Source organism: Lytechinus pictus, chromosome 2 (assembly GCF_037042905.1).
Source record: "Lytechinus pictus isolate F3 Inbred chromosome 2, Lp3.0, whole genome shotgun sequence".
Taxonomy (NCBI): Eukaryota; Metazoa; Echinodermata; class Echinoidea; order Temnopleuroida; family Toxopneustidae; genus Lytechinus; species Lytechinus pictus.
In genome coordinates, this window is record NC_087246.1 from 44,992,306 (window position 1) to 45,280,663 (window position 288,358).

Here is a 288,358-nt window from a genome sequence, read left to right on the forward strand (position 1 = left end):
TGTAAAGTACCGGTAAGAATATTAGTTTTAATTGTTTTTAAACTTAAAGTAAACTTTAAAGATCGTGATGTTGCATGAATTTTATATTTTCCCCCAATATAAATAATCCCACCTGGCTTTGTCACTCGGATTCGGAATATCAGATATAGTTCACGGTCTCGAAGTTCGGGTAGGTGGAGCGTAGTGTAGCGGTAGTGAAGTGGAGCCTGCACGAACTTCGCTCGAGGTACCCGGTACCGAACAAGCCTTGCAAAAGTTGCATTAAAGCGATCGCGATCTTGCCGAGATTTATTAGCACCCTGCAATTGCCCGCGCCTGCAGCAGCCGCCTGGCCCTGCACGCACCACAACATCCACTCACGTCATCGTCACATTCATATTTCATTTCACACTACGGTCTTTCTCTCTCTCCCTCTTTCTATGTATTTTACAATAATTAAATTGTTTCATTATTTACCCTTAATTTCTGCCAATTTCTTCACTTCTTGGAATTCGGTTGTTTTAAACCACACGTGCAAATTACAGATTTTAGTAGAAAAATTTCGCGTGAGAAATCCCAGAAGCTATTTTTCGAAACATTCAAAGAAACCGCAAATTCTGTCAGGTATGGTGTCCGCAATTCGTCGATTTTTTCAGAAAATTTAATATTGACTGAGGCCTTTTTATTATTGTTGTTTCTTGACAGTATAAAAATCTGACATTAAAAAATCGATGACAACTAGCCGCCACAAAAGTACAAAGCATAAAGGGTATTGGAACGGCATTAAATCTCTAAATCAATATTCAATCAGTTATTAACAAAATGAATTTATTATCTTTTTATTTTCTATAAAATCTTTGTACCGCGCACCCTTTAATATTCCTTGTATATTTCCTTCTCACTTTTTGTTGTTGTCTTTTTTGGGGGTGCACACATATAACACACTTTTCCAAAGCAAGGAATAAAAGATCATGATGATCTTCATTTGCAGGGGCGCCGCGCTAGCTTATTTTAATAAGGCGGGTGTCAGGAAAGAAATTTAGTAGTGAATTAAGATGCTGTAGTATCTAGCTACCGAAGAAATTTTTTATTCAATCAAGACTTAATTGTTTTTCTCAGAAATGGATCACTCAAAGTGGTACTCCGTGTTGAAAATAATTATATCCAGATAAATAGAGTTAAGTGCACTGAGCATAATGCTGACAAATTTATCAAAAAAAGTAATTATAAAGTTTAGCAATAGTTTTGTGAAAACCACACGTGCAGTATTATGCAAGGCATATAAACATTCAACAGGTGGACTAGATGATGTCATCTGAATTTGTACATGAATTGCCCATATAAAAAATAATTCTAAAAATCGGGAAGACTTGTAAAACAAATCAGTTTGACAATGAATCAGGAGCATTATGTATAATCCTAATATATCCTTGTAAGCGTTATCCCAAGCCAGTATTAGTGAAATATAAAGCTTTAATCGTCACATTTTGAAGGAAAAAATTTCGAAGTTTATTCATTAGGAGATTTAGGGCCTACATTCCGCGATACATGCAGTTTTGGATATATTTTTAATCAATCGTGAGCCCTAGGTTTGGTTGACGTGGCCCTATTGAGAGCTAGCGTGTTGTCCAATAGATGTCTCCAGGTAGATTTTGATAAGTGTTACTAAATAACATAAAATTTGAGTAAAGGATCATGTTTATTATTGGCTTTAACCCAAAGACGTCATAATGCTTTAACCAATTGCACTACACACCACGATAGCATAATTGGGTTAGCATGAGAATAAAATAAGTTGGAATCGTCTGCAAGAGTAAAAGATCTGAAGATTTATAAAAGTGTTTATCAGTGACATGATCTCATTCCTAAAAAGGGGCGTCAAAATGTTTTCTTTTCTGGTATTGTATTAGCTCACGCTTCGCGCTCGCATTAATTGCTTTAAGTTAGAGAGACACGTTCTTCATGAATTTCCCATAAAAGAAACCTAAAAATGTAGATTTATCGCTCGCTCAATAAGTGATTAAATTCATTTTTGGTCAGTGCCCCCCCCCCCCATGCCCTGGGCCCATACCGTGCACCATAAACACAATTATACAACCACAGAAATGTAAATAACGACTCAAATCAAGTCTACATATAAGTAGCTCTTTTAAAGTTATCGTCAAACACGTACAGATACAGGGGGCGTACTACAGAATTAAAGTTAACTGCAGAAATATAAACAACTTCAGAATTATATAGATAAAACTTCATAATTCAAGTTAACTGAAGAAATATAAACACACAATTATACAACCACATAAATGAAGATGGCGACTCAAATCAAGTCTACCATGAAAAAGAGATCTCTCTTAAAATTATCATAAAACACACAGAAACGAAGATAAACTCAGAAACGACTTCAAATCATAAAGATATATAATAATATATCTCTATATATGCTTCAAAATATACAAAAACGAACTGACAACAGTACATATGACAAGAGCTATATAGGGGGCGTAGGCCTACTCATGATAGGCGCGGATGCTTCGCAATGGTGAATAATTATTGGATGGTCTAATACCACTTGGTCTACTTATCAGTTCGTCCAACTTCACATAGTCTAAACCCATTGGTCCGTATTCTGAACTCAGGTTTACCCAGGACCAAAATCCAGTTGAAACCAATTGATTGATTGCATTTATTCTTTTTCATTCCAAAATTTAACAAAAGTTACAATGTATAGCAAAACACAAAAAATATAATATACAGAAATGAAAAAAGGGAACCCACTGCATGGAAAGCAAAGCTTGTTAGTATGGATTCCCTGCAATAAATAGTTAATTAAAGTATATCTTTGATCAATGAAATTCAATTCGTAAATTAAAAAGGTTTGTACAATGAAAAAGAATACTAGTGGGGTCAAGCTTTTTATGCCTACTCAGTATGTTACAATTAACAAAAAAATATTATATTTTACCCCTGCTGTGTAAAAAAAAACACTGAGTTCAGCAGCCTGTTGCATAAAACCCCCTACCCGAGAAAACTCCGGCAAAAACCGAAAACCAAGGCCAGTCTGACCTCTGCCACCGACTTCAACATAGGGCAAGAACTCAGGTAAAATACTCCTGAGTCCTCCCAGGCAAAATGCCCCATGCAACAGGCCCCAGGAGTGTGTGAACAGACAATCACTTGGACAAGACAGGACGAATACTAAAAACAAAACAAAGACAAAAACAAAAAAGGCACACAAACAAAAACAAAACAGGACAGAACAGGACAAGACAGCAAAAAAAAAGGAAAAGAAACAAAACAAAACACACTACAAAACGTAGACAAACAGGAAGATTAGAAAAGCAATAGAACTAGACATTAATATGATAGGAAGAGAGAGAGAGAAAATAAATGTGAGAGGAGAGGGGGAAAGAGAAAAAGGAAGAAAATAAGAAGGGAAGAAGAACAATTAGAGCAAAACCAATTGGAACAATTGACTGGTTCCAATTGAAACCAGTTGCCAATCGGTTCCAATTAGAAACCAATTGGGCAACTGGAACCAGTTGCCAATTGGTTCCAGTTGAAACCAATTAGACTACAGTACTGCATCTCGGTTGGTTCCAGTTGTTTCAATTTCCCTTTTAAAACCAGTTGAATCCAATTGGAGGCAACTGGTTTCAATTGGTTTCAGTTGAAACCAATTGGAGGCAACTGGTTTCAGTTGAAACCAATTGGTTTCAACTGGATCCAATTGGGACTTCCAGTTGGAATGAACTTAATTAGTTACAAATTAATTAGCATTTGTACTAATCATCATGGACGGAAATCTCTCCTTGAAGGTAGGGGGGGACACAATTGAGTTTTCCGTTTTTATGTTCTACAGAAATACTAACTCAAACACACACACATACATATATATATATATCGAAGAGGGGAGGTATTCCTAACTAAAGATGAAAGGCCTCAATAAATAATGCGAGCGCGAATCGCGAGCCCAAATACGTTATTTCATAAATTGTGACCTGGAAATTGAACATTCTGAACATTTTTTTGTGATCATGAACTAGATTCAAACCTACTTAAACCATTAATGCGCTTCGCGCTGAAAGGTTTTGATTTTCCAACCTAAATGCTAGACATTTGTAACACTTTTTCAAATCATGAACAGGATAGGAATTACCTAAAAACTGGACGTCCGTAACACTTTTTCAAATCATGAACAGGATAGGAATTTAACTAAATAATAGATGCGAGCGCGAGCTGAAATTTTTTTATTTTCCAACCTAAATACTGGCCATTCATAGCACCTTAAAAAGAATATGAACAGGATAGGAATCTAATCAATTTATGCGAGCGCGAAGCCCAAACTGAAAGTTTTTGATTTTCCAACCAAATACCAGACATTCTTAGTACTTAAAAAAAATTATGAACAGGATAGGAATCTAAACAATTCATGCGAGCGCGAAGCAAGAGGTGAAAGTTTTTGATTTTCCAACCTAAAAACTGGACATTCTTAACAGCTTTATAAAAATCATGAACAGGATAGGAATCTAATAAAATAATGCTAGCGCGAAGCGCGAGCTGAAGGTTTTTGATTTTCCAACCTAAAAACTGGACATTCGTAACACGTAATAATGAACGTATTAGGAATCGAAACAATGAATGCGAGCGCGAAGCGCGAGCTGAGCGTTTTTTATCTTCTAACCTAATAACTGGACATTCATAGCACCTTAAAAAGAATATGAACAGTATAGGAATCTAATCAATTTATGCGAGCGCGAAGCGCGAGCTGAAAGTTTTCGATTTTCCAACCTAAATACTAGACATTCTTAGTACTAAAAAAAAAAATTATGAACAAGATAGGAATCTAAACAATTAATGCGGGCGCGAAGCGCGAGCTGAAAGTTTGTATTTTCCAACCTAAAAACTGGACAATCGTAACACTTTTTCAAATAATGAACAGGATAGGAATTTAACTAAACAATATTAGATTCGAGCGCGAAGTGTGTGCTGAAGATATGTCATTCCCAGCCTAAAAATTGGTATTATTAGCATATTTTAAAATCAAGGACAGGGTAGCTATCTAACAACATTTTAATTAATGTGAGCGCGAAGCGTATCCTGATTTTTTTTAATTTTCCGACCAAAAGAGTCATCTTCTTTTCACCTTATAGTAATAAACAGGATAGTATCTGACTCAATCATATTACTGACGCGAGCGCGAAGCGCGAAATTATTATTTTTTATATTCAGATCTGAAAACTGGATCTTTCAAGCACTTTTGAAATAAAGAACAAAAGCAGTTTATCTCAATAAGCAATGCGAGCGCAAAGCGCGAGCTAATTTTTTTTTAAATTTAAACCTACAAATTATGAAAAAGATGGATATCTTCCTAAATAAATGATTTGATTTTATATATTTCGATCTAAAAAGTGAAAAAAAAAATTAAGCAGGTTTTGAAATAAAGAGATGACTGTGTATTAATGCAAAGCGCGAGCGAATTTTTTTTTTTTTATACTTTGACCTGAAAGTTTTTTTTCCCAATTATTCCCCTCCCCTTCCATCATTTAAGATTCGTCCTCGTCCTATCTTTCTTCTTATTTTTCTCCTCACCTTCCTATTTTGCGCCGCCAATAGGGGGCGGGCCGCCGCTTCGCCCCCTTGATCTACCTATGGTGACCCCTCCCACGGCAGGAATTTTGTTTAAAAATGGAATATAAAAGTCTCGTTAATAGAGTATTTAAAAACAAATTTTGGGGGATTAAACATAGTTAAAATTCACTGTGAAGGATTAATCATAACTCATGAAAGTTATTCTTTTTACTGAGTACGCGAACAATGAAAATATTATTATATTCCAAGTAAATTTGGAATAAAGGGAAAATGAATTGGTTTAACAAAGGTATGTTTTTACTTGGTATGGAACATTCTCGTCTACCATCTATGCACTAAATTTACTTATAAGTATCCAGAGGCGATTTTCCTTTTTCATCATTTTTATAAGTTATGAAATAGACAATGGCCATCGATGTCATCAATGTCATCACTCTTTGGCTGGCATATAGGGCTAGATGCGAGTTCGAGAATAGACGGGCCGGTATGCCTTTTCTTTTCCTATCCAAGTTCTTAACAAAAAACTATCTGTTTATATATATTTCAAAATTCGAGGATATATGTGTATAATTCCGATTTTGAATTATGTATTTTTTTTCCATAATAAAAGACCACAAATAGTAGGGGGGACATTTGATATTATGTCCCCCTTTCCCAAATGGTAGGGGGGACGCGTCCCCCCTGTCCCCCCTGGGATTTCCGCCCATGCTAATCATTGCTCATGCCAACACAGAAGCATTATCATATGTCTACAAATACCAATGTAAAGGGCATTGATAAAATATACTCTCAAATATATATATATTTACATGGAGGAGCTTCGAATATATGTATTTGTATTTGATGTAATTTGGTAATATTAGTGGTGTACTAATTATCTTTTAATCTGTTTTAATTATAATCTATGATATTTATGGACATTGTTTTCACTGCTAAGTATTCGAAACATTTATCTTCAAAAAGTGTGGCACTTGAGAATGAAAAGAAATGAATAGATACATTGTAAATGATGATGAATCACATAAAACATTAATCTGTACACATTGGCAGATAATATGCAAATCACATGGTTTTCAATTGGATCCAGTTGGGTAACTGGAAAATTTCCAATTGGAAACCAATTGGAAGTCATTTCCAGTTACTCAACTGGATCCAGTGAGGATTTCCAGTTACCCAACTGGTTCCAGTTAGGATTTCCAGTTACCCAACTGGTTCCAATTAGAAGTCATTTCCAGTTACCCAACTTTCCAGTTAGAAGTCATTTCCGTTTACCCAACTGGTTCCAGTTAGGATTTCCAGTTACCCAACTGGTTCCAGTTAGGATTTCCAGTTGCCCGACTTGGAAATTGGTATATTCCAGTTAAAACCAATTGAAACCAGTTGAAACCAATTAAACCAGTTGGAAATCCAACTGTTTTCAATTGGATTTTGGTCCTGGGAAATTAAATCCTGGTTTAAAGTTGTGGTTTAACAATGGGGAGCCAATTGGGGCACAAGCCCTAACAGTATACATTCAATTTATTAACTCATTTGGCACTCAAATCGTTCATATTGTCTGGGATTGATAACTGAAGTATTTTTAATCATTATAAAAGCATCAGGAAACAATATAGTAAACATAATAGATATACAGTATAAACATAATTTTTGAATGTTTGGCTCCCCATAATTTTAGCACAGAGTTAGACCTGACTTGAGAATACGGGCCATTTATAGCTACAACCAGTTCGTCTCATATCCAATTCCTCTAATTCCCACTTGGTCTAATTTCCGATTCGTCTGATGGGCAGTTGCATGGGCTTTAGAAAACCATTTAGTCTAATTTCCAGTTGGTCTATAGGGCCTACACCTCTTAATTGGTCTAATCTCCACTTCGGCTAATTTCCACTTGGTCTAATTTTATCTAATTGTCATATGGTCTAATGACCGTTTGGTCTAATTTACACTTGGTCTAATTTCCATTTAGTCTAGTAATTGTAATATCCAATTGGTCATGATCGACCCCCACTTGGTAATTTCGTCATTATAGGCCTATATAATATTGTCAATATGCACCTCTATAGATATGCATAGGACATGCGCCAGTACTCATATGATCCCCCTAAAATTTATGTGGTCCCCCCTAAAATTTAGGTTGATAACTTTTTTTTTTTTGCTTGTCCAATTTTTTTACCTGTGTCCATCCCAAAATTTCAGGTCGACCCCCCCCCCTAAATAATTGTTTGGCTTCCGCCGCCAATGCCCGTACTATCTTGGACTACAAATATTCCGTTGAAATTCAGAGGAAATCCCCCCGGCATGCCAAATCCACCCCCCACGGAAATAGAAGAAATTCCTTACCCCCCCCCTTCATTTGTAATTAATGATGGGAAGTATTCACTCACAACAAAGTTTGTTTTAAACTGAAATATTTTTCAAAAATATGAAAATGCATTTTAATCAATAATTGTATATTTTTAAATCATGTTATAAAATAAATAATATTTAATAGTTTGTAAAAGATGTATTCGCTATTTTCAAATCTTGTTCGAGGTTGATGCAACGGAGGGACTTTTCCGGTGGGAGACAAAGCGACTTCTAGATTGGGAAAAATGGGTAAAAAACACAAGAAGCATCACAGATCTGAACGAAAAGAAATTGATGGTGAGAATTTCAACCATTTTAATATTATAATTTCAATTTATTACTGTTAATATATATTTTTCTACAAAATAGACAACACTTGCGCAAAATATATGCTTTCACTAAGTTTAAACTAACGTGAAAAAGTACTGATGGGACCGAAGTAAATTTCATTGTATTAGCTTTGCCATTGGGCCAGCGCCGCGTAAGCTGCCTTTTACCCTTTTTACACACGCTAAAATTTCCTTAACCCCGTACTATAGGTGGGGCTAAATTGCCATTTAGCCCCACCTATAGTACGGGGTTAAGCTTAGCCCACTTTCTTTTTACACAGCATTTTTGCAAAGTGGGCTAACCCCACTCTAGGCGACACCCCAATACTTACCCGTGCTAATAAACTGGGACTCCACTCACGCGCATTTGGGCCGCCCTAGCTTAGCCTTAGAACTAAGCAATATTATCTAGAAATTGTTACATTGTAGTCATTAAATATGTTCTATTAAATAAATTGATAATGTTTAATCGGTACTCACCGGTTCTTTTGTTGCATTTTCAGACCATTTCTCACAATTCTTCGTAAATATTTGCGGCAAATTTTGTCGCCATAGACAGCTTAGCATCCATCTTTATTGATAAATGGAGCGCCCTTTACGATAGTTGTTAATGCCGCGGAGAAATCGTTAGGCATTTTGGCCTGTGTTCAAGGCGTTCTTTCTGTTTTATTTTTTATATTGAAGATTGTGCATTTGTTGAATAGCGCCGTCTACGTCAGGTATGAGATCGAGTGTATAAATACACTCTTCCAAAATAATTATGATTCCGACCTGGCGCTGTTTAACTTCAATCTCTTTCACCTAAATTAGCGATGAATGCTAGCATTATAAAATATATATTATTAACGTCTGACGAAAAGAATAACCAACCGATCAGCTGACGAGAACGCGAATCACGTGATCTTCATATCAGCTTCGATCGCGAGTCAGAAGAGAAGAGCAGCTGCCCAGAAAATCAGGAAAAAGCCGTGAAAATGTAAGTTCCCCTTCATTTCTTTCATTTTTTTTTGTTGCTAACGATGCATTTACACTATAAAATTATAATTTAAATAAGAGAAAGGAATATAGCTTGTACTTGTGATATAATATATAAATATCCTGTTCTCAGAGATTTCTAACCAAAAATACTACTGATGTCGCCTATGAGGTCCATACATGTAATGTTGGACCTCATTGGTACTAGGAGTGGGCTAACCCCACCTATAGTACGGGATTATTTGGCCCTGCAAAAAAGCAGGGTTATCCCAGCAATTGCGGTGCTAAGAGCGATAGTACGGGGTTAAGATCGCTAGTGTAAAACGAAAGTGGGCTAAGCTTAACCCCGTACTATTTAGCCCCACCTATAGTACGGGGTTAAGGAAATTTTAGCGTGTGTAAAAAGGAATGAACCCTCAGTGCGCTAGTGAATATTCGTGAGCTACCACTAGTACGGGGTTAGCGAGTTTCGTGTGTGAAAAGCAAGCATTCCTTATCCGGGGATAGCAATAACGATTTGGCATGTGTGAAAAGGAAAAAAGATAGTACGGGGTTAAGGATAGTACGGGGTTAGCGATAGTCCGGGGTTAAGAAAATCCTGTGTAAAAAGGGTATTTGTCTAGCCACCGGTCGGGCCGCGCCGCGCCCGGCGTAGCCTAGAGCTTGAGGACTCCGGCCGTGATGATATTTTAAAATATTTTTACATATACTTTTACATCACGGAGCCATGAAACCCTCCCCATTACAAACTGAGTGATAGTGATACATGCCTAAGCCAGGCTAAAGCAAGCAAGACTAGACAGCTGGCAGCCGTCTGTTTGAGTTTCGAGGAGATTTTTTTAAACTTTGTCTTTACTTTAGTTTAAATAAACATTTTAAATTTTTTTATTTCTCATACACAAATGGCTCGCTATCGTGCAGCCACCATTAGGCATTAGGGGGTTAACAATGCAAAATCCCCCCAATGGGGCTCATTGATTTTTGTCTTTATTTCATAAAAATATGAACTGATGTCACATCCCCACTTGTTCTTTTGTATTTTATTATATGAAATTAGGTTTATTCCAATTTTTTCCTCCAAGAACTAGAAAAATTGGATTGACAACGAATTTAGTGCATTAGATATTTATTGCTGCAACTTATTTCATTATAAGGGAGACATTATTCACACAAGTATGAAATAATGAAAAAAATATGAGTTTATACTTTATGTAATAACATAAGAAAACGGAAGGTGGAGATGTGACATCAGCCCACCTAATGAATATTCATGACGACTGTTTTCACAAAATATTGCTAAACTTTAAACTTCAATAACTTTATTATTTTTTATCCGATATTAATGAAATTTTCGGCATTTTGCTCAGTGAATTCTACTCTATGTGTTAAGATATAAATATTTTCAGCCCGGACCATCCCTTTAATACATAAACATATGGCAATTGAGTCCCTGTTCAGATCGAGTTAGAGCTTAGGTCTCTGTAATTGGTGAGTGGAGCCAACGGAGTTCAGCGGAACAACCAACATAACAGAGATCGAAGCTTTTGGTCTAAAGCGAGACCTAACGTTAATCGTATAATGTCCCGAATGGATTTCCTTGGATTTTTGAATAGGGGTACAGTGTAGTTGTTCAGGGGCGGGGGGGGGGGGGGGGGTAATCGTCCAGGGGTAGTTGCCCTTGAAAAAAAGAAATCATGTGCAAATATGCCTAATCAATCTGAGTACTTTTAGGCCTCCATTTTTCTTAATTTGCCCAGGATTAAATTTGAAAAAGTAGGCCATTTCTTAATTATGTCTTTTGTCTTAATTGATAATTAGTAATAGTAATTACGAATATTATAAATCTGTAAACAAGTGTGGAATTCGATAGGGTGAATTCCACGGGGGAAAACAGAAACGGGGGTGGGAGAAATAATATACTTATCTAGCTTGGTGAAGCTGAGTAACACTTGCTTACTGGCCAGCCAAAATAATACAGAAAATAACCAACGAAGCTCAAAGTAGTGTAGGTATGGGTGTGATTTAGGATGACAATATATGACAGTAGCACTAGCAGTTTAGCGGTACCAAAAAACCCCGGTTGTCAGAAAGGCGAAGAGGATGAAATGTGTGGTGAAACAAGTCCTCCTCACTGTATGTCCGACGTCCCAAGTGATGGTCAGATCTTGGGGCTTGCCTTACCCTGCAGTATTCTAAGCTGATCACCCATGCATGGATGAATGCACAGGGCCTCCATGGAGGGGTTTGTGTCTATTGTTGTGTGTGCACAGTGGATTGCCAGAAATGCCAACCAGTACGTTTTAGGCGTATTTAGTACGTTTTTGCAACCAAAATACGGCAGTATGTTTTTTTTTTTTTTTTACAAAATCGTAATTTATTTAGAAAAATCATCTCTATATGTCTATTTCATAAAACGTACACAAATGTGGTTATTAGATCAATGTAATTTCAGATGACTTGTTTTTTTTTCAATTATTTTGTTAAAACCAGGGTGAAGATATACACATGTTTCAATGGTTTTTTTTTCATCTGCAAGAGCAGTGCGCATTCTAGCTTGCATGCAGCTTGAGCGCTGCGATGAGCAAGTGTGCCAAGCATTTTATCATGAAATACACTTTTTTTGGGAAAAATACAGTTTTTTTATCACAGAATACAGTTTTTCATTCCCAGAGGTTGGCAGGTCTGGATTGCACACATCGTCCATCTATATGCAATTCCATGTCGACATTATGACTCCAAGGCACCCCTCAGTACTCGGGAGCAGTCGCGCGTGCCCCAGGCTGTGGTACATTTTACCACACAAGTATAACTATGATGAACAATGACTAGGTAGACCATTAATGTCGAGATCATTGCACAGAAAGCTTTTAAAAGATCAAATGAAAAGCATGTACATTCCTCATAAGCTATGCATGGGCAGAAATCCCAGGGGGGACGTGTCCCCCCTACTCAAAATAGTAGGGGGGATACAATATCAAATGTCCCCCTATTATTTTTGGTCTTTTATGATGGTAAGAAATACATCATTAAAAATCGAAATAAAACATGTATTTTAGGACGAGATGACTTTACTTTTGGGATGATAACCTTTTCTTTTTTTTTGGATCACAAAGATGACAATATAGTCCAGTCAATCTAGCCAGAATAGGGGGGTAACCCACCACTAATTGCAACACGAGATATTCCACTGAAATGCTTTCCAGGAAGGTCCCCTAAACAATATACTAAAAGTCCCAAGAAATCCAAGCAGTGGAAATTTATGAAATTTGCATATTATGCAAATTAGCCATGAAAAATTAGAAAAAGAAGGGAAATAATCCAAAGATTACAAATTAAATGTCCAAAACAATTTTTTAATTTGAATGGAAATTCATGATAAATAACTGATTTCAATATTTATAATCAAAAGTGCAAAAATTTCTACCTCATTTGCATATTATGCAAATAAGCATCCTTATATGGAAAAAATGTCAAGATATTGTGATTTTTCTCATATAGACTGCTTGAAAACATTTCATTAATGTTAACATTAATATGCTAATATATCACTAAGCATGAGAATTCATCCCAATGCCTGAAAATTAATTTGCATATTATGCAAATTAGCCATTTAAGAAAATAGAAAATGAGGAAATTAATCCAAAGATTACAAATTAAATGTCCACAGCAAATAACAATAGTTCATGATGTATAAATAAGTTCAATGTCTTTATTTAAAAAAAGCTAGCAAATCTGCCTCATTTGCATATTATACAAATAAGTATCCTTATATGGAAAGTGTCAAGAAATTTTGATTTTGATCACATTGACTGCAGTGAAAACATTTCAGTTTTTCAAATTAATATGCTGCTATCACTAAGAATTTATCCTAATATGATTTATATTCAAGGATAAATACTGGAAATATGTTCTTCACTTCCTAAGCCGCGTTGTTAGTCTAACAAGATGATGGGATTGGCAAGAACAAAGCACAGTATTTGAATTGGTGTGTAGTTTGTTAGAGTTGACAACCCTTTCTTATATGGATGGGAACGACTTAGACTTTCTTGAAATTTCACCGTATAAACAAGATAAAGGGAGGCCATGAAAAGCAAACTTATGGCAGGTAAGATCTGATGAGTAGTCTGATTAAGAAGTGTAGCAGAGATTTCGTCTGGCCTAGTAACTTCATGCAGGTTTCTTTCTTTAACAATTTCTTCAGTAGTCTGGCTACACCTGCTTGACTAAACAATATGTTATCTGGCCATATCTGGGTCAGGACTGGATCCCAGGACTTGTAGATCAGCGTCATCATCAGTGGTGAATACTAAGACTAAAAGTCTTTGCCTTCCTTTAATAATGCTATTCCAATGTAGTCATAGCTATTGATATTAAGGGCTCCAAACATACTAATTGTTACAGCCTGGATCATTGTCATTCCGGTCAACAAATTATGTATTATAGGTTTGTATACAAACCCTCTTTTGGTCCTCTTTAATGCATTGTAGCAATTCTGAGCTTTACCTTTAATACTGATGCTTTTGGAGCTCTAAAATGTGCAAGCCTTCCTATTCCTAGCCTTTCTCTAAAACTCTTTACGACACAACTTATGTCCATTGTCTCATTGAGGCAACTTGTGTCGGAAGAAGACATGGTTAACGGTGTGTTCTTGTTAAAGTCCTCTTGATTGGCATTCTGTCTCCTATGCTCGACCTGTCGGATTTCAGTACAAAGAGTTGCATGATTGTCCAAAGTACATTTGCATGACACTATTAAAGTCAGCATTCCTCCAGAAGAACATCCTTAGTCGTACCATAATTACTAAAAGGTTTATTCCTCTGGATAACCTCACAGTATACCCATGAGTAACACATTGTGGCAAATAAATCCTGGAAGTGGTACACATTGTCTAATCAATGTTGGATTGTATTTGATGGTGATGTTAAGGGTGTTCCATTATGTTGTGTCCTCTCGTTGGAAAGGCAATAATCTGGCTTAGTCCTCCACCTGGTTTGCTCATTGTCTCACTAAGGAATTTCTGTTTACCATAAATATCAGGAAATTAATAATATTATTTGCATACGACTTACTTAGAAACTATAGATTTAATTTTTGGAGATGGTTGCCAAAGGAGATTTATCAAAGAGGAAAGAACAGAAAATGGATGCATTCAGCAAGAACGTCTAATCACGATTCCTGTATCTGAGAAAGATGCCTATAATGCACTTTAATAAGCCTTCATCATGAATTTATGAATGGCTTTCATGTCGCTCGTATAGGCAAATGCCCATTGTTACTCTTATTAGGCATGCACAGAGATCTTGTGATCCAAGCAAGTACTCATATTTACTACCAAGACAAGTGATGATGATGATGATGGGTTCTTACAAAGCGCCGGTATCTGCCTCAGCTGGGCGCTCATGGCGCTTGCTCAAAAATAGGAAATATCTCACAAATTTCAATGTCTTCATGGTCTTCAAACATTGCTTAGGATCATCATTCAGTTCAAGTACTGTCCTAGTAATGCTACAACTGAGTTATTATTGGGATAATGTTGGAGTGGGGAACAGAAAGGTCTTCAGGTAAGACTCAAAAGTTGATTGGGTCTCTGCTCTCCTGATAAATTGGGGAAGGCTATTCCACAGCTTTGGTCCAGAGATGTAGAAGGCTCTGTTACCCCAGGTTGTGTGGCTGAGAGATTCAGTCAGCAATGCTTGATCTGCTGATCTGAGACTGCGTGTTGGTCTATGCTGAGATAAGAGCTCTAATGTGCAGGATGGAGATTTATCGTTAAGCGCTTTAAATACAAAGACCCCAAGTTTATAAGCTAAGTGGTGTGCTACAAGGACCAAATTTTCAAAGCGAATGGGCTTTTATTTGTACGGGTGTGACATCAAGTGCTGATCACTTGGCAATCCAGGAGCTTGCTAGCGTGGACTAGCTCGCAAGAAACGCAAAGTCAAAGTCAAGAAGAGAGCAAGACTTGGATGGAAATAATGAAGCATTCAAGCAGTGGGATCCATGTAGAATGGACTCATCATTGTACAATATGAGTGGGGTAACTGCTCGTGACAAATGTCAATATCAACCAAGCAAGAAGTGTAGGGAAGGTCATCATGGTTAATACACATAATCTACATGGAATTTTCGAGGAAAGTATCACGTATGTGTTTCCTTGAATATTTACAACATGTCGGATGCTTATTTGCATAATATGTAAATTACACTTCAGATATTAAGCTGATTATTAATGTATTTGCCATTCTTAGTGATCGCATCATATTGATCTAGATTGAAATGTTTTCATAACTGTTTTTGTGAGAAAAATCAAAATTTCTGGGTTTTTTTTTCCATACAAAGATGCTCATATATATGCAAATGAGGCAGATTTATTCACGATTTTTTAATAAAAAAATAAATTTGTAAAACTTATCATGGGCTTCAGTTCAATTCGTATTGTTTTCTGCACTTGATTTCCAATATTTTGATTATTTTCCTTATTTGTAATTTATCATGGCTAATTTGCATAAAATGCAAATTTTGTGATTTTCCTATATGCTTACATATTTAAGGACTTTTAATATGGTGCTAAGGAAACCTTCCTGTAAGGTACATGTATTACCATATTCCAATTTCAATAGATAATCTACTTGCAATTTTTTTTGAGGGATGTATCACCAGTGTGTTTTCTTGAATATTCATAACATGTTAGATATTTATTTGCATATTATGCAAATTACACTACATACACTAAGCTGAATACAAATGTATTCAACGTCTTTAGTGATAACAGCATGTAAATCTCAACATTTATGAAATTTTCAAGCAGTTAATGTGGGAAAAATCACAATACCTTGACATTTTTCCATATAAGGATGCTTATTTGCATATTATGCAAATGAGGTAGATTTTTTGCACTTTTGACAAAAAACATTGATTACAGTTATTTATCATGAATTTTCGCTCAAATCAAATTGTTTTGGACACTCAATTTGTAATCTATGGGCTATTTTCCTTATTTTTATAACTTTTTATGGCTAATATGCATAATATGCAAATTTCATAAATTTCCACTGCTTGGATTTCTTGGGACTTTTAGTATGTTGTTTAGGGGACCTTCCTTGAAAGCATTGCAGTGGAATATCTCGTGTTGCAATTAGTGGTGGGTCAAACCCTATATTGACTGGACTAATAACTCGACTTCTGGGTGTCAGAATTTGACAATACAGTTTTGTGAATCGTAGATATTGAGCTTCATTGTGAGCACATAAAAATGCTGGAACAGTCTTTCCTAATTTTCTCCTGAAGTGCCTAATTACAGTAGACCTATTTAGTAGGCACTTCAGGTGAAACTTAGAAAAGGCTATTCCAGCATGTTTTATATGCTCACAATGATAGGTAGGACAAAAAAAATGAAATAGCATTTCTATTAAAAAGCATTACCTTAATATATTCTTTATTAACATTATTATCACAGACATTGCTCAAAACTTATCTCAAAATTTCCTAAATAGTGATAAATAAGGCTTAAATACTCCATAAAAGGTTCCTGGAAATATTGGTCCATCCCTTTAGGCTATACTGTGTGGGCTAGTGGCTAAAAATAGGCATTTAAAGTCTTTATATGTCGCTAAGTTTAACTACATTGTTCACTCGAAATATAAAATTTTTTTTTTAGGCCAACTCACATATAGATTGACTTTTTGGACACATGTCTACCGCACAAATCTAGTGCCATTGCCTAGTCTAACAATGAGGCTCAATATCTAAGATTCACAAAACTGTTTGAATTTTCAAATTCCGACACCCAGAAGTCGAGTTATTGTTGTCTACTGTATGTGATACAAATCGGGGCTTTTTGTGGACAAAAGACGATTGCATAATCCAGGGCTCGACACTAGCGCCGGTCCGACGGTCCCAGACCGGTAAAAATCACTGTCGGGCCGGTAGATTTTCAGAAATAGCAAGATTTACTGGTCCGACAAGACCAGTAAGAAAATATCATTGTCGGGCCGGTCATTTTTCCAAAAATAGCAAGATTTATGGGTCCGACATAAACAGTAATAAAAACCATTGTTGGGCCAGTAACTTTTCCAGAAATGGTCAAATTCACTAGTCCAACATAAACATAAAAAATATTCCATGACTCAAATTGCAAACCATTTTCCTCCCGTTAAATTTGGTCATTCACACACAGAATACACACAGAATGAATCGCATGCAATTTTTACTACGGTAACATACAGTGTACATATGGCTAGCCAGCCACACAGCCCACATGGTGAATTTTCTACTGGCTGCACGAACGAAGCTTGGCAAACCTCTGGCAGAAATCTCTCACAGAACGGTCAAAATTCACATTCACACTAATGAAAAGCTCTTATAATGTCCATATTTCCTAAAAATTGGGGTAACTGTCATTTGTAAGCAGTAAAAGGAGAAATTTTCACTTCTGTTTTAGTTCAAAGAGATCGGGTTTCGAGTGATATCGTCTGAATACATGATAGCCCCACATATGCATTTGTGTGTGTGTTGATACACTTGGTTTCTTTCGTAGCTATATCTTAAGGACGTTCCACAGTTATATTTGTGCGCATTATGATCTGCGCATAGTTTACACTCTGCGTGCTGACGTCACAATGGATGAACAGGTATTAATTAGCTGCGGGTATGAGCTGATTTTTCTCATCTTCTGCACTTTAACTGCAGATCCGATGCGTTATTTCATGAAGCTAAAAAATTGAATCATTCCATGGACCATTCAAAAAAATATTCTCTACAATTTCAAAATACTTTACTCTGCAGTGCTGCCAAGAATCACGAATATTAGCCCGAGTTTGAATGAATGGTAGAGTGGTTTTGATTTTTTCTTCACATAGATACTAAGCATTCGGCCCATTTTTGGTGTTTTAAAAAGCACATTTGCTCTAATAAAAATGCTGATAGTTTAAAAACAAGCACATGAACCCCTATTTTTTAATGTTTCTACCTCTTAGGTATACCTTCCTCTACAACTCTGCAAATTTTGGTGAAAATGACATGGATTTTGAATAAAGTGCAGCATTTATTGTACGTTTGTAGTTTGTTACTGAAATTTTACATTTTTCAGATTGGGATTTTGTTATCTTTTACGCCATTTTTAAGAACTGACAGTGCTGTTAAACTTAAAATTACAAGCAAATAGCACTATTAATAGATTCTCCATTCTAACAATACAATTATTAACTCTCTTGCGAAATTTGATGACTTTTTCATGTATTTTGAATGAGTAATGGAGGTTTAAACTCATTGTAGTAATCTTGGGCGGTCTAAAAATGCCAAATTCTTTTGAATGCGCAATTCTTAAGAACATCAATTTGGGTGAACTTTGAAGCTCTATTGCAAAAAATCAAGCACATGGACCTATGTTAATTTTTGCATATTTCGAATATTAAGGTTCTAAAGTATCTATGTGCAAAGTTTGGTGAAAATGACATGGATTTCACTTTAACTGTGGAACGTCCTTAATTGAGCCAAAAAGAAACTGATAATTTATTTATGATAGTTTTAGCTTTCTTCCTCTGTTTTCTTTCTATCTTTCTTTCCTTCTTTCTTTTCAATCTTTCTTTGTTTCTTCCCTCTCTTCTTTAATTTTTTTTTTACTGTCTTTCTTTTTTAATTATTCTTTGTCTTTCGTTCTTTCATTCTTTCTGTCCTTTTAACATTTTTCTCTATTTCTTTTGGCTTTCTTTTTTGATTTCTTTCTTTCTTTAATTCTTGAGTCCATCCATCCTATATTTATCTCTTCTTTCTTTCTTCCTTTCCTTTTTTTTACCCTTTCTTTCCTTCATTCTTTGTTTCTTTCTTCATTCCATCCATCCTTTCTTTACAATTTCTTGTTTTTTATTTCTTCCTTCTTTCATCCCTTTCTCTCTTTCTTTCATTCATTCCTTCCTTTCTGTTCTTTCTTTTTTCCCTTCATTCCATCTATCCTTTTACTTTTTTTTTTTTTTTTACTGCTAGCTTGCTTCCTTTCCTTTCTTCTTTCGTTCTTTTTTTCCCTCATTCCTTCCTTTCTTTGTCTTTCGGTCTTTCTTTTTTTTTCTTACTTTCATCTATTTTACATTTTCTTTCTTTTTTCTATTGCTTGCTTGCTTCCTTCCTTCTTTCCTTCATTCTTTTTTCCTTCTATCTATCATTTTACCTTTCTTTATTTCTTCCTTCTTTTAATACTTTCTTTCTTTTTTCCTTCTTTCCATCTCTCCTTTTACCCTTTCTTTCTTTTTTTATTGCTTCTTTCCTTCTTTCTGTCTTTTGTTCTTTCTTTCTATATTGCTTGCTTCATTTCTTTCCTTCTTTCTTTCTTTCCTTCATTCCTTTAGTTCTTCTTTTTCTTTGTTCTTTCTTTCTTATTTTTGTTCTTTCTTTCCTTCCTTCCTTTCTGTTTCACCTCTTCAGTTCTTTCTTTTTTTCCTTCCTTCACATTTATCCTTTCTTTACCCTTTTCTTCCTTTCTTTCTTTCTTTCTTTCTTTCTTTCTTTCTATCTTTTTTCCTTCTTTCCATCTTTCCTTATACCCTTTCTTTCTTATTTTATTGCTTCTTTCCTATTTTCATTACTTTCTGTCTTTTGTTTTTTCTTTCTTTCCTTTTTTTTTCTTTTGTTCTTTCTTTCTTTCTTTCTTTTTTCCTTCCTTCACATCTATCCTTTCTTTACCTTTTATTTGTTCTTCCTTCCTTTCTTTTATTATTTCTTCCTTTGTTTCTTTTTGTCTTGCTTTCTTTTTGTCTTTCATTCCTTCATTTTTTTTTTTTGGGGGGGGGGGGGGTAACAAGAAAGGACAGCAAAATAAACTCACGCCTTTTTTTAATGTTTTCTTTATTTTGGGGACCAGTAGATTTTAGGTTCGGACCAGTAAAAAATGGAAAAACTGGGTATCTACTGGTCCGACATGAATAGGTTGGACCAGTAGAAAAAAAGGGTTAGTGTGGAGCCCTGCATAATCTTATTATTCTCTTTGTTTTGGGCATGGCATACTTATAATGCATAGCTTGTGGGAATGTACTAGACAGCTGGCAGCCATCTGTTTCGAGGAGTTTTTTTACCTTGTAAATTTTTTTTATTTCTCCTCGTACACAGACGGCTCGTTATTGTGCAGCCGCCATTAGGGGAAAATTTATAAAATAACTGGACCTAAATAAAGTTTGTTATTCCGACTTGGCATTAAATGTACCAAATTGGGAAAAAAAATTAAGTTAAAGGGAACAAAAGCAGTGACTTACCTCGGCCTGTATCGGTTGTCATGTAGCTTCCACTTCTCTTTTCTATCTGAAGTTGATATAATACACAAACATATGGCCGTTGGAAGAACTTCCGGGTTGAAACCATTGGCCAATCAGATCATCGCATCTATATCGGGTTGGATGGCTTGTCGATCATACGCAAGCAACAAACGTTCAACAACGGGTAAAAACTTGCCGATGTTTACATGGCCATCTTGTTCTCTTTGTCAGTAGCTAAGCTATGAGATGCATATAGAGGGCGGCAGATGTCATGACAAAAAAAATGATCATATAATTACCAATTCACTAAAGAAATTAGTAGCAAAATAAGTCTTGGTAGTCATAGTCAGCTGTCTTTGTATGCTTTGTTTAAATGGGAACCAGCCTGTATAACTACACTCTGACACTGGTTCACATTTGAACGAGTACAGAAAAGATAGTGACAATATAAATCTCACTAGTCGACTGCCTTTACTGGTATTTACTTAAGGAGGACAAGTCCACCCCAACAAAAAGTTGATTTGAATAAAAAGAGAAAAATCCAACAAACTTAACACTGAAAATTTCATCAAAATCAGATGTAAAATAAGAAAGTTATGACATTTTAAAATTTTGCTTAATTTCACAAAACAGTTATATGCACATCTTGGTGGGTATGCAAATGAGGAGACCGATGACGTCATCCACTCACTATTTCTTTTGTATTGTATTACATGAAATAGGGAATATTCTATTTTTCTCCTCATTGTCAAATGAACAGCGATTAATTCCTCCCTGAACATGTGGAATAAGCATTGTTTTATACTATATGATTCAGTCAAGTTTGTCCTCATTGTCAAATCTATAAAAAATGAAATATTGTATAATTCAAACAATAAAAAACAAAAGAAATAGTGAGTGAGGGACATCATCAACTTTCTTATTTGAGTTGTTCATATCACTGTTTTGTGGAAAATAAGCAAAACTTGTCATAACTTTCTTATTTTACATCCGATTTTGATGAAATTTCCAGCGTTTTGCTAGTTTGATTTTTCTCTATTTATTCAAATCAACGTTTTTATGGGGTGGACTTGACCTTTAATGAAATATTAATCAAGAACAATCACCAGCCAGGTTTACTCACTTATTGAGCTCCCTCCCTTTCTGTGTAAGAAGGTGCATATTATATCATGTAACCCAACATTTTGCTCGCATGCTCCATTGTTGGCTCACCCATTATCTTTTATTAGCTACAACTTTTTATTTTAGATCCTCATGATCATTTGTGGGGTCGAATTCGCTATTATGCCCAGTCGCCATTAAATCAACTAGACAATGTCCATTGTTCTTGTCAAAATTCACTATCATGTGGTATAATTTCAACTGAATAAACACTTTAAAAAAATTAATTTGTAATTAAAAACATTAACATGAGCCGTCAATAGCAGGATTCGAACCCATGCCAGTACAACAGTGCAGTGTAGAGCATGAAACCACCCGGCTGTGAGCAGTCGATAGCAGAATCAGATGTTCTATTTTCTGTAGGCTTTATAACTTCACTCCATATAAATTCTATTGGTATCTCTGCATCACTCTTATTTCAATATCCTAGATTGGATTAGTGCCAGTCCAAAGATTGCTGTTATGTTCACTAGTATTATAACATGAAGCCATGATTATGAGAGGTACATTTGGCTGATATTAATTTTGTCTTTATATACAGATGGAACGCCCGACAAGTCGGAACGTTCGGGGGAGCCTCCACTCAGGCTGGTTCTTAAGGTTGGGCCAGAGAACATCATGACAGCTTCTCCCAGCTCCGATCACTTCAGTGCAGCAGCAGATTCACCAGCGACGCCGGATACAGAGTACAGACATTCTCATCACAAGAAGAAAAAGAAGAAGAAGAGGAATGACCATGATAGGAAGAGGGTAAAGTGGTCTTTTTCATTTGATTCCCTTCTTTCTCTGTCATCCATGAAAGTTATTATTCTGTGAATAAGATGAAAGTATAAAATGGTTCTTGGTGGTGACGTTGAGAAAAAGCAATGAAAGGACAGGATCTGTAAAGGGATGGAGGAGCAGGGACTCAATTTTAAGGGGAGTGAGTGATCAATCGCTTCTGCTCGACTTAAACCATTTCAGGTACAGTAGAGCAATTTATCGCTCGCCTCAGCGAATTGGATTTTTTTGTGATATGATATGATAAATGCAGGAAAGTTAGAAAATAGGCAACATTATACACATTAAATTGTTTGTACATTTTATTTCCATATGTAATCTCTGTTCTGACATCACTTAACCTGAATGTAGAAGAGTGTCAGTCATTGATTGAACTGTTAGAGCCCACCATGAAAACCTCATTCTCTGTCAAATAAGAAGACACACAAAAAAGCAATAGCACACATTGCAAGAATGATAATAAAAAGTTCATTGAGATAAAATATGCATCTGATTGTTTGTCTCCTTAGTTGTGGTTTGTAACTTAGTGTACGTTCCTCAAACCATTTTGTAAAAAAAATCAGACAAAAAAGTTCCCCTTGTATGTCAAAGAAGAGCTTTTTGCAGGGCTCCCCTACTGCTCCCCTTAAAACTTTAGAAAAGCTTTTTATTGCTGCTTTCCTCATAATTATAAAACCGAGTCCCTGGAGGAGGGTGGGGGGTGTCAGACTAGCAACATTATAAACTATCCTCCTGCTAGTAATGCAGCTTCAGGCTTCTCTTGAGGCAAGTGAGTTGGCATAAGTAATAAAGTAATATAGCTGACAAGACTCAAAGAAGGGGAAAATTTATAGGGGGGAGAGTCTGATATTAGGACTTTGATATGCAAGTACAATTCTACACTCCTGCACCAGGGATGTACAGCTGTGTATTTATAGATTTTGAATTCACAATGTAACCACTGACAAATGGCATGAGTCATGATTACATAATTGCGACAGTAACATTTTCCTTAGCTTGGAACATAAAGGTCTGTGACCAACAAATGTATTGTGCATGTCCAGTGCATGTTGATGAATGTCATGTGATTTTTCAGTGAATCACTGATGGTGATAAATCATAGACATGTTCTATGTTCATGTATTCAGGCTATATTCCTCCATTGTTGTTAATCAACTTCACAATTACTATGATCTTACAAGAATGAAATTGTTATTTGACATTGGCAATCAACAAAAAGTATCCTCCTAGTTCAGAATTGATGAAAGTAATGACGCAGCGTCAAGCTTCTTGATTCTCAACAGACAAATGGTTAAGCATCAATGATACAGTAATTGCAAGCTGCTGAAAGTATTTTAGATACAATTAGATTGTGTTTAAATTTTCCTGATGTTGCAAATGGATGGACATAAATATTGCTTTTCTTTTGTTTTGAAATGTGCTTTGTTAATGAATTTAGACTATATTTCTCCATCATTGTGAAATATCTTCATCCATACCATTCTCTAACAAAGTGAAGTTTTTTTTCTTTTTCTTTTATTAGACATCAGGTCACTTTGACACCAGCCAGTCGGCCACGCCCGACCCCGATACCCAGGATGATGATGAATATGAAGTGGAAGGAAGCGAGGAAGGGATGGAAGAAGGGGGGTGGTCTGAACCTCCTTCCTCTAAGAAGATCCTCCTCTCCATTCATGAGAGACGGGCCAACCCTGCAAGACATTGTAAAGAGGAACCACCAGGTATAAGAATAATAGTGGTTCCATGGCATGACATTCGCTCCGGCGACAATTGCTCCGCTCTAAATTCCACACACTTATCGAATGACCAACTTCAACCCTGGGTTTAGCACTATACCCTACCCAAAACCTAACATAAAACCATATTGCAACCCTAACCCTACTCTACATCTTAGACAAAATTAAGTCAGGAGCAATTGTCGCAGGAGCAAATGTCTTGTCAGCGTAATAGTGATAGGTACATTTATATAGTGCAGCTGCTAGTACATGCATATTTGACTGTAAAAAAACAATATTATATTATTTCTATATCAATTATGGTTGTAACTGAGTTGTCATACTGTATATCTAAAATAATTGTCAAGCAATGTACACACACCTTTTTTTCAGCTTTGACTAAGATATAATATCTAAGTTGACACTTTCTGATGACCCTTTCCATGAAAAAAACAAACTCATAGCTGCTCCAGGCAATTTCTCCCCCCAAAATGATTAAAAGAACCCTGGAAAATGAAAAAAGAGCCTTGGTAATCCCCATTCACTTTAATATGCTCTTATCCAATGTTGCAGATTTTGTGTTGATTGTGAAAAGTAGCCCCCCCCCAAAAAAAAAAAAAAAAAAAAAAAAAAAAAAACCTGACCCTTTTCCTTGGCAGGTAAGTTACGATAATGGTGATAGTATCTGGATTTTATGACCTTTACTTGGGGATTTATAGCAGTTTGAAGCAGATTTGTTGTTTGAAACATCATACAGCTTCCCATTGATTTGCAACATGTATCTGTATCATGTAACCAACATCCTCTGATCATGCAAGTTTAAATGTCAAATATTTTGAAATTGTAATTTTGGGATATTTTCATATTGAGGTGTTGTAATCATGGGCATAAATACATGACATCATGCTATTCAAGTGGGAGGGGGGGGGGAAGGCACCCCCCCCCCCCGAATAATAGGTTTGCTGCTCGAATTTACGCTAGTGATTGTCGTATTGAGCAGACCTGTCCCATTATGACATCTTCATTAATAGATTATAATTCAAAAAAACTAACAAACTGAATAAAGTTTTATTTTTCTTTCTAGCAGTTCCCGAGAAAAGGCCTATTTTGAAAGTACTAGAGAACCTCCAGAAAACCCTTCAAAGGTAACCATCTTTATTTTGAGGGCCTAGCTCATGAAAGGTGTTTCTCAGTTGTATTGCATTTTAACATGGTCTAATTTCACACCTTTCTGAAAAGTAAAAGTGACATCAGTTCAGATAACTGATCTTTTGCACATGTGCATGGATGCTAGTGTAAGGGTTGAAATTGATCAAATAATCACACTTTTAAATTTGAAAGCTCACTCAATTAGAAAAAAAAGGATGATGTCTGTTGCTTTGGTAGTGATGAAGAAAAGCTGTTAAAATAAAAATGTTTGATCATTTCCACAACTAGAATGGATGCTAAACAGTGATTAAAGGTAGAAGATAGTAGTTGCCGCAAACAATTATTTCATGAGAAAGTCTTTAAAATCAAGGTTAATTGTCAGCATGTTATCATATATCTTAATCTGGTACATTAATTTAAACTTATTTTGGTGAAATAATAAAATCTTAGCTCAAAACCGATAATTCTGATGATCACTGTTAAACACAGAAAAGCATAAGTGGAACAGTGTATTAAAGGGGAATCCAGCCTTGGCCATAACATGTTGTGTTGGGAAGGAGAAAAATAAATTAAACAGAATGGTGAAAGTTTGAAAGAAATCGGACAAGCAATAAGAAAGTTATAGCTGGTTTAAAATTGAGATCACTAATACTATGTAGATTTCAAATTGGCAACTGGGTAAGTAAATTATGACAAGGGGCAAGGACAACTTTCCCATAGGCCATGTACTTTATTATCAGGGATTTGTGGTTTTCTCCTAAGTACCCATTCCCCTGGGGCAGTAATCTAAATATAACCCAGGTATTATATTGTTCTATGTCCTCATGAAAGAAAAATATAATTTCAAATAAAACTTTTGGGAAAAATTACATTTTAGCCATAATATGTATTGGAGTACATGGAAGAGTAGTCCTTGCCTTTCATCACTATGACATCCCATATGCGGCCAATTTGAAGTCTCCATGGGTATAGTGATTACCAATATTTACAACTTTTAAAAATTCATAACTTTCTTGTTGTTTGTCCAATATTGTTCAAACTTTCACCTATCAACTTGTCTGATTTTTTCTTTCCCTTATAAAAACAAGTTTTTATTTGGGTTGGATTCCCCTTTAATATTGCTTGGAAAAATACCTGACATTTGATGGACTTTGTGCTTATTTTGCTCATTTCTCAGCAATTACGCATTTTCCTCCAGAGCCACTTGGCACATATTTTTTATTCACACATACAAACCCTGAGATCGTTACCACACCTGGTCTTTGTAATTGCTCAAGGATACCAATAATCATAGTTTAAGAGACTGTTTCAAGAAAGTTGTTGACTCTGTCTAAATTGTCAGCTCTGACATTTTCAGTGAAATCCTTGATTTTTATTTGCTGAGTGGCTTTCATCATTGATTGTCACGTAAACTATCAGAGAATCACAACTTGTTGTCAGTGCTGCTAGCTTTCCATGATATGTTATTTCATTTTTTCTCTTTGTAATTTCTCTCATTTTCTTCCAGGAAAGATGTTGATAGGTTTTTCGCATGGCCAGTGAATGACATCATCGCTCCGGGCTACTCCAGTATCATCCTACATCCAATGGACTTCAGTACGATGAAGAAAAAGATGGAAAGAGAAGATTACAACTCAATCGATGAATTCAAGGTAATGATGTGAAGAATGTCAAGAGATGTTGGGTGTACCAGAGTTTTAATAAAATGCTGTATACAAGGAAATGATCACTACCTGTTTTCAAAATATGAAGTCATGAAATATGGTTTAAAAATTAATAAAAGTGTCTTGCATTTATTCATTTACGCTCCATACTCCTTTTAGACAGTTGGTATATATTAAATTCTTCCTCTATCTGCTTTCAAAATAAGTCATAAAATTTCATTTAAACAATTTCTTGCTTTGACTTGTGCAATCGTAATCAAGGGTGGATTGATTGTCCTAAGATATCATTAGATAAACAGAAAGGGACGTTTTGGGGTAGGCCCTTTATTTTCAGTGTCAAAAGGTTGAACAGTAAAATATACCCCCAAAACATATCTTTTGGCTTATCTGTTGATAGGACAAATGATTCATCCACGATATATTGTAGGGAAACCTGGGTCCCATCTTGCAAAGAGTTACAATTGATCTAATAATAATAATAAACAGTTCTTGTATAGCGCATATCACGATTATGAATAAATGTCTCTATGCGCTTCCAAAGGACTTGGATATTATTACCCCAGCTGTAGCTTGGCAGCCGTAATTACTAAGATTACAGCGCACACGCATTTCAAGGAATAAATTCCTGCCAGGTACCCATTCACCTCACCTGGGTTGAGTGCAGCACAATGTGGATAAATTTCTTGCCGAAGGAAATTACGCCATGGCTGGGATTCGAACCCACAACCCTCTGTTTCAAAGTCCGGAGACTAATCCACTGGGCCACAACGCTCCACAAATAATCAATCTCAACTGTATGGAAATCCATCCATGCCACAATTTGCTAAGAGAATCTTCCAGATTCCTCAAGAGAATGATGAATGTATGAATATACATCATATATCTAGAAAGTAGTTTGAACAAATTTTGCATATTAGATGTTGACGTTGCTGGCCATCCATAGTTGTGGTTGATCGGATCAATTGCAATTCTTTGTAAGACGGGCCCCTGTTTTACATATATTACATGTTCTCTCTTAAAAAAAATAATGCTCGATCTTGCAATAGACTTGATAAAAGATAAACTTGAATTGAAATATCCACAAAATAAATGGGGGAAGTTGACATCCCAGATCTTGGTCGCATTGCCAAAGGGATGATCCACATAGCATAAGGATCTCAATATTCAAATGCTCTTACATTTTGTATTATTCATTCAATTTTAGTTTTTTACTCAATTTTGTCTCACCTACATAGCAGAGTGAGACTATAGGCGCCGCTTTTCCGACGGCGGCGGCGGCGTCAACACCAAATCTTAACCGAAGGTTAAGTTTTTGAAATGACAACGTAACTTAGAAAGTATATGGACCTAGTTCATTAAACTTGGCCATAAGGTTAATCAAGTATTACTAAACATCCTGCTTGAGTTTCACGTCACATGACCAAGGTCAAAGGTCAATGAACTTTGGCCATAATGGGGGTATCTGTTGAATTACCATCATAACTTTGAAAGTTTATGGATCTGATTCATGAAACTTGGACATAATAGTAATCAAGTATCACTAAACATCCTGTGCAATTTTCAGGTCACCTGATTAAGGTTGAAGGTCATTTAGGGTCAATGAACTTTGGCCAAATTGGGGGTATTTGTTGAATTACCATCATAACTTTGAGAGTATATTGGTCTAGTTCATAAAACTTGGACATAAGAGTAATCAAATATCACTAAACATCCTGTGTGCATTTCAGGTCACATGACCAAGGTCAAAGGTCAATGAACTTTGGCCATAATGGGGGTATCTGTTGAATTACCATCATAACTTTGAAAGTTTATGGATCTGATTCATGAAACTTGGACATAATAGTAATCAAGTATCACTAAACATCCTGTGCAATTTTCAGGTCACCTGATTAAGGTTGAAGGTCATTTAGGGTCAATGAACTTTGGCCAAATTGGGGGTATTTGTTGAATTACCATCATATCTCTGTAAGTGTATTGGTCTAGTTCATAAAACGTGGACATAAGAGTAACCAAGTATCACTGAACATCTTGTGCGAGTTTCAGGTCACATGACCAAGATCAAAGGTCAATGGACATTGGCTATGTTGGGGGTATACTCTGTAAGTATATTGGTCTACCGGTAGTTCATAAAACTTGGACATAAGAGTTGTCAAGTATCACTGAACATCTCATGCAAGTTTCAGGTCACATGACCAAAGTCAAAGGTCATTTAAGGTCTTTGAACATTTTAGAGGTAATTATTAGATTGCTGTCATAACTTTCATGGTTTATAGATATAGTATAAAATGTGGATATAGGGGTAATCGAGTATCACTGACAAGTTTAAGGCACATGATCAAGGTCGAATATCATTGAACGTAGTATTGTATCATTATATGAATGGTGTGTTTTGTGAATAATTATTTTATAGTAGTTTTCAAAGTCAGCACTGCTGCTATATTGAATCGCGTGATGCAGGTGAGACCGCCAGAGGCATTCCACTTGTTTGTAGATCTTATCCTCTGATTTTTCTGCCTTCACACGAGCTAAATTGTTCCAAGGGTTGTATTCAAATACATGTATAAGATGCAAAGTGACTAAAAACAGAATACCTGTACATGGTAAGAATGATGAGAACCGAATTGAAGCTGAAACCTGTTTGCATTGTTCGATCCTTATATCTTTTGTATTGATCCCAGGCTGACTTTGTTTTGATGTGTGAGAATGCAATGAAGTACAACCGACCGGAGACTGTTTACTTCAAGGCAGCCAAGAAACTTCTATCTACCGGGCAGAGAGTCATGAGCAAGGTATGAAAGGGACGGGGAGGGGTATGTCTGAAAATCTGTATACAAAAAAATGGACTGAACATTAAAGATAACTGCCAGTTAATATATCAAGTTCTAAAAATAAGTTGATACAGACTTCAATAAATGACCACCTAAGTAATTATTAATAAAATAGTATGTGCCAATGGCTCTGGAAGAAATTGTGTGATTGCTGAGAATTAGCAAATTAGCAAATTTGCATGGAACTGTAGTCAGGTGACAGGCCTTTGTCCAAGCAATGATGATACACTGTCCCAAATGCACCTATCTGATTTGGCAATCTGCAGTGTGGTCATTTTTCTGCTTAGATTTCAGAATTTCTTATAGTTAATTTTGTATAACTATACCTGATAATAGATCTGTGATGTTATGGTGACAGATAACCTTGGATTTGAAAATAGTGTCTGTAAACTGCAACAAGAGCAATTCTTTTTTTTTTCTTTTTCTTTTTTCTTTTTTGGGGGGTGGCTTACATAAAACATTAGCCTGTCATTTTGAGATTAAAACAAAAAAATCCAACCCATATGTGTGCACCCGCATTATTTCTCACACACTTCACAGGTTTGATAAGGAAGACTGCATTACACTTTTTCATAAAATGCCTTAAATTCAAATGTTTGTTTACCCTTTTTTGCTCGGATATCTATTTCTGTACTTAAGATATAAGGTTTGTGGTTTTCTGACTTTGTTGTTAGAATTGCTCATAGGTGCATACAACAAATGCACAGACCTTGGACATCACACCGAGATGTATGATGAAGTGCTAAAGAGATGTAATTTACGTTTGACCCTTTTTTCACCCGTTATTCACAGGAGCGATTAGCAACCATCAAGAGGGCATTTGGGTGTGTGGATGAAGGAGAGGGGCGATCTAAACCCAGAGCTAAGCCCAAACCCAGTCAGAAGCCGCATGCAGAGGTAGAGAACATGCCCCTTCCTGAGCTCATGGATACAAACACAATGGATACCATGGTTACGGATGATGCATCAACAACAAACCAGACCGATGTTACTGGGTGAGATCTTAGTTCCAAGGCCGGTTGCTACTGAGAATCTAAACAGAAGTTGGTGTAGATATGTACACTATTTGGGAATACGAATAATTTACATTGTAGCATGACAATGATAATGACAATGACAATGACAACATCTGATGATGATGATGAGGAGGAGAAGGAGGATTATGATGATGACAATGATGATGATGATGATACTTATAATTTAATGATGATAATGATATTGATGAAATTATGATGATGATGACTACGATGACGATGATGATTGATATATAATGATGATAATGATATTAATGAAATTATTATGATGATAATGATGATGGTGATGATGATGACAATGATAGTGATGATGACTGATAATATAATGATGTTAATGAAATTATTATGATGATGATGATGATGGCAATGATAATGATGAATATTGATACTACTGCTATCATCACTCAAATCAACATTTACCCCAGCTGCTTCCAAGAAATGCCTTGCTACATGTACCCATGTACATGTGTATGGAGACTGGCAAATAGAGATTACTTTTTCAACTCCTTTTCAGGTAATAGAAAATACATGTACATAATGGCTCATTCAGGATGTTTGTCAGGCATTTTTTTATCCATTATTGCAGGTATTCCTGAACTACTAGAATATTTGTTTACAGTTATTGAATATCATACAGACCATGGGTTAACCATTACTTTGCTAAAACTGCATTATTTGTTTCTTTTGAAACATATCTTTTTTTTATGCAATAAATCTGAATATTTTTGTTGATCATTTATTTCTGTGGTAAAACCTGTGCATTATGTTTTCATTTGCACAGGAAATCTGAGGATGAGGATGATATGGATGAAGATGATGCCAAAATTCTCATCCAGGAGGTTTTAGAGGCAGCCAAAGCTGCAAAGGATAGACTGACAGCTAGAAAACCCAACAGTAAGGTAGGTTATCAAACAAATTAGAAAAAAGCGAGGGTATTTGTAAGAGTTACACGCACAAGGTACTTTTGGAACAGTGCAAATATGTTGGTATTTGGAGTGTTACAAGGTATTGAGTGTTGGTAATTGTTTGTTTAGTAAGATGCATGTAGAAGATAGAGATGTGGATCCCTGTTATGTGATAAAACATCACCATTTCAAAACCATGACTTTTATGACCATCATCATTACTATCATCTTCATCTTCTCCATCATTATCAGCATCTTCACCATCTTTATCCTTATCACCACCATCAACGTCATCACCATCATCATCACCAACCTCTACACCATTATCATTCCAATCATCATCGCCATTATCTTCACCATCATAATCATTGCTATCATCATTATCATAATCATCACCATCATCATCACTATCATCATCATCACCATCATCACTATCATTGTCATCATCATCATTATCATCATCATCATTATCATCATTATCATCATCATCATTATCATCATCATCATCATCATCATTATCATCATCATCATCATCATCATCATCATCATCATCATCATCATTATCATCATCATCATTATCATTATCATCATTATCATCATCATCATTATCATCATCATCATCATCATCATCATTATCATCATCATCATTATCATCATCATCATCATCATCATTATCATCATTATCATCATCATCATTATCATCATCATCATTATCATCATTATCATCATCATCACTATCATCATCATCACCATCATCACTATCATCATTGTCATCATCATTATCATCATCATCATTATCATCATCATCCTCATCATCACCATCATCATCACTATCATTTACCATCATCACCATCAGTGTTATAACCATCACTATATTGTTATTTGCAGTTTGGTTTCCTTAGGAAAGACAAAGCTGGTACGACCACCCTGTCTGTTCTGAACCCTGATCGGGGTGAGAATGAAGAGAGTCGTAAGGTCAATCTTGGCTTGTTGACGGGTAGATTGTCCCACGGTTCGGCATCATTACCAGGATTCAAAGAAGATAAGAGAAACAAAGCTCTTCCTGGTAGGTTCAAATTCTCCTTGATTTTATCAGGATAGTGAACTGACCAAAAATATGTGTTGTCTCTCAGTGACTGTGTTTTATAAATAGCTAGTCTTAAAATATAACTTGTGACATGAATTTCTGTGATACAGAGAATAAAATAGCCTAATATTTGATTTTTTTGAGAGAGGCAAAACTTCAATTATGTTGTGCACAAACCATTTCATTTGTATTTCAGTGTATGATATAACAAATAGTTTGATTTTTGTAGATTTAGTAATAAAGATGTTTTTGATTTACTTATGATTGATTACAACGACTGTGATTACTAATGTTCAAGGTGGGGTCCTTTATGTTTAAAATTAGAGGACAATTTTAAATATGATTGATCAACTCCTATGTCTTGTGATATTTCAGTTATTTGTAATTTTTTAAACCTACCTCAATCTGGTTTAATGACCAATGACCAGTCCATAGAATTTTGTGCTTTAATCGAAAGAAATTCATGTGAACCCAAATGGCATGTTGGTTTTATTTTCGAGGAGATAAAGAACCAACTTTGATGCTTGATAATTAATATATTGTTTTGAATTTCATTAAATCCACTGGAAAGCAGCAGTGTGTCCATTTGCCATGTTAGCGGCGAGTATTTAACAGGTTGGCCCAAGTACATTGTAATCACAACATACTAATGCATTCAAAGTAGAAATGCGATAAATACCTTCATAGAGAGTTCATTGACGTGCTTTTCTAGTCACCTGTTCTGACCGCACATAAACGTTAGCGCTAACGATGCGCTAAAAGAGGCCCTGTTACAACCGGTAATGTGGCAGCGATGCCTAATGTTACAGCAATGCATTACTTGCACATTGACATAAATGTTTTGAATTCAAAATCCGAAAGATGTGACTGGGCTTACTGTTAGCGCTCTGTTTAACAATGTTTCTGTGTGGCTGGCACTGGTCGATACAATTTCTGCAGCCTCCTATATCAGTCATGCTTACAGTACTTTGAAATTTGCCTGTCCTAATATAAGAAAGGAAAGGCCATTTGAGAAAATTTACCCATGAGGTAACGTCTAACTTGGTCTATTGACCAATAATGATTATTGTGCAATGATCCATCCATTGATAGGAGGAGCCGTGGTTTCGCGGTTCTAACTCTTGCCTTGTAATCAGAGGGTCGTGTGTTTGAATCCCACCGCAGCCTAGCGTCCTTTTGCAAGGCGTTAATCCAAGCTGCCACTCTCCACCCAGGTGCTTAAATGAGTACCAGGTAGGATGTAAAAGTTATTGTAGCTTGTCCAGCACTGTGTGCGCCTCATTGGCGACTGGCTGGATTAGTCCCCAGGGAGTGGAGGATATGCAAGCATTGCTTGCGGGAGTGACTGATTGAATCTGATGACCCGGATAATGATAAATCTGTAAGTGCGTAGATACGTGCAATGTATGTCTTGGGCAAATAACCAGATTATTATTGAATATTGATTATTCTTGTCTAATAGTGAGCTACCTGATGTACGGCCCATTCAGTTCCTTTGCTCCGGGATATGATTCAACCTTTGCTAACCTGAGCAAAGAAGAATCTGATCTTATCTACAGCACATATGGTGATGAGGAAGGAGTCAAATATGCAAAAAGGTAATTAACACAATTAAATGAAGGGGGATTCCCTCCAGGGAGGTCAATTGTAAGACAGGATTATGAAGTGCTGAATGTGGGCTGTATATCTTTTCCTGTCATTGTGATAAAATATGAGGAGGGAGTCAAACATGCAAAGAAGTAATTAACACAGTTTAATGAAGAGGGATTTCCTCTAGGAAGGTCAAACACATGACTGAAATATGATTGGTATAAGTGAGATAACAGGTTTTCCGGTCTTTTTCGCAAAATATGACTGCAATTCTCCTTTTTTCCTTCAAGTTGTACCGAAAATATAACAAATATAAAAAAAAAACTACGTTCATAACAGGTTTTTTTTCAAAACCTAGATAAAAAAAAGCTTTTGGAAGTTGTTTTATATGATGAAAGAGTTCTTATTTGATTCACCTAGCACAAATTATTTTGATCAGGTGGTGAGCAATTACCCCCTCCCAAAAAAAAATGTAATTTTGTTATAAAATAAAAATAGAAGAAAAAAAAATGCTGAGATGAGAATGCAATGTTATGAATGAATTATTTGAAAAATAGTTTTGACCATGGATATTGTAGGGCATTTATTTTGACAACGGCTCTTCTTAAAGTTCATGTATTTACTTTAGTTATTCAGTTGCAGCTTTGATATTTAGTTTCAGCTTTGTTCATGTTCTTGATGCTTATGTTGTCACTATTTCCAATTTACTTTCAAGTTTTAATCTGCTTCTCGTGTCATTCTTTTCCTATTTTGATGTGTTCATTCACTCAATGAATTATTTTTGAAATTATCTTGTTGGATACTGTTATTTTGACTGTGACTCTCCTTTAAGTTCAGTTATCCACTTTAGTTATCCATTTGCATCTTTTAGTATATAGTTCAGATTTGTTCACATTTTTTATGCTTATGTTGTCATCCATCCATTTCCATTTTACTTTCAACCTGCTTCTCTTGTCATTCTTTTCTTTTTCGGATGTGTTCATTCATTACATTCTCACTTCTTATTTCTTTGTTCATCATTCTTATTATATAATCATCCCAACACGTCATTCATCTCCATCTACTTATCTCTTTATTGGTTATTGTTATGAATTGGACTACTACACTTTCGGTTGGCTTTTCCATTCTCTTTATTTCCATTGGTTGATATTCTTTAATTTGAATATATAGGCCTATTATATATAGGTCCTTTCACACGGTAAAAAAAATTGTAATTTGAATGATGATTCCAGTAAAAAATAGGGCTGATGACGAATTTTTAGCATGTGTGAAACCAAACTAGAATCACGAATGCTAATCACAATCACGAATTCAAATTCTACTCTGGAGGTGAATTCCAGATAAGTTTCACTCAAATTACGGTACAAATTATGTGTGAAAGGCTTGACCTCCAAAACATCTTTTGGGGGGCGGAGCTTATGTGTCCTTTTAAGCACTTCCGTAGATAATATAACCGTCATGCACTCATCGTATCAATGCAGTGCTTTAATTGACAAGCCACGAAGGAAACATACTGCATTGGCTCAGGAATTTGAATTCAAATCACAGTTTTCGAGTGAGCGTGTGAAAGGTCCGATGATTCTCAAGACGAATTGAAATCATCAATACAATGATGATTCAAGATTCACGTGTGAAAAGGCCTTAATATGTAAATTATGTTATGTGTTCCAAATTTTGATCTTGCAAAGCCAATGTAACAGATCAGTGCACTACCAGACTTTTTTTAGTTAAGTTCATTATACTTCTGTGTCTCATTAGTTTATTTCTCTTCTTCTTCTCTCTTTGCTGTGTATTTGAACTCATTTTCTACTCTTCTTTAATTTGAACATAATTGTATAGAGACTGGTTTCTTTCTACAGCCCGTTATAAAAAAGAATTAAAAATATGTTAAAACCTAGCATTCCATAGGAGTGTGGACTACTAGAATTCTTGTATAGAGTTAAACATTGGTTAACACATTCCATTTTGTTTTTATTAGTATTCAAGAGTACGTGAAGGATAGCGGTGATCATGTGACCAAGATGGTGGATAATCTCCTTGACTCGCTCACCAACGGAGAGCATAGTAAGACCAAGGAACAAATAAGGCAGGTCAGTATTCAATGTCAAAGGGTAATTCCACACTGGGTACCAGTTGATGTTTTTTTTAAACAAAAACACACAAAAAATGATAACAAATTAATGAAAGTTTGACCCCGAAACCCCATAAAATAATAATTGAGTAACAATTTTTTTTAAAGGCCAAGTCCACAGAAAAATGTTGATTTGAATAAATATAGAAAAATAGGAATCATTCGGATAGATATTTTGACAATGAATATAGAGACTGATATCCAAGAAAAGATAAAGAAAACATAAAGAAAGTGAGAGAGGAAAGGGAAATAAAGAGGAAAGAAGTTCGAAAATGGAGAGAGCGGGAAAGAGAAGAAGAATGAGAAGAATGGCATTACATGTAAACTCATTGTGTAAAAATATTGCGAATATATTACTTCAAAGTGTTTACCGGTTGATATTTTTAGTACTCAGAAATCACCCCTAACAGCAATTATGTTTTGGACAAAAGAACAAAACAATTTGATCAAGGCTTCAGTTTCCAATTTCATGATGTCGATAAATTTTTCCTGGCACTCCATTTCAGTAAACCTAATATTGAAGGTAATTTATCTTTTCAAAAAAATCTTAAAATCACATGTTCAGGAGGAATTAATCATTGTTTCACTTGACAATGAGGAGAAAATTGGATTAATTCATATTTCATATAATAAAATACAAAATGAATAGTGAGTGGATGACGTCATCAATCTCCGCATTTGCATACTGACCATAAGGTGCATATAACTGTTTTGTGAAATTAAGCGAAACTTTAAATTGTCATAACTTTCTTATTTTACATCCGATTTTGATGAAATTTTCAGTGTTATGCTTGTTGAATTTTTCTCTGTTTATTCAAATCAACTTTTTGTTGGGGTGGACTTGTCCTTTAAAAGGTACATGCCTATTACATACCTGCCAACCATTCCGATTTTGGCGGAATTATACCGATTTTTTAGCCTCCATTCCGAATTCCGAATTTTTAAACCAAAATTCCGATTTTTAGGTCAATCAATGTAGTGTTGAAATTATTGAAACGGCTGTATGATGCGACTAACGCATAAGCGGCTGTAACATACGACTAACGCATAAACAACTGGGGCGCACGGCTAAGTGCTAAGTGCACAGTTCCATTGCAATTGCATGTGAAAATTACGAGCAGCGGCCACAGCGCGCGGCGCGGCCGATATTAGCGTTGACTTCCGGAACAAAATGGCGGCTGACATCGGCTCGCGAAAGTGCCAGTTTTCAGTGAGGACACGTTTTCAAAATCCACGAACATCGGAAAAACCGTGAAAAATTCACTTTTTTAGACCCCTTGTTTCCTAACTACGATGTATAGAATTAAGGATGGTGATATTTTTGACGCGAAATATGGTGATTTAGTAAGATAATTTCACTTTTTATTCGAGGTTTTGCTCTTTTCGCCGGATGATTTTGTATTGTGGAATGAGTTAGTGAATGAGTCGTGTACTGGTGTCTAGAGTGTGTTGGTAATATCATTGATGAGTCTGCTTACCGGCGCCTGCTTACCCGGCCGATCGGCCGCGCCGTGCACATCGGGAGGCTCTGCCGCAGTTACTCAAGTTTATCCCTACGCAATGTTAAATTGATCTGTACTTTATTTTTTCGAATAATTGTCAAATTTGTGAGAAAGAAAGCGGCAATTATCAACTTTCGAGTCAAGTTGATCCATCGGAGCCGAACGCCAAATCTACTTGCTTCGCTTGCCTAAACTCCCGGCGCCCGAGTTGCAGCGCCTCAGCCTCCCAGTCTCATCGGCGCACCGCAAGTGCAGTGGTGGGTGCGGGTCGGGCGTATTCCGCCGTATTACTTCGGCTCCGTTTTTGTCATGGCTGAAAATATGCTTTCTTATGCCAACAAGCACTTATCTAATAAAGGTTATGATATAACCTTGTCCTCAGTCACTACTCCTGTGTGGTGAAATATAAACATGAATAAGATGACAATGTTTGGCTTATTTTGATGCATATGATAGACTTGATATAATTATAAATGATAAATAAATGTTCTGGATCTGGATGTATACGATGCAGGGCCCTCCTGGGCATAAACGCATCGGGTGAGAGAGGGCGGGGTGAGGATTAGAAAGCTCTGTCAATGGCCTTCTTGAATGAGCTTGTCGATGTTGAGTTGATGACAGCGTCACTCAAGTGATTCCATCACTTGTTAGATTTTTTTGCACTCAGTTTTTAATACAGTAGGCTAGGCCAACTTGAATCTGAATTAATGATACAAAATATCCCTTGGCCCAAAACTCAATTGAATTCTTGAAATAAGTTTTTTTCTGATTAAAAAGAGAATCTTTCCAGAAACTTTCCAACAATAGAGGGCCTTACAAACATATGCTCAAAATCAAATTATTCCTAAATCTATATAGATTTCAATGAAAACAAATCACACCTGAATGAAACTGGGTGTATTTTTTTGTCACAAACGTGATATCTTAAAGACCCTTGTTTTAATGTTTGATTGATAAATGATATTATATTACATATAAGTAGACTAACGTTACATGTAGGTCATCCTGTGGTATGGTTAAGAGGGTAAATTTGCTTTAAAAAGGGTAGGGAAATGCTACTTTTACATGCAGAAAATGCAGAGTCCCTACCATGGGAGGGGGAAACCATCTCGCGCGCGACCCGCTCGGCGCCCTCGTGACTTTGATACTGATTTTTTATTATCAAAGGTTGGCAGGTATGCTATTATAGCTTGTTTTAACAAAAGAAGAAAACAATGATAGAAAAACGTTGGTGAAGGTTTAATGAAAATCCATCAAAGAGTTTTTAATTTTTTTATCAGCTCCCCTATATATCATGTGATATGAAATTCAATAAATTTCATTTTTTTAATGTAGCATGATGAATGAAAAAAAAAAAAAATTCTTGTACAATGAGAAATTAAATGATGTCTGTTATATCTCCCATGCAAATAAAATGTGTTTTTTGAGAAAATGGCATTTTGGGGAATTCATACAATATCACACAACACATGGAGGAGCAACTCGCTTGCCACAAAATCAAAACTAATATTAGAAAAAAAAACATACTTTGTCTGATTCTTCAAAATTTCACAAATGTTTTCTCCAACTTCAATATCAAAACCATCTTATCATGAGAGCGAGCTTCCCCTTTAAGTTTCTTTTTGTGATATTTATGAGCAGCTGCCCCATATGATATGTAAACAAATAATATCTAATTTGCAAATTGTTAGTGAATAGTGATTGATTTGGATGAGTTTTTTTTTCTCATAGAATTATGTTTGAGTCAATGTGCCTTGTAATATATTGAGTGGATGGTGGTAAAATTTCCCCTTATCTGGATATTCATTGGTTATTCATCGATGTTAATTATTTTGGTATGTTTTTCTTGTTGCCAGAATCAGGAATTGAAAGAGTTCCAGGCAGGATTGGGCGAACCAGGGAGTCAGGTAAGCATTAAGATATATTGTTAAATTCTCAGTAGACCTATTGCTACGAAGTTACAGATTGTTCTATTAGCTTTCCAAACAATATTTTTTTATACTACTCCATCGAAGTCAATGTATTATTGACCTGGTTCCTAACATTTTGGACCAGGCCAATAATACACGGACTTCAATGAGGCTGATTATGTATTCATGAGGTCATATCTATGGCCCCCATGGACCGATTCCCACCAAATTTTGGTCGTGGGGGTTTTTCATCATGCTCTGCCAAAATACGGTATCAAAAACGCTAATTTTTATTTTTTTTATTGTGACGTCGTCAGTTTGGTTCTCTACACTATGGACCTCTAAATGTCTAAGGCCTGTACTCTTTGGTCATCATGCTACAAAGTCCAAGAAAACGTATTCAGTCATTTCTTTAGTTATACTTGTTGGTCATCAATGTTCATGTTTGTTACTCCATTATGTTTGTATCCAGTTAACAGATGGTGCTGGTGGAGGACTAACTTCAACACAAGGTGTCAAGATTGACTATGATAGTCTGAAATCATTGGCTGATGAAGGCATTGACATGTCATTCCTCCCAGCTTTAGGTAAAACATCTGGGACTCTTTCTCTTTGGGACTATTTCAAAAGCCGGGGTGGAACCAGGGACAATGAAATTAAGCTTTTCCAGCATCATATCTGACTCCAAAGCATATAGAGATGATCAGTATAGTTGGTGTTGATTTCCTTGATAGAGCATGTGTGTTTTGATTGGAGATTAGATTGTTACTAGTGATGACTTCGGCTTGAATGGCCTTTCAAATCCCTACATGCTAGCTTGAAAAGATTTCATCATCGGAGATCGAGTTTGTTTCTTGTGAAGACTTATGCTGGAATGGCAAATGACCCACTGGCTTTTTAAATCCCCACATGCTAGCCAGAAAAGATTTCATCAGATTAAGTAAAATATCTCTTGAAAATTAAATAATTTAACAAAAAAAATAAAATGATTATTTGGATACAAATATTGGATTCTTAAAAAGATATGCATGCATGTATTGTTCATTAATTTTACAACATATCACAGACATGGTTAACAATTGGAACCTTACAGCGCAGATTCTCTATAAAGTTATATCAATATTTGAAAATTTCTTTAAAAATTTGGTTGTCTTAGTTTTGAACAGATACTTCACTTCTGAAGGTGTTAAAGATAAATACCAGTTGTGGTAATGATCTTAAAATGATTTCGAACAGAACCCAATGAAATTACCACCAAAGTGTTTGTATGTATAAATAAAAAATATGTGCCAAATAGCTCTGGAAGAAAATGCATAATTGCTGAGAAATGAGCAAAATAAGCACGGAATTCCATCAAATGTCTGGTATTTTTTCCAAGCAATATTAACACACTGTCCCACATATGCTTTCCTGTATTAGTGATCATCAGAATTATCGATTTTTGAGCTAAGATTTCATGATTTTACAAAGATAAGTTTACATTAATGTACCAGATCTAGATGTATGATAATATTTTGACGATTAACCTTGATTTGGAAGACTTTCTCATGAAATAATTGTTTGCTGCAACTACTGTCTTTTTACCTTTAATCCTATTCTGTATTTCATTGTATGTAAATCAGAGAAAGAGATGGCGGTGATGGACAAGATACAGAGCGAGACCGAGAAGGAAGTTGATCAGAAGCTAGGAAAGACCGCCGAGCTGATCAGGGATCTTGAAAGAAGCCAGAATGAACGTCTCAATCGTAAACCACCTCCTCATCTCCAGTATATCCAAGGCCCGACAGATCAGGAACATGCCATCGCTGAACAACTTACTCAAAAACTCAAAGAACTTACTGCCAAGGTAATGATATGTTATAACACTGTAGTGATGCCAATCGGTACTTTCAGCAGTGTTTTAATTGTTTTTTGCCCTGAATACTGAAGTTTTATAGAAAGTACTACTCCTGTCAATTGCTGTCTTTGCACAAGCAGGAAATGCAATGGTGTGGTATTTCCAACAAATATACTTTTAATTCCTAAGGAATCCTCTGTGTATACATAGGGTTAGCAAGCTTTGATAATATTGAAATGGGCAGAGTGGTTTGGTCATTGTGTAGATCACAAAGTTTGAGGTTCAATCTACGTTTACAACTCTCCATTCAGATTATACAATTTGTCGGTGGTGGTGGGGATGATAATGATGTTATTGATGAGGATGATGTTGATGTCAATGATGATGATGATTTTGATGATGATGATGATGATTTTGATGGTGATGTTGATGATGGTAATGATGATGTTGATAGTGTTGATGATGATGATGACGATTATGATGAGGATTTTGCTGATGAGATTTTTACAATATCCATTATGATCATGATTGTTCTTCATGCTGTCATCTTTATCTCAATTACAGACACTACCCGGCCACCTTGCCCCTACGGATTCTGTTCGTAAGGCAATGGGAATCACTATGGAGCCGCTATTTGATTCCCCGCCGCCCTCCATAGCTACCTCCCAGACTGCTCCCAGCGAGACTACAGAGGGCAGCAGTGCTCTCCCCGATGATAACGCCCTGCCGGATGACATCGCTAAGGAGCTCGAGGCAGACGAGACTGGTACAACCGGGGACGAGGAGGGAAAGGGGGATGATGATGTCGATGCTGAGGTTGGAGATGAACTCTTAGAGCTGTTGAGGGATGAAGATGGGGGATCATAGATAGCATTCTCCAGAATCCGTACAAGCCTACCACAGTCCTCGGTTTTCATTTACCCTTCCTGTGATGTAAATTCCATTATTTTTAAGTGTTAGCTTGGAAATATGAGCACTTCATTCAGTGACCGGCTGGAATTTGCCCTAAGGGGTGGAGAATGATTACATTGCATGTGGGACAAGACAGATTGAATCAAGGGGAAAAAAAACCATGAGGGTATGGGGCGAATTTCCCCCTGAAATGCCCAAAAGAGCCCTGGAAATTTCCATAGGGTGCAGTGTAAATTGTACTACGTCACAAATTTGTCTGAGCTCAAAAGAAGGTTTTTTTAAAAATTAATTCTTCTCCTGGATTGAATCCATGGACCAGGTTAATAATAATTTGAATCACACCTAAATAATTTGGCAACTAACTACCCTGGTACCATGGCCCAGGAGCCGATCAAAGAACAATTACCATAGGAAAGTCTTACAGGCCTGGTCCCACTGGCCGACGGACACAAAACGTACTCATAACGGATATATCGGAGAAGCAAAATTTCGGAGTGGTTCCATCCGTTTTCATCTGCTCCAGACAATGGACAAAATGGGCAACAATGAAATCACAGTAGACGGATGCTCGATGGATATAGAGCGTATGAAACACACATGCAAAGAGTACACAACGGATACATAACGTTTTCCAACGGATGGCAAGTTTCTTTTCCGTCCTACATCCTCTCTGCATCCGTAAGTGCAGTGGGACCAAGCCTTTAGGAAACTTATCCTCATAACTTTTTCTGCCTGGTTATTGATAGCACACATTGAATATGATTTTCATTTCATTCAAAGTATCTGTTCTCTTTTTAGGCTGGTTATAGTTGGTCACCCCCCTCTCTTCATTCATACCACTGCCATATTTTGAATATGATTTATCAATAGCTGTCGCAGTTTTGTTTGACCCAGGGCCTGTTACATAAAACTTTTGCCATAAAAAGAAAATTCTGGCAAATAAACAAAAACTCTGGCAAACAGAACTTTGCCAATGACACTTAATACGTTAAAAACCTCTGGCAAAAGAATTGCCAGAGTTTTTCTTTTATGTGACGGGCCTCGTTTTTCAAGGAGAAGTTAGATCGGTGGGCTGGGACAGCATGTACGGAAGCCTATTCTCCCATGGCATTGTAGGTATGGGAATAAGAAGAGACCAAGTGTTGGATGAACGGAGAGATTCGACAAAAGTATTTCTATGAACTCTGTCAATACTGTGTTGAAGTATAGAACCATTTATAGAGTTGAAGATAAGAAGCAGTATCTTCATTTTAATGTGATCTTTGACATCTAACCAGTGATGATATTTCCTAATGGGTGTAACATGACATGGGTGTGTTTTTGTAGAGAGGGTGATGATAACGTCCTGCAGCATTTTGGAACCTTGAAGACTGTACGAGCTCTAGGGATGAGGTACATGCATACTGTAGTTAAGATGTTTCCATCTGAATAAGACATTGAAAGTTTGAGATGTAATGTTTTGTAAATGAACTTGTATTTATGTAATAAAAGCCATTCCATGTACATATCATTTTTGTAGTACCTGTTTAGTATTTGTATGTTGTGCAGGGTGGGATTTTGAAGTTTGGAGAGAATGGAACCCATGATCCTCTGTTTGAAGGCGTGTGTCAAATCACAAGTCCAAGATTGATTGAAATGACTCCGGGGCCAGATAGAATAAAGCTTAGCACTTGATCTTAATGCCGATTTTTATGCTTGTCACTTGATAACATTAATCATTATGTGTAATCAAAGTGACTAAATGATCAAGCGCTATGCTTTGTGATACCAGCCCCCATTGTAGTGTAGTTTGCCTACTAGATAAAGATGACAATAAATATATTGACGATAGGGATGAGCAGGAGGAGTATGATCATAATGGTGATGAGAGGATGAGGAGGATGATAATGAGGATTATGACGATGATGATTAGGATGATGATAATGGCAATCTTATGATGATGAAAATGATAGTGATTGTGGTTGTGGTGGTGATGAGGATGATGATTATGCAGAAGAAATGAAAATTAGGTGCTGATGTTGCTGTTCTTGCTGCTGATGATGTGATAATAGAAATGATCATCACTTTGTTTAGGAGTATTTAGTTTACTAATTCTCCCTCATCCCAGAAAGCCGATGAAAACCTTGATTGATAAGCCAGTTCGGAGTTCCATTCTGCGCATGATCAGAAGAGGGTCAATTTGAACTCTTATGGCATGGTGGTTTAATATTCAATGAGATATGCACCAACTCTTGATGTCTTCATTATTCCTATATTCCTTTTAAATGCGTTTTCATTAGATCATGGACCTACTAGGTCCATGATTAGATCCACCGGAAAGCAAATGTGTAAACTGGTATTTAACAGTTGGCCAAGTAAATTGTAATAGCAACATGCGAATGATGGAAAATCTGCATGTTAAGCCAAATATCAAACCCAACCTCCAAAACTAAATAAACCATTACATTTATATTATATTTACATTATTCTGAACAAACAACTATATTACAATCCTAACTCTTACTGTATGCCCTCTGAGATGTTAAGACAAGAGCACATGTCGCAGGTGCATTATGTTGTATCACCGTTTAGATGGGGGCTCGGGGTAGCTCATAGATAAGTTCCAAAATCGTTCAATTTTCCCTTTTTTTTTTCTTCTGTAAATGCTTTTTCATCATATAAAGCAGATCACAACGCAAAGCAATTGTTAAGAAGGGGTGCATCGATTTTTAGAAAAATCTCAGAATTGTCAGTTTTGTGGGAAATAGACAAGGAGTTCGGAATTTATCAAAAATGAATTTTAAAAAATGCTTTTTATTCTTGATGTAAATGACCAACTCATCTAATTATTTACTGGGGGGGTGAAACAAATGATAATAATCATCTCTTTCTGAAGAAAATATCGAAGGGTTAGGCTTTAATTTCTGTCAAAAACGAAAAAAAAAGCTTATTAAACCTGATGCAATTGAGGGTTTGGTGGAGTTTTTAGAAATTGCCCTAAAAAGTTACTTTTTGGAGAAAATGGGAAGTGGTTGGTATGTTAATGTCAGTAGGCATTATATCATCTTGGCATTGGACTAAATGACAGCTCGCCCTAGTGAGTATTAGATCAACTGATGGGGGGGGGGGACTAATAGGCGATTGCGCAAAACTGGTAGAAAGCGGAGCTACGAATTTAGAATTTGACGAGTTCCTTGATTGAAACAATGGATGAATAAAGAATGAGAGGCGTTGAAACTATATTACATCGCTGTCGATCGGTACATCAGAAGCCTAACAAGTTAGAATTTATGTGAAACGGAAAGGAAGAGAAAGGGGGAGGGGACAGACTGAGAGAGGGAGGGGGCAGACAGACGGAGGGGATAGACAGGGATCAGGGGGGGTTGGCATAGAGAGAGAGAGAGACAGGTAGACATACACGCAGACAAAGAGGGGATGGAGGGAGAGAGACTTAGACAGAGATTGATGACTTTCAAACAGAAAGAGAGAGAGCAATGGGGGGACTGGTAGACAGACAGACAGAGAGGAGAGAGGGGGATAGACTGAGAGAGAGAAAAAGAAAGGAAAGGATAGGTAGATTGACTAAAGAATATGATAACTCACTCATGATTTCTCTGAAGGTTTTTTTATCAAAAGACGTGGAGCAAGAATAACAATGCAGCATTGATTTTCCTTCACGGATAATTAGATATCACTTCGCGATGTCTCCCCTATTAAGGTATATAATTTTGTATTTTTTTTGTATTTTTAATTTTCCTATGTGGATTTGTAGTGCCATTACGCGTTTTTCATGCATTGTCATATTTCAGTTGAATGAAATTAATCTAATATTTCACTCCCTTTACATTTTGTTTAGTCAACCATTTACACATCTGATTTAGATTTATTTACTTTTGTATTTATTTATTTATATATCTATTTACTTTTGTATTTATACATTTTCCCTTCATTTATGTATGCATTTATATATTCACTTTTATAATTTTATATGTATTTATGTATATTATATTTTCAATTTTTTTTAATTTCAATCAAATTGAAATTTTAATCAATTTCGTGCAGTTTTCTCTCCCCCCCCCTCCTTTATTTGCAACAGAACAGTACAAAATCCATGAAAATATGATAAACTATTGAAGAAAGAAAACAGCATGCAATGTGAAATATATATCCATCAAAATTTTACACTTGAAACTTAGATGGATCATTAAATATTGTAGCTTAAAATGATATATCAATATGGAATGTTCACTCTTGATTATAAAAATGTCACAATACAAAACAGAATAAATATTTTTAGGCAAAGATAGAAATTAAAATGAAGTATGAAATAATGTTCTTTTCTTCATTTATCTATGAATGATGTTTGTATGTCAGCCAATTAGATCAATTTTACTCATCGATCATTAATTTTTTTATTATCATATGTTAAATCTATCTTTCATTTTATATCTATTCTGTTTTTATATTGCTTATTCATCTATATGATTATTCAATCATTTTTTTGCATGCAATCATTCATTCTTTTTTCATTCATCACTTTTTTCATTTCTTAAAAAAAAAACATTATTTATCTATATATATAAAGATATATATATATTCATTCATTTGGCATTTTTTCGTACCCAAAGTTGTAGTTAAAGGTCAAGTCCACCACAGGAAAATGTTGATTTTAATAAATAGAGAAAAATCAAACTAGCATAACGCTGAAAATTTCATCAAAATCGGATGTAAAATAAAAGAGTTATGACATTTCAAAGTTTTGCTTATTTAAAAAAAACAGTGATATGCACAACTTAGTGACATGCAAATGAGGCAGTCGATGATGTCCCTCACTCACTATTTCTTTTTTTTTTCATTGTTTGAATTGAACAATATAGTTTTAGTAAATTTGACAATATGGACCAATTTGACTGAATCATATAGTATTAAACAATGCTATTCCATATGGTCAGGGAGGAATAATTGTTGTTTCACTTGACAATGAGGAGAAAATTAGAATATTTCATATTTCATATAATAAAATACAAAAGAAATAGTGAGTGGATGACGTCGTCAGTCATCTCATTTGCATACCGACCAGGATGTGCATATAACTGCTTTGTGAAATTAAGCGAAACTTTAAAATGTCATAACTTTCTTATTTTACATCCGATTTTGATGAAATTTTCAGTGCTATGTCTGTCAAATTTTTCTCTTTTTATTCAAATAAACTTTTTTTGGGGGTGGACTTGTCCTTTAATAATTTATCTCCTTTTGGGGGTGGGGCCGTGAAGTGCGGGCTGTGAAGATGTCAATACAAACAATCCACAATATGATGATATGGTACCATACTAGTTTCCCCAAATTAAGGTGATATTTCCCATCCCTCCTTGGGCATCACACAGCTGCTCCACAATACAATTATCCCGCAAAACTCATGAGACACACATTTCTTCGTGCATCTTATGCTGTACGGTCAGACGAACACAACCGACACCAGACCGATCAAACCTGTATTACGTTATTTCGAATGACATACCATCGGTCGGTTTGGAGTCGGTCTCGTGGGTGTGACTGTGTCGTCATATGTTACTGAATAACGAAGACATTGACAAACTAATCATCATCTGAGATCTATGAGTCATTATCAATTAAGGGACACCCTAATAGTTGTTGATGCATGCATCATCGTTGAAATATGGTGCATGTATAGCTTTATGGCAATCGCTCAAAAAATAAAACTAATCATCATGATGACGACGATGGATGTGATGATGATTAATAATAGAAATATCAAAATAAAGGGGAAAAAGTCAAAAGGAAGGAGAAGGAGAAAAGAAGAAGAACAACAAGAACAAGAAGAAAAAAGAAGGAGGAAGAGAAGGAAATGGAAGAAGGAAGGAGGAGGGAGAGGGGGAGAGTAGGAGGTGGAGGATGAGAGTGAGGAGGAGGAGGAGGAGGAGGAGGAGAAGAAGAAGAAGAAGAAGAGAAGTTATTTATAAAGAGAAGTGACGTCTCTTAAAATATGAGTCAATTTGATTAGTACAATCTAAGCGCAGGAGTAGTTGTAGTAGAAGTAGCAGTAGAAATGAGCAGTAGTAATATAGTAGTAATAATAATAATAATAGTAGTAGTAGGAGGAGTAGTAGGAGTATAGTAGGAGTAGTAGGAATAGTAGTAGTAGTATAGTAGTAGTAGAAGTAGTAGTAGTAGTAGTAGTAGTAGTAGTAGTAGTAGTAGTAGTAGTAGTAGTAGTAGTAGTAGTAGTAGTAGTAGTAGTAGTAGTAGTAGTAGTAGTAGTAGGAGGAGGAGGAGGAGGAGGAGTAGTAGGAGTGGTAGGAATAGTAGTAGTAGTGTAGTAGTAGTAGTAGTAGTAGTAGTAGTAGTAGTAGTAGTAGTAGTAGTAGTAGTAGTAGTAGTAGTATATAGTAGTAGTAGTAGTAGTAGTAGTAGTAGTAGTAGTATTAGTAGTAGTAGTAGTAGTAGTAGGAATAGTAGGAATAGTAGTAGTAGTATAGTAGTAGTAGTATAGTAGTAGTATATAGTAGTAGTAGTAGTAGTAGTAGTAGTAGTAGTAGTAGTAGAAGTAGTAGTAGTAGAAGTAGTAGGAGTAGGAGTAGTAGGAGTATAATAGTAGTAGTAGTAGGAGTATAGGAGTAGGAGTAGTAGTAGTAGTTGTTGTTGTAGTAGTAGAAGTAGTAGTAGTAGGCGTAGGAGTAGTAGGAGTATAGTAGTAGTAGGAGTATAGGAGTAGGAGTAGTAGTAGTAGTAGTAGGAGTAGGAGTAGTAGCAGTAAAAGTAGTAGTAGTAGTAGAAGTAGTAGTCGTAGGAGTAGGAGTGGTAGGAGTATAGGAGTAGGAGTAGTAGTAGTAGGAGTAGTAGTAGTAGGAGTAGGAGTAGTAGGAGTATAGGAGTAGTAGCAGTAAAAGTAGTAGTAGTAGTAGAAGTAGTAGTCGTAGGAGTAGGAGTGGTAGGAGTATAATAGTAGTAGTAGGAGTATAGGAGTAGGAGTAGTAGTAGTAGTTGTTGTAGTAGTAGAAGTAGTAGTAGTAGGAGTAGGAGTAGTAGGAGTATAGGAGTAGGAGTAGTAGTAGTAGTTGTTGTTGTAGTAGTAGAAGTAGTAGTAGTAGGCGTAGGAGTAGTAGGAGTATAGTAGTAGTAGGAGTATAGGAGTAGGAGTAGTAGTAGTAGTAGTAGGAGTAGTAGTAGTAGCAGTAAAAGTAGTAGTAGTAGTAGAAGTAGTAGTCGTAGGAGTAGGAGTGGTAGGAGTATAATAGTAGTAGTAGGAGTATAGGAGTAGGAGTAGTAGTAGTAGTTGTTGTAGTAGTAGAAGTAGTAGTAGTAGGAGTAGGAGTAGTAGGAGTATAGGAGTAGGAGTAGTAGTAGTAGGAGTAGTAGTAGTAGGAGTAGGAGTAGTAGGAGTAGTAGTAGTAGGAGTAGTAGTAGTAGGAGTAGGAGTAGTAGGAGTATAGGAGTAGGAGTAGTAGTAGTAGGAGTAGGAGTAGGAGTATAGTAGGAGTAGGAGTAATTGTAGTAGAAGTATATGTAGTAGAAGCAGCAGATGTTCAGACAATATTGTCACAAACAACAGCATGCATACATGGTAGAGACATGATAATAAATCGACATTTCATTTTTTTAACATCATAGAATTTTTATTATCAACATTATTTTCAAATAATATTCCAAAACATTGTCACTATTACATCATCTGCCAACTTTTGTTAAATACTACAAAATCTATCAAGAAATTTATATTACTGACACCATGAATTTCAAAATCATGTGCTACAATCAATAAAACAGTCATTAAATACATATTCAAAGCAATGAGAAATTCTGTCTGACAAATTAGTTTTTATGTTAAAAAAAAAAAATTCAGATGAAGAGGGGCAACGATCGATTAAATTCCAAAATCAATCATCGCATTTGATTTTTGCTTGAGGCTTTAGTAATGACCAATTCAGTTAATAGTAATCAATCGTTAAATTGATCATAGAGCTTTGTGTTGCGACCCCCATAGGAAATACATGCCTAATTAATATAGTCTATGTACTCTCTTGATTTTTTTGTGTGTGTGCAAAATAGGACCCCACATTTTCTCGTCGCTCAACATAGTTTGTTTCTTTTAGTAAAACATAACCAGTACCATACATTTTTATTGGTTTCACTAATTAATTACTGAAATGGAATGCTCACTTGTTCAAATATTAAAATCAATCTTTGACAAAAGTTACACATGAAGACCAAGCAATACAAAAAATCGGTTCTACATTAAAAAAAGACAATATGAAATAGCAAACGACGTAGAGTGGAGTGAAATATTTGTCCAACAAGTTGAAATGATAACCAAAGATTGATGGAGTGAATATTGTGTATATTTCACGCATAGTCATTACACTATGATAAATGAAATGATCACAATAAACCCAAAATAATGACTCTATAATAGGGCATCGTTCTATAGAGCACCATCAAATAATTCTACATTCGATACAAGACACTAATCACACTCTTCCTCCTTATCTATACAAAGTCGGGTACTATGCGACCAGTCTATAAAATGCCATAAATAATGTATACTCTACGAATATAAGAATCAGTAAAAATGTGTACACCTTTTACTTTACAATCTTCGAAAACCAATTGTTTGAGAGTGTGAACGAAAGTAACAAACTTGTATCACCAACATATTTTCAGTAACGCTCATATACAAGCAAATATGGGGCGGGTGCAGATTAAAAGGGGTGACTGCCGGCTCAATACACTATCAATTGAGGGGACAACATAAATGGAGGAGCTATGAAAAAATATTGTCATATTATCACGAAGGAAAGGACCTTGTATACATACCATATTTCTTGATCAATTTGCGCCCCCCCCCCATGAAAATATCTTGTCGACGCCCCTTCAAGTATAGTCTTCACACACATACCTTTGGTTTGGGTAACGTGCATGATGCAGAGTAATAAGACTAGACATGTGGCTGTTTATACCACAGGACAGAGAGTTTGAAGTGTAACCTTTACTCCAGACATAGTATATAATATGTTAAAAAGTGTGAAATTTGAGCCGGTGCTGGCAGACTACAGTAAGTACATGTTACATAATCAACAATGGAATTAATCTGATATCGTCCAAAAGAGCACACGATAAAAACAAAACATAAATTGGCGTAGTGGGGACATAAACAATTGAATGTATATAGCAAACAAGATATACACAAATGTGAAATTATGCGAGATATCTTTAGAACGACCTACGTATATGGAGACAATATAGTTGGTGATTTTTTTTTTCTTCAAAACTAGCTCAGACAGAAATAATAATTTGGTGACTAGTATAAAAAAAAAGAAAAGTCGCTACCACATACTCAATAAGTCAATTCAATCAATACCTGACTATTTTCATTGTGTATACAAATTACATAATATGTCATTTATTCTTTCCCCTTGAATAATACATTTTTTTGATCAGCCATCACCTCTATCAACAGAAACGTCATCAATACAGTACTGAAGTAGTCCAGGCCAATGTATATAGTACAGATGATTTCGTCAAAAGTATACATCAAGAATAAACAAATTTGATTGGGATCCAAATAGATATTTAGTCAAATTGTGTTCAATATTCTATTCATTCTTGTCTGATTCCATACATTCTCAGGGGCCGTGGAACCGGGAGGGGGGGGGGGGGCTTCAGCCTCCCACTTTTTCCCAAACCGTGTGCAAAAACGTCCAATGACCATCTAATGGAATGGTCAGCCCCCCTCACTTTGGGCTCAGCCCCCCCCCCCAACTTTCAAAACCGTTCCGCGGCCCCTGGTTCTGATCAGAATATGGGGAAAATGAAAAGAATCTATTGAAAATTTGAACGTAAACTTATTTCAGCCCCCGGTTAATCGGATCCTTATAAATTTGTTTGGTGACGTGCAGACAGTATTCAACCGGAAGGATACCAGATTTGAATATCATAACATGATTCATGCATCTAAAACAATTACAGAGTATATTATCATGATTGTGTTCTATTCCGATACAGAGATATTTGCATAAAAAGTATGAATGACTGATATATATACATTTGAACGTGTATAAATAATGTCCTCACTCCGGAACAGGCCTATCTATAACTGTATTAAGCTAACTGGGTTGTCTTCAGTTTATGTGAAATAAATACATGAAATATTGCGAAACAAGTCCCAAATCAAACGATGTCAATTTCAATCCAACCAAGGAGCTGCTATACCAAAGAAAATAAGGTGATATACATACATTAACTACAGTAACTAGGTTTAATTAATCTCACTTTCCGGTTCCGTAATTCGCTCCCCCTGCTGCTATCACTTTTGAGCGTATGCTGTCAAATTTCAGTTCAGCTTTTTCATCAGCCAGCACCTCTATGGCAAAATCCTGCATTGGAAAAGGAAGGTGGAAGATGAATTATGGAGAAGGGGAGGAGGAGGAGGAGGAGGGGGGGGGGGGTGAGAGATATAGCAAGAAAACAAGAATGAGGGGTAATAACGAGAAAAGGGATATAGAGAGAGAGGCAGAGAGAGAACGACATAGGGAGATGGAGTGGAAAATAATATTTGTATTTAGATTACAGAGAAAAAAATAATATACATACTGTAGTAAAATTAAATAAATTTACATGATATATGTGCCCTAGTATATTGCTGAAAACACTGATTCACATCAACGAATGTGCCACTTAGGCTCCCTCTCTCTATATACATATATGTTTTTGTTTCATAATCATATTATTGTTATTATTCAGTATACCATAGAATTTTATACAAAAGATTTGTTATTGATTATTTTTTTCTAGGGATGGATGTGATACGGAATGTGCGATAAGAAGAGATGATAATAATGGGGAAATTCTATTTTTGTTTATTTCAAGAACTTCTATGTGAGGTTCATTCGCGAAATTGATTCGAAAATATGTGTATGAGAAGTGTATAAAAAAACATTCGAAATGTCAATAATGTCTGGTCTCTAAAACAAACAGGCCTATTTGTCGAAATCATTCAGGCAACGAACTGAACCATTTCGATGGCCTAGAAACTCGCAAACACAATGTATGAACACGTATTCGCAATAGAGAAAAAATAGCAATGTATCCTTCGATTTTTTTAAATAGTCTTAAAAGATGTTTGACGTTGCGTAAAGTGCGTATATACACTAGAAAATAATTAGATCCAGTTGTTGCCATGGCAACAAAATGAGAAAATGAGAATGATTGTTATCTAGAACCTCAATACGAGAGCAATGCCATCCACTTTACAGGGTTCATTAGCTTCGAGTATGTAAGGTCTAACGTTTATGTGTAAACTCAAACAAGCAAGGAACAGAAAGAATGGGGGAGGGGGGGCTCTTACGCAAGATAACACATTTTTGCCTAGAATATGACAAGAAAAAAAAGGGGTCTCACTCAAAATGGACTAACACTCCAGTAAAAAGGAGGACAGATCAGATGTCAATTTTGGGCAAAGAAAGAAATGGGGCATGTATCCCTTTTGACCGCCCCCCCCCCGATCTGCCCGTGCATAGAAACATGTTTCATGTTTACATTTCAGCCAACCGTTAATAGCAGATAAGATTATTACATGAGAAAATAACTTTATGAACCTAATAGTCTTGTTTGCATGTTCCAGTCAAATTCCCTCACAATTCAATAGGCTGTAAATTGATTATTTTTCTGTCAGTGACTCATTTTACTTCACAGTTGACCAGATTATGTGCACACATAGAAATAAATTCAACTGAACTTTGTTGTATGCGTAAAAATGAAGTAATAGATGATTACTTTGGGCTTATAGAGAGGAAGGGAGAGGGTAACTTTCTATTTTTATAAGGAGGGAAAAAAATTCCAGTCGGAAAATCCAGTTTTTGCTCATTTAGTCTGTTTATGGTCTGTCAGAATTTGCAGTAAACTTGTTGGTTAAATATTATATGGATCTGTTGAATCAGTAGACTAGTTGAAACTAATTTGACTTCCAATCAGTCTTAAACATTTACAGAGATGTGATAAAACAGAGTTTTATTTGTTCGTTTTGGTTTCTTTTGAAGGGAGATGTGACCACTGCGCTTCACTTTTCTCTGAAAACCCCACTCATAATAGAATGAACAACCCCCCCCCCTCTCCACACACGCATTTTTGTGTTGATCATAACATTTGGAAAGAATCTACCTTATATTCGAACGACATTTACTTCCTTCTGTTGGTTCAACTCACGTTAATCATAATAAATGATCCGATAATTAATTCGTTTACCCGGAACTCATATAGTATAGTGGATAGTTATTATGTTGTGCTTGACGTACTGTGTGGATCGGGGAGCCGGGTAGGGGGGGGGGGGGGGGGGTCCTCTACCTCGATGAAGTTATTTGGAAACCGTATACAATACAAATACATATTTATACATGGATTAATGAAAATAAACAGACCATGGTATGAAAAAAGGGTTTAAAATTACTTATGGTTGTCCTTGACACTTCTCATGTGCATTGCCTTTAATGTATAGACCTCATTGGATTGCTTCAACACCGTGTTTCAGTACCCCCCCCCCCCACCATTTCCCGATGCTCATCTATCTGTTTTTGTTTATCATATTTAATTTTGCTTTATTTTGTTTTATTAGCCTTCAGCTGGAACCCGAATGTCTATGTGTAGTGTACAGCCAACCCTATAGGTTCCTAATTATTATGTTCTCAATTTGCATGTTCGAAAATAATGTAAGTGAACTTGGAAAGAAACACGGCTGATCACACTCTCTTCAAAATTCCTTATTACATCAAAATCCTATAGAGTGCTAGTACGATGATCGATACATTAAATCTGATGATTTTTTTTTCTTTAATATTATGGTGATTGAAATGTATCAACCCTGAAATAATTTGAATCGATACAACGTCGCGAACTGATATACAAACATTAGCTCTCCTCTCACCAAAGAATATTAATGATGTTGATAAACGGCAAGTAAATGTCAACACCTAACAGACATATTACACATTTTTATGAAGATATCATGTGTGTATACACACGAAATATATTCGCGGGAATCCTATCAAGTCAGAAATCCATTTATTGCCAATCCGCTCGCGCCTTTTTATCCAATAAACGGCCAATCATAGCACACGGTAGAACGAAGGAAAGAAAGATGGCTTGTACACAGTGCCTTGAAAAATATGTATTGATTTTTCTGACCTAAAGGTCTACATTGCTTATAACACAGCAAATATCCTACTTATCAAGCGTTTGAAGTAGTTTTGGATTAAATGGGAAATGTTACGAAGTTGAGTTAAATTGGAGCCGTTGTAAGTGCAGCTAGCATTTAGTGTTAACTGCAAATTCGTTCTATACGAAATGGCATGCAGGCGTCTTAATGCAAGCAGGGAGTTGAGAGGCGTCTTAATGCAAGCAGGGAGTTGAGAGTCCCTGGTACAAGCAACTGCACCAAAGCAACTCAAGCCATTAATCACTCTCTATATTCGCCGTTTTGTGATTGCAATAAGTATAGTGCCGCGCGATTTTATACTTCCTTCACTATCTATTTATCTGTCCATGTCTACCCTTCCTCTTTTTATTTCCTTCTCAATTTATATTTATCATGATAAAACGTTCAAGGAAGTATAACATGGCCTTAATTCGCCGTGATTTAAGGGGCATGACCAAACAAACAAAACGTTGGTTTTAATAAAAAGAGAAAAAATAAAACAAACTTGACACTGAAAAACTTCACAAAATCGGATGTAAAACGACACTGAATTCAAATTTGCTTATAGCAGACATCCAACACGGCTAAAGTAATCATGGCAAAACCCACTCTACATGAAAAGAAAACATATACATTAAAGAAAACTTTAATGTATATTGGGATAACATTTCTCTTGTTTTTATGGGTCACCCTGTACCACGCAGGTTTGCCAATATTCCCCCTGAGTGTCTGATAACGAGATTCATGTCTCTTGTCATGTTACTGTAGGCTTGCATGCCATTTGCTTTAAATAAGAGAATAATAATACATCCTCAGATCAGTATGAAGCCTATCGAAAATTGCCGACCTGAGAAGCATTTCATAATACAAAACAGTCGGTGATTTTCACGGGCTATATATGTTAAAATCTACCGAAATCCTTGCATCTGATTGGCTCAGAGCAACATCTTCAGCGAAAATCACTGACTGTTTGTTTCATGCAATACCCCCACAGATCTAAGTTTAGAACATTACAGATATTGCTTATATATTATCACGGGTATACATAGGCCTGATAAAGTATTTTTTTTTTTTTAATGGAGTGGAACAAAAAAAATCATTGGGAGTGGTTTGAGCCAAAATATTTTGAAGGGATGAGCTCAGGAGACACTTGAGAATCTCGGGTTACTCCAAAATGGGTGAATTTACACATTTTCACTTTTATTTGGTTGTATTTATTTACATATAAAAATAATAAAATATATACATGTTCAAATTAAGCAAATCGTATAGATCATATAAAACATGGAGGATGGCTCATTTCAGCGATATTAACAGAATACCACTGTTCTTCCGCGGGGTCCTATAATACACTCTTAATGCACCCTTTTCAAGCTACACCTGAAAGAGTGACATTTTCACCCATATTTTAAAGGGAGTGAACAATCATCATTACCCGTATATCTAAATAAAAATTAACGATACGAATTTCTAAGAAAAAACGCCAGCATGCATCATATGAAACACGATATACCAGGAAATGGATGATATAATTATGTTTGCCCGACATATCATCTTACAATCTAAGGTATAGACATTGGACTTCCTATTAAACGATGGACTAGAAAAAAAGAAATAACCACATTGAGGAAGGATTTGACAGTAATTTCATCCTTCCAAAAAGTCCATGAAATTAAAACCGTGGATTAGACATTAATATTGAATGTCACATTTCAGTCTCGCTCTCCACAAATATGCGGGAAATAAATGCAAAACAAAAATGAACGATTACAAAATTATTTCAAGAATCACAAATAAACATATGCATTGTAACATTTGCTTCGTTCTATGGCAAAATCTTTCTAAATTCGGAGTTTGTCTATATCATTGAGCGTAGATTGGGCTAAATACAAAATCCTTATAACTGTACACGCGGCATAGAACGGTCCGACCCCCCACCCCCCCCCCTTCCCCCAATAAGGGACGATGGAGGTACAAAAGTAACACAATCTTCCACCGAGTGAAGCAATGATTAATGATGCATGGAGCATCCACGAAGCTCATACGATCCACGTTATAACACCTTCTAACCGACGGCTTCATATTATACTGCCTAATTTCATCTCATGTAGTTGTGGTGTGGAATTTTATGATTCACAAGAATAAAATGTGTTTTTTTGTTTAGAATCATGGACATCCTCCCACCTTCCTAACCTTTGTTCGATCAACTGTGCTATTTTTGTCAAACAATCATTCAACAGAGCGCATTAGGCAAATTAGCCACAAAATGCCAAGTTATTGTATAAAAATCACATTTGTATTCATATTATATAGTTTTCCTCAAGAATAAAAATAATTGCATTCTCATTTAATCAATAATTCTTTAAAACTACTTCTTTTCCCTTGAGCCAGGATAATTTCGATGCCTAGAACTGCATGAGAAACGAAAACGGATATACTCTTTTAAACTTGGAAAAATATGAAAACATGCAAATCAAGAAAGAGAGTGAGAGGGATTTAGGCTGGTATCTATATTTTCTCATCATGTTTAGTAAGTATTCGCTTCATGGAAATCAACTCATATCAACGATTTGTTGTTTATAATGATCAAAAACTGATTCAATTAAAGTTTAATATTTAAAGTAATAACTATGACTTTTTAATTCGCCGAATTGACTCTTTCTGTTACCATAAACACCATGATGAACATATATATTTCTCTTTAAGATATTCTTTATTGACTCCCGAATGGTCATTTAATTGTCAACACAATCAATCCCAGAGTTACATACATATATTTACCATTATTGCGATGTAGACACGATTGAATATATTACATCAAGTTTATCAATGCTTCTAATAATGTTTGTCAGTTCACAACCCACATGTATTTCTTGTAAGTGGTGTATCCCGAAAAAATCAATAATATATTCATGCAGTGATGATGGAAAATGTCGAAACATCGAACTCTTTGCTGAATTTGCCTCATGAAAAAAAACATTAAAACATAGCCCCATTCCTTATTTGGGTGTATGTTGGCTTCATGTATAGTAGTGGGATGCTATATATGAAATCGTCACGGGGGCGTGCACAATGCGAAAGTTCATATCTTGCTGAGATCCGTGATTACTCAACCGTGGTACACAAGGAGAGAATCTTCTCTTCGTCTTCTTTCCTAATACTAAGAGCAAAGGATGAGGTAGGGGAGGAAGGGTTGTCGGGGGGGGGGGGGGGGATGTGCATCTCTGAAGTGGATGTGTATAGAAATTCATGCAATTAATATGATAATATAGTGGCACAATCTTTCCGAATAAGGAGGACTCGCAACAGGGGTCGGCCGGGCGGCTCTTCGGGGAGGGGGGGGGGGGCGAGCACCTCCTGTGAGTTTTCATGTACCGTTCGAAAAGGAGAGAGAGGGAAGAGGAAGAAAATGAGGAAGAAAATTAAGAGATAAGAAATAAGAGTTTCAAAAGAAGGGTATAGGCGATGTTACTCTTTATTACCCTTTAAATCAATTATTGTGAGGAAAAATAGCCCCCCATAAAAATAACCTAGCGCCGCCCCGGTGGTCTGTGAGGGTGATTGAGCCTGGTAGGTGATGATTTTGCTACCAGGTCGCAGGTGGAATGGGCGTTGAGGTTAATCCACTGAAAATGAGCATCACACCACGGACCCGGTCCAATTTTCCTCGCACAAACCCTTTAAAGCATGGACAGCGTGCCTAATTCATCACACACTGAAGATAAAAAGTTGTTTGATTTTAATAGAAGTATTCTTGTATACGATACAGCCAATCACCATGTCATCATATAGACATAGATCAGACTCGCTCATTATCATCGAGAGTAGAATTTCGGAGACATCTTAATCATCTTCTTGACTTCTCACTCCGAAATGCGTGGCAACTGCATTACTTTGAATGCCGCATCTAGCTAAATAGCTTTTGATAAAAAAATATCATATTTTATTTCTATTTTTACTATTCATACCCTGCTGAGGGTATGCAAACACGCAAAAATTGTATTTTGCGTCGTAAAGAAATAATGGTGTTTTAATCAACATACGCTTACTACTTTGATTTGGGGTCTTATTTCGTGTTGTTCGTAAAATTATGAATATTGTATTTTTGGTTGGGATTGAGACAGGGTTGTGTGGTCTAGTGGTTAAAGCACTGGACCCATGAATGTGATATTGTGAGCCCAAATGCCAGCTCGGCAATTAGCTCTACTTTAACTTAATAGGCTCGAGAGTAATTTCTGTCGTCTATAAGGTCAGCCACTATGACCGATAAATGTTTCCTATATGTCATTGATTATAAACCAGCTTGACGTTTATGCGGTGGAAAGCTGCTTCGCTGAGTTCCTACGGGAATTACTTTAACAACAGAAACAGGCCCCCATCAAAAACTTCAAATTTGAAATCGAAAACATCTTACCATCAAGAAAATCGTATTCATTATCATCATTATCATCTTCATCATCATCATCAACATCATCATCATCATTATCACCATCATCATCATCATCATCATCATCATCTGCATCATCATCTGCATCTGCATCATCTGCATCATCTGCATCATCATTATCGTCATCTCCTCATTATAACTACCATTATTGAAATACTTACACTTATAATTCTTTTGACGGAGCCTTTATCTGTGCTAACTTTTGCTCTGTTTAGTGCCCCTACATTGGGTCCTATCCACGTGACGAAAACAAACTTGGCTCGTTTACTCATCTCATCGCCTGTCTCTACTCGAATGTATCCATACGCCCTATCATCATCTGAAGAGAGAAAGGGAGAGAGAGGGAGAGAGAAGAAAAAACAGAGAGAGAGAGACACACAGAGAGAAAAAGACAGGCAGAGGTGAGAGGAAGGAAGGGGGCGCAAAATAGATAAACTATCTTTTATTTTCCTATACCATAACACAATAAATGAAAAATGCAATGCGAGAACATGAATGATCTTAGTGATTTTTTTAAATTCAAAACGGCTGTTCCAAGTTTCGGCCACCATATACGGACGAAAATAGAGACTTTTGATTAAAATTGATGGTCAAACTTTCAACATCTTGTCAAAGCTTCAACCAGTTGTTAAACTGACCAACTAAGCAGGTTGATAATTTACCAAGCACTCAATCATTTTGCTTATGACAGCTCAACCCTGCATTCTGATTATTTGAACTTTTTTGTATGCGAATAATGTCTAAAAAAATAGTCTATTGTTATTATTATAAGTGGCGTAAATTGGGGGGGGGGGGGGCCTTGGGGACGCTTGCCCCCTCAATTTTTTTACGATCATACAAACGGGAAAGGAAAATAGGAAAGAGACAAGGGTGAACTATGATATGCTGAATGTTTTTATGAAAATCTATCAAGAAATTGAATTTTGGTAATAAAAATTGTTGCTCTCTCGCTCACAACAACGCCATATCGCCCAAGTGCCCATGTTGGGGCGCCGTGGTCTAGTGATTACGACTCTCATCTTTCAATCAGAGGACGTGGGTTAGAATCATAGTCATAGCGTGTTTTCCTTCAGCAAAAAAATTACCCACATTGTGCTGCACTCAACCCAAGTGAGGTGAATGGGTACCCGGCAGGATTAATTCCTTGAATGTACTGAGCGCTGGAAGGCAGCTCGAGCTAAAGCTGGGGGTAATGATAATAACAATGCACCTCGGAATAGATTATTTCTAGATAGATGGTGCTATACAAATGCCAATTATTGTATCTGGCCCCTCAAAATTTGAGTAAATTGCCAATTCGTCTACTGCCAACTCGTCCACTCAACACATGGTCTACTTTCATTTAGTCTAATGCCATTCCGTCCATCAACATTTCGTCTAACAACCATTTAGTCTAATAACCATTTAGTCCAATCATCAGTTCGTCTAATCACCATTTCGTCTATGACCATTTCGTCTCATTACCAGTTGGTCTAATATCCATTTCATTTTCATTCATTTTGCACAATTAACAATTCGTCCAATTAGACCAAACGTGATATGGACTAAATGGCTATTGGACCAACTGGTTATTAGACGAAATGGTGAGTGGACGAACTGGCAGTTAGTCCATGTGGATAGTGGACGAACTGATGTTAGCCCGAATGATAGTAGACGAGTTGGCAATTGGACGAATTGGCAATAGACGAATTGGAAGTAAACCAAAATTTGTTGGCTGATTACGCTACTAATTATTATCTAAATGTCACATTTATAATTTGATCAACTTTGACTAAACAATAATTTCAGAAGCTCGTACTAAGACACACAAAAAATGGATGAAGTGGTTTGACGGACACGATTCATTCTTTATATTATATAAACTGGTATAGCTACAAAAAAAAAAGTTTATATTACACCCCCCATCCAAAAAGTATATATATATATATTATATATTGGACAGGCTGGATGTTGCGGGTTTTAATGAAATAAATATAATAATAAAATCATGCTCTCCAGTGTATTCTATCAACGAAACCAAATTGACAAATGTTTGCATCAGTGTGCATCAGTGTGAACACTGACCTTTTTACCTGTTGGTAAACTGAACATAATTGACATGATTGATCAGCAACTTTTCCGGTAAAATAGGGTTCTCACTCGGAAGCCACTTGCCCTTATCCGGAAGGAAATTGGAAAGGAAGTCCCCGATCTTTTTAGGGTTTAAGATCTGTTTTGACCGTGATATAACACTAACTATCAAACGGCATATGATATCCGGCATATAATATGTAAAGCTTAGCTGAAAAGAAGGGTATTACATGAGTTACAACAAATGTACATACTTTAACTTACCATAATACATTTAAAAAAACAGACAAACCCCCACCAAAAAATGGTAACCTAACCCTCAATAAATTCCATTAGCATAATCTAGAGGAAATTAGAAGTTTAGAGTAGCCTTTCATAAAATGTGGAACGTTTAAAAAAGATATGGTGTATCAATGCAAATATTACAATTAATTTTGGCAGTGAATTTTCTAGTTTCAAGCGCGTTGTTTTGAAACAAACCGTTTACCTGTAGTAACAGGCACTATCATTATACATCTTCATAAACTGTTTCCAAATGAGTGGATTCACTCCAACGTGACTGTTGTAACAAGTTAAAATGTACACAGACATTAAACACTATGACGTAATCGTGAGACAATTTTTGTTTGTTCATAGACGCGTTGTCAATATGAAGGAATTTGGTTAGAGTTTTATCATCAGCCATCTATTTCGTTACCTTTCCTAGATAGAGACTTCATGACTTCTCGATAGGCCTACTCTAAAACGCATATTTGCATAAATTGGGAATGGGTCAATAATCACGAATAGAGCGACAATGCCTGGCAAATGCCATGAAGCAAACTCATTGACCTGTACTCTGAAGTCGGGTTTAATTTAACCCTGGTTTAAAGTTGTGGTTTAACTATGGATAGCCAATAGTGGCATGAATTTCTGACAGTATAATTTCAATGTATCACACTGCAAAATCTCCGGTGTTGATTTAACACCAGCCCGGAATCTATATATGTCCAAACTAGTATTGAAACAACACCAGTTTGGAATCAAACCGATGCTGTTTTAATACTCATTGGTGTTGTACAAACACCTTTCTGGTGTTAGACCAAAACGAAACTGGTGTTGTTTAACACTTCTCTGGTGTGGACGTATATAGATTCCGGGCTGGTGTTAAATCAACACCGGAGTTTTTGCAGTGCAGCTAATCTTTCTCTCAAATCATTCTTAACTGTTTCGGAAGGATAAATAAGATAGATTTCTTCACCATTCGTGAGTCAGGAAAGAGCACAGTGAACATAAGAAACATACAATGTAAGGAAAATTTTGACATTTTGGGCTTTCCATAATTTTGCACAGAGTTAGACCATGGTCTAAGTTAAACCTGACTTCAGAATACACTGTAAAATATATCGGGACAATTTTTAACCAGCACGAGGGTAATTATGTGTCCAACCAATTTGGGGCAGTATTTTACCCAATGCGGGAAGCATATTGGTGTCCAGTACGGTTAAAGAATAAGCAGCAATTACTTTAGAATGGGCAAATTATCATTTTGGTCTACCATCAGTTCGTCCAATATCCACATGGTCTAATTTCCATTTCGTCCACTCACCATTTTGTCTAACAACCAGTTGGTCCAATAGCCATTTAGTCCACAATTTGGTCTAATTAAACTAAGTGTTAATTTAGTAAAAATGAATGAAAATAAAACGAATATTAGACCAACTGGTTATGAGACGAAATGGTCATAGGCGAACTGGTGATTAGACGAAGTGATGTTTGGACCAAATGGTTGTTAGACGAAATGTTGATGGACGGAATGGCATTAGACTAAATGAAGGAAGGCCATGTGGTGAGTGGACGAGTTGGCAGTGGACGAATTGGCAATTTACCCAAAACCTTTCGGGGGAAATCGATCAAGAAACACATTTTGCGGAAGGCCTTACTGTCATCACAAAAGGTAAGAGATGGTACGACACATTTTAGCGCCCCCCCCCCTCCATAGGATAGCTCTTGATTTTTTTCTTCATTTTTTAGTAATCTTAAAAATTCAGTAATGGAATATATAGAACACGAAATTTGAGAAAGAAAGAAAGACATAAGCATCTTACTTCATTAATAATAAAACTTTAAAGAAAGGTCATTCTTTCGTTATTTTGATTCTCGTAAAATTTTCAATCCTAACTTTTCCCTATTCTTCTACTTTCATCTGAACCAACCTAACCTGATTTTACAAGGGTGGTCTCTTTTAATACGGTAAACAATGATGGCACCAGGAGTTTTATGTAGGGGCAAAAGGAAGGCAAAACAGATTATTGAAATTTTATGTACCTAAATATTGTAATCAGGAGCAGGGGAACGTGGTTGCACTGGGGGCAGCATTTTACTTTGGGGTCACTTGCCCCTCCCCCTTCTCCATCCCCGCCACACTTTAAAAGCCGGGGCACAAAACTCTTCCAGCGCATGTAGAGACTGGTTCGTATTCTCAACTGGTTCAATATAAACTCCGATCTACAGTTGAGTTGGGGTGCTACCATGGCGGTTACAAGGGGAAAAACTCCCTGCTCTAACTATGGATAGCCAATTGAGATACAAATCTTACAGGTTTCACTTTACCACCTCAACTGACATTCGAATCGTCATAATTGTCCGAGATTAATGACCAAGATAGTTTTTTTTTTCATTATAACAACACGAGGAAAGAACACAGGTCTAAAAAAATCATGCGATTAACGCAAAATTATGAAATGTTCGACATCCCAGAATTATAATTATGACCCAAGTTAAACTGGAATTCAGAATACGGGCAACTGTCTCCGAATTAAATACCTACCTCCAAGTTGTTCAAGGAATTCATCGTAGCCAATACCGGTACCACATAGGACTATCTGTTTCTCTTCATACTTCAACAACATCCTAAGGAGGATGAGGAAAAGAAGAAGAAAAAGAAAAAGAAGAAAAAGAAGAAGGAGAAGAGGAAGCAGAAGAAGAAGAAAAGGAAAAAGAAGAAGAAGTAGTAGAGGAAGAAGAAGAAGACGATAAAAGAGGAGAAGAAGAAGAGGAAGAAGAAGAAGAAAAAGAAGAGAAAGATAGGACGGGTGAGAAGAAGAACGGAAGAAGAATATAATGAATTACCATTTATCATGAAACAAAACAACTTATTACATTTATTTTACTTCAGAACTAGTTTGTCTGACATTTATTTTACTTCAGAACTAGTTTGTCTGACATTTATTTTACTTCAGAACTAGTTTGTTTGACATTTATTTACTTCAGAACTAGTTTGTCTGACATTTATTTACTTCAGAACTAGTTTGTCTGACATTTATTAACTTCAGAACTAGTTTGTCTGACATTTATTTACTTCAGAACTAGTTTGTCTGACATTTATTTACTTCAGAACTGGTTTGTCTGACATTTTTATCAATGTTAGCTTAGAAAGCCTCACACAGTCAGGGGTAGATTCATGGGGAGGAGTGGGTGGGGGCACTTTTTACCAAACATAAACTTGATAAACCAAAAGAAAAGAAGAAAATGAGTTGGTGGATGGGAACCGCTGGATTCCCGTCTGTACATAATTAACATTCATGAGATGAATTCTAAAGTTTTCTTCCTTGATAAATCTCAATATGGATTCCCCAAGAAATTTGACAGCATCATTTATTAATGTTACATATAACTATTATCAACTAACAGCTTGTATAACGTCATTAAGATGGTCTCTAATTGCAATTATATTCATTCATTTCTTTTTAACGATAGTACTACAGTATCTCGTTTAAACCTCGATCAGCTGAAAGCTATACAAGTCTATACATGCATGCGTTAAAAACTTGGACTATGTACATCTTCTATATTTTTTTTGGTATAATTAAGCCATTAAATACATGTAATTTCGCTAGCCATGCATATTTTTTTTATTATGACGTTACTTCCTGGTCTAAGCCCATAGATGAAATTAAAGGGTCTGCATATGATATTTTAAATATTCAAGAACACCAGAGAGAAACTGAGGAAATATCAAGGCATGGTTTATTGTGGAAAGAAACAGGTAGTGTCATATATCAGCAAAGCTTGATATCGATATGGGGATATCGTTGAATCGCTCTTGAAAGAATCGACGATTATGCGCGATAACACGTCAAGTACAGCAAAATATAATATCACAAGTGTGTGTGTGTGTGTACCTTTTGTGTGCGTCAAGAGGAAAAGGGGCAATTAATTACTATTATAAACGTGAGAGTGTGTGACTGTGATTGGTATTATTTTTTTTTACTGTGTGTGTGTTGATTTGATTTGATTTGTGCGTTCGTTGGTGGGACTGAGAGCAATGTGTGAGTGGAGTGTGGGTTAGGGGACATGTGTGTGAGTGTGTCTGTGGGTGAGTCTGTGAGTGAATTAATACTGCAGAGATGATCATGACAGCATGGGTGAGTGTGAGTGTGTTTTGAAAGATAGAGGGCAGTTAACATCAATAAGCGAAGGGTGAGCGTGGGTGAGTGAGAGGGTGTGTGTGTGTGTGTGTGTGAGAGATAGAGAGAGAGGGTGTGTGCGCGTGTGGGTGACCGTGGGAGCAGATGAGAGTGGGTGTGGTGCACGTCATATCATATCATCCTATATACCATCTTCCTCAGATGATAATTCAGATGCTATGGGAATTTTATAGCCATCAGGTTTCTTCCTCATTTCCTTCTTATTTTCCACATTGACGGTCGACGACAGTAGGCCTACTCAGGGGTGGCGGCACGGGGAGGGGGGGGGGGGGGTGCGGATTACAAGTAGTGTTCATTTATTTTAGAAAAGGAGAAAACATATGAAGAGAAAGGAGATAGTAAAAAACGAATGTTGGTGTAAGTAAACATTACTCACTGTTGTTCAGCTCAGAACAAAATATATAAACTTCTCCATAGGTCATCTACCCCCATCATCAAAACATTCTCTGGTCGGTTTTCAATCTTATTTGCCTCTAAACGCCAATAATCAGTATGTTCTTTTTTTATTAGCTGCGATACGAACCGTACCGTGTTTGTATGATATTGCTCCTTTTTTGCATTTGTATTGAACCCCCACCCCACACACTTTTTATTCATGTTATTATTTAAACTCAATCATGAAATGTTATGAATGTGTTATCCAGTAAAATGAACCTTTATGAAGGCAGAAAATATTTAAAATTTCGAAGAGTTTTAGAGTTCACGATACTCTCATATGAGTTTGGATGAAAAAAATAAAAACATATGAATAACATATTATATATTTTTTTACCAGATAACCTAAAAAAATATTTGGTTATCAATAAAATGCAGGGTTATATGCAAATGAGAAAAATCCATTACTTTGATAAAAGCAGCATTTCACACACAATACAAGAAAATCAAGATGGCGGCAGGTGAAAAGAAAAGGAGAGAGAGAGAGAGGGAGGAGGGGGAATAGATGCATTACAAGGGGCGAGGATAAGCAGGATGATGCATTTGGAGAAATCTTAATAACATGGGAATGAAGAAAAGAGCGGTTGACAGAGAGAGATGAAGAGAGGAGGGGGGGGGGGTAAACGATGGAGGGTGGGGGCAAACAAACAGTGAGAGATCGGAGAAAGAAAACATAAGAAAAGGAAAGGAAAGAAAATAGAGAAGGGTGAAATATGATATTATTTTCTGAATATTATGTCAAAGTCTATCACAAAATTGCATTAAAAAAAAAAAAAGACGTCGAAATTTTAGCTCGCTCGCAACTTTTTTCATCAATTTTGCCCGATGCGCCTTATCTCACCCCTCATATTTTTTTACTCATTACGCCTCTGCCCTATCGAGCATAAGTAAAAACCTTTCACAATGCCTAATAACCATGATAAGTTAATAAGAAACCAAAATTTAACACGATCAACCAAAATCAGTAAACAACGTCTACTGTGTATTATGCAGTCATAGAGACCAAGTCACAATACATGTTAAAACATCACCCTCAACAATGAGAGAAGATTATGATAGTGACAGAAACACGGTGAAACGTGAACCCCGGCATGAATGAATGAATGAATGAAATTTATACTCACCAAGTCTCCTTTTTGTCATCGCGCCTTACTTTTTCGTATCCGTCTTTGACAGCTTCTCCATCGACAAAAGACATTTTTATATAAATATATGTTTAAAAAGTCTTACAGTATTATTTTTTAGTATTATATTGGCAGTGATGTTCCAATTATTGGAATCCAATCGCATACGTGCACCACACAAGACGAGTAGTGAGATCTCGACGAATCGTGATCTAGATTTGGATACTAATGTTGTCGTTACCCATGCAGTGCAAGAAATAAAGGGGCGTTAACATGCCAATGCGGAAGCGATCTCTCCCCCTCTGTCTCTACCCTCTCTCCTTCTTCCTCTTCTCTCTCCCTCTCTCTCTCTTCTCCTTCTTCTTTCCATCCCTCTCTCCTTTTCTCTTCCGATCAAGCCGGCCGGTGTTCCATTCTTCAATGGTTTATATTATTTTACAACCCGTCATTTGTATTCAAACGGTTTTTCACAAACTACAATGACCCCGTCGTTGTACGAGTTTAATTGACTTGTTTTTATTATGTGTTTACGAAGGTTGTATCCCCGTTACTCCGTAGTATATCATGGTGTTAGATATCTATGTCATTGTTTGTGTAACAGTTTTACGTTTTAATATTTGTTCTCTCTTTTTTTTTCTAATTCACGTGCAGACTAATTGTAGGCAATAGTATTTAATTTTGTATTCGCTATTCAATTTATGACATATTCATTATAGCTACAATATAAGCTGAATAATATTCATGGTATCGCACACATTTCGTAGAATAAAAGAAATTGAGTTGGCGCTCTTGATACTCAATCGATATACCAAATTGATAGTGCTACAAAGAGCGACATATACCACTGCCACCGACGTATGAGGGGAGGGGGGGGGGGCTTGGGAGGCATGTACTCCCCCAAAATTTAAGCACGAAAAAAAAGGGACAAAGAGAAAAAAGGGAATGGACGGAAATTTATCAAACAATTAGGTTTTCGTGTCGAAAATATGAAAATTTTTGCTTGCTCGCGACTTTTTCAAAATGTTGTCCCATATAAGGGTGTGTGATTTATTGAGAAATAAAACAAAATGCAATAAGCAATTCATTAGGTGGGGTGATGATGTCACATCCCCTCTTTTCTTTTTCTTATGTTATTACATGAAATCATAATTATTTCATTTATTTCATAAATGTGTGAATGATGCGTGCCCATTATGATAAAATAAGTTGCAGCTAGAAATAACTAATGCACTTAATCACTTTTCAATCCACTTTTTTTTTAGTTTTTGGTAGAAATTTTTTGAATAAACCTAATTTGATATAACATAATACAAAAGAACAAGTGGGGATACGACATCATCAGCCCACCTAATGAATATTCATGAAGACATGCCTAGAACGGTTTCACCAAAATATTGCAAATCTTTAAGATTCAATAACTTTGTTATTTGTTATTTGATTTTGATCTAATTTTCAGCATTTTGCTCTGTGAATTTTACTCTATTCATTGAGATATAAATATCTTCAGCCTGGAGCATCTCTTTAAATTATTTGCTTGCTCTTCGGCAATTATGAATTTAAAAAAATCGATTGCACGTTCTTCACATAAATTTAAATGAGACGCCTTCAATTCCCTTCGCAAATAAACGAATAGAAATAAGTGTAGTGGATTCATATTTACATTAAAACACAAAAATACATAAAGGAGTCTAGTCAGAGTTGTTTAAGATAGTGATCTATTGGAGTTCAAAGAATGTACAATACGGAAACAAATTAGCAATGAAGATTGTAAAAGTAATCGAGTAACATTTCCGCTTTCCTAATATTGTAATAAAGAGGGCTAAGATTATGAAGAAAAGAAAATCCATACAAGTATATAAGTCAAAACAGAAAGTTCGTTTCACCCTTCTTATTTTATATTTTAAGCAATTCTTATTCTTTGAGCACATAATCAATGTGGATTTGGCGCTTTAGAAATACTCTATATTATTAATATTATTATTATGCATATCTCTATACTGGGGATAAGGCCATGTGTTTTGAGTTGGGCCCATTTCCGTATGTGTGTACAAAATCTGATTTTACCGGAAGAGTATAGTTTGGATGAGTGTGAAAATGTTTATTGTGTGTGTGGGGGGGGGGGGGGTGAAAGGATACAGTGGTATAACATGAATGTCTTGTTTTTCTTTATAAATTCAAATAAAGCAAATAATTCAATAATAATTGGCAATTGAACAAAACTGATAGAAACATAACATAACAGATCATGCCGATGAAATTGAATATGAAATTAGAAGCAGATATGTAAAATTCTATAAGACCAAAGTTATAGTAGGCTTGGACTATACTTAGGCCGATGTGTGTACGGTACATTTAGTAGAATTATTACTGGAAATACAAATATCAAGTAGAAGGCATTTAACAAGTTGGTCTAGTATAGGCCCTATAAAATAATGCGCTTGAGCAGAACAAGTTCAAACTATATACATTACCTTCATGACAATGGAAGGTATTATCTCTTTGGTTGAGAAGGGGCTTTCTCCAGTGGCGTACCGTGAGTCATGGCATGGGGGGGGGGGCACCAGCAAAATCTTTGAGTCACTTAGTGAGCGCGTTCAGTTGCCAGGTATATTGACCTAATAGGGACATTTTAAGGACAGTGCCGTTAAATTATGTATGATCAAATAATGCGAGCGCGAAGCGCGAGCTGAAAATTTTTTATATTCAGACCAAAAAAGGACATTATAAGCAATTTTTTGTAATCACGATACATACCTGTCTCGCTAAACAAACAATCCGAGCGCGAAGCGCGAGCTGAAATATTTGTAAATATTGACCCCAAACAGGGACATGTTAAGGACTATTAAGAATCCATTAAGGGTATACATATCTCACCATAGTCATCTAATGCAAGTGCAAAGCGCTTGCTGATTTTGCTACATCTAAACACATGAAGCACTTTTTGTAGTCATTGTAACCATGATTATAACACGCATCTCACTAATCAAATATTGCGAGCGCGAAGTGCGAGCTGAAAATTTAGGATATTCAGACCCGAAGAGGGTCATTCTAAGGCTTGTTTGTAAGAATTCACTAAGACCATACGTATCTAACTAACCAAATGATGATATTCAGATCAGAAAAAGGGACATGTTAAGGACTGATTTTTAGGAATTCATGAAGAGCAGACATATTATCTCACCAATCTACTATTGCGAACGTAAGCACGGACAGGAAATGTTTTATATTATCACCTTAAAATGGGGCAATCCCTTTTAGTAGTCATGAAAAAGAAGCATATGTCACTACATCAAACAATAAAAAGTCGAAGTGCGAGGAAATATATTTGGTGTATATTGACTTAAAAACGTTAAACAGACAATGGGAGCACCGGGAAAAATGAAGACATAGGCCTGAGCAAATAATGATACATAAAGTTATGAAAAAGTGTTTCTTATGTATTATAACATAATATAATTATAATATAACATTATGATGAACAATAATTTCTTCTTTCCCACTTCGTTTCTCTTCCTTTCTCCCTCTTTTTCTCCTCTTCCCGTTTTTTTTTGGGGGGGCCAGCCGATTTGGGGGGGGGGGGGCGGGGGCACGTGCCCCCATGCCCCCCGTAGTTACGCCACTGGCTTTCTCACATCATCAGGGAAGCGTTTCGTTCAAGGCTTTGTCGGATGATATATTCGACAAGTGCCTTTTTCAAAATGAAATGTGCCCTTTTTCAAAATGAAATACCTTTTTTAAGTAAAACATAATGCATTTTAGGTTAGAGTATCGCGCTCGCATCAATTATTGTTTAGTGAGGTACTCATTTTATTCTTTGATACAAAAATTACTTTTCAGTTTGGAAAATCACAAATTTTTAGCTCGCACTTTGCGCTCATATTATTCGAGTGGTGAGATATGTATCTTGTTAATCAGTCACTAAATGCAGTCCTTATCAGATCCCATTCCTGGTCAGTGTGTTGAAATTTTCAGCTCGCGCTTCGCGCTCGCGTCATTTCTTTAGTTAGATACACAGCTCATTAATGATAACAAAAAACTGCTTGGAATGTTTAATTTTCATGTCTTATTAATGAAATGTCAAAAAGTTTGAGCTTGCGATTCGCAACATCATCTCGCGAGGATGCCCATTTAACAGTAATTAGCGTCATAATTGATCAAAAGGCGAGTTTAACAACTTCATATTTGAAAAATTTTCCAAACCGCTCGCTCGCGGAAAAATAGACTAAATATATATTTAGATAATAAGAAATCATTCCAAAAAGGCTTTGCTCAACTTAATCATTATTACAAAATATACAACTACTTCACGCAGAGAATAATCTCCTGGTGAAAATATCCGTCTGCCCCAAAATGCAAATTTTGACATATAAGTGCCCTTTTTTGGCTTTGCCCCCCCCCAAACGAAAATACGTTCCGCCGCCCCTGACTGGTGATCATTGTGGTAAATAGTATACACTGAATGTTAATTGGTGACGATTTAGTGTGTATATAATGTACGAAAATACATCACCAGTCGTTCTTAAAGTCGCTCGTAATTTAAATTATCAACAACTTTATGAAACACCTATCTGACAACTTTTCAGACAAATAAATGTTGATCAACTGAAAACTCTCCAGTACAGGACCGTTTCAGCACAGCCTCTTTCTTCACTCTCCATTTTCCCCTATCCCCGATCACTCTCAAAGTAACGCGATAGGCTATACGTGTTATTTCATCATGTTCAAATTTTTGATTTGTTATAAGTATGATTATCAGTTTGTAAATGTTTGATTTTATTTAGTGATTGAGGATGCATCATCCTTTTCTCCTTTTTATTCTTGATAAACTCCTTTTGTCATGTCCCTGGGAAGCGGGATTTGGGGGTGATGAAGCACCCCCCCCCCCAAGAAGATTTGCCTGTGGGTGATGCGTGTGCACTCCCTGGAAATCAGGAAGGTATGTGCTAAAAAGTAGACATTGAACCAAATATCACCTTAATTTCCCTGCTCTTTAGTCCTTTCCAAATGTATATTACACTTTTAGATTGTGCCACAGATCATTTCATGCAGCCAGACAGCCCCCATAAAGTTAAAATGAAGTATGATTAAAGTGAAGTTGAATCAAAGTTATATGCTTATCACGCAATCCTTGAAAGATGACGTAATAATGTAAATCTTGAAAAGTACAAAGCCAGCCGACTAGACTGCGCGAAGAACGCTCATGAAATTGCGCCAATAGCAAGCTAGCGCTGAATAACGGCGCAGCGCCATGTGACCACGCCCTGGTAACAGCCGCACCCCTCACGCGCCCTGGTAACGAGTGTTTGTAAACAAACCCCATTCTCTTTGCAAATTTGCTATCTCGAGAACCCACTGCCAAATTTTTGACAGTTTCCACCAATTTTGCTTGCTTTTTTCAAGTCATTTTTGCTAATTGTCAGGTCAGTATCATATCATTAGATATTTCTTGATAAATTGAGCAAGTTTGGAGAAAAAATGATGAATATTCAAAACTTAGTGAACAAAAATGTGATATGATAAAATGTCAACATTCATGTTTTCGATGACCGTCGTGCGTGTGCAAAGTCTGTAGACTACGAAAGGGCTAGAATAAAGAGTGATTTATTCAAATCAAATTCAAATTGAAATTGATTTATAATCTAGATCAATCTAAATTTTAGTTTCATTTGATTTTGAATTTAGAGCGATAGAATATGTCGCAAAACTTTGTTAGATTTAAAACTTTAGACGATGTCCGAAATATAGACAATTAAAAAAAATATCCAAGCAATTTTTCATTGTTAGGTAATGTCTGGCAATTTGAATTCTCACACAAATTTTTAATCTAGACCCCAATTTTTAAAACTTGGGACAGCTTCCTCCTCCCGACTATTCTCTACTGGTCACGTGACTGAAACAAACGTTTGAATTTCTATTTTTTTCTTTTCAATCCTACTCTCTTTCCAATTTCTCTCTCATTAGAACAAAGTTTCTTTAGTTTGATCACGGGAAACATATTTTGGCGATGTATTGCAATCGACTTGTCCGCCCTCCAACCCCCTGGGTCCTGAGACCTCTTCCCCGTACTGGGTCAGCTTCTCCTGCCATCAGATCACCGATGGTTAATTCCATGGATGTAAGCAAATTATATGCAATCATAAATTCCAAATGAATTAAAGCAAAATGAAACAAACTTAAGATAAAGAAAGAAGTATTTTTTTACATCAAGTCACTAATATTGTTAGAAAATGTATTTAGATAAAAAATTAAAACACCATCGAGAGCGCTAAATTAAAAAAGTGGAAATTCAAATTTATAATTTCATATAGGCCTAGATCGGTCAACGGAACATGTAATGGAAGAGTGAGACACTAACATGTTATGGTAGGCTAATATTTAGATAATTCACATAAATTTTTAAAATCTTATACCAATGCTATAATTTAGGCTTTTGAATACCATTAATGTAGTATCTTAAAAAAAGAAGTAATGATCAATTTTAAACAGGAGCTGTGTTGGTCTCACCAGGATCCAACTTTCTCCCCACCCGCCATCTCTCCCAACACACCAGCTGGCAACATGTCGGGCAAGCTGCTTCTGCAGTGCTTGCAACAATTCCTGGAGAAACAGCAACTTCAGGAAAAGATTGCTGTATGTCTATTTACAATCTCTTGTGAACATTTTATTTTAGATTTCACTTGTACTTTTCAAACTTTATGGAAAATCCTTCAAAATAAATATGCTTATGATACTGGCATAAACTTAACAAAAAAGTTTGATATATATTACGAATAAGACTGGATAATTCAGCATTGCTTGATTATGCTTTTAGAGACATATATGAAATAGAATAAAAAGTTAAAGAAATACACCATTAGTGATACAGTTATTATTTTATTCTTGAAAATAAACTTAATTTATTTGATTCAACTCTTAGAACCTGGCTTCCCAGATTGGTGTTGGGCCTGATGGAGACAGCGCAGACCTCCTCGCTAAGATCAACTCTCTGGTGACGGAATCAGAGGGAAGGAGGCTACAGGCAGAGAAGAAGGCCAAGGCTTTCCAAGATCGGTTCCTGGACTCAGAGATCGAAGTCCAGATCTTGAAGATGGAACTGGCGGAGGCCAGAAAGCAGAGAGATGCTGCTTTAAAGAATCTTCAAGTAAATATTTTCTTCGATTTTTTAAAATGATTTAACCAGAAGCGATGCAAGGTTTTAATGGACTTATGCTTTTTCGGAAAGAATATCTTTCATATTTTGTTGTACACGAAACTTACTGTAATGGCATAATGTTTAAGGCTAAACAATATCGCAAATCATCGGTTTCATAAAACAATTCAAAAAGAACAATCTATCCAAGGGAAATTTTGATTGAAGTTTTCTTATTTTTCTGTTTCCATTTTCCAAGGATATGACTTGGGAGCCAGTTGAGAGCTCTTCTCCTGCCAATGGAGCAGCTACCAGAGTCTCTTGGTAAATGTCAAATTAATTGATAGAAAACGAATAACATCAAATTCAAACAAAAACGATATAAATAGAAAGAAATACACGTTATTGCAAAAATGTGTATTTATTTATTTATTGGCGGTTGAAATACATTAAAATATTCTTTCATCCTTTTTTCAGCAAACTGACGGGAAAAAGGAAGATGAAAAATACAAAAAGGAATATAATACAGCTGAAACAACTATATTATTCTTGATAACTGGCAGACGTTTAATGATTTGTTCATTAAATAAATATAAACGTTTAAATTAATGTCAAGTCTGTTGTCGCCTATATAGGTATTCTGGAGACAACCATCAGTCACTGTCTTCGGCACCATTAGACCATGGAGTAGCATCCATCCCACCATACAACCCATCTACACTAGACACAGCACCGTACAACCCATCTACACCAGAAACCGCACCTTACAACCCATCTACACCAGAAACCGCACCTTACAACCCATCTACACCAGACACAGCACCATACAACCCATCTACACCAGAAACAGCACCATACAACACATCTACACCAGAAACAGCACCATACAACCCATCTACACCAGAAACAGCCCTCATTGACACCTTGTCATTACCCCTTGCGTAAGCATAAAGTTAAACTATATTATACATCAATTTTTTTTTGGTAAAAGTCTAACCAAACAGCAGCATGAATCATCATGATGTATAATAGAATAAATAATTCCGTAATAGATCTGCAATATAGATAATACCCTAGTCTTTAAAAAAAGCCTTAAAAAGGCTAAAACAAACAAATAAAAAAATACTCGTGAAAAAGGCCATGTTTACCGTCTGACGCGGCAACTTGAAAATTATTATCATTATTCAAATCTAATGTGAAACAAAAAACATGGATGGATTCACAATTTTGTCAATTACAGACACCCAGAACCTAGCCGACAGGTCAGTGGTTCTGGAGCAGCAGTTGGTACCCCTCCAACAGTACCACTCTCTGCTCAAGCCCCTGTAGTGGTTCACCATCAAACACCAAACACAGTCTCACGGTAAGTAGATAAAAACCTTACTGAAACACGAGTGACAGGACAGTATTCAACAGCCAACTATACTTATCCGATCAGTGTATATGTTTCTTACTTGATTTCTGGTTGAAATACAGGTGTCCTAAAACAAACTTATTTAGAAACGAAACATTAAAAAAAAACTTGTGCCCTAATAGTTCTGTGAATTATAACTTAGGACTTTGAGACTGCAGAAAATTGTGTGTGATTTATCCACACCTCCGCTTCAACAGATAATAAAAGACTTTACTTAAAGAAGTAAAACTATTATGATTATCATTATTACACTATTTTTTGGTAGAACTACACCAGTGAGCTCAGCTGTTGGTGTTGCCACATCTCCTTCTAGCGGTTCAACTGCCCCTGCCCTTGTCCCGGCATCTTCCTTCGTCCAGGAAATGGTCGATCTGAAGTCCTTCCTTCCAGGAGGTGGGGACGTCTTCCTGGGCAGCGGAGTAAACGGAACAGTCCATCTCTTCCGTCATCGTGTGACCGACCATCCCATCGCATTGAAGACCTTCGAGCTCCCAAACGATTTTGAGGAGATGACTAAGAAGGTTGGTTCTCTTTTATTAAAAAACCGTTAAACTGTTAAAGCTTCGCATTAGGCAGTATAAGGCCAGACAGTGCAATCGCAAAAAAAAAAAATAATAATAACAAAAAGCATACTCTAAGAATTTGTTTTATTTGCATTGATTTTTATTTCGATAGGTCAAGGTCATCCAGTCCGAAGCTTTCATCCTCGACATTCTTGGCAGAGAGGAGTGCTTCCCGACTTTCCTTGGATGCTTGGAGATCAGCACAGGTACGATTGGCCTTGCGATGGATTTCATCGGGGACACGACTACGGGTGAGACCTGGACACTCAGCCGTGGCATGAGAGAGTTAGTACTGAGTCAACAAGAATGGTAAGTTGATAATAATTTATTCTAACTCTTCAACATAAGGCATGCATGAATTTCTTCATTTTTCATTGCCTGTCTCTTCTTTTCTCCCGTTCTTTTTCTATTCTTTTAGGTTCAGTCTGGCTCTCGACATTGCCAAGTCACTTGGGGTGATTCACGAGAAAGGCTTTTTGATGAACGACCTCAAGGAAGACAACTGCTTGCTTCGTAAGGCCACAACTGGACGGTGGCAGGCAGTTATCGTAGACTTTGGGCTGGCTTGTTCCCGAACCGAACCCTTCTCCTTTTGCTTTTCCATCGAGGATAAGGAGAAGTACCAAAAAAAGGTATAGTGGTTAAAATGCTGGTAAAATTAAAGATACATCAAAGTTGGTGTCTTACTGATAATCTTTTCATCCATCTAATTCAGTATATTCTGTTTAATTTTGATGAAATTAAGTCAAACTTTAATTAGATGGTTTTAGCAGTAAAATTGTGTCTTCATGTAATATTGTACTTTTTTTATTTTTTTATATTTACAGGAGATCTATACCCACATTGCCCCAGAATGCGCCCTCGATGACCATCCGATCTCTGTCTCGAGCGACGTGTTCCAACTCGGCCGTCTGTTGACCATGATGGGAGATCGTACGAACACCGCCGATCTCACCGCCATCGGGAACATCTGTCGGCAGACTACCCACCTCTGCCGACCCACCATCGACGAGATCGTCGACGAGCTCGAGAGGGTAATGTAGGCACACACTGCATTTCAAGAGATATCAAATCATATCCCCAGTTCACATATATCTAAACACATTTTTAAAACACAATTAAAGTAATATGCCATTTGGATTAAAAGCTATATAAAGTAAGCTTATTTCAATTTCACATTTTATGCAAGACACAGCTGCATATTCACAGAATGATGTTGTTTGATAACTTTAATAAATTTTGTATTCAGATAAATAATGTTTTCAAACTTTCTTGAAATCAGGAAAATTATATGCTTCTTTTCATCTTGCATCAAACATGCATCAGAAACATGCAGTATAACACTAAATGGCAAAATGAACGAACAAACATTATGTAAAATGATTAGTTCATTATAAATTCGTTCTTTAAAGTGTAATAAAAACATCACTTCTCACTTAATTCATTCAACGTCTTATTCACGTAAATTGCTAAAACGAATATTCGCAACAACCAAAAATAACCTGAAGTATTTTTCAACATGATTACCAAAAAGAAACGAACTGCCTATTCTATATTTGGTTCTCCTCGAAAAAATAAAAAAAAACAAGAACGAAATTTGAATTTTACTGCTCTGAACCATCACTACTTGTACCATTTAGAGAGAAGTTGAATTTTCAATAGTATTAAAAGTGAAATTATAACAAAGTAATTATTAACGATGATGCACGTTTTTGATATTTAATGAACTTTTTCCTCAAGGAAAGAACCACATGGAATACATTTTACAGACAAATATATATATGAAAGGTAACTAAATTTTAGATAATTGCAGGGATATTGATTTATTATCTTTTGAAATGCAGTGGAGGGGTAAGTATTGTAAATATTCTTTACGATTATTTTTACAATCATTCTGTTCTATTATTTATTTTACTTTAGAATTCTCATAGCTGCTCGATATTACAATTAGGATTGATATAGCAGTGTGAAAAATACAAGGGCCCTAGTTGCATAAAAGTTACTATTCGGGTAACAATTGGTAACTACCATGCTCGTATTGCTCAACAATTAATTGAAATCTAGGTTGATCATGGATAAAGTGGAGATTACCACTGGATGGCAAATTAATTTTGAAGCAACCGGGTTCTACCAATAAACAATTGTATTGAGGTTAAACTTGCTCGTTCAAACGGAAGAAGTTCTGCAGTACTTCTAAAAAAAATCACGGCTCTCGATAAAAAAAAACAATATTTATTTGAATTGTTATCATTTCATTTCCAGTCTGAGTCGGTCAGGATGTCTTGTATATAGTCAGCAGCCGAATATCCTGATTGAAACTATTGAAATTTAGCTTCAATCAAATCAAGAAGGGGCCTTTTACAATAGTATGCAAATTCAGGCCATTTTCTTCAACATAAATGGTTTACCCAGCAAACCAACTATTACATTTCATTGATAAAGATCATATCACCTGATCGAACAATAAATTTCCATTTCAAAACAAGATAAATTGCATAAACAAACATAATAATATACAAGATAATTCGTTGCAACTTTATTATGACCCCCCCCCCAAAAAAAAAAATGGAAGCGCTTGGTGGCTTAGAAAAATTACACAAGAACTATTATTTGAAATGTAACTTACTGCAAAAGAATCCGGTCAATATTTATTTAAGGAGATTTTCATTCACTGTTCATTATACGGAGATGGAGCAATCGGTATAAAAACCGAAGGTAGTCCATCACGGTACAGAGCGGGGTGGGGCTCTGTACACAGGGGCGGCGCCCGGGTATTTTTGATGGGATGGTCGGGATATCCCCTATGTTTTTTTTCTTCAGAATGTAGTGAAAAATAGGGGGAGAGTAAAAATAGATGGAAAAGGAAGAGAGTTGTGTCGTGTAATTCAATTGGAAAAATACGCCATCTTTAAGTCGTCTTACACCCAACCCTCCCATAAAAAATATCCTAGACTGAAAAATCATCTGTTTCGGAGGAGCTTTAAAAAAAAAATTCTTATATTTTTCAGTCCTCCTCCTACACGGTATTGAGGGGAAACCGCGAAGCCAGACGAAGTCTCAGCGGAGCATATCCTGACCGAAATAGACTGATTTTTCGGTCTACCCAGGCCTGCCCCCGCCACTTCTGGGCACGGTGCCGCCCCTGTCTGTACATAATGTTGAAGACATGTTTTTCCAACAATGTTTTTTTAAAAGGGTCAGTGGGTCAATGGGTCAGTGATATGAGGTGGACTAAAAATAATTGTTCTTCATTTTTATAAGGCTCAACGATTACCAGGCTATGAGGAATGAGGAGGAGGAGAGGGGGTGGGGGTGTATTATAAAAAAAAATATGTCCAGAGGAGGCGGGTAATGGTTGGGTGCACGTAAGAGGAGGTCTCTCTGGGTAGCGTTCCATGAACAGACTAAGTCTGCTTAATTCAACAGTTAACATACATTAGTTACCATAGTAACAGTGCTTCCCAACCAATGAAAATCAAGGAAAATTGTCAGATCTGACAACTTGTCGGATAAAAAATGTAAAATCACATGCAATGTATATGGTACAATTTCAAATATATAATTCCCTTGATGATAATTCGACTCAGATACTATGCATCTACTTAATGCTTGGATTTTTCAGATATCAACGGATGGGGGGATATATCCCCCCCCCCCCCCCCATCCCCCCCCCCGTGATCGACACCCATGTTTACACGAATTATGCAAATTATAATTTAAAACAGAGTATTTGTTTCATGAATCCTGAAATGTTTTTAAATAACAGCAATTAATGCACAATGTCAACATTCTACAGGAAAGAGAATATATTAGCGAAAACATAGATATGCTTCATGACAGTATTAGTGTCTTAATTTGCTTAGAAAGAGGGAAAATATGTCAAAATCTATTACGTGATATTGCACTAAACCAGGCCAAAACAAACCTCTATGTCCAGTCACACTCACGAATCCGCTATAAAGCGATCAATGGTATGTCATTCGAGATAACACAATCCCAACACAACAGCTTCCATCGGCTTCTCGTATCGCTTTTGTTGGTGTGTCTGCCACAACGTAATAATATGGTATATACGGGCAAAATGCATTTCGGTATCGGTAAAACACCATTTGTTTTATTTGTTTCTAGTTTGTTTCTCTTGGAAAATTTAGAGGAGACCTTGCTTTGTAGGTTACCGTAATGAAGCTCTGGCACATCAAAAATATAAACACATGAGTCATGACGAATGTACCCCACCTCAATCCATATTTTAACTTTATTAAAATATCTATCTTTTGGAGACCCCGAAGTGGCAAATCTGCATTCCCGCTACTTTACAAAGTCAGTTTGAGATGTATTATCGACTTGGAAAAGACAGATGAATGAGACATCAGTCAACATGTTTCCTAAAGAAAGTTTTTGGTTTATTTAAGCCTACGCCCACGACAGCCCACCGAATTTACTCCCACCCCTCTCCGTATTTCGACACTATATAAAAATATCGTGTTTTAAAGCCAAAGGCAAGGCAAATGGCGTTTTTGGTAAAGCAACTTTTATATTTAGGGAACCTCTTTTATTTAGATTGGATATTGTTCTGCAGTTTGTAATAATGCTCTAGCACAGTAGATGCTATAACCCAACAGGAGCATGCCTAGGGTACCCTTTCCCCTTTTGGTTTTATGTATTTAAAAATAATTTATTGTCTTTAGAACTCCAAAAAGATTACTTTTGTTTGTATTGATATCTTGGAATAGATTTAGGAAAAAATACTCTACAAGTAAAAAGTAGAGGAGCTGTGGTACATTGAAGAACAGCCACACGTAAGCTCTAAACTACCCAAACCTAAATAATAATAAAATATTTGTAGTGCCCCATCGGAAGAAAGATGCATTTCTATATACTACACAGTAAAGCCGCTTTACATTCTCCTCTTGGAAAAAAAAAACAACAGAGAAGGCATTGTTTTATATCGCATGGAAATAAGTCCCTGTATATACATGACGGGGCCTGTCGAAGTTGCCCCACCTTTTATTTTGTTTTGACAATATATATTGAAAATATCGTCTAAATGAAGCCCTCATCTGAAAAAGGCACTTATTAACAGCAGCATCTACATTATATAGAGGAGGCCCTGGCACTGGGAAGCGTGGGCTGAAGCACCCGCAAGATTTTCGGGGGGGGGTGCTGCAAGTATTATTCTTCATAGACAGCACCCCCTGGAATTCCGGCAGATATGACAAAACGAAAACAAAAAGTTACCAAAATAACCTTCATTTTGTAGTGCAATCCTTTTTGTTTCTTTGCTTGTTAAATTTCTTGGGACCAAAATGACCTTCATTTTATATTGAACTTTTTTGCTTTTCAAATTTACATCAGCACCCCCTGTATAAATCGTTCACAGTGCCCAGGAGGAGGCATTGTTCTAGTGCACAGGCTATATAAATAAGAAATTCAGGCAAATTAATTCTAAGGGGGCTATTTCCCCATCCCTTTCCATATTTTGACAATATTGAAATATTTCATGTGTTTGTAGCCCCCACGGTGGCAAAAAAGGCGTCTTTAACACCTAGTAAAGTAAAGTTTAGTTTTATGGAACCTCTGTTTAATAGTACTGATTAAAATGCCTCATTTTTTACACTCCTCATAATTTATGCAAATTAGGTAATGAAATGTATGGTTACTGCATTCTTTTTTCATTAGTTTTCTTTTGCTACTTCCACAAACGCTTTGCATCAAATTTTACATTTCTATGAAGTAGCTTTACATTTTTACAAGTGTTTTTAGTAAATTACTCATTTTAGAGTTACATAATTTATGCTAATTAGGGTTAATTTGCATAGATGCAGGGTGTCTCTTTGGATAAAAATTTTCCAATGGGTTAAAGGAATATACATGCCAAGAGGCACATTTGTACTAAAAAATGCAGCGTTCACCCCTTTTTTTTTGCAGTTAACAAGTCTACTATTTGGACGTTACTTGGAAATAAACTTTGTTAACTGCAATGCATTACCTCTATAATAAATTCAAGATGAAATAAAATCTCTGTCACCAAAGAAATTTTTGTGAAATTTCTTTCGTAACGGAGTTTTTATTTCATCTTAAGTTTATTCTATTTGACTGATTCCGAGCAGAAAATTACCGCTTTTTATATTGTTTTCATCGCTTTTGTATATTGATGTGATAATTTTATCTTAAATTTATAGCTTTTGTCAAACTTAAGCAGAAGGGAAAAAACGTTCTCGATCAAACGTCACCCCCATTCCATTATGTCCGATCTCTATTTTTATACCTTGTATTGTATGTGTATCTTGTCACTATAGTATCACTCTGTAACAATAATGATGATGAGGATGGTGATGTTACTACTACTTCTACTACTACTATTACTACTACTACTACTACAACTACTACTACTTCTACTACTACTACTACTACTACTACTACTACTACTACTAATAATAATAATATAAATAATGATAATTTTCACAAGTGGAGTGCCTCTGGCAGTCTTACCTGCATCATGCAATTCAATATAGCAGCAGTGTTGACTTTGAATACTACTTTAAAATAATTATTCACAAAAAACACCATTCATATAATGATACAATACTATATTCATTGAGCCTAAATGATATTTGACCTTGATCATGTGACCTAAGACTTGTCAGTGATACTTGATTACCCCTATATCCACAATTCATAAACTATATCCATAAACTTTGAAAGTTATGACAGCAATTTAATAATTACCTCCAAAATGGCCAAAGTTCAATTACATTAAATGACCTTTGACTTTGGTCATGTGACCTGAAACTCGCATGAGATGTTCAGTGATACTTTATTACTCTTATGTCCAAGTTTTATGAACTAATTCCATACACTTTCATAGTTATGATGGTTATTCAACAAATACCCTAACATGGCCAAAGTCCATTGACCTTTGACCTTGGTTATGTCACCTGAAACTGGCATGAGATTTTCAGTGATACTTGATTACTCTTATGCCCAAGTTTTATGAACTAGATCCATACACTTTCAGAGTGATGATGGTAATTCAACAAATACCCCCAACATGGCAAAAGTTCATTGACCTTAAATGACCTTTGACCTTGGTCATGTGACCTGAAACTTGCACAGGATATTCAGTGATTCGTGATTACTCTTGTGTCCAAGTTTCATGAATCAAATTCATGAACTTTCAAAGTTAAGATGGTAATTCAACAGATACCCCCAACATGGCCAAAGTTTACTGACCTTTGATCTTGGTCATGTGACCTGAAATTCGCACTGGGTGTTCAGTGATACTAGCTTGATTACTCTTATGTCCAAGTTTTATGAACTAGACCAATAAACTTTCAAAACTTATGATGGTAATTCAACAAATACACCCAACTTGGCCAAAGTTCATTGACCTTTGACCTTCATCGTGTGACCTGAAACTCGCACAGGATGTTCAGTGATACTTGATTACTCTTTTGTCCAAGTTTCATGAATCAGATCCATAAACTTTCAAAGTTATGATGGTAGTTCAACAGATACTCCCAACATGTCCAAAGTTTATTGACCTTTGACCTTGGTCATGTGACCTGAAATTCGCACACGATATTCAGTGATACTTGATTACTCTTTTGTTTAAGTTTCATGAATCAGATCCATAAACATTTAAAGTTATGATGGTAATTCAACAGATACCCCCAACTTGGCCAAAGTTAATTGACCCTAAGTGACCTTTGACCTTGGTCATGCGACTTGAAACTCCGGTAAAAATTTCAGTAATACTTCATTAACCTTATGTCCAAGTTTCATGAACTAGGTCCATAAATCTTATAAGTTATGATGACATTTCAAAAATTTAACCTTAGGTTCAGATTTTTATTCCCCCAACATGGTCTAAGTTCATTGACCCTAAATGACCTTTGACCTTAGTCATGTGACCTGAAACACAGGCAGGATGTTCAGTAATACTTGATTTAAACTTATGGCAAAGTTTCATGTACTAGGTCCATAGACTTTCTAAGTTATGCTGTCATTTCAAAATCTTAACCTTCGTTTAAGATTTGGTGTTGACGTCGCCGCCGTCGGAAAAGCGGTGCCTATAGTCTCAGCAGGTGAGACAATAATAATAATAATATTGATAACAGTAATCAACTAGAAATATTACTGAAGGGGATGCATACCCCCACTTTATACTTTAAAATGGCAACCTAGTTTCACACATAATTGGAAAATGAATCTTGCATAGCCATACCACAAAACTAAATAAGACTATCCAAGATCAATGACTTTTATTGATAAGTAGTCTCATTTATTATGTATTACTAGGAGTAAAAGACAATTTTGTACATAAAACATTCATAACTACAAGGAAAAAAATTATTTCATGCCCATTTCTAATCTTCATGAAAATAAATCTACAATAATGTATTTATTCGCTATTTTGAATAAATATTTGAATCAGTACTCAATATTGGAAATAAGATCAGAACTTAGTGAAACACAGTAGTTTACTTCATAAATATTTAGTTTCTGGCCTCCAGAAACTATCTTTGCTTGGGAGAGGCTTTAAACTTAAATAAATTGAAAGTTTTGGGTGAGTTTTTCTTTGGAACTATCTATTACAGATAAAATATCAATCTCAAAGTTAGTACAGAAAAGATGGGAAAATAATGAACTTGAGTTCAATGCTGGACATTGTTTAAAAAGGGAACAAATCAAATCTCTCCCTTTTCAAGTGAAATCTTTACTATGAAATACTGCATAACTGTATACAAGACTGCTAATAATAATATACAATTTTTACATGGTATACAACATACAGTCTTGACACAGGCCCGTATTCTGAACTCGGGTTTAAATTAAACCCTGGTTTAAAGTTGTGGTTTAACTATGGAGAGCCAATATGAGCACAAATCCCTAACAGTACACGTTCAATATATTAACTCATATGACACACCAATTGTCTATAATTGTCTGGGAATGATAACTGAAGTATTTTTCTTCATTATGAAAGCAAAAGGAAACAAAATAGTAAACATAAGAAATATACAATAACAGAATTTTGGAACTTTTTGGCTTCCCATAATTTTAGCAAAGAGTTAGACATTGGTCCAAGTTAAACCCGACTTCAAAATACGGGCGAAAGAATTAATTGTACAAGAAATACCTCTCCAGTTTCAAAATCATCAGAGCCCCTACCCCCCCCCCATTTCCCCTAATATATCTCGAGCAAGATATTTCTCTAAAAACATAAATAATGCACTTGTACAAAAATATGAACGATTTAGGAAAAGTTAATGAGAACAAGCAAAATATGATGCCTTTGTTATATTCATTACAAGGGTCAGTTATATCAGGATCTGAATATCATTCCTCTGCTGTTAAAACCTCGTTTCTCAAAATCTGAAAATTTGAGGACTGCTCAGAAAAGGGTATATTTTACGACTGTGACATGAGTACAGACCTTCTATTGCCTAAAGACTTCTCTATAGGAATTAGGAAACTTGTTTTCAGACAATATGAGGTTGCACCCATTGTCATATTTCGAACGTATTGCTTTTTTTTCCAAGCTGCCCTCAAAAATTTTTGATAATGGGATATTAAAGTTTCAACAGTCCAATGATGATAAATAGTTAACTGTTTTAATGTTTGCTGATTCAATCGGATTTGATTGATAAATTAGTCAACTAGATGAAAAGAAAGTTTTAATTGACAATACAATAAGTCCAAACTAGTTGATAAACGCTTACAATAATGTACTACACGACAGACAGAGAAAGAGAGAATAGCTAATGCAACTTTTCATCCAATGTACTAGTCTTCCTTTTGATATTTTTTGGGATGAATAAATCCAGAAATGAGTGCTAATTTCATGAGTGTTGCTATGGCTACAGCAACATTAATAAGCTTATGGTTTTGAATCAATGAGCTCTCTATTACTTAAATCATAAACAGAAGCTTCATTAATGCTGTACCTTAAAACCAAACATGGATTTTAGCCCCCTTTGACAAAAGCATGCACTCGTTATTGGACACTTTCTCAATTATGTAAATGCTAAATTAATCATAATTGACACAAGAATTTTGCATGCATGCAACGAGCAACCAATCAACAATAAATTTTCATGTAAAATTTAAACATTTATCAAATTTCATCTTAAATCGTCCACATTGCAACTGTTTCAGGGCAAACACTTTCATACAATCTAGTATCCGATAGGAATAGGATGATTTACCAAAACTAAATTAATTAATCAATTAAAAAAAGAACCCTTACTCAAGATTGTGGCGTTTCATCAACATTTGTTGTTCGACAAGTTAGTTGTCAGTGCTTACAACTTTGATAACATGGTCTTCAGGGATGTGGGAGGATAATAGAAGACTTGAAAAAAACACAGCATCAAGAATAATCGCATTAATGCATTTCAAAGTAAGTAAAAATATCTCTTGTAGTCATACAGAAGGCAATCACTATAACATACCAATTCACAACGACAGTAAATAACAATATAAGACAATTCTTATCAGATGCATAAATGGCTATCTACAATATGATATATTATATACATATACAAATATGTAGGGATATACAACGTCATGTAATATCATACAAATTATTCAATATTATATCAGATGTAACCATCCTATAGCATCCCAAGGTTTTACTTCTATTCATTCATAATCAAAATTAGCTTGAAGCAAATTTTAGGACACATAATTAGGCTTTAATTCCTCACATAGATTATTGGCTAAAATAAATCACTTTTAGTCACAGCCAGCCGAAGCTATTATTTTGGATGCTCAATTCAGATACAGTATCCCAGAAGGGGTTGTTGGAGGAAACTTACAATCAATCAATAACAGGTTGAAAATAAGGACCCAAATCAATCACGATTCGTGCAATGGATTAATGGTACAAATCTATTCACTGTGGTTAAAATAAATCTATTGATCACAAATATTTGACTGATTACTTATATAAATTTATAACTTTAGTTGAAATTAATATATTAATCTCAAATTTGCAACTGATTTTTCGTAATCTACAGCAAACATGTTTCTTGCAACTTCCAATTCACCATCTGCCTTGCAAACACATTGTTCAAAAGTGTAGGAAGATGTATCCACCACGTTATGCAAATAAGAAGGGGCCTGTTGCAGAGAGAAGTGCAATCAAACACAACTTCAAAAGTTAAACCCGATTTGACTTTTAACCAATAGGGTCCCATCTTACAAAGAGTCACGATTGATCCAATTAATCGTAACTCTATGGAAATCCATCAGTGTCATAATTTTTTATTTAGGAAATTTGCACAATATCCTTTGAAAACAAAGAGAAGCATACTCAATTGTTAAACGGTTAATGTATGAAGCAGAAAATATTTTGAAGAAACATGTATTTTAGATATTGACGTTGCTGGCTTTCCATAGTTTTGATTGATTGGATCAATTGTGACTCTTTGTAAGACAGGGCCCGGAAGTGCAGATTCAGGACTTGCGTTTGATTTTTCTGAGTTGTTTTTACCATCATTTGCAAAAGTTTAAGACCACCTGAGTGTTGTTATTGTGTATAGTAAAGTACATGTAATATTTTATCATAATAACTATAACAGTTCCATGAAAAACTGGCCTATTACAATTTGTTGGTGTTGATTCTGTGATTGATATGAATGGTTAAAGAGGAATTAGTTCAAAGGTATTATCAAATAGCTTGACTAATCCTTTTGTTTTCAAAAGTATTTTTACTTCAACATATTAAAAAAAAAAAAGGATTAGTCAAGCTATTGGACAATTTCTTTAAAGTAATTTACCTTTATTTAACCATTCAAATAAAGCACGGAATCAAACACAAATAATACATAGGCCTGTTTCAATGAAATCACAACAGTATGTTACAATTATATACGTGTTCTATACACACAAATTTTCACGTGGTCTTAGACTTATGCAAATGAAAGAAAATGCAACTCTTTATGCAACCAGCCTCACATGATATAACACATTGAATGAACACGTGAAAAAAAATCTTTATTAAATTCAAACACATTATCCTTTTTCATAATGCTACCTAATAATTTCCATCAGGCTTTTCACCGGATGAGAGTTCTATTTCCTCTTACTTATCTTCTAAAACTAGGTTAGTTGGAAGAAAAGCTGAGAAAATGACCAGACACTATGGCAAGTCCTCTAATGTATATAGGGGAAGGCGGGGTAAGTTGAGCATCGGGGCAAGTTGAGCCACCACCCCCAGGCTAAGAATGAATGAGTAAGACATTGTGGTGGTGTCATGCATTGATGACCCATTACATAACCCTTGACCCCACCACATTGTTTTCAACTTTGAAACAAAAAGTACTTTTTTAGAGGTAAAAATACAAATTTCAGCCAAAAAAGTAAAAAAGGGTGTGAAATAGATCAGTGCTTTTTACCCACACGCATCTTAAAATATAATAAAGAAATAAGAACAATAATGTTAGTCCAGGTATGGATTCTCATTCTTGTCATAGTCTTTTACATGATGGATGCATAAGAAATGTGTGGACGTGAAAATATCGCATTAAGTTCGGACTGGGGTAATTTGTGCCAGCCAACATGGGGCAGGTTGAGCCATGGTAATTCTTATGGTAATGTATGATAAAAAAAAAATCTTAAAAAGCCAATGATATGCAGGCAGAACGGAGCAAATTCACATGACAGTTCTTTTACTTTTAGAGGATGTTAGTATTTATAGAGAATTAGCAAGTGAAAAGACTTTAAATAAAAAATTGACATGCCGGTTCTTCCCGCATACATTTTGTACATAGTTTTTGTGGCTCAACTTACCCCAGAAGGTGGCACAACTTACCCCACAGTGAGGGCAAGTTGAGCCATTTGACATCGTTTTTTCAAAGGTCACAAAGACTTTCAGTGTGGGGGTAGAAAGTTATATATAGGTGAAAAATATTTCCCAAGAATCAAACTTAAAGGCAAGGTACTTAATACTTCAATATTATTAGTCATATCAATTCTAAGATGCAAAATGCAAAAAGTGTCACAACTTACCCCGCCTTCCCCCTACCCACACATTTGCATAGTGCGACAGACATCCAAGGTAGTGGAAATGCACATTGCATAATATGAAAGTCATAACAAGCAATGTTTTGTTATTGTTGTAACTCTTTTATCAAAGTAAGTTAAAATTTGTCTAAAATGAAATTTGTCTTCTCAGTAAAATCTCTTATCTTTAACAGCAGACACTGTAACTGATGTAACACTGTATCATCCATTCTGCTTCTGTGACTGTGGACGGTGAAAAGAAATTTTCACCAAGCGATATTGGAGGAACATCAATGATAAATGCTATATATCGTCCATCACTATCCACTTGGATACATTGAAGAATTGAAGATACCATGAGCATCTACTATCCCTCTTGGCCAAAGTCTGCAGTGAACTGCTCCTGTTTTTTCAAGTCCGCCTCGTTGACTGACGGCTTGGTATTCTCAAGAGCTTTGAGTAGGTCTTTCTGTAAACAAAAACAAAAAAGAAACATATTTGTAGATAGAGGAGATGAAGGAATGATTGTCAACCCTCCTAACGGGATATGAAATAAGACAAAATCATGAGTTGTGAAACCTGTAGACAAGACATCTATATGACTTGGCAAGAATGAACTGCAGCTAAGGGCCACTGCACACCTTATGATTGGTCTGCAACCAGATGTTTCACTAAACAAAAATATTGAGAATGGAAAAACTTACTGTCTAAAGTTCTGATCATTTGTATGAATACTTATGTTCATATCTGTGACAATGCTACCATCATTATTAGAATAAAAATAATTGAATATCTAGTTGTAATGGCGTCGTCGCAATCATACAATTGGCTTTGGTTTTAAACAAATTTGGTCTTTACCCCTAAATAAGGTCTCGAAATCCCGCCAAATTGTTATTCTTACAGTCAACTTGAATCTCAAATAAAAAGCTACTTTTCATTCACATTTTAAGAAAATAAGCAAAATGCGATATGATCCAAAATCAGATTGCAGACTAGTCGTCAGGTGTGCAGTGGTTCTCATTTGTAGGTATATTCAGAAATTTGAAACCCATTGAAAGTCACTCAAGGCAGCACATGCTACTCTAGACCAAAAGCTTCGGTCTCTGTTACATTGGTTGTTCCGCTGAACTCCGTTGGCTCCACTCACCAATTACAGAGACCAAAGTTCTAACTCGATCTGTACAGGGACTCAATGGCCATATGTTTATGTATTAAGTTCGGATAAACCGGGGAAGTGGAGTTGCCCGACAGCCAACGTAAGTCACTGTTTTTTGTCCTTTTAAGTTCTCCCGTTTTGGTGCATTTCAGGCCAAAACAGAATAATAATCTTTATTTTGGTCCAGTTCTTTTTATATATTTGTATGAAATAAAGGCAAAAATCGATGAGGCCCGTCGGGGGGGATTTTGCATTGTTAACCCTCTAATGGCGGCTGCACGATCACGAGCCGTCTGTGTATGAGGAGAAATTAAAAAAAAAATGTTAAAAAACTTGAAACACACGGCTGCCAGCTGTCTAATGCTACTCATGCATATGAACAGGGGATATGACTTACATATGTAACAGGTGGTTCTAAGAGTTTCTTTCCATCGATTTCCATCCATGACATCTCCTTGGCTCCAGGGGATCCAGGAGAACACGGCTCCAGCAGATCATGTGAAATCACAGAAGGATCACTCGGTGAAGGCCCCGAAATCTAATAATAATAATAATTGGACTTATATGATAGCGCCTTTTCCAAATGATATCATGTGTTGTTTGCGGCATAAAGGGATTTATAATAATATACGTGTAGGTGTGTTGTCAGAAGCGTTTTGAAGAGTTCAAGTGAGGAAATGTTTTGGGAGCTGGCGAGAGTTTGTTCCAAATATGGAGAGGGGGGCAAGAGATTAAATAGAACTGAAGCCAGACTATTTTCTGGATTTGCAAATTGGGAATGGATTTACAGGGATGAACATATGTAGAATGAAGAGAGTATATTTATGTTAAAATATTCATTATGTGAAAGGTATATACCTTTAGTCTACTCCTAACGTTTCCCCATTCCTCCTTTTGCCAATACTTTTCCCTCTGTATACATTATTACAAACAATATTATACAATAGTATACTTTATTTTTTTATTTTTTACTGTTTTGCTTGTTTGTTTACTGAAATTTTACTATGTACAAATTCATGTAATTCAGCCTTTGGCTGCTAATTGAATTTTTATCACAATAAATACCATTTATCTATCTATCTAAAGAAATGCAAGAAGGAAGTGTGGTTGACAGAGATCTAGAAGTTTAAACCAGTGTATTGATGATAAAATAGCAAAATTATGACTCGTCCAGAGAAATACAATGATAATGATGACAATTTTTTCAAGAAACAAGAACAAAAAGATGCTTTGTCCAAAAATTATGATATCATGATAATGCTATCCAGCCCATAGTTCAAAGACAACATCCTTGAAAAATAACCAGACTCTGAATTTAAAATTGAAGAAAAAGTCAACTGAAAGCTGGAACAAAATGATCAAACTCACCGTTCTGAAATGCGTGGCACTCTGCACTTTCCTAACTGGCATCATAAGAGCATCGCGTATAACAATACTGATGTCTGCACCGGAGTATCCATCCGACCTCTGAGCAAGCGTTCGGAACTCCTGGTCCGTAACGGTCGTCTTCGTCTCGCCCATGTGCAGTTTGAACATTGTGATTCTTGCCTGGACTTCCGGGAGGGGTATGTATATTCTCTTTTCAAATCTATGAATTATGAAGATGTCATCATGAAATATATAAGCATAAAATAACAAGCACAAAGCCTTCTTTATTTCTGAGCCTAAATATAGGCACAAACTTTATATTTGATATATTGGAGTGACAATGATAAGTCTGTTCATAAAACTATAATTTCATGTAATTTTCTATGACTACCATTACAAGGCAATTTATTTCTTAGGCCAAACCATTCATAAGCAAATAAGTCACCGTATACCTGTACCAACGATACATACAATCATCAATTTAGGCAGTCCAAACTTCTTTCACATTTCAAACCTTAATTTCTACATAAAGAATTTAAATTTGTAGGGGTGGGAACAATATCCTTTCATGTAATGGTCACCCTCATGCAAAACTTTGCATAATAGCACTCTTATCTATTCACTGTCATTATGTTATTGCATTGAAAACGGCTTCTTAGCTTGTTGTATTAAAGTCAAATAGGAGGCTGAACAAGCAACGTTCATACCATGCATGGTTAGCTGATGTGACAATATACAAAGAGCGAATAGGCATGAGTGCGATGGTGCAAGATTTCACATGAGGTGAAAGAAAGATGCTTTGTTCAATGGGGCGTTGGCCGAGTTGAATAGAGTGTCTCTTTCTTTCACCGAATGCGAAATCTCGCACCATTGCAAGAATAAGAATATTCGCTAATTGTGTTGTACAACGCCTCGGAGTTTAGTGAAAATGTGAAAAAAACAAAGAGTTTTTCCCTGCAGTAATCTATGAAAAGGGAGCAAAAATATTGAAAGCGAAAAGCAAAATCCCACGAGCGCACATGACCTCGGGCAGCATTGCGCATTTAGCCAGCAGGCTATACGCGTATTGTCACCTTCATTTTTCACTGAGCGCAATTAATTGCATCGTATTGTGACGTCACCTCCTAAAGCCGTGCAACGGTACATTTTGATGGTACGTCTTGTGTGCAACGGTACGAATGTTTGACATTCAGTCTCCCATTTGCTCGCGTACAACAAGCTAAGTAGGCGTTCTACGATATGATTCAATTCATTGCATTTGGTAATACATAAAGATGCAATATGAACAGGGCCTACATGACTAGATGTGGACTGCTACTGCATCTATGAAGCATGCTTGAATCACTACTTGATATGCACGTCGCTCAGTGATAATGCTCTTTGCTTTGAAAATTCTTTTTCTCATTTTCGCAGATCAACATTGGAAGAATCGATCATTCTTTGTATAACTTCTGAGGCATTGTACAACACAAAGAGCGAACATTCTTATTCATGCAATGATTTTGCAATCACAACGATAGACTGACAATCTATTCAACGAAGCACAGCTGAGTTAAAAATAGAGCATCTTTCTTTCACCTCAGGCGAAATCTCGTACTCGACTTATTTGCTATTTAATAATGATAATGATAATAATAATATGCAACATTTATATAGCACTTAATACAACAGTTTCGAAGCGCTGCATGTCCCGGCTTTAGCACGGCTACCCTGTTCGGTTGCTCAAGCATTCAAGGAATTCCTTCCTACTGGGTACCCATTAACTACACCTGGGTGGAGAGTGGCAAATGTAGCTAAACGTCTTGCCAAAGGACACAAGAGCTGTGTTGGGATTTAAACCTGGGACCTTGTGGTTCAAAGTCCAGAGACTTATCCACTGAGCCACAACATCTCTACTATTTGTATATTACCCTAAAATGGCCGGGGGGGGGGGGGGTTTGAATCAACCCCCCCCCTCAACATTTTGTGCGATCATTCCGCCGCGCGAAATTTTTTGACCGCGCCACTCACAGAGTTTATAGTTTTAAGTCTCGCGCATCTTTTGAGACCAAATTTAAGACGCCCGGGTACGCGTTTCCGAAATTACGCAACATTTTGTAAGTGCATGTCAGACCAAAAATTGTTCCAAAACATGATTTTGTGTACAAAGTCAATGCAAATTGAGTTCTCTCATCTTATTCATAAAGATATGATTATTTTTACTTTAAACAGCTGAAAGCAATTGATTTTAGCATAATTATGCTTCAAAAAGGTTGTGCAATAAATCTGGTGAAAAAAACAAAGAAAAACAAAAGGTTGAAAAACAAAGAAATACATAAGAAATTCATAAAACAATAGAATACATAAGAAATTGATTTCCAAACCGAAATTTTTTTCTATTGCCATTGTTAAGAATGCTACAAAGAATATTTTTACCAAAAATTAGCAATCTAGGAGCTTTATTTAGTGAATTAGAGCAAAAAGTATGATTTATTCATAAATTAGCATAATTAATTAATATAAAATAAAATCTCATTATTTTGGAAAATTTCACCATACAGCCTTGTAGATTACATCGCACACTACCAGCGTGCAAATTTTTGCGGTGCTCGCGCTATCGGCGGCCGAGATCTCAGGGGGGGTTGAATCAAGCCCGGCCTAGTTAGGGTTATTGAACATACCTTCTCCTAATAGCAGCATCTAGTGCCCAGGGGATGTTGGTTGCTCCTAAGACCAAGATCTGGCTATTGTCTACCCCAACACCTGTAAACAAGAAGCAAAGGGTACAATAATAATACATTCACAAATGGTTTATTCAGCATTGTGAGTGATCACAAGAGGTAGAAAGATCAGGGGCCCGTTTCATAAAGGACTTGCAACTGTTGTAACTTTGCCATTATGGCAACTACCATGGTAACCTTGATTCTGATTGGCTGCTGAGCCCTGTTACCATGGCAGTTGCCATTATGGCAATGTTACAACAGTTGCAAGTCCTTTATGAAACGGGCCCTAGGGTTGTTGCAAATAAATTCACCATCGAATGGTAAGTACCATGGTAAAAATGCTCAACAGTTAATCAAATGAAGGATTCAATTGAAGTTACCATTGGTTGGCACAGTTACCATAATAGTGATTGTTATGAAACCGGGTCCCTAGATTAAGAATAAACCAGTGGACACAGAATAGACAAGTGGATCGAAATAGATGGTGAGATGATATGGCAGGGTTCCCACAGATATTTGAAAACAGAATTCCATGACTTTTCCATGACTAAATTGCTGCTTTCCATGACTTCGCGTGACCTCCCGGGAGTTACGTAGCATTTGGGATGTCACAAAACTGGAAATAGCAGAGTATGATTACAGAGTATGAGAGTTGCGAGACACGACAAACTGGAAAGCTGCCAGAGCCAAGAGGTAAATGAAATTCCATGACTTTTCTATGACTTTTCACTAATTTTCCAAATTCCCTGACTTTCCATGACCACAAATTTTTGCAGTATTTTCCATGACTGTAGGAACCCTATATGAGCATGTACATGTACTAAACCCAGAGTATAGGTTTATGGGATTTGAGGAATAGTCAGTATAAAAATTGAATGAATAAATAACTGAAAGAATGAATAAAGAATAAATGGATGAATGAATAAATGAACAGATAAATGGAAGAACAAATGAATGAATGAATGAATAAATTGATACATGATTGAATGAATGAATCAATGTTTTAGATTTTAAGAAAATGATGACGATAACACTGATGATGATGATAATTACGATGTTCGCAATGCTGATAATAATAATTGTGAAATTGATGAATGATGGTGACGAAGTTGTCCATAATAATGATGATAATGCTGATATTGATTGCATTTTTTCCACGCTAGCAACCGAACAAAACATCAATACTACCATACCTTGCATCTGTACCAGGAACTCTGTCTTGACTCGCCGTGCTGACTCACTTTCAGTGTCACTTCTTGATCCGCAGAGGGAGTCGACTTCGTCTATGAATATGATAGCTGGCTTCTTTTGCCGAGCTACAGCAAACATTGACTTGACCATTCTAGTTGGGGATAAAATGTGTAAAGTAGACTCTCAGATTAATGCAAAAGGAAAAAGCCCAATTTCACTGTTCCTAGTGTTTGTGAGAATCTCCCCAGCAACATCCGTTCATGTCCTTCAGTACCGGTACAATAATTAACCAGAAATTTGACCTGTCCGAAGGACACAGATGCCCCCGCTTAACGCGATCAGAAATTCATTCAATATGATTGAACATGCAGAAACCCATATGCATAATGAAAAAATTTACACCTTTGAACCAACTCGCATATATAATGAGCTGTGACCTTTGACTCCAAATTCGAACTTAGCCTGTATTTTGGTGTCATCTACCTACACACCCAAATTTGTTTTAATCTGTTGAATATTTCATAAGTTATCATGCGGAAACCAACTCGCATATTTAATGAGCTGTGACCTTTGACCTGCGGACTCTGAATTCAAACTTAGCTTGTATTTTGGTGTCATCTACCTACACTCCCAATTTTTTTTTAATCCATTAAATATTTTTTGAGTTATTGCGCGGAAACCAATTTGCATATTTAATGAGCTGTGACCTTTGACCTGCAGACTCCAAATTCAAACTTAGCCTGTATTTTGGTGTCATCTACCTACACACCAAAATTTTTTTTTAATCCATTAAATATTTTTCTAGTTATTGCACGGAAACCAAGTGGGGGGACGGACGGACAGTCAGGGGCAACGTTTAATGCCCCCTCCGGACTTCGTCTAGGTGGGGGCATAAAAAACAAACTACTAAACCTCTTTCTTTCTCTCTAACATTCTCTTTATAACTTGTAAACACTTGGAGAGCAGAACTATGGATTTTACCTATTCAATGATTATGACTGAAAATTTTGATTCGTTTCTAGCTTTGTTTAGCATTTTCCACATACTTTTTATACATATTAGATGATTGTGAATGAATAATTTCATTCTTTTCTAGCAGTGTTTGGTATTTTTCGCTTTATAAACAGTTATTCTACTCTTGGGTTCCAGCAACCCTTCTCACAGCATCCATCATTAACATGGCTCATTTGATAACATTAAATAACTATGAAACTACACATTCCTGATTCAGGCATGGAATGCAACAAACAAAGTGGGAAAAGATTATTGTAGACATAATTGATAGATTATCTGGAATCAATGCATTCTGATCCCACCACCCCACCTCATATCGGTGTTGCTTCAATACTTCATTCGACCTCTCATCTTCAAGATGATTGTTTTCCAAATACTCAGCCATCTACCACTCCACATTTGTAGTACAACGGGGGGCAGTTTCATGAAAGTTGTCAGCACTGACAAGTTGTCTTTCTCCGACAGTTACCATAGCAACAGTCAGAGGCCAGTGCCTCTCAGCCAATCAAAACCTAGGATTTCACCGAAATTGTCAGTGCTGACAACTTTCATGAAACACCCACCGGGTGGTCATATTTTTCAAATTAAAAGTAGAAGGTAACAGGGATGTGCACCATTCTTTCTTTTCCATTTTTGCAAAATGAAAATAAAATGTCAGACATTTCTTATAATGGGAAAGAAAGCAACATTGTGACTTACTTTTCACTTTCACCGAGCCATTTTGACATAAGATCTGACGATGAGACGGACAAGAATGTGGAGTTGGCTTCCGTAGCAACGGCCTTAGCGAGGAAAGACTTTCCGGTACCAGGGGGCTAGAAAGATGAATTACAATTTAGTCTGGCGTTAAAATGTATTATAGAATCAAATTATCTCACTGGAATTCTATACATTTAAGTAGGATTTTGTCATCATTCTTAACTGACTCCACCACAGGATAACATATTCAAATCGTATTTCCAACAAATGTTAGCAAATAGAAATCATTAGAATGATTAGAACAATTATCCTATTTTATGAGATAAGTAACATTTGTAAAATGAGTATTAACAAGTCTGAATACACTCTAAATATAACTTTTATTGCATAAGAATAGCCTGAATCGAACATATGAAAAAGGCGTCTGATACAATATTAAGAAAATATGCATCCAATACAATATTAAGAATATTTTACAAGGTACATGAAATCAGTATTGAGTAAAGTCAAGTTGAACAAAATGTTTAAATTATATTATTTTTTATTATATTATTCTTTTTATCATATGTTTTTTATCATAGATCTGAATTTCTATGATTATCCATCAGTGGCAATAGTGGTGTCAAACAAAGGAAATAGCAATTATGTAATTCAAATGTACATATTTATGAAATGTATTAATCTTCTTTCTAATACTTTTCCTTTTTCATCTTTTTTTTTCCATACCCAAACAGCTTGACTGGATACACCTGCTAACTCTTTAATATATATTAAGTTCAAGTAAAGTCATGTTGTTATATTGTATTTTGATTTTGATTTATATTTGCTAAATAAAATGACTGTTGACAACCTTACCCCAAATAGAAGGATTCCTCTCCACGGTGTTCGGTTGCCTGTGAAGAGATGAGGAAACTTGGTAGGCATGATGACGGCTTCTTTCAAGGCTTCTTTGGCGACCTCAAGGCCAGCTACATCAGACCACTTTACATTAGGATTTTCCACAATGGCACCTGACAAATTAGAGGAAATTATAAAAGAAATACAAATGGTTTTATAAACACTATTTCTACTACTGTACATGGGCTGTTGATTTTTTTTTACTAGGAGTGGTAGTGGTGCTAGTGGGTTTATAGTAGTAGTAGTAGTAGTATTAATAGTAGTCGTAGTAGAAGTAGAAGTCGTAGTAGCAGTAGTAGTAGTAGTCGTAGTAGAAGTAGAAGAAGTAGTAATAGTAGTAGTTTTAGCAGTAGTAGTAGTAGTCATAGTAGTAGTTTTAGCAGCAGTAGTAGTAGTAGTAGTCGTAGTAGAAGAAGTAGTAGTAGTCGTAGTAGTAGTAGTTTTAGCAGTAGTAGTAGTAGAAGTAGTCGTAGTAGTAGTCGTAGTAGTAGTAGTAGTCGTAGTAGTAGTAGTTATCGTCGTCGTAGTAGTAGTAGTAGTAGAAGTAGTAGTCATAGTAGTAGTAATAGTAGTCGTAGAAGTCACAGTGGTAGTAGTAGAAGTAGTAGTAGTAGCAGTCGTAGTAGTCGTAGTAGTAGTTGTAGCAGCAGTAGTAGTAGTAGTAGTAGTCGTAGTAGTAGTAGTAGTAGTAGTAGTAGTAGTAGTAGTAGCAGTAGTAGCAGTAGGAGTAGTAGGAGTAGTAGGAGTAGTTGTTGTTGTTGTAGTGTAGTAGGAAAGCAGCAGTAGAAGTAAAAGTAGAAATAGAATGGACAAACATAGCTCTCAAGGAGCCCGTAACACAAAGCTTAGCAATGATCATAGATCATTTTTCTACAATAGATTGCATTGACTACAATGTACAATCAATCAAACTTTGTGTTACGGGACTCGAGGGTGGGGCATTTTATGAAAGTTGTCAGCACTGACTTGATTCTCAGAGCTAACAATTTCAGCAAATTCTTGACTTTTGATTTGCAGAAAAGCAGTTGCTTCTGACTGTTATTAGGGTAACTGTCAGAGGAAGACAAATTGTCAGTGCTGACAAGTTTTGTGAAACGACCCCCAGATCTACGATAGCTTCTTCCACTCCATAAGAACCCACCTTCCAGCTGTTTTTCCATCTTTTTGAGTTCTGCATTCTCACTCTCCTCTTCACTATCACTCTCCTTGCCATTGCTTTTCCTATGGATTTGAGAGAAAAAATTACACCATGTATTAGGAATGCATTTTTTTATACCGTATACTTCGATATCATCGACTGAGAGATGTATTATTCCCAGTTAATACCTTAACTACATCTATTGCCTCTAGTTTTATAGCATAAAAACTTCCTTTTCTTACTCAAATGTACCAATACTCAATACTTCACTACAATTTAGAATACCTGGATTTCATGGATTCACCTTATTGATTCATGAAAATTTAGGAGATTTCTTATCTCCAAAATATATCAATGCTAAATACTCATGTCAAATAACATAAGAGTATCTTGATTAAATTATTTCCTTCGTTTAAATGGTGAACTGGATAGTTTTCCCGAACATTTGTTACAATATTCAACAACAAAAAATGGCAATACACAATTATCATAAACTGAATCGTCACATTTTTTTAGGCATAATGTTCTTTCTGACCCAATTTCTGTTAAACCAAAACATTTTAGCTGTATGTTTTTTTCTCCCTTAAAGGACCAGTTCACCCCAACAAAAAGTTGATTTGAATAAAAAGAGAAAAATCCAACAAGCATAACACTGAAAATTTCATCAAAATCGGATGTAAAAATAAGAAAGTTATGACATTTTAAAGTTTTGATTAATTTCACATAACAGTTATATGCACATCCTGGTCGGTATGCAAATGAGGAGACTGATGACGTCATCCACTCACTATTTCTTTTGTATTTTATTATATGAAATATTATCATTTTCTCCCTATTGTCAAGTGAAACAACGATTAATTCCTCCTTGAATATGTGAAATTAGCATTGTTTAATACTATATGGTTCAGTCAACTTGGTCCTTGCTGTCAAATCTGTAAAAATGAAATATTGTATAATTCAAACAATAAAAAACAAAAGAAATAGTGAGTGAGGGACATCATCATCTGTCTCATTTGCATGTCACTGAGTTGTGCATATCACTAGTTTTTAACAATAAGTGAAACTTTAAAATGTCATAACTTTCTTATTTTACATCTGATTTTGATAGAATTTTCAGCGTTATGCTACATGTATTTTGATTTTCTTTAAATCAACATTTTCCTGGGGTGGACTTGACCTTTAACACAAGACAATTTAACTTGAAATCCCCTTTAAATTTAGTTGTGAATTTTTCTTTATTTATAATTGGTCCATTCTTACCCTTTTGATCCGCCTGACGACCCCTCTTTGACTTTTTTCTTATCTTTCTTGTTGAGATAGTCCTTTAATTGTTCTGCTCTCTCTAAATAATCTACGCATTTAGATCTTATGCTCTCCTTAGCTCTTTCACCATTTGCTTCATCTAAACAGTGTGAAATAAAATAAAGCATAAAATATTAAGAATTTTATTTTTAAACAAATGAATAAATGATATTATCAAAAAAGAACAGCAAAGACATATATGTATCTGTGGTTCATCTGAGCTTCAAAGTATCCTCTGTAATGCATTAAATACTTGAAGGGGCATGCATTAATCTGCACAGATGATGTGTGAGACGGGCAGAACTTTAGAGTAAAAAGATATAATAATTCATTGTACAGTAACAGACTAGAGGAACATATATGTACCAAAACAAAAGTATTAATGCATGGGATTAAGAAATCTATGCAGATAAAGACAATTTGACAGTACACCAAACAGCATACAATATAGGATATTAATAATTTTCTATCCAGTCACAAAAATATATCTCGCCTTTTTCATGTTATTAAACCTGAGATAATATGCCCTTACATTTGATAGAGTGAAGGAAGTACTCGACTCCATGCTCATAGAGCTTGAGTGCTTCTGCATAATTTCCTGCTTTATCTTCATCTGTTGCCTTTTTCACAATATCGATGGCTTTCTGCAAGACAATAAGGGAAGAGACAACCAAATGAATTTAGAAATAATTATTGAACATTCCTGCCCTGTTCAATGACACATACATGTACTGTACATGTACGCCCATACTTTTGTACTTTTTCAGCAGGAATAAGAAATACATCGAAGATTCACATCTCAAGGACACTATTTTAATTTCATTGAATAAATACTACACACACAGGAAATAATTTTGCTTTACAAATTTGAATAGCATTTTTGGTCATAAGAGAGATGCTCTCAACTAAGTAATGTACAGTCCTATGTAAGAATATCACAGTATTTAAATGCCTATTAAATCCCATCTAAAGCTTTGTGAAGGTCAAGTCATGTGAATTATGCTGAAGTATCATCTTACATGTACATTCAAATATCACAAAAATTTTGTCATTCAGATGTAAAATTTCAACTTTCAAATTTGTCACTGTTTTCAGCCGTTAAAAAATTTGGCATATAGTAGAGATAGAGTTTTATTTTCATTTACAATACATGTAAGAACTGCCCTTTGTTGAGTATTACTTACTACTGGTATACATGTAGCTGTACAGACAAAGATCATATCCTGAAATTTTCAGCCTACATATATTCCATGCTTGAAAAGGAGTTCTGTAAATATGCAGCTATTTCAATTCAATTGGGCAATTGGCACTCATCAAAATAGATTTCTATGTTAAATTTGTAAACCTAAATCCAATAAAAAAACATTTTTAATTGATATTCTACACATCATCATAAACACTTTATATGTACAGTGGTGCTAGAAAGTTGGTGCCTTCATGTGTAGTGTTGAATGTAGACAACAGCACTACAATGTTTGGCGAGCCCACAACTACAAACTTAAATGTAATATTTTATCGCCTGATTTCACAATTAAATATCTATAACATTGCAGAACTTGAACATTTACATGTAAAGGGATGGTCCGGGCTGAAAATATTTATATCTTAATACATAGAGTAGAATTCACTGAGCAAAATGCCGAAAATTTCATCAAAATCGGATAACAAATAATAAAGTTATTGAAGTTTAAAGTTCAGCAATATTTTGTGAAAACAGTCGTCATGAATATTCATTAGGTGGGCTGATGATGTCACATCTCCACTTTCTGTTTTCTTATGCTATTACATAAAATCATAATTTTTTCATTATTTCATACTTCTGTGAATAATATGTCTCCCTTATAATGAAATAAGTTGCAGCCATAAATATCTAATGCACTAATTCAGTTGTCAATCCAATTTTTCTAGTTCTTGGAGGAAAAAATTCGAATAAACCTAATTTCATATAATAAAATACAAAAGAACAAGTGGGGATGTGACATCATCAGCCCACCTAATGAATATTCATGACGACTGTTTTCACAAAATATTGCTAAACTTTAAAATTCAATAACTTTGTTATTTGTCATCCGATTTTGATGAAATTTTCGGCATTTTGCTCAGTGAGTTCTACTCTATTTATTAAGCTATAAATACATTCAGCCCGGACCATCCCTTTAACATGTTCATTTTCTGGTGAGGTGCACTAACTTTTTAGCACCACTGTATGTCACACATTTACTATGTATATAATCTAGTAATGAAATGGAATAGTTTTTGGTGGATTTACTGGTTCAAAACCACCAGGGAGTGTCCTTTCGTTTTCATTATTAAAAAGGAAAAAAGAAAAAGAAAAGAGATGCATATGTAAGACATAGGTTTAGCCACATAAACGCATGTTGTTCTTTAATGTGCATACAAAGTTACACATTAATTATGTACCTAGCAAATGTATTGGATACCCTCAATAGACTTAAACCAGTTTTAAGATGTATTTCCTTTTCAACAAATAAACACAAATGATACCCATGAACATGTACCGTATGAGATGAATACAATTTAAGCCAATGAATATTTTAAGAGTAAAATATTTGAAGCATTAAACAAAACAGTATATTGTAGACTTCATAAAAGTATACCAAAACTGACCATTTTCATCTCAGTATCAAGAACACATCTCAAATGACTTTGGTCTAAAAATAGGAGCCTACACAAAAATTAGATGCAGTTGACTTTCACTTTTCTTTTTCTATTATTTTTAGAGCCAAAGATACCAATCCTTAATTTTCAAGAAAGTTATGAAACTCAGAACTTAAGTTATACTACAAATTTCTTAATTTCTAATCACATTTTTGGTGATCCTTATATGAGCTAATTAGCCTCTGTGTGCTTTGGAAATATGGTGCAGATTCTGCACTTTTTAATGGAAAAATGTCTCTAACGAGTGATAATGCCTACATGTACATGTACATGTACATGTACGCCTGTAAGCCTGTGTTTAGCTTGTGTTATGGTGGTTGAATGTACTGCCTGCTACTTCTGGCTTTTGTCTGTGAATGAATTTTGAACAGACCTGCCAAACTTCTACTTAAAAAAAAGAGGTATTTTTAGAAGGAAAAAAAGTATTTTTGGACAAAAAAAAAAGAGTATTTTCAAAAATATGTCTCAATGTAACAATTGCCAGCCTGTTGTGGTGAGATCGGTAAAAAAACATGTGAAATGACTCTACTTGAAAACTTCATGCAACAAGTTCATGCAACAAGTTACTGGCCCGACAATGATTTTTACCGGTCTGGGACCGTCGGAACGGCGAAAGTGTCACACGCTGAGTATAATACATACTCCATGATTGGAAATTTTAAAAAAGTAACAAATCAAATAAAAAAGTGTTGGTGTATTCATAGCAAAAAAGAGGAACAAATACACTAAAAAGGGAACGGTTGGCATGTCTGGTTGAATCTTGGCATGAACGCTCCCTAAATTTGATATGTGCCGAGATTCGACAGTCAAACTTACTTTCTCAATCCAGAAGATTCAATCACTACAACACACACCAAACACAAGTTAAACACAGGCACTATCACTCACCACAGGAAAGTCCCTGATTTAAACTAAACAAATCCTCTCCAAAATGGCAAAGTTTGCCTTAAACAATGTACAACATGTACCTTCTTTTCAAAGCATGTGGCAACTTAGCTCAAATATAACAAATGGGGTGGCCAAGAACGCACCAGAAATTTTTTGAAACAAAGAAATCTGTAGTTTTGTTCCAAGATTGCAAACTATCATGTGAATTTCAGATCGCATTTTCAAAATGACTAATCAAAACAGCAGAATAAGAATTGGTCCTGAAAGATCAACACTTAACTTTATTTCACAACTAATGATAGAACTTTGTTCTGTTGGCTCAGGATTGGCGATCATGTATTTGAAATATTTAAAATTTACAGAACTGTATTTAGTCATACATTGTCGAACCCTGAACTGAACCACAGTTTGGAAAAAAATTGCTGAACCCTGCCAAACTGAACCGAACCCGAACATGTCGCCTGAATTGCAGCACTAATATCTATAGACCCTCGTGCTTAAATCAGTTAACACATTGTGTCAAGTATTGACAGAGATATTCCAATTTACAGGGAATAATGTACATGTGATTTTATTCTGCAACAAAAGCAGATAAATTCTAACACACACAAAATACAATGACTGGGACTGTGTGATATTTTTTTCTAAAAGTGCAATGCGCTGCTATCAGTGCTATGCATGACAAGGTATACCATTGATTTACACCAATTTCTTAAAACTTCAAACTAAGTTTCTCATGATTGGTTTAGAGTTTATCCCCTCCTCGGCTTCATGGCTTTTTATACTAGGATACATCATGGTTGCAGATATAGTAAGTGAAAATTGACTGCGAAGAGGGGTCCGATTGTATTGGAAATTGATCATAAAAAAGAAAAAAGGATTTTGGTAAAATTTTTACATATTTATAATTTGTAATCTTAGGTAGACCCTATTTGTGTATTTATGGTGAAACTTGTCTTAAGTTTGATTAATTTTATGAGAATATTTTTTGTGTTTGACTTTGGATGACTTTGACTTTTATACTTTAAGTTTAGTTTGATTGAATTCATGAAAAGCTAGTCATGCTAGTATTTAGTATACGATCCACTAGTTTTTTTTTCTATCTCATCAACCACTTCATAAAACTGTCTGATTTTTTCAGATCTTGATGAAATAATGCAAAATAGAAATCTACCGAATTTCATAGTAATCCATGAATCGTTTTTTGAATAATACTCAAATGAATTTCGAATGAAATTCAGCCAAATGCTCCCAATAGGCTCTGTATTATAATTTGTCACAACACACACACAGCTAAAACATGAGACCACATAGAGTGCAGATATTTTGTGTGCAGTTTTGCATTGGGCTTTCTGGAGAAGTGGGGAAGGGTATTTTGAAAATGAAATCAATTCTGACATTTGATCCTAAAAGAAAGGTGAAAAAAGAGTATTTCCATTGGATTTGCCATTATCAATACTACTACAAAAACCCGCTAGTTTACAAAAATATGGTACAGACTACAGATATGAGACTTTGTCTTTGAACTTCCTTTTTTAATGCCACATATGTAAACTAAGTAGCTTATTTGGAGCATTTTATTCTCTTTAATTTGATACCAAAATCATTAAATTTGGATAACGGGATCATATGTCAAAAATGCGTTGAACTTAGATTTTCCCCTCAAAGTCAAAACCATGACCATTTTTGGCTGTGTGAATGCGGTAAAAAAGGGCAAAATATTTTGCTCTGTGTGCTGTCGACCTACCACTAGCCTACTAATTAAGTGGCATTTCACTGATTTAGCCAACATAGTATGGTCAGTTCCCCCAAGTCTGCGCGGTCTCCCAAGTCTGCGCACCCGCGTATCTGCGCGATTCTAGTAAAAGAAGATACGCAACGAGCACGAACTTTACACATGCAATACATTATTACATAGACAGGTATTCATAAAAAAATCCGACTCAAAATGGTGGAAAAATAATGAATTCTGGGCATTTCATGTGACGGCCTCAAAATGCAGCTTTTGTCATCAAAATCCCCGAATCGTGTGCAAAGTGAATGAGTGCGCAGACATGGGGTACCATTTTTTTTTCAATCTGAAAATGACTGCCCAAAGGTTTTTTCAAGAAAATCTTATATTTTCTTTCATTTTTTAATGAGAAATTTGGTACACTTACTCTTGATAATATAAGGAACACTATTAACCAAAAGATTTTGTGAAATAAAAAGGAATTCAGGTTAAATCTTAACTCAAATTGTTAGGTGCGCAGACTTGGGGCCCACCATCATACATGACAATCCATTCAGATATTACAATTACCATGATATAGTTTTCATCGTTTGTAAACAAAGTGCGTTAGCTTTAGCCTCCCCCATCATATACATGTACCACCTCATACAGAGACTGTGTTAATATACCCGGTGAATAAGCTAAAGTGCAATTCCAATTACTGTGTCACGGAATCGTGATAATCCCATTCTATATATGTGTTCACAAGAATTGCATGCGCCAGTAATGAGAATGGAACTCCTGCGTGTATTAGATGAGTCAATGTGAGCGCTACCGGTTTGGTTTTCCCTAACAAAAAATCCCCAAACGAAGCATTTCAAAATTGATAAATCATACTTACACCCATCGCACCAGACATCCTGATTTTGCTGAGGTGTACGGTACTTCACGAGCAAATTATAACAATGACTTGATTCTGTAGACAGTTCACAAGAAATTTCCATAAAATTGAGATCTCGCACAGATTATCGTCAGCTCGTCAATCTATCTTGGATGCTGCCTAGATAACTAGAAAATAATTCGATGTAGTGCAGTGGGGCTGGGAGTCATGCCCAACGCGGATGGCCCCCAAAAAGTTCACGAACAAGAAAAAAAAAAAGACAGAAAGAAGCAAAAAAGAAAAAGGAGAGGAAAGAGTGAAATCCTTTTTTTTATTATGTCTAAATCTATCCTAAAATTAGATTTTCATAATAAAATGTTAAGGATCAACATTTTTGCTCACTCACGTCACTTCACATCTTTTTAGAACTTTTGCTCCCATATATATATTATAGGGCCTATCCGCTCGATCTGGCCCCCTCATTTTTTTAGCTCATTACGCAAATTATGCTAACTAGTAGGAAACGTCATCTCAAAATGAAAATAATTCAGGCACATTTAGTTGAAAGGGGGGCATCCCACCTTTATTTCAATATTGAATTTTTTTAAATGAAAAACAAAAATCTCAAAGGGACCTGAAGACTCCCTTCCCATTTTATACAGGACGTCGATAAATTATATAAGAGATAAATAGGTTCAGGTGGGATGTAGGGAAAGCACTATACTGAGGCCCTTCGGTATTCTTGGTCTAGTTTTTCGCTGTTACTTCAGGGCCCCATCTTTCAAAGAGTTGCAATTGATCCAATCAATCGCAATTGAAGCCAGCAAAGTCAACATATAAAATGCATGTTTATTTTAAAAATCTAGATATGAATGCATGTATATCCATAAATTCATTGATTTCTTGACAATTTGGTGTGATCTCATTGTTTACAAAGGACATGTCCTGTAAAAAAAATCGACACTGATGGATTTCCATAGAGTTACGATTGAGTGGATCAATCGTAACTCTTTGTATAAAAGTCGGGGCCCGGCCAGGATGGAGGCTAAAAGTAAAAACTAAAATCACAGTTATTGTTCGGAGTTTCGGATCGAGTTCATTTACAAAAAAAATGTGGCCTTTATCAAAATGCAGAAGCGTGTGCTTAGCCAGTATTTTGCATTTGTGGATTTCATTTTCCACAGAGATATTCCACCCTTCATTATTTCCACCGGCCCTTATATAATACGGAAAATGATCTCCGCTGCGCTGGCGTCGGGATATGGAGAAGATATCAATTTTCATTCTGCTAGAGGGTCCTAAATGACGTACAATCAGAAAATACACGACAGTCATTGCCGTGCGGTCCTTCTTGTTTATTCTCTTCCGGAAATACAAGGAGGCATTTTACATACAGTGTATGTATTTATGATCAGATAATTAACGTGAGAAAAATACAATAAGCCCCGCTGTACTTAGGCTTTGTTTGATTTTATTTTTTTCTTCTTTTTATCTTACATATTCTTTGGTATGCATGTATCTTAATATAGAATTTGTTTATTTATTAAAAACGGTTTATTAATATAATCTTTCATAATAGTCCGGGCGATTTAATCAATAAGCCCTATACTTAGGCCCATTTTCGCTTTATACCTGTACCTACAAATCTTTGATTCATTCTTTGAGGGGTCCACACTTAACAAGCCCTGCTTTTTAGTGGATCCCTCCATTTACTCAACTTTATATATTGAAAAAAGGGAGTTATAAATGTAGCCTTGCAAATTGTTTTATTGAGAATGGTATACATTTTGTTCTATTTCCATTGCATTTATTGTTATTGGTTAATATGATTATAGCGTTATTTAGTGTTTTCCATAAACATTTCACTTTTCTTGTATAGTCATATTGCTTGCAATGTATATTCATTTGTATTGATTTGTATGGTTATCATTTTATATCTGTAATCATTTCTTATGTTGTATTGAGTTGAGAAATGAAATAAACTTGAAACTTGATATGCTTTTACTTCACTCTCATCATGTGACATGGAAATTTAGGAATATGATAGGAATCCTGCATAGAATAGAAAATTTGAAGATGAAAAGAGAAGAGAAGAGACAGCAGTGGCGTAATGAGTAAAACAAAAATGAGGGGGTCAGATATGGCGTATCGAGCGAAGCAAACGAGCAAAATTTTAAACTTTCTTGTTACAAACCTCTTATGTATATTTTGACATAATATTCAGAAAATAATATCATATTTCACCCTTCTCTATTTCCCTTTATTTTATTTTCTCTTTTTTTTCTTGGTCGATTGTTATTTTATTTTGGGGGGTTCTTTGCCCCCACCCCCCTATCTGGCCGGTGAGAGACAGAATAAAAGAGAGGAGAAGATCAAGACGGGAGAAAAGAGAAGATACAGGGAAGAGATAGTATTGAATAGGGAGAAAAGGAGAAAATGCAGATATAAGATATCGAAATAAGAAAAGAAAATAAGAGAAGAACAGGTCACGGTCAGAACAGGATAATGGAAAGAATATAAAGATATGAGAATAGAAGAGAAAATAAAGGAATTAAGACGAGATTAAAAGAATGAGGAAACAAGACAACTTAGAACAAAAACGATACGGGATGCTGATGAAAAAAAGAAAGGAATAGAATAATACAGAGAGAAGGGAAGAGAAGAGTAAGAAAAGAAGGGAGAACAAATGGAAGAGAAGAAGATCGAAACGAAATGAATGAGAGAAGGGATGATAAGAGAACGAAGAGAAGATTAGAGGAGAGAAAAGAAAAGAAAAAATAGAGAACAGAAGAGAGAGAGGAAAGAGAGTATAAGTCGGTTGCTATTACATTTTCCAAGCTCGACATTCAGTTTTGCGAGGAATATAAATGATCAGTATTACATTATAGATTAGAGGGGAAGTTCGCCCGGAAGAAAAGTTTGTTGTGCACATGGTAGAAAAATTATAAAAAGATATTGGTGAAGGTTTGAGGAAAATCCATTAAAGATAAAGAATGGTATTAGAATTTTAAATTTTGGATTTGTGACGTCATAAACGAGCAGCTGCCCCATATATTTTAATGAATATAAAATGCATGATTCGAATTTAATTCTTTAATGCATGGTTCCTGATGATTTATTTTTGTTTTCTCTTCATGATCGGGTGTGAAACGATTTGTCTGTTGATAAAAAATGAACAGTAAAAACAAAACCATTTTCAATTTTCTGAAAAAATGACATTTCATTGATTTTTTACCATTCGCTACATAGGAATGCTGCTCGCATATGACGTCACAAATCACATAGTTACAATTCGAATAACTTTTTAATTCTTAATAGATTTTTCTCAAACCTTCGGAATATCTTTTATTTATTTTATTGTTTTGCTATTTCTACAATAAACTTTTTGCCAAAGTGAACTTCCCCTATAAAATTAATAATTTCATTTCATTTATTTTCCACAAATCAATCAAAATACAAAAAACATATAACTCATTCCGAAATAGTATGCATAATTACAATATAAATGCAGATTCAAAGTGGATGGACCTAAAGTAAAGCAAAAGCTTGTTGTGGATAGGCAAATGATACACAAATGAGTACAAATAGATAAAATATATATTGTGTATATAAAGCGTACAGTTGGGTAATTTTATCATCAATAAACAGTCCCAAGAACTTAGTTGATTTTACCCTACTGATCTGGACATCATTAAATAAAATATTGTCAGGTAAAGTTGTAAGAGAGTTACTAAATAACATAAAATTTGTTTTATCAAGATTAAGAGAGAGCCTATTGGAAAATATCCATTCACAAATACTTTGCGACTCGGTGTTAAAAATCTCAACAAGCATTTGAGGGTTTTTATGCGAGAAAAATATACTTGAATCATCTGCATATAGAATAAAAGACAAAAGTGGAGATGAATATTGAAAATCATTTACATATATGATATAAATCAGGGGGCCAAGCTAGGATACTCCCTTGAGGAATACCGCAAGTAACTGGTATTCTACTCCATTCAATGACACAAGATAAGATAACTTTTGAACCACTCCAAGGCCTTCCCCCTTACACCATAATGATGCAGTTTATAAAAAAAGAATACTATGATCAATGGTATCGAAGGCCTTGGAGAAGTCCAAAAATAAACCAATTGTGTGGCAATGTTTGTCAATAGCAGATGAAATTTTCTTAATAAAATGAAGACTTGTATGTGAAGTTGTATGTTTTTCTCGAAATCCAAATTGATTATCAGATAAAAGTTCATAGCGTATGAAGAAATCTATTGTACGTTTATATACCAGTCTTTCTAAAAATTTTGAAAAAGCAGTTAGGAGAGAAATTGGTCTATAATTATGACACTCAAGTGGATATCCTTTCTTAAGGATAGGTATCACTTTCGCTATCTTCATTTTATCTGGTACAATACCATGTAAAATTGACATGTTGAATATATGATTTAACGGTACAATGATTTCACCGATGATGGTTTTAATCAGTTCGTTCGTAAGATTATCAAAGCCAGGGCTTTTCTTATTTTTCAAATTATGAACAATATCAGTTATTTCTTTCTCGTCGATCATGTTGATGGGCAACATAAACATTGAAAATGGATTTAAGACTGGCATAAAATCATGAAACGACCTTTTTGCATTCGGAATAGATTGTGCTAGATTTTAACATACAGAAGACAAAAAATCGTTGAATGTTTCGGCAATACATTGTTTATCTTCTATAATCGTTCCACAATGCTTGATTTTTGATAAATTACAAGAGTTCGAGGAGCTAGGATTAAGTACCTTCTTTATAGTTTTCCATGTTCCTTTTATATCGGAATAGCAATTAACAAATTGAGCACAATAATACTCTTTCTTTACATGACGAATTAAACTGGTAAGCGTATTTCTGTACCTCGTGTATTTTAGACGATTTTTATGTGTTGGATTAGATTTGTATTTATAAAATGACCTATTTTTTCTATTTATTGACAAGCTGACCCAAGGCATGCGGGGAATTCTTTTGTAATTTGAAGTTGTGCGTTTGATTAATGGAAAATTATTCTCATATGACAACATGAGTGTGTTCATAAATTTTGCATAAGACTCATTTACATCCTCTTCGGTTAAAACTTCTGACCAGTCAACAGTGGATAACCTATTCTTGAATCGATTTGTATTTTCTAGAGTGATTTTACGGAAAAAGTACTCATTTTGCCTATTTTCATTTAATAAAGACAAAAGAGCAAATATTGAAAAATGGTCAGAAAAGTCTGTAAGAATAATTCCCGCTTCAGGAGGGGGAGTAAGATGTTGTCAATTAGTGTTTTAGAACAACCGCGTAGCCAGGATTTCATTTTTGAAGGGGCGGTAGATGCACGCGAAGCGTGCCAACACTTACAGAGCGCGCGAAGCGCGCTCCCTAGGGGGTGGGTGCAGGGAGGGGGAGTTTCCCCCTCCCGCGCAAAGCGCGAAGCTTTTGGTGTTTCATAAATTAAAATGAAAAGGAACCGTCTCTCTTGTCTCTAGTACCTACCTATATTAACTCCAATTCAGTTGACAATATTGTGATTTTGAACCTTTTTTTCATGAACCTTGTTTTCAAAAGTGATCGTGAGCGAACGCATAAAAAAGGAATACAATGGAGGAAATTAAAATAATAACCCCGCGCGAAGCGCGGAAGCTAAAGCGTTTTTTCAATTTTTTTGCCATGAAAAGGGTCCCGATAAAAGGGTATTCTCAAAGATATATTGAATACTTCCCTTGGAAAGATCAGATTTGATTACAAACAATTTAGCGACAGTGCATAACTCGCAAAACAAAGGAGAAGAAGTGTATATGCCGGGAGGAATATATTCCTCCCCGCGCAGAGCAATGAAACTCTGAAATTTCAAAGGGCGGACGTATCATCAAATGCAGATATCTCTAATACCCCATCAGCTCTAATTCAATTGATTTTCTAAGATTATTGAACTTTATTACAAGGAAAATAGTGCGCAAAAAGTTGAAACTTCTGTGATTTATTGAAATTATATAAAAAAGGATGCCTAATTTCTTTGACTTATATCCTGAAGCGCTTCATTTTGAATTATAAAGAAACTTAAGTGTCATTCAAAATTTCAAACTGAGTGCGCAAAACAGGACAGGAGATGAATGTGCAGGGAAATGACATGAAGCTTAATAGAATTTGATAATAAATATTGTACTTTTTTATTTAATACGACACGAATTTGATACCTTCCTCTTTTTAAATTAGGAACCTGTTTGCCCCCAAATTATGGTTGTTTAGTAATGAGCTGAAAAGCGGGAGAGGTTGACTTTATGGAGGTGACGGCAGAAATTGATATAAAGATTTTACCCGCCCGGAGCCGACCCGTCCAGAAGTTGCGCGATCAATAAAAAAAAAAGATAACTTCATATACTTCGGCCTAACCTTACTGTAATTCCATGCCCTAATGTATACATTTGAACTTTAACTGGCAAGACACACATATATAGCTGAGGTGGAACACAGGGTTAGAGAAAGGGTGGGGGAAACAATGGAGAACTTCAATATTATCATTTAACCGCGCGCAGCGCGGAAGCAAAATTCATATATAAATTTAGAGCAAGGGTGAAGGAGTTTCTCTTTTGAGAAAAAAAATAAAGAATAAAAAGAAAAAAAAACACAAAGCTACCTTTCTTCCCTTTCCTTTTACTTTTCTCCTCTCTTTTTTCCCTTCTTTTTTTTCTTCTTGTGGACGTTTTTTTTTTTTTTTTTTTGGGGGGGGGGGCCACCGCCCACACCGCCCCCCTGGCTACGCGCCTGTTTTAGAATGTTCAGTAGTTCTTGTAGGTTTTGTTATGAGTGGAGATAAGGAGAACGAGTTCATAATATTTAAAAAGTCCATAACAAACGCACAAGATTCATGTTGCAATAGATCCGCATTAAAGTCACCCATTAAATATACACGACTTCGAAAGTAATATACAGTTAGACAAAATAGATTGCATTTCGGCAAGGAAATCAGCAGTTTTAGACTGTGGTGGTCTGTACACTACTCCAATAATGATATTTCTCTTGCCAGGAATAGAAATCTCTACAAATAAAGTTTCAATATTATGATTCATAAAATTCAATTCATGTTTTTATCTCGCATTCTACGTTATTCAAAATAATTTATACAAAGTTAATCCACCTCCTCTCTTTTCCACCCTGTTATTTGTAAATAAATTATACCCTTGTAGAGAATAGAGAGGGCGGTAAGAATCAGACATCCATGTTTCGATTATACCTATGGCAAAACAATCATGTTTACTTCGTTGTAAAAATATATTCAGCTTTTCAAAAATGTTGTTCATACTTCTGATATTTGTGTGGAATATGCATAGTTCATTCATTTTGTTTTCAATCTTGTCAAAAAACATATTGTCAGTGTAATATTTTGAATCTTGTTTTTTAAATCTTTGTCGGAGGGGTCATTTTCAGGTCTCTCCAAACATGACCATGCTGCTCGGCTACCAATCTGAGTTCAATAACCTCAGAAATGCACCCTAAAGTGGTATAAATTGTATAATTTTCATTACTAAAATTGCGACCCTATATTGCGTATAGCACTATTAAAGCAACCCCCTAAAAATAAAATAAAACAAAAATTAATGCGCGAGTAGAGAATATCCCAATTGTCAAATTCTTCGAGCCATAATTTTTCAATTTTTCGACCGATTTGTCGACAAGAAGCAATTTTGTGAACCACCTCACAAAAAGTTTAATGGGCTTGGAGGCCTGTATCCGGTAAACACTGAAATCGAAATTGCGTTTCAAGACCAAATCTAGCATTTTTCATAAAGATATCCTTTCGGATATAGAAAAGAATTTCTGGCAACTCAAAATTTATCAAATTTTCCCAAACGTTATGTACCTTTATAGTCAATATTCAAAGGAGGTATACGATGATGTCACGTACGCACACTTTCTTTGTGAAACATGCAAGATTTGACATTATTGGAGGGAAAATTGAAATGTTTATATATCAAACAACAAAGTAACGAGTACGTGACGTCATTCGCATAGAGGGGAAAAATATGAGGGCAGAACATGAAGTACTGAAGAAGTCTTAAATAGTCGGGACAAGCAATCATGCTTTGAAAATCCAATTCAATTTTGTGACAGGTAATTATCTTATACAGAAAAGAAATCCATAGTTTACCCGTTTACCTGTCATTCAATTTTATTTCTTTTGATTTCGCGGTGGATGACCTTTTATTATAGGGCAATTTTGTACTATTTTTTTTTCTTCAAATAAACATGAATTCAAATTTTCATATTTTAGATTAAATTTTGATGCCATATTATCGGTGTATGATCATTATTTTGAATTTCGGTGTTTAAATCAAAGTTTTGTTGGGGTACAAAGTAGCCTACTTGACGTGGGTTTCAAACATAGACTCTCACAAACAGGGGTTGCTTTAGCTTTTGTTTTTAAAACGTTAGCTTGTAAATTGAAATAGCAGTATGGTAGAGTACCTTTAGAATAAAAAAAAAGACACAAATAGTATTGATCGTATATTATCCGCCATGAAAAAATGATGATGGCGGAGGTACTCGGCCCGGGTGCTCGATGGCCTTTCGGTACATGACTGTGCAGAAGATGCCATGTTTTTACCAAAAATAAAATACTTTGTCCATAAAATCCTACAATTAACAAAAAAATTCACACAATAACCCTAATGGAGTGACTGCAGTGTCACGTAATGTGTGCAAATGGTGGAATATGCAAATAATTATGTGATTTTTAATTGTTAAAACAATGTGGAGACAATTTCACACTTAGCGGACACCTCAGTGTGAGTGTTGATAGTATGTTCAAATATATGCGAGTATAACGATGTGGTTATATACAATTTCCTACTATCGGTACTTGCTTGTGAACAGTGTGAAGATAAGTTCACATTATAATATTATTCCACACTGTTAGCAGCCGTTGAGACATTGCTCCCTCCAGCAAAGATTCACATATACACACACACACCCTCCCACGCACACTCACACACACTCCCACGCACTCTCGCACACCCCCCCCCACACACACGAGAGAGATTCATTATGTCAAAAAGGGCAAAGTTGAATTTCGATTTTTTTTTTTCGGAGAAATTTTCACAATTTTTCACATTCTTATACATAATTGAATACATAACATGCACAATGGGTCTAATCATAGGTAATTCAGTGGAGAAGAATTATTGTCTTACTCAAAACGACAAGATGAAACATACCGCTACATAATCTAGAATTTCAGCCAAAAAAAAAACAAACATACGATACACGTGCTTTTCAAGGCATAACCAAGAAAATGAAATTGCCATCTATGTACACTTTGCATGTTCGCATGAGCGGATGAGTAAACGAAAATAATTTCTGAAAGGATAGACGTAGGGGGGCAATCTATTTAAAGTTTGTCACTGGAAAAATATAATTGCAATGTGGATCGAATGAGAGAACACATGGTTTTCCGACCCGTCTGCATATCATTGTTCTAATGATTTGCAAAAATGAAAACATAAAGAATAGACAAATCCTTATAGCTGTAATAAATACAAATGAGCAAATGGCAAGCATATAACATACCCTGAACAACTACTGGCCTTACAGATCGGGGAGGGGGGGCGACTTTGTGCTTTATATCGTTTTTGAGCTTCCTTTTTCTTGGCGGAAATTTCAAATATAAAATCTAGACATCGAAATGGTCTGACCATTATTTTCCTTTTGTGAAAATATTTCTTATTAATTTCTTATCTCTTTTTTTCGCTAATCAATCATATTCGAATTTATAAACTCTGGAACAAAAGAAGCCCCCACTTTTTTCCAAAACCGTGTACAAACATATAAAAATGAGCATGTAATTGTGATTTTATGAATGGTCAGCCCCCCACTTTTGGCTCAGCCACCCCCCCTCCCCATTTTCAAAACCGTTCCGCGGTCCCTCATGATCATCATCAACATAATTTATATTTTTTCCATACAAACGAAAAATAATGATGGATAGGCTAAATGATTTAGTCGACAATATAGAATATGCCAAACTACAAACTCTCTAAATATAAACATACCTTTGGTTAAAAAACAACTTACGCAAAGCTTAGTAAAATACACGTATACCTAAACTCTTGCGAAGATACATCTTTGAATAGAGAAAAGGGGGTAGTACCACCGTATCCATTTTCACAATACGGAATATAATGTACATCTTACAATAGCAACATAACAGATATGACAAAATATGATTTCATAAACACAAACACACGCAAAAACTATTTTTTTTAAAGAAAGGATTTCTCAGCATCTCTTCGAAGTAACTCTTTCTAAAGGCTCAAAAAGGTTCTGGGGAGCGTTTCATCAACATTTATGTCCGACAAGTTGTCAGATCTGACAACTTTCCTTGATGCTGGTTGGCTGGAAAGCACAGTTACTATGGTAACTGTCGGATAAAACAAAACTTGTCAGATAAAACGTCCGACAAGTCCTTTCATGAAACGCTCCCCTTGTTTCGATCGAACTCGATGAGAAAATAAATACACTATTCTTTTATGAATTATAAATGATACATCTACGTCCATTTCAAGCCCTGTCGTTTAGAAATAACGATAATAAATGACCCTGATATGAAATGGTCCCATGACTTCCGTCTTACAAAGAGTTGTGATTGATCCAATCAACCTCAACTGTATGGAAATCAAACAATGTCATAATTTTTCCTCGAGGAAATTTTGATTATGTCCCTTTTTTTATACAAACGGGAGCACAATGAATTATCAAGAAAACAATGAATGTATGAATGTACAGCATATTTCAGAAGACATTTTGAATAAACATTGAAGAGTATCATTTCCATCTTTCGTTTCATTTCCATCTTGTCTCATGGGCATTACTAATGTTCCATAAAAGGTAGTGCATGTATTATGTATATTATTCTGTAACTATTTACTTTTGTTCTTTGCTATTTACTTGTATCGCAATGATTTACTGTTGATGTTGTTTAATATCGGAATTGAAACCTAAATTCATTCATTCATTCAACATGCAAATTTAATGTTGACATCGCTGGCTTTCCATAGTTGATCGAATCAATCGCGACTCTTTTTAAGACGGGACCATGGTGTTCTTACGGGTATCAATGTTAGGCATTTGCTGGTGCATCGATAGTAAGAGTCTCATTATATATTAGTGACGCGAGAAGGCTGACACCTGTGACGAGATTATTATATTTCTCGACGCCTTTTAATTAATGAAAATTTGTTGCCCATATTTTTGACAATTTTGGAACCTCATTTTGCAGTAGTCCCTTCTTCCGGTACGACGAAAAACAACTTTTGGAATCCTCTGGTGATGTGGCCTGAAATAAAGTTGAAAATAATAAAAGTATAAGAGAGAGAGAGAGAAGGGGTGGGGTGTACATCCAATAATGAGAGTGGAATACAGAAAGGAGATATAATCTCGATCCACAATGACATTCTTCAAAACTTCATCCTGTTGACATTTTCATTTTCAATTTAATAATTTTTACGAACAAACTCTCTTTTTTACGATCGAGTCAAGAATTTCTCCCACAATTTATTATTTCGGTATTAAACAGGCAGTTACAAACTTAATGACGCTGCCGTCAAATACTATATGCTAATCCCTTCCAAATGTATTCCCCAATCCCCATCTTCAGATTATAGGCGAGCAATTCCAGTCAGGAAGCATAATGAAGAAGACACTTACTGCACTTTAGAATTAATACAAGATTATACGTGTCGATCTTTCAACTAAACCACGATATTCTATAAGCAACTTGTTATTCTGGGGAGTCATTCGTGAAAATGTCTGTCAATTGTCGAATGCTGTATCCTTAAAAGTCTACCCGACAAAGTCTATCCGACAATGTCTATCCACAAAGTCTGTCCGACGGTCTAACAGCTGTGCATCTATATAAGTCAATCAAAATCAAATTTGAAAACGTTTCAGAGGCAAGTGTCGATGTCTAGATGAAACGCTTTCCTGCATGGTCATTTAAAGTTCAGCAAACAGTCGGGGTCAATCTGCCTTGATCGCGATGATCGTCAACAATCTCGCCATTATCTGGATGATTATGTCCCGATTATGTATAAATTCAAATTGAATTAATGAAATAGGTTTGGACTGCCAAACTGGCCTACTCGATCAAACTCGCGATCCAGAATATTTTTTCGGTCTGGTCAGTTTCGTCCGGCAAGCAAATCGGGTCAGTCTACCATGCTCAGCGTCAGTCTCACTTGATCGACCTAACCATGCATGTGAAGGTCACCGTATACACCTTACGACCAGTGGCGTAACAGGGGTCGGTGGCCGGCGGGGGGGGGGGGGGGGGGCAAGAGGCAAAAATTTCCCGGTCATATCATGGTATCAACAGGATTTTTTTTATTGTACCCCGAGCATTAAGGTGAAGCTCAATGCGTGATAAGTACAAAAAAGAGGGGGGCAGCATGGCGCGCGCAGCAAAAAGTTGCTTGATATAAGTTCGAGCAAGCGAAGCGAGCGAGGAAAAAAACTCACCTTTTCATGAGAATCTAACTTTTACATTGATTTTGACATGGTATTCAGAAAAAATATATCTTACATCTTCCTTTCCTTTTCTTTCATCTATTCATTTTTGTTCTCGGTTGTAGAACTTTTGGCGGCACCAGGATATTTAACTTAGGGGGAGGCAAAAGAACATGGGGGGGAGGGGGGGTAAAACACAAATAGTTTGCCTATTTCTCAAAATCGAGCGAGAAGCCGCGCGAGCTAATTTTTCTTTTAATGTAGACCCTATTAATTGAAAAGGGAAATGTTAAGGACTATAGCTGTTTGCATTGGATCATGAAGATGATATCTCACCAAATAAATAATGCGAGCGCGAAGCGCGAGCTGAAAATTGTTGACATCCTGAGATAATAACTGGACGTTCTAAGCACATTTGTCATTTATGAAAATTATGAATATTCGGGATGTGTATCTCGCTAAAATAAAATAAATGAAAACTCTAATCGCTAGAAGCCTTTTTACTTGAACATCGGATATTATTTTAAGCCCCATTTGAACAGATAATTTACTTATCTCAGTCAACCGTTCCTGCAAGCGCGTAGCGCGAACGACATTTTGAATTTTATGTAATGACCTGAAAGATTTGTTAGTGACAAAAATTGTTCGGAGCTAACAGTGAATGGATGAGAAATTTTTTCAAAATTTAAAGAACGAAAAAGCTGTTTTGGAGCACTTTGCAGCTTTAGTAGGATGCTTATGACAACATTTACTTTTACATTTTCCTTTATTTTTCAAATTTTCGGGGGGGGGGGGGGGCAACGTGCCTTCCCCCTTGGTGCCGCCACTGGTCTTGGGCGGAGCACCCGGAACCCCGTTATATTTTTAAACATTGCAGATGGCCACTCTTTATCGAATCGCGGGTACATACACAACACATTAACTTCAACGCAGTTGCGGATAATCAACAAATATTTTTGAGGCAGTACAACATAGCAAAATAATGTGGAAAATATTGTAACAGTCGCCAGCGAGCGAAGCGAGCCAGAAAAAAATTGGCCTTGTGATAGTAGCTTTGAAAATTTAGCCAAGGTAAAGGCTTTTTAGAGTAAATCTAGCCAGCGTAAAGCTTTACTTAGGTTAGAACATAATATAGGGAGATATAACTAGCCCTTGGCTAACATTTGGCCAACTAAGAAAGGATTTTTTTTTGTCCTGATTGCGACCATTGCATAAAATTTAGCAGGCTTAAAATATGCGGCATCTACCTTTCTTCCCGCGCTTAATATTTTTCAATCCTTGGAAGCCCGACAGTGTTGTTAAGTTCTTCTCTTATTTTTTCTTGTCCCTTTCCTTCATATTCTTATTTTCCAATTTAGCTATTGGCTCTTCCTTCATTTCCCGTTTCTTTTTGCCCCTCTTCCCCATTTTCCCGCCATTCTTGCCCGTGCCATTGAGTCATACCATTTGACTTTATATTCCTCTCTTGCTAATCACGCTAATGTATTATTATTTCAGGATATTTTGTACTTTTTGTACCTCAAATGTTCTTCTTTCCTTCCTTTTCCCGCTTTCCTTTCATTTTCCCTATTTATATTATTTCTTTCCCTACCTTTCCATGTTTTCCCTTTCCTCTTTTTCTTTCTTTCTTTCCCTTTCCCTCTTTTTCATTTTTGCTGTTTTATTTGATTTTCCCGGTGAAATCCGCCAGGGGGCAGCTTGCCCCCCGCCTGTCACGCTACTGCTTACGACCAAGTTTGCGACCCGATGTTGGAATAAAACGTTGCAAAGTTTGATGCGTATATTAAGAGATGGAACATCTGACTCTGCAAGGTTCTAAATCATCGTACGAATACGTGTTCGGAACGTGGACCAGTCGTAGGGTGTGCCGAGATCTTAAACTATATTTTAAACATGTCAAAAAAATATATCGACTGCCTATCTCATGCAATAGAAAAATGACATAATTTTGTCATATTTGGACCCTACCATTTCACTCTGCTACGCATCGTGATAGAAAAAAATGACCTCATGCAATATTTTGTACTATTGTACGCCCAAGCATTCAAATATATTTTGTATAACAGTTTCCTACCTGTTATTTTCCTAAACCATGGAGGTTTATTCCATCGAACGAAGAAGAAATAGAGTGGTACACCAATCAAGGTTAGGACTAGTCCCACTACACTACTCACTGGACTTGTATACAGAGTAAGTCCCATCAGGAAGACTATGGCCAAGGTAAATAACACAGCAACGAGCACGGGTACCTGTGCGGGTAAATCGGAAATGACAACAGAACATCAGTGAACAAGAAGTGACAACAGAAATGTCTAACGTGCAGTAGTAATAGGGATTTTTCGTTTCTACGACATCATCATCATCATCGTCATCATCACCACCACCACCATCATCACCATCATCATCATCATCGTCATCATCACCATCATCATCTTCATCATGATCATCATCACCATCATCATCGTCATGATCATGATCATCATCACCATCATCACCACCATTATCATCATCAACATCATCAACATCATCATCAGCAGCAGCATCATCATCATCATCAATATCTTTGTCGGTATCGACGTCGCCTACCTACCTTGAATGGCCTGTTAAGGTCAGGATACTTCCAGCGTGAATACGGGATGATACAGACAGTGATGGCTTGAAATGCTACCATAACGAATGACTGATACTGAATCAATTTGAAGACATCATCGACCATCAGACATACCATCACTATTGGAACCTGGTTTCAAAGAATAAATAGGTCATCTTCACATGCTTCGTTACATGTCCTATATTGATGATTTCCAATTTGATCTAAACTGTGAACACACCGCTTGGATGCACTGTGGAACAGTATGTTATATCCTGCAGGGAAAACATTGTGAGTACACTGTGAACACACTGTGTATACTGTGATCACACTATGAAAACAATGTGAACACACTGTGAATACATTATGAGCATCCTGTGAATACACTGTGAACACACTTCGATTATGCAAATACGGTGCAAACACACTGCAATTCTGTGAATACAGTGCGATCACACTGATTGGATGCACTGTGGGACAGTATGTTATTTCCCTGCAGGGAAACGTAAAAACATTTTGAATGAACCTTGAACGCACTGTGGACATACTTAAGCTGTGATGCCTGTGAACACACTGTTAAACATAATATGGACATATTGTGAACATACTGTGAATACACTGTGAACACACTGCAAACATACTGTGAATATTGTGATTACACTGTAAATACACCGTGAAAACACTGTGAATACACTGTGAACACACGGTGAAAATTGAAATACACTGTGAACACTGTGATCACACTGTAAATGCACTATGAACACACTGTGAACACTCTGTGATTCTGCAAATACAGTGTGAACACATTGAATACACTGTGAATACACTATGAACACACCATGAATACACTGTGAACACACGGAATATGGTGTGAACATATACTGTGAATACTTTTTGGACATTATAATAACAACCTGTGATCATAATATAACATGCACATGCATGCTGGGAAAAAAAACGCTGTGAAAACATCACGAACACACTGTGAACCTATTGACAACATACAATGAATACACTGTGGAAGTACTGAGAAAACGAAATAAACAGATGAACATGCTGTGAACACATTTCGGACATTCTGTGAACACACTGTGAACAATTCTGTTAAAATACCATACATCGTGGCGTATGTAGACAGTGTCCGTAAGTGACACACTGCATCCTTCATGCTGGCACGGAAACGACTCGAGGGTATGACTTACCGTAACAATGACAGCAGGGAGTGGTGTACGATATCTGATGTTGATCATGCCAATCGCCTCGGGCAAAAGACCATCCCGAGCAGCAGCATAATACACCCTGTCATATGACACAAGGTATAAGCAAATCACACCATTAATCTTAAAATAATGAAGAGATTATCAAAAAGACACGTATACGCCATGAATGAATTTGAAAACATACATGTATCACATTTCATATTCAGTTATTCTTTTACACATATTATAGCATGCAATAGAAAACGTCAGTAATCGTGTACAAAAACGTGAAAATGGTCATCAAATTGTGATTTCCCTTTTTCCCTTTTCACGGTGCTTGTCAATTCAATCAAACTTTGTCCAGAAAACTTTTATATGTTCCTAACGCGAAAAGAAACCATAGTTTAATATGTTTAAGTCCTCGCATTGCAAGAAACATGGAAGGAATAGCAAGTAGGCCTATGAGGAGTAAAAACTAAACATTCTCTTTCGAAGATAGGATTTATTGTTATTTCCACATCCCATACGATTCTTCAATATACCACATAAATTAAAATAACCATGTGGATGAAGTGAAGGCTACATCGTACCTTGAGAAGCCAAAGTACATGGCATTTAGAGCTCCAATGGCTGATAAGGCTACAAACACCCAGATAGTCCAGGACCAGGTTCCAAGAGCCAGCACACTAAAGTCCTACCAACAGAACAAACAACCGATATTGTTTGAAGGTTTGCATGGTGGTATGTACAATCGTTGATGTGGTTTACGGTACACCATGTGAAGTGTTATAGAAACAACCGATAGGCCTATGACATGACTCTTACAGCTACATCTTAGCGTTTCAAGAAACGAATAGTGGGTCATTTCCATTGCTCTCAGCCAATCAGCATTATCAGATAAAATGATTTCTATTAGCTAAAAACGATGAAAACCTTTGACATCAAAATAATTATGCCAACGATTTGATCAAAATTATGATTGAAAAAAAAAAAAACAATCATTGAGAATCTGATTAAGCACTAAAGAACATTTTTTCATCGTTAATATGGTTTTCTAAAGGCATGCGTTACTAATATACGAATGGCTTAATGGAATATGAATTAAAATCATTCGCATGCATATTCTTTGATAAATTACATCTATTGTGATTCAAACATTCGTCAATAAGTGTGGTAACAGATATATAGCTATATGAAAATAGGGGTTAACGAATAGTTATTGAATAAAGACTAGACTATAGGGGTTAACGAATAGTTATTAAATACAGACTATACTAGGAATTTTGAAACATGTAATATGAGTTGAAGTGGGAAAGAAGGGGGCGGGGTAAAATGACAGAGAGAGAGGGGGAGAGCTGGGGAGAGAGAGAGTGGGGGGGGGGGGGAGATTCAGGAGAAAAAGTCAGGTTGGCTGGGAAGTATTCTTTCATCCCGGTCTTTCATCAAGTTCATAAATCTTGAAAGCGAAGCTAGGCGGCTATGAAGCAAAGACGGCTGGGTTTGTAACCAATTAAGCGTCCTGACAGAATTACTCTCCGTACAGATCAGTGCGCCTGTAACCCTTAAAAATAAAATATGAATCTAAATAAATATTTGACTTACCGCTGCCACTGCCTTCGAGGCGAGAATCTCGGCAGGAGATAGGATGGTCAGATAGGCCACATTAGCTAGCAAGTAGATGCCCGTGATCATTACCATGGAGATGATAATACTCAATGGAAGATTCCTTTGAAAAAAAATCAAGAGAATCATTAACAGAAATGTTCGAAAAGAGTAAGAGACAAGTCAAAATCAACAATATTCAGAGACATATTAAACTCATCCCATTGAGATATCCAATATTTTATAGCCATTGGCTGACCGGTCCCGGTAACTTTTTTTTCATCAGACGCTGGATGGGTTCAGTTGAGTCTATAAAACGGGGTGCCAATTTTTTTTTATAGTTTAGATGACTTTTCGGAATAAGATTTAAATTCACAGAGAGAGAGAGAGAGAGAGTGCGAAATGAAAGGATGAGACAGTAAAAAGATAAAGGGAAACAAAGAGATAAAGAAATAGAGAGAGAGAAATAGAAAGATAGAGGGGGAGAGAAAGGAAGAGAAAGATGGGGAGGATGGCAGAGAAAAGTACGGGAGTGTGATTCCTAAGGTAGATAAAAAAAAGTTTTACACTCAGCGAAGTACTTTATGACTACTTAGTCGAATAACTTTCTATATCATTCTAACCAGATATATGAATTCATAATGTTCTTTTCATCAGTCGGTTTCGTTGGTGTGACTAGCATTAAAGTTAAAAATAAATCTATAACTGTCTTAATATCTAACTTAGATTAAAAACTACTACTACTACTACTATTAATAATAATAATAATAATAATGATAATGATAACAATAATGATAATAATAATATATGAATTCATAATGTTCTTTTTATCAGTCGGTTTCGTTGGTGTGACTAGCATATGGACTAGCATTAACGTTAAAATAAATCTATAACTTAATATCTAACTTATATTCAAAACAACTACAACTACTACTACTATACAACAACAACAACAACAACTACTACTACTTCTACTACTACTACTACCACTACTATACTATACTACTACGACTAAAACGACGACTACTACTACTATTACTACTACTACTACTACTACTACTACTACTACTACTACTTCTACTACTACTAGTACTACTATACTACTACTACTAATACTACTATACTACTACTACTACTACTACTACTACTACTATACTACTACTACTACTACTTTTGATTTTATTAAGAGATAATTCTGATTTTGAACGTCTTTTTTTCACCTCTCCGGGTCTTTGATCTCCTCGACAATCATAGCGATGGTCTCCCTGATGAAAAAGAAAACAGTACAATGTTCTTGAGATGCTCATGGTAGTTTTATATAACATGATTATTTTATTATGTATTTATGTTTCCAATCATGATGTACACAAAGTCATGCATATGTATTTTCATTTCTTCAAATGTAACAAACACAGTGCAATAACGTTTCAAGAACAGCTAAGTGCCCCGTTGCAGAAAGAGTTGTGTTTAAAGGCAACTCAGAAAATTAAGCGTAAGTCTAAAATACTCGTTTCTGGTTGAAAATCAAAATGCATTTGATTTTTGGAGTTACGATTTATTGCATATCTTTCTGCAACAGGCCCCTGAAGTATTAAATACAATCATGGCAATGCAAATTAAGTAAAGATAGACAAACAAATATCAATGGGAACGGGGCATGTGCTGATGAAGTGATGTTTGGAAAGTGCATCTGACCTTATGAGTTCTCGATTTGTCTATTTCTCTTTTCGCTTCGGATTGTTCTTAAAATTTCGCTGAAATATCACTGAAAATACCAAGTGATCTCGCAGAACTATCTTTGTTATAATTCAAGGCAGATATTTCGACACTGCATGCATAGGGCTATTCGATATAAGCTTCATCAAATTGTACATTTTCTGCAAAAAAAAAGACAAAATATGAAAACATAATAGCTACCATCCTCCGAAGGCAAATATTCCACTATAAATAGCCATGGGTATGTTGACTTCCATTGGAATGGCAAACGCATTGGTAAGATTAGTTGTATATCCTGAAATATTAGAGGGAGCGGAAATGTATAATCTGTTCAAGTTTATAGGTCAATAATAATCATGATTAGTTCAAAATGGTTTACAGAAATCATGTTTCTGTACTTAGCCTTAATTGATTCTAATAATGTACTTCAATGCGAAATTAAATGAAATCTGCAATGCTATTTGTTTAGTTTTGCTTGTTAGTTTTGTTATCCAGATAATTTCCGCATTGACAAAAATGGTACATTTGCAAATAACAATACAAAATAGGAACAAAACATTAACAAAAGATGTTTAAAGCCTAGGGTCGATCCCTTTAAAACAAGAAGTAAAATGATGCTTCTGAAGCATATTAAAGATAGAAAACAAACAGACATATAGACATGCAACGGCTACACCGGCCCCCATCATTCCTTCAATTCATTCTTTCAAAAGCTGCGGTGTCAAATCAACTACAGATTTAAATTGTACAATTTATTAATTTAGAGTGCTTACCTCTGCACATATTGACGATTCCACTTATAATAAGAACCATTAGACCGATGATCTTTGTTACCGTCAAGGCATTGGTAAGACGAGACGACCATTTCACACTGACGCAATTGATGTAAACCAAACAAACTGAGTGAGAAAAAAAAGGATAATGTGAAAGAAAATTGTAACGATAAAACCAATAATAGGCGAAGAACAAATTCTGTGCGTTAGATTAGTTTTTTAGTTGTTTTTAAAGGCTCCGTTGTTAAATCAGATTGAAAGATACTTTTTGCGCTTGCTCGCGTAAAAGAAGAAATAGAAAGAACTTGTTTGTTTGTTTTTTTAGTTTCGAGGTGACAAATCTACACTATTTTTGCTAGATTACAATCGATATTTCAAAATCCCATGGAGCAATGAGCAGTTAGATAACGAATTTACACCTTTTACTCCTAAGTAAAGCGCTCGCTCGTCATCGCCCTGGGAAGTGGGGGTGCTGGGGGTGATGAAGCACCCCAAGATTTACCTAGAAGTGCTATTATTCACCCGAGTATTCACCATAGGAGTACCGCCTGGAAATCTTGTAGATAAACTCTGCTAAATAGCAGAAATTTAACCAAAATGTCCGTAATTTTCTCGTGAAAACATTTGTTTTGTTTTTGTTTGTCAAATTTAAAACAGCACCCCCTGTTAAAAAATCGTTCCCATGGCCTTGTCGCTCGTATACAGTCATGTATAATTATCATAGGCCCATTGTATAGTAGATAAAGGATGATAATAAGAGCTCGTTACCGAAAATTCACCATTCATATCACCGGCATGGGGATCGCCATATGTATACAGGGAATTGCAATGTATTCAAATCAAACTAAAACTGAGTTTGAACTTAAATTGTGTCATGAAAGGAAATAAATAGTGACCATGCAATCCCAGCTTGAATTCTATTTGTAAGAGAAGTAAAAGCAAAGAAAGGAAAAATAATGTTCATGATTACCGAAGGTGCTTAGTGTAGCCAGTTTTCAGATCGTAAACTTAGATTTTTTAGCTCGCGCTTCGCGCTCGCATCGATTGTTGAGTTCTATACCATACTGTTCATGATTGCAAAACATGCTTAGAATATCCTGTTTTCATGTCTGAAAATCAAAAATTAATTTCAGCTTGCTTTTCGCGCTCGCGTACCCATCTTGTTCATATTTTACATGCTTTGAATGTCCTGTTTTAGGATTAAGCTTCGCGCTCATATTATTTGTTTGATTAAATACCCATCCTATTTATGAGTGCAAAAAATTGTTAACCTTTCCATTTTTAAATCAGAATCTCAAAAATTTTCAGTTTGCATTATTTGATTAGTGAAATGTACATTATGTTCATGAGTCACTGCAAATAGTCATTAATAGAACTCTTTTCAGGTCTGTATATTGATTATTTCAGCCTACCTTGGCACTCACATGAATTTTTATTGAGATATGCATACTTGTTAATGATAACAAACAGTACTTAGAATGTAGCGGTTTCAGGTCGGAAAATCAAAATTTCAGCTCGCGCTCCGCACTCGCATCAATAAGTTAGGCCTATACTTATCCATCATATTCATGTTAACAAAGTGAGCTTAGAATATCCAGTTTTCAGTTCGAGAAATTAAAAATTTGCGGCTCGCGCTTCGCGCTCGCATTATCTGATTGGTGAGACATCCCACTGGGCATTTTACCTGACATTACCCGGGTTGTAACAGGTAATAACATGGATATTACTACGGTAACAACAGTGGGTAATAACAGGGAAATAGTAGACCAATCCTTCCCTCTTATTACCTGGACCTGATATTACTCCATTTACCCAATATTTCTCAGTATGATGTAACTACTATTTCCAGCATTTTAATGATATCACCACCTCATATTACTCTGTTTACCCAATATTACCCAATTAATGTCGGCTCATTAAAAAAACAATTAGTGTCATTAGGGTCATTGAAGCACATTTTTACAACTCCATACTCTAAGCCATATCATCTTATCCTATCCTAAAATCCTACATCCTAATCCTAATCCTATCCTACACCTATCCACCAAACCCTGTCATTTACTTCTATATATTGAGCGAGTTTACAACACTTGACAAATTATGGTTAACAATTATTCAACCCTAAAACATTTTTCTAAAATTAATGTCATGATTATGACTAATATGATATATAAACTACACATTTTTCTGAAAATTTTCTGGGTGGAATAATTGCATAAACATAAACACATTAATTATTACAGCTATATTAGCTAAAATTTTGGCCATTTATTGTAGTAATGAATATTCATGAGTAACTAATATTCCCAGCATTTTCCTGATATTACCATCTGATATTACTCCATTTACCCAATATTAATGGGTTCCGCATGGGTTGGAGGTCTCGTTTCCATCTGAGTCCTATCTGGGCACCATGTGGGTTCCATGTGGGCCCATATGGGACCCAGATATCCCAGATAAGAACCGTATGTGATCCAGATACTTTGCTGTCTGGGAATGGAAGCGTTTCAACATTACCCATTACCCCTTATCAACCTGTTTGTAACTGGGTAAAATGTTGGTTTCATCAGGGTGATAACAGTAATTTTTTGGACTTTGAAAATTTCGCTGGGATTGCTGTAAGATTGCTCTTATTACTAAAGTTTGCAATGTTATAACCAATCAAAGTCATTCAACATTACCCTTATTACCCCTCATCACCCTGTTGTAACTAGGTAAATGTAGGTTTCATCAGGGTGATAACAGTAACAGGTATCAACAGGAATTATAATTTCGGTAATAACATGGTAATAACGGTAATATTTGGTGTTACTCAAATTTCCGGGTGATATTACCGGTAATAACCGGTAAAATTGGTAATCGGTAACAAATTGCCCAGTGGGATGTATTCTATTCAAGAGCCACTGCAAACGGGTACTTTTGCATGCCAGAATATCAAAAATTTCAGCTAATACAGATATAACAATTAATGTGTTTATGTGTACTCAACTATTCCACCATGAAAAGTTTCACAAAAGTATGTCGCTTGATTACCATATCATTTATAATAAAAAAGATAATTTATAGGGACCTAGGTGGATTTTTTTCTGGTAACTTCTTCTGAGATCGAGTCTGATGGTATGGCCACTAAACTTCAGTCGTAAAAAGTGACAAATATGTGACTGGACTGAACTGTAATGTGAAACATGAAATAAAGCTCATATTGAGCTAAAATGAAACTTACAGAGGATTACTGTAGCGATGAGACGAGTGGCATGGGCGGGAACATATTGGCAATCGCTGAAAAACGGCGCTGTTAGATAATTAGCGATCGTGATCCCTTGCACGGCTGATATGGCAGGCATGATGATGGCCAAGATGGTCCACATTCGCAAGAAGGCCAGGACCGGTCCAAAGTATTCAAATATAAACGTGAACTCTCCGCCAGATTTGCCTGAGGTAAGACTGAGTTCTGTGTAGCACATGGCTCCGCATGTTGCGATGGATGCGCAGATGACCCACAGGACTAGGGACAGACCTACTGATCCACCCGCTCCTGCCAAGACACCTTGTAAAGGAAGATACGTACATAGTGTCACGAATTTGTATTCTGTAGTATACTATCAACATTCTCAGTATTCAGTGAGAGCAAATAAGCCTTCTCGAGTTTGTAAATCGTATAATAGTAGTCCTTAGCATAGCCTTGGGATGTTTAATTCTCGTTCTGCCCATGGACCTTTTCTGCCTGAGCGTCCTTCCAACATTCCCAGCTGAGGTCAGACTTTATTATGACCTGGGGCCTGGGCCTCGCTAGTCTCTACTCAAGAGCGACTGTCCTTAAGCTTCGCTTACGTAACGACAAGGACAGTCTCTCAGTCGCGTGTGGCCTCGCCCAGTGATGACAGATCTCAGTCGCGTGCGACCTCGCCTGACCACACGCTGAGGACAGATGCATAAGTCCAGGGTCTCGCTCGTAAACAGAGTCTGCCCATAGAGCTCTATGGTCTGCCCTTGTGTTATGCAACATCAAGGACCGACTCTGTCGCGTGCAGCCCATCTAGGCCGAGGACGAATGTTGTTCTTGAGAGAAGGATAGAAACAAGCTCAAGGATGCTTTGCTCGATTTAGCTGTCTATAAAAGGAGTGGTAATTCACATTTGGGGAGAGTTTCTCAGGACATGCCTTGGAGTTCATTTTAATCTCGATAGTTGGATCATGGAGCTATAAACATGGTTGGATTGTGTCTTATTCTTCGAACGTGTTATTAATAAATGGACATGTCTACTCTAAAAGTTAGTTCTCCTTATATTTAATTTGCTGCTCCTCTTATGTGGGAGAACACAGACACGTGCAGAGATAAAGGATTTACATATTTGACGTGAAAAGAATTCGGTCCGAGAATGAAAAACTTTAATGAGAACTTAGAGATTTATACAGAGTCTAAAATGAGAGAGGAGAACCGAACAGTGTTGGTGATTTCAGTGAGGTCTGTGCGAGCTTACGTTATAGCGGTTTAGTAATTTCCAACCCCCTTATAATTTTCGTAACAATATCATCGAAAATGTTTTGATTTGATTTGATTCCATTCGATTTTTTCAGTATCCGATTCGATTCCATTTGATTTGGTTTTCGATTCCATTTCATTGTATTCCATTCTATTCGATTGATTCGATTCCATGTCATTTGGTGTTTTTTTTTATTCCATTCAGTTTGACTTGATTTGATTTTACTGATTACAACGGGGACCCTCGTATAAAGCAGCCTTGAGTCATTTTTTAGAGAGGCAGTTTGTAAAAAAACATTACGATACCAAGCAACATAGAAAAGTTCATATGAAGAACCCACTTCATACAAAGAAAAATACTGACAAGAAAAAAAATACTGTACATTGAAACGATGATGAGAAAAGGAAATTGATATTTTGTGAAAAAATGATATTATGTGAAAAATGCAAGTACTTTCATTTGAATTGAATTGAAATGGGAAAACACAGGGAGGAACTAGAATTAAGCGAAGAAAATGAGAACTATATTGAGGAAGAGGACACGAATGAAAAAAGGGAGGGGTGGAATAAGGAGGGGAAATTAAGGGTGAGGACGAGGAAGAGAGAGAGAGAAAATACCATCCAGAACATACAAGACTACTTAAAATGGGTGTAAGACACAGTCACACCCACGAAACCGACTCCAAACTAACCGAGGGTATGGCATTGGTAATACCGTAATATATTTGGTCTGTCTGGAGTCGGTTATTCGTGGAACATCATACCTGCAGGTGAAATGAAGATCCCGGTACCAATGATGATCCCCATCACCATACCAATACATCCGGGGAGACCAACATTCCTGGCTAAAACGATCCGGTCTCTTTCGGATGACGGAGATGGTGGCGGTGAAGATTGCTCATCTCTTCCGGCGGTTCCGTCTGATCTGTTCCTTATTTGATCTTGAGCCATGGTGAAACAGCTTCACCAAGGTGATTTCTGAGTAATGCTGGTGAGAATCGGAAAAGGGGATTTCGTCGTGTCCTTTTATTTTTATTTTTTTTAGTTCAAAGGTAGTACGTGCATGATGTTTTGCCCGTGCTCCCCCCCCCCCCCTTTGAGAGGAACAATTAAAAATGCCGTGAAAACAGTTTTCTTGTTTGCTTGTAAATTTTTTTCGTGGACGGAATGTCCTTATTCTTTGGTTGAAACCCATTTTTTTTGCTTGTCAAATTTGTCCTCGGGAAAATGTCCCGCCCCCCCCCCCCTTGGAAAATCCTGGATCCACCCTTGGTCTCATTGCGACTGACACGTAACCTCTTTCTACTTTTACTAGATTCTGAATATCATAATCATTATTATCATAATCACTCTATCGCCACCATCGTCATCATAATCATCATCATTATCATCATCATCACCATCATCATCGATCATCATCACCATCATTATCATCATCATCACAATCATCATTATCATCATCATTATCATCATCATCATAATAATCGTCATCATCAAGATTATTACGACTTTACACGAGAGAATAGCATTTACACATATCAAACCAAGCTTGGGAGTCGTTCAGTCATGCAAGAATTTTTTTTTTGTAGTTAATTTGATGCATTTTCCCCGATTTTATTCCCAATGTCACTGCCGTTTTGCAGCTACGAGCTACGGCGTCGATATATTGTGGATCATTTTCCCTTGACAATGCAAGATGACTCAAAGAACATAAATGTACAAGATGAGAAAGAATTCACACGTATCGCGTTAACATATACATAATATCATGAAGGTGTTATACTACGGGCTTTTCAGTAAGCGCACGGAGTTCTGTTTATGGTTTATATACTTACGGGTAAAAAATTACATACTAACCTTATGCACAAGCGATGTATTAAAAGAGCTATGATGAATTATGATGCTTCTATACGGATGTTGGCATCGTGGTGTTAGTAAAGTATACTCAAGTGATAACTGTTTTATCCTCGTGACACCACCCACATGTAGCTGGTGAAGAAACTGAATACTAGTTGGCCTAGACACTATTCAGCCAGTGCCAGAGAACTACATAAACCATGCTAACAGTACCTCAGTTAGTTTGCTGCATCACGAATATACCTGTCCTTCGCCTGATGACTTGGCTAGCGACTCACTGTAACAAATGAAAGGACCGACACAGGATATCGAGTGAGAACACTTTCATAAACAGATCCCAAGATCAATGGGGAGGTCAAATTCCTGATAGTCCATAGAGACAGTGCACAGATCCCCCCCCCCCCCTTCCTCGCCACCTCTCCCCGCACGCTCGCCCCTTCTCACTTTTCATCTTTCGGTGTGGTTGCCAACTGGTAATAGATCACTTACCCAACTGCGTCCCTGCTCGAAAGTTCAAGCAACAGTACTGTTCTTTCAAGACTTAGCGAGTTTTTTTTAATCACCTTTTGGTCCTGGAGTAGTAAATTTATACGGGTGTGAATTATAATCCTATCGACTGAAAGTACGTTCTCGTGCATGTTCTTGACCCAGTTAATGTTTTGATGTGCCGACCCGCGAGACCTTGTATGTTCCTAAACATTCCGATGTCATATAATCTCGATATGAAATAGAAATGAGATGAAAACATACAAGGATTTGATCTGACAGAAAATAATATAAGTTCATATCATTGTAGTCCATTGTATGGAAATGTGCTTTCCAACAGAATTACAAGACATAAATTAAACACCCCTCCAAAAAGTGAGAACATATTCTTCACCAGAACATATTCTTCACCACAGGAGTCATTTTGCGTATATGTGATCATTGTTCGTACTGATAAAACAAGAAATATGTAGGCCTATGTCCTTATCCTTATAATATATATATATATATATTATATAATAAGGGGTCCGACCACTTAACCGAAGGCCCGCGAGACCGATTTTTTTTCCTTCATCAGATGCCGAGTGGTTTAAGGCGCCTCGTTGCAGCGGCGTATGTCTGTTATGAAATATTAACTCCGTCAAGAATTTATTTAGTGACATAGCTATATAGAATTTCAGTTTAGGGGCGGGAGTGAGCACGGGAATCGCGCTCCGGGGGGGGGGGGTGCAGGGAGTGGGAGTGTCCCCCGCGAGAAGCGTGGAACTCCGACGTTCCTGTGAATCGTTCATTGTCTGCTCCCGCTCATCTTAATACGTTCTCTGCCTGTTTTCGGGGGGGGGGGGGTAGACTTAAGTCCAGAAGGATTTCATTTTAGGGGGCGGTAGTGAGCACGCGAAGTGGCGAAACACTTTATACTGAGCTAGCGAAAGGCACTCCCTATAAGGGGGGGGGGGGTTCCCCCTCCCGCGCAAAGCACGGAAGCTCTGACGTTTTCTTCGAATTGTTCCTTGTCTGCTCCCGCTCTGCCTGTTATCGGGGGGGGGGGGGGGGCAAATAATTCCCGGTAACTAAATTTAGAATCAGTGGCGTTGCTATATAGATTTCATTTAAGGGGGCGGTGGTGAGCACGCGAATCGTGCGAAACACTTACTGCGCGCACGAAACGGCTCTCGGAGGGGGGGGGGGTGCAGGGAGGGACGGTGTTTCCGCTACTTGCAGTATAAACTTACGTTGCCTAATTTCACTGACACTACTTAATCATTAACTCTACTCATTCATCGTTTATTTTAATGGTAATTCTGCTTCATGATCCTGTGCAATTAATGTTTAACACGAAAACTGGAAATATTATGGAAATACATACACCTGGAACATTGAACCTTCATTATGGGCAATCATATATCGTAGCATTTTTTTTTCTCATTTAAACAGAAAAATAAGAAGAACAAGAAGGTGAAAGTTCTAAAGAAAAGAACGTACATTAATTTGTCACTCAAATAAAAGTGCCGGTTTAAATCAGTTTCCTCTGGGAAGCCTGTCCTCGGGGGAATGGTCCATCGGGGGAGTTTTCATGGGTGAGTCGCCCTCCGGGGGAGTAGTCCTCTCGGGGAGTTGTCCTTAAACCCATTTTTTATTGTTGTTGTTACTATTTTTGTTATCATGATATCAGCAGCAGCAGTAGTTGTAGAATTAGAAGTCGTTGTAGTAGTAGTAGTCGGAGTCGTCGTCGTCGTCGTAGTAGTAGTAGTAGTAGTAGCGATAAACCTCATATTTCTATTGTCGTTATTATTCACCATTTTTATCGTTATCATCATACGATTATTGATATTTTATTGATATCATTAATGTATAGGAAGCGGTGAAAGAGGAAGGACATACATAAGATAGATAGAAAAGAGGAATAGAGAAATGCAGATGAAGAAAAAAATGGTAGATGAGGTAAATGATAATAACAATAGCCGTAAAATGGTAGGAAAATAAATTAATTGAAGCGCCGAGTTCACCTCGAGCAAAGAGAAAAGACGTAGACAAAAATCACGAAAGGAAAAAGAAGCGAAATTATTTAGGAATAAGATGTTAACATAAATAAAGAGAACAGAGAAGGAGAGAGAGAGAGGGGGGGGGGGGGTCAAGAGGAACGATAGGAGAAATTAAAAGTAAAAAGAGCAGTGAGAAAAGTACAGACGAAAAGAAAACTTAGAAGAATATCCAATTTATTTGAATGTGCTTTGTGTCTATCAGTGTGTGGGATGAGTGTGTGCGTTGCTAGGCAAAATATGGTTAGGATATTATGAGGCGCCGAATGTACCAATATTATATAGAACAATTATTTGTTATATATTCATTATTTATTAAATAATAACTATTATTTATATATAATTTACATTTTATTTGTAAATAACTACTATTATATAAAATATCATTTCTAATTATTTATATATAATTCCAAGTAATACTTCATTATTTGTAAATAATAATAGTTCGACATTCCATTATTTATAAATAATGATTATTTGTTTTTCATTATTTATAAATAATGATTATTTGTTTTTCATTATTTATAAATAATGATTACTTGTTTTTCATTATTTACAAATAATGATTATTTGTTTTTCATTATTTATAAATAATGATTATTTGTTTTTCATTATTTATAAATAATGATTATTTGTTTTTCATTATTTACAAATAATGATTATTTGTTTTTCATTATTTATAAATAATGATTATTTGTTTTTCATTATTTATAAATAATGATTATTTGTTTTTCATTATTTATAAATAATGATTATTTGTTTTTCATTATTTACAAATAATGATTATTTGTTTTTCATTATTTATAAATAATGATTATTTGTTTTTCATTATTTACAAATAATGATTATTTGTTTTTCATTATTTATAAATAATGATTATTTGTTTTTCATTATTTATAAATAATGATTATTTGTTTTTCATTATTTATAAATAATGATTATTTGTTTTTCATTATTTATAAATAATGATTATTTGTTAAATAATGAAAACGTCTACTTCATTATTTATAAATAATCATTATTTAATGTTCGAGTTTTCCATTATTTATAAATAAAGATTATTTGTTAAATAATGAAATATCTACTTCATTATTTATAAATAATAATTTTGTTTCAATATCCCATTATTTATAAATAATCATTATTTATAAACAATTTTTACAGTTTGCCATTATATACAAATAACCATTATTTATTAAATAATGCCATTATTTATTAAATAATGCCATTATTTATTAAATAATGCCATTATTTATTAAATAATGGAAAACTCGCTATAACATGCAAATGTGGGACCGCCCATGATATGAATATTCATGATGCGATTTCCTTTTTCGTGATTTTTCTTCACAAATTTTTGTCCATTTCCTCTTCATAATGACATTTCTTGAAGCAATTTTCTAGGGATATGGTCTGATTGTAATATTCTTCATTTTCTATATAACTTCGTCTTCGTAGAAATATCAAAAAGTGTAATTTTATACGATTTTTCCTACAGTTCACAATCCCCATAGGCGCGCGTGTACTGTAGGGACAACCGGTGAATCGACGGAGTGCTCTTCATCGAAATACTACGTTGGTTGGTCCCCGGAAGTGGCGGGCGGAATTTAGCCCGAATCCTCGATGGAAGTCGATCAAGTGCATATGAGCTGAGAGAGTGAAATATCAGTGTACTTGTACAGGCCCTTCTACTTTTTATAAATATTTCTTGTTGCTTTTTTTTAAGTTAATTTTTCCTGGTGTAGAGATAAGTTTCAGTTCTAATAATGCACTTCAAATACATTTTGGAGTGTCTGTTTGAGGCGTTTGGGGCGATTTCACCCTGGCCCCAAAATGCTCGCAACGACAATACGGGGGCATGATGACCCCTAAATTTTTAAAAACTTATTTTTTTATTGAAAATTATCACAAAATTCACCAAAAGTGTGCACGAAAGCCTTCGTATTTCACTTTTAAAACTCCAAAAAGTGCCCAAATAACAAGCTTGGTCGCTTCGCTGTGTCGCTTTCAACTTGAGAACGTTTACGCGTCTGCTTCCCCCCCCCCCCCTCCTCCGAAAGAAATTCTGTATACGGCCATAAAATCTTGAAAGCGAGACAGCCACGGGACCAAGCCCAAATGACAAGCTTGGTCGCTTCGCTGTCTCGCTTTCAACTTGAGAACGTTTACGCGTCTGCTCCCCCCCCCCCCCCTCCTCCGAAAGAAATTCTGTATACGGCCATGCTCTAAAGAGCCTGGCACATTGATTTATGTATACTTCCATTTTCATTATTTTTATCACATTATCATCATGGCCTTACACAGAATTTTTACCGGGGGGGGGGGGGAGCAGCTAGGACGCGCGTAAAGTTTCTCAAAAAAATCTTGAAAGCGAGACAGCGACGCGACCAAGCTCAAATGACAAGCTTGGTCGCTTCGCTTTTTCAAGATTTTTATGAGAAAGTTTACGCGCGTCCTAGCTGCTCCCCCCCCCCCCCGGTAAAAATTCTGTGTAAGGCCATGATGATATAATGTGATAAAAATAATGAAAATGAAAAGTACATATAAATCAATGTGCCATATATGCTCTTTTGAGCATGGCCGTTCACAGAATTTCTTTCGGGGGGTGGGGGCAGACGCGCGTAAACGTTCTCAAGTTGAAAGCGAGACAGCGAAGCGACCAAGCTTGTCATTTGGGCTTGGTCCCGTGGCTGTCTCGCTTTCAAGATTTTTTTGAGAAAGTTTACGCGCGTCATGCTCCGGCCCCGGCCCCCCTGGAAAAAATTCTGCGTAAGGCCATGTTGATAATGAGATAAAAATAATGAAAATGGAAGTATACATAAATCAATGTGCCAGGCTCTTTAGAGCATGGCCGTATACAGAATTTCTTTCGGAGGAGGGGGGGGGGGGGAAGCAGACGCGTAAACGTTCTCAAGTTGAAAGCGACACAGCGAAGCGACCAAGCTTGTCATTTGGGCACTTTTTGGAGTTTTAAAAGTGAAATACGAAGGCTTTCGTGCACACTTTTGGTGAATTTTGTGATAATTTTCAATAAAAAAATAAGTTTTTAAAAATTTAGGGGTCATCATGCCCCCGTATTGTCGTTGCGAGCATTTTGGGGCCAGGGTGAAATCGCCCCAAACGCCTCAAACAGACACTCCAAAATGTATTTGAAGTGCATTATTAGAACTGAAACTTATCTCTACACCAGGAAAAATTAACTTAAAAAAAAGCAACAAGAAATATTTATAAAAAGTAGAAGGGCCTGTACAAGTACACTGATATTTCACTCTCTCAGCTCATATGCACTTGATCGACTTCCATCGAGGATTCGGGCTAAATTCCGCCCGCCACTTCCGGGGACCAACCAACGTAGTATTTCGATGAAGAGCACTCCGTCGATTCACCGGTTGTCCCTACAGTACACGCGCGCCTATGGGGATTGTGAACTGTAGGAAAAATCGTATAAAATTACACTTTTTGATATTTCTACGAAGACGAAGTTATATAGAAAATGAAGAATATTACAATCAGACCATATCCCTAGAAAATTGCTTCAAGAAATGTCATTATGAAGAGGAAATGGACAAAAATTTGTGAAGAAAAATCACGAAAAAGGAAATCGCATCATGAATATTCATATCATGGGCGGTCCCACATTTGCATGTTATAGCGAGTTTTCCATTATTTAATAAATAATGGCATTATTTAATAAATAATGGCATTATTTAATAAATAATGGCATTATTTAATAAATAATGGTTATTTGTATATAATGGCAAACTGTAAAAATTGTTTATAAATAATGATTATTTATAAATAATGGGATATTGAAACAAAATTATTATTTATAAATAATGAAGTAGATATTTCATTATTTAACAAATAATCTTTATTTATAAATAATGGAAAACTCGAACATTAAATAATGATTATTTATAAATAATGAAGTAGACGTTTTCATTATTTAACAAATAATCATTATTTATAAATAATGGAAAACTCAACAAATTATTTATAAATAATGAAAAACAAATAATCATTATTTATAAATAATGAAAAACAAATAATCATTATTTGTAAATAATGAAAAACAAATAATCATTATTTATAAATAATGAAAAACAAATAATCATTATTTATAAATAATGAAAAACAAATAATCATTATTTATAAATAATGAAAAACAAATAATCATTATTTGTAAATAATGAAAAACAAATAATCATTATTTATAAATAATGAAAAACAAATAATCATTATTTATAAATAATGAAAAACAAATAATCATTATTTGTAAATAATGAAAAACAAGTAATCATTATTTATAAATAATGAAAAACAAATAATCATTATTTATAAATAATGAAAAACAAATAATCATTATTTATAAATAATGGAATGTCGAACTATTATTATTTACAAATAATGAAGTATTACTTGGAATTATATATAAATAATTAGAAATGATATTTTATATAATAGTAGTTATTTACAAATAAAATGTAAATTATATATAAATAATAGTTATTATTTAATAAATAATGATTATATAACAAATAATTGTTCTATATAATATTGGTACATTCGGCGCCTCATAGGATATTTCTGAAAAAAAATTCTTGAAATTTGCAACAGCCCACTTCGGATGCGGCGCCAATGTATTTGGGTTTTTTGTTTCACCTCTGTTGTGTAGATTTCTTTAGAGACTATGGTATGATTTCGTTAGACGATGAAGTGAGAGAGGGGATGGGGTGTCCGATTTCGTAGTATTATGAAAAGCATTTTTGCAAACTATTCCCAGTCTTATAATACTCCGGCAGAAGCTGAAATGTTATCCAAAAAAATTGATGTAAAAAAGGATATTAATGAATAGTTGGAATAAATAAATAAATGAACAATTATATTTATAAATTGCTGATTACACCCTCGTAGCAAAAAAAAACCGCCAACACCCCCCAAGAAAAAAGGGGGAAACGTTAGCGAGAAAATAAAAAGGTATAGGAGAACGTAAGACGAGCGAGAGCAGACAAGGAATAATTCAAGGGATCGTCACAGCTTCTCCCTCCATGCACCCCCCCCCCCCGGGAACGCGTTTTGCGCGCTCAGTGTTTCACACGCTTCGCGTGCTGACTACCGCACCCTTGAATTAAATCCTAGCTTCGCCACTAATTTTAGACTTAGTTAACAGGAAATTTTTGGCTGTGCCCCTCCCCATTTCAGGCAAAAAATGTAAGAAAAGCGAGAGCAGATAAGGAACAATTCAAAGGAACGTGACCTTCCGCGCTTCTCGCGGGGGGGGGGGGGGGGTACACTCCCCTCCTGCACCCCCCCCCCGGAACGCGCTTCTCGTGCTCACTACTGCCCCCTAAACTGAAATCCTAGTTATGCCACTAATTCTAGACGAAATTACTGGGAAATATTTGGCTCTGCCCCCTCCCCCCTCTGATAACAGGCACCTGTTACGCCGCTGCAACGAGGCGCCTTAAACCACTTGACCGCGGCACCCGATGATGGGGAAAAAAGTCGGTCTCGCGGGCTGTCACCGACAATAAAGATCAACTTGACTGAAACATAAAATGTTAAACAATGGTAATTCCACATGTTCAGGGCGAAATAAAACTTTGTTTCACAGGACAATGAGGAGAAAAATTGAATATTTCATATTTCATGTAATAAGATACAAAAGATACAATAGTACATGCCTTTGTATCATCCCAGTTGGATTATTGTAATGCTTTACTTGCTGGTTTACCTCAATCTAGTATATCCCCCCTTCAAAGAATTCAAAATACTGCAGCTAGACTGGTAACCCTCACAAAGAAATTTGAACATATCACCCCTATTCTCTACTCCCTCCATTGGCTTCATAATAGAATTATTTTCAAGCTCCTTGTCTATAAAATCATCCATGGTCTCGCCCCATCCTACCTTCAAAATCTTATCTCTCTTTGTCCCTCATCCTCTGCAACTCAACGTCTCCGATCTTCTTCTACTGCTCACCTTCGACTATCTCTAGGACCCCGCACTTTTACCCGTTACGGCGATCGTGCCTTTTCTGCTCTTGCCCCTAAACTCTGGAACAATCTCCCCATCTCCATCCGTAATGCATCCACTGTCAAATCTTTCAAAACACTCCTAAAATCTTACCTCATTAAGCAGTCCTCAAATTCCATATCCTGTTCTCTCTCACTGTATTTTGTTACTTCTTTTTTTTCTTCTTTCCAATGCGCTTAGAAACTGTTGTATTAAGCGCTTTATAAATGTTAATTATTATTATTATTATTAAAAGAAATAGTGATTGAGTGATGTCATCAGTTCCCTCATTTGCATACCGACCAGGATGTGAATGTATAAACTATTTTGTGAAATTAAGCGAAACTTAAAAATGTCATAACTTTCTTATTTTACATCCGATTTTGATGAGATTTTCAGTGTTGTGCTTGTTGGATTTTTCTCTTTTTATTCAAATCCACTTTTTGTTGGGGTGGACTTGTCCTTTAAGTATATATCACGTATATATTTCTGGGTAACTTCTATAACCCATTTATTTTGTTGATGTCTTTCCTTAGATTTATTGATCCCTTAATTGTTCCTCACTTGATTCATATCGAAGATATAGCAAGATCGCAGCTGTGATGATCTCGGTGTTACCACCTGTTAAAGAACGAGGTCTCTGTGTGATCCCTAGCTGGGAAATTCCCCTATATCTCTAAAGAATTGTGACATTCCAAAAAAACCCAACGAATTGTGACATTCTATTATTCAATACTTACTCCGCGAGAATGACAGGCGATTGAAACATATTATGGATCATCTGTCATATCCAAATCCAAGATAACAGTTGAATATCAAACCAAGAACAAGATCAGTTACGAAATGAAGATTTCTCTTGGTGGTTAATCTCATGCAGCAATGGCACCATAGAAGTACATGTACAGTAAATTAATACGACATCGAAAAATGTAACCTATTTATCCAGAAATTGTAGAAATTGAAAATCAAAAGAAGGGAATGTAGGCAGTTGGACTGTTGAATAGGAGATGTAAGAATGGCAGAGTGATATGAATAGTGAACGAGTTCTTTCATAAACAGGGTTCAAAATAAACTGATCACGCTTTACAAGGGCACTCACTGCACAAACTCATTATTTACTCAGATAGCGCCAATGCCATTATACCTTAGTCCCATTTGCGTTACGGCGGCCGTATATTCGGCGAGTCGAAAACAACAGTTTATTCATTTTTCTATTCAAACCACCTATGATTATGTAGCTGGTACTTTTCGACTCGCCGTACGGTCGCCGTCGGGGGAAATGTGACTGATGTATTACTAAGCTCATGTGAATAATTAAGAGATTTGTTCAATCACAGAGAGGCTTAATTTTGCCCCTCACATCCATTGGTCTCAGATAATCCAAAGTCACAAAATGGCAAAAGAAAGACCAATGAAAATGAGATGGGATTAAACAAACTTCCCAATTTATCACACATATAGTCATTCACAGGCATGTAAGTGGCTGGCTTAATCACAAAGAAGTTACAGCTAGGAAATAAAATGAAAAACACAAGCAGTGCATGAATATAGAAAGAATACAAAGAAGAGGGAGAAGAAGTAGAAGAGGAGGAAGAAGAAGATGAGGGATAGAAAAAGGTGGAGGAGGGAGTAATACACTTGTGTAAGGTGGGTAAAGTGAGATGACAGTATAAATCGTAAATTTGTCCCTATTTACCTTAGCTTCATAAAATTAATGCCTGTCGGTATATCCGCAACTTATAATATAAGTTAATATTTCAGTAATACCTCGGTCACATTGCCCCTACGGCGGCCGTACGGCGAGTCCAAAACAACCGTTTCATTCATTTTTATTCAGACCAATTGTGTACCTGGTACAAAAATGTTAGAACGGCTGTTTTCGACTCGCCGTACGGCCGCCTTATAGGGGAAATGTGACTGAGGTATAAGTGTGAACTTTTTCACTAACGCAAACATCCGAGTGAAAGAAAATATGCAATGCGAAAAATCAACCTCGTGGACCCTCCATCTCGTGACTTTCGGGCACGTGGGGGGGGGGGGTAATCGGTCTCATCAGGGACCTGGGAACAATTTTTGTAATAGGGGGTGCTGGATGGAAGAAAGAAATTGAGAAGCACAAGAAAGGAAAGGTTTCCACTACAAAACTGAAGGTGATTTTGGTTCAATTTCTAATTTTAAACACACCTACCCGATTCAGCACCCCCAGCACCGTTGCTTAATTCCCAGGGCCATGGGCCTCATGGACCAGCCCCCCCCCCCCCTAGAAATGCCCATATAAAGCACCCTAAAAAGGTTGTGTATTATCATATTAACTTTAACGATTCTGTTGAATCAAGGAGATATCACCTCTAACTATATCTCCTTGGTTGAATCAGATGCTTTATAGGAAGCTTTCAACCGATGCTTATCATAAACAAAATTTTCACATCTTTCACGGCAAATGAATCGGAACCATTCTAAACAATAGCATTTCTTGAAAAATGAATGAATTTATTTTCTGGTAATTCATAAAGCACACATTAACAATTCCCCCAATGAAGAAACAGTAGACTAAAAACAATAGGTACTTACATCAGCAAAATGATCTGGTGGAACAATGATTAAAAAAGCATCCGTTTATCAAGCACAGTTTAAATTCGATCATCGAAATGATCGTATTCACTGATGCAGTTTAAAATCGTTTGTCACAAATGATACAGGTTAGGTGGTAGAAATATCTATCAGGCACATAATACAATGCATGTTGAATTTAATCAATATGATTACTGTTCATAAAAATACTGTTTAATATTCAACTATCTTCACTCTCTTGACATATAACCCCTAAATAAATATAGATATAAATAAATAAATGAAATAAATAAATAGATAAATAAATAAAATAATAAATAAATAAATATTGAAATTCAAATATTGAAATAAAATATTTTAAAAATAAATGAAAAAAAAATAATGATGAAAATAACAATTAATACATATAAATACATATAATATCCATAGATAAATATAGAAATGAATAAATGAAAAAAATAATAGAAATAATACCAATAACATTTTTCTTATTACAAATGCAATCGATGTAGATTACTACATCCTACCTCATGTCATACATTTAGATCTTTCATGACACAAAATAACAAACAATTATTTGTATTACAGACTTTTGTTATACAGAACAGTCATATGCTTGTGGTCCATTATGAAGATAAAGAACATATTACGTAAAATGAATACAATTAGAAAACTAAAAGTACAGAGTCAACATACCACAACATACATATAAAAACAAATAAATACAACATACAAGGACAAAAACACAATATTATTTTGTACAAAGCCGCTAGTACAATGCTAACACAGTTTACCTGGGAAATGAATCAACAAGAAAATGATTGTCTTTGTCTAAATGAGACTTATATGGAGCCTCATATCTCATGAAAATATTTTCAGGTTCAAATGTAAAGAAAGTTCACCCTAAGAAGCTGATTGAATAAATATATTTAAAAAAAAAATCAACAAGTATTTTACACAGAATTTCATCCAAAATTCAGATCTTATCAGAAAGAATGATTTATTTAATTTTACCGAAGATATAATAAAAATTTACTTCAAGAAATTAACAGAATCAAGACAGATTTTGAAATTTAACTGGGTTATTTTTTAGGTGGAGGACAAGAGCTGTTTTATCATGTTTACAATTACAAATAGAGCAAATAACTTCTTATCAGATTCGGTCATCGGCGTGAACTCGGCTGAACTAAGACAGGGAATAGGGATGTGAACTATTGAGTGGCCAAAGCCTATAGGAATTTGACCATTTATTATGAACCAGCCACACCAATTCCGATTTTTTTTTTTTGATGATGGGACTTTGAACAGGGTGACTTAGTATGCGGGCACAGAATCAAATTTGACACTGTAACAAATTATCCCACGCCCAGATTCAGAATGAAGACCATAGAGATATATTACTAGGTTGCTCCAAACTCTTTGTGTCTCTGTTATGAGGGTTTATTTCCAATTCGTCTAATGCCAATTCGTCCCATTGCCAACTCATCTACTACCATTGGGCCAATCATCAGTTCGTCTACTCACCACATACTAGTAGTCTACTTTCATTTAGTCTAATGCCATTCCGTCTTAAATGAGTTGGTCCAATAGCCATTTAGTCCATATACCGTTTGGTTTAATTAATCGAACGTGTTAATTGTGCAAAATGAATGAAAAGAAATGGGTATTAGACCAATTGGTTATTAGACGAAATGGTGATAAGACGAATGGTTATTGGACCAAATAGTTGTTCGACAAAATTTTGATGGACAGAATGGCATTAGACTAAATGAAGGTAGACCATGTGGTGAGTGGACCAGTTGGCACGGGACGAATTGGCAATTTACCGTTATGATCGAGCACCTTGTCACGATCTTCTAACTATTGCATGTAAAAGCAGTGCTGACAAATCCATGCATTATTTCCTGATCACAAAAATATGAATAATCAATCAGATCGAGGTTTAAATATTCACATCGCCTTAAAACCCAAATAAAAAACAGGGAGAACTATTACACAGGGGCTGAGGGCGATTGGCTTGCCAAAATGCTCAAAATTACTAGCCCTGGAAATTAAAATGAAAAGGAGCCCTGGGGAGTGTTTCATCAACATTTTTGTCCGACAAGTTGTCAGATCTGACATCTTTCCTTGATGTTGATTGGCTAAGAAGCACTGTTACTATGGCAACTGTCGGATAAAATGGGACTTGTCGGATAAAACGTCTGACAAGTCCTTTCATGAAACGCTCCCCAGGAAAGGCCATTCATCACAATGTTAAAGCTTATCCAATGTTGCAGATTAAGGCAGTAAAGTGTGAAGGGTAACCACATACAGTTGATGCTCAAAAGTAAAACACACCAGGGCCCCATCTAACAAAGAGTTGTGATTGATCCAATAAATCGCAACTATGGCGGCCAACAACATCAACATCTAATATCAACTAATGTATTTCTGTGTCTAAAATGCATGTTTGTTCAAAATATTTTCTAACTATGATGTATATTCGTGCATTCATTGTTTTCTTGAAAATTCACTGCGCTGCTCTTTGTTTACAAAAGACATTTTGCAAATTTTCTGTAGAAGAAATTATGACACTGATGGATTTCCATAGAGTTACGATTGATTGGATCAATCGTAGCTTTTTGTAAGATGGGGCCCAGAAACTGAAGTTCTGTCATTATTTTTTAGCTATTTATACTTCTGAAGTCAGCAGATAGAATATTACATTCACCAAAACGTTGTTGTGTTGTTGTCTACTTTTAACACTCGGCACGAAGGAGTGCATTTTGTGACTTGAGCACAACTGTATGTGTTAGCCACAGTAGTGAGTGAATCTTGTCTCACTACTTCAGACTCCGCATTGTATGCATTATGCAAACACAAAATGAAAAGGCCTATGCCTGAAGACTAGTGTGACCCAGATATAATGTAAAGGTGAGATTTACATTATTGACATTTATATCGCCATGAATTACTTCAGTGGACATTCAACTTGAAAGATCAGTGATTGTAATAAAAAACAAGTGTCGCTAAGGCGAGCACATAATACGCCCGTCTGTAACGTGGAAAATAAAGTTATTGGTCAAGCAAGAAAAGTGGAAGGTGGCGACTTCACCTTTGACCTTAAAATTAATAGAATTGCTATATCTACATGTATGCTAGTATCATACACACCAAATTATATGAGCCTAGGTTAAGTTCAACTAAAGTTATCGTATTAACAAAGACTTCAGAAGGGTAAGATGAAAACAGGTTACTGTAATCTTGACCTTTGACCTTTTGACCTCAAAATCAATAGGCTTCCTGGGATCCATGCGCTCGTATCATACACACCATGAGCCTAGGTTACGTAAAACTGAAGTTATCACCTTTACAAGGACTGCAGAAGGGTAAGATGAAAACATGACAGTGTGACCTTGACCTTTTAATCGATAGGCTTCCTGGGATTCATGCTTGTATCATACACACCAAATTTTATGAGCCTAGGTTCAGTCAAACTGAAGTTATCGCGTTTACAAGGACTGCAGAAGGGTAAGATGAAAACATGTCACTGTGACCTTGACCTTTTGACCTCAAAACCAATAGGCTTCCTGGGATCCATGCTAATATCATACACACCAAATTATATGAGCCTAGGTTAAGTTAAACTGAAGTCAGGGGCGGAAATCTCTCCCAAAAGGTAGGGGGGGCACAAGGGCGGATCCAGCCTTCGCCAATAGGGGGGGGGGGGGGGGCGGAAATTTGTTTCAGCCATATTTTCCCCGATCGGCAGCTCGAAGATGATTTTTGTTTGTTTCTTTGAAGGGGTAGTCCTCATTAGTCACTTCTTAGCTTTATTCTTATGTATTAATGTATAATATCATGCGACCGCAAAGCGCGAGCTATTTTTTTTTTTGAAATTTTATGTATTTTTTTTTTGGAAATTTGAACTGATTCTGGGCAATGTTTGTTATCCTGAAAAAGATGTGTATGCAACTTAATAATTACTACGAACGCAAAACGCGAGCAGGAACGAACTGATGGAAAAGATACCTGTTAAGTAGAATTTAACAATCAAATAATGCGAGCGGGAAGCGCGAGCCGATTTTTTTTTACATTTTCACCAAAAGAATGGAAATTCTAAGCACTTTTTGTAACTCAAGCAGAATAGGTATATAAGTAAACGATTAATGCGAGCGCGAAGCGGGAGCGGAAAATTTCGAGATTTAGTCCTACTGAACGAGACACTATTCATGTTTTGTAAATCCTGAAAAGGAGGAGTATTAATAATGCGAGCGCAAAGCGCGAGCAGAAAAATTTTATATACGTTTTGAACTGGTACCTGTGGACTGCTTGCACTTAGCCATGAAGGCGTTACATATTTCAACAATCAAAAAATGCGAGCGCGAAGCGCGAGCTGAAAATTTTTGAACTTTCTAAAGAAAGAATGGAAAATTTTAATCAGGGTTTGTAATCGTGAACAGGATAGCTATATAATTTAACGATTGATGCGAGCGCGAAACGCGAGCAGATTTTTTTTTCTTCGAGATTTAGACCTAAAAATGGGCCACTCTGTTCATGTTTTGTATATCATCAAAAGGATGAGTAATATGGGGTCTTCCTACATTAATAATGCGAGCACAAAGCGCGAGCAGAAAAATTGGATAATGATTTAAATTAGAGAACAAGTTGAGTATCTGAATAAACATGCCCTAGAATCTAGGCATTCTAAATACAACTTTAATCATGAAAATCATGAAACTTTGATATTCCGATCTGAAAAAAGAGTAAATTTCAGCTTTATATTTCAAGCACTTTGAAGAAAAATTGTAAGGTGGATATGGATCCCACTTAAAAAAGAGCTGATATTATTATTACTTTGAGTTTTGACATAGGACCGGGACATCCTTACGACATGTCATCAAATGAAAATAATGACTATCTTCCTATTCCTCTTGCTAAGCGCGAGATGAAACAAAAGGGACAATTTAATTATTAAATTAATATCATATTTAATAATGCCTAATGAGGGCGCGAAATCTGGTGATATCATGGCATAAAAACTGGACATTTCATATTTTTGATTATGAATAGGATGCATCAGTTAATATATTTTAAACCATTAATGCGAGCGCAAATCGCGTGCTAAATCTTTTTGATAAACTGTCATGAAAAGGGGATTTTAAGTAGTTTGTTGTATAATCTATATTGAAACATTTATATAACTCGCCAATCAAATTGCGAGCGTGCAGCGCGCTAGCTGATACGTCTTGACAATCAGACCTGAAAAGGGAAATATTTTGAAAACTTTATGGAATACACATAAATAATAGGTACCTGATAAATCAAATTTTGAGCGCGCGCAGCGCAAGCAGCAAATGTTAACGTTCAGACCATAAAACTGACATTTTTACAGAGCACTTTTTAAAAACCAATTTGTAAATTACACAAAATAATGAAAGTTCGTTTTCCGAGGTGAAATATGTTTTGTATGTTGACTTCCAAACTTGATATTCGAACTCCATATTGAACAAGATTGGGTAAATCACCTAACAGGCAATGCGAGCGCGAGCGAAAATTTTATATAGTGGCATGTTTTGAATGGAAATGAAATAAAAGAATTGAATTGAATTGAATGAAAGATTCTTTTAATTTTCCAAGTCTTCCCCTCATCTTATTTTATGCACTCGTCGTCCTCTTCTTTTTCTCCTCTCTTTTCCCTCCTTGTTTCTTTCTTTCTTTCCCTTTTTCATATTTTTGCTCCGCCAAGAGGAGGGGGCGGGCCCCTCGGCACCATGGATCTGCCTATTGGGACAAGGGGCGGGAAAATTTGACAAGCAAAAAAAAAGGTTATCGTCGCCAAAGTAAGGTCATCTCGTCCCAAAATACATGTTTTATTTCGATTTAGAATGATGTATTTCTTACCATCATAAAAGACCAAAATAGTAGGGGGAACATTTGGTATTGTGTCCCCCCTACTATTTTGAGTAGGGGGGACACGTCCCCCCCTGTCCCCCCTGGGATTTCCGCCCATGACTGAAGTTATCGCATTTACAAGGACTGCAGAAGGGTAAGATGAACACATGTCATTGTGACCTTGACCTTTCGACCTCAAAATCAATAGGCTTCCTGGGATCCATGCTAGTATCATACACACCAAATTATATGCGCCTAGGTTCAGTCAAACTGAAGTTATCGCGTTTACAAGGACTGCAGAAGGGTAAGATGAAAACATGTCACTGTGACCTTGACCTTTTGACCTTTTGACCTAAAAAATCAATAGGCCTCCTGGGATCTATGCTAGTATCATACACACCAAATTATGCGAGCCTAGGTTAAGTTAAACTGAAGTTATCGCATTTAGAAGGACTGCAGAAGGGCAAGATGAAAATATGTCACTGTGACCTTGACCTTTTGACCTCAAAATCAATAGGCTTCCTAAGATCCGTGCTAGTATCATACACACCAAATTATATGAGCCTAGGTTACGTCAAACTGAAGTTATCACGTTTACAAGGAAAAGTTAACGGACAGACGGACGGACCTAGGGGTGGGGGGGCCACTTGCATTGACGAGTGGATACCATGCGCGACCAAAAAACACGTAAAAAGGATGTCTTTTTCAAGAAAGGGCACATTACGTACGTAACGTAATAAGGGTGTCAAAAGCACTAAAATAGTAAAAAAGGGTATATATTTCGCTCGGAAAGCTACATGTTAAGGGTCAAATTTGCGAAGGGTATCCGGGGGGGGGGGGCACTTACATTGAAGAGTGGATACCATGCACGACCAAAAAAAAACATGTAAAAGGATGTCTTTTTCAAGATAGGGCACATTACCTACGTAACGTAATAAGGGTGTCAAAAACACTAAAATAATGAAAAAAGGGTATCTATTTTCGCTAGGAAGGCTACGTGTTGAGGGTCAAATTTGCGAGGGTATAAAAAATTAAGACTATTTTGTTTTATAAAGGATGTAATTTTGCCCCAAGAGTAAACACATATTTAGAGTACGATTTGCACGAGTGTGGGAGGTGGGGCTGTACTAAACCCAATGATGTAGGTAAAGGTAAAACCAAAGGGTAAAACCGACGACCAACGTCCGTGACATAACAATTGAAATATCGCTGTACTTGTTTAGGGGTTCAATTCGGGGAATACTTGCCAATAGTATCGTTTTGTTTCCAATACTTGTTAAGGGTAGGGATTTTTTCAGAATATGGAAAATATGTGGGTGCTTTTCGAGACCCCATGGTCGTGCATGGTATCCACTCGTCAATGGAAGTGGCCCCTCCAGGGGACGGACACCAAGCATGATGCCATAATATGTCCCGGCGAGACGGCATACAAAATCACAAATGAGTCCTACGCAGTGAATTCAACAAAGTTAACTATTAAACGTGACAGATGTAAAATAAATCAAATCAAATCAAACTTTTAAGGCTAGTCCACATGTGAAATAAAACAATTTCTTCTAATATAATGCAAAAAATTGAATTATTTCATATTTCATACAAAATTACTCATTTGCATACAACCGGTATAATATGTCATATCTATTTTAAAGTCACTTTGGAAGGTTTCCATGACGAAGAAGGAATCAGTATAGAGGCATTTCTTTGTGGGCATGTGGTTGATCCTGATTATATCAAATTTTGATGAAATTTCAGCATTTTGCTCGTTTCATTTTCCTCTCTTTTTATTCAAATGCACTTGTGGGGTGGGGGAACTAGGCTTTCAGGTTAGTGTTTTGGAACTCATTCAAATGCATTGAACATATACATGATAATTAGGTATCCATATGTGATCCATTCATATTTTTTTGTGCTGGAAGACAGTTTCATACTCATTCATTGCATTGCAACATTACTGTTTTCTCTGTATCATCATTACCATTATCATAAATATTATTATAAAAGTAATAAATAACAATAAATGAATATCATTGCACAATTATTGTTGTTCTATTGAAAATTTGCAATACCTCTTTGTATTCACCTATAACCAAACTGGGCCCTCCAACATGAAGCTCAGCGATTGACCGTGGGACTGATTGTTATGATTGATCTTACACATTAATCAATGCAATCAATAGTATAAAACCATCCTACAATCGATCACTGAGCTTCATGTAACAGGGCCCTAATTACCCATTTGGTTGAATAGTAGTCATTAATATTTGAATACTGCTTGTGTTTACAAAACATTAAAAATCATTACTGTTCAGAAGTATAAAATGATGACTTTGCTCTTATTTAACAAAAACAAAATGGTCACAACAGTTATAAACCTGCAAAACAAAAATATGTTTCAGGTAGCAAAATTGAATAACCTCTGTTTTGAATATGAGGGAAAATGAGGTAAATTGGCGGAAGCAACGAAGGAAACTCATGAGAAACTGATAACCAAACAGTTTCATATTGTTCAACTTAGATGAAACTGCAATTGAGAGAGATTATTTCATATCCTACTCAATTTCCTGGGATTTTTATCCCCCCCAAAAAAAAGGGGGGAACCGCCACTTTATATGCCACGCTACATACTCTTGCCACAATATGTCGATCGAGAAACAATGTGAATTACTAAACATGCTTCTATTCAAGGGAATAACTATGGAAGCTTGAAAGTGCCACCCAGATGTTCATATAATCATCTCGTCATGTCTACATCTCTTAGGGAAAAGGATAAGATGATGAGATCTCAGATCTCGTCATGATGGCAAGATCAGATCAGATGGCAAAATCTTGGATCAGAAGTAGACATGAAAAGATCAAAGAACTTGCCATCTGATCATCTCTTTGAAAAGATGTAGACGTGACGAGATCCAAGATCTTGTCATCTGATCATCTCTCCCACAAGGATGTAGACATGACGAGATCCAAGATCTTGCCATCTGATCATCTCTTCTATAAGAAGATCTCGTCATCTTATCCCTTTCCCTAAGAGATGTAGACATGACGAGATGATTATATGAACATCTGGGTGGTACTTTTAAGCTTCTATAAATAACAGCATGATTCCCTGGAAATAATGACATGCAGGGATGCCACTAGGTGTCCTCCAAAAACCCTGACATTTTTTTGCCAAGTGAATCCTACTTGATTCATTCACAGTCTGGGTATTAATTCCTGGCCAGAGCTTCCTGTTGGGGAAAATTCTTCTGGAGTGAGTTTGACTGAAAAGTGCCAGTTTCATCATCTCTGTACAATACACATATCTTGATCCCCCGTACGCAGAATGTGTTCCTTGTTCTCCTTGTAATATTGCAGCATGTGGTCCATTGAGTTGTTAGCATCGATAACCTGTAAAGAATAGGGAACAAATTCAGGCAACTAGTGATTTATTCTGGAAATGCCACATTTACAGATATTTGTGAAAATAATCTTATTCACTACTACCATTATAATCAAACAATAGTATATTAACGCACATGCACCTCCTTCGCAACAGTCAAAACACCCTTGCTTTTGCCTATTGTGTGTAAAATAAATGCCCTCATCCATGTGCATTTGCATAATATAACACTTCTACTTGGGGGGCACGAAACTTTGAAATGGGGGTCTAGAGAACTGAATAAAAGGGTAAAGTACGGGTCTTGGGAACTAAGTATATACCGTGGTGTGTGAAAAACAGGGTCTACGGAACGGGATCGCGGCACTGTAGGTACGGTGCACCATAGCGCTGTGAATACGCTAGCCATGCATGGAGCGGCTACTAGTTATATGTAGGGAGTTGCAAAGCCGTACGTGCATCTCTCGCATGCGGTCCTTGCGCTTGACAATTTTGGTAGGGCTGGATAACATAGATTTCTCGTAACGAGGGTCTTGCGAGAGGGGCTGGGCAGCTTCTGAATTTTGTCATTCAGAGTATCTAGAGAACTGAAAATTAGGTCTGAAAAGGGGGTCATCAAAGCGGCACGACCCCGTACCATCAATATATGTGAGTGCCCCCCCTCCCCCGGGCTTGTGTCCCTGTGAATAAATTGTAATCCATATAATGCAAGGCAGGTACATGTACTTACATCAGATACCCCCCCCCTTTAGTTCTCACTATGGGCAATATACCACTTTCATACTGGCAAATAATCTCCAAAGCTCTAAGATAATTTTTCTATCTTTTTTTCTGCAATGAAATAAGAAAATACTTGGAGCATTCCTGTGCTAAAGCTGGGGTAATAGTATGCTGCGTTTTAGAAACATTGTATTACAGCACTATATAAATGTTGCATATTATTACTATCTTTATTATTGGGATGCCAAAATAGAAACAAAAGAAGTGATGCCATTGAAGTGATGGCATAATCAAGTTGGATCAATTGATTGCCAAGGAGTTTCATCTTGGTGCTCTGGATATGCACAGGAGTTAACACAGGAGCATAACGACAGTTTAAATGAAAAGTTTCAGAAATGTTCATTTTAATAAGCTCTACCAAAGTTTGTACACACGAAACCTTTCACACTAAAAATCAGTCAAGGCTGCTCAGTGTGAAAGGGGTATTGACTTTCATGGATTTACGAGAGAAAAAGAAGGGAGACTGAATTGATTAGAGAATGGCCTCACCACAACAGAAGCAGGGAGAGGAAAATGGTTGCCAAGGATGAGCCAATCTTCGTACAGCTCGTGCAACTTGGTAAGGTAATCTATCGTGATTCCCGTCTCCTCCTTCCTGTGTCTCATCTGAATCCGTTCGTAGCAGTGCTCTGGTGATGTCCGTAGGTACACTGCAGGTGATGGGGGAAGGTGGTAATCAAGCAAAAAGTACAGATTTAGTTCTTCTTACTGTCAGTGGAACTTTCCTCTAAATGGGTATATAAATATTTATATCCCTCTTATGAATATTCATGAGTATTCTAGATAAACGATTGGTCAATTCGCGATCATGTGACAAAGTATAATTTCAATGGGAAAGCACATCGCTGCAAGTAGCTCCGTATAGTTTTCTTTGAGCTCCGTATATTTTTCGATATACTTTCATGGGGAGAACTGAGCATGCTCATGCTCGATATGTTCCCTAAATGTTGAACTGCGCATGCTCCCTGACTTGACCCAGATTATCCGCAATCGATCGTAATACAAGCTCTTGCTCAAATTACTTACCGACAATTTGAAAAATCACTGTGGAATTGGGTCTAGATTAAAATGCAGAAAATATAATTCCGACGGCCATTCATACAGGATCTTTAAATTTGGAACAAATAAACCTAACAAGGTGAGTCAAGATCTGATACTATTTTTTTTTAGAGCATTGAATCTATAATAGCCTGCGCATATTTATTTACATTCTGAGTGCAACTGCAGCAACGGCCAACGCAGCGCAGCGGACCTCGGGTAGAAGCTGCGTGCAGCCTACCTAGGAACTGCTTAGCATTAGCTCGACAAGCCTAGAGGTCCGGTAATGTTAGATTTGGTCTAGATTACTAGATTGGTTAAACATCAGCAAGGACTAGGTCCACAAGTTAAAGATGGATATAAAACAAATATATCAGGCGTCTCTTTCGAAAGCATAGTGGTAATTATTAATCCTCGGTTGGACTAGCAATGTAACTATTTTTCCCTCGGGGCGAACAGGGAAAAATAGTAATTGCCAGTCTAACCTTGGATAAATAATTCTTACTATACTTTCTCAAAGCCTGATTTATTTGTATTATATAGGCTCCAGTGCTGACGAATTAGTCTTGAAATTTAAACATTTTAGAAACTTAAACATTCTAGAAAAGTATAGTGTGATAATATAAACTTAAATATAGTCTGATTTCTTAGAAAATATCTGGATTTCATTATGATAGTTATCTAAGCTTGGAACATATTTCAATTATTGTGTTCTATTAAATCTATTTGTGTTATGGATATTTTACAGTGTATATAAATTTACCCTCCAAAGCGTATTCAATGAAAGACTACATGATCTAGATTGCATTCTGGGTTAGGAATTATATGAGGACTGGAACGAGTAACATAAATGTGATTGTGACATATCAAATTTATAGTAAAGCCGAGTCAAAATGTTTAACCCTAATTCTCCCGGGGGGGGGGGGGGGGGGCCATTATGGCCCCCCCCTCGACAATTTTTGCGATATATCTGCTGCGCAAATTTCTTTGACCTCGCCGCTCACTGACTTTTTACTTTCAAGTCTCGCGCAAATTTTGAGACCAAATTTGTGACGCCCGGGTACGCGGTTACGACATTACGCAACATTATGTAAGTGCATGTCAGACCCAAAATTGCTCATAAACGTGATTTCATGTACAAATCCAATGCAAATTGTGTATTTGGCCAAAATTCATAAATGTATCATTATTTCTACTTTTAATGATCAAACTTAATTAATTTTGCCTTGTTTATGATTAGAATTAAGTCTGGAACGATTTCCATTGAAAAAACAATAAAAAACAAAAAGTAAAAAAACAAGGAAATACATAAGAAATTTAAAAAACAATAAAATACATAAGAAATCGGTCTTGGTACCAGAAATTTTTTCATTCATAATTGTTAGGAATGCTATAAAGAATATTTTCACCAAAAAATAGCATTCTAGGAGCTTTATTTAGTGAATCAGAGCAAAAAGTATGATTTCATGAATAAATTAGTATAATTAATTCATGTAAAATAAAAATATATGAATTCAGTGAAATTTACCAATGCAACTGCATAGATTACGTCATTCTCTACCATCATGCAAATTTTCGTTGTGATCGCGCAATCCATGGCCGAGATCTTAAGGGGGGGCCATAATGGCCCCCCCCCCCCCCCGGGAATGACAAGAATCAGAATACCCCGGGAGATTGAGGGTTAAGCACTGTTCAAATGAACGTTTCTTTTCCTATTGTGACAACCATTTGGTCATTTTGAAAAAAAAACCTTCCCCAAAGTTGCTGAAATGTCACATTTCACATTCATGAAATGGTCATCTACTTTTTCATATTTCCTTGAAAGTATTTTACCAATAATTTGTGTTTTTTTTATGTCCCACTGCCGGTTAACCCTCAGGGGCGGTATTCTGAAAACGGTGTTAGCTAACAAGATTGGTATTCTGAAAATCGTGTTAGCATGAAAAACACGTGGGTCAAGGGGTAACACCGCGCATGGTCATGAAATACGCAGTGTGCAACCCCCATACACGGTGTTAGGGAGGAAGATAATACAAAATTTGGTATTCTGAAAATGGTGTTAGCAAAAATTTTGTTCAAAGATAACACGAACTTTTAACACTGCCCTAAGGAGAGGTTAAGTTGGGGAAGACGATGGCTGCACTTTTTCTAGCAGACGGAAATGTCGATAACAACATAGACCGGCATATAGCTAACGTCTGGCAGAACTACCAGTAATTTTCTTTATTCCAACTTTATTTTCTCTCTACCTTTCTTTCCACTAACAATGATTAAACATCAATTTCTTTGTCTGGAACTAACTGCGAGAGTACCCTTCAAATGCATCTTTAATTTGGATTATTAAAAAAAAAATTATATATGCTCATATGTGTTTTTTTTGCCATATTGTTAAAAATTAAGGACAAAAAGGAGAGAAATAAAATTGAAAAAGTCTAAAAAAAACCAGTACGGCAATTAAAAATTTCTCCCGCCATGGGGCATCATTCTATGTGTTTCGGAGGGGGGGGGGGGCAAAAGTGAGAAACAAATATTTTTTTTTGTCTGATCGCTCTACGCACCAATTTGATAATATCTCTATGTCTAGTTTAATGTATCATCAAGTGCATGCTTTTTAAATTTTGCATTGCATATCTATTTTTAAAGTTTTCAAAATTATTTGGGGGTAAATAGATATGTTTTCCCCCATATTTTCATGGGGTAATCTCCCCCTGCCACAATCGATCGGGGGTCTCAGTCTCCTATTATAACTTTGTACTGTCTGAAATAGTCCATTCTTAATTGCCACAATCACCCCTCCTCTATACTAGCTCTAACTTTTATTTAGCTGTAATGCGCTTACAAAATGATGTCACAATGCAGCAGGCTTCGTGTCACCTCGCGCACAATAATTTTTCCCCTGAAAATTTTGCGCGATCTTTTCTTTAACAGCGCATTTGATTGGATTAAATAGATGTAGAGTGGGAGGAGCTGAAGATTACACGAAATGAGATAACACGCAGATAACACAGTTTTCAGAATAACGATTTGGGGGTATGTTAGGGGCATGTTAAATCAGAGAGATAACACAAAAGTTAACACGATTTTCAGAATACCGCCCCAGGTGGATATTTTATATATAAAGCCTTTCCAATATAAAATAAATTTGATAACTTACCTATCCGATCGATATTGCAATATGATGTTGAAATTATCCAGTTGAACCACTCTGTAAGAACGGTATACTCCGCATCCGACATCACACCACTGATTGAAAAATAAGGAAACGTTGATTATACATAAACAATACAAATGATATAATTATACATAATAATGAAATATTTGATTCCCTTGATTAAAGAGAAATTCCAGTAGTTGCAGTAAACACTGATTTCATGGAAAAGTCTGTAAAACCTGGCTTAATTGTCAGTATATCATCGAGGATCTAGATCTGGTACAGTTGCATAAACTGAACTTTGTGAAATCTTGAAATCTACGCTGAAAAATGTTCAGACTGAACTTCCCCAACACAGATAAGCGCACGTGGGACAGTGTATAATTATTGCTTTGAGCGTCGGGCCCGACGCTCTACCCGAATCCTGTGCTTATTTGCTGATTTCTCAGCAATTACACAATTTCTTCCAGAATCCTTTGGCACATGCGTTTTATTTATACAAACAGACACTTTGGTGGTCATTTCATTGGATTCTGTACGAACTCATTTTGATATCGTTACCAAAACTAGCATTTACCTTTAATTACCACTACCACTATTAAAAGAATGTTTTTGATTATCTGTCTTAAATCATTTCAAACAAAATATTGAAATATGAATCCTTCATGAATTCAATCTAATTGTATTACATTTACATAGCAACTTGAGGTTGGCTTTAGGGAAGTTCCACAAAGTATCTACGTCCAAACCCCTATGAGAGGTGATTTATCCCTATTTTCTAGTTCATAGTGAATGTTTTAGACTAATTATGATTGCTTAAACAAATCATGACATGAAAATGAAAAAAATAGCGGTGGGACATACAAAAAGTTAGATTTTTTTGTGGACTTACCATGTAAAGTACCAATGTTATATTATAAATCACATCAATAATTGAAAAATGAAAAAAAAAAATGAGGTTCTCGAAGAAGCAGTATTAACAACTCTGCCACCAAGAACTTTAATTTCAAAGATGCCTTGCCTCAATTTTAACAAAATATTAAAATATGTATTCTTAATAAAGAAATGTCTATTAACTGTATCACTTTTACATTTACATAACAAGTTTGGGTTGGCTTTAGGGCATTTTATTAAAGTATGAACATCTGACCTCCTATATATATATATATATATACATATATATATATAGGACTTCCCTGAAGTGATAATGCTCTGAAATTATGAAGGTTTCTTGAAGTGAAGTGACTGTTTATTTCACTATTACTATCTTTTGTTTATTCATATATATATATATATATATATATATATATATATATATATATATATATATGTTTGTAATTTTATGTGTTCTTTTCTTATGCAGGGCCCCCATGTAAAACAGAATTTAAATTACTGATGGGGCTACCCTGTTGAAATAAAACTAAATAAATAAATAAAAATAAAGTGAAGAATGAGGAAAAAACGGGGGTTGGGCTTAACAAAAGGTTAATTATTTTATCAAATTACCCTTTGCTATCCAACAAAATTACATCAATCAATCTAAAGATATTTACCTTCGGTAGAGGTTTTCCACAAAGCAGTATTTGGCACTGAAGATAGACCTCTCCATCATCTTGATAGGGTGTATGTGAGGTACCTGGTGTGAGGCTAACATTGTCAGCTGAACGTAAGACTGGAATGCAAAACTCCATCTGGATGGGTCTTTATACAATAAGCCCTTCACAAATTAAAACGTAAGATTATTTTGTGAGGTTAACATTGTCAGCTGAACGTAAGACTGGAATGCAAAACTCCATCTGGATGGGTCCTTATACAATAAGCCCTTCACAAATTAAAACGTAAGATTATTTTGTGAGGCTAACATCGTCAGCTGAACGTAAGACTGGAATGCAAAACTCCATCTGGATGGGTCTTTATACAATAAGCCCTTCACAAATTAAAACTTAAGATTATTTTGCGAGGTTAACATTGTCAGCTGAACGTAAGACTGGAATGCAAAACTCCATCTGGATGGGTCCTTATACAATAAGCCCTTCACAAATTAAAAGGTAAGATTATTTTGTGAGGCTAACATCGTCAGCTGAACGTAAGACTGGAAGGCAAAACTCCATCTGGATGGGTCTTTATACAATAAGCCCTTCACAAATTAAAACATAAGATTATTTTGTGAGGTTAACATTGTCAGCTGAACGTAAGACTGGAATGCAAAACTCCATCTGGATGGGTCCTTATACAATAAGCCCTTCACAAATTAAAACGTAAGATTATTTTGTGAGGCTAACATCGTCAGCTGAACGTAAGACTGGAATGCAAAACTGCTATCTGGATGAGTCCTTATACAACAACCCCAGTCGATAAAGGAGATAAAGTATAACAGCAATGAAATCTCATTTATGTTTTGATGACAGTCTCTAGAGGTGCATGGAATTGCAAGTTCAACAAAACTATTCTGACATTGGAATTTCAAATAATAGATTATATTGGTTAGGTAAGATGATTATATTATTGAAAGAGAAAAAAAATAGAGTTCCGAGTCATTGTAACTCTAAATCACCCATTATTCGTTTCACAACAACAAACAAATATTTAGGTCCTCCCCTCCCAAATAAAAAAAAAAATCCTAGTGCTACCCCCGAACTATGCAATATTATCCTATATATGATGGGTTGTATGAGAGAAGGCTTCTGATTGGTCACTTGCCCTCTTTCAGCAATTACGTAATCCGGTATATGGCCACGATCGTGGCATATACTAGCAATTTCTGCACAGCAGCTTGTGTACAAAACCTTGTAGGGTGATTTATCAATCCTTGAAGAAAACGATTCTGCAATATTTTTTCATTTCGATAAATAAATTAATAAATATTCACTATTTGTGTTGTACAACACCTCGGAATTTAGCGAAAATATGAAAAAAAATCGAGTTTTTCCCTGCATTGATCTATGAAAAAGGAGCAAAAAATATTGAAAGCAAAAAGAAAATCCCACAAGAGCGCATGATATCTAGGGCAGCTGCAGTGCGCAGCTATAGCCAGCAGGCCACACGCGTATACATCTTCCTTTTTTACTGAGCGCAATGAATTGAATCGTATTGTGACGTCACCTCCTAAAGCCATGCAATGGTACATTTGTAGTTCAGGTAAGATCAGAGTTATTTTGATACAATATAAAGTCAGAAGTGTTCCCATCTTATATAACACATAGTGCATGATAATTGTCGTTCAATATACAATATCATTTGTATACATAAATTTAAAATTTCTCTTGTGCGTTTATATTTCAACTCGGCCTGCAGCCTCGTTGAAATATAAACACATGTGAGAAATTTGAAATCTATGGTCACTCATATTATGGTACATGTATATTATTATATATACTTTGTGATATTATGGATCTAAGATCAGAGCAACATGTACTTGTGGTTGGAGATTTAACCCAGATATTGACTGGATTAATTGGCATCCACGTTGTGGTGAAGGTCAACCAGCGCATCAATTTCTATGTACAGTGCAAGATGGTTTCCTTTTCCAACACATAACCAAACCTACTAGGTTCAGGGAAGGGCAACAAGCTAATGTTCTTGATCTTGTACTCTCTGCTGATCAGGATTTTATCCATGACATTGAATACCTACATCCCTTGGGGAAGAGTGATCACTGCTGCCTGCTGATTAACACTACGCTAGGATATGAACAAAAATTGAGAGAAAGGACTCTGTTTATGATTTCAACAAGGGCAACTATATTGAAATGAGGAAATCATTATGTGATGTCAATTGGAATTATTTTCTTGCCAATCTAAATTGTAATGAGTCATGGGACAGATTTTCTACCAAACTTCATCAATGTATGGAAGCTAATATTCCCAAACGAGGGAAGGGTAAATGTAAAAAGAGAAACATTTTTATCACTCATGAGGCTTTGACTCTCTCCAAGAAGAAGCAGAGATTGTGGAAAAGATACTTAGATTCTAGGAGTTCTGTTGATTATGATGTTTATGCTCGTGCACGAAACTCTCTGCGAGATATGACTCGGGATCTGTGCAATAACTTTGAACTTCAGCTTGCATCGGAAGTCAAATCAAATCCCAAATCTTTCTGAAGATATGTTCACAGCAAGACGAAGAGTAGAAGCAAAATAGGCAACCCATCTAAAAGTGATGGATCAACAGCTACTGTTAGTCAGGAGAAAGCTGATGAACTAAATCCACGATTTAGTAGTGTTTTTACCGTTGAAGATACTTCATGTATATACCAGCCCCCTTTGAGTATTCACATGATATTTTGCTTGACACTGTAACTTTTACACCTGCTACTGTGAAAAAGAAGCTATCATTGTTAAAGAATAGTAAATCAGCTGGCCCGGACAAATTGCATCCACATGTATTAAAGGAAATGGTAGACCAGATCAGTGAGCCACTTGCCATGATTTTCAACATGTCACTAATAGAAGGTGTCCTTCCTTCAGAGTGGAAGGAAGCAAATATTACTGCTATCTTCAAGAAAGGTAGCTGGAAGGATGCCAGTAACTACTGGCCCATAAGTCTCACGTCTGTGGTGGTGAAAGTTATGGAATCCATTCTGAGAGACGCCATTGTCAAGCACATGAGTCGTCAGCAGCTGTTTTGTGAAGCTCAACATGGATTTGTACCTGGCCATTCATGTACAACACAGTTGCTTTGCCAGCTTGAAGATTGGAACAAAAGTATTGATTGTGGTGATCCTGTTGATGTGATATACTTGGACTTCAGAATAGCCTTTGACTCTGTTCCACACACCAGACTTATAAGAAAAGTTCAAATCATTTGGAATACGTGATCCGCTTTTAACATGGGTCAAGGCCTTTCTTTCTGAACGTTTACAGCGTGTTGTTGTTGACGATCATAAATCTGTTCAATAAAGAGCAACAAGACTATTTCCAGGATTTAGCTCCTTATCTTATAGTGAAAGACTTGTTAAACTGAATCTGTACTCCTTACATTACCGCAGAGAACGAGGGGACATGATACAATTATTTAAAATATTGCATGGTATAGATAGAGTCGATCCAGAATCCCTCTTCATGAGGTCCCAGTACCAGGGAACAAGAGGTCATCCCTTCAAACTGTTTACTACTCACTGTCGGTTGAAAGCCAGCAGCAATTTTTTCAGTAAAAGAGTGATCCAATCTTGGAATAGTTTGCCTGCAACACTAGTAATGTCCTCAAGCATCAACTCATTTAAACACGGATTAGATTCTTTTTGGTCAAGCAAACATTTTGAAATTGTCTGACATCCACGCCCGCACTGTACTTGTTAGACTTTTAATTATGCATACTTCCTACCCTCCCGTACAGATGATGATGATGAACTCCTTAGCATGCACTATATGTATACTAATCAATAAGCACTAAGCAGAAACACAAGCCAACCTGGCAGTGACATAAAATTCTACTCAATTTCTTTGAAGTACGATTTGTAAGGTTAAAGGTCAAGTCCACCTCAGAAAAATGTTGATTTGAATCAATAGAGAAAAATCAGATAAGCACAATGATAAAAATTTCATCAAAATCGGATGTAAAATAAGAAAGTTATGACATTTCAAAGTTTCGCTTATTTTTAACAAAATAGTTATATGAACGAGCCAGTGACATCCAAATTAGAGAGTCGATGATGTCACTCACTCACTATTTCTTTTGTTTTTTATTGTTTGAATAATACAATATTTCAATTTTTACGAATTTGACGATTAGGACCTCATTGCCTGAACCACAAAATGTTAAAATAATGGAATTCTACGTGTTCAGGGAGGAATGAAACTTCATTTCACATGACAATGACGAGAAAATCAAAATATTTCATATTTCATATAATAAAATACAAAAGAAATAGTGAGTGAGTGATGTCATCGGTTCCCTCATTTGCATACCGACCGGGATGCACATATAACTGTTTTGTGAAATGAAGCGAAACTTTAAAATGTCATAACTTTCTTATTTTACATCCGATTTTGATGAAATTTTCAGTGTTATGCTCGTTGAATTTTTCTCTTTTTATTCAAATCAAGTTTTTGTTGGGGTGGACTTGTCCTTTAAATGAAATACCCTTTCCCCTTCCTCCACAAGGTTGTAGGTTCTATCCCATATTACTCACCAGCATATTGTGACCTTTGGCATTTCTCCACGCATCAACGGGTTCAGGAATGACCTGGACGTCACCAGTCTGCGATGAGAAGTTATCAAGGAGCAATGTCTTCCCGCTCCCGATATTACCTTCAATACATATCTGAATGGAGTATAGAAAGTGGACATGAGATTCTGACCAGGGAAAAAAGAGTTGACTTTAGTATAATGATCCCTGTAATTATTGGCAGCGTAAAAAAAATCAGGATTTAAAATTTCTTAATCTCTAATGGTAAAGTTCAGATCTAAAAAATGTAAGAAGATTGAAATGGGAGATATCTTTGCTCAAAATCCACCTCCACCATTGAAGTCAAACTCTATAGATAAAATTTGAACAAACTACTTTATATTGTTTTTTTTTTGTAATGAAGTCCCTGATAAAGAAACATAAAAATGAATAGTAATCCTGAATTCAGTGGTTGATTTTGCCATTGAAATATTTGTTTAGAAGATCAGCCTTCAGGAATATTTTGCAATACTTTGTATTTGAAACTGTACAGTAGAACACACATTACCAGATTCATTCTGTTTGACAAGCAAATAATGAGGTGAGGTGAAGTTTATGAGAGCAACTTTTATTTACTACTTAAGGTAAACTTCATTTAAATTTCTAAGGCATTTAGAATAGGTGATAAAACCGGCCCAAATCATCCGTAATTAACTGTATCATATCCAACCAAAGATAAATACAAGGGGAAGATTGGACACTTTGGCGATTTTTTGAAACGCTCAATTAATTCTCATGGGGAAGGGCACCCACAAGCGTCGAGTAAGTAAACCATCGCACATCGGCACGCGGCTGTGTATGAAACATATAGGGAAAATGAGAGAAGGATTTTGGAGAGGGCTTAAGGGCAGCACATGGGAATAATTCCACCTTTTATTACCCAGAAACCTTTGAAATATATTCATCCTTAACTTAGGAAAAAAAAAATGAATAAAAAAAATTTAATGTAAAAATTGTCTATTCCTCCACCCTTTCTCTCATATGCTGTGTACACAACCATATCGCAATAAGCAAAGGTAAAACAAGTTTGTTACTTACTCAACGCTGTAGGGTGCTCTTCCCCAGTGTTTCATTGCGCGTATCTTTGATCCAACTCACCAGGGTCCATGGGGAAAAGGTAAACGTGTCAATCCTAAACGACCTTTCCCCTATTCATTGCACCTTTAATATATACAGTGCATCCCACAAAAAAGGAAACCCGTTTTCAGAGAAAGATTTCACAATTATAATTATGTTTTTACTATAAATTTGATACTCATGGCAAGAGTGAAACCTCATCTCTCATTTGAGACCAACAGCTTAGCAAATCAATCATGCATGGCAGATTACAAACAATAAATATTGAGGCATATCAGAAACGATTTGCGCAGAAATTTACGCGTGAATCTGAATCCACTCATTTCAGGGATCAGTGAGAGAAGCTTGACAAAGAATACAAAAGAAATGCTATGAGCAACTAATCATCAATTAAGCACGGCCGTCGTATCACGAACCAATCTTGTCAAATTTTTCTGCGCAACCTGGTTTTGACATTAAGATTTCAAACTCGTCTTTATCATTAGATTGTGAAGTGTTCTTCTCATATTAGGTATCAAAATAAAGAAGAATAATTGAATTATATGATTATGTAAATGAAATATCATAATTAATTTGCCTTTGCATTAAAAAGACATGGGAATACCGGTTTCCTTTTTTTCTGGGACATACTGTATAATAGCCATAGGTGAGTAAAATGTTGCATATGAACATTGTTTTGACAGAAACTAATGGTGGATTATAACTAGCCTTACTCTGATAATTGATTATAATCACAAACCAAAATATGAAACATTAGCAGCCTGGATAAACTTTACCCAATACAAGAATTTATAGAATTTAGTTCATAAGAAAACATTATCAAAATGTGTAATCTCTAATTCCCGTACCGTCATATTTTTCTTTTCCTTCGGCATGGAATGTTGATCGAGGTTAAATAAACTTGAAAAAGACATCGTTCTCTGCCTCGTGTCGATACACCGAACCAAGGTTGGTGAACGGCTCGTACAAGACTTGACAAAAGACCAACAGGGTTGGATGGAGACAATCAGTCGTCCGAGTGTCAATGCAACTTGACCACCCATTGTACGGGACATAGACCTGAAATGATGTCAAATATAATTAACTTGCTTTAATGATTTAAAGATTGCATAAATAGTCCTGCACGGAATTGTAGTGCCGGTATTTCGCACAATGCTTAACTACAGTGTCTATGGAGAAAAGGGTGCGGTACTGCTACCTCTTAGATTACCCCTTAACTCCCCCTTTTGATGGAGAAAAAAAAGGCATGTGGATAAAATTAACACTTGAAGAAAACAATCAGCTTACCAGTTTCTTAAAATATGCGATTTAAAATCCAAAAATTGAATTCCAAAGAGCCAATATCGGGTTTCAACGGGTTCATCATAAACTGAAAATGGTAACACGAACGTGATTGGTTGGCATTTATATGCTCAAGCTGCAAAAGAATGATGACGATAATCGATCATTAGAACCCGACATTGGTTCTTTGGAATTCAATTTTTTTAAATCTTAAATCACATTGTTTTCTTCAAATGTTAATTTTTATGCACATGCTTTGTTTTCTGTCAAAAGGTGGAAAGACTTCCATATGTACCTCCCCCACCTAAAATAACAAAAGATTGTCGAGACTTCTGGTTCTTTCACTTCCTGTTTCTCTATTGATTTTTTAGTGTTTCTTACCCTGGTTGGGACTCGAACTCATCTCGTTGTACATGTAACTGCAGTCAAGATTCTTCGCACTATGCCAGCAAGAAGCACTGATACTGAAAGAGGCTTTCTTGCGATTATGAGCCAATACTTTGACTAGTCTAGGCTTTAAGACCCTTTACTGACAAATAAACTGATGTCTATAGACAATTACACACACTTGATCCTGCTCGAAAATTTGACGGAATAAAGCCATATTTTGGTATGTATTTCCGCTCTCCCATCATATATGTTCTGTTTCAGGGATATATATAATTTTGAAACCTTCTTTGTAGTTTTTTTTCAATTCTAATGGGGGGTACATAGATCTATATGGAATGCCAAAAGGGGAAGTTAAGGAATAATCGAAGAGGATGTGGCAGCTAACCCTTTTCTCAAAAGACTCTGTAACTAAGTGTCGTGCGACACACTGGCACTACGAGTCCTATGATATGGGAGACTTCCGTCTGTGGAGGACTGTAGCAGGACAAAAAAAATCAGAAAATGGATAAAAACTCCTGTGAAACAGTGTTTTTTAGTCTAATATGTAAGGCAAGGCTCGACATTAGCGGTGGCCCGGTGGCCCGGGGCCACCAGAAATTCACCTCGGGCAACCATTATTGATAAAATGTTAAGTTTTGGTGGCCCGAATCGGGCAACCAATAATTTTCAAAGTAGCGCAATTTTCTCCTGATTTTGCACGCATTTATCAACTTTCTACAGTTCAAATTGCAACCCAGTTCGTCATGCGCCCTTTTTGTTGATCTACACACAAATACTCACACACAAAGTTTGCATATTAGGCCTACAGCTATAGCATACAGTAGCTATTATCCAGCCAGCCGCGCCGGCCGGCTGGCGTGAGCTTTGCATGAAGCCACTGCATACAGCTGTGCTCTAGATCTAACTCAGCCTATTCAGACTCCGGGAGCTGCGATAAAGAATGTTGCTGCTAAGAAATCTTCCACAGAACTTTGAAAATCTGAGTCAAAGTCACATTTTACACCAATGAAATGACATTCTACAGTCTATATTACGAAAATTTGGTGTACCCTGATTATTTGCAAGCATTAAGAAGAGGAATTATGACCTCTCTTTTGACTACAAAAGACCGATTTCCAAATGAATTAATACACATAAAAACACATAGGCAAGTACATCACAGTCCCACGTGTGCATTTGTATGTATGTTGATACTTGGTTTCTTTCGAAGCTGTGTCTTTTCTAGCCAAAAATAAACAGACAGTTTCTTTCTTTCTTGTTTATAAATGACTTCTTAAACCACTCTTCAGAAAGTAAATACTTTGGGAAGGCATTTAATTGATATGAAATGTGAATTTTTCCAACATTTTGGCAAATGTAGGGAAGGACTTTTCTCACACTTTTTTTCCAGATATAACTTTTGCCGTTTTCTTTTTTTTTTTCTTTCATTTTTTTACAGTGGTTAAACCATTTATACCCCTTCCCATTGAATATGCCTGATTAAAAAATATGTTTCTACTGGAAATAAAATAACACAAACTAAAGGATATAAAAATAGAAATGTGCCATTCCCAGAAGGTAAGTGAAAATTATTATTTGCTTGGCTTTTAATTATATTCCAGTCAGAATAGACTGTTGCCACAGCTCTTAAAAATATTCGTAATGGCTTCTTAATTTTCCCCTTTTCCCCATGTTTATATTAATTTTGTTTTATTCATTTTTCTTTCACTTTCTTTTCTTTTTTTCTCTCTAAATTTTTTCTTTTCTTTTTTTCCCTGTTCTTTGTTTTTTCTTTCTTCATTTTCTTTCTTTTGTTTTATTTCACTTACGGTATTTCTTTTATTATTTTTGTTTTCTTTTTGTAATATACTTTTTGAAAATTATTTTCATTTGTTTCCCCCTTTTATGCATTGTTCTAATTTTGCAGCATATTTTTCTGTGATTTTCTCCTGCTATAATATGCTGCAAAAGAGAAAGCAGAAATAAACTGGATTTGGGGCCTGCATATAATCTAGGTTTTAGGATTCAAAGAGGAAGAAATGAAAAACCATTGTTTTGTACATCTATCTGAGTTTGCTATGCACTATTTATTTACTTTACCATTATGAGTGTGTGTCTTTACGGAGATTTTATAAAAAAAGTCCACACAACCTGCGAACAATAAAATTCATTTATTCTCTTTCAATCACTTCATTTCTACAACGATAGAAACAATTTATATTTTACCACAAGCCAATTAGCAAAGTAAAATAACAGCAAACAAGGTTTACATACAAGATGATAAAGTGAAAGTAACTTAGTGGTAGCAGAATTAAATATTTCAGAAGTTTGTTTTAGTAATTTTTAATGTGTTTCTTTATATTTTTCGGGCCACCAAACTTTAATATCGGGCCACCAAAAAAAATTATTTGATGGTTTTGGTGGCCCGAACGGGCCACCACCAAAAAAAGTTAATGTGGAGCCTTGTGTAAGGTGACAGAATAAAGTTTCATCTGAATTAAATGTAGACTTTCTTTTAACTTCTATTGATTTAATTAAAAGCTAGTAAAATATATAGACAGTCACTCCGCGAGTGCTCATGATACATACAGCTTCTTCCTTTGAAGTTGAACTACTAAAAATAGTTAAAATAATGACTGGGGCCCGTTTCTCAACACCGTCATTTATAAGTCTAACTTCTTGACTAAAACGGAGATAGTGAGCTACTTGTCCGCTAACCGTTTCACGAAGCCCTCTTTGCCTAGATCGGGTACAACAACCTCACTAAATTTATGACACCTCCGAACCTGTCATAACTTTTTTCTTAATGACGTAGTGGCATCACGTGGGTAAACTATGACATGCAAAAGTGCCTAGAAATTTGAAAATTATAATCTTACGTAATCAATTATAGAGGTTGAAATTACATCACAAAACAAGTGGGATAATGCATTCAATGATAATGGTAAAACAAAAAAAACTTATTTTACTGTTGGTAAAACGCCACAAAACCATTCATTTTGAAATAGTAAAATAATTCAATCGATAAAGATTCTACCACGTCAGGCCATCCATAACTGGACTCGTATTTGTCGTTTTAAGACCCCTATTAACATTTGGATAAACTCTAATTTATGCATAGAATTTGTCAAATCGTATGTTTTGGTATCAATTAAAGATTTTAAAAAATTATGTTAAACTATATTTTCATGATCATGTTTGGAGTCATAAAAGACCATATAATTATCATCATTTTACAAAGAAAACCGTTATGGTTTACTTTCATAAACTATTAAATTGGATATGCCGGGGGTACCGTACCCATCTCAACGTCCACATGTGATTTTTTAGTCATGAAATGAATTATTCATATTTCTATTTTCTCAGCAATTGAATGCTCCAGTCTTCATGGTCTAGAAAAAGTAAGTATGATCATGATGATGCATAATTCACCTGTGTGCTATATTTTGAAAAGATGTGTTTCCAATTCATCACATTCACAGTATTTGCAAGTTTATCATAATTTTTCTTTTTGAAAATTATGCTATTTTGTGACTAAGACAGTCTAAGCCTAAGCCAAGTAAGGCTACGTCTCGTTAGCTCTTTTATTTATTTTAACATGTTTAACCAATAGTATCGATATCATTATCAAGCCAGGGTGGATTCTAACGTTTATACTATAGAACAGTAGTAGGAAGCCTTTCGTGAAACGGGTTCCTGGAATAAATTAAACATGGACTAAATGAACTGGACTAAATTACTAGTATTAGTAAGTAGTAGTAGTAGTAATGAACTCATACTTGCTCGTAAAGTTGTAACCCGCACCCGTTGCGGTACGGGTTAACCTGCCGGTATGCCCCCGATCGCGGGTTGCGGGCCGGGCCGAGTTCATTCTCAAACCCGCAGACCGTCATGCGAAAAAAAAGGGAGAAGTAACGACGCATAATAAAAACATTAACAATGAAAATTGAGTTAGGATCATGTGCTTCTTACGTGGCGGATTCTTTTAGAGACGTAGATATTTCCTTTTAAAAAAATGCTGGCGTATTTTTGTCTTGTGAACAGTGAACAGGACTGAGACAGTTCGACATAAATACATCAGTTGCTCTTTCGAAGAAGGAGCGCGCGCCAGTGCAGCGCAGCACAGTCTAGTCAAAAGCAATCGCATAGGCCAATGAAACTCGATGTCGAGTTTCCCGTCCCATTTTTTCCAGCTCATAATGAGGATTTCATTATTCATTGTTTTCCAGAAGATGAAAGTTTGACCTTTTGTAACATTTGAACGCACTTTTATTCTGTGGAACTGTCTTGAAGCCAGGGAGCAAATCAATCATTTTTTTTCGGGGGTTCAATTTTCATTTTTTTTGTAATATTTCAGGGTCTCCATTTCTACCGTTTTGGAGGCTACTTTTTTCATTTCGGGGGCTCTTTTCAAATGCTACGTTTTTGTATTTTGAGGAATCCCTGTTCACTTATTAAATTAATTATTACTTATTGTTTAATATTGCATGATTTTAAAGTTATTTTTTTCATGCTTAGAATCTTGGATGTGGGTGTGTTTGTGTGGGTGTGACTATGAGTTGAACTTGGATATAAATGAATTCAATATCTAATTTCTACTCCATCTAATTCCAGTACTTGGCCATGTAATAAAGGCCCACATACCCTAACTTTTCCTGATGTTCTTTGAAAACGCAGATCTCCACGAAAATTGCATTTCTCTATGGGGGAGTCTAAATTTGGTGAGAATGAACTCATTAATAACTTAAATATACATGACAATGAAGAAATCATCTAACTTTATTGGCAGTTTTGAATAATATTCCCGAAATATAAACTCTGTCTGAAACATAAAATCACCATCATTGAGGCCTTTACAGAGCGAATTGTCCCCCAGAGCTCTGGCAGAGAGACAGAGCTCAGACTGGCTAGCTAGTACAAGTGCCAATGCGTACGTGCATGAGCCTCCCGTCGGCCTTGTAAAACAGATTGAGTTTTGTTTGATGATTTTTTTGTCTGATATGCCGTATGACAACTCACCAATGCGAGGTTACTAGACTATGGGATTTATTGAGGTAGCTCGACCAAACCTCGAGCGATGTTCGTGCAGGCTCCACTCCACTTCACCACCGCTACATCGGGTAGGTAGAGCGTAGTGTAGCAGAAGTGAAGTTGAGTGGAGCCTGCACGAACATCGCTCGAGGTGTGGTTGAGCATGCAGTGTCATTCCATTCACAAGAAAAAAACAAGAAAAGAATTACTGGTATTTACATGATATACAAGTAATTGTGACTGAAAAGCTTATATTAATGTTTTATATCAGTTCTGAATCTAGATCTATGTCAAAATAGTAAAATAATGAATTATTTTCAGAATTTGATTTTTAAACGCGGTCCAAATTTCATAACGCGGGCGGGCGACGGGAAACTGAACATCGAATTTGCTGGGCAGCCTGGGCTACATGTAGCTAGCGCGCGCTGAGCTGCGGCTCCGATCCGAGGAGTTAATTGCGCAATGCTTTCGATTACGAGATCAGAGCCGACCCATTTCGGGTACAAAGTAACCCCAAAAAACATTTTCTCTCCGGAATAAAAGGCGAATTTGCAAATTGTAAGTAAATTCACTCTAGGCTAGGTTAGTAGTTGGCATATATTTTCGTGATTTGAGCCTGTATAATGTGGGGATTGCAGAAATAATTTTCATTTTTCAAAGATAAATTTACTTGCGGGTTAAAACCCGACGGGTCAGCGGGTCCCGCTTGCAAATTATTGGATTATACGGGACGGTACGGTTCGGGTTTTCACTTGCGGGTTACAACATTACTTGCTCGTGCTTGCTGTTGACCGAATGAATCCACGAGCTCGAGCTCCGCCGCCGCGGCGGCGTCAGTGCAATGGCTGAGGCTGAGCCCGGAGGCTGAGCTGCCTGGCCTGGCTGAGTCTGCACTGCCACTGGGCTGTTGCACTTGCAGTCTAACTTTAGTTATATTTGTTTGACTTTCCAAAACTTACCTCTCTGAACGGCAGGCAGGAGCGGAACTGCCCAATCCAATTAACAAGCACCGGCTTTTCTGAATTTTTATAAGAATTGGTCTAACTCTAACTAAGTTACTGTTAAATGTTGCAAAACTTGCATGCCGAATTATGGAGTGCCAAATGAGTAGAAGCTTTCCATATTATTCCACAGACAAACATTTAAAGAACAAGGGCCGATTGCACGAAAGGGTCTTTCCAAGGACCGTCTTTCGTGCCCGGGGGGGCCAGTTCCATTCACGAGTGGATACCATGCGCGACCATGGGGTCTCGAAAAGCACCCTAAACACGTAATTTCCATATTCTGAAAATGCACCCCTTAACAAGTATTGGCGTGTGAAACCCTACCCTTAACAAGTATTGGAAACAAAACGATACTCTTGGCAAATATTCCCTGAAATGAACCCCTAAACAAGTACAGGAATGTTTTATTGTAATACGGGTCTTTTGGTCGTCGGCTTTACCTAATTTGGTTTAGTACGACCCCATCTTCTACATCTTAATTTTGTTTTATCATCCCCGCAAATTCGACCCTAAACACGTAATTGTTCTAGCAAAATAGATACCCTTTTTTCATTATTTTTGTGTTTTTGACACCCTTATCACGTTACGTACGTAACGTGCCCTATCGTGAAAAGGACATCCTTTTTACGTGTTTTTTTGGTCGCGCATGGTATCCACTCGTCAATGTAAGTGGCCCCCCCGGGCTTTCGTGTCGCCCATCTTTTATGATGCGCTATAAGCGGGGTGTTTCTGAAATTTATGATAAACAAATAAAATTCGTAAGCTTGCTTTTAAATCAAATTTTATACAATTTCATGAGATATCACATCATTTTATAAACAAATATTTTGTTTATTTTAACGGACGAATAAAATATATTTGCAGATAATTTATTTGAAATGCGTTTCACATGGCGTATCATAAAAGATGGGCGACACGAAAGACGGTCCTTGGAAAGACCCTTTCGTGCAATCGGCCCCAAGTCTACCCCAGGAAAATGCTGACTTGAATAAATAGAGAAAAATCAAACTAGCATAAATAGTGCTGAAAATGTCATCAAAATCAGATGTAAAATAAGAAAGTTATGGCATTTTAAAGTTTCGCTTATTTTTCACAAAACAGTGATATGCACAACTTGGTGACTCAGTCGATGATGTCCATCACTCACTATTTCTTTTGTTTTTTATTGTTTGAATTATACAATATTTTATTTTTTATAGATTTGACAATAAGGACCAACTTTACTGAACCATATAGTATTATACAATGCTAATTCCATATGTTCAGGGAGGAATTAAACATTGTATCACTTGACAATGAGGAGAAAATTAAAATATTTCATATTTCAAATTCATATAATAAAATACAAAAGAAATAGTGAGTGGATGATGTCATAGTCTCCTCATTTTGCATACAAGCCAGGATGTGCATATAACTGTTTTGTGAAATTAAGCGAAACTTTAAAATGTCATAACTTTCTTACATCCGATTTTGATGAAATTTTCAGTGTTGTTGGATTTCTCTTTTTATTCAAATCAACTTTTTGTTGGGGTGGACTTGTCCTTTAAGTTCATAACCGTTTAAATAAGAGAAAAAGAAGAGAGAACACAAACATATAAAAAAATATTAAAATTAGGAAAACCCCAGTATATAACATGAACAAATATGGATGAAATGAATGACAGTACCAATGACATTTAATATGAGAAGCCTATTATTATTTTTTTTTTTTGGAGGGGGGGGGGGGCCGGGCCGGCCTGGGTGGTACGTATTTATGTATTTATAAGTTTACCGGATATTTTGTTTTGGCAATTCATTTGACATGACTGATTGCACGATTGAAGGAAGAGTTTTCAAAATATAATTGTTATTATGCACATAAACTACAAAGTGTTTGGTAAGATGTAATTAAAGGTCAAGTCCAACGCATGCAGAAAAGGGGTTTTATTTAATAAGTACAATATTTCATTTTTTCCAGGACCAAATTGACTGAACCATAAAATGCTTAAACAATGGTAATTCAATATTTTCAAGGAGGAAGGAGACTTTGTTTCACATATTAAGATCGATCGAGGGGGATCAGAATATTTCATATAAAAACATACAAAAGAAATAGAGAGTATTGGTGATGTCATCAGTCTCCTCATTTGCACGCCGACCAGGTTGTGCATAATACTGAATTGTGAATAAGTGAAATTCTAAAAACACAATCAGATAGTATTATGCTTTTGTACACGTCTATCAGAAATAGTGTGGGGAAGGTCTGCGTGGAGAGGGTGACTGCAGCCTGAGCAAATTTCATTTTTTCCCCTCAGTCAATTTGAATCATTATAGAGGGAAATAGGGGTCCGATCCGTACCATCATAAGGCAACTTACAGAACGTGTAAGCATTTTTACTTTCGGTAAATTTTGTAAGTTATCAAAGTTTCTTGGAGGGGGACTGCCCCCCCCCCCCCCCCCCCGCTTCATACGGCTATGGTTGGTCAAATTAATGTGTTGGTGAAATGTGTCTGACCGACAAACTGGTGAAAATTTAATGTACACTGTATAGAATCAACTTGAATTTTGGTTGCATGGTAGGCGCGCCCTATATATTTATCGGTCGGTCACAATATTCACCAACATATTTGCGACTTTGACCGATTATTAAGTGTGTCAAGTGGCGTTACTACGGGGGGAGGACGTGCCCCCCCCCCAAAAAAAAAAACGGGGGAAAGGGGAAAAAGAGGCAGAAAGAAAGAGAAATTAGTGCATGGGGGAGAAGAAATTATTTTATATTTGTATTATATGATGTTATATTATATAATTATATTATATTATATAAGAATTTACTTATTTTCTTTGCATCCATTTAGTTACTCAAGTAAATAAAGTTACAATAACTTAATCCAAATAACTGAAATAAAAAACAAAAAACAAATGGGGGAGTGGACTTTCGTGATTCGAAAGTCTGCTCGGCCCCTATCGTCCCACTTTCAGTGGCATTATTTTCATCTTAGACATCCTTTATCCAAATACCGACATTTATATTTTTACGCGACCGGTTCATCCTAACAAATAAAACAGTGAGAATATTAACGATTTCCGAAAACCTAAAAAGTAATCTGAAATTTTCTGACTATTCAATGTTGCTCTTTCTTTGATTCAACAAAAGAATAAGATATTTTGCACACCCTATAATCCAAAACAATTTCAAACACCAATAGATTATGACAGTTATTTGAAAATTTTAACATTTACTTGCTCTTAATAAATATTCAGGTATCATTAATAATGCGTTAATTGAAAAATATAAGTACATTCAACATGATTTTACAAGTAATAATAATTAATCTTTGCCTAATTTGAGTTAGATTTTCTCAATCAAAGCAAGCTTGCAATTCGTGAATTTTCGTAAATGTACATTAAACACAAATACAATGAAATAACTCAAGTATGTCAAGTTATAAAATTAAAAGACAAGTTAAATCTACTGAAATATCGAGAAATTATTTAAAAAAAATTATACTTATATACATAAAGTGTTAACTACTAATTCAGATATTTTTAACAGTGTATAGGGCCTATGTGTTCATCATTCAAGGCCGGATGCAGCCTTCGCCAATAGCGGGGGGGGGGGCCGAATTTTTTCAGCCATATTTTTCCCGATCGGCTGCTTAAAGTTTTTTTTTCTCTTTCTTTAAAGGGGTAGTCTAATATAGTCACTTCTTCGCTTTATTCTTATAAATCAACAAAAATATATGATAATCTTATCATTCTTATTTAACTAGTGCGAGCGCGAATATGAACGGCAGGCAGGAGCGGAATTGCCCAATCCAATTAACAAGCACCGGCTTTTCTGAATTTTTATAAGAATTGGTCTAACTCTAACGTTAAGTTACTGTTAAATGTTGCAAAACTTGCATGCCGAATTATGGAGTGCCAAATGAGTAGAAGCTTTCCATATTATTCCACAGACAAACATTTAAAGGTCAAGTCCACCCCAGGAAAATGCTGACTTGAATAAATAGAGAAAAATCATGCAAACTAGCATAAATAGTGCTGAAAATGTAATCAAAATCAGATGTGAAATAAGAAAGTTATGGCATTTTAAAGTTTCGCTTATTTTTCACAAAACAGTGATATGCCCCTGATATGCACAACTTGGTGACTCAGTCGATGATGTCTATCACTCACTATTTCTTTTGTTTTTTATTGTTTGAATTATACAATATTTCATTTTTTATAGATTTGACAATAAGGACCAACTTGACTGAACCATATAGTATTATACAATGCTAATTCCATATGTTCAGGGAGGAATTAAACATTGTATCACTTGACAATGAGGAGAAAATTAAAATATTTCATATTTCAAATTCATATAATAAAATACAAAAGAAATAGTGAGTGGATGATGTCATAGTCTCCTCATTTGCATACAAGCCAGGATGTGCATATAACTGTTTTGTGAAATTAAGCGAAACTTTAAAATGTCATAACTTTCTTACATCCGATTTTGATGAAATGTTCAGTGTTGTTGGATATTTCTCTTTTTATTCAAATCAACTTTTTGTTGGGGTGGACTTGTCCTTTAAGTTCATAACCGTTTAAATAAGAGAAAAAGAAGAGAGAACACAAACATATAGAAAAAAATATTAAAATTAGGAAAACCCCAGTATATAACATGAACAAATATGGATGAAATGAATGGCAGTACCAATGACATTTAATATGAGAAGCCTATTATTATTATTGTTATTTTTTTGGGAGGGGGGGGGGGGGGCGGGCCGGCCGGCCTGGGTGGTACGTATTTATGTATTTATAAGTTTGCCGGATATTTTGTTTTGGCAATTCATTTGACATGACTGATTGCACGATTGAAGGAAGAGTTTTCGAAATATAATTGTTATAATGCACATAAACTACAAAGTGTTTGGTAACATGTAATTAAAGGTCAAGTCCAACATGTCCAACACATGCAGAAAAGGGGTTTTATTAATATTTCATTTTTTCCAGGACCAAATTGACTGAACCATAAAATGCTTAAACAATGGTAATTCAATATTTTCAAGGAGGAAGGAGACTTTGTTTCACATATTAAGATCGATCGAGGGGGGTCAGAATATTTCATATAAAAACATACAAAAGAAATAGAGAGTATTGGTGATGTCATCAGTCTCCTCATTTGCATGCCGACCAGGATGTGCATAATACTGAATTGTGAATAAGTGAAATTCTAAAAACACAATCAGATAGTATTATGCTTTTGTACACGTCTATCAGAAATAGTGTGGGGAAGGTCTGCGTGGAGAGGGTGACTGCAGCCTGAGCCAATTTCCTTTTTCCCCTCAGTCAATTTGAATCATTATAGAGGGAAATAGGGGTCCGTACCATCATAAGGCAACTTTTATATTGCCCGAAGTTTCCACACTCTTTAAATGGGTTGGTCACATGGCCGTATATATACGCGGATTTTGTAAATATTTTTTTTGCTGGGGGGGGGGGGGGGGTGGCAGAACGTGTAAGCATTTTTACTTTCGGTAAATTGTGTAAGTTATCAAAGTTTCTTGGAGGGGGACTGCCCCCCCCCCCCCCGCTTCATACGGCTATGGTTGGTCAAATTAATGTGTTGGTGAAATGTGTCTGACCGACAAACTGGTGAAAATTTAATGTACACTGTATTTATTAGAATCAACTAGAATTTTGGTTGCATGGTAGGCGCGCCCTATATATTTATCGGTCGGTCACAATATTCACCAACATATTTGCGACTTTGACCGATTATTAAGTGTGTCAAGTGGCGTTACTACGGGGGGAGGACGTCCCCCCCAAAAAAAAAAAAAACGGGGAAAAGGGGAAAAAGAGGCAGAAAGAAAGAGAAATTAGTGCATGGGGGAGAAGAAATTATTTTATATTTGTATTATATGATGTTATATTATATAATTATATTATATTATATAAGAATTTACTTATTTTCTTTGCATCCATTTTACTCAAGTAAATAAAGTTACAATAACTTAATCCAAATAACTGAAAGAAAAAACAAAAAACAAATGGGGGAGTGGACTTTCGCGATTCGAAAGTCTGCTCGGCCCCTATCGTCCCACTTTCAGTGGCATCATTTTCATCTTAGACATCCTTTATCCAAATACTGACATTTATATTTTTACGCGACCGGTTCATCCTAACAAATAAAACAGTGAGAATATTAACGATTTCCGAAAACCTAAAAAGTAATCTGAAATTTTTTGACTATTCAATGTTGCTCTTTCTTTGATTCAACAAAAGAATAAGATATTTTGCACACCCTATAATCCAAAACAATTTCAAACACCAATAGATTATGACAGTTATTTGAAAATTTTAACATTTACTTGCTCTAAATGAATATTCAGGTATCATTAATAATGCGTTAATTGAAAAATATAAGTACATTCAACATGATTTTACAAATAATAATAATTAATCTTTGCCTAATTTGAGTTAGATTTTCTCAATCAAAGCAAGCTTGCAATTCGTGAATTTTCGTAAATGTACATTAAACACAAATACAATGAAATAACTCAAATATGTCAAGTTATAAAATTAAAAGACAAGTTAAATCTACTGAAATATCGAGAAATTATTTTAAAAAAATTATACTTATATACATAAAGTGTTAACTACTAATTCAGATATTTTTAACAGTGTATAGGGCCTATGTGTTCATCATTCAGGGGCGGATGCAGCCTTCGCCAATAGCGGGGGGGGGGCCGAATTTTTTCAGCCATATTTTTCCCGATCGGCTGCTTAAAGTTTTTTTTTCTCTTTCTTTAAAGGGTATAGTCTAATATAGTCACTTCTTCGCTTTATTCTTATAAATCAACAAAAATATATGATAATCTTATCATTCTTATTTAACTAGTGCGAGCGCGAATATTAGCCCTAGCAGAAATTTAACATGTTAACAAGCTAGGTTAACATGATAAGGACTGCTTGCAGTTAGCCCGGCATGAAAACGTTACACAATTCAACAATTAAATAATGCGAGCGCGAAGCACGAGCTGAATTTTTTTACATTCTTCCTAAAGATTGGAAATTCTAAGCACTTTTTGTAATCGTAAACAGGATAGGTATATAACTAAAGTACTGAACAATAATATTAAATGCGAGCGGAAAATTCGAGATTTAGACCTAAAAACGGGACACTTTTTTCATGATTTGTAATTCATGAACAGGATAAGCTAATTGGGGATCTTCCTTATAATGCGAGCGCAAGCGCGAGCAGAAAATTTTCGATATTCTGATCTGAAACTGGACAATGATTTAAATAGAAAACAAGCTGCGTGTCTGAATAAACATGCGCGCGAATGTTTCAGATTTAGACCTAGAATCTATATTAGGCATTCTAAATACATAATTTTTTTATCATGAAAATCAATTAAGTGAGCGCGAAGCGCGAGCTTAAATTATTTGATATTCCGATCTGAAAAAGGGTCAATATAAGCTCTACATTTCAAGCACTTTGTAGGAAAATTGTGAGGTGCACATGGATCGCATAAAGAGCTGATATTTTTCATTATCATTTTGAGTTTTGAAATAGGACCGGGACATTTTAAGGACATTATGAGTTATGACAGATAGTCATCATTTTCATATGACATAATCATTATGTCATATGAAAATGATGACTATCTTTCTATTCCTCAACCTAACAGTGAGATGAAACTTGTCGATATTCCATTCTGAAAAAGGGACAATTTAATTACTAAATTAATATCTTACTTATTAATCTAATACGCCTATATAACGAGAGCGCGAAATCTGTTAAAACTATGGCCTGAAAACTGGACATTTCAAGCACTTTTGTAATTATGGATAGGATGCATGAATTAATACATTTTTTATAATAATGCAAGCGCAAATCCCGAGCCGAAATTTTCGATAATCTGTCATGAAATCGAGATTTTAAGCAGTTTGTTATAGGATTAATATTGAAATATACATAACTCACCCCCAATCAAAATGCGAGCGTGCAGCGCTAGCTGATACTTTTTGACAATCAGACCTGAATAGGGATATTTTGAGAACTTTATATGGAATTCAAGAAAATAACAGGTACCTGACAAATCACATTTTTCGAGCGCACAGCGCGAGCAGAAAATGTTAACATTCAGACCATAAAACTGAGATTTTTACAGAGCACTTATTAAAAATAAATTTGTAAATCAAACAAAATAATGAAAGTTCGTTTTCCGACCTGAAATATGTTTTGTATATTCACTTCCAAACTTCATATTTCAAGCTCCATATTGAGCAAGATATATGTAAATCACCTAACAGGCAATGCGAGCGCGAAGCGCGAGCGAAAATTTTATATAGTGACATGAAAAATTTTGTTTATTTTCCAAGTCTTCCCCCTTCACTTGTCTTCCTCCTCTTTTTTTTCTCCTCTCTTTTCCCTCTTTTTTTATTCTTTCTTTCCCTTTTTTCTCCGCCAATGGGGGGGGGGGGCGGGCCCATCGGGCCCCCTGGATCCGCCTATGTTTTTTTACTACTTCTTTTCAATTTCCCCCTTCTCTTATATAAATCTGATTTGCAGGTTCTTTTCTTTCTGTATCCCTTTTCGCGAAAAATTAAACGTTCATATGCATATTTGTATATATTATGTTTGTTTACGTAACTACGTGCACAAGTGTGTGGGTGGGTGGGTGTGTGTATAATTATGTAAAGGTAGGCCTATGTTGAAGCAAAGTAAAATAATGGGATTATTGATTTTTGTTTAACTGCAAATCATATTCAATCATTCAATATTAATTATTTTTGAAATACATAGAAGGTAATTGGGGGCTCAATTTAGTTTTTTTTTAGATATAAAAGTACATTTTTAAGGCATTTCATCAGTTTTGGGTAAATATTTTGCATATTCTTGTTGATATAAAATGGAGGTTTGTAATTGTTTTGGTATAGAGTTTATGTAAATAATTTTAATGAAATCTTTGATAAAAACATTTTGAAAAAAAGTGAGTTTGTTTTGTGTGATGGAGTGCCTTTGGAATGTTGATTCATGATTTTGCCCCCCCCGGGTTTTAGTGCCCCCCCCCCCAATCTGAAAAAATTGATCGACGCCCCTTGATGGCTGTCAATTAGACTTGTACAAGATCCATTGGAGGCCCTTTCGAAATTCCCGCCACTTCCCCTGATGCATGAGGGACGGAACAAAACAAAAACAAAATCTGTTTGCCTAGTCTATAACCATACCCTTATCAAATATAATTTGATAATTTTGATAATACATTACAAATATCATATTTTTTTACTCCCTATATTAAAATTTGATCTATTTTTTGTGTGAATTGTTGTGCATCACAAAAAAAAAATCACATTTTACTGTATGTAGGAAGTAAAAAAATATAATATTTGTAATGTATTAACAATAAAGAAGTTCGTCAAACTTTTTAAAATCAATAATCACTTCGATTAGAATTCAGCATGTGATTACAAACTGTAATACTTAGCCTAATTACGAATCAAGGTTTAACGTTAAAAGATCATATGTCCAAAAAGTATGATTTGACTGTGCATCTGATCTGCACCAACGTCAACGCAACCGATCTATCTATCGCGATCATATTACATATCGATGTCGGCGAAGCAAGCTGTGTTCGCTGCGCGCGCTGTTGTTGGTGCCCGCGCCCGTATAGCGTAGTCTGCAAGTGCTCGTCGTTATATCTATATCTTCCAAAAATATTTGACTCGACTCTAACTTAGTTTTCCTTGGTTTCGAGAAAATGTCTCGTGTGTATGACTATGTGGTGGTTGGCTGCGGTGGAATAGGCAGTGCCACAGTATACTGGTTGGCCAAGAAAGCTGGGAATCGTAAGTCAAACCTGCTTCTACTAATCTTTTCTTAAGCAGGTGCCAGTAAAAAAAAACACAGGCCATGTCTGCCAGCGCCAGGGATCTCAGCTGGCGGCATTCACAGGCAGCTCCCTGGGCCTGGCTGGGAAGGTACCCCGGCCCAGGCGAGGGTTCGTATCGGTTCGTATAGTCTCCACTAAACTTTACTCTCGCTTGCCTTGGAAGTAATGTTTCCAGACAGAGTCAGAGAGCAACAACTTATGAATATGTCAAATGTGATGAGATGTCTATAGTAAGAATAGTCACCCATTGTGAATATAGACTACCGGCAGTTTGCATAATAATATTAATATTATACTTTTAATTTTATAGGCCTAGTGTCTAGTGATGCATAATAATATATTTCAAAATTTTGCCAGATCTTTCAGAGTCCAGACTAGACCAAAAGCTTCAGTCTCTGTATTTTGGTTGTTCCGCTGAACTGCGTTGGCTCCACTCACCATACATAATGGTTAATGGGGATTACAGTAAAATGTCAGAAATTGTTGAATAAATCCCCAGAAACGACGGTTATTCCTGTCTAAGTCCAGACATACTGGTAGGAACAAATTAACTAGATTGAAGTATTGTAGTTCTTATCATTATTAATTAGTATGATTGTGGTAAAACTACAGTAATTTTTCATTTCCAAATTTGAATTAATTTTATTTTTATGTCTTTCTCAATAACATCTATGAATTTCTGAAAGCTAGAGTGAGCCACGAGTTCAAAATATTTGAGAAGCATGACTTTTTTTTTAAATGACAAATCCACCCCAACAGAAAGTTGATTTAAATAAGAGAAAAATCCAACAAGCAGATTCATCAAAATCACATAAGAAAGTTATGACATTTTTAAATTTCTCAAAGTTATTTCACAGTTATATCATATGCACATCCTGGGCGGTATGCAAATGAGGGGACTGATGATATCACTCTCTCACTATTTCTGTTGTATATTGTTGCATGAAATATTCAAATTTTCTCTTTATTGTCCTTTTTAAAAAGCTTTATTCCTCACTGAACATGTGAAATTACTATTGTGTTAAAGGGGAATCCAACCCAAATAAAGACTTGTTTTTATAAGAAAAAGAAAAATCAGACAAGTTGATAGGTGAAAGTTTGAACAATATTGAACAAACAACAAGAAAGTTATGAATTTTTAAAAGTTGTAAATATTGGTAATCACTATACTCATGGAGATTTCAAATTGGCCGCATATGGGATGTCATAGTGATGTAAGGCAAGGACTACTCTTCCATGTACTCCAATACACATTATGGCTAAAATGTCATTTTCCCCAAAAGTTTTATTTCAAATTATATTTTTCTTTCATGAGGACATTAAACAATAGACTACCTGGGTTATATTTAGATCACTGCCCCAGGGGAATGGGTACTTAGGAGAAAACCACAAATCACTGATAATAAAGTACATGGCCTATGGGAAAGTTGTCCTTGCCCCTTGTCATAATTTACTTACCCAGTTGCCAATTTGAAATCTACATACTATTAATGATCTCAATTTTAAAGCAGCTATAACTTTCTTATTGCTTGTCCGATTTCTTTCAAACTTTTACCATTCTTTTTTATTTATTTTTCTCCTTCCCAACACAACATTTTATGGCCAAGGCTGGATTCCCCTTTAACATTTTATGGTTCAGTCAAGTTGCATGGTCATTATTGTCAAATCTGTAAATATGGAAAAATGGTATGATTCAAACAATAAAAAACAAATGAAATAATGAGTGAGGGACATCATTGACTTTCTCATTTGCATATGTCACTGAATTGTGCTTAGAACTGTTTTTGTGAAAAATAATTGAAATTTTATTTTAATAAAATGTCAAAAATTCTTATTTTACATCAGATCTTGATTAAAATTTTCGATGTTCTCTATGATTCAAGTCCACATTTTTCTGGGGTGAACTTGACCTTAAGGAAAACTTTGTGACTAGATTCCACAAAGAAACACACATTTGTGAATCAATGTGATAGCCACTTTAATAGCCCATCGGCAGATTATAGATCTATTACAATAAAACAAATTTTGGTCCATATTCTGAACTCTGATTTATCCTTATACAAATATTCACTGCACATAAGGATGACTGTGCAAATTATCATTCCCGAGGTACCGGCCCTTCTATCACCCCTAGGCCAAGGGGTGGTGATACAAGGGCTGGTATGAAATGCATCAAGGGTTGAGGGTATAGGTTGATATATATTCCTATTAATCCTATATATACTTTTATATTTGTTCTATGATCTGAGTTTTAGCGAGGCAAAGAACTAAAGAAGTCATGTTTGTCTCGCCTGCATAGCAGGGTGAGACTATAAGTGCGGGTTAACGGCGGCGACGGCGGATTCGTCAACACCGAAATCTTAACCAAAGTTCAGTTTTTGAAATGTCATCATAGAAAGTATATTGACCTAGTTCATGAAACTTGGACATCAGGGTAATCAAGCATTACTGAAGATCTTGCTTGAGTTTCAGGTCACATGACCAAGGTCAAAGGACATTTAGGGTCGATGAACTTTGGCCATGTTGGGGGTATTTGCTGAATTGCGATCTTGTAACTGAAAAATGGATCTAGTTCATGAAACTTAGACAGCTAAGAATAATCAAATATCATTGAACATTCTCAGTTTCAGGGCACATGATTTGAGGTCAATGGTCATTTAAATTAAGGTCAATAAACGTTGGCCATGTTGCGGGTGTTTAATTGCCATCATATCTTTTTAAGTTTATGGATCTAGCTCATGAAACATGGACATAAGGGTAATCAAGTATCACTGATTGTTTTGCACGAGTCGTAGGTCACATGATCAAGGTCATAGTTCATTTAGGGTCAATGAACATAGTATTTTATTATCATATGATTGGTGTTTTTGTGAATAATTATTCAATTTAGTTGTTTTGAAAGTCAGTACTGCTGCTATATTGAATTGCGTAAAATGCAGGCGAGACTGTCAGAGGTGTTCCACTTGTTAATTTAATGCTGTAAATCTTATAGCAGACTTCATCAAAGTGTCATTTATTTTCATGTGTCTCCTATAGTTACTCTTCTTCTCCTCAGTGTTCTGTTTGATGTGTGATTGACTTTGTTTCTTCGCTAGTTCAGTGAACATTGTTTTCCAGAGACTAATTGATTTTTATTTTTTACACCACACAACTGGTGGTTTAGTTTTACACCCCACAACCGGTGGTTTATTTTACACCCATATCTGGTTTATTTTATACCCCATAACTGGTTTATTGTTACACCCAACAACTGGCAGTTTATATCTACACCCCACAAATGGTGTTTTTTTACACTCCGCAACTGGTGGTTTATTTTTACACCCCACAACTGGTGGTTTATTTTACACCCCATAACTGGTGGTATATTTTACACCCCATAACTGGTACATGTACATGTAGTTTATATTGTTACACCCCACAACTGACAGTTTTTATTTTACACCCCACGAATGGTGTTTTTTCACATCCCACAACTAGTGATTGATTTTTACACCCCATAACCTGTGGTTTATTTTACATCCCACAACTGATGGTTTATTTTACACCCCATAACTGGTGGTTTATTTTACACCCTACAACTGGTGGTTTATTTTCTACAACCCACAACTGGTGGTTTATTTTTTTCCTCCCCACAATTGGTGGTTTATTTTTACACCATACAGCTATTGGTTTATTTTTCACACCCCACAACTGGTGGTTTGTTTTTACACCTTACAACTGGTGGTTTATTTTTTACACCCCACAACGCATGGTTGTTTTTACACCCTACAACTGGTGGTTTTAGTTTACACCCCATAACTAGTGGTTTATTTTTACACCTCACAACTGGTGGGTTATTTTTACACCCCACAAAAGGTAGCAGCAGTGGAATGTGATGATTAATTTATTAGTCTGCAAAATAATGTTCAAATGAAGAAGCGATTCTAAAACAAACTCAATCAGACATCAAACAGAACAAGAAGAAGAGAAACTACATGTATCTCAGGTTGTGGGTATAACTCTCAGTGTGAAAGCAAATTATCCCATCCCAGGAACTATGTTGGTCATGTTTTCCATCTATGGGGCACTTGGTTGGTACATACATGTACATACATGCACTTTGACACTGTTCTCATTATACTTTCTAAAACTGGTTTACTGGAAACAGGTTCAGGAAACCCAGTTTGGAAGACCGCTTTGCTAGCGTTCTCATTTGATCACCCGAAAGTGGTTTTCATAACCACTTCAGGTAAAGCGGTCTTGTTGCTATGGAAACTCTCTCAGTGGGGTGACATGTTTTGCGCGAAATTTGAAACCGCATTGTAGGCATTCCACATACAGTATGTCAGTGGAGTAGCACGCTTGAAATGTGCGAAGATCGCTTCCCGGAGAAAGGTTATATCCTCACTTAAATGCTAAAACCAGTTTAAGGAGGCAAAGCGATCTTCAAAACTACATCGCAAGGTGGTTTTCTGAACTGGTTTAGAAGATCACCTCGACCGTTCTCATTACATGTGAAACTAGTTTCCACTAAACTAGCTTCCAGTAAACTAGTTTTAGGAAGGTAGTGAGAATGGTGTCCAAGTCTGCTTACCAGATAGTACCCTGCATGCTCATAACCTCGAGAACCTCCCAGCAAATGTCCGCTTCGGGCGGTTATGAATGCAGAAAATTTATATCGCGTACTTCTAGGCCTTATGAGCAACTTCTCATAAATCAATTTGTTTTTGGTGATGTTCAACCACCACTCTATTTCAATAACCTGCCTTTTGAATTGTTTGTGTGTATAGGAAGGAGGTAAACTGACCTTTTTTTATGATCTCATTGCTAGGTGTGCTTGGTCTGGAGCAGTTTAACCTTGCTCATCACAATGGTGGATCACAAGACCACTCTAGGATTATGTAAGTTCTGCCCTTCAGTTACCTGTGAACAATGGGTGTAATTTAAATATAAACACCAGGGCCCTGTTTCATAAAACTTATTATGTTAACAAATCTGCAATGATAACGACTGAAATCATCCAGTCTGATTGGCTGATAGTTAATTTGTTGATATTGTGCATTTGTTATTATCATAACAAGTCTTAATGAAATGGGACCCATTTGTGGTAATGATCTGAGAATGAATTCTAACAGAATCCAATGAAATGGTACCCGAAGTGTTCAATTGTATGAAAAATATGTGCAATGTTAGAACATACTTTTGTAATTGCCGAGAAATTGACAGAACAAGCATGGCATTCAAATCAGATATTGGGTCTTTTCCCAAGCAATAAATTTGATACACTGTCTCACATATGCATATCTGTGTGTTGGCAATCTTCAGTATGATCGCTTTTCTGCTAAGATTTCATGATTTTAGAAAGTTGGGTATATGTTTACGATTAGGGGATAATTAACCTAATATTGTTTACTACAACTATGGTTATTCCTTTCATAGAGCTCTATAAGATGGGTTGACCTCAACTTCCACACCAAACAAGAATTTTAGTCCACACTTCTACTGAAGGCGATGGGCATCATCTTCATCATTCAACATTTACATGTATGAAAAGATGTTCATTCCATTATCTTTTCTTATTTCATTATGATATTAAGTTATTGATAACTTTTCCCAGTAGGATTAAACAATTAAGCACTTTGTACGTGCTGAACGAGTTAACAACTGACTCTCCATAATCATATATTATAAGCATGTGTTCTTCATGTACTGTAGTTAAAACAAAGTAATTGCAGCAAACAATTATTTCAAGAGAAAGCTTTTAAAATCAAGGTTAATTACCACCATATTATCATAGATCTAGATCTGGTCCGTTGAACTCAACTAATCTTTGTGAAATCATGAAATATTAGCTGAAAACCGATGGTTCTGATGATAATTAACACAAAAAGGTATGTGTGGGACAATGTATTAATATTGCTTAGAAATATACCCTAAAATTTATGGAATACTGTATTTATTTTGCTCATTTCTCAACAATTGCACATTTTCTTCCAGAGCCAATTGGCACATGTATATTTAATGGATGGTCATTATTATTGGATTCTGTTCAAACTTATTTTGAGATCGTTACTTCAACTGGTCACAAAAATGACATTTGAAACTAATTCTAAATTATTATTCTTTATAGGTAATACATGTACCTATTCAGCCAATTTTAATTTCCTATGAATGAGTTCAAATTTTGAAAATTTATAAACCTTTTTGTTTTTGTTTTTCTGATTCGATTTTACCAGCTCTTCAGATTTTTCTTCTCTCTTTTCTACAACTACCATATTCCCCTTGAAACTAACATGTATTGACTTGAACATTATCAATGGATCCACACATTCATAAACCTGCCCTCTTTAGCAATTACGGTATTTTCAATTATGCAAACTTTATCAGAAACTTGTGCATGTATATTCAGTTGAAGGCAAAAATACCATGATAATTTTTTCCATAGGGGCAATTCCATAGAATGATCAACCTTTTTGTAAGTCCAACCCCCTTTTTTCTCCAGTTTTAATTCACTTTGTAAACTGACCAAGTCATGGTCCTTTTTATTACGAACTGCCAAAAGAACAAGAAATCATAGACAGAAAATTTTGGATTTAATTTATTTAAATTGAATAATTACTGTAATGCAATATTTCATTTTAAACATAGATTAGGTATACTACCTCGTAACTTATGTAACATGTTAGAATTAAATTGTACAGTGCATAGTTATAATACCAGAAATAAAATGAAGTATCATTTTTATGCTATAACAAAGCAATATCAAATGCATTCTTTTTATAGATTCAAAGCTCCGTCATTATGGAACTCTGCGACCACATATAACTTAATTTATTTAAACAAAAACTTAAAAAATATCTTATTTCCATTGACTTAAAAGTGTGAACAATGATGCAAATTTATATTCCACAGTGTTGTTTAGGATGTGGTTTTTTTTATGTTTCTGTATTTTCTAATGTTCTTTGCATATTTTAGGTTATTTTGTTGTTTTTTAATGCCATCAACCTACATGTATTGTGATGTTTAATACCTTCTCAATTACTTCTTTCCTATGCTGGTACTGATTTATTTAATGTTGTGGTGGCTGTCATGACAAAACCTTTGAGGGTTTTAGACAGCAGCCATTTTCCATTTATATATATATGCACATCATTGTACTATTGTAATTTAACAACCATTACATGTATTTTTACCTGATTATGTAACTTTTTTTTTATATCGAATGGAATTAAATCATATTGAATTATTTAAGGAATTGCCCAGAGAATAGTTTTGTGCTAGTTAGTATCCAAGATCAGAATGTGCTGATACAGCAAGCACTGCTGTTCAAAGTCCTTCTAAATAAATTGCCCAGTTATAATACATGCAGTTTGGACCCTTGTTGAGAACAATGAAATTGTTGATATAACCTTTCCTGTGTCAAGGGTAAGGCTGACCTGACAATATTGGAAGATTTAAAGTTTGCCCAGATTATTCTTTATTAGCAGGTGATAACTATCTAAAATCATAATAAAAAAAAACACAAGCAATTAAAAAAGGTTGCTTTTCTTTAGTTGTATACGCAGCTGTGAAATTTTGATGACCTAAAATTGTACAAAATAAAATAAAAAGAGTTGGTTATTGTAGTAGTTTATCATTTTTGAAGCAGTATAGGTAAAAATTACACTGGGACTCATTGTGATTTCACCCCCAAAATGCTCAAAAGCCCCCCAGAAACAAAAAAAAAGAGCCTAGGGAAATCACAATTCATTGCTATGTTAAAACCTTCAATGTTGCAGAATTAGGCAGTAACCTGTAAAAAGAAGCCCCCCCCCAAAAAAAAAAAAAATTATACATATGTATTTTTTGCAATATTGCCAATTTGAGGATTGCTAAAAACCCTTAAAATTTATACTTTTAAAAACTTTGTTTTGCCTTAGGACAACTAATAATGATTTCACATTTATGGCTCTTGGTTTCGTTTGCTACTTTTGGTCTCATTCTCGAACGTATGCTGTTCCTTATAAGGTTAAATAGCAAACACCAGGAGGATTTTGAAAGGTGTCCCTGTCGGCCAATTTGGTTTTATGTAGATGGTGTTACTTATGGTAATTTCTAACGGGGAAGGGGGGGCTTCAAATATGCCTAACAAAAGATAATTGATGCACTGACATAGTATACACTGCCATACTTTGGCAAAAGGAAGCAAGTTACAAAAGTATCATTTGTTGTAAAAGAACAATGTGTTCGTTATTTATAGGCATCAAAGCAATTTAACAGCATATTTTCTTCAATATCTTTCCATAGAATGATTATTTCTTCCCCAAATTTTGCCTGAGCGTGCAACATACAAAGGGTGTTTCAGAAACAACAATAACTAAAATTTGACTGATGTGTCACTTGTTTCCTTTTGCCAAAGTTGGGCAGTACAGGGGAGTGTTTCATCAACATTTTCATCCGACAAGTTGTCAGGGGGGCGTTTCATGAAAGGACTTGTCGGACGTTTTATCCGACAAGTCCCATTTTATCCGACAGTTACCATAGGAACAGTGCCTCTCAGCCAATCAAAATCATGGAAAGATGTCAGATCTGACAACTTGTCGGATAAAAATATTGATGAAACGCTCCCCTGATCTGACATCTTTCCCTGATGTTGATTGGCTGAGAGGCACTGTTCCTATGGTAACTGTCGGATAAAATGGGACTTGTCGGATAAAACGTCTGACAAGTCCTTTCATGAAACGCTCCTCTGACCTGGCTCATCGCATAATCCATTGTAAAAATGAATGGTCTTGTTTTGAAGCCCCCCCCCCCTCCCCCGATATGTAAGTCACAGTACTCTGACATCTAATTCATACATAATGGTAGTTATGTACTTTAATACCTTCAATATGTTACTACATTTATCTCAAAATAATTTGAGACCATTTTTATAGATTTGTTTAGGCTTGGATAATCAGGGGAGAAGTAAATTTTGATTTGCACCAAAGTAAGGCATGACTGGAATTCAATGATTTAAATGTCAATGAAGTCATTGACATTTTAAATGGTTGCAGTAAAATCCATTGCAAAATACATTTACAATGATAAGTGGTAACCTGACAATAAAGTATAGGCCTATCAACTTTCAATTTGATTTCATGGAAATTTACAAAGAAAGGGTGTGTTCAATGTCGGTTTTCAAATTTGAACGGCAATATGGATCATTATTGAAATTGTGATTACAAAACGCAGAGAAACAAATGGTGTGTTCAATGTCCACTATTCCCGGTCGTAAAAGTAAACGTCTTTCAAATCACGATTCGTAGGAAAATTCAAACGTCGAAAAATATGTGTTTGTAAACGCGATCAGCTCCCGAATGCGACATTAAACACAATTCCGTTTTGAAACGTCTTTAAATTTGCTCTCGCAGTGGAAGCCTACACAAACAGGTGCCAGAACTGACCTTTTTTGTGATAGGTCAAACTGTGTTCTATGTTTTGGAATTGAGTTTTCAATCATGATTCATGTTGCTGTTTAAATTTAAAAATCAACATTGAACACACCTTAAGGCATAACTGCATTTAATGAATCCTGATAGGCCTAATCCTAAATGTACATGAGTTGCAGTAAACATTAAAAAACCCATTTATAATGAAATTTACTTGAGAATTGGTCACACTTTAATGATTGAAAAGTGTTTTGCTGTGGGTTTTTTTACTTTAACTCTTTGAAGAATTGTGACTTCATCGCCATTTGCAGTCATGCCTTACTTTGGTGCAAATCAAAATTTACGTCACAACAAAGTATGATCAGGCAAGCATAAACACATGTCACATGAACATGGTATCATAATTCAAAGCTCTGAGGCCAAGGAGGTGGAGGGGCAAGGGTGTCACTGAAGTCTATCAAACTGGCATAAATGACCATGGCCTTTGAAATTTGGATCAATTTAAGCCTCTGATCTATCGTATGGTATTAAAGTATTGATTTGGTAATATGAATTGTACATTAAAAGAATCTTAATTTTTACAGGTTTTTAGTCCACTTAAAAAACTTTGGCCACTTAATAACGCAAACCTTTTCAATCAAATGTAAATGCACTAATGGTTGGTTACTTCTCTCGAACAAAATGCTATTGCAACAATGATCTTGATTGGCCATTGCTACATGTATTTTGCGATTGATTACAAACCTGTTTGGTGATATGATGCCCTGAATGACTCACTATTGATATCAATACCTTCTACAGACGACTCTCGTACAACAGCAGTGATTACGTCCAGCTGGCAAGAGGTACATATGAAGCATGGGCAGAAGCGGAAAGGGAATCTGGGATCCAGTTAGTATTCAAGACTGGTGGATTGGATATTGCTAAAAAAGGCACGATTGGAGCTCAGGTGATTGAGAACTATGCTCAGGCCATGGATGAGCAGAATGTTCCGTAAGTTTTCCTTTTAAATGATTTTGAAATAAAAAATTATTCTTATTTGAAATCTATGAAAACTCACTGTTATTCCATGTTACATGTACTTCAGATACAATTCTTATTGAAATTTATATTTGGTATTTCATGATAGAAAAGGTAGTACACCAGGGTTATTACTTTTTCCCATTATTATTCACATTCAGTGTGGATGTAATACATGAAAAGTGAGAACATACATGTAATGTTCCAAGGTTAAGGTAATAATCATAAATGGTCAAGCAGCAAGAACATTTTCTGAGAATACTTTTACTAAGATGCAGTGGGATGTATATTTGATTACTCACTTCCAGATACGAAAGACTGGAAGGAGAAAGAGTGCGTCGAAAGTTCCCTCAGTTTGATGCTACCCCTGATTGGACCTGCCTCTACCAGAAGGACTCGGGACTAGTAGATGCTGCTATGGGCAACGCAGTCCACATACAGCTTGCCCAGAAGTATGGAGCAACCATTGTTGAAAATGCTGCAGTCATGAGTTTGAAGAAGCGTGGGGATCTAACTCAGGTAGGAATAGATCTGTTCGGAGCCCGGGGGGGGGGGGGGGGGGACTTACATTGACGAGTGGCAACCAAAAAATTACTTTTTTTCTTTCCAGGGCTCTTTTTGGAGAAACTTAAAAATTTTCCAGGGCTACTTTTTCATTTTCCAGGGCTCTTTTTCCACTTTCCAGGGCTACAATTTCTGGAGCTATTTCGCGGCTTTTTTGCGTTTGTGTGTGTGTGTGTGTATGTGTGTGTGTGTATATATATATACACGGTAGCTAGCATATACCAGGGAAGTATAACACTTCCCAGGTTTGACCTTCGCATTGTTTCTTCGAAGTGATTGTTTATGATTTTAGTGTTGTGATGATAGATTGATTTTGATGCTTGAACGATATCTGAGTTGATTCATGGACCTAATACAGACCTATTCAGATTAAATCATGGAGGTAGAACCTCCATGAATTAATCCAAGTTTGAATGTTTGATACTTGGTTGACGTGAGCTTTGCGTGTTTACTAGTTAGTGTTATAGCCCATTTGCCAAATTAATCTAGAAAGATCTGTATTCGTGTCTAAAGACAATGTAAAAGAAAAAGAAAGTTCTGAATTTGTACAATTCTGAGGTAATTTATTTTATCATACAATATAGGTACCTGCAAATGTTATGAAGTTGAACAAATATCCTTCGTACATATTTGACTGAAAGTTATTTAAATGACACTTTTTAAAAAAGACTTACAATTATTCATACAAAATAATGATATAAGTCATAAAGGTCATTGAATTGTTAAGCGTTCGTATCAGTTACACAGATTCATGACAAAAAGGCCTACCAGAACCAAAACTGGCAATTTCCATCATCCATCATGAATGCCTAGCCTTGCACGGCCTCTAATTGAAATGAACTTATCCACGTCTTTGCAAATTTTACCTGACCTAATTTCTCCACACAGTGAGAGAGGCCATGTGGCAGCCAAACCAAAACAGAATGAAAAGGGCGGCAATCTCGTACCCCCCCCCCCCCCACCACCACCACAAGAATATCAGATTTCCAAACATGTGCTTCTCAAGATTGTGCAATACATTACGGAACAAAGAAAGTTATGTAAACAAATTGCCGAGGGTTGATGTCCCTGAATTAAGGGGCTAGTCTACGTTTTCAGTCACTTAAGAAAATGGCGAACTGGCCAAAGGTGAAATACATCATTGAAAAAAAAAATGAATGTTTGGATTAAAATAACGAAGATTAAATGATATATGACTGAAAAATATCCATAGTTGAATCTCTACTTTTATTACTGACAGAACAATAACATCATTTTTTTTTATTAACTTCTTGCCAATATTCCAATAAGGCAAGACTCCAATTTAAGACTAGCAAGCAAACGTTATCAATGGGATTTTGGAATGAAAGAAAAAAAAATCAAAGCGTGATTTTTTTTAAAGGGATAGACGAGACTCTTGTTTTGAACAGAGATATAAAAATATTTAAAAACAAACAAGAGGTGATCGATAAACACTTCATTAAAATTATAATGAAGTTCGTAGTGAATTACAACTTGTAAAAGGAGAAATTAACAAGAATAATAGGGAAATAAAGTTTGGAAGAAAAGAAGGAATGAGGAGAGACAAGCTTTGGGGGGAAGGATCAAGATGGGTGGCTGCAGCTCGACATGGGGCTAGAGAGTGTACATAAATGGGAGGGGGGAGCAATCATCTATCAAGTCGCCCAAAATCTTACACCTTCACCAAACTTCTCACACAATCCACACACAAATCCCAGTTCATGATACAATCACAAGTGTCGCTCAACACATGCGCACGTGGTCTCTACTGGCATTTTACAGTCACACACACAGAAATACACACTACACACAATGCACACGATGCATCCCCATACCACATGCAGTCACACTGAGCCTAAAGCACACAAGCAGAGAAACGTTCTGCTCGAAGTATATGACTCCTCGGCTCCAAATTCTACATTTATTTTATCTCAGTGCTTGGAGTCGGCGCTGGCGCCGATTTTCGTCCATGAATGAGAGAGCATGGCAAAGACTCGAGTCCCTTTATCTCAGAACCGCCGCCGCGCGCTTGGTACTCGAGTCTCCAGAGATCAGGGTCGACTCCCCGACTCTGGCATTGAGAATCGGGTAGACTCGATTACCCGGCGCTGGCTCCCAAGCCTAGTTGACGGGGGCGATTATGAGTTTTGCAGTCGCCCTCGTGTGAATGTTTTTAGCCCTTTTCCGGGGCTCTTTTTGGACTTTCCGGGGCGAATTCGCCCGCCGCCCCCGTGTAATTTTTTGGTTGACGAGTGGATACCATGCGCGACCAAGAAAACACTTAAAAAAAGGATGTCTTTTTCAAGATAGGGCACGTTACGTACGTAATGTAATAAGGGTGTCAAAAACACTAAAATAATTAAAAAAGGGTATCTATTTCGCTAGGAAAGCTACATGTTAAGGGTCAAATTTGCGAGGGTATAAAAAATCAAGACTAAAATGTTTTATAAAGGATGTACTTTTTACCCCAACAGTCAACACTAAGTGTTTAGAGTCCGATTTGCGCGAGGTGTGGGAGGTGGGGCCGTAATAAACCCAGCAATGATGTAGATAAAAATAAAACCGACGACCGACGTCCATGATTAAAATATCACTGTACTTGTTTAGGGGATACAGGGAATACTTGCCAAGTGTATCGATTTATTTCCAATACTTGTTAAGGGTAGGATTTCACAGGCCAATACTTGTTAAGGGGTGCATTTTCAGAATATGGAAAATACTTGTTTAGGGAAGTGCCCCCCCCCCCCCCCCCGGTTTGGTGTTAACTCATGGGAAAGTTCGTTCAAATGACCTATCCTTTCTTTCATTAGAATAGGGAAATTTTAAAGCAAGATATTATGTAAGCATGCCTGGCATAGCAGGATGTACAAATTGCATGGACTAGGTGACTAGAATAGCACATCAATGTACACTTCATGAAGGAATTTGTTGCACTTCTAATTTGAATGCAATAAATGCATTTATGTTGCTATTACAATGAACTTGGCTGACTTCAAAATCTTGATCTTGATACAAATTTTATGTAATAAACCCCGATTTAAAGTAACATTGATATCAAAATGTAAATTTGAAACGAGCAGTAAAAAGAACCAAGATAGCATTAACCTAAAACTTAACTCCAGTACTAGTTCTTTCATATTTTCTAGGACTTTGATGTAATTTGTTGATGTAAACTGTATGAATACAATTCTTAGATTTATTTCTTTAAGATTGACTATTGTTTGCATTTGCAGTTTTTGTTTGTGTGTTATTAGCTGGTAAACAATAAAGGGCAAAAGCTTTGTGTTGCACAAGTTTCCAGTTCCATTGTTAGTATCATGCTAAATACTAGAGTTGTGTTTCCTTTCATTGTTTTAAGAAGCTTGCTTCCTGTCATTCAAGTTCAGCTCAAAGTTTTAACAACAAGGGAAAGACTGGACAGAAAGAAAGAGATAAAGAATTGTTTTTGTCAGCTTTCTTTGGAAGTTTGATAACATTGGGGGTGTTTATTTAAAAATCACCAAAGATAAATAGAGTTTTATAACAAAGATACTGTTATGCAATATCGGGGGCGGAGCCATGATATTTGGGTAAATCCATTGGTGGGGTAAAAACAAAAATCACAAAATTTCCAAGTAACTTGGGTATCACTATTCTATTTCACAGTGAAGTTTAAGTTAGATTTGGCTCAGATTCAATGTGAGGAATGTCTCCTAACATAGAAACTCATGTTTGATCTTGAAATCTTTTGTGGATTTGTTGTAGTAGAAATCAACTCTTTACCAATGTTGCATTATGGACATCACATTCATATATTATTGGCAATAGATTGTTGGGTCTGAAATTGCAACACATCATGATGTTAATGATAATATCTAAACCTTTGTGGAACACCATTTTTGCTGCCCCCCCCCCCCCCCCCCCCCCCCCCCCGTGGATGAACAAATTCCAATCCTCTCCTCAAGAAAAGATCATATGGTCTTTACCACGTGATCTGGTTATGCTAATGATCTGTGGCCCGTTTCATAAAACTTTGAATTATACAATAACGAACTTGCAATAACAGTTAAAAGCTAGCGAAATCCGTCCATTTGATTGGCTGATGGTAAATTTGTTATAGAACTGTTGTATATGTTTATAACAAGTCTTTATGAAACGGAATTCTGATGTCCATTGGAAGAGATTGCAAAATCATTCTTGTCTAAAAATCAATATCATAAAATCGCATACGAACATCTACGATGGCTCCCAAGCACAAGGAAGAATGAAGATTGATCAGTAGAACGATGTCATATCCAAAACTGAAGTGTTAAAATTAGGTTTGTAATCACTTTGAATAAGAAGCACTGTGATTAATGCATGGTGTTGAGTACACTGTACACTGGTAGAACAAGCTCAGGATTGGTAACTCACTGTATAAGTCGCATCAAAATAAGGGGGCAACTTGCGCGCATGTGAAACGGTTCCATGACCTTTGCTCCGGCGACAATTGCTCCGCTATAAATTCTACACACTAATGGAATTACCAACTTTAACCTTGCATTTAACACTATACCCTATCCTAACACTAACCTTAACATAAAACCCTATTGCAACCCTAACCCTACCCCTACACGTATATCTTAGACGAAATAAAGACCAGAGCAAATGTTGTGTCACCTATGAAACACACATATTGAAAGTATTTCCTGAAATTACCAACAACAAAATTGAAATATATTTCTTTGTCTGTGCTCTAATGTTTTTGACCAATGAATTGCCCCACCTCAAAACTCTGTATAATAATAATAATAATAATATAGGGTATTTATATTGCGCACATATCCACCTTGTTACATGTAGGTGCTCAAGGCGCTCCTATATTACCCGGCTAAGCTAGGCGTTCATAGCGCACACAGCTTTTTAAGGAATTACTTCCTACCGGTACCCATTTACCTCACCTGGGTTGAGTGCAGCACACTGTAGATCAGTTTCTTGCTGAAGGACATTATGCCATGGCTGGGATTCGAACCCACGACCCTCTGTTTCAAAGTCCGAAGACTAATCCACTGGGCCACAACGCTCCACGCTCAACACGTATACGTATACAACATGGCCCTGATGTACTTGTAATTCTTTTGATATATTTTGGCCTTCCAACAGGTTTGCACGAGTCAAGGTGATTTCCTGTGCAGGAAAGTGATAGTGACAGCCGGGGCATGGATGAATGATGTTCTTTCTTCCGTTGGGGTTAAAATACCACTAACGGTCACCCAAGAACAGGTCACCTACTTTGGTACTCCTCACATGAAAGAATTCACAAAGGATAGGTAAGATAAACATTAGGATTTATCAAGTTAGCCAGGCCAATGCATGAAAGACTGATGTTCTTTTTTGCTGAGTTTTTTTAACTTAAGATAGTACTTTTTATTATTTGGATTACCCATTAGATGGATGGATAGATGATATTACTTTCTCATTGGAATTAAATGCCACCTTACCTACTATCCTACTTGGACTGAATACTCTTTGAGTACCATTCACAATTTTGCCATCAAGAGAAGCTTCCATTAAAACCTATATTGATATGATGTTAGGCAGGTTACCATGGTAATTATAATCACTGCCGTTAGCATTTTTTTTTTGCAGCAGCAGCAGTGCCTTGTTCTTGCTTCTGAGCTATTTGACGATAGAGCGATTGATTGTGGAGCTGATTTCAACAATTGATTGCAGTGATTATTATGTATGATCAATCATAGAAATCAGTCCCATGATCAATTACTAAGCTTTCTGTTAACTATGACTGTCATGTGTATTCAAGTTTTTGTTATATTGTGAAATACTTTGAAAGTTAATCTCTATATTTTTTTTAAGCTGATAATTGATGGGATATGCAAATATGAACAGATGCATAAAGATAAATAGATAGCTTATCCATAAAGGTTATAACTCCTGTTGAAATGAAAACTTTTTATCATGCCTAAATTTCAGTTTGTACCATTTTTGGTACCTGCGCTGCTTTTGCAACCACGGCGTCGTCAACATGAAATCTTAACCAAGCTGAAGTTTTTTAAATGTCCTCATAAATAAGAAAGTATTTGGACCTTGTTCATGAAACTTGGACATAAAGGGTAATCAGGAATAACTAAACTTTCTGCATGAGTTTCAGGTCACGTGACCAAGGTCACAGGTCATTTAGGGTCAATGGACTTAGACAATGTTGGGGGAATCAACATCAAAATCTCAACCACTTGAGGTTAAGTTTTTGAAATTTCGTCATAACTTTAAAAGTATATGGATCTAGTTCATGAAACTGGGATATAAGGGTAATGGTGTATCACTGAATATCCTGCCTGAGTTTTGGGTCACATGACTAAGGTCAAAGGTCATTTAGGGTCAATAAACTTTGGCCATGTTGCGAGCATTTGTTGAATTGCTATCATAACCTTGAAAGTTTATGGATCTAGTTCCTAAAACTTAGACATGAAAGAGAAATCAGGTATCACTTATTGTTTTGCACGAGTCTTTTAGGTCATATGATCAAGGTCAAAGATTATTTAGGGTAAATAAATATATAGCGTTCTATTATCATATAAATGGCATTTTTTTGTGAATGATTATTCAATAGTCATTTTCAAAGTCAGCACTGCTGCTACATGTATATTGAATCGCGTAATGCAGGCGAAACTGCCAGAGGCGTTCCACTTGTTTAAAACTTGTTGCTTGATCTCCCAAATGCTTGGCTTATTTTATTTAATTTAATTTTTAAGTCTTATTACCCAAGCATGACCATTTTACGTATGGCTCTTAGCAGTGATAACAGGTCAAAATTTCAGCCATAATCAATTGACTGGTGGGTACAGTCACCCAAAATCATTAAAAAAATGTTACTCTGTGTTGTAAAACAATAATGAACAATTTCAATAAATGTAAATTTGCAGTGGCCAAACAAGACTGATCTTAGCATGCACGATTTGTTCAAAAGAATCAAAATTGTCCTTCCAAATTAAAATGACATAAATTGAAAACATCTGTGAATAGGCCAAAATAGTTCAATCCTCAGTTTCAGCCTCGTCATGGAGGTATATGTGTATGGCCTCCATGGTCCTATCAAAGAGTTTACACCGTTGAGACCATTTTGGTCTGTTGAATAATTATAACAGTGAATTATTCACTAAATAATTATACCAACCCACCCGGCAAGCTGACATTTGGCTCGTTGCAGCTAGGTTTCTTTGAGCTTAGTTTAACCTTCATTGAAATTTATCATTTAACATCCTTAATAGCTTTATTGTTTATAATTTGCTTTGCATTCTTGCTAACACATTTTATAATCCATTATTATTTATATTGGGCACTTAAACCAGTGTTAAATTAATCAGAATACAACCCAATTTGATTACATTTCACCTCGTCTGCATACCTGAAGCGAGACTCTTCTGATGGCATTGTCATCAATATCGAATCTCAACAGAGTTAAAGTTTTTGATATGTCATAAATTTGAAAGAGAGACCTTATTCATGGTTGCAATCAAGTGAAGCTGATTACTCAGCATGAGTTTCAACTGTCAATATGATTTAAACAGCTATGTCAAAGCAGATTATGATTATTTTTATGAATTGATATACTAGCACACTTAAAGGGATACTCCGGGCTGAAGATATTTATGTCTAAATAAATAGAGTAAAATTCACAGAGCAAAATGCTGAAAATTTTATAAAAATCAGATAAATATCAAAGTTATTAAATTTTTTAAAATTTGCATTATTCCGGTGAAACAGTTCTAGGCATGTCTTCATGAATATTCATTAGGTGGGCTGATGATGTCACATCCCCACTTTCCTTTTTCTTATGTTATTATATTACATGTACATGAAATAATAATTGTTTCATTTTTTATGTGTATTGTCTCCATTATGATGAAATAAGTTGCAGCAAGAAATAACTAATGCACTCAATCAGTTGTCGAGCCAGTTGTTTTAGTTCTTGGTTGAAAAATTTTGAATAAATCTAATTTCATGTATTAAATACAAAACAAGTGGGGATATGACATCATCAGCCTACCTAATGAATATTCATGAAGGCATGTCTAGAACTGTTTCACCGGAATAATACAAATCTTTTAAATTCAATAACTTCATTATTTGTTGTCCGATTTTGATCAAATTTTCAGCATTTTGCTCTGTGAATTTTACTCTATTTATGGAGACATAAATGTCTTCAGCCCGCAGCATCCCTTTAAGGCTATTTCAATGTTATTTACAGTGTTCGTTTAACGATTATATTACTTAATATATTGTATGCTCTGATTAGAAATAGAATTATAGACGGTATCCAAGGTAAACAAGGTAATAACAATCCAGTCCTAACAGCATTAGGCGTTAGATTTCTGTTGGAATGCTCAATGAAAACAGCATTGTAAGCACTAGCTTTGCTTGGTTGCAAGCATGAAGAATATACAGTAAACTTCTGTCATTACAATTTATTTCCAATACTTTGTTTGCATGCAGATGTCCCATCTTCCTATATCACATTGATGGTCCTTGCCCCTATGCCCTGCCCCTCCACGGGAACACTGGATTTAAGATTGGGATGGACGCCGGGGGACCCCCGGTAACGGCCCAGTCAAGGACCTTTGTGCCCGACAAGGTCAGAGAGCAAAAGGTGGCAGATTGTTTGGCCGATCTTTGTCCACGGGTGAGAGGAACTTACTACCCCCCCCCTTAACAACCTCTTACCCCCCCATCTCATACATGTATAGGCACACATATCCTTATTATACAGATTAAAGGTATCTGATCCTTTGCAGATTGTAGCCAGCTTGGTCGCAATTGTAATGCTATTTTCTGATAATAAATGCGCTATATATGTTTCAAGTGATGTATTTTTTTTCTTTAGCATATATTTGACACAACTTGAACAGCATGAAATCAACAGTTTATTTGCTTCTCAATGCTAACTATCATAACTGTAGAAAGAAAATGAAAATATGTGAAAGATCCGACAGCTTATTGAATTCAACCATTCAATATGTAAAGGTCATTTGTCATCAAGATTCCAGAAATGCAAAATTGAATTAAAAAAACCACCTTTAATTAGCTACCTGTACATGTAGATAAAGAAAACAATTGAGGAGAAAGCTGATGTATGATGCATTCTCTTGAATTAAAGGTCAAGTCCACCCCAGCAAAATGTTGATTTGAATAAATACCGGTAGAGAAAAATCAAACTAGCAAAACACTGAAAATTTCATCAAAATCAGATGTAAAATAAGAAAGTTATGGCATTTTAAAGTTTCGCTTATTTTTCACAAAACAGTGATATGCACAACTCAGTGACATGCAAATGAGTCAGTGGATGATGTCCATCACTCACTATTTCTTTTGTTTTTTATTGTTTGAATTATACAATATTTCATTTTTTACAGATTTGACCATAGGGACCGACTTGACTGAACCATATAGTATTAAACAATGCTAACTCTACATGTTCAGAAAGGAATGAATCACTGTTGCACTTGACAATGAGGAGAAAATTAGAATATTTCATATAATAAAATACAAAAGAAATAGTGAGTGGATGACGTCATCAGTCTCCTCGTTTGCATACCAACCAGGATAGGCATATAACTGTTTTGTGAAATTAAGCGAAACTTTGAAATGCCATAACTTTCTTATTTTACATCCGATTTCGATGAAATTTTCAGTGTTATGCTTGTTGGATTTTTCTGTTTTTATTCAAATCAATTTTTTTGTTGGGGTGGACTTGTCCTTTAATAGCAGAGTATGCAATCAGTCCCTTAAAGCCTTAAAATTGGAAGTTGTAAATAATGTCATCTCACCCTTCATGTCTACTTTTCATGGACAATTCATAGAGTGGAATACCCCTCAAAGAAGTTTCATTGCAATTGCATCTACAGTATAAAGAAACATGTTTTCAGGGCAGCAGGTTTAATATACATTTACAGTATGTTATTGTATTGGACAAAGCCATTTATATCTTATGGTCCCTTTGACTATATGAAAATCATCAATTACTTAGCGGTTTGGATATGTCTTCGGCCAGCCATAGGTCCCCTGGTATCTTATCTCTGTGTCATAAAAGCCCCAAGGTCATTTTCATGCCTTGATGTCGGGTTTCATACACATACCTCGGGCCGCGGAACGGTTTTCAAAGTGGGGGGGCTGAGCCAAAAGTGGGGGGGGGGGGCTGACCATGCTAAAAATCACAATCATATGGTCATTTTTACATTTTTGTACACGGTTTTGGAAAAAAGCCCCCCCCGGTTCCGCGGCCCCTGTACCTTGACTCTGGAGTTGAAGTCTTCAATTCTTATGGTTGAGACCCTTTCTGAAGTCAGAATTATTTTTCAATCAGTCACATCAGATCACAATACATAAAAACACTGCTTCATACAATTAGAATCCATAAGCTCTGATTTGCATTAAGTTTTGCATTTTCATGCGTGGCTACTTTGCTTTTGATTTGCTCATAGAATAGTCAGATTCATGCAAGCATCATGAAGCATGTATACGTGTCTTCATATATTAATTAAAGCCATCAATATCAATAGTCCCTTTGAATGTAAGTAGAAAACATCCATTACTATAAGCCCTCTGAATATGTCCTAAGTCAGCCATAGGTCTCCTACATGTTGTATCTTGACTCTGTGTAATAAAGCTCCTTGGGTAATTTTCATACCTTGGGCTTTGGATTAAAGCCTTATTCTTGAGGTTTTCGACCTTTTAAATCAGTATTATTTTATCGATTTTTCAATTACATTAGATCACAATTTTAAAACGCTGCCTCATGCATCTTATAGAATCCATTAGCTTTGATTTGCAATTAATTTTGCTTCTTCATGCATGGCTTCTTTGCTAAGAATAATTTGATCACAGTGTTGTCAAATTGAGTGCATATACGGTATGTATTTATCTTCATCTTTCATAAACCAGTGGCATAATGCAGAAGTCATCAGATTTATATTTATATTAAATCCACTTTACAGATAGTAGAATGTTATCATGTAAAGTTTTTTAGGTAAAACTTATCAATTCAATGCAATGCCTTTATTTTTCCTTCAGCTGTTACTTCTGTTTCTTTTCTGGATTGCTAACATTCTTCTTAATTCTTTTTTAAAATCCTTAAAAAGTGAGAGAATGCATGGCTGCTTATTTCTCATCAGGTATTTACATGAAATTTTGCATTACTGACAATATTATTTTCATATGGTGTGCTTTCACTAAAATGTTTTTTTGTCCTTTTTTACCTAATAATATGTGTTATTTTAACAAAAATTTGTCCTTTTACCATTGACGCTAATGGCTCTGATGAGCATTTTATTAATTTGACTTCTTGCATAAATTCCAAATTTTTATTATATGGGAATGCATTTAGGTAGAATAATAACGGCTTGCTGAGTATTTTCTTTCATAACCGCTTTAACAAAATATGTTTGCCTGCATAGATTCCCAGTTTTTAGCTACGTATATCATGACCACTCGATATTCTGTGTACCAATACACGGTACGAGTGGGGTTAAGATCGGCATAGATGCAGCAGGTCCAGAAGTTGGACCCAACTCTAGATCTTTCACTCCCGACCCTCAAAGAGAAAGGGAGGTTATTGACTTTCTTTCTCGGCATTGTAAAAGGGTGAGTTCGGGTACTTAACCAAGCCGCACGATGAAGTAATTTCTACTAATGAATCATGCTCTCAGAATAATCATGAAGGATTTTGCTAACATTCCAATAATTTCCATTTGAATGACTGCATTTAAATGTTCACAGGAGAGCAGAGGAATTTTTTTAATGAAGTGAAGAGTCAGTGATTTTTTTCACTGACGAATTTGTTCTGAATCAGTCAGATAGTCACTCGATCGTATACTCAGTCTGAAAGGTATGTCAGAACGAATCTTGGATCCAGCGGGATTTGAACCTCTCATCTACTGACTGCCGGTCAGGGACTCTACAATCAGGCCGTCACTGGGACAGTCATATTAACATTCTGTTTTATTGTCCATGTAGTAGAGTGGATTAGCCGAACAATTGTGCAAATTTTGACTAAAGCATGAAACTTTCACAAGTATTAGTATATGCCGTAAGATTTATTTTAAAGATGGGAGGTAAATTTATAAATGCCATCCCAGGACCAAAATCCAGTTGAAACCAATTAGAGCAAAACCAATTGAAACCAGTTGGCCAACTGGTTTCAATAGGGAAATTGGAACAACTGGAACCAATTGAAACCAGTTGCCAACTGGTTCCAGTTAAAACCAATTGGGCAACTGGAACCAGTTGGCAATTGGTTTCAATTGGTTCCAGTTGAAACCAATTAAGCAACCAGTTGGCAACTGGTTTCAATTGGTTCCAGTTGTTCCAATTTCCCTATTAAAACCAGTTGAATCCAATTGGAAGCAACTGGTTTCAATTGGTTCCAGTTGAAACCAGTTGGAGGCAACTGGTTTCAACTGGAACCAGTTGAAACTAATTGGTTTCCAACTGGATCCAATTGGAAATTCCAGTTGGAATGACTTAATTACAAATTAATTAGAATTTGCACTAACTATATTGCTCATGCCAACAAAGAAGCAGTGCTATATGTTTATTAATACCAATGTAAAGGGCATTGATAAAATAGACATTCTTAATGTATATAAAATATGAAAGATCTTCAAATATATGTATTTGTATTTGATGTAATTTGGTAACAGTTAGTGGTGTACTAATTATCTTATAATCTGTTTTAATTATAATCTATAACATTTATGAACATGGTTTTCACTGCTAATCATTCTAAACACTTATCTGAAACAAGTATGGTACTTGAATTAGAAAAGAATTAAATAGATACATTTTAAATGATGATGAATCACATAAAACATTAATCTGTGCACACTGGCAGATAATATGCAAATTAACTGGTTTCAATTGGAACCAGTTGGGTAACTGGAAAATTTCCAATTGGTATCCAATTGGAAACCAATTGGAAGTCATTTCCAGTTACCCAACTGGATCCAGTTAGGATTTCGAGTTACCCAACAGGATCCAATTAGAATTAATTTCCAGTTAATCACCTTTCCAGTTAGAAGTCATCTCCATTTACCCAATTGGTTCCAGTTAGGATTTCCAGTTACACAACTGGTTCCAGTTAGAAATCATTTCCAGTTGGAAGTCATTTCCAGTTACCCGACTGGTTCCAGTTAGGATTTCCAGTTACCCAACTGGTTCCAGTTAGAAATCATTTCCAGTTAGAAGTCATTTCCGGTTACCCAACTGGTTCCAGTTAGGATTTCCAGTTACCCAACTGGTTCCAGTTAGAAATCATTTCCAGTTGGAAGTCATTTCCAGTTACCCAACTGGTTCCAGTTAGGATTTCCAGTTACCCAACTGGTTCCAGTTAGGATTTCCAGTTACCCAACTGGTTCCAGTTAGGTTTTCCAGATTACCCAACAGGTTCCAATTAGAATTAATTTCCATTTAATCACATTTCCAGTTAGAAGTCATCTCCAGTTACCCAATTGGTTCCAGTTAGGATTTCCAGTTACCCAACTGGTTCCAATTAGGATTTCCAGTTACCCAACTGGTTCCAGTTAGAAGTCATTTCCAGTTACCCAACTGGTTCCAGTTAGGATTTCCAGTTACCCAACTGGTTCCAGTTAGGATTTCCAGTTACCCAACTGGTTCCAGTTAGAAATCATTTCCAGTTGGAAGTCATTTCCAGTTACCCAACTGGTTCCAGTTAGGATTTCCAGTTGCCCAACTGGTTTCAATTGGTTTCAATTGGAAATTGTTATATTCCAGTTAAAACCAATTGAAACCAATTGAAACCAGTTGGAAATCCAACTGGTTTCAATCGGATTTTGGTCCTGGGATTTTCGGCCGTTGCCATGGCAACGGATTAATTTCTCCAAAACAACATATATTCCCATGTAAATGGTAAATAAACATGATATAGATGACCAAAATGATAATTTTCAGGCTCCCTATTGAATGCATATGAAATTTAGAAATATTAAAGATCATCAAGAAAGTTCCAATTTGTCCGTTGCCACTGGCTGTCCTTGTAACTAGTCCCAATGTACTACTTCACCCTTAAAACATAGAAACCAAATTAAGCCACTGAAATTAGATGTTATTTGGTTGTCATGGCAATGGCTGAAGTTATTTGTACATCAACAGCAAACATATCTATGCTTTGCATCCTAAAATTAGGGGAAATTTATGACAAAATACAGATTTTAAACTGTTTTTCGATCAAATTTGGTGCTTTTCTTGGGAAAAAAGAGTTGTTGCCATGGCAACGGCCCATTTGCAACATTGATATTTATCATTAACTTCAAGCATTACCAAGGCAACCTCAAATTTCATCATTCTAATGAACTAATGCAAAACATTGTAATCTTTGTTCAAAATTAAATGACTGGGTCAAACCTTGAGTTAATTGTTATAAATTGCATTTTCCACCTGTCCATTATCATGTCAACCATGTTAAAAAAAAATTTCAAATTAGATGTTACTTGGTTGCCATGACAATGGATTTATATGTTATTTGCATGTTAACAGCAAACATATCTATTCTTATCCTAAAGTTAAGGGAAATGAAAGAAAAATCAGATTATACAGTCCTTTTTAAAAATAAAAACTGCTACTGTTCTTGGGTAAATGATCCGTTGCTATGGCAACAGGCCATTTGGAACATTGATATTTATCGTTGAATTCAAATATTACCAAGGCAACATCAATGTTTATTATTTTAATTAGTTCATGCAGAACACTGACTGTATTATTTTCCCCTAAATTAGTTGAGTAGGTCAGACCTTACGAATGCACATTAAGTTAATATTCATTGTATCTTTCACCTGTTTTTTTACCTTATCATCCACTTTAAAAAAAAATTAGATGTTATTTGGTTGCCATGGCAATGGCTTAAGATGTTATATTTATAAATTTAGTCACAAACATATCTCGATTACTACCTTGAAATTAGGGAAAATGGAATGATGATCATACCGTACATGTATTCTACATTTTTGTCAATATTTTTACCTTTCTAGAGGGAAATAAGCTGTTGCCATGGCAACGGGCCCTTTGTAAAATTGTTCCTTTTTAAATTCAATTCAAGCATTTCCAAAGCAACATAATATTTTATCTTTATAAAGAACTCCTGCAGAACAATTTTGTATTTTTTGTTCAAATGAGGGGGTCAAAAGTCAATTCCAATTGTATTTTCCACCTATCCATTGTCTTGACAACCATGTTATTTTTGTAAATTAGATGTTATTTGGTTGCCATGGCAATGGCTTGAGATGTAATTTACACATTTAGCAACCAAAATATCTTTGTTAAGCACTGTAAAATTAGGGGAAATTAAAGATATATCATATTCTACAACTTTTTTTTATAAAAATGTTTATTTTTCTGGGGAAAAACAAGTCGTTGCCATGGCAACGGACCAATTGGAACTATCTTGATGATCTTGAATATTTCTAAATTTCATATGTATTCAATTGGGAGCCTGAAAATTATCATTTTGGTCATTTATATCATGTTTATTTACCATTTATATGGGAATGTATGTTGTTTCGGAGAAATTAATCCGTTGCCATGGCAACGGCCGAAAATGGCATTTATAAATTTACCTCCCATCTTTAAAATAAATCTTATGGCATATACTAATACTTGTGAAAGTTTTATGCTTTAGTCAAAATTTGCACAATTGTTGTGATTTTTGGAGCTAATCCGCTCTACTAATGGTGGACTATCATGAATTCAAGTCAGATTATTAGGTGCTGAGGTATTTGTTCTTATATCATCCTGACAGTGCCATGGAACTGTGATGGCCTGGTGGTAGAGTTGTCGACCAGCAATCAGTAGATGGGAGGTTCAAATCCCGCTGGTTCCAATATTTATCTTTCAGATCAAGTATATGATTTTATATTTACTGAGTGCAAACCAGATATTTGAATTTTCAATAAGAAAGATGATTGCTACCTGCTCAATTTTTATACAGCCTTTACTTTATTCAACTGCTTATGAATTAATCCAAAGCTTCAAAATGCTATTTAATCTGGTATTTTTAAAAAATTGAATTCTGTTTGGAAGTTGTTATCTTGATACAACTCTATTGGGTGTTTTGGCCTCTTAAAGTGCAATTACAAGATTATGATGATTCAAATGCTGTCTTTCAAATTACATTCTTGATACTCTACACACAATCATACTTTTTATCATTTTTCATTACTCTTCATTTTATTTGTCTTGCCTGCAAAGTAGAGCAAGACTATAGGCGCCGCTTTTCTGACGGCGGCGGCAGCATCAACATCGGAAGTCTTAACCTATTAAGGTTAAGTTTTTTAAATGTCAAACTTTTTGAAAGTATATGAACATATTTTATGGAACTTGGACATACATGTATGGTAAACGACGATCACTGATCATCTTGCATGACATGACCCAGGTCATAGGTCATTTAGGGTCAGTTTAGTTACTGAACTTTGACCATGTTGTAGGTATCATTTAACATTGAAATCTTAGCCAAGGCAAAATTTTTGAAATGCCTTAACTATAAAAGTATATGGAACAAAATAATTAAACTTAGACATAGGCTACATCATCTATGTAAGAGTAATTACAAGTCTCACTGATCATCTTGCATTAGTTTTAGGTCACATAATTCAAAGGTCATTTTGGGTCAATCGGGTATTTCATGAAATGTCATTACTGAAATCTATGGACCCATTTCATGAAACTTGGACATGAAATATCAAGGTTAAGGTTAATATTTTGAAATGTTATCACAATTTTGAATGTAGGCCTATATAGACCTCGGTCATGAAACTTAGACGTAAGGTTAATCAAGCATTACTGATTGTTTTTCATCAGGTTCAGGTCACAGTGTTCAAGGTCAAAGGTCATTAAGGGTCAGTGAACTAATAGTATTTTTACATGCTATGAATTGTGTGTTTTTGTGAATTCATTGTAGTTGTTTTCAAAGTCAGCACTGCTGCTATGATAATCCTGTAATGTTGGTGATACTGCCAGAGGCATTCCACTTGTTATTTTATTTGTTCAAAACACTTCATTGTCATGATTGTATCATCATGTATATTCCATTGATTTTTTTTCTGTACTCTATCATTTTTAGTGCATTATATTCATTCTGTGTCGTTGTCAGGAAAGTGCTTGGATGCCAACAAGATAATTACCGAAACAAAGAAAATTAAGTTTGGACTCCGTTTATTATCAGAGTGCTCATGGCAAAATGGGTGAACATGTATTCAAATAACATTGGATATCCACTAAAGAATACACAACAAAATATCACAATATGTACCTATATAAAATAAGACAAGCAGGTTTGGCTTTATACGATAGGCCCTTCTGTAAATCAGCTTGAGGATGAACTCTATGGAAGCTGGTGAAGGTTCAAGGTGAAGGTTCAATGTCACAGAAAATTCAATGTCAACTATACAAGTATGGATGATGTCTAGTGGTAAATCAGTACTGTTCTTACTCTCTTTTGATGATTAACAAGTTGCAAAGGGATTTAGCATGTAGACTCTATAATAGTTCCCCACCACACAGAAGTTTGATGCCATCATCGCTCACATAGCATTGCCAGGACCACAAAGTATTATTGGCCACTAAGTTTGTCACACAGGAGGGGGAAGTTCTGTTCTATCTGTTCAAATTATTCATTGTACATATACCTGTATACTGTCATGTCTGTATATTGTCATACTGTCATGTCTGTTTATATTATATTTGTGTAGTGTACCATTTCAACACTAGCTTATGATATTTACCTAACCCGCTAATGAACATTTCATGATTTTGTTGCATTGGAGGATAGAGCTGTGACTGAAGAGATTGTGAAAATAAAATATTGACTTCAGATATTTATATATATAATGTTTTTCATCAAGTCTAGGTATAAGCCTGTATAATTATGTTTACTAATTTGGTGCATAACACATTTTCCTTGATATGTGCAAATTTACCTTACCTTTGAACTCTTTTGGGATCTCTGTGTGGCGTCCATTTGTAATCTGATGGGGGATGGTGTCCTAATTTTGCAAAGCATAGTCTCTTTTAACAGGCGCAGTTTGGTGTAATTGCATCAATGCAAAGTGTACTCAATGCGTGTTGTTGTTGGCACTTGTGTTGTGTATTAAACTTTAGCTTAGTGTACAAGACTAATGAGGGGTCACTGCAGCAAGGATTTCTAGAATTCCATCCCAAGATTTGAGATAATTTATGACCTCTTTTTTAAAATTAAATTTAAAGGAAATTGAGCTCTCGCTCTACTAGCTCTATGCACCATTTTTTGTGAAAATTGTGATGTTTGCCTTATTTTCAGGCCTACTTTTTGGCCAAAGATTCAGACAGGCACCTATTAAGAAAAGTTCAGTCAAGATATTTCTAACCCCTTTTTTCTTCTTCTTGATCTAAGGAAGAAAAGGTCCTCTGCGACCACCCAATCTCAAACAGGATAAAATCCCACTGTCGGAGTGATCAGTTTCTCGTCATGCATTCAGACGCCCTTTTAACCTTTTTCTTTAATGCCCAGCGCACAATTTGCGATACGATTGCACTAAGATCCAATTGCAACAATATCACAGAGTGCGCCAACCTACAACGTGCTCGTGCTGCAACCTTGAAAAGTGAACAGTGTCTCAGACATTTAACTTGTCAAATCTTTCTGCGATTTTTAGTCTCCAATTTTGCTCATTTCAGCGAATCAGCTTTGTTATTGATGATTATGTCATGGCCAATATGTTGCATTGCTGCAGCGCAGACAACACATGCGTAAAAGAATTGGCGCCATGAGATGCAGCGGGCTTTAGAGCTTCATAGGAAATATAGCTAGCATTGGCTTCATGAAAATGATGAGATGAGAATTAAGGCTATTGGTGAGTTCATAAGCGAAAATCAAGTATAATTGTTTATCAGTTGGCAGTCAAAATTTTGAAATAAAAGAAAGAGTTAGATACATTTAATTATTTTGTACAACATAAAATCAGGTATGATTTTTTTTTTGCTTGCATAGATTTCCAGTGTGTAGCTTCTACACTCTTGGTCACTCGACCTACTGTGTTCCAATACACGGTACGAGTGGGGTTAAGATTGGAATAGATGCAGCAGGTCCAGAAGTGGGACCCAACTCTAGATCTTTCACTCCCGACCCTCAAAGAGAAAGGGAGGTTATAGCCTTTCTTTCTCGGCATTGTAAAAGGGTGAGTTCAGGGGTAAATTGTCACTTGGTCTCCTACCAGTTCCTCCACTTTGTCTAATATTGGCCTCGTTCTGCAAGTACATGGTCTAGCTCTTCATCGAAAACTGGTTCATCTGCTGTTACCGTTTGGTCTTATTGCCATTAATCCCATTTTCCACTTTGTCTATTAAATATTCACGTTTGGCAATACCCACTTTGTTTAATGTGAACTCGCTTCTTACAGATCTTCCAACTAGTGCTAATCAGTATTGAGATCTGAAAAAATGAGAATACTACTGATGGTTTCAAGCAAAATACTAATTTCTTAGGTTTCAATTTTATGTGCTTTCCTATGGTATACTGATTTCCTCACCAAAATACTGGTTTTTGGCTTTTGAAATACTGAAATGTTAAGTTTATTTAATCTGTATGTAAAGATGAACTATTTATGAGCAAAATTTTACAAAGTGTCAAATGAGCTAGGAGTAGAACTTGTGCCATCTTGGCATGACACTAAATGACAGACCAAGAGATGGTTGAACCAAATGGTAATAATACCAAACTGATAGTAGACCTAGTATAGTGCGTTGAGCCATGATAAGTGTAAAAGACGATCTAAGAAGTAGACCATCTGCTAGTAGACCAAGTGGATATCCAGCCAAGCTGCATGATGTTATCATGTTATTAGAGGTATTAGGAGAACTTCACTCCTGTTCTTAAGGACCTCCATTGGTTGCCCATAAAGGATCGCATAGTCTTCAAAATTCTACTTTTGGTTTATCATATCATCAATGGATCCGCACCCAACTACAACAAGTCTCTTATAAATACACCACTATCAACCTGCACGCACACTGCGATCATCCCAATCTAGTCTCTTACATATTCCACTATCTAAAAAATCCTGGGGCGATCGAGCCTTTGCTCATGCCGGACCAGCCCTGTGGAATTCACTACCACAGGAGCTGAAGAACTCAAACTCTGCAACATCCTTTAAGGGCAACCTAAAACTACATTTGTTCACTAGCAGGTACTAGGTTTGAAGACAGACATTTTTCCTCATTCGTAATTTACCCTATCTTGTACTTCTCTTAGTTTTCTTTACTTTTATGTTTTGCTCTCTTCTAAGCGCCTTGAGCATTTAATCAAAATGGAAAAGACGCTATATAAATCATATGTATTATTATTATTATATTTTGAGTCTGAATGTAAGCAGAGCATTTTAAAGGGGATGTTTGGGTGTTTTTTTTTTATTTTTTTTTAAAATCTGATATAAAGTCCTGTCCCAGTACCACCACTGCAAATATTCATTTTTCCAAGTTTGTCTGGTCCTGGGTTGAAACTCACTGGCCCATCTACAATTCCAGGACACAACTGTCAAAAATATTGAATGGAACGTAATTTGGGTGAATTGTGAGTCAAGTAAAATACCTGGGGGGCGTTTCATAAAGCTGTTTGTAAGTTAAGAGCGATTTTGAGAACAGCTGGTGATCCTTTCTTGTGGTAAATGATATTCGCCATTAAATGTTCATTGACGATGCTTTAGGAAAAGGTTCACCAGTCGTTCTTAAAGTCGCTCTTAACTTATGAACAGCTTTATAAATCACCCCTCTGAAGTCTTCCCAAATACAAGTATTGAACTGAGCACCAACCCGAGGGTCGGTTGTAGAAAATGTTGTGTTTGAACAAAAATTTAAAACCAATCCCAAGTCCCTGATATGCACTTTTGATTGGTTTTTAAAGTCAAGTTGCGTTTGATTGCTACTCCGTGCAATAAAGCCTCAGACAAGTGTTTCATCAACATTTCTTGTACGACACATCAGGGTCACATTTCATAAAGACATGTTTATAATAACAAATGCACAATTTCTATCCCAAATTCACTATCAGCCAATCAGAATGAAAGATTATGGTAGCTTTTAACTATTGTTGTAAATTTGTTATTGTAACAAGGTTTATGAAACGGGGCCCTAGAACTGAAAACTTCATGGTTTTATTTGAATGGCTGAGTAATTGCACGTACTTGCATAATTTTTTTTCTACCAAATTGCATCACCAATATGACTTTGGCAAGGCAGAGTTACATTTGCCTTTCATTCTGTGAATGCACTGAGCACTCTCCAAAGAAGAAGTGAATTATATTTGTAGAAACACCATGGCGTATGGTGTAGTTCAGAAAAGGGCTGTTTGCCATTTTTTTCCTTCTAAATAAAAAAAAAAACTATCTGAAGTCTTTTGGAAGCATTGTGGAGTGTCCCATATTTTCATTTTCAAAATCTGGGCTTATTGCATGGTACCCGTTGCCAGTGGTAATGTTTCATATCATTACCGAGCTTGAAGGTTGTATCTACTGAGTGAACGGTAACAAGGGGACCAATGACTTGAAGTCTTGTCCAAGGGGCTTGGTAATGATCACACACACACATTCTCAGAGAGAACAGGATGTACACCAGCTAAGCCCTAAATTGTATCAACGACCAGGGGAGCGATTTTCACCGACAAATGTTATAAGCCACTGATATCCTTGCAAATAAATGATTTGGCTGAGACCAAATTAGTCAGTGAAATCATGGACCTACTACTCTGTCAGAGTAGTAGGTCCATGGTGAAATACACTGACAAAACTCTCTGTATAAAATGCCCCTCCCCCAGTTTGCCTTCCTTGATCACAGCTCTGTCCACTATGCATTTTCTAATTTCATACTTTTTAAAAATGCAATTGCACAGTCGCATCATTTGTCAACTTTTTGACCCCCAAGTAATAATATCACCATTTCATGCCTTTCATATAATTCATTATAAAATCCTGTTTTGCATGTATACGTAATACGTTTAAAAAGAATTATCAATTCATTCTTTATGCTATCCAACACAATTTAATGATTTCATTGTTTATACATAGATGGCTTTTCCATTGACTTTATATAATATAGAAATGTATTCCTAATTATTGTATCCCATTGTTGCAACACTGATTGAAAGCTTTCATCGAGCAGGCCCTAGGTCTCGTCATCAAGTCCAAGACTAGGGATGTGTAGAATACACCCCCCCCCCCTCCCAGAAATGCAGTTTTCAAATACCTTCAGTGTGAACTGCAGTTTGCTCAACTGATCTCTTATTGGTTTGAAAGATAGATATCTTCAAAATGCAAACATGAAACATTGAAAAAGTTTGCATTTGGGTAGGAGATTCTGCAAAACCAATAAAAAAAATTGAACTGCATCATAGGTATCAAAAGTGATTCTACAACCTCTCAGTAGTAGCATGCTTCCAGTTTGAACATGCATTACCGGGTATATTATTCACTCCAAGTTTGACCCACTTTCCTGACGTGGTGACATTTGTCAACGTTGAAGTTTTATCAAGGTTAATTTTTTTAAAATGTCATCTAAACTTTGAAAGTACAAGGACCTATTTCATGAAACTTTGACTGAAACGTGAACAGAATCACTGATTGTTTGGAATGAGTCTTGGACCACATAGCAATTAAGGTCAAAGTCAGTTATATTTGATAAACTCTGACCATGTTAAACAGCAAAAACAAAACCAGGGTTAAGATTTTGAGTTTTCAAGATGATTTTGAAAGTGTAAATCCCTATTTTATAAAATATCCAGACAATGATCATCAAGTGAACAGGAAAATATAAATTTTGATCAGGTCAATGTCAGACATCAAATTGGGTCGATAAATTTGTATGAACCTAAACAAAATAATTGTACCATGTATCAGCTTAAAAAAACATTTTAAGTTTGAGATTTGAATAATCAAGTTAATTTCTTTTAAACTTGGATATGTTTGTATGGTGACATTTGTTATTTTGATTGGTAATGGAATCAAGTTTGAGGTAATTTCAGATCAATTTACTTTGATGAAAGAAATTATATTTTTGCATCATCTCAAAGGTATTTATTCAAATTAAATGAAACTTGTGCGAGATGGTTTGGATATCACAAGTGGTATTAGATGAATAATGTGTTTCCAAGTCAAGGTGTTTGAGGTTAATGAATTCTTGGATTTATTATCAAACTATAAATGATTTTTTTTTCTCTAATTTTGAAAAAAATTCATCTTGATTTGTTTTCATGTTTTAAGAAGATTTTGTATAAGGAGGATCAATTCTGTGATTACAAATTTCAGGTCATTGAATGAAGCTCAAAGATCATTTCAAGTAAAAAAAATGGACCAAAAATTGATATTTTATCCCAATTCATAAGGAAGCTCTGATCAAATACATATTTGGATCTTGTGGCTTCATCATCTGATGTTTACTTGAATTGCACTTGATACTGCAGGCCCTAGGTCCAATACTCTACACCAAGACTTGTCTGTATGCCATGACGCCGGACAGGAATTTTGTGATTGATAACTGCAGGAACGTGGGCCATCCGAATGTCATCTTCTGCTGTGGAGCCGGTCACGCATACAAGTGAGTTCTCGTTCAATCTGTCGGTGATGAAAATTGATATTATCATCAGCAAATTAAACCAACAAAAACTAGTAGGATGGTAAGGGGTCCTAAAGCTACGCACCACTCATCGCGCATGCAATTTCAATGACAGAATGTGCACTCCGCGTGTGGAACTGTGACTGCAGAGTGACGAACAATTCCTGTTCAATTTTTTCTACAGAGGCTGCGGTAAATCACTGCATGCAGAGGAAACCAGCAAGTGTTTGGAATTTGGAGATATATTCACTTTAATTTGATATCCTATTATAATATGAACATATTTTAGAAATTGAGGTACAGGAAATGCTATTTTTTTTGCATGATAAACCGAGTGAGTAGCTTTAGGACCCCTTCTACATATGGCTGCGAAATCAAGAGGTGTTCAGAAAACATGGCGGGATTTTCGTATTAGTGAGTTTTGTGATATTTTCCTCTTGGTTATTGGATCTTTAGAATATTTATCACAAATATGTGAAAGATAATTTTTCAAATATTAAAATTGGCATACTGTAGTTTTCATCATTTTTACCCCATCATATAGTAGTATTAAACTTCTTACAGTGCTTTGGCGCTACTCTTTAGACCCATGTACTCAATTTTTTTTATATTTTTCATTTCAATTTTATATTGGATCTGTTCAATTTTCTTACTTTTCCGGAGCACCTTTTTGTAAACAAATAACAGACATAATTGCTTCAAACAATAACTAAACATTTCAGGGACTACTTTCCACAACCATGTGCCCCATATTTTCTTCAAACAATCAGTCTTGTGAATTTTGGATTGAAAATATAATGGATCATTTCTTAATCTTTCGATCCCTATTGAAATACAGGTATGCCCGGAGGCACACCAAAATTTGTTATTTCTTGTTAATTTGGTATGATGTTGGAAAGATAAGAATTTTTTTTTGGTCATTGCAGTGTGTATATATCACAAGGCTATATTGCATACTTGATAAGAATGCCGGAATGCAGGGTTGTCTTGGGATGTTTTAGGTCTTGAGATAGTGCTGTTCAAAGTGGCTTTGGTTATAATAACATCCATCAAATTTATTATTCATTTTGTTATATCAGGTTTGCTGCTGTTCTTGGAAGAATCCTAAGTCAGTTAGCTATAGACGGGAAGACAACCTTCAACATTGCTCCTTTCAACATGGAAAGAGATGCGATTACGGACCCAAACTTCCCCAAGTGTTTCCAACTAGGACTACCAGAAGAAGAATTGGCTAAACTCCAAGCAAAGTTGTGAAACAATATCTGACTGATCTTCATTCCAACAAGGAATTTCTAATCGATGATATTCTGGCTAATGTTGAGATGAATTCATCAGGAAAAGGTCTCTAAATGCTGACAATACAGGGAATCAACTGAAAACAAATAAATCGAGAATATATTAAGAATGTAATCATGTACCTGATAGTAACCTGAAGGTGGAATATATGAAAGCATTTCTAATCAAGTTGATTTTGATACAAAACAGTGTTTAGTAAAACTTTGTTTCAACAAAATTACTTGCAGATCTAACAAAATTATTGTTCATGAAGTTACTTCATGTGGCAATCCCTTTAGCTCATACAGGGAAATGTCTTGGGATGATGAATTAAGTATGGCACTGGAAAGAGTGTCATGAAGTGCACAAATGATGATGGATACATCTTGGTAACAGTAAAACATGAAGAAAAAAAAAATGTTTAATCATGTGGGAGCCAACAAGTCGGGCTGCGGATGGATTTTAAAAGGAGAAGGGATGGGGTGTGAGCATGTATAAAACCATAATTTGGTGGTCATTTTTATGTTTTTTTACATGAATTTTTTTTTAATTGGGGCTCCCCAGCCCCTCCCCCTGGTTCTGCAGCCCCTGCAAATAGCTGCATCATTCCTGATGGCAGGGAGAACAGCTTTCTCAAAGCTTGACATTCCTTTTAATAGTATTCTGCTGAGCTGGGGATGTTCCAGTTCCTTATCATTCTTGGGTAAAATAAGAATTTAAAGGGATGCTCCGGGCTGAAAATAATGATTTAAACAGATAAAGAAAAATCAAACAAACAAAACACTGAAAATTTGATCAAAATCGGACAAGGAATAATAAAGTTATGGCATTTTAAAGATTTGCATTATTCCGTTGAAACAGTTCAAGGCATGTCTTCATGAATATTTAATGAGCAAATTGATAATGTCATATCCCACTAGTTCTTTTGTATTTTATTATATGAAATTAGGTTTATTCAATTAGATTCTACCAAGAAGTGAAAAATTGGATTGACGACTGATTTAATGCATTAGAATTCATTGCTGCAACTTATTTCATTATTAAGGAGACACATTGTTCACACATGTATGAAAAAGTGAAAGAATTATGATTTCATATAATAACATAAGAAAAAGGAAAGTGGGGATGTGACACCATCAGCCAACCAAATGAATATTCATGATGATGTGCATATAACTATTATCAAAAAATATTGCAAAACTTTAAAATTCAATAACTTTGTTCTTTGTTATCCAAATTTGATGAAATTTTCAGCATTTTGCTCTGAATTTTACTCTATTTACTCTTCGGGTGTGTCATACATCATGTCTTGTTAATAAGTTAATAAAGAATGTTGATGGGATGATAATGGGTGGATATTTTATGGAAACAAGCTGGTAGGCAGTAGATTTTATGAAATTGGGAATATCTGGCAAGGATTTGCTGCGTGTGACTATGAAGTATTTTCCATTCCATTGAAGTCTCAATTCACAATCGCTTTACAATCAGCTGGAACAAATGAAGTGCCATAATGGTTGTGATGAGCCCAGAGTTAAATGAGATATTAAACAATTACGAAGTCCTGAATTTCTAATTATTTAGTTTATTTCAAGGTTTGAAATATCTTTTCCCCTCGAAATGTGTTTTAAAAGTAGAAACATAAAGTTTAAAAAAAGTTCATCATCATATTTCAAGATTTAACCAATGTGATTGAGACATATTTGGCTTGCTATATATTGCAGATGTTGTAAAAGTTGTGAAATGGCCCCTGGATGCTGTTTGATGTAATCAGGGACCCATTTCACACACAGATTGTTACTGCCAAGTTCCAAATCAATCTAAACTTATGTATAATTACCACTTTATTTTTTTTTCCTATAAAATATGCATGCCTTTCCTTAATCCTTGAAATGGTGCAATGATCTTTACTAATGGCATAGGCAATCACTAAATGAAAGAGTGGAGAAAAATCTGGTTGGACATACAAAATGGTTCATTTAAAAAATGAAATTGCCTAGGTCCACTAACTTGATAAGTTCTATCAATATGTGATTTCTTGAATCAGAATATCTTCTTTTTTCTTTCACCTTTTAGTGTCAGTGCTGCTTCAATGAACTGAATGTGAATGATGAATTTAAATTCACATGTTGCTCTGAAGTTGGAGTGAAAAACTGAAGATGCTAATCTTTGATACTACCTCATGTACAATATGATCATGTTTGTGGTGAAACATTGCAAGATAATTGCAATGTCAAGAAATACTTCCAATTTCCAGAAAAGAAACTTTTCTTTTCAATAGGGGAAGTAGATTTTTTAAGGGTAATTATCAAGTAACACAGCGTGAATGTGAAATAAACAACTATTGACTAGTTTTGAGGGTTGAAATACTGAAAATAAACTTTTCACATTCTAGTAAAAGTACATTTTTTACACTTTTGTATGTCTATATATGCCTGTATACCTACATTTACATGTATATCAACATTTGCCTTGGGATGTTTTTAAATGAAGTGTATGAAGTTCAGATAATTTACATATGTCATTAAAAGAGTAAAAGATTGTTTTGATATCATATTCAATATATTGAAATATAAACAGTGTTGATTGTATAAAATCATTTTTGTTTTGTATGAATTTTATATTCAAGATTTATATTCATATGTCATGTATAGTTTTGATTACGGGGTGTTTATATATTTGACTATGATTTAAAGAAATAATTTGAATAATAATAATAATATTGCATTTATAAAGCATTAAAGGTTTGTATCTATTTTCATATTCCTTCATATTATCGTAGTACTTCATATAGATGATAGACATGCCTGCTTCATTGTACATCTGTGTTTTATGGGGTGCCAACGGCAAGCACATATCGGGGTTCATGTACTTGTCAATAATGTTGGGTTTAGGTGATCCTAGTGTAGAACCAAACCTTTGCTCCCTAAAAGAATACATGGTGTACTATGAAGCCTCTGCATTGATGTAAGTAGTCATTTTGATAATTCATTACTAACTTTGATTATATAAGATATAGATATATGCCATTATGTATGCATCTTTATCTTACAGAGAACAGAGTCTGTACAAATGATTTTGGGACAACATATTCACAGGGATGTTCGTATTTAGGCCATATTGTTTGTGCAAAATGTGGTAAGCTTCCAGGGGGAGTGCACTCAACTATATTGGTGTGCACACCTGCGGAAAAGCTAGGGGTATTTTTTGCACGTGATGTGCTTTGGGTGTCAAAAAGGCCAGAATTGGGAAAAAAGCTAGCATATGGTTGTGGAGTAAAATGCTATATTATTAGGGTTATGTTAGTTTAGGGGACAAAATTGTCAAAAATGCACGCAAAAATGCTTGAATAGGGTATAGATTTGCCCGATGGATAAAACTTGTTTAGGGCGGGTTTGTAAAACTTGTGGTCGTGCGTGTGTACAGCAATATAGTTGAGTAGCCCCCCTTGGGGGCCTCCCTTCCAAAAGAAATGTGATTAATCTAGCTAGATCATTCCATCATGCATACAGCATTCCGTGCGATCTTTATGCATATGTCTTTACACTTATTTTAGTGTTCTCACATTAATAAAGAGTTGCAGTAATTAATATGAACCTTCCTGTGAATATGATCCTTGATATTTATTGATTTTCATGCTGAAATCTTGTCATAATTTAATATTTTTATAGCAATATATTCAAATTATGCATGAAATGCTACTGTTTAATGTACAGTATTAAGCCTTACTTGTGATTTATGTAATTACTATATATAATATAGTTTTTAGAGGGACACTGATTATACTGTTTCCTTTTTTAAAAATGTGAGTGATAGCTATTTTTGGGAGTGATTGTTTTAGCTGACTTTATATAAAAGCTGTAAGAATATATATTTTATGCAATATTAAATTTGAATAAATAATGATTTGAATCACATTCTTGCTTGTTTTGTCCTTTAAATTTCTAAAATATCTCAGGTACAACCTATTGAGGTGAAGAACCCAGCGAGGGTTTGAGATTTAAAAGCCTGATGCACACGATACAATCTAACTGCAACCTAAATTCCATTTCGCATTGATTATGAAAGCTCACACAAGTAAAACCTTCATGGTATTTGAAGTTCAGAGCGGTGCTAGGAATACTTAATCAAAATTCTGCTTTCAACTGCCAGCCTTGCGGTATTCTGGATCTGGATGTATACACTGCTAGAACAGTTGGTATAAATGCAGCGGGTGAGAGAGGGCGCGAAGATATCTAGTCCTATCGTCAGGGCTCTTTTTCAATCTTTGACTTGGCATGCTAGTGATGTACTGTTATCTTCTCACTAATGGGAGACAGCTCCAAGCCAAAAATGACTTTTTAATTGCTCAGTGTTTGTGGGGTGGATAGTATGACTTTTAACATTTTGGTTCACAACTTTATCTTTTTATGATATTTTGTACTTGAAAAAATAAATCTATTATAAAAAGCGTCTCATATTAAATCAGCTTTAAATCTTAGCCGAATGGCATGATGATGTCATGATTTGGAACTGAATTTGGTTTTAATAATTCAGGGAGGCTTGCAGAATCTTTGAATTTTGACTTTACTGTATATTCCACTATTCGATCAATAAACCTAGTTAACACCTAAAAGAGAGAGACTTAGGAAGTGGTACTTTTTAGTCCTTTTTCATTGAAAATGTTCAGGGGGAGGGGGGAGGATGAGTTGGCCTCCCTCTCCCACCTTAAAGTGTATAAAAACATCTTTTTTTTGCATGGTCGATCAGCCCCCCCCCCCCCCCCACTTTCAAAAATGTTCCATGGCTCTAGAGATATTCTGTGCATGATGATATTAGCGGTTTTTTGCAATTGCAATGGGGACAGATTCCAGAACATGTTAAACGAATTGAAAATGCCTGTTAAATCACAATGAACAGCTGACGGGTCTTTGTCGAAAATTGGTGAACCAGGACAGCTGATTGTCGTAAGATTCTGAGCTGACGAAAAATTGCAAATATAATGTTTGTCCAGAGTCACGGACGAAACTGCTGTTTTGATTCACTGATTTTCGACAAAGATTGCTTTGTCTTGAAGGGCTTTTGACAATAGATTCTCTATGTTACATAAAGCGTCCGCATGGCGGTTGCAAAAAACTCCCTATGTGATCTAGATATTAGTGATGATTGATGATGATGACATTGCATCATGTACCTTCTGTATACAATTTTGGAGATTATGCTGTAAGTGACGTGCATGGTGATTTCTGTGGTGAACGTGCGGTAAACAGTCAAAATCTGAGGGATGTGGGAGAGGTGGGGGCAAATACCATCCGCCTTGCTATTAAAAAATAACAACACCTAAATGTGCACAATTCTAATTCAAATTTTTCCTTGATGCAAATTTTATTTATATCAAAGTGCAAACGCAGTGAATAAATCTAATGTCAATTATGAGGTCACATGAGTAATTGCAGCAAACTATCAAATATTAGTACATTTTCAATTCCTAATTGATACTTATGAATTAAGTGTTTAATTTTAATATTATATGACTTGATTGAAAAGTTATTTCCATGAATTTTACTCTAACTCCTTGTACCATGTAGTGACCCCAAAGACCTTTATCAGGAAGTTTTAATCGGGGGGGGGGGGTGCTAAAATTATTAGAGCTAGGCCTATATATATATATATTTGAAAAACATTTATATATTTGAAAAACATATATATTTGAAAAACATTTGAAAAACATTCAAATTACAAAAACCTCAGCGCGCACTGATTACCTAGTTTCCTGCGCCCAAGCAGTATGTGCGTGTTTGGTGTAACGCGCTCCGCGCAATCGCGACATGCATTGTTCAATGGTATTGAAAAGTTTTATCAGTTGCCTGAAGATCGCACCTCACGTAGGTTGCGTGAAACTCAGAGTTGCAATTAAATTTGATGAACATCCAGTCAACCTTGTGAACTTGTGTTTATTATTCAAAGCTCTTCCTGTGAAGGACATCGAGCACTCTATACAAGGATAGAATTCCCGAAGTATATATATATATATATGTGGATGAAGAGAACAATGGTAGGCGTGGCTTAAATCAAGGTTCCCCAGAGCTATCTGCCCTTTGGAAAAATTGGTAATGCCGAAAAAATGTCTCTGCCGGGAATCGAACCCGGGCCCCCAGCTTTGAACGCCGGTGCCTTAACCACTAGACCACAGAGACGGGTTAGTGGCTAGGGCGACCCAGATCCGATTGACCATCAGATAGATCGGATCGGATTATTAATCAACATAAATACATAATATCTTAATCCTATAATGCGAGCGCGAAGCGCGAGCTAAATTTTTTGGAAATCAATTGTATTTTTTCCTAAAATTTTAACATTCTGGGCAATGTTTGTTATCCTGAAAAAGATGTGTATGCAACTAAATAATTACTACGAACGCGAAGCGCGAGTAGAAATGAACTGATGGAAAAGGTATCTGTTAAAGATTGCATGCAGTTAGCCATGAAGACGTTACATATTTAAAAAAACAAATAATGCGACGGGGCGCGAGCTGAAATTTTTTGACATTTTTACCCGAAGAATGGAAATTCTAAGCAATTTTTGTTACTTAAACAGAATAGGTATATAACTAAACAATGCGAGCGCGAAGCGCGAGCGGAAAATTTCGAGATTTAGACCTACTGAACGAGACACTCTATTCATGTTTTGTAAATCATGAAAAGGATGAGTAGGCCTAATTGGGGATCTTCCTTACATTAATAATGCGAGCGCAAAGCGCGAGTAGAAAAATATGCGTTTTGAACTGATCGAAAAGGCACCTGTTAAGGACTGCCACTTAGCCATGGAGACGTTATAGTAGAGCGAATAAGCTCCAAAAATCACAACAATTGTGCAAATTTTGACTAAAGCATGAAACTTTCACAAGTATAGGTATATGCCATAAGATTTATTTTAAAGATGGGAGGTAAATTTTTAAATGCCATTTTCGGCTGTTGCCATGGCAACGGATTAATTTCTCCAAAATTACATACATTCCCATGTAAATGGTAAATAAACATGATATAGATGACCAAAATGATAATTTTTAGGCTCCCAATTGAATACATATGAAATTTACAGATATTCAAGATCACCAAGATAGCTCCAATTGGTCCATTGCCATGGCAACGGCTTGTTTTTCCCCAGAAAAATTAAAAATTTGATTAAAAAAACGTTGTAGAATATGATTTATCTTTAATTTCCCTTAATTTACAGTGCTAAACAAAGATATTTTGGTTGCTAAATGTGTAAATTACATCTCAAGCCATTGCCATGGCAACCAAATAACATCTAATTTACAAAAAAAAAACATGGTTGACAAGACAATGGACAGGTGGAAAATACAATTAGAATTGACTTAATCTGTATGCTTAAGTTTTGACCCCCTCATTTGAACGAAAAATACAGAAATTGTTCTGCAGGAGTTCTTTTTAAAGATAAAAAATTATGTTGCCTTGGTAATGCTTGAATTAAATTTAAAAAGAAACAATTTTTCAAAAGGCCTGTTGCCATGGCAACATCTTATTTCCCTCTACATGTAGAAAGGTAAAAATATTGATAAAAATGTAGAATAAATTCCCGAAACTTTCGATGCTGGACAATTTCATTCAGTATTCGCAGGCGGCCATTTTGAAGAAAGCGTCTTGGGGTGATTTGTGCTTTAAAGCCGTCCATCATATCAATATATAAGGGGATTATAGGCGTTGATAAATCAAAATCTTAAGTCTATTTGAGGAGTTGACATGGTCTTGAACTCCTAATCAAAGTAAATACAGTAAATCAACTTTTACACGGAAATCATTAAAATCATTATGCCTTGTCTGACTGTTTAAGCATAATACTTGGCATGAAATTTGATGGCAAAGCACTATCAAGCATCATCTGCCAGGGTACGCCTTTCAATTTCTGCATATAGATATCAGAAAATTGTTACTTTTTGAAAATTCCCATCATTTCTTGAAAGTTCCTGAAAATTCAAAAAATTCCCACAAAATTCCCGTTTATTCCCATGGAAAGTTTCCATCAAGAAAATTCCCGGGAATTTTGCAACCCTACTCCCCCAAAAAAATCATTACCAAGAAAAAAATTAAGAGAAAGTGAAATGGACGAAATGTAATTATTTTACCAATACTATACCGAAAATCTTTTACAAAATTTTATTTTTGTAATGAACAATTTCGAAAGTTTTACTCTTTCGCTGGGCTCGCTGACAACTTTTTAAAATAAATTTTGCTCGATACGTCATATCTGACCCCTCAAAATTACACTACTGATTTTGAAATACTGTGATAATTTTTAAAGTAACATAATTATGAATATATTCAACATGAAGTGTAATCTATTCACTGGTTATTTTAAATGATAAGTAGACTTATTAAAATATTTAAATTCATTTAAATACCCTTTACTGGTTGAAAGGTTGAAAAGAATTTATGCACTCCAGGGTAACGGAAAAATCCAAGATGGTGCCCTCACTGGCTGCCGTAGGCTAAAAATCCACAATTCATCCATTACTTGATAAAATTGCTTTATTTTGGTTTCTATTCATTGGTTTTAAGGATCAAGTAGTACATTGGGCCAAGTTACAGGGACAGCCAGTGGTCTGGAATGTCCAAAAACCTAAGATGGCTTCAAAAAAATTGAATCTAAAATGGTTGCTGATACCTAAAGCAGACGTAGCTTGTTTCATATTGGCCTGGGGGATGTGATTTTGGTGTCTAAACTACGATTTCAAAGGCCAATAATACATTAGGACAAGCTACACGGACAGTCAGTGGTCTAGTATGTCCAAAATTCCAAGATGGCTTCAAAAAAGGTGTAAAACAAGTAATGTTGCTTACAAATAAACATAGTTTGTTCAATATCTGTCTGGGGAATATGATTTTGGTGTCTAAACCATAGTTTAAAGGGTCAAGTGATGCATTAGAACAAGTTACAAGGAAAGTCAGTGGTCTGGTATGTTAAAAAAGGCAAGATGGCTTACAAAAAAGTGGGGTCTAAAATTGACTGTTGTTACTTAAATATTGACAAAGCTCATTCTATATCCGCCTGTGAGATGTGATTCTGGTGTCTAAACCGTCGTTTCAAGAGTCAAATAATAAACTAGGACATAGTTTGTTCAATATCTGTCTGGGGAATATGATTCTAATGTCTAAACCATAATCATAAAACCATGGTTTAATGCATTAGAACAAGTTACAAGGACAGTCAGTGGACTGGTATGTTAAAAAATCAAAGATGGCCTCCAAAATGGGGTCTAAATTGACTGTTGTTACTTCAATATGGACATATACTTCATTAATTGGTGGCTACACTAGTATTTAAAGGGTCAAGTAATACTGTACATTTCGTTAAGTTGAAAGAACAGTCAGGTGTCATTATTGTGTCCAAAAATTCAAAGATGGCTTGAAAAATGGGGGTTTTAATGTTACTTAAAAGTGGACATAATACATTAAAAATACACCTGGGGATGTTATTTTTGTGTCTACACTAGGGTTTTAAGGATCAAATGATACTCTGGGACTGGTTACAATTGTCCATTTTGCCTGAGAATCCAAGATTGCTTCCATAAATGGGTTCTAAAATGACGATTGTTTCTTTGAAGTGGATATAATATCCAATTGTGAGAAGTAATTTTGGTGCCTACATTCAAAATGCAAGCAGATAAGAGTTGGTAACAGCACCCATTTTATGTATTTTAGAATCTACCTTGGATTTTGGACAAAATTGAAAACTAAGCATCCTTAATTGTTACTTGTCCTTATGTAATAGTGGACCCTTCATACCACAGTGTAGACACCAAAAATGTTTCTAAAAGGTGGATGTTGTATGAACTCTGATAATTTTTGAGTGATAGAAGTCATTTTAGATGCCATTTTGAAAACCCTCTTGGATTTTTTTAGATAAAAATGGACAATTGGATATCATTGTGACCAGTCTAAAGGTATTTTTTAAACCTTAAAACCAAAGTGTGAACACAAAAATAATTTTTCCTTGGTGGATTTTAAATGAACTATGTCAAGTTTTAAGTAACAGACTGCGATTAGACTCCAATTGTTGGATGTTTAGACATACTGGATTACTGACTGTCCTTGTAACTTGTTCCAATGTACATGGTGTATTTACTGACTTTTAAAACCATGGTTTAGATATCAAAATAATATGCCCTTGGCAGATATTACACGAAATATGTCCATTTGTTAGTAACAGGGACTACATGTATTTTATATTCCATTTTTGGAAGCCACCTTGGATTTTTGGACATACTTGACCACTGACTGTCCTTGTTACTTGTCCTAATGTATTATTTGACCCATTAAACCATGGCATAAACATATTCCAGGATATTAGACAAACTACGTTTTCTAATGCAGCAACAGCAATTTTAGAACCCATTTTTGGAAGCCATTTTGGAATTGTTGATGATACTGGACAACTGACTGTCTGTTCAACTTGTCATAGTGTATTATATGACCATTGAAACCATGGTCTAGACACCAAAATCATATATCCCAGACGGATATGAAATGAGCTATGTCCATTTATATATCAACAGCCATTTCAAACTCCATTTTTGGAAGCCGTCTTAGGGTTTTGGACACATCAGACCACTGGCTGTCCTTGTAACTAGTCCCAATGTACTACTTCACCCTTAAAACCATTGCATAGAAACCAAATTAAGCCACTGAAATTAGATGTTATTTGGTTGTCATGGCAATGGCTTAGGTTATTTGTATAAACTGCAAACATAATTATCTATGCTTTGCATCCTAAAATTAGGGGAAATTTTATATGACAAAATGCAGAATCTAAACTGTTCTTCGATCAAATTTGGTACTTTTCTTGGGGAAAAAAAGGAGTCGTTGCCATGGCAACGGGCCATATGCAGCATTGATATTTATCATTAAATCCAAGCATTACCAAGGCAACCTCAAATTTCATCATTCTAATGAACTTATGCGAAACACTGTAATCTTTGTTCAAAATTAAATGACTGGGTCAAACCTTGAGTTTATTGTTATAAATTGCATTTTCCACCTGTCCATTATCATGTCAACCATGTTATTTTTTTTTTCAAATTAGATGTTATTTGGTTGCCATGACAATTGCTTTAGATGTTATTTGCATGTTAACAGCAAACATATCCATTCTTTCCCTGAAACTAGGGGAAATGAAAGAAAAATCAGATTATACAGTCCTTTTTTAAATCAAAACTGGTACTTTTCTTGGGTAAATGATCCGTTGCTATGGCAACAGGACATTTGGAACATTGATATTTATCGTTGAATTCAAGTATTACCAAGGCAACATCAATGTTTATCATTCTAATTAGTTCATGCAGAACACTCACTGTATTGTTTTCCCCTAAATTGATTGAGTATAGGTCAAACCTTACGCATGTACATTAAGCTAATTTTCATTGTATTTTTCACCTGTCAATAACCTTGTCATCCATGTTTTTTTTATAAATTAGATTTTATCTGGTTGCCATGGCAATGGCTTAAGATGTTATATTTATAAATTTAGTCACAAACATATCTTGATTAGTACCTTAAAATTAGGGAAAATGGAATGATGATCATACATGTATTCTACATTTTTATCAATATTTTTACCTTTCTAGAGGGAAATAAGCTGTTGCCATGGCAATGGCGTGAGATGTAATTAACACATTTAGCAACCAAAATATATTTGTTTAACATTGTAGAATTAGGGGAAATTAAAGATAAATCATATTCTACAACGGTTTTTAAACAAAAATTTATTTTTCTGGGGAAACGGACCAATTGGAACTATCTTGGTGATCTTGAATATTTCTAAATTTCATATGTATTCAATAGGGAGCCTGAAAATTATCATTTTGGTCATCTATATCATGTTTATTTACCATTTACATGGGAATGTATGTTATTTTGGAGAAATTAATTCGTTGCCATGGCAACGGCCGAAAATGGCATTTAAAAATTTACCTCCCATCTTTAAAATAAATCTTACGGCATAAACTAATACTTGTGAAAGTTTCCTGCTTTAGTCATAATTTTCACAATTGTTCGGCTTATCCGCTTTACTATTACATGTTTCAGCCAACAAATCATGCGAGCTGTCAAATTTTGACATTTCTACATAAAGAATGGAAAATGTTAATCAATTTTTATAATCGTGAACAAGATATATATATATTAAACAATTGATGCGAGCGCGAAGCGCGAGTGAAAAAAAAAATCGAGTTTTAGACCTGAAAACGGGACACTCTTTTCATGACTTGAAAATCATGAAAGGAATGAGTAATACGGGATCTTTTCTACGTTAATAATGAGAGCACAAAGCGCGAGCAGAAAATTTTTGATATTGTGATCTGAAACTGGATAATGATAATGTCCTTAGTACATGTCATCATATGAAGATGAAGACTGTCTGCCTATTCCTCTTACTAAGCTCGAGATGAAACAAAAGGGACAATTCAATTATTAATTTGAAATTAATATCTAATTCATTAATGCCTAATGTGGGCGCGAAATCTGATGATATGATGGCCTGAAAACTGGACATTTCAATCACTTTTGTAATTATAACTAGGATGCATCAGTTAATATACTATTAACCATTAATGCGAGCGCAAATTGCGAGCCTATTTTTTTTATTTATTGTCATGAAAAGGGGATTTTAAGTAGTATGTTGTATATATTGAGACACGCATAACTCGCCAATCAAAATGCGAGCGTGCAGCGCTAGCTGATACGTTTTGACAATCAGACCTGAAAAGGGATATTTTGAAAACTTTATGGAATACACGAAAATAATAATGGGTACCTGATAAATCAAAATCTGTGAGCGCGCAGCGCGAGCAGAAAATTATGACATAAGTTTTTATTATAATTATGTTATATTACATTACATAATAAACATTTTATCATAACTTTATGAAACATAATTTTCTCAGGGCCTATGTCTTCACTGTTCTTGGTGCTTGTAATGTCTGTTGTATACTAAAACCTCCCGTTTTCAAGTCAATATACACCAAATATATTTCCTCGCACTTCGAGTTATTATTGTTTTATATTACATAGGTTATGTAGTTTCAAATCAGTGATAGGTCAATACGCCATCACGTGACCATAGCTGCGAGGATCGCATTTGTTATATTCCAGGTTTTGACGTCACCTCAGTGAATATAACTGCGTTGTATTGTCAATTGCGGCGTTATATTCACTAAGGTGACGTCAGTCGCTGCTTACAAGTTGTGTAATGATGTACGCGCTAGTGCTAACGCGTTGATTGCATGAATAATGCGCTTGATGTATTTTCAAAGAAAAGTCTATTATGACGTAGATGGATCAGAGCTCTGGCAAGAATTTCGCGTTGGAGCCAGATGATGAATGCAATCTCTGATGGTGAATCCACATAGACTATGTAATATAACAGATATTGCCTGGTCTATCGTTTTAATAAATAACATTTCAACTCCCCTCCGAAGCTATATTTTTCCCTCGGGAGAATATTTTCCCTCAGCGCTGCGCGCTTCGGGGAAAATATAATACCTTGGGAAAAAATATAACTCCGTCGGGGAGAGGAAATGTTATATTCAAACTCTAGGTAGGCAATATCTGTATAATGTAGTGACATATGCTTCTTTTTCATGACTACTTAAAGTGATTGCCCCATGTTATAAGGTCTTAATATAAAAAATTTCCTGTCCGTGATTACGTTCGCATTAGTGGATTGCAGGGGCGTCGATCAATTTTTTTCGATTGGGGAGGGGGGGGCAAAATCATGAATCAACGTTCCAAAGGCGCTTGATCGTACAAAATACCCACCCACCCACATACACACACATAGGCATATATATTATATATATATATATGACTCATGAGATACAGATACGTATCTCACCAACAAATTAATGCGAGCGCGAAGCGCGAGCTGAAATTTTTTAGTATATACTGACCTTAAAACAGGAAAAGCGTGCCTGTTTAGAACTGTTTGTATAGTATCTCATGAGGAAGATACATATCTCACTAAACAGATAATGCGAGTGCCGAGAGCGAGCTGAAATTTCTTTATGTTCTGACCTGAAAGCTTGATATTGTAAGCATTTTTGGTACCAATGATTAAGATTGGTATCTAAAAGAACAATAGATGCGAGCGCGAAGTGCGAGCTGAAATTTTTTATATTTCGATCTGAAAAAAATGACAGTTTAATGGACGTTTTTGATAAAAAAAAAACACGATATATATCCAACAAAATATTATTGCAATTCGAAGCGGGAGTTCTTTCGAGGTTTAGAACTGAAAATGGGACATACTATTCACCTATTTTATCATGAAAAGTATTGGTTTTTGCTACAGAAATTATGCGAGCGCGAAGCGCGAGCTGAAAGTTTTTACATTCCAATCTGAAAAGCGGACATTTTGAGCACGATTTGAAATACAGAACGATTTGTGTATCTCAATCTCGCTTGCTTAACATTACAATCTTATTTTATTTTTCCCCTTACGGAATTATGGGGGGGGGGGCAAAACGATATGTTTGCCCCCCCCCCAATATTTTCATTGGTGGGGCCATCGCCACCCCTGCCCCCCCCCCCCCCCCCCCCCCAGGATTGACACCTCTGGTGGATTGGTGAGATATGTCTGCTCTCCATGAATACGGATCAGTCCTTGAAATGTCCCTTTTTTCTGATGTGAATATCAAAAAATTTCTGCTCGCGCTTCGCGCTCGCATTACTTGATTACTGAAATACGTATGGTCTTCGTGAATTTCTACAAACAAACCTTAAAATGCCCCTCTTCAGGTCTGAATTATCTAAATTTTCAGCTCGCGCTTCGCGCTCGCAATGTTTGATTAGTGAGATGCGTATGATATTCATGATTACAATGACTACAAGTGCTTCATGTGTTTAGATGTAATTCTAACAAAATCAGCAAGCGCTTGACACTCGCATTAGATGACTATGGTTAGACATGTATACTCTTAATGGATTCCTAAAATATAGTCCTTAAAATCTCCTTGTTTGGGGTCAATTTATACAAAAATTTCAGCTCGCGCTCGCATTGTTTAGCAAGACAGGTACGTATCATGATTACAAAAATTTGATTATAATGTCCCTTTTTAGGTCTGAAAATCAAAATTTTCAGTTCGCGCTTCGCGCTCGCATTATTTGATTAGTGATACATATCTGTTTAATGGCATTGTCTTTAAAATGTCTCTATTAGGTCAGTATACCTGGCAACTGAGCGCACTCACGAAGTGACTCAAAATTTTTGTTGGTGCCCCCCCCCCCATGCCGTGACCCACGGTACGCCACTGACCTCAGATCCAGCTGGCACAAAAAGGGCAAAGGTTGTGTTTAATTACTAGGTGTTGAAATTTCAATTTGGGTGGCAAAATTGTTACAAAATGGTTGAATGTATCCGTTTTATTTCAATTGACTAAAAGTGCAATGGAAATGTATGAGAAATGTGTCGCAGGGTAAGTTTGATTTCGCCTGGAAACCTTGACACAGCGTGAAAACGAGGATTTCTGCGCAAACAGATTTCTGCGAGCTTTACAAAAGTGGACAGTGCTCGCTCAAGTGTAACATTCTGTCAAAACTTTTACTTTCATCGGATAGATGAGACCCAAACCCAGGATTATATGTGAAAAAATTACCCACATGTTGTATATTTTTTAATTCCCAGGTCATTTTTAAAGTGTAAACTTTTTTGATACGCACTGTATATTGATATTTAAACTCCATATTGAACAAGATATGTAAATGCAATGCGAGCGCGAAGCGCGAGCGAAAATATTATGTAATGATCGACTGAAAGATTTTCTTAATTATTTTCCAAGTCTTCCCCTCATCTTATTTTATTCATTCGTCTTCTTCCTCTTTTGTTTCCCCTTCTTTTTCTCCTCTCTCTTCCCTTCTTTTTTTCTTTTTTTTCTTTTTTTCCTTTCTTTCCCCTTTTTTCTTTTTTCCTCCGCCAATAGGGGGGGGGGCGGGCCCCTCGGCGCCCCCCTGGATCCGCCTAAGACATTGATATTTACTAAAACCGAGGAGGGATTATCGATCAAAGTATAAAAAAAAAACCGCTGAGAAACTCACTCATCACCACGGAAAAAAGAACAATGACTATCAGTGTGTCATTTTGCAACTTTTGAATTTTTACCTTACCCCACATTTCAAGGCACTGCACCTCCATGTGAACCATAATCATATCATATAGGGTATAATTTTAAAGAAAATTAAATGATCTATTCATTGATATTAATTACACATTGATATTTACTATAAAACCGAGGAGGGGTTATAGATCAAAGTCAGATTTCCAAACTTTTTTGAGGCGTTTATAATAAAATCATGATGACTTTTTTAATTGGCATTTTTAGAGTGTAAAATTGTGTCTGTGCATGTGTTTTTATTTACTCAAGAATAGGGTTATTTGAAATATCTTCAGAAAAATGTATCTAAACTACCAAAATGATCAAAGAATATGTAAGCAAGGCCGGTGCATTTTATAAAAAGTCCATAAGAAAGCTACATGGTAGATTTACATCTTCATTTTATTTTTTATTTCACAATCACAATCGACTATTTTAGCCTCAAAGTGATAACTTTTTATCATTCATTATTTTTTTTTTTTCAGTTGTGGATTGATATGATCAGCATGATCGAGGGGCGTGCAGGGGCGGTGTTTCTAAGCTTCTAGTTAATTTGGTTTGGCTGGCAACCAGTCAAGAAAAGACTATCAGTTTGCCTTAGCTTTGTTTTTCCGGTTACAGCCCGATAGACCGCGGGTCCGATAGTCCGCGGGTCCGATAGACCGCGGGTCCGATAGACCGCGGGTCCGATAGACCGCGGGTCCGATAGACCGCGGGTCCGATAGTCCGCGGGTCCGATAGACCGCGGGTCCGATAGACCGCGGGTCCGATAGTCCGCGGTGTGTGTAAAATTATGATCAGGATATAGTGAGATCCAATGCCATCAAGAGGTCAAAAGGCCAATGATACGAGTCCATGGGGTTCTATAACGATGACCCAAAGGACAATCGCCCCCTGACATGTACATCAAGGAAAATATTATCCCCATATTTTTATCGTCAGGGACTGTTACCCCCCCCCCCCCGGAAATTTACCCTCTAGACGCCATACGGAGCCTCTAAAATGCCATCGACTTGACGACATGGCGAGATACTTTATCTTGCCATGTCGACTAAATAAGCTTATTATGTCCGCATGGCGCGATACGTTATCCTGCCAAGTCAGTCGACTTAAATATGTTACATGTCAACATAGCGATATATCGGGATTCTCGCCGGGACTTGTACACTTCATATCTCGACATGTGGACATATCGACTTGACAAGATAGAATATATCGCTATGTCGAAATAATAAGCGTATTAATTACTTAGGCGGCGGAAGCGGGGGGGGGGGAGGGACCTTTCCCCAAAAAATTTGAGGTGGGGTACGGTCCCCCCTAGATTTTTAGTTGAGAACCTTTTTTTTTGCTTGTCAATTTGTTTTCTACGTCCCCCCCCTAAATTTAGGTGGACCCCTCCCCTAAAATCTTTTTGTCCCCCCTAATTTTGGTTGATAACCTTTTTTTCTTGTCAAAAAATTTTGATGGTCCATCCTATAAATTTTGGTTGATTTGCTTGTCAAATTTTTTACCTGTGTCCATCCCAAAATTTCAGGTGGACCCCCCTAGATTGTTTTGCCTTCTGCCGCCAATGTTTAATTAAGACATGGCAAGATAAAGTACCATGCCATGTCGTCACGTTGATGGCATTTTCAAGGCTCCGTACTAGGGGTAATTATCCGGGGTAATTGTCTGGAGGGTAAATTTCCGGGGGGGGGTATTAGTCCCCGGCGGTAAAAATATGGGGATAATATTTTCCTTGTAGTAGTTGTCAGGCGGTGATTGCCCTAATTGGGTTATTGTTATCGAACCCAGGCGCGGATCCAGGATTTCGTGGGGAGGGAGGGGGGTGGGGCAAATTTGACCTGATTTTTGGCGCCCATATGTGTACTTTTCGAAAAATGGCGCCCACTCCCTCCCGACCAGGCTAACTTAAGTGCCTAAAATGGATTTTGAATTATCTTATAATCACATTTAAAAAAAACACCAAAGACCACTTTTTCATGTGTTCTTGAAAAAAAAATCCGTGAATATATAATGTAATATCAATGGGAGCGCGAAGCACAAGCGATTTTTTTTTTTTTTTTTTTTTGGGGGGGGTTCAATTTGGTTTAACTTCTAACCAGAGTAGGCCCTACTATAATATTGTGTGAATGGGAGCTGTAGTTTCTGTACTGTTGTGTTAGAATAACCTTCAATAATATTAATGATAACCTCTTGTGAATAATCTCGACGCAATCGACTAATTCTCCTCATCAGTGGCGTATTTATTCAGCATGGGTGCACAGGGGGGGGGGGGGGGGTGGCGAGGGCACCAAGTTAAAAAAAATAAATGAAATGGGGGGGGGGGTAGACGTCAAAAAAAATCTGAGATTTCATTCTTAAAAACAAATCGAGGTATCTCACAAGGCCTGAATAAATAATAAGAACGCGAAGCGCGATTTTTTTTTTTTTTATAGATTTTTCATGTATTATATCCTGAAAGCCTAAGTCAGGGGCGGACCCAGCTTCCGCCAAAAGGGTGTGGGGCCATTTTTTCACCCATATTTTCCCCGATCGGCCGCTCAAAGTTTATTTTTTATTTGTTTCTTTGAAGGGGTTGTCCCAGTGCCGTAATGAGCCAACAATTTCGAGGGGGCTCGATATGGTGTATCGCATAAAATTAATAAGAAGTTGCCAGTGAGCGAAGCGAGCAAGCAAATATGCTAACATTTTTATTACAAAAATACAAGGTTGTGATAGATTTTGACATAATATTTGGAAAATAATATTATATTTCATCCTAATCCCTTTCCCTTTCTCTCTATTTTTTCTTAGTCTTGATTCTCTCTTTTTTTTTTCTTTTTTTTTTTTTGGGGGGGGGGGCAAAACGGCCATGCCCTAACAGTCATTTCCTAGCTTTACTTTATAAGCAACATAAATGTGTAATAATCTCTTAAGCCCTATCTAATCTAAAAATGAAATTTCATGTATTTTTGTCCTGAAAATTGAACATTTTGGGCAATGTTTGTGAACCTGAACAGGACGTGTATGTAACTAGATAATTACCACGAGCGCGAAGCGCGAGCAGAAATGTTAAATATTCATTCTGGCCTGGTCGAAAAGGGACCTGTTAAGGATGTTTTGCAGTTAGCCATTAAGACGATACATATTTCAACGATTAAATAATGCGAGCGCGAAGAGCGAGCTGAACATTTTTGATATTCCAACCTAAAAAGATGAAATTTCAAATCCCCCATGGGACATTCGATTCATGTTTGTCAATCATGAAAAAGGATGGGTAATTTTTGGCATCTTCCTACAATAATAATGCGAGCGCAAAGCGCGAGCAGAAAATTTTTGATATTCTGATTCGAAACTGGATAATTTTAGCACGTTTTGAATAAGATCAAGCTTTGTATCTCAAAAACATGCGTGCGCGTGTTTTAGAGTTAGACATAATCCTAGCAATCAGGCTGAATACATTTCATTTTTTTATCATAAAAATCAATAATGCGAGTGCAGAGCCCGAGCTGAAAATAATATTTGAAATTCCGATATGAAAAGGGTCAATTTAAGCACTGTTTACAGCACTGTGTATATAGGGAAATTTGATAACACTATACAAATAATGCGAGCGCGAAGCGCGAGCTGATATTTTATTATTTATTTGACCTAGGATCGAGACATTTTAGGCCTAAGGACATTTTGTCATCATATAAGAATGAGAACTATCTTCTATTTCTTTTCCTAAAACTTGTTGATATTTATTTCTGAAAAAGGGACAATTCAGTTATTATGAATTCATACCAATTTTATTTCATATTTATTAATCTGCTAAGCCTAATGAGTGTGTGAAATTTGCTGACAGTGCATGAGGCCTGAAAACTGGATATTTTAAGTATTTTTGTAATCATGAATAGGATTAATTGGTTGATACATTTTTAGCAAATAATGCGAGCGCAAATTGCGATCCGGATTTTTTTAATTGGGGGATTTAAGTAGTTTGTTACAGAATTAATATAAGGTATACATAACTCACCAATCAAAATACAAGCGCACAGCGCTAGCTCATAGGCCTTTATTATTATTTTTTTTACAATCGAGACACCTGAAAAGGTATATTTAGAGAATCTTATATGAAATATAAAAAGACAATAGGTAGGCCTACTTGGCAAATAGTGCGAGCGCACAAAATGTTGCAAATTTTTATTCAAACCATAAAACGGACATTTTCCAGAGCACTTAAAAACATAAATTGGTAAATAAAACAAAATAATTAAAGATCGATGTCCGAGCTGAATTATGTTTTGTATATTGATATCAAAACTTGATATTTTAAACTACATATCAACCTATTGAGCAAGATATGTATTTTCATCGAACAGGCAATGCGAGCGCGATGCGCGAGCGAAACTTTAATATAGTGACTTTAAATATTTTTATAAATTGTTTTCCAAGTCTTCTCCTGACCTTATTTTATTCGCTCGTCTTCCTCCTTTTATGTTTCGTCTTCTTTTTCTTCTTTCTTTCCCCCTTTTTTTCTTTCCCCGTTTTTCACAATTTATTTGCTCTGTCAATAGGGGGGAGGTTGCCCTCGGGCCGTCTCGATCTGCCTATGTTAGTAGTTGTTATGATGAACACGATGCATATCTATTAAGAAATTAATGCGACCGCGAAGCGCTAGCTGAAAACTTTTATAATGATGAAATGAAAAATTCATTTTCAGTTGTCAGGTTAGAATATCAAATATTTTCAGCTTGTGCTTCTCGTTCGCATAAAAAACTGTAAGGTCGGGATGCGTATATAACTAAACAATTTATTGATGCCAGCGCGAAGCGCGAGCTCAATTTTTTATATACTGACTTAAGAAGGACTAAGGTATAATTCCTATTCTAATTGCTTGTCCTTTTTCTGTTTCTTACCCCTTTTTTGCGCCACCATGGGGGGGGGGGCAAAATCTTTGCCCCCTGGATCGGCCTATGTATGTTGACTTGAAAAACAGTAACACTTACATGTGGGATTGAAGCAGAGGATGCATACCTCATTAATCAAATATTGCGAGCGCCTAGCGCGAGCTGAATTTGATAATAACCTTTTTTTTTTGTGACCATGAACAGGGTATCTATCTCGCTAAACAGACTTAAAACTCGAAAACATTGTTGTTTTTTTGTTATCGTAAAAACGGGATATTTCAATTCAGCCGCATTAATTTAAGTTTTTGGGGCAGGACATATATTTTACTATATACAGGCAATACGAGCAATGTTGCGCCCCCGGTCGAAAATGAATTTGCATGAAGCCCTCTAAGTTCAAGGTCAATATGGCGCCCTCGGTTGAACATAAACTTGGCGCCCCCATGTAAAATATAACTTTGCCCTCCCTCCCCCTCTCTGAAACATGTATTTGTCGCATTATGGTCAAAATTCAAATTAGCGCTCCCCTAGTTCGAACATCAATTTGGTGCCCCGCTAGATCGAACATCAATTCAGCGCCCCATAGTTCGAACGTCATTTTGGCGCCATCAAATCGACGTCCAGGTCAACATCTCCCTCTTCCGTTTCCCATCTCCTTTTCTTTCTTTTTTCTTTCTCTTATCCTCATTCCCCTTCCTTCCTTTCTCTCTTTCTTTCCCCCTCGTCTTTTCCCCTTTTCTTCTCTTTTCCCCATCTTTTCTTTCCTCCTTTTCTTCTCTTTTTCTGTCTTTTCTTTTCCCCTTTTCCTTTCTCTTTTCTCCTTTCTTCCCCCCTTACTCTCTCTTTTTTTCTTCTTCTCTTTTCCTCTCTCTCTCTCTCTTTTCTTATCTTTCTTCCCATCTTCCTCTCTCTTTAAATATTATTCTCTTCCTTCCTCTTTTTCTTCTTCTTTTCCCCCTTTTCCTTACTCTTTTCTTTTCTTTTTTCTTTTTTTTCCCTCTTCCACTTTTTTCTCTTTCCCCCTTTACTTCGCCCTTTTTCTTTTTATTTCCTTTCCCCCTTTTTTCTCTTTTAGTCTTTTTTTCTTCTCTCCCTCCCCTTCCTCCCTCTCTCTCTTTCTTCTCTTCTTTTCCCCTCTTCCTCTCTCTCTCTCTTTTTTCTTATCTTTCTTCCCATATTCCTCTCTATTTGAATATTTTTCTCTTCCTTCCTTTTTTCCCTTCTTTTTCCTCCTTTTCCTTTCTCCTTTCTTTTCTTCTCTTCCTTTTCCCTCCTCTTTTTTTCCTCTTCTTTCCCCTTTTCTTCTCCCTTTTTTTCTTTGTCTTTCCTTTCCCCCTTTTCTTCTCTTTTTTTCTTCTCTTCCTTTCTCCTTCTTACTCTCTTTTCTATTCTCTCCCTTTTCCCCTCTTCCCCCTCTTTTATGAGCTGGGGGGGGGGGGGGGGGTGAGGTAGTTCCCCCTCGGCCCCCATGGATCCGAACCTGTTAGAACCCCATGGCCTCGTATCATTTGACCTTTGGACCTCTCGATGACATTTGATATATCTGATCATAATTTTACACACACTGCGGACTATCGGACCCGCGGTCTATCGGACCCGCGGTCTATCGGACCCGCGGTCTAACGGACCCGCGGTCTATCGGACCCGCGGTCTATCGGGATGTCCCCGTTTTTCCTTTGAAAGGATGAATAGCTTCTTTCTCGTTCATTTGTTTTTCTGTTCTATTTCCCCCCCCCCCTTTTTTCCATCTTTTTCTTTTTGGGTTTTTTCTATGTCTTTTTTTCTGTCCTGTTTTCTTTTACTTTTCCCTTTTTCTTTTTTCTTTTGTGTTTCTTTTCATTTCTTTTCTTTTCTTTTCTCTTCTTTATATATACTTTTGCTCTCTTTTTTTTTTTTTTTTTTTTTTTTTTTTTTTCAGTCGACCTTTCTTTCTTTTCAGTCTTATAATTCTTTTTAGTCTTTTCTTTTCTGTTTGAAAGAGAATGCAAAATTAAGTAATTCACCACTTGAATAGAATAAAGGGTTAATTTTGGTACATTATCACAGCTTGAAATTATTATGTAACAAATGAATATATTATTTTTAAATAGAAAATTTCCACTCTATTACGGAAATTTCACCAAAATAGATAGTCTGCGTGTGACGTCTGTCTAGCAGGCCAGCTATATATGCACAGTGCATGCTTATATATAGGGCAACGAACGTAGAGGGCAGCAACACACAAGCGTGTTGCTATTAGGAAGGTCCACTCGATACGCGCATACAAATGAAGTGCGCGAACAATTTGGTAGTCATGCCAACGAAACCATGATCTGATACAATACACTCACGGAGTGACAGCAAAATAGAGGTAAACTAATAGATTATGACAATAGTAGATTAAAACAATGAAAACAAAAAATACATTAAAAATTAAATAATAATGTACCACATTCTTAAAATAATATATCACTAAATTATTGTCACAATTTTTTTGTACATCTTCAGTCGCGTCAGGCGTGCCGCAAGGCAGTGTCCTCGGCCCTCTCCTGTTTCTACTCTACATCAATGATCTGCCTGATTGCATTTCATCTCAGACAACAACCAAACTGTTTGCAGATGACTGCCTATCTACCGCAAGATCCAATCTCAGGATGATGCCAACAAACTTCAAGAGGATCTTGACTCCTTGCAGAAGTGGGAGTCAGACTGGCTTATGAAATTCAATCCTCAGAAGTGTCAAACTATCTCAGTAACCAACAAGCGGAATCCACTAAACATGACATACTCCATTCATGATCAACCTTTACAAAAGTTCAGCTCTGCAAAATACCTTGGTGTTCATATTCATCAGAACATGAAGTGGAACCACCATATTAGCATGGTCACCAAGAAGGCCAACTCTACACGTGCCTTCTTGCAACGTAACCTGCACTCATGCCCAAGAAGCGTCAAGGTTCTATGTTACAAATCTCTCCTCAGACCTGTCCTGGAATATGGATGTGAAGTGTGGGACCCCTTCACCAAGGACAACACCCGGAAGCTGGAGATGGTGCAGCGACGATATGCTAGATTCACCATGGGAGACCATCGTCGCACTAGTAGTGTCACCGATATGCTACGACAGCTGCAGTGGCCCACCCTTGAAGAGAGAAGAGCCCAGTTCAAGGTGGTGATGGTTTATCGCTTGGTAAACACAATTGTTGATGTACCAAAGGTACAGTACTTCAACCAGGCTGCTACTTCCACTTCGCTTCGTGGTCATCAGATGAGGTTACACGTCCCACATGCTCGCACTGTTACTTATCAGAAAACTTTTATTCCCGATGCCATTAGACTGTGGAATATTCTCCCTGCCATTACAGTTAACTGCACTTCAGTAGCCAGCTTCAAGGCTGAGGTGCAGAAAATCCAATTGCGCTAAGACTGCGCATATATATATATATATATATATTTTTTTTTTATTATTATTATTTTTTTACAAGTACGATAATACACCAACCTGGTGGACTGTACTTAAACGGATGATGATGATGATGGAATAAATTCTGTAATAAATAAACCAGTCTGCTAATTTCACCCGGATTTAGCCAAGTCATTTTGTGACATAGAGATGTATACTATATATATCTCTATGTTTTGTGACCACCAAAAACCTCTCAGAGCACTTTTTTAGTAGATTGTAGAGTTGATTTATTTTCATTTCCTCTTTATCATTATTTTTGCTTGAAATGTTTTTACATCAAATATCATGCTTAAAAATATGAAATACTTGTTCCTGTATTTTTCATAAAATATTACATGGTGGTGACAACAGTTTCATGACTTTGCATATCAATATGATAACAAGTATACGTGAGGTTGATACGTCTTCATCTAAATTTCGCTGCACCATAATGCGCCTACACAAGCCAGCACCGCCTCTTGAGTATACAAGCGCCATGGCTGGCATGACCTCGCCAGCGCCCCGGGCCGGTCGGTGCTGAGGTAGGGTACGGTGGGCTGCATGCATATGCTAACACAAATTTTTGTAAAATTATAGAATTAAAATAGTAGATGTGACATAGACCTTCGCCCCTTGATAGTTCGTCTCAAGTCAAGAACCGTCGGAATATACATAGCTCGATACTGAACCAGATAATTTCTGTCTAATATTATGTCTAACGTTAGACTGGGACTTGGCTTTGCTGTTTAGTGGTCGTATTCGATCCTGCCTGGTGGATTGCAAAATGTGGGTTGGATTTGTGGATATAGCATAATTATTTTAGATTTTCAGACTACAATCTACACTGTAAGTGAAAATTTAAATTCTAACCTTGAATATTTATCGTTACTCATCCGCCATAGTACCACATCAATGACAGACCAAGTCTATATCTTTCAAGTCCATATCTAGCTAAGTCGAGTCGCGTCGAGATTATTATGCCAGTGCAGTGAGCATTAGATCATTCACACAGCGCAGTACGCGCACCGAGGTACAGGTGACCGGGGAAGTTTCGGCGCGGCCAGACCGGTACATCACGGTCTTGGCTCTGGCGTTAGCTTGTGTAGATTTGGTAGGGGCAGCGAAATGAAGCAGAAGAACGGTAACACAAATGTCATCAGTCTTTGTATTTTTATTGCTATGTAAACTACAAGAATCATGATTACCTTTTGTCTTACAATTTAAAAAAAATAAAAATATGCTAAAATAATATTATTTAACATATTTTCCTGGAGATTTTATTATCAATAAAAAATAGTAAAATTGAAGAAACGAAAAAAAATCAACTCTACAATCTTCCAAAAAAGTGCTCTGGGAGAAAATGGTCACAAAGTCTGAGCCATAGAGATGTATACTAGTAACGCTAGAGGGCGTACTTCGTCAAATCGCTGTGATTACGTGGAGACCGTCCGCCATTGCTCGATAGGTATTCGCAGCCTGCCATGAGCGTACAGTACCTATGGGGCATGTACACGGATGAGCACAGAACATGACAAAGTGATGACATATGAGCACGAAAGCATATGGAAAAGCAAAATTGTAAATATTGCACTGGATTAAAGTTCAAATACAACAAAAATCAACCAAAACTGAGGTCAAAAGGCCTATATAGGCCTATCTATAGCGCATAATATAGGCCGATACAGCTATAATACAGGCAAACGATTTAAAGTCCCAATTGTTTTTGCTTAGGTAAAATTTCGATACATTAATATGACTTCTATTTTCTAATGATTTGGAAGAGATGAATATCAAAAATAACATTTAGGCCTAGGTCCTGATAAATAAATTTAATGTGTTTTAATATGATTTGATGTACATTAACCTAAGAAAATTCATAGGCCATATCACAGTGTCTGATGCATCTGAGACGCTGTATCGAAAAAAAAAACCACGATTGTATTTTTATAGTTCATAGTTTCCTAATTACTATTATGCTGATTGCTGATAATTTATTTCTTCACTTTAGATAATTGTTATAATTCATTTTCCATATATATCTACACAATAGGGCCTATAATAACTCGATCCCTTTTCCCCATGTCTTACACGCTGATGTAAACCAACATCACAAAAACTCGCGAATCATAAAATGACTTTTTATTGATATTTGGAAATGATTTTACGCATTGATTCAGTTAAAAATTGATGATTTAGATTTCCTTTGCTGGCAACCATCCCATCATATTTATAAATATGTATATAAAAGTATACTTTCTTACTTGCGATCAATGTATAGAAAAGTTTGTTGACAGCAAAATTTGCATATCAAATGCGCGCATGCAGTCGTACAATTTTGCAATGTACAGGAGGCCTAATGGGGGGTTGGATGTTTATGTACAGTGTTATTGCCTTGCAAACATTTTAAAACTTCGGAGAGTAAACAAATCACAATGCGCAAAACAATTTTACTTTGATTTTCTGGAAAGTATAGACTTGATTCTCCCCGGCTGAAAATATGCTGATCGGCAAACTGGCTGAAATATTTTGTTTATCGCCGTTGTTTCTGATCCTATAATGATTGGACCAATATCATGTGAACAAATCAAGGATAGAATAATAAGGATAGGAAGAAGGGGGAGAAGGAGAGAAGAAAAGGGGCGGGATTATGATATATAATTTGTATTATACTATAAAGAATATTATTACTACTGCAAGAGTGTATAAAACTAATATCATGAAAGACATCAATGCAAACTTATCATAATTATGAAAACGGTTGCAAAATTGTGAGTACTAAAACCAAACATAATTATGAAACAATAATATTGCAAAAGTGACAATACTTGGAATAAGATATTAAAAATCCTAATTTAATCTCAAATTTGATACCTGCCTTGAAATTGTGTTAATTAACTGTGTCTGTGTCGCTTGAATAAATAAACTTTATGGCAAATATTTGTAAGCACTGGCACCGGCCTAACATATAAACAGATAAACACGCGTTTTGAATATCCAGTTTTGTTTTTCATTTTAAAAGTATAACTGAATTTGATTTTCTAGTTTTCTTCCTTTAATGTCATTTGCTGGCCTATGGACCTGAGTTTGGTTATTCGATCAGTTTTTTTTAAATAAGATTTCCATGGATGAACAAAATTATTATATTATGTTAATTACGGCGTCGCGGAATGAATTTGAAAGTGATGGGGTGCATAAAATCACAATCATTTATTATGTGTAATGTTCATTTTCATTTCAGGGAGGGGTCCGGTCGCGCCCCCTGTATTTTATTTTGATCAGTATGTTAAAGCGAATTTGCTTAGGTGTGTTTGTTATTTTAATTGCACACACGGCCCCTAAAAAGCGAATTAAAACAAATCTAACTTAAAGTGAAGGGAATTAAAACTGTCATTTTTGAAAAGTTTGAACAAATTAGGCTATATTCTCGACGTTTTAAATCAATATTTTATTTTCGGGCCATATAGGCCTGCAGATTTTGGGGAATTTATTATGTTCCTATAAGAACAAAATCAGCACGTTCACCAAATAACACAAATTTCAACATTGATGGTGTAACGGGAGGCTCACCAAGAGCAATAATGAGATGCCCTTTAATAGCGCATGTAGATCAAAACACTAACTTATACAGAATTATTGTACAACTTAAAGGAGAATGAAACTCTTGGAGCAAGTTAGCTTTTGTGAAAGCAGAAAAATCAAAGAATAAGATCAACAAAAGTTTGAGTAAAATAGGACTAGCAATAAAAGAGTTATTAGCATTTGAATGTCGAGATCACTAATGCTATGGAGATCCTCCCATTGGCAATGCGACCAAGATCTGTGATATCACACACGTACAACTCTCCCATTTGGACACTGAAAATATACCCCAAAACATCTCTTTTTGCTCATTCTAATCATATGACAAATAATTAATCAATGATATAATGTTGTGAAACCTCTGTACTTGTCCTCTCATAAAGAGAACACCTCACCTTGTGATAGACTCTATAAAAGTGAGAATATAAGTGAAATAAGTACTAAAGTAATGAGGGAGTTGTACGTGTGTGACATCACAGATCTTGGTCGCATTGCCGATGGGAGGATCTACATGGCACTAGTGATCTCAATATTCAAATGCTCATAACTTTCTTATCATTCATTAAATCTTCCTCAAACTTTCAACAATATGTTTCTTTGATTTTTCTCTTTGATATTGATTCAGCTGGTTTCAAGGGTTTCATTCTCCTTTAATATATAAAAATGATAGGCCTATATTTCATACAAATTAAAGCAAGTTACATATCATGTAGGCCTATATAGAAATTACAAAATTATATCCAACATAAACATAGAATCAAAGGACGTAAATGTGGGAAGGATGGAAGGAGGACGATGCAGTTAAAAGTAGGGAAATCCAGAGAAGGGCTAATTCACTGCAGTCTTTTGAATTAATTGTCAATCTTTCTATTAATGTCCGCTGTATGTTTTTATTTTTATATGATTGTTTATATGATAGTATATCAACATTGTTATCTATTACAGGCCTATAAACGGACAGGTAAATGCAAATTATTTAGAATTTCATCCCGAGAAATCAGGTTTTTAAAATGCCAAATTAATAGCATAATCCCCATGTAATCACTCTAATGGTGTATTGAGATGCAATTTGTCATTCATATTTTCGATTTTTATGAGGTTGTGTTCTTTTCTTCAAGAAAAAGGCCGGAGACGGCACCCCTTTTCACAGCGTTACAACGCACGAGCTATGGGTACATCCGGGTACTTTTGCGAATCTATACCTATCGAGCAATGGCCGCCACGCTCCACACAATCACAGACGTTAAGTACGCGCGCCTATGGCGACTCCGCACTCTAGCGTAGTTAGTATACATCTCTATGGTCTGAGCGGAGTGGACCTTCCTAAAAGCAATACTGCAAACAGAGTTATCAATAGACAGAGTGGCGACACGCGCACTGAAATCAGGATACGCGCGGTCAAAGGTCAGCCATGGGGGGCTGATTAGTTCCCTCTGCGCGCACATGCAATGATTTGGTAATCATCGCTATTATCATAATTGATTTTCGACAAACTAGCCTAGGTCCGGAAGAAATGATAATGAATCTAATGTAATTTCTTCTCTTTGGTTTAGAGCTTCATGATAGATCCCCCATTTAGGTTTGTCTGGCATTATCATTAATATTATTCAAGATGAATTCCACTTTTTTTATTGAAGATTAATGTGATGAATTATAGAGACTTGATTTACTCGATCAATAAATGAAAAATGGAAACAGAGGAAAATAGGCAAATAAGGAATGTGGGTACACGAAAAATTAACAAGGTGATGCTGAAGATATAATGGACTGGAAAACTCGGAGGAAGGGGGCAGCAGGGTGACCAGATTTCACAAAATGAAATACGGGATAATCGACAAAAAAAAATCAACATAGAAGGCTACACAGTGTTATAGACTTGTGAAAAAATATGAAGAATGGGAAGGAAGGGTGAACGAAAGAATGAAGGAGAGAAAGAAAATAGAAAAGAAGGAAAAGATATTAATTGAGAATAAAGAAATAAAAAATGAAGGAAAACGGAAAAAAAAATTAGAATAAATGAAGGATAAAAAATAATAAAAGAGAGAAAAAGGTTTCCGTCATTCTCTGAAATGAATATAGAAAGAAAGAAAGAAAAAGAAAGGAAGGAAAGATGAACAGATGCGTGAAAGACGAAATAAAGGAGAGGAAGAAAAAAGAAAGTAAGAAAAAGGAGCGGAAAGAAAGAATGAAGGAAAGGGAAATGTTTCCTTCATTCTTTGAAAGAAAGAAACAAAAGAAGAAAAACAGGAAGGCTATAGGGAAGGAAGGAAGGAAGGAAGAAGGATGGAAGGGAAAGAAAGAATAAGGGAAAGGAATTAGAAGGGAAAAATGAAAGAATGAAAGAATTAGGGAGAAAAGAGAGGGAGGAAAGAATGAAGGGAGGAAAGAATGAAAAAAAAAAGAGAAAATAATGGAAGGATAAAAATTACGAAAAGAAAAAAGGAGAGAAATGGGAAGGAAGCAAAGAACAGTTTAAAAAAAGAAAGAAGGAAGGAAATAATAAAAAGGAAATTTAATAAAGAATGCAAATAAGAGAAAGAAGGAACGAAAGAAAAATGAACACACAGCGAGAGAAAGGATCAGGAAAGAAAGATAGATGGAACAAAAAAGTGTCAGCAGCGCGAAGGATAGATTGATGAAGAAAGAAGGATATAAAAGAAAGAAAGAGGAAAAAATGCAAACTTCCAGCGAACAAAAACAATCATCTGACAAAAATAATAATTATATTTTGTGTGTTTTTAATATATTTTAAAATTTCAAATACTAAAAAAAAAAATTGCAAAAGTTTAGTAATCGATTATCTGTTGGTTATTTGATGAAAATTCGTCACTTTTAAATGTATTAACTATATTTTGTTCAATATACTGAAATACGGGACAAATAGACGTCCCGGGAAGGATTTGTCGGACAAAGGAGCAAAATAATGGGACCATCCCGGGAAATACTGGTCTGGTCACCCGGCCTGGGGGGGGGGGCAGTTTTCTTCTTCGGAATCACTGCATTGAAATTTTGTAATCACACCACCGATATCGTACGTGGTAAATAAACAATTAAGGAGAAAAAAAAAGGTACAGTGATCACAAAATATAAAGGAAAAGCATATATTTCGACTTTTCAAATGATATGTTTTAGTAAAAGTTAGAGCATAATTTAATATAGTCCCCTAACAAAATGGGCTATATTGATCCGTGGTGATTTAGGGGGACGGGACCAGGTGGCAACTCCTAGCTTACACTATTTTCACTGCACTGATTGTCAATCAATAATGGAAATAGGAACATTGTACTCTGATCGAATTTCATGATCTCGAATAATTTCAACAGTCTGAATATTTTTACGCAAAAATTAAACCAACCTTACCCTTTTTTATGTCACATTAAAATTAACCATTTATCTTTATGTTTTGTATAACGAAAAGGGGAATGTTACTGGTAAATTCTTTTTTGTTTTATTGTTGTTTTCATTACTATTACTATTAATATGACGATCAATATTGTCACTATTAATTATTATCATTGAAATCAATATTTTTTGTTATGATCATTGTCATCGTTATAATTACCATCATCATCAGGGCGGCGAATATCCTGCTTTCTTTCTCTCTCTTCTTTTTTAACTAAAAAAAGTTGAGGCAGTTGTTGCCCCCCTAATCATCATTATCAAAAGTAGTATTTGTAATATTGAGAATGATCCAATATGTGGGGATTGTAATCAATACATTTTGAAACTTGAAACTATTATCTTTTTAATAGGGGACAAAGGACACAAGCGTTATATCAACTTTTTATCAAACGACAAATAAGGGGTATTATTACTCAATTTCTCTTCTTTGTTTGAACTATTTTAATAAAAAGTAGGGGCGATCAACCAGTGGCGCCCGATCATCATTATCATAATATCTTGTAAATATCTGAAGAAATGTAAACTATAGTTGTTCATATCCTAACTTTCATCAGCGGCTGCCATGTTTTTATTCTAAGTGAAATCATCTTGGCTCATTCTGAAATTATTATCTATATAATAAACTCTTATTTCGACTTTTCAAATGATATGTTTTAGTAAAAGTTAGAGCATAATTTAATATAGTCCCCTAACAAAATGGGCTATATTGATCCGTGGTGATTTAGGGGGACGGGACCAGGTGGCAACTCCTAGCTTACACTATTTTCACTGCACTGATTGTCAATCAATAATGGAAATAGGAACATTGTACTCTGATCGAATTTCATGATCTCGAATAATTTCAACAGTCTGAATATTTTTACGCAAAAATTAAACCAACCTTACCCTTTTTTATGTCACATTAAAATTAACCATTTATCTTTATGTTTTGTATAACGAAAAGGGGAATGTTACTGGTAAATTCTTTTTTGTTTTATTGTTGTTTTCATTACTATTACTATTAATATGACGATCAATATTGTCACTATTAATTATTATCATTGAAATCAATATTTTTTGTTATGATCATTGTCATCGTTATAATTACCATCATCATCAGGGCGGCGAATATCCTGCTTTCTTTCTCTCTCTTCTTTTTTAACTAAAAAAAGTTGAGGCAGTTGTTGCCCCCCTAATCATCATTATCAAAAGTAGTATTTGTAATATTGAGAATGATCCAATATGTGGGGATTGTAATCAATACATTTTGAAACTTGAAACTATTATCTTTTTAATAGGGGACAAAGGACACAAGCGTTATATCAACTTTTTATCAAACGACAAATAAGGGGTATTATTACTCAATTTCTCTTCTTTGTTTGAACTATTTTAATAAAAAGTAGGGGCGATCAACCAGTGGCGCCCGATCATCATTATCATAATATCTTGTAAATATCTGAAGAAATGTAAACTATAGTTGTTCATATCCTAACTTTCATCAGCGGCTGCCATGTTTTTATTCTAAGTGAAATCATCTTGGCTCATTCTGAAATTATTATCTATATAATAAACTCTTACACTCTAACACTCTATAGAAAAATTTGGTGAAAAGTAAGCCATGTGGGAGGGTAATTATGTGCCCATCCATGGACCTACTACAGTTGGCATTTCTTTGGGGCATTTTTATGTATCCAGTGTGATGATTTTTTTTTGCCCATTCTAAAGTAATTTATGATTATTTTTTAACCTCACTGGACAATCTGCTTCCCGCATTGGGTAAACATGGTAAAAATAATACTGTCCAAAATTGGTTGGACACATAATTACCATCATGGTGGTAAAATTTTACTCATTATTTTTTACAGTGTATTTTCGGCACTTTTAGATTTTCCTAGTAAACGTGATTTCACTTGATTATGAATTTGCTGATTGGCAATAGTGTCACATAACAAAAATGTTCTTTCCATTTTCTCTGATTGATTTAATCTGACAATTCTGGCAAATGGTGGAAACTGTCAATAATCTTTTAGTTGTGAATATACCCCTCCCTTTATCTATCACTCTCTTTGCCTCTCTCATCTCTGGGTCTCTCTCTCTCTCTCTCTCATCCGTTCTCCCTCCGAGATCCCTCTTCCTTTCTATTGTGTGGTGTAACACTGTGTAATAAAAAAAAAAAAAAAAAAACTAATTAAACGCTTGTAATGCATATTTAAGATGGAAAGCTTATAGCTTTAACAGGATCAAGGACGAATATTGAAAATGAGAGACAAAATAACTAGACTGCATAACCTGATAGGATTTATCTGAAAGAGAAAACAATAAGATATCATAAATGATTTCCATGTAAGAAATACATTTCTCTATGCACAAGAAGGTTGATCCAAACAATACTTTGTTTGTAATATAGTGTTATGCCACTCCCTCCTTCACATCCACTAAAGTTCAACTGATTATAATCATAAATAACTTTAAATTGGGCGTGCACATCCTATATATAAGCCTAGTTAGAATGACAATAAAAATGAAAATAAATTTCAATTGGAAAATCATATCTTGGTGAAAAGAATAAGGGTGAACAATTTATTTTTTTCAATTTTCCCATTTACATTATCACATGCAGTGAATTAGACATTCAGGCTGTTGAATCGGTTTTAAATAAACTATATTTTTTATTAATGAATTTAAAATTTGAATAACAGACACTATATGGAAATGCATTTTGATATATGGCCTTGCAACATAAGGTGATGACAAGGAAATTTTATTGAAAATGTAATACAATAGTCCCAATGACATGATGCATTTGTGGAAGAAAGGAAAATACCATAACGACAAATTTATGAAAATAAAAAACCAATTATACATAAAATTGATATCAATATAAAGTTGTTCATTCTTTCAAAATTGCACAATTATTACAAAGGGGAATGAACATATATTTTACTTAAGTTCGATCTTGCATTAGGTTCTGATTGTGTTAACATTCATTCCTTGATAAATTGTTTTAAAACATTATCAGCTGAGATATTTCATTTCATTTCATATTGGTTTCTGCAACACTTTTTCATAAACACATTAACATAGAAAACACAATAATAATATACGGATAACTGACAAGCAAAACATTGAACAAATTGCATTTTATATTAATACATATTGATATTTTTCATTTATTTCATTTCATATATTTATTTATTCATTTTTCCCCAAAAAATTATAATACAATAATTACAATAAATAAAACATAACATCAGAAAATATAAATGACATAAATCTTCAAATAAACCAAATATGATTTTGAGAAGGTTGCAGGGGTTGCCACTAGAAGCTAAGCTTGACTGCGTGGCAACCCCAGAAAACAATGATAATTATTGATTACAGTCTATGACTTATCAGAAACCACCTTTAAATGAATAAACTCTGTTCCCGGGACTCTGTTTAGCTAGTTGTTTCCAAAGTTGATGCTTAAAACTTGTAGTCACTGAAGTCATTACCTTAATTGCATGATCTTTGAAAGCACATGCCATTATGATAACAAAATTAGTGAGCAAGTACAATTACCAGCAGATAATCCATAATGTGACTATTAGACCTGTGCCATTTTCCTCATCAGTCCAAGCAAGTGTTGGTCACAGTTATAAGGTCAAAGCATATACATACGTTAACACATATTGAATTAATCACACAAAGCTAACGTACTCTATGAGTGAATAAAGGTACAGTAGTGAGTACTGTCAGTATAGGCCCTGAACTTGTACTAACATAGTAATAGCTAGATGAACTCATGACAATCACCACACACCAAACACAGATGGGTTACATGTTACAAGGTTACATGCAGCATGGACCTACTAGGTCCATGCATGCAGCAAATCTGATATTTGTAGATGTAGATCCATTGTTGCTTGTGAGGACACAGGTCAAAGCACTTTGAATCATTATTTCTTCTGTTTGCATTAATAAAGTAATCTTAATTGAATCACTGGCTGTCTTGATAGGTAAGCTCTTGTCTTGGACTTGGATTTTTTTATCTACTAGGACTAGACTAGGTCTACATCTACTATAGATCTTCACTAGACCCTATATTAGACTAGTCCAGAGTAAATTTACTCGAGCACTGCAGTTCCTTTGTTAGATTAAAAATTGTAATGTAACAACTCAACAGCACTGCATGCAGTGCTGCCTTCAGTCTTAATATTAACTCTAGTCTAGACTTAGGGTCTAAATTAGACCTAGGCCAGGGCCTGCATACGGGTTTTCTAAAATCAGGAGTTTTAACACTTTGGCCTTAATAACAAAATAGTCTAAATATATATAGGGATACTTTCCTCGCTAATGGGATGTTTCCATCTATATATTAGTAAAATTCAGATTAAGACTAGTAGATCTAACTGTAGCGTTGACTTGAGTTGGTGGCGCCATCCCTGCAATTAACCGCCTACGGCCTATATAGAGTGGGCTAAGGTTTCCGCCGCCGAAAGCTCCGGCGGCGCAGCTCCTTATCTTTGGCTAGGGTCTTATAAAGGGTAGTCCCATATGCTAAATTTTATGAACTGTTTTTGGTAGAAAATAAATGGATTTCCCCTAAATTAATATGAAACAACTTGTTAAAAGATCATTCAACCTTGACAGTCATTGTAAAACATTATTTTCAACACGTTGAGGTAATTTGTGCAAAACATGATTACACAAAACTTGAAAAAATTCAATTTTTCTCTCTTACCAAACACTTTTTTCGACATTATTTTGGAAGCCGATTTACGCAAAATAACACCAGATGTATCTACAAAAAGTTAACTTTATATGTTAAAATACTCACATTGGCGTCTAGAAAATATATCCATGAGTTGAAAGTGTCGAGGTATTTAATTACTAAATGTGAGAAAACGTGTAGTTTATTGAAATTTCCGGAGGCATGCACTAAGCAGCAGATCACAAGCGCAGAAAATATGCCAGAGGGAACTAATTGGGGCTCCATGAAATATCGGACCAATCAGAGCACACTTCCGGTTTCGCCACTCTGTCTATTGATAACTCTGACTGCAAAGTGTTGCTGCCCTCTACGTTCGTTGATATAGGGCATTGCAGTGTAAATAAAAGCCAGTATACATCTCTATGATAAAAGCTGCCCTAGCGCTTAGCCTGCACCGCTGTGGCCAACGAACGTAGAGGGCAGCAACACACAAGCTTGTTGCTATAAGGAAGGTCAACTCGATACGCGCATGCAGCTGAGCTGCGCGCGTATTTTATTGTTCATGCCAACGAAATCAAATGCCGATCAAATACAACAACAAATTAGTAGCGATCAAAAAACGAATATGAAAGAATATGACTACAACAATATCAAAGATAACTTAAAAAATATGTTGAAGAATATACATACATATAAAAACATACTTTGATATTTAAAACTTTACAAATATAAGTTTCAGGAAACTAAAATCATTACCAAATCGGTGATTGTTGTTATCAGCGATTACACCAGACGGCTGTATTAGGTGATTTGCATCGAGACGATTTTGTGACCACTCGCAAAGCATTTCGGGATTGAATATAACCACCTTATTTTCTCTGAGCTCTTCGCTGAACCCATCATCACAGTGCAGCTGCAGCGCAGCGCGCAGCCAATGCAATGCATCCGATGCATGGGTTGTTTTTTCGCCGTCCATGCCATGGTCTCGGACTCAGAGTTGAAATTTAGACCCGGATTTCGGGGATACAGCGCCTTTATTTCAGATTTATAGACTTAAAAGTCAAATGACATTTAAAATTTGAAATCTAACCTTGAACAATCATCGTTGATAAACATCAGCCCTGAAGCCATTACACTTCAAATCAGGCCAGGCAAATTAGACGTCATTGTCTAAGTTGCTAGATCTATGACGAGTCGCCTGAAGCCCCAGCGCATCATCAACGTCACTAGCTAGCTGCGCGACCGGCCCAGACTCGGCGCACCCAGGCCAGAAAAATGACCTCGATTATTACGGTGGTTGTCTATGCATTTATTAGTGGTGCAGCGAAATTCAGCAGAAGAAAATAAGAGATATGAGGTATCCTCGTCACAGGCTTAATATTCCAAAATGAGGAAGAATGTCAAAATCATGATTATTTAAGCTAAATATTTTCTTTAAAAATAAAAGTAATATTTTTAATATTTATACCCAGAATAACCGATCTAATAATTGTTCATTAAAAAATATTTAAAATTAACAAATGAAAAAAAATCAACTCGACAAATTTCCCAAAACCCCACCTTATTTTTTAAAGTGGTCACAAAATTCGAGCGGAGTTGACCTTCCTTAGAGCAACACGCTTGTGTGTTCCTGCCCTCTACGTTCGTTGGCTGTGGCCTACGCAAAAATTAAACCTTCGACATATGAGGAACTTACTTACTGTCTAATATTCGACAGCTATAACTTATAAGCCCTGAAACTGGATATTGTGTGTAGACAACTTGAAAGCCACAGTATCTCATCAAGTCACAAGATACAGCTCCAGACTTTATTTTCAGAACGTTAGATCTACATCTATCTGCCAATCACTGCCACAACTTCACAAGCAGCCACTGCTGAGCAGCGAGCGACACAGTCGGAACGAACGGTTGACGTGAGTAGCCTGAGCTCGCCTCGGGTGAGTAGCACCGAGGCGTCGCGGCACAACTAGCCTGGAGGCTTCTGGTGAGTAAAAGTCATCTACTCTACGTAGGCTGGAGTAAGCCTACGTAGAGTAGATGACTTTTACTCCCCAGAAGCCTCCAGGCTAGGCACAACTAATCAAGGTACGCCTGGATAGGAAGTCGTTTTTCTGTTTCAGCCATGAAAAACGGAATTCAGCTCTATGACTATGGTTCTGTTTACCCCGTTCAGTTTTTTAAAACGTGAAAAGAAAATCGCAACATGCCTTCCGCTATGTGATTTTGCTTTTGCACAATGCAATTCATTGCACCACAAACATCACAATTTAATTGAATTGAGCCAAACTTAGCCAGGTCGTAGCAGTAACTTGGATGATGTTTCTTTTAATATTTTGACATATTCTCTTTCCATCATGTCCATACTGACCATAGATGCATAAGCGAGACCTACACACCCAGATGGATTTCCCTAGGATATCCATAGTTAGAGGGTGAAATCGGTTTGTAGGGGTGAATTTTATTTATCTATGAACCTTCATGCGCCTAATGCGTATAAAGGGATAAAAATTATTTCACTAAATGGTAAAAATGAGACGTTTCTGACCAGACCGATCTCATGTAGATCCCTTGATCCGTTTGTCAACAAAGCAAATACAATAGCCCTGACCCTTGAACCGCTTCGTTGTGACGTACATCCGATTAGCGATGCCGTTTTGAAGAACAATTTATAGATAAAAATTATTATTTCACAAATACTTAAATTTAATATGTGATTATCATACAAATAATGCATGCAGCCGAGTGCATTAGTGGAAATGCAGAGCACGTGAGGATTCTTTAGATAGGTGCCGCACTGTGCTCGAGCCGCTTGCGGCGAGTGCCCAGTGTGCACCATCTGAAGAAACCGAGCTTTCTCTGCATTTACTTTTACGCACGACAGAGCAAGTGCATTATTTGTTTTATAAAATACACATGTAGCAACACAGTATAAACAAATTCTTAAAAAGTTACAGTACAGTTTTGTTGGACTTCTACCGCACTGGTCTGCTTGAGCGTGCAATGTCAATTTTCGTTGCGCACCTTTTGCACTGCCGTGCATTGCACACAAAAAGTTGGATGTCATGTGACGCGTATTGGCCAATCGCGATGCTTGAAATAATACACCTATGTTATAAAAATATAGTAGTATCAAAGGTAATTATTTATAATCACGTATTAAATTTTTGTATTTGTGAAATAATAATTTTTATCGTAGTACTTCGTGGACCCAGCTCAGCTGTAGGCTCCATGTCCACTTCGCTACCGCTACACACCTACCCCAACATCAAAGTTTCAAAATTCTTTCTGATACTCTGACTCCTAGTGACAAAGGTGTCACGTAATGTGTAACTATTATAAGGCCTCATAAAACACGACTCTAAAAACAATTAAAAACTAATTTTGTAACGTTTCATTCTAATTTTACTCCGTGTCCATCCTCTGATCAGTCTCAAAATTGGTTTCCTCTCACGTATTAATTCACTGCCGATATAAAAACAGAAAACGCTAATTGCGCATGCGCGGGGATCGCATTCTAAAATCATGAATATTTATGAGTATTGCTATAGATCGAGATCTGATAAATGAATATGCAAATAGCGAAACAGTCTTTTTTCCAGTTTAATCACTTCAGATTTCTCTATCAATTTTTTAATACTTACATTATTTGGGACTCAAACTCCCCTCGTGACTTAGACAGCTGGCAGCCGTCTGTTTTGAGGAGTTTTTAAACTTTTTTATTTTTTATTTTAAATTCTCCTTGTACACAGACGGCTCGCAATCGTGCAGCCGTCATTAAGGGGGTTAACAATGCAAAATCTCCCTTACAGGGCTCATCGATTTTAGTCTTTATTTCATAAAAATATATTAAAAAACTGGACCAAAATAAAGAATATTAGTATTCTTTTTTGGCCTGAAATGCACCAAAACGGGAAAAAAAAACTTAAAAGAAAAAAAAAACAGTGACTTACTTCAGCTGTCGCGCAACTCCCACTTCCCTGGTTTATCTGAACTTTTTTAATAATACATAAACATATGGCCATTGAGTCCCTGTACAGATCGAGTTAGAACTTCGGTCTCTGTAATTGGTGAGTGGAGCCAATGGAGTTCAGCGGAACGACCAATATAACTGAGACCAAAGCTTTAGATCTACTCGTGATGACTAAGCCTGAGTCAAATAGATTTTTAAATCGGTGTTCAATCGATTTTATCGAGCGCCAGTGCAGATTTTGCTAAATCGGTGCATCAAAAAAAAATGACAGTGTGAACTGCGAAGGAAAGAAATACGGCCATTTCGTTTGGTACAAACAATCATCAAAATAAACAGTAATGTCTAACTATTTACTATACTTGATTTATATTCCCCCAAAATGAGACCAATTGTGTAATTATGATGCCTATTCACCATTAAATTGAAGTTTATTTTGATCTTAGTTCGAGTCTTGCTCGTCTGTTCGTTCTGAGATGATTTATGCATGATGAATTCATGAAATGGAATATCGATCGCGCATGCGCAGTAGGCCTACTGTGCTTTAATTAAACCAGAAAATTATGACACGATTAACGTAAAGTAAACCTTGCTTTCATGAACAATATTAATATCATGACCATAGAACATTATTTAACCATAATATTTTAACAATAATTTGCATATGATAATCATTAATATGAATTTAGAGTTTGATGTGAAACATTTGTATTTCGTTTCAATTTTCAATGACGGATATCACATCACGATCGACTTGAGTGAGTGTATGTCTAAAAAAAATATATCATGTCATGATTGATTCTTGAACATTGTCAATATGCATAACCTCTTCTCACGATTGTAATATCATCATATAATACCATTTTACATGACAAAACAGAAAAATTACGTTTGGTATTTTTCCCCCATCGATTTGAAGCTCGTTTGTGCCCAACTTTGAGCTATGAATTCATGAATGGAAAATATGTCGTACATTATCAGTCGCACACGCGCACTGTGCTTCTTATCTCGGAGAGTCATCGACGTCCAGAGATGGAATAAAATAAAACTAATGACAGTAATGAATACTTCCATATGAATATAACTTTGCTGACAGTGACATTGTCAATATCTTTAGTATGGCCATAACATCTTATTACCGGTAAATCGTAATTATTTAACATCCAATAATCATGCATATAAATTTGGAGCTCGATTTGAGACATTCATATTTATTTGGATTGCATGCTCTGCACTTGTCTTGTGTCTAAGTCTAACGTTAAAGTTAAAAACGGATTATCAATCGTATCAGGATTAATTCTCTAACATTGTCATAAATTTCCTCACAATCGTTATATCAGCATAGAATACCACTTCAAATGGCCATCCAGAGAAAATTACGTATGATATTTATTCCCATCAATTTGGAGCTCATATTGGATCCAACTTCCATCTCAGGCGAGTTACGTGCTCTTGCCAAGAATAGCAGTTGTTGGCCGGCAAGCACGCCTGTCATTTTGGGAGAGTGAGTGTACTGGGCTGTAGTGTGTGTGAGTCTGGACTGCGAGTGCTAGTTGACCGAGAATCGTTTCGGATCGACTCTGCGTGATTCATGTCTTTTATATTATTTCATATCAAACGTATATGTTGTCATCTGCAGATATAATTGTTTAAGATATTTTTGAAAGAATGCTGCATTGGTCCCTTTTTTGTGATCATGGCAAATACAAATGAAATTTACTCACTGTCATCTGCTTGTACAACGCTTACCCCTCTCATATACGTCGCGGTACATGCATGCATGTGCATCGACGGTGAAAAAAAAATTGACTTGATTTTGCCGCCTTCAAAATTCAACGCATCGATGTTTGATCGAATTAAAGCTGTCGAACACTGGTTTTCAAAATAATCGATATGACTCAGGCTTACTCGTGACTACAGTCAACTTCTTTCCACTGTATTAAAATCACTATGCTAGTGAGAGAACGCTGATGATAGCGAAAGTGGTTTTTAATGATTATAAGGGGATGGTTTGACTTTTCTAGAGGTTTTAGACCATTTAATGACTAAATAAACTGATCAATGTCTATGGACAATTACACGCAGTCGCACTAAATCCTTCTAAAAAAATGTGATGGAGGGAATAAAGCCATATTTTGGTATGTAGGCTATTTCCACTCTCCCACTGTGTTCTAGATTAGGGCTAGTTTTTAAACACTTTAATTTTCAATTTTAGTAGGAGCTGCATACTCTTTGCCTGGCCTCTGTTTTTCATAAAACCATTTTGTTACTCTTGTGGGATACTAAATGAGGGTCCGTGGGGGGGGGGGGGTAAAAGCAAACCAGACACTTTCACAGACATACATCTATACTGTTAGGGTGTATCCAGAGGCTATCATAATAGACTTTAGGGCAACGCTAATTGTGAGGTGTCTCATGTAGGGCATGTGTGCGTGCGTGACTAATGAGATTAAACAGGAATTAAATGCCTGAAATTCAATGTTATTTCTCCATTTATTCTTCACTTGGATTTTTTTTTCTTTTTGTGAATTAATGTCTAGGACAATGCATGGAATAATTTTCTTGGTATCTCATTACAATTTGTTCAAAATTGTAAAAAATTCCTTTGTGTAGCAGATGTTTACAGGGAACTTTAATTAAGCCTGAGTCGAAAAGGTTACCCGATGGGGCCCCGCCCATTGTGACAAAACCCGTTTTGTCTTTTCAGGTTTCTGGTTTTACTAGATTTGCAACTCTTTATAACTTCTTGATTTCTTATTTGTGTTTAATATGCTCCTAAATATAATATTAATACATAACATTTATAAGGCGCTTACTACTGGTGTTTCTAAGCGCACTGTTTTCTGTTTATAGGTTGTAAGGATTTTTGAAAAAAGGAACGTGGCAGGGGAAAATGACAAAGCTAATGCAACTATCAAAACTGGTGTGCATCTCCAAGTAATTATCATATTATCATGTACATGTAAGCTGTGGTAATTCTCATAACTACATAATTTAGAACTTAGATACAAGTGAAGACATTAAAATTGGTAACAAACTGAAAGCGAAGCGTCACTCCGCCTCCCAGCATACGAGTCGCAAAGCTTGTGGCAAAACACTGCATCCAGTCTCATCCCATAGCCGCGCTCAGCTAACCAGTGCTACATGTAGCTACTGGCGGCCATGCACTCAGTAAACCAGGCTCCCGCTCGGACCGGCCGGCGATCACATTTTCACAAAATAATGGTACAAGTTTTTCTCTTCTTTGGAGTTAATAATATACTTTACTTTCATGAGGACATAAAACAATATGCTGCCTGTGTTAGATTACTGCCCCAGGAGATCGGAGAATAGGTACTTCTACCTCAGTCACATTTGCTGTACATTACCATCTTCACATTTTTTGGACCAAATACATATAGTTGGTTTGAATAAAAATGAATGCAACAGCTGTTTTCGACCTGCCGTACGGTCGCCTTAGAAAAAATATGACTGAAGTATTAGGAGGAAAGCACAAATCCATAATCATTTATTGCATGGCCATTTTGAAAGTTGTGCCTAAAGTACCAGACTACCGCTGTTCATAATTTACTTTTTAATACCCAGCCACCAATAAAAATATTAAATTACATGTACGTGTTCATGGGAATCTCAATAAAAAAAAAACAGTCATATATATATATATATATATATAAATTTCTTTTTGCTAGACGGTTTTCTTTCAAACTTTCACCAGTCTGTTTTATAGTGTACTTATTTTTCTTCTCTGTCACACAACATCTTGTTGGATTTCCCTGTAATGGGGAAGTCAACCCCCCCCCCCAAAAAAAGTGTTGATTGAATGTAAAATTTGAGCTATGGGAGTTTTGCCATATAATTTTAATTTTACAAAACAGTTTATAAATAAGCACATCCTGGTCTGTATGCATGAGGATAACAAAGACGTTCCCCTCTCACTGTTTTATTGGTATTTTATTAGAGGTAAAACATTTTAATTTTCTCTTTGAAGGGACTGGATCCATGTAACCTGTAAGATACAATAGTCTTTCTTATGATAATAACAATAATTATAATAAGAAGAAATCACCTGAAAAATATATTACAAAAATGGGAGAGTAAAGATTGAGTAAAAGAAAAGGAAATAAAGGAGGAAGGAAACAACAAAGAAAGCAGGAAAAAAAGAGTAAAGAGTTGGCGGTAATAGTCAAATATGACTGGTCGGCGTGGTCCCCATTGTACCCAACTAACAACATTTGAGCACTATAATTTGGAACAATTTTTTATTTTGCTTAATATAAATTGCCATTGCAGTAGCTTAATGTGATTTCCTGAAGAGTTTCCTTATTGTCAAATCTGCAAAAAAAAATTGAATACTGTATAATTCATATATATGGGGAAAAATTGAGTGACTGACATCAGTGACTCTCATCACTGTTGTCACTATTGTGCATTTGAATGTTTTTTGAAAAATCCAGGAAATAATTACACCAGGGCTGGGGGCAATTTGTCCCCAAGATGCTCAAAAGAGCCCTGGGAAATAAAAAAAGAGCCACCCCCATTCCCCATTCACTGCAATGTTTAAAGCTTAAACTAATGTTGCAGATTTAGGCAAACAGTTGTAAAAAGTACTTAGCCCCTGAAAATAAAATATCAATTTTTGCCTGTATCCATATCCGATTTGATGAATGTGCTTGCTTTTTGTCAAATTCAATTCAAATCAACTTTTTGATGGGGATGGAGTTCCCCTTCAATTGAAAACAAGATTCTGTCAGTTTTTAAAACAAAAAATTATGTAAATGACAAAAATATTTTTATTAGTTGAAAGAATGTCACTTTGATTTTAACACCCATAATACTACTGTAGAGGGACGCAATTGGATGAAGTTGTATGGTGCACCTGTTACAGAACTTTCAATTTTAGATTTTGAGCTTTTTTACAATTCACAACATTGTAATACAAACATGAATTTTCAAACATCTCAGAAATCAAGAATTTGTACAAAAATAATGAAGAATAGTAGCAAATTATTGAGGCCATATATGTTATCATTAATGTACATTGTAATTGATATTAAGAAGACCTATGGAATCAAGATTTTCTAGTATTTGTTATGAGAAAATAAAATAGAATAGTCTGGACAGTTTTATAGCTATTTGATGGTGAAATGCACCTATTTGAATCAGTTTTTGTTTTCAGCATGTAGTATACTCCATGCCTCTCTTGTTTGATAAATTTCTGTTTCATCTGATAATGAATACACACTTTGCAAAAACTACATGTATGTAGTTACTATAAGATTTCCCCTACATGTATACTATGCTATTCATAAATTATAACTTTTGATTTCATTTTTGTAGAGCTCCTAGAGGAAGAATGATACAGCAGGTGACCGGCATCTGTTCAAGTTGAATTATGAAACCAGTATAGATTCATCGCTATTACATGTACCTTTGGTGAGTGGAAATGAAAGAGGAAATTAATGGAAATCTAAATGGTCAGGAATTTAAGAAGTACCAATATAGCAAGGATAACACAAGATTGTCACATGCTTATGATATTTTAAGAGTGATTATTAGACAACGTTCGAAAGTATTTTTTTTTTTTTATTAAAGCCCATCGACTCTTTAGTGCCTGATAGAGCAGCTTTAAATTTAAGCGGGCACTTCCTTTTTTCATTAAAAAAAATTGTTCGGGTCAAGAACTTGAAAGTAGAATGGTTAATTATTTCAGAGTCAATGTGTTAGTAGGATTCTCTTCAATGGGGGGAGGGGGGGGGGGTATTTGAGTGGTAACAAAAAGGACTACCGTATTAGTATTCAGAGCCTTTTCTTTAAAAAAATGTATACATTGTAATTTATATGAATGCCAATTTCCTGTTTCACAGAAATATTGTTAGTAGAGGTGCGGTTCTAAGATTTTAAATTTTTTTGAAGGGGGTGCACGCTCACAAATGAAGTGCATTTTGTCTCCTGAAATCTTTACTAGTAGAAAAAAGGAAAGAATAGGTAATTTCTTCCAAATTAACAGATTTTTGTGTTTTTGGGAGTGTGCTGTTTTTTCTTTAGATATTACGTGGTGTGCTAGCACCTTCTGGATGCCTCCCCCCCATCGGTGCTTGTTGTATTTATGAAATTGGATGAATTTATGAACTTACATATCTTAACACTAATCCTTTTTAAAATATCCTTAATGTTAAAAGGAAACCGAGAGTAAAAGTGATCTTTGCCATTTTTAAGAATAACTTCCTCATGAAAGGAAACTAGAGCAAAATACAGAATCCTAGAATTAAAAAACAATACCGCATCGATTCCTAGAAATTTATGGAGTTCATACTTTCATTATAAAATGGAAAAGTGACATAATTTACTTTTTATACTGACATACGCTTGCATCACTCTTTATGCCTCGTCTCATCTGAGAGATCCCAAGGACAAAATCACAATACCAAGATATTTTTTTTTAATACACCAAAGGTGTGCTGACATTCTTGTACGAATTTGTGACCAAAATATGCCAGTGATACAGTACCATCACCTTGCATTGCCCTTGTCTACAGAATCTCAAAGGGAAGGTGTCACAAAGTGTCCAATGATGGATTCTACCTGTCTGTCGGAGAGATTAGAGATGAATGGTGAGAAGGGACCTGTCACAGAAGAAATTGAGCAGGAATGTAAGGAGTTTATTGAGAATCTAGTGGATAGGATATTCAATAATAGGTGAGTTCTCCATGAAGATTTGATGTTGCTCATTGCTATGCATCAGTTGTGATTTTAAGCACAATTTGTGTTACGCTGCCCAAATCCAAGTTTAAAAGCAGTCATCGGTATCCAAAGCTATATACTTTTCTGAACTATTAAAGTTGATATTTATATTTATAGTACAACAAATTTGAAATGAGAGTTTAAAGCTACTGAAAACATTCAATTTGACTGGTTGATTATTAACTAGACATGCCTTTTTTTAATAAGTCTGTGAAACAGGACCCTGAGAGTGCTTTTAATAATTGATCAGCACATATTACAAGTACATTCTATGTATCCACCATCTTAACTGAGGCCATCTCGTTTTAGTCGTGCATTATTTATGTGGAGCATGAAAACTCCTCACAATAGGCAGCAAACGTATAATTGAGCGTGTTTGTGATGTGGGGGTGTGAAATGAGATTTGCAGACCTGTGTGCTGGAGAAAATCCCATCAGGGCTTTGACATTTCAAGATCCAGTGATTGTCATTGAACCCTGCCTGGTATAGGATTCTATGACTAGGTGTAGATTGTTCAGTGGAAACGAGTGGATGGTGGAATAGAGAAAAACATAAAAGGAAGATATTCCATGGAAAGTTGTTTTGTAGGGGCCAGGGGGAGGAGGATATACAGTATGAAGGAACCATTTTGACATTGTTGGAAAGAATATCCCAAGCTCTTTTTTTTTCTCAGATTTTCCTCTTTTTTTCTCGATTTTATCATAACTCATTCTTAGGGATAATGCTTTTCCTTTCATAATTTTGGTAAAACCATTCTGGAATATGTTCACGATTGTGATTGATGCAATATATTAGGTAGAAAAATAGCAATGGTGGGCAAATACTGCATTTACTTTTTAGTGTGTCCTCTATAAAGTACATGTATGTGTCAATTGACATCCACATATTTCTTCACACACTTGTCATGATGATGTGTGGCTTTGTAGTATATAAGTAAATTCAGCATACATGTATCACCATGCCTTTGGCACCCCAAGAAAGTTCTCTTTTTTTTTCTTTTTTTTCTCCAGAGTTTGCTCATCTTCCAGTAGATGGCAAGAAGATAGATGTGTATGTACTTGCGTAAATGTACTGGATTTGACATGGTCCTCTTCATGACTAAAACATGTCTAAGAAACACCCCCCCCCCTCCCCAAAAAGTTGGTTTTTAAGGAACAAAACCTTGATCCTTTTCCATGAGAAATATTTCAGATTCATATAGCATAGGAATATTCCTATTTTAGGAAAGGAACATTTTCATTTCAACCCATTTGTTCCTACAAGTATTTCTGTGAAATGTTTTATGTAGTATGAAATAGGATGTGAATTTTCCCATTTCTTAAAATTTCTTCATAATTTGTGCCTATTTCTTGACAACCAGGGTTGGCAAGTGTGACAATGTAAGGAGGGCTAAAAAAAAAATCAGTGTATTTTTAATATTTCAATTAAATTAGCACAATGTGTTTCAACACATATTTCAAGAGATAAAGCTTGTGAAGAAAACAGTAAGAAAGGTTCTTTCTCTACCTTTCTGGTATGTATATGTCATGTGAATATTGAGGAATGTTGAAATTTGGATTTGCAATTGTTAAGAAGTAGTACAATTTCCTGTTATTTGGTGTCAGGTTTCCTAGATAATCATTTGTTGTGGTTTTTTTGTCATGGTCATTGGTATTAAGTGATCTTCTTGTTTATTTATTTATATTGCTGCTTTCATTGTCCAAGGTAATATCACACAGCAAATTTTTATTTTATTTTTTGAGTGAACCATTATGGAACAAGCCTTAAATATGTAAGGAAATTAACCCCCCCCCCCTTTGCTTTGGATTACATTCAGTTTTTAATATTTAACTTTGGAGTTTCATTGCAAAAGTGATCAATCTATATTCCTTCTTTGTTGGTTTCGTTCAAGTCCCCTGATACACTTACATTAATATGTATGTTATACTTCATAAACCAAGTATGTCAATATTATTTATTCTTCATTTGGGATCTATGTGTACACTGTCATTGTAAAGTAATATGTTTTCTCTTTGTATTTCCCTTCCTTTTTACAGTTCAACTATTGTGCAAGAGGACAATGCCAAGTTCGGAATATATTCGAGAGTAAGCACATAATATTTCAACTCCAAACCCTCTTCAAACTACTATTAAACAGGACTTCTGTTTTGAAATATCTACTAGTAGCTTGATTGTATTACAATGTTATACAATGCCCTTGAAGAGTGTTTTGATATTCCCCAGAAGTGATATTTCTCTGAGAAAATAGCAGTTTGTTAGCAATGATAATGCAAATGAAAAGAGATAGATCTATACTTGCACTTCATATTATTTCTATTTGCAGGGCAGTTCATTGAAATATTTAAACGTTCTCTATATCTTTCCCATTTTCACAATATTTATTTTACTTCATGAACTACAGTACTGAAGCCATGATAATTTGAGAAAGTAGAAAGCATATTCAGTCAAGGTCCTTCATACAGTATATATAGAACATGTATGAATAAAAGATTGACCATTATTATGCTTTTCACACTGCATTTCCTTAACCCCATACTATCCTTAACCCCGGACTATCCTTAACCCCATACTATCTTTTTTTTTATTCACACTGTCTTTCTTAACCCCATACTATTTGCTTAGCCGGGGTTAACGCCTTAACCCCGGACTATCACACAGCTCATTAATATTGATGATTTTACCATACAGAGCGAGATTAACGTGCAATTTCGACTTCTGTGATTGGCTAATGCTTAGCCCCACTTTTTCTTAGCCCTGTTTCGTTTCACACTGCATCTCTTAGCACCGCAATTGTGGTGCTAGCACCACAATAAGCCGGCTAACCCTGCTTTTTTGCAGGGCCAGATAGTACCATACCATTTAATGTGCTAGCCCACTCTGCTAAAACGTAGTGTGAAAACGAAGTGGGCTATGCTTAACCCCGGGAAATTGGTGGGGCTAAGGCCCCCCCTTAGCCCCACCAATTTCCTGGGGTTAAGGGAAAAAAGTGCAGTGTGAAAAGCATATCGGAAATTTTGTCAATTTTTCCCTTTTTCTTTATCACTCTTGGTATATCCATCCTCAATACACTCTGTTCCATTCTCTCTCTCTCTGTTTATGTTTCTGTCTCTCTGTCATTCTTAATGTGGTTTTTAATCTGTTGTTTAAAAAAGTGATTATGTAGATTTCATGCATTTATTACACTTAATCCAGTGTGTACAGTACACTGTATGTGTATATTGAGAAAGTTGCCAATAATGATGAATGGGCGCTTTTATTCCAACCCACTAATTGACACTTGTAATGCTTGATAGAGGTTCCAGCATTAATGAGCCCACTGTTTTGGATTAATGGGTCCACTGTTTATTTTAGATTGATTAATTTACATAAATAGTTAGCTCATTAATGCTGTACCCTTAGTATCAAGCATCAATTCTAAGTGCACATAAAATAGCGGATATTTTGTCATACGTGCTGAATTATGCGGTAATCTGCATAAACCATGGTGTCAGATTCGTGAATATGGGTCTTTCAGTCTGTGCATAGTGCTCTTGCTAAATTTCTCTTTTTATTTGTTTCGTTTCAGACACCAGAAGGAAGAGCATTATTTGCCAAACTGGTTGATTCACAACGGGTCAATACTAAACGGGTCTCTGAACAAACATTTTATCGACTTGTCCAATTTTTTGCACTGTGCCTGTTTGAGTAAGTAAACTCAGTATGAAATTGCAATCTCTCGGTCAATTATTTTCCTCCTTCTTTTTTTATTTAAACTTGGTTCCAGCAATCATATAATCTAATTCTTCTATTATATTGTCATTTTATTGGGATTATTTTGACAGTATCTATGGTATTTCAGGAAACAAAATTATCGACCATATGACCTTTCTTTGTGAATAACATTTACTCTCTACATGTACGTCTTGACAAAATGTTATGGAAATTCACACATTTACTGTATTGGTGCTCTTTGCACAAAAATGTAGCCCTTGAAATGAAAGAAATCGCCCCTGAAATTCAGCAGTCGCCTGAATGTGAAAAAAAAAAAATAGCCCTTAGAAAATGACAAATGTTGATGAAACAATGTCCTTTAGACCATTGCATAAAGTGGAGCAGTTGAACATAGAGTTTGTCTTATGAACACAACTCAGGCTTCAGCTATCCACCTTGGTTGAACTAGCACCCATGACCTTTGGCACGCCAGGTAGATGCTAGTCCGACTGAGCCAACTCGCTCGCATATGCTTTAGAGAATTTTTGTAATTAAAAATCATTATTCTTTCCCTCATTTCTGTAGGTGTAATGAAGCTGATGATTTCCGCCCTGCCAAATGTCTCATGAATATGAGCTTCACGTTCTTCCATTATTCAGAAGGTAATAACCCCTTATAGGCAATTTGTTCTTTGACACCTCCAAGTAGTAATTATGTTGATAGTACTAATTACAGTAGCAATGATGTCTTATGCAAATTCTCATTTTTTCTGCAACAAGACAACTGGAAAAACTCACAGGAATGGGATTTTTATAGGATTTCATATTTTCCCCCTGGAAATACTGATTTAAAGGGAAAGGGGTGGAATAATACTTAAATATTAACCTTGAAATCTGCAGAAATTTAATGTTTGTTTGCGATTGCCCTTTTTCTTGCAGGTGTCAGAAGAAATCTCTCCTAGTATGTATAAAAGAAAAAGGAATTATTTTGAAAGGCCGTCAAAAGAAAATCTATATTTGATTTTAAAAAAAAAAGATTGATGCTATTTTGTCTTTCTTTTTTGTGTAATATCAGAAGTGGAGGATAGTACTCAGGATGTTATTACACCAAATTCTGATGAAGCGATCGATTCGATAAATGGTGGCAACAATAATGCACAAGGTACGATTTGTATGGTATTTGAGATTAGTCAAATATAGATTTTAAATGTACATGTAGGGAATCTCTATTATGAGAATAGTGGCATCATTGTCTGATTTTTGGGACGCAATGTCACAAGCATACTACACTGCTTTCATGTGCATCCGATTTTCCTTTAGACTAAAAACTATTGTTCATTATGTTGTGATATTATGTGATTTATGTAATGAATACTTTATATGCTTTGATATGTTTTTTGGTATGTCTTGATTTTGTATATTTTTGATGGAAAATGAGTAAGTGAATACAATTCAATGCAAAATTGATATTAACTGGATATCTAGCTGAGTACATGTAGGGCCCTGCCATACAGTAGAGTGTAATTGATCAAATCGATTCCAAATATATAAAGCAAGCAACTCCATAATTTTTTCTCAATAAACATTCCTGCTTATCCCATCGTAAACTACTTGCAGGATGTGTGGACCAAAAACAATTTCATTGCACAGACTAGATGATGGCTACATTGGCTTTCCATATTTGAAGTTAATGGATTCATTGGCTTTCCATTGTTGGGATTGATAGGATTAATTATACTTGTTTATATAAAGACATGGCCTTGGTGGTTCATACATTTACAAATTGAATAGACACCAAATATTGTTTATATCATGAATTATCCTTACTCTTCTATCTCAGAAAAGAATATCATGCAGTGATAGTTATTGATGTGAACAAACTTTCCAGGGTCTGTTTACAAGAGATACATGTAGTTTGAGATACTTATGATAATAAAGCCAAGGTTATTGTTCATTTTATAGCACCAACAGCATTATTTTATGATAATTACCCGATATTGAAACTGATACATTGAGGCTTTTGCCATTATTTATGAGTAAACTATACTTCATGTTTATGAAGGTCTATGTTATAAAAAATCTTTGTTTCTTGAGAGAAAATGTATTTGTTGACCATGTTTTGTACATGCCTGTAAAGAAATGTGATGTTAGAATAAAAAAAAATGCCCTGATAAGTGAGATAACAGCCTTTGTTCAAAGACAGATACTGACCTGAATAATTGTGAATATATGTCAAACCTTTTGAAGTTGAGCTCTTCAATAGAATAAAAAATTTACATGTAGAGGAAACAAATACTCCTGCACAAGCCATTTTTAAAAAATATTTTCTATATATTCCTTTTTTAATATATTTTTTCCCCATTAACAGTGTAGATTAAATTTTGTGTTTAAAAGGCTATTAAAGCTACCGGTAATTCATGTAAATCCAAATACAAGATTTACATTTAGCTGTACACAGATTGCATTCAAGGAAATTTTAGTACTTTTTTGTGTTTAATACATAACCAAATTGAATTTGCTGCATTTTAGAGAGTCTGGAAATGAATTTGAAAGCTAGATAGAAGATTCTTCATTTTAAGTTATTATCAAACATATTAAATGTAATTGTTTTTTTTAATTATCCCAATGATATTTTATATTTTTATTGTAATTGCTAATTATGGAAACAGATGGACAATTCAATTCATTTAAAAGACACCTCAAAACATCACTAAAATATCCTTGAAATTTAATAAAAAGCACCACATTATGGACTCACAAGAGATTGTGATGATCCCTTGTTTTAAACTCAGCTTGATTACATGTAAGTGCATTAACATGTTTGATTTGATTCGATACATAATGTGGATAAATATTTGCTTGGAACAGATGCAATTCAGTGGTGTCAATTCGAAAATACGGAAGCATTTGATTAAATTGTAATGATACTACAGTTTTCATGTGGTCAAGGAGGATTAAATCCATGTTTTTACATACATATTAATCTAATGAAATATGCAATGACAGTATAAAGTGTGTGACATAATAGCCCGAATTCACAAAGGTGGTTTTGAAAACCCACGGGTTGAGTCCATGGTTTATGCAGATTTCCTGTGTAAATTACGCTTATTTTACCGCGTATGTCCAATGCTGATGCGCGCTTTTGTCACAGTGCACCAAATTGACGTTTGTTGCCGTGGTTATCCACGCTATTTTATTCAGGAGTCCACTGTTTTGAATAATGAGTCCACTGTTCAAATAGTGGACTCATGAATAAGATAGCGTATCTAACCATGGTAACAGGCGTCAATTTGGCGCACTGTGACAAAAGCACGCATCAGCATTGGACATGTTTTATACACATGCCCGATACGCGCTAAATTAAGCGTAAATTATACAGAAAATCTGCATAAACCATGGATTCAACTGTGGGTTTTCAAAACCACCTTTGTGAATTCGGGCCAATCAGATCCTTCAGCTGCATCCATCACCTATGTTGTGCATAACTCTGGTTTGTGAAACAAAAAGGATGGAAACTTTTGTGTTATTTTCAGGTTGAAATGTTTGAAACTTGATGATAATTTCTTGAATACCTTAATATTTTTACAGGGTCGCCTTCAAATCCAAAGCCTCCAAAAGTAAAGAGCTTCCTTTATACTCATCTCAAAGAACAACCAATTTGGTAGGTATTAAAATTATTATTTTGTTATTGAAATTATTATTACATGTATATTATTATTATTAGTAGTAGTAATAGAAGTGGTAGTGGTGGTGGTAGAAGTTGAAGAAGTGGTAGTAGTATTATTGTTATTATTATCATCATCACTATTATCTGCGTAATAGCTATCATTGAGGTACTCAATGTAAGGGAGAAACTCAGGAGAACAATAGGTTTATTCCATTAACAATGGGACAGATGCTTTATAAGGAGAATCAAATCTATGCTAGGATGAATTTTGAGACAGAATGAAAAGAAGAGAATGAAAGAATTCTCCCTAAAGTTTGATGTACATGTAATATAATTATTATTTTGTTTTATTTTCTACTGTTATGTTTGTTTGTTTGTTTATTTATTTATTTACCGGTATTTACTTATTTATTTATTTATTTACTGATTATTTTATTATTTATTCATTAATTTTTTTAGGGGGGGTGAAGCACTGAAAGCTAGTATAAACACACAAGAGTAGGAAATGGAAAGGAGGAGGGGTGGGATGTGGAGAGAGTAAAAGTCTTAAGGGGAGAAATGGGGGGGGGGGTATAGGGGCAGATGAAAATGGTCAATTCATATTGTAACTCCTTTTCATGTTTTTTTTCCGTCAGATTTCGCCGCATTTAGTGTGTTGCCAGAATATACTTTTTCTTTAAAAAAAATCACATTAAAAAAAAATCTCATCAAGAAATACATTTGTTCTCTCTTTTTTTTTTGATTGGGGAATCTTAGACCAGTTTTCATTGACCTATATACGTCCATTATTCAGCTGGTACACAGACACGTCTATTTGATTGTATTCTTGTTTATATTATATGCCATTATACTTGTAAGAGATCCTGTTCTTTGGAAAATTCCAATGTATTGCACGAGACACCATCCCACACAAAGCTATTTTAGAATATCACAGAATTATGTTGGCAAGGAACATATGATTTTGTTTTGGTTTTGTCTGTCCTCAGCTTTAGCAAACTGATTACATGTTAAAGGGATGAATCATTATGTGAGTTTGATCAATTGTGTGTCCATATGGCTATCAGAAACCCGGTGTAAGCCTTTTTTAGTCAAATTGGTCCAGGCGTGATGAGGGAGTCGATATTAAAAAGACAAACTATGCAGATAGTTTAATTGTGCTCCAGATCGAAATAAATTTTGATGTAAGATCAGTAAATTAATTCATTCAAACAAATTTTTAGTTTATGTCAGAGGCGGCGGAACATCAGGCTCGGACAAAGAAAGTGGAGCGGCACCTTTTGTCTGTCAAACAATAGGTGCCCCTCCACTTTCATTGTATGAGCCTGATGTTCCGCCGCCTCTGGTTTATTTTCATCACATCATAACCATTTTGGGGCACATACGCTCATGAAATCTATTACTGAAGTTGAACAGTGTCATGCACTAGAGGGATTTAACAAACCTATAGAAAGGCTTTAATTACAGTCCAACCTATCATGATAATTTACAGGAAATGCCAAAGATTCTGGAATGCATCCTTCTTTGAGTCAGTACATCATGAGAGAACACAACAGTCGCCTGATGGAAGAAGGTGAGCCTTGGTCCAGACATAAAGCTTCTGTTAGCAAATACACATGGTTTAATGGTTAATATTCCTAAAACAGTGTTGCTTTGGTAATGTGAAGGTTATAATTTGCAACCAACAGAATAAAAGAAAATTATGTTATATTTCTATTTGTATAATACTTCTATGATCACACCTCTTCGTGCTACTGCTTTATTTATCATTGGCAACGTCCATCAAATTTAGCAAACACTTTTTAGCAGTGTGACTAATTACTTTTCAGGGATACCTATATCTTATCAGATGTATTGTCCATGTGGACAAATCTGCCAATTATTTTGCAAAATGGTTCTATTGAGAATTCTGTCAATGTACAGGATGTGCATGTAATGTATAAACTTGCCTCATTCGCAGCAGCGTTTGTTAGGTAAAACAGTGCTGGGGCTAGAGCTGAAACCACACACCCATTCTATTTCTAATGCTGAGTGAAATCGGTGAAAAATTACCTCTGAAAACTTCTAGGTTGTTCAGGTTGAAACTTCTAAGTTGCATAGTTTATTTGAGGTTTTTTGTTTTTGTTTACTTTTGCCATTTCAAGGCTGTAGCATCCAAAACATGTGTGCTCTTCTGCCATCCCATGAGTAAAGGAATCAAAATTTCTTCTTTTTTTTTACTTGGGATATTTCTACATGCTCAACCTGATGCTAAATGACTCATAGCTCCCAATGAAATGTATCCTGTCAACACATATACATACATTAAAATAATTTCCAATTATAACAATGGAGATCTCAAAACTACATTAAAGTACAGTATAGTATATTAAAAGTAATAAAAGCCAAAGTCGATTAAAAAAGGATTAAAAAAGAAGTTATCAAAGCAAGTAACTCTATATAATGTCCACATATAAAAACAATTACACATATTCCTCATTCACTGTTAAAGAAACTCATTCCACAGAGCTATTCCTGTTGTCATGGGTTGGCAAACTCACCCCCTCCAAATCCCATGATTTGTCGCTATTTATTTCACTTGTACATGTATTTGAATTTTGCAGAGGTCACTGGAGGCATATGAGTTCTGAGGAACAGGAGCTGGCAGAAATCATGGAAGAGAACATCACGTTTGGTCAGCTAGCGACCTTCTTGCACAACATGATGGCTCTAGGTCTGTCAGAAGAGTTCACAACAAGGTTCCTAGACAAGATGGGTGTGATTGGAAACATTACTCGAGGTTTGAACATGTGATTTGTATTGATACGATGCAGGAATTTTGTGATTGAGGGAGGACAGAGAATGTGATGGAGAGAAGAGTGACGAAAGGAAGGGCGATGGAAAGAAGAGTGGTTGAAAGAAGAACAATGGATAGAAGTAGTTAATACAAAATGAAGAGGAAAAGAAGAAGGGCTCTGAGAGTGGTATGAGAAAGAGGGAGGGGGTAACTATAGAGTGAAAAAAATTTACAGAAAATACAAGGGTGATATAAAGAAGTGTAAGAAGTAAGAAGAGAATACTGCTTTTAGTCAGCTAGCTACCTTCCTGCATAACGCGATGGATCAAGGTTCATTCACAACTCTCTATGACTTGGCCCTCAGGATTCACAACAAGGTTCATCGACAAATTGGGTGTCATAGGGAACATGACTCAAGGCTTGAAAATATATTTTGTATTGATGTAATCCATGGGTGAATGAAGGAGTTAAAGATTGAGGGAGGACAGAGAACACGAGGGGAATAATGGTGATGGAAATGAGAACTAGTGGAAGGAAGGGTGATAGGAGAGAAGAGGATAGAGAAGGAAAGAGAGAAGAAAATAGAGGGGGTTACAGGAAGGGTAGCTGATACACAGGGGTGTGAGAGTTCAGATTTTTATCTGATTTCAGATTTTGTTCGTTTTGATTTTCAGCTTAATTTCAGCTTATTTTTGGCTTTCCTCTGTACAAAAAGTATGGGAGCTCTTTCTATTTCAGACTTTTTCTACAAGTTTCAGCTTTTTTCAGATCTTTTTATTTGTGACCACTCACACCCCTGGATACAGATATGAGGTGAAATGATGAAAGAAGATGGAAGGATGACTGAAGTGGAGTATGGGGAAGGAGTTATTATACACCAGGGCCCCATCTTACATACAGTTATGATTGATCCTATCAACAATAACTGGAAAGCCAGCAATGTCAACATCTAAAATGCATGTTTGTTCAAACTATTTTCTAGATATGTGTATAATCATACATGCATTCATTTTTTTTAATTCAGTGTGCTTCTCTTTGTTTTTCAAAGGACATCATGCAAATTTCCGGGAGAAAGCATTATGACATTGTTGTATTTCCATATAGTTTGAGATAATAATAATATGTTCATTTATATAACACTCTTACAATATATCATCGTTTCACAGCGCTTTACACAATGATGGAATAGAAAATTATGATAACTAATACATGTAAAGATTATTGATTGATAATGATCAGATCAATGATAACTCATTGTGAGATGGGGCCCAGAATAAATTCTTGTTTAGTGTACAGCAAATCCCAGCCCCCTTTCTTTTTCATCTCCTTCCTGTCACATTTCTATATCTTTCGTTTTGATTTATTTCTCTCTTTTTCTTTTTTCTTTACGATTGGGTCCTGTCATACAATCCATTGTAAAATTGAGTATAAATGTGAGTCTATTGCAAACCGTATGTAAAATGTTACAATCAATTTTAAATATCAATCGTATCCTTTTGTGTACTCCCCCCCCCCCCCCTCCACAGATCAGTACGAGATGCTGTCGGCCAACATCACATCGCACTTCAAAGCCGGCAAGGAGCCCAGACGATGGTCTGTGAGCAACCTAGGTACACCTATCAGACAGAGACTAAGCAGTCTTATGAAGCTACCTAGCTTACACTGACATCAAAAAGACATTAGACTCAGCAGAGCCGTGCTTGCCTAAGACATTCCTGCCATAGCAACATGAAGGATTTCCAGATTGCGATCCTGTTATAGCATCAAGAGCCATCTCTCTGCAAGTGGAGCTGGGTCAACTTGGTCTTTAAAATACTTTTTAAGGCCTTTGATATGTATAGGCCTACTTGCACTGTCTTCTCAAAATGAATTAGCAAGTGTTAAAAGGAAGACAGTATTAATGGTGAATGTGCTCAGTGAAGTATATTCATGTAGAGGGAATGAAGAATTGAAAATTGTGCTGTTTTTGTGTACTGTACTTGCCACTTTCACAAATTATTAACTCAAATCACAACCATGCAAATCAGTGTGACTAATGATTATGCAACTCAATAGTAAACCAATACAGCTCAAAGAGGCTTACAAAGTGTCCAGATTTTAAAAGAGAGTTTGCAAGCATGATGGCAATAGAACTAATTTTATGTGAAGTGTGCTGAAAAATAAAGCAGCAAAGCTTAACATACACTTGAAACCAAAATATGACCATGTCTCCCCTCCCCTAAATGATTTTCGTTGGCTCCATGTTAATAATTGTATCAAATTTAAGACCTCAACTCAAACTTATAAATGTGTTAATAGTCAAGCCCCAACATACATAGCCGATCTAAGTTCATCATTTTGTATAATTTTTTTTTACTTTTAGACCCCTATTTTGTGTTTTCATGTTTTCTTTCTTTGTTCAATGTGCTTTGTATCTCATGAGAAGAAGCTATATAAATGAAATGTGTTATTATCAAAAGTGCTCTGTCACAATAAAATGAACTCAATATATTAATACATGGTAAAGACAATATTCCTGACTCAAAGCTTGATCAATACAGGCCAGTACTGCTGTTTGAATTACATAGGACGATGCTGTTCAAAAATATTTTTGGTGAAAATGCCCAGATTTTAAAGTGGGAATAGAAACTGGTCATTTGATCAATTAGGTATTAGTGCTATTTGGAAAATGCTTGCCATGCTAATCTCAGGCTAACAAAAAGCAACTCAATGTGTTATGTAACTCAGAAACTAAGTGTTCAGTGTGAAACCTTACTGATCAGGAGAGTTCTAGATATGGTTATGCAGTTGTGTTGCAGATGTGAAAAAATGTCCAGATTTAAAAAGAGTATAAAGCTGGCTGTTAAATTGATTAGGTGTCTGTGCTGTTTGAATTGTGCTTACCGCATGATTACAAAAATCAACTGAATATATTATAACTCAGAAACTACTTGCTTAATGCATAGCATTACAGCTAAAAATATTTTATAATGTTTATATTATTAAAACAGGTTTGAAAAGAGATATGAAAGACAGGTTACCACCTGTAGGGTACATAAAGCTGTTTGTAATGCACAACTTTTTACATGTGAGTTTGCTCAAGCTACAAGCACAAACATCACTTTGCTAAATAACTTGGGATGAAGCCCCATCAATATTGTAAAGTATATATATCTAGTTGGAACATAGATAATATTATATACAAATATTAGTGATCAGATGTTGTTATAATATGCTTGAGAAATGAAATGGGAGAAGGTATACTTACAGTTTTAATGATAAAATTGATTTTACATGCTCCAAGAGCAATATGAGGCATTAGTATCAAGCATTGTGATAGTGCAGTGGAAGTATGAATGAAGTCATACTCGTGCTTTTTTTGTCATATTTGTTTACCGTCATTCAAAATTATAGTGTTGAAGGATTGATTTGAACAAAGAGATAAAGACTAATCAAGCATATATGTAGCACTGAAAATTTCATCAGTCAAATATGAATCATAATCTGGGGAGCGTTCGTGAAAGGACTTGTTGGACGTTTCATCCGACAAGTCTCGTTTTATCCGACAGTTACCATAGTAACAGTGCCTCTCAGCCAATCAGAATCAAGGAAAGTTGTCAGATCTGACAACTTGTCGGACAAAAATGTTGATGAAACGCTCCCCAGGATTCAGTGTTCTATTTGTTTGTGTATTTTCTTTTCAAATTGACTTGGTGTGCATTGGATGGACTTGGCATTTAAAATATGTCTAGTTCTTGGTTTGCTATGCTTAATGTACTAATAGTGTGTAAACTTAAAGCTAAGTTCGAGTTCTGGTATCGAAAGCTAATTTTGATAGGAAATGGTTGGAAGCCATCCTTAAAGTGCTTATCATATGGCAGAATGCTTACACAGGAAACAACCTGCGAGATCTCTAATCTCCATTTATTCATTACTCTCTAGTAATACATTTTCCCCAAAACCGTTTGGCAGATATCATTTGTAGTTTATGTAATTCTGTGAACATCTTATTTTCTCTTGTTACGAGTACCAGAGTTTATCTCTTTTTTTGCCTTACCTAGATGTACTTAACCACAAATGTAGAAATTCAGATGAATCGTGCAATATAGATAATTGTTTTTTTTTATTGGTTGTATAGCTGTGTAGGAACCAATTGCAAATTGTATTCTAGCTTCTTGGCAATTCCATGAAATAGTCAATCTTTGGGTACGTCCAACCTCCATTATAGGGGGGTCAATCTTACTGCACTTATCGAACTGCTCCAGACAGAGTAATTGATAGCGTTGCAACTTATTAAATGAACTAGAAAACATAGACAATTTATTTTAGGTTAGGAAGTTGCATGTACGTGTTTTTATGTAATTAACCCTTCTGTAAATAGTTGCGTTGTATTTTATAATCCATGATTTATTTTATTTTAGTATTCAGTATGTTCTATTGGGATGGTGAGTGTAAAGAGCTTTGTCATAGGACGTCCAGTAAAGGTTGCCAAGGTTTTGCTGATAAAATAACATCCAGGTTTAAAAACAAAAACACATTCTCTACTATCAATGTCCAAGTTGGATTTATTGGTTTTGAAATATCCTCAAAAGTTATACCATGGGTTTTAGGACAGCCAATAAGCTAAATCTGTAAGATTTTTTTTTTCATAGATTATAAGCAATATGAATAAGATCCATAACAAGCTAGATTTCCTTGAGGAGAGAATGTTTACTTACCATGATATTTGGCTGTTATAGTAGGGTATAACAGTATTACATATTTTATAAAAAGTGCACAAAAGATGTGCTCTAATATAGTCAACTCCTTTTGTTTCTATATTATTGTTTCTTTATTATAGTGTGTAGTTGCTCAACTTACAATATATGCATTCTGAAATAGCTTTAGGTCTTCATATAATGTTCCAATAGTACATTTAAATATTTACTTGTCAGCAAATGGCCACCATTTAAAGCTAACATTACAAGATATTTAATATTTAATCAGTACAAGTTGAAATCAATGCATGTTTCATATTTAGTTATTGTCCCAGATATATATGTCTTATGTACATGGGAAACTAGACTGGGACCATGTTAGTTGCTGTAATGACATAGTCTTAAAAACCAACTTACTGAAGCTTTTCGACAAGCACTCATCGGAGTAAAATCGCATGAATGACTAGAACGCTAGAGCGAAACAATATATAATAGAACCGTAAGAGACAAAGTTACTATAGTTGTAACTCTCTATGACTTGGGCGTCAGGTTGTAATTCACATTCATGTGTATAAAAAGTGAGAGATGGTAACTATATGAGCGATAGGGATCACCGCCAATGGGTATTGTACATCGAGGAGGCAGGTGTCAACCATGGGTCTAACTGCAGCGTCATCATAGACACATTTCAGAAAGGCATTAAAATTCTAGAGCTGCAAGTCTAGCGTGGATTATGACTATTATATGACTTGCACATGGCTTAACATTCAATGATGGATAATGCGATTCCCTATATTTAATCAATTTCAAATCAATATTCACTGTGCTACCAATATTATGAATGAGTCTGAAAAATCCCATTATAAAGAGAGTTTTAAAAAATTATGTATTCTCGCGACCTTCATTGATCTGTGATATCGTCAGGATTGTTTGTGAATTAAAGCAGTTTATTCAGATGGGTCATTTTATTTCGCATGGCCTTTCATTTTCTACAGAAGAGGAAAGTTATCTTGTCAAATCACATTTCCTTCCTTTGTATTTATCGACTTTTGCATGGAACAGAATGTCGCCCTCTTCTTTCAGATCTTTTATTTGCTGTTGGAAGAATTACAGTGTAGTAAATTTGCTTTTCCCTTTTAAACAATCATTCATACATGTATACAGTGTGATAAGAAATACATGATATCAGTGTATGACATGCTTGTAAGAGCAATTTTTTTTTTTTTGTACATATGATTTTTAATCTAACTTGAAAAGTGAAGAGAAAAAAATGTCCATTACTATATTAAAATAACTAGTTCAGTGGTATTTCATTTTTTTAGTCACATCCCTCTCATGTCCCTGCATGTTCTAATTTCTCAAGCCATAATGTTCCAGCAAAACAAAAACAACAAAATGAATATTTCATGCATGGTTGTTGCTTGCAGAGCAATAAAATTGTTGAATATGTTTGAGTTTATTATGTATGGAGTTCAATACAAGTGCAATATGGGTATAAAATTACTGTGTCATCTCATCATTTAGTTTCATCCAAATTACCAAATTGATATTGTGTATTAACAGTCTCTCTCTCACCTTTTATCTATGTTTTATATATGTATGCTGTAACTGTACATAAACATTGTAATAGTGGAATCGCTTTATTGCATTTCTTCTTTTTTTTGTCAATCAATTTTGTAGATTTCAATCAATTTGTTTCTATATATTCCTTAGAGCAACGATTTGAATGATTTCCCCCTTAAAAAAACGTATATGTATTTTACCCCTAAGATTCCAGATTTATTTGGATTTTAAAGAAGATATCTTGCCTATATTTTATTCATCTATCTATTCATTTTAGGTGATGATACAGCTCATTAAAAAATTGATGTATGTCTGTTTGTGGCTCTATCTACAGAAAAAAATAAATGTTTGAAATTGCCCAAAAAACAGTTTTTGTCAACAAGACAGAGATTCTCATCTTTATCACCGAATACATGTACATAATAGTCAAGAAATGAAAATAAGTGATTTAAGGAAGGACAGAGAGTTCTTTTCTTCTATAATTGTATCTGTATAATTGTATATGTGCCTATGTGTATTCCTGTTGGATGCCTTGTATGAATCTGAACTGTGCTTTATTGTTTCACTGAAGACCACAACACACCTCATGGCCTGCCTGTAGGACATGCTCAGTATTTTATTTAACCCTGTCTAGGCCAGGGTATTTTGGGAGTTCATATCTCGGCCGTCGACTGCGCGATCGCGCCGAAAATTGGCACGCAGGTTGCCTGTGACATAAACTACAAAATTGTATAGTAATTTATTTCATGCAAATTGCTACTAAGTGTTTATGCTAATTTATGCGTAATTACTATACAAAATCATACTTTTTCCTCTCCCTAAATAATGCTCCGAATGTTTTAATTTTTGGTATAGAAATTCTTTGTGGTGTTCTTAGCAAGTCCACGTGAAAAAAATGGGATATCAGATAAATTTATCATGTATTATATTGTTTTTTGTAAGTTTTTTAAATAAAATTTGTTTGGGAATCTTTTGAGACCATAAACTGCATAAAACAAATCCATTTAGACCAGCAAAACAATCCATTTAGACCAGCAAAACTAAAAATAATCATACATTTATGATTTTTGGTAGAAAACACAATTTGACTTCGTACACAAAATCATGTTTTTGATCAATTTTTGGTCTGACATGCACTTACAAAATGTTATGTAATTTCGGAACCGCGTACTGGGGTGTCACAAAATTTGAAAGTAAAAAGTCAGCAAGCATTGCGGTAAAAAATTTCACGCAGCCAAAATATTGCGCGAAATGTTGAGGGGGGACCTTCGAGGCCCCCCTGGCTTAGGTAGGGTTAATGCAAACTGAATTATTTACGTTTTCATGGGTATTGAGAGTAAAAAACAAACAAACTTGATTTGCATGAGTTCCAGTCATGTCATAAATCATAATTTGTATGGTGGTCCGGTGTGTTCTGTGAAATATACTTCCAAATCATTTTATCTCATTGTGATTTTATAGTTTCAACTTTATATTCTTTTACAAAAACATTAATGTAATGATTGATATATTGTCTTTGAGATGAAGATATTTCAGTGTTTATGTACATGTGATATGATACCAGTATGTACTCTACATTCATATATGTATATGGTGCTGTAAAACTTAACTTGAATGTATAACTAAAATAGGGAGGGAAAATTAAATATACTTAATATTTAAAAAATAAAAAAAATCTTTGTTTCAATTTTTTTTGTCAGGTTTTCCAACCTGGGACCCGCAACACAAAGATTAGCAATGATCATAGAACAATTTTCTTCAATTGATTGCATTGACTACAATGTGCAATCAATCGTAAAAATCAAGCGTACGATCAATCGCTAACCTTTGAGTTACGGGACCCTGATCGTATTCATTTGATTAGAGTAGATTTGATAACCAGAAAGAAAATCGTTTTGGAATTTGAAATTTTGCATTATTCTAAACTTATAAACTTGTTCCTTAGACTTTACCCCATGGTTCATAAGAAAATACAGTAAGGATAGCATGACATCACTTTCTACCTCCAGGGCGTAATATTTTTGGGAATTAAAAATACAAGAAGGAAAAGTGGGCGTTATCTTCCAGGGTTCTGTTGCATAATTTGTCATCCAATGGCGACTTGCATGAAATCCTTGATTTTGATTGGTTGTTGTTGGGTGTTACCATGGTAGTTTTTGGATGGCAAAGTTGCTATAATAGTAACTTTTATGCAACAGGGACCAGGTCATTTCAACACATCCTAATTTACTGCTTTAAAAAAAAAAAAAGGGTCCAAACTCAATACCATTTTGGTATGCAGAACATCCATCTCTATCTCTCTCACCCTCTCTTCAAATCCCCATCCCCTCCCTTATCTGTCTCTCCCCCTTTACTCTACACCATCGTAACCATTCCCTTGATACCAATGCATTGCTAACTTCACATTTTTTTTCTTCACATAACGTTTCTCATCTCTCGTCAAATATTCACCAGACATTGAATGCAAAATCCAAACATCAATGAAATATCAACTTCAAGCCTTTGATAGGAGTGAGATTTGTATTTCATATTCATCAAATATACAACTAATATCAATACTTCCATTGATATCTATTATAAATGTAGTTTCCATCATACATTATGATAGAAGGAAAATAATGGTGCTTAAAGAACAAGTCCACCCCAACAAAAAGCTGATTTGAATAGAAAGAAAAATCAAACAAGCATAACACTGAAAATTTCATCAAAATCGGATGTAAAATAAGAAAGTTATGACATTCTAAACTTTCGCTTAATTTCACAAAACAGTGATATGCTCATCCTGTTCGGTATGCAAATGAGGGAACCGATGACATCGCCTACTCACTATTTCTTTTGTATTTTATTATATGAAATATGAAATATTTCGATTTTCTCGTCACTGTCATGTGAAACAAAGTTTCATTCCTCCCTGAACATATGGAATTTCATTATTTTAACATTTTGTGGTTCAATCAAGAGGGTCCTGATTATCAAATTCGTAAAAATTGAAATATTGTATGATTCAAACAATAAAAAACAAAAGAAATAGTGAGTGACATCATCAACTCTCTCAGTTGCATATCACTGAGTTGAGCATAGAACTGTTTTGTGAAAATAAGCGGAACTTTGAAATGTCATAACTTTCTTATTTTACATCCGATTTTGATGAACTTTTCAGCGTTATTCGTGTTTGATTTTTCTCTATTTATTTAAATCAACCTTTTTCTGGGGTGGACTTGACCTTTAAAAAAAATAAAAATAAACTTCTGACGACTTACCCCTTAATAACACTTAATAACAGACACATCACTTTACACATAAATTTTAGTAGTAAATTTTAATGCATTACTACCTGAAAAAAAAAAACTCTGAAGGCAATTGCAGCTATTTTGAAAAGAAACAAATTGATTCAAATTAGTATGATTAAGGAGAGATATGTTTTTTTTTATAACAAGCCATCTGTGTATAATCTGAAAAAGATGGTTTGTGTATGGATTCTGTCTCATAGACAAAGGTTGTTTGATAATTGTTATCACAAAAGCCACACAGGTTGAATGAAAGCTGTATATTGTCAAGAACTGATAAGTTCTATTGTTTCACAATGTACTTTGTCCAGAATAATGCGATTCCAATCTGAGATGAGATTCAATTTGTTACATGACTCGTTCATTATGCTAATTTCCTTATACAAAATACATTCCTGAACATTAATCTTGATAAAACAGAATGAAAAAAGAAAAAAAAATTATATATTCAATAAAAGGGAAAAAATAAATATCTTCAAATTTAAAAACAATATTTAAAATTCTGAGTTGGATATCACATAGATCATCAATATAATGCAATTTTTTTTTAATAATTTCTCACTCTAAATAATGTAGGACGACTACAAATGGGTCAGATTCCTGTGTTCTTAAAATTGTATTAAAACTTGATGAGAAGATGTTGAAGGAAAGATTCCCCAAAGTTGCCTAGCTTATAAAATCCCTGAGCAAAAAGACAAAAAGAGAGAAAATGTAATATTTACACTATATATATCACAACATTCATTTCCAAGTATAATAAATTCATTTTTTTCCACATATAATTTTGCAATAAATGACATTAGAGGGGGAGAGAAGTTAATCTGTGTGCATCTTCAAAATATGTCAAGATATTAACGTTAATCTGAACCTTGATTCAATTTTAACCATAATAATACAAATTACTATTTTAATTTTGCAATTAATGTAATTTTAAGGGGAAAGGGCTTGCTCAGTTTTGGGTTTGAGTCCAAGCCTGGTTGCAGGAAAGAAGTCTGCGTTATGTGTTAACGTTCATGGATGTAGGATATGTCAAGGTGGAAAACAC

At 35.8% G+C, this 288,358-nt stretch overlaps 10 protein-coding genes across 14 annotated transcripts in view; 4 read left to right on the forward strand and 6 right to left on the reverse strand.

Annotated features, from left to right (window-relative positions):
- The window catches only part of LOC129279119 (pachytene checkpoint protein 2 homolog), a 20,773-nt gene extending 20,157 nt beyond the window's left edge, over nt 1–616 (reverse strand). Inside the window, exon 1 of the mRNA XM_064094887.1 lies at nt 457–616. The gene's annotated coding sequence lies outside the window, so the exon portion shown is untranslated. The remainder of the gene's footprint in view (nt 1–456) is intronic.
- Nucleotides 617–22,165: 21,549 nt separating this feature from the next.
- On the forward strand, nt 22,166–44,173 carry LOC129254187 (bromodomain-containing protein 7-like). 2 transcript variants are annotated; one of them, XM_054892644.2, is made up of 14 exons: nt 22,166–22,369; nt 23,922–24,120; nt 25,199–25,259; nt 26,771–26,915; nt 29,606–29,716; nt 30,548–30,750; nt 31,571–31,688; nt 32,583–32,760; nt 34,244–34,379; nt 36,350–36,461; nt 39,861–39,911; nt 40,387–40,501; nt 41,537–41,760; nt 42,316–44,173. In XM_054892644.2, exons 1-14 carry the CDS (start codon nt 22,238–22,240, stop codon nt 42,616–42,618), a joined length of 2,088 nt encoding a protein of 695 aa, XP_054748619.2. In that variant the 5' UTR covers nt 22,166–22,237; the 3' UTR covers nt 42,619–44,173. The 2 variants fall into 2 exon arrangements, with proteins under 2 accessions (XP_054748619.2, XP_063950958.1); XM_064094888.1 differs by having other exon boundaries at nt 25,202–25,259.
- A 6,314-nt stretch (nt 44,174–50,487) lies between these two features.
- Nucleotides 50,488–68,881, reverse strand: LOC129254186 (coactosin-like protein). Its single transcript, XM_054892643.2, has 4 exons — nt 68,392–68,881; nt 65,173–65,255; nt 60,455–60,612; nt 50,488–53,033 (listed from the first exon to the last, which is right to left on the reverse strand). The coding sequence occupies exons 1-4, from the start codon at nt 68,463–68,465 to the stop codon at nt 52,926–52,928; spliced, it is 423 nt and encodes a 140-aa protein (XP_054748618.1). The 5' UTR covers nt 68,466–68,881; the 3' UTR covers nt 50,488–52,925.
- A 6,068-nt stretch (nt 68,882–74,949) lies between these two features.
- On the forward strand, nt 74,950–78,540 carry LOC129271510 (uncharacterized). The gene is made up of 9 exons (XM_054908843.2): nt 74,950–75,021; nt 75,308–75,532; nt 75,780–75,844; nt 76,156–76,461; nt 76,761–76,883; nt 77,200–77,455; nt 77,610–77,806; nt 77,916–78,129; nt 78,325–78,540. Exons 1-9 carry the CDS (start codon nt 74,950–74,952, stop codon nt 78,538–78,540), a joined length of 1,674 nt encoding a protein of 557 aa, XP_054764818.2.
- Nucleotides 78,541–85,759: 7,219 nt separating this feature from the next.
- LOC129254183 (vacuolar protein sorting-associated protein 4B-like) lies at nt 85,760–108,308 on the reverse strand. The gene is made up of 11 exons (XM_054892642.2): nt 108,155–108,308; nt 102,508–102,619; nt 101,934–102,075; nt 100,677–100,756; nt 99,494–99,648; nt 98,639–98,754; nt 96,928–97,076; nt 95,693–95,774; nt 93,033–93,252; nt 92,062–92,202; nt 85,760–90,977 (listed from the first exon to the last, which is right to left on the reverse strand). The coding sequence occupies exons 1-11, from the start codon at nt 108,170–108,172 to the stop codon at nt 90,876–90,878; spliced, it is 1,317 nt and encodes a 438-aa protein (XP_054748617.2). The 5' UTR covers nt 108,173–108,308; the 3' UTR covers nt 85,760–90,875.
- An 8,929-nt stretch (nt 108,309–117,237) lies between these two features.
- Nucleotides 117,238–144,438, reverse strand: LOC129279107 (Y+L amino acid transporter 2-like). 2 transcript variants are annotated; one of them, XM_064094890.1, is made up of 13 exons: nt 144,154–144,438; nt 134,874–135,150; nt 133,781–134,004; nt 131,757–132,080; nt 128,534–128,659; nt 127,962–128,055; nt 127,265–127,309; nt 126,045–126,168; nt 125,033–125,136; nt 124,446–124,542; nt 123,244–123,393; nt 122,728–122,902; nt 117,238–119,484 (listed from the first exon to the last, which is right to left on the reverse strand). In XM_064094890.1, the coding sequence occupies exons 3-13, from the start codon at nt 133,965–133,967 to the stop codon at nt 119,417–119,419; spliced, it is 1,494 nt and encodes a 497-aa protein (XP_063950960.1). In that variant the 5' UTR covers nt 133,968–134,004; nt 134,874–135,150; nt 144,154–144,438; the 3' UTR covers nt 117,238–119,416. The 2 variants fall into 2 exon arrangements, with proteins under 2 accessions (XP_063950960.1, XP_063950961.1); XM_064094891.1 differs by lacking the exon at nt 144,154–144,438 and having other exon boundaries at nt 134,874–135,334.
- A 1,444-nt stretch (nt 144,439–145,882) lies between these two features.
- LOC129254181 (thymidine kinase 2, mitochondrial-like) lies at nt 145,883–175,228 on the reverse strand. Its single transcript, XM_064094892.1, has 7 exons — nt 175,083–175,228; nt 168,291–168,501; nt 166,330–166,461; nt 161,754–161,917; nt 160,204–160,292; nt 156,501–156,661; nt 145,883–155,242 (listed from the first exon to the last, which is right to left on the reverse strand). The coding sequence occupies exons 2-7, from the start codon at nt 168,495–168,497 to the stop codon at nt 155,135–155,137; spliced, it is 861 nt and encodes a 286-aa protein (XP_063950962.1). The 5' UTR covers nt 168,498–168,501; nt 175,083–175,228; the 3' UTR covers nt 145,883–155,134.
- Nucleotides 175,229–184,698: 9,470 nt separating this feature from the next.
- On the forward strand, nt 184,699–224,756 carry LOC129254180 (monomeric sarcosine oxidase-like). 2 transcript variants are annotated; one of them, XM_064094893.1, is made up of 8 exons: nt 184,699–184,947; nt 189,802–189,871; nt 195,182–195,373; nt 195,709–195,919; nt 201,086–201,252; nt 207,391–207,577; nt 219,432–219,565; nt 220,663–224,756. In XM_064094893.1, exons 1-8 carry the CDS (start codon nt 184,860–184,862, stop codon nt 220,835–220,837), a joined length of 1,224 nt encoding a protein of 407 aa, XP_063950963.1. In that variant the 5' UTR covers nt 184,699–184,859; the 3' UTR covers nt 220,838–224,756. The 2 variants fall into 2 exon arrangements, with proteins under 2 accessions (XP_063950963.1, XP_063950964.1); XM_064094894.1 differs by lacking the exons at nt 207,391–207,577; nt 219,432–219,565; nt 220,663–224,756 and adding exons at nt 204,434–204,620; nt 207,076–207,116 and having other exon boundaries at nt 184,708–184,947.
- A 33,835-nt stretch (nt 224,757–258,591) lies between these two features.
- Nucleotides 258,592–284,386, forward strand: LOC129254179 (uncharacterized protein KIAA0513-like). Of its 2 annotated transcripts, none has more exons than XM_064094896.1 (11): nt 258,592–258,863; nt 266,255–266,350; nt 267,454–267,613; nt 269,695–269,743; nt 271,224–271,342; nt 271,934–272,010; nt 272,423–272,509; nt 274,936–275,008; nt 276,504–276,584; nt 277,615–277,790; nt 279,314–284,386. In XM_064094896.1, exons 3-11 carry the CDS (start codon nt 267,486–267,488, stop codon nt 279,451–279,453), a joined length of 930 nt encoding a protein of 309 aa, XP_063950966.1. In that variant the 5' UTR covers nt 258,592–258,863; nt 266,255–266,350; nt 267,454–267,485; the 3' UTR covers nt 279,454–284,386. The 2 variants fall into 2 exon arrangements, with proteins under 2 accessions (XP_063950966.1, XP_063950967.1); XM_064094897.1 differs by having other exon boundaries at nt 258,600–258,887; nt 279,314–283,841.
- Nucleotides 284,387–287,327: 2,941 nt separating this feature from the next.
- The window catches only part of LOC129254178 (protein naked cuticle homolog 2-like), a 30,142-nt gene continuing 29,111 nt past the window's right edge, over nt 287,328–288,358 (reverse strand). Inside the window, exon 8 of the mRNA XM_064094898.1 lies at nt 287,328–288,358. This exon is cut by the window's right edge and continues 6,079 nt beyond it. The gene's annotated coding sequence lies outside the window, so the exon portion shown is untranslated.

Coding starts and splice junctions, on each gene's coding strand:
- LOC129254187 (XM_054892644.2), top strand. CDS start 22,238: ATGACAGCTTCTCCCAGCTCCGATCACTTCAGTGCAGCAGCAGATTCA. Junction 22,370..23,921: donor ATGACCATGATAGGAAGAGG/GTAAAGTGGTCT, acceptor TTCTTTTATTAG/ACATCAGGTCACTTTGACAC. Junction 26,916..29,605: donor ACTCAATCGATGAATTCAAG/GTAATGATGTGA, acceptor TATTGATCCCAG/GCTGACTTTGTTTTGATGTG.
- LOC129254186 (XM_054892643.2), bottom strand. CDS start 68,465: ATGTCTTTTGTCGATGGAGAAGCTGTCAAAGACGGATACGAAAAAGTA. Junction 60,613..65,172: donor ATTCCTTGAACAACTTGGAG/GTAGGTATTTAA, acceptor TTCTCTCTTCAG/ATGATGATAGGGCGTATGGA. Junction 53,034..60,454: donor CCGTCAAAAGAATTATAAGT/GTAAGTATTTCA, acceptor TTTCCAATGCAG/GATTTTGCCATAGAGGTGCT.
- LOC129271510 (XM_054908843.2), top strand. CDS start 74,950: ATGTCGGGCAAGCTGCTTCTGCAGTGCTTGCAACAATTCCTGGAGAAA. Junction 75,022..75,307: donor AACTTCAGGAAAAGATTGCT/GTATGTCTATTT, acceptor TTCAACTCTTAG/AACCTGGCTTCCCAGATTGG. Junction 76,884..77,199: donor ACACCAAACACAGTCTCACG/GTAAGTAGATAA, acceptor ATTTTTTGGTAG/AACTACACCAGTGAGCTCAG.
- LOC129254183 (XM_054892642.2), bottom strand. Junction 97,077..98,638: donor TGGCTCGGTGAAAGTGAAAA/GTAAGTCACAAT, acceptor ATCCCCAACTAG/AATGGTCAAGTCAATGTTTG. Junction 90,978..92,061: donor TAGAACCACCTGTTACATAT/GTAAGTCATATC, acceptor TTTTGTTTACAG/AAAGACCTACTCAAAGCTCT.
- LOC129279107 (XM_064094890.1), bottom strand. CDS start 133,967: ATGGCTCAAGATCAAATAAGGAACAGATCAGACGGAACCGCCGGAAGA. Junction 132,081..133,780: donor GATCTTCATTTCACCTGCAG/GTATGATGTTCC, acceptor TTCCTTTACAAG/GTGTCTTGGCAGGAGCGGGT. Junction 127,310..127,961: donor ATATTTGCCTTCGGAGGATG/GTAGCTATTATG, acceptor CTTTTTCATCAG/GGAGACCATCGCTATGATTG.
- LOC129254181 (XM_064094892.1), bottom strand. CDS start 168,497: ATGTCCCGTACAATGGGTGGTCAAGTTGCATTGACACTCGGACGACTG. Junction 166,462..168,290: donor AGGAAAAGAAAAATATGACG/GTACGGGAATTA, acceptor TACTCCATTCAG/ATATGTATTGAAGGTAATAT. Junction 161,918..166,329: donor CCAAAGGTCACAATATGCTG/GTGAGTAATATG, acceptor TAATTTGTGAAG/GGCTTATTGTATAAAGACCC.
- LOC129254180 (XM_064094893.1), top strand. CDS start 184,860: ATGTCTCGTGTGTATGACTATGTGGTGGTTGGCTGCGGTGGAATAGGC. Junction 189,872..195,181: donor CAAGACCACTCTAGGATTAT/GTAAGTTCTGCC, acceptor TACCTTCTACAG/ACGACTCTCGTACAACAGCA. Junction 201,253..207,390: donor AAAGAATTCACAAAGGATAG/GTAAGATAAACA, acceptor TTGCCTGCATAG/ATTCCCAGTTTTTAGCTACG.
- LOC129254179 (XM_064094896.1), top strand. CDS start 267,486: ATGATGGATTCTACCTGTCTGTCGGAGAGATTAGAGATGAATGGTGAG. Junction 267,614..269,694: donor GATAGGATATTCAATAATAG/GTGAGTTCTCCA, acceptor TCCTTTTTACAG/TTCAACTATTGTGCAAGAGG. Junction 269,744..271,223: donor AGTTCGGAATATATTCGAGA/GTAAGCACATAA, acceptor GTTTCGTTTCAG/ACACCAGAAGGAAGAGCATT.